Source organism: Lathamus discolor, chromosome 1 (genome assembly GCF_037157495.1).
Source record: "Lathamus discolor isolate bLatDis1 chromosome 1, bLatDis1.hap1, whole genome shotgun sequence".
In the NCBI taxonomy this organism is placed as follows: Eukaryota; Metazoa; Chordata; class Aves; order Psittaciformes; family Psittacidae; genus Lathamus; species Lathamus discolor.
The window spans coordinates 55,613,864-55,891,500 of NC_088884.1; the positions used below are offsets into that span (position 1 = coordinate 55,613,864).

The 277,637-nt window shown below is 41.8% G+C and overlaps 1 protein-coding gene and 1 long non-coding RNA gene across 10 annotated transcripts; one reads left to right on the top strand and one right to left on the bottom strand.

The window, feature by feature from the left end:
* The first annotated feature begins 1,230 nt into the window (after window positions 1-1,230).
* LOC136010695 (uncharacterized) lies at window positions 1,231-21,525 on the top strand. The gene is made up of 5 exons (XR_010610966.1): window positions 1,231-2,623; window positions 4,644-4,821; window positions 15,874-15,980; window positions 18,095-18,407; window positions 19,733-21,525. It is a non-coding gene; the product is annotated as an uncharacterized LOC136010695 (long non-coding RNA).
* FAR2 (fatty acyl-CoA reductase 2) lies at window positions 12,912-155,018 on the bottom strand. 9 transcript variants are annotated; one of them, XM_065672213.1, is made up of 13 exons: window positions 154,849-155,018; window positions 125,283-125,354; window positions 92,454-92,688; window positions 49,051-49,226; window positions 46,185-46,364; window positions 39,441-39,618; window positions 38,021-38,065; window positions 32,970-33,088; window positions 30,456-30,523; window positions 24,376-24,547; window positions 21,833-21,962; window positions 19,888-20,015; window positions 12,912-18,332 (listed from the first exon to the last, which is right to left on the bottom strand). In XM_065672213.1, the coding sequence occupies exons 2-13, from the start codon at window positions 125,288-125,290 to the stop codon at window positions 18,170-18,172; spliced, it is 1,602 nt and encodes a 533-aa protein (XP_065528285.1). In that variant the 5' UTR covers window positions 125,291-125,354; window positions 154,849-155,018; the 3' UTR covers window positions 12,912-18,169. The 9 variants fall into 9 exon arrangements, with proteins under 9 accessions (XP_065528285.1, XP_065528294.1, XP_065528275.1 ...); XM_065672222.1 differs by lacking the exon at window positions 154,849-155,018 and adding an exon at window positions 154,168-154,274; XM_065672203.1 differs by lacking the exon at window positions 154,849-155,018 and adding an exon at window positions 125,575-125,662.
* Window positions 155,019-277,637: the final 122,619 nt, after the last annotated feature.

Sequence of the window (277,637 nt, forward strand, 5' to 3'; positions counted from 1 at the left end):
TTCAAGTCAAAATTTGCTGAGTACTCTGCACAGAAAACCTAGACCCATTGCTGAACCACTGGCAACAGAAAATGGCAGCAGTAGCCACACTTTCATGTATGAGGACAGCCAGAAGAGATTGTTATAGAGGGTTTACCCTCCGCACAGGTTGCTGTGATCACAAGCAGGTACTAAGTAGTCTCTGTGGCATGCATAGTTGAGGAGGAGACCTGGAAATTCAGTTCCTCTGCTTCCAGTCAAGTCTGATGTCTTGACAGGTCACTGCAGAGCCTGAAGTGGGTGATTTTTAGCTGTGCTGAAATTTAGACATGCAGCTGCCAATCTGACATCCCTACTCAGCAAATGCCTCTTTTGGAAAATGCCTTAACTCTGTAGGAAACCCATTAAGCAGTTACTGAAAAGAATGAATAAGTAATAACACAGTCTCCTCACTGCTGTATCTGAAGCTCTGAACCATCATGCTGTGAGCAATGCCTCCATTATTCTTGCTTCCCTCCCTTGCTTTTCTTGTGAATCTCTTCTGGTGTCATAATGGCGCAGTCTTCTTTAGGAGTGAAATCCTATCCCATCCCACCTCTCATTGAGATCAGTTGACAGGAGGTCCTGTAAAGTGAAGTCATTCTTGAAATGTCATTACAGTGCCTTTCTTTGGGATTAATTCAGTCATTAAAATAAATCATGACATAGGGTGGTCCTCAGCATTGCTTAACTCCATCAGTGGCTTCTAAGGTGCTTTATCAGTCTGGTAGATGTGGAGTAGAAGCAGCAGATCAAGAGATGACAGCATGTTTTAAGAACAATTAAAACATTGCATATTTCCTGCCTGAGGGGAGGATGACGAATTATGTACATTCACCATATTTGCTGTAATCAATTCATAATCGTTCAGCTTTTTATTAGTGATTAGAGAATAAAAGATGGCCTTTGCCCTGGAGCTGTGTTCTGGCAGTGGGCTGCATTTTCTTACTGAGGTTTCCACCTGCAGGTAACAAAAGACAATGCTTTCCTTGCACCTTCACTTCACTTGCGTATGGGCAAGGTTTAATCCCAGCTGACTGGCTGTCTGCTGCTATTTCTTACCATCTTAGAAGAATGTATATGTTCAGGCAGATTTCCACACACCCCCCCCCCCGTTTCTTTATAACATTAAACAATATCTCTGTTTTTAAATGCAGTACTTTTATTACATTATTTTGACTTTTCTAGTTCATTATTAACGTATCTAAGTAATACGGTTTAAAACTTAGTTCTTTGGAATACTTTTGTGTATGTTTGTTTTGTTTTTCTCCTCTAAGTTGTTCCTCAAATATCTGTCTATGGTTCTGAATTTATGTCAGTGAATGAGTAGAATTAGTGGCCAGGTAAAGAATACTCGCTTATAGCTTTGCTACGGCTTTAAGGATTATTCCCTCTTATTTAGCTGTATGAGAAATTGTGGGCTTCATGCATAAATCATTCAACTGATTCTCTTTTCTAGGAGACACAGGTAAATATTCTTCATGTTGTAACAAAATTAAGTTTTGTTCTCAGTGAGGGAACCGATTTTCCTATATATAAAATGGATTAAATGTGAGTTTTAAAGGACTAGGCACATAAATGAAATTAATGAAAAATAATGCTGAAACTATGTATACATGGACATTTAAGGCAGGAAAAGTTACAAATGTAAGGATCTATTGCATAGAAAATTCTCTGTGTAAGAAAAGGGATGCAAGGCATATGACTTTGATATTTTTATAGTGGTGACTTACAATTTCTGTAAATTTTACCAGAGAAATGTGGGGTTAGAACAGATAATTGTTGCTAAGAAATTTTGGTCTTTTAATTTGGAATGCTGCAGGCTAAATGATATTATAGAAGGGAATTAATGCACAAAGATCTTGCAGTTGTGCCATATAAAAAAAATAGAAGAGGTTTATGTTGCCAAGATCAGTATGCTGAAGTGAGTTCCACTGTTGTCTAGGGGTAAATTTGCAATTAATGTTTCATTTTATGATGACACATATGCAGACATTCGTAAAGGTGCATAACTTAATTGTACAGATGGATGGTGCGATTCTGATGGCAAAATATCCATACAAGATGAGATTTAATGCCTGGTTCTCCAGAGTCGTGCCATTGAGCCAGGGCAAGTTTCATGCACCTGGTTAGGGCTATACTGGCAGGATAATGACATATGGTTGTAGCATCCTCCGTCAGTTTTGAATGTGTGGTTCCATGCTGTCTGGGGTTTGAAGACTGTCTAAGCCATAATAGTCTGTAAAGTCATGTTACTTTGCAGATTCCATCTCCTAAGAATATATTGTTCGCTCATTTTTTGCTAGTGGCATTGATGACTGAATCTTGCAATATTTGTATGTCTCAAAGCCTGCTTAGGAAAATCTTACCCGTCTTTCCATGGGAATGCTATTTCTGTCTCTCTGAATTTACCATCGGATCTAAAACTTTTCTCTGATATTTTCAGTGGAACTGGTGTAAAAAAGGTGTGGGTAGTGAGTATCCTAACCTCTAACTTATGTTCCTGCATTTTTTTTGGTGTAACTATCTTGGTTGTTACATGATCATGGAAGATTGCCAGTGCGCGCAGAGTCAGAGGGTTCATGCCCGTTTTTGTTGCTGAGAAGTAAGTAAAACTGATATATGTGTCTAGTTTAGTAAAACTTTTCAATGCTCCAGTTCCATATTTATCACAGAACATTGCACTTCCAAATAAAATGCCAATTGCTATAATAAAACAAATCCTGAAAAACAACTCAACAGCAGCAGGCCGTCTTGCTTTACATACCAAAATGTATTTGCTATTTTGTATTGCTCATTGGCTGATTTTATATTGCTTTCTAAGGGTAAAGAATGTCTTGATTAGAAGAAATACAAATAGAAGCTAGTTTTAGTTTAATGTATATTAGATCTAGTCAATTCTTTTGCTTTCTTTCATGTTCTTTATTTTGAGTCGGTAATTATGCAAATGAAGCTGGGGAAAAAATATATATATATAAAAAGTCTTTATAGATGTATTAGACTCATCTTAATGCCAAAGATCAAAAATAAATATGAAAGAAGTAGCTGTTGCTTTTATTACCCACTGCTGGGATTGTCTTTTATCAAGCATCTAAGCTCACATCTCCCCTCCAGCTTTTGCTGTTACTCACTGAAGCTTTTCAGAAGCTTGGTGACGAAGGGATTCCTTGGTCATGAATCAGGAAAATGCCCTCACTTTGTTCACTTCATCTTGTTCTCTCTCACTTTTCCTTTTTTTCTAAACCAATCTAAACTTACAGAACTGTAAGAATTCCCTTTATAATGGTTTGATTTTTAGGCATCAGCTCCTTATCAGTTATTTCTGATGGAATGGCTTGCTGTAGCTAATGGTATTACACTGTATCTGTTAAATGTTTGGGTGATGTTTCTACAGTTCTGCTCATTTGCATGTTGGACCTGAATTTTCAGTAGCTATTTATTGTTTCATACTGGTTATAGTATTAGGCTACCAAACTAGAGCTAAACTTGTTGCAGCTTGGGTGTTTTTTCTCCTTTTCCTTTTCTTTTATTAATTTGCTTGTATTCTTCTTGCCCCAGTGGTAAGCCAGAAGCAATGTAAATTGATTTAGATCAAACAGATTTAAGCAAAATTCATTGCCTTATTGATAAGCATTCTCTCAGAGCCTTTAGTCTTTGATAGTTTTTATCACAGGCTAGAAATCCTAGCTCGGGGTTCAGTTATACTTTGTCTCTACAACAGTATTTCAGAGCAGGTAAGACTGCAGTCAGTGTAACATCAGAGAAGTTCTCAGACCTTCTGATGAGCAGGACCCATCTGGTAAGGAACTAAACACAGTGTGATATATTGGTTTTCACGCTCTCTGATGAGAAGGCGTTTTGTTCCCTCAAACATTGTACTGCTGTATTACTTTATATCAATTATTACACGTGTAAGAGAGGTGCTGGTTCACAAAAAGAAAGGGAATAATATAGAATAAGGTGATAAAGTAGGAGGACTGTGTCAAAAATGTTTTTCTCTCTTTTACTTACCCAAATGATATAAACAAGACCAAAGATGCCTAGTACAAATGTAAATGGTTGGAAATGCAGTATTTTGATTTGAAGGGGAGGGTTAGCTACCCCTGGTTATGCATTATGAGTACATTTTAGAAAATGGGAAGCTTGTGTTAAAATCTGAAGGCTGGAGTTTTGATTAAAGGATTTTTCCTGCTAAAACCTGAAGTTAAAACCTTCTCAAAAAGAAATTGTGTCAGGAGGGCCTGGGGGGAGGCAAGGTGCAATGTGGTGTGGTGATGACTGGGGAGTGATGCAGCTGCAGCAGTGGTGGTGGGGCTGCTTGCACCCATGAGTGGCTTTGCAGGGTGATGTCAGCTCATGTGGAAGAGAGTAAGGGTTTGTGCCTGGCCTGTAGCATTGGCTGTCACAGAACTGTTACGATTGCAAAGGACCTCTGGAGATCATCTCTTCCAACTCCTAATCAGCAGCAGTTGAACACAAGCTTCCCCGTGAAGGACATGAGATGAAAGGGCAGGGGATAAGGGACAAAAGGAGCAGTATGGGGAAATTAGAGGGTTTGGCATTCCCTGGGAGTTGAGTTTATAATCTAAATGTTGGCGTACAATGTGTGCTTTTCAATTTTGTAGATGGCATCAGGCTGGCAGTGAGAGCTGAAATGTGAGAGGATATGATTAAAATTTGAAATTACCTTGATGAATTTGGAAGAATGCCCTGAAGACCTCAGAGATAATTCAATACAGAGATGCTCAGGCTGGCTTCTGAGGTGGAAATAATAAGTTGCACAGCTTCAGGAGGGGAGCCGAGGTAAGGAGGCCTTGCAGTGGCTCACAGGGGAGAGAGTATGTGACCAAGCTGGAAAGTGAGTGTGGTGGAAGGAGAGAAAGAAAACCCTGGAAAGGTGATTACAGTATTTGGTGTCTCAGGGTAACCTGAACTGAACTGCTGTGCTTAGCTTTCATCTTATTTTCAACATATTGTCACCCCACAAGCTTTATTGTGAAGATAAGTGGGATGGTAGATAAACCGAGCATAAATCCATTTGCAGATCAGGTGGTATCACAGAACTCAGTTTCATCAGGGTTTGTTAATTTCACTGTATAAGCATTTGACATGTTTACAAAACACAGATTTTCCCCTCACAGCAAAGGAGAAACTTTAAGCCTCTAATGTCTTTCTCCATGGTAATCTAATTAAAAATATGAATCAAAATCTCAGCAAATACAAAACTGATGCAAGATTACAACATTCTGTTCAAGACAGCATACTCGAATGTGTGGCTCACACTGCCCAGAAGCAGCTATTTGACTGAGTTGTCAGGCTAGATACAAATAGATATAATTTGCTTTAGAGCTGCTGCCTAGCTAGTTATACATGTGAATGTCTGCTGGGTCCCAAAATTGGCTTTGTGAGGTTTGTCTAAGAAGCTCCCCACTAGAGGATGCAGGAATATCTATGCAAAGTTACTCTCACAAAGCGCTCTTACTTTGAGTACTTTAGTACTGGGTCACCATCGTGTTTGGGAAGTGCAGTCCTGCCTGCTTCCCAGACTACAGTTTGGTAATGTGGAGCGAGGGTCACAAAAAGGGGTGTTTGTCCTGCACAGCTCCCCGGAGGTTCCTAATTTCTGCTGCTGAGGCAGGTATCTGGGTTTCTAAGGCCCTAAGAAATTGAAGATGGTAAGGGCTGGAGGGATAGGCTCCAGGAGTAGAGCAAGGGGTTTGGAGGAGGTCTCTTCTTGTCCCTCTCTGTGGCACTGCAGAATGTAAAGGTATCTGGGCCTAAAGGGTTTGTTCTGGTTTCCCTTCCTTTATTTGGCCAGCTTGGACAGAGAAATGCGTCCAGGTCCCCCGTAGTTCTGTGAGGAGCTGTTCAGATGTGTTTGAGACACAATGATGCACAACGCTTCAAATTGTCCTGTGCTCTGACTTGCTTATAAATGAGTTGGCTTTCATTTGAAAGAATTATATTTGGGTTAGTGCTCTGCCAAGACAAGCCTAGGATTTACTGCCAGTGGGGCTGAGGGCTCTTTTAGAACTAGGTGGTATAGCCAGAATCACACAGCCGGGTGGCCCTGTCTCCCATGGAGACTGTGCTTTCTTAATTAACCTGTGTGGGAGCAGAACTGCACTTACCCGGCTGCCACACTCAGGATGGTTCATGTGAAACATGGCAGTGTGACAATGAGGCAGATAAACTGTACCTATGGAGGTTCGCTAGGGGTGGCTTCCCAAATTAGCTGTTTCTTACTGTTGCAAAACCCAGAACTTTAAAAGTTTTATTTATGACACCTTGCTCATAAGTGTCACAGCTAATAAAAGGTCTGTTGTCCAGCTGGGGTTGTAAACTGGCACGTGGAGTCAATCTGTGTTACTTGAGTTTAATAATAAATGGAACTGTAAGTCATAAGTAGTATGGTTGTGTATATCTGCTTTCTTTCACTAGAGCAAGATAAAAAATTTGTTTATTTCTTTTACTTTCTAACTTATTGTATTTGGCCCTGCTTTGGTGTAATAGTTGTCCTGGCCTGCAGAGTGTCAGATCCCTGACTTCAGCCCCATTTGCTTTTTCAAGCTAGTTTACCTTATTAGTCTGAATTTCCCCTCTCTGACTTTATCTTAGTATTTTTCTTGGCATATCGTATCTGGCAGCCCCTTATTTATCAGCTGTTTCCTCATAGATGTTAAGTGTGGTAGCAGACTTTCTAGAGGCCTCCATAGGCAACTGATATTTCTCTTTTCCCAGACCAGCTGTCACATCAGCCTCTGTTGGGAGGGGAATAATGAAATGTGCTAAAATGATCAGTAATCATGGATTATGAAGACAGGACTAACAATACAATACTAACTCAAGGAAAGATTTCCCCTTAAAATCAGTGTTGCATAAACATAGTCAGTGTTGAGTCATTCACACTTTGAAGTAGCCAAACGTTTATTACTCTACAATTACAAACTCTAGTTTTTCTTTAGTTCCTCAAGTTCCAAAAGGTCTTCTTCATTTTTGAAGGCCTGAGGCAATGGGAAGGCATAACATACACTTAAATACACCTTCTTATCTCAGCAAGATTGTGCTATGGTGTAGCTTTCTATTACTTTCTCAACAAGATGTAACTGGCAGAGAGACTGGTGTAACTTGCCCATTCTCTGGGGCCTTTTCAGTGTTTTGTACAGCAAATACTGTCAGAAACAGTGACAAATGACAGTGGGAAGGGAGCAGCATTATAATTAGCAAAACATTTGCCTTGTGTTCTTCAAATCTTGCCTGTTCTGTATTTACATTTACTGATCTAAATACAGGTACAACCTCTTCCTACAAACCTTTTTGCTGGCGTTTTCACCAGCCCTGATTTCTCTAACTAGTTTATATACACTTAGTCCAATAATTATCTGGCACTTTGGCAGCAGCTTTCCCCAAATACCTAAGCCAGTGGTTCTCCAGGGATTATGGTCTCAGGAGTGGTTATGAACCCAAACAGCTCAGTTGGAGAGGAGCTTGCAGAGAAGTGAATCAGAAATACGGCATTTAAGTTGCTACTCACTGAGGTGGGAATTTCTTTTGAAAGCCTTCTGAAAAGCTCTCTGCATACCCTGTTCAGAGAACATTGGGGAAGTGTGCATTTTGTTGGGCCATGATTTTAAAAGTCACTTTCTTCCCTGGCCTTGGATCAAGTTATGTTCAGGCTGATCTCTGTGCAGGTACACTGTCACTCGTACCCCTGTGCCTGCAGTTCCTGTCAGTGGATCTTCATCTATGATTGTTCTACACTATGCAGATCTTTGACGTCTACTTTCAATGTGGCTTTTACATCTGGGGCTGGGTGAAGCTCATGTGATTAGCAGCATAGTGTGTCCTGTTTCCCTAGAAGGAGCAAGTCACCTGTGAGATAGCACTGCAAGGAGTTAAAGGAATTTGCATGATCAGGTCACTTATGGCGAGAGAAGTAGGTAAGGGTGTGCCTGCTTCATGGCTCTGAATGGGATATGGGTTAATTCAACTTTCTTTGCTTTGGAATGCCATTTGAGAGGTAGAGCATGAATGCTGGAGTCCAGAAATCTACTTCATCACTCTGCCACAACATTTTTCATGGTCAGATAATCCTGATTCAGGCAGTTATGAACTGGGACCTGTGGGGTCTGTTCTTAATGAACAACAATAAATTCTAGTTGTCCTTAGTTGAGGGAGATTGGCTGGGATCCCTTCCCCTTGAGACATGGTGCTTATGCTGTCATATAAGCGACAGTCTATCAGCTAAGGATTGGTTGTCCTACATTAAATCATTTTCCACCTCCCTCTTTTGCTTCTGTTAGCAAATGAATAGTAATACAATTTCCCTAGCTTATTTAATTGATTATTTGGCTTGATAATACTCTGTTATCAGAATTTCAGAAGAAAAGCTTTAAATATTGAAGTCTGCAGGTTGACCTTTAAGTCTTTGTTCTTTAGAATGAATTTGCACTTTCTTGCTGATGGCTTTAATTCATTGATGCATCTTAATGGAAAATAATTTTTTTTTCTCCCTAAAGATCACATTTACATTAACAAAGTGGAAAATCATATTTTAAGGTAAGATTTGCTAACAGAATGAAAACAGTGTCTTTGTATGCCCTGAGTTTCAGGATTTTAAACAGTTTTCATTAAGGAAAGGCTCCTGATATCGCTTTTTCTCTTGTTAACTTCTGCTCTATTGCAAGGAAGTAGAAGATGATTACTAAACATTACCTGTTTTTGTTTTACAGAACATCAACATAATGAGGTGTGGTCTCCATCCTTAGTTTTAAAAACTATTAGGGCTGAATGGCTTATCCTCTGTTTGTTCTCTAAACCCAAATAAGACCCAGAAACCAACAAACAAAAAGCCCTCAGCATCCTTCTCTTTTCTTATTGGATTAGGATGTGTAGTAGAAATCTTACAAAGCCTGGAGCAAGACTGCCAAAATGCTATTCTGATGGAAGAGCATAATTATAAAATCAATACCACTAAGGGTGCCATTAACTTGAAGAATGAAATCTATTTCTATCTAATCTGAACAGCAGGGGTCAGATTTTGTTCTTCATGGTAAATGCTGTTGGGTGAGACTGGAATAAAGTTGTGGTGGCCATAGCAGTAGCAGGAAGCTTGTGCAAAGTTTGAGACGAAGCCACTCCTTTTATCTGGAGTCCTTCAGTGCAAACTGGGGCAGCTTTGCGCTTCCTTCTCTCCTTACCTCCCTACCTGTGCTTTAGCCTATATCAAACAGCTGTGGACCATCAAGTGGACATTCTGGGGATGGAGAAACGTCAAGATCAGCCTTCTTTCTTCTTACAATAAAGCTGTGACGAGTCAGTTTCCTCCTAATATTGGACCACAGGCGTGCCAGGGCCTCTCTGGACCTTTCTCTCTCTCTTCCTCATCTCTAATCATGTTTTTATCATAAAGGATTTATAATCAAAGTGTTTTGGGAGGGGTGTGTGGGGTGTGAAAAGAGAACAGATTATGAGGATAGAGGAAATTTGGGGCTGCGTGACTTCTAGAAGGTGAAAAATGTGATGTTGGGGTATCAGAAATACTGTTGTGGTTGGGGACAACAGAACAGACAAAACAGATGTCTTGGCAAAGAGGTGCCTTTGAGAAACATAGGGTGCGGATTTGGCTCTAGTGGTGGTGTGAGTCAAGCTCCCCTGCCTGCAGCAATGGATTAGACCTGCGGAATCTGTGGCACCCACACTTATCTATATCTAAAGATATACATAGATATATGACAGGCATGCACACATACATAGATGTATACACACACATACACAAGTGCTTTTATGTCTATTTACCCTGTGTTGTTGAAGTTGCTATCTTGTATTTGACAGCACTCTGCGTGCTGTACGTTCCACAAGGCCAGTTCTACCATAGTGTTTAGGAGAAACTGGCCAACTGATGATGAGTAACAGGCTACTTGCATGGTTGTTTACATGGCAGGAAGAAACACTTCTCACCCAGAATTAGTCATAGTTGCTTAATACCACCTCAACCTTCATTCCCCTTTTTCAGAGTTGGTCTGGTTGTTTCTTGTTTTCCTTTTATCAAGGTATATGTCTTAAATTTTTCAATTAAAAACAAAACCAAATCCTTTTGGAGAAATTTAAAGGAAAATATACTTGTGATTTGGTGAAATGAGTCCAAGATGAAAAGCTTTCTACAACAGATATGATTTTTGGAAAGGAGTTAGTAAAATGATTTCTGATTCTTGACGAGAACATTTTTATCAATAAGGCCTGGTGCAAAATGTTTTGTAGTGTGTTTTTTGGTAAACAATTATTTTGAAAACTAAGAAATTTGTAAGTATTTTTTTAGTTTTATGGCAGTGAAATGCTTCTTCTTGAATAGCAGTGGACAGAAACTGCAAAATTCCAGTCCATCCTCATCTGCTATCTCCAAGTGTTGGTCCTTGTAGCCCCCTTGGAACTTAACAGCAGGCATTTTTTAAAGTAATTTAAACTTCTACCAGTCAAAATAACGTCTGGGGGACAAAAGTTTTGGTCACCGAGTATGCGTGACTTTAAAAATTACGTAAGGCATATCTTACCTTTGTACTGAAATTAAGGCAGCTCTGGCTATGCTTTCTGTAAAATTAGTTTCCCATTACACCCATTGGCACCTTATAGTGTGCCACTATTTACAGCATGCTTGCACGTTGTTCCCCTCCTGTTACACCTAATTGTAATGGCAATCAATACTAAAACTCCGTTTCTCTCCCAGAAACCAAGCTATGTGAGGATTTGGCCCTTCACAGGTTAGATCTGCCCTCTTTCCCTGCCTTCCAAAATTGTGTGTGTGTCTGTCTACGTGCACTCGTATGTTCATCCATAGATACATGAATGCTAAATATTTTGACAAGTCCTGTCTTGAGACATATGTTTAATATACGTATTCTACACATGTATCTAGGAATATATACATGTTTATAAGATTTTAAGTTTCTGAAAATGAGGTTATTGCAAGGTTTTGCAGTGATTAGAATTAAAATGGAAATAAGAAACACAGACCAATTCCAGTTTGTGCTCAGCATTCAGTGTGTCTGATCCTGCTGTGCTCCTGCTGAGCACTGGAAGAAGCCCAGATAATCTGTTTAGCATGAATCTTCGTGAAGTGTTAGGGAATGAGCCAAGATCCAGCAGACCAGCTAGTGGAGATGTGAGTGGACTCATGACAGGCTCTGCTGTGCATAGGCATTTGAAAACAGAATTGCTGCAGCAGCCAAGAGACTGGGGATGGTTTGATTTCAGGCTCTTCCAATGCAGATGGCTGGAAACATTTATTAGACTTAAGCTTTAATGTTAAAATAGAAACTTCCCCTTCTGAATATCTGACAGTGGAGACTTCTAAGGGATGTGACATTCTCTCTGTTTACAAATACACTGATGGAGTGCCTGAATTCAGACCTTGAGATAGTGGGTTTTTTTTGGCCTGCTGGAGATTATTGACTCTTGAAGTTCCAAACTGAAGATTTTATTTCAGCAATAAAGACTTTATTTATTTATTTATATTCCCCAGAACTGGAAAGGGCAAGAACTGTTCTGCTTGTAAAATAAACAACCAACTTTCTTGTTATTTGTCAAAGTGATTTCATTATCTTACTGTGCCACTGCTTCCAAATGGCCTTACAGGCATCATTTAAAGTGCAGTGAAGTATTTGTCATAGAGTCAGAATGTTCCTGGCAAGCCCGAGAACTGCTAGATTAAGAGCTTACCCAACAGCCTGAACTATTATTGTTTACACTTTTTAGAAAGGCATCTAAACCATTGTTACTCCCACCTCCCTCAGTTGCCAATGCAGTAACATCCTTAAACTTTTCTTGCTATATGGTGGGGTTTTGAAATAGAACCGTACCATATGTCTCTGGACTTTAAGAGCATTATGGTGTTAAGACCAAGTGTAAATTAAAATCCTTACCTTGCAAAACTAAGAATTTTGGGGTGGTATTATCATGTGGACATAATATGTTGCTCAGGAAGTTGTTAGGATTATAACCAATTTGGCCTTGCTGAAAACCTGTCCCTATCACTTTCTGGAGGACGCGTATAAGATGGACCCTTCCAGATCTTATGTATCTGGGTTAAAGTCTCACGAGTCATTGCTTTTAAACTTTGGGGTTTCTCTCTCCTCGTGTCCCCACCCCTTGCCTGGCTGGTCCCTGTGCTGGCAGCTGCCTGTAGATGGGGCTGCCGTTCCACGAAACGGGACACTGGCGGCTGTCCTACAGATGTGGTACAATTGTGGTGCACATACTGTCTGTGCTGAACTGCAGTGGCCGGCAAGTAAGCACCTTGTCCTGGGTGCAGCAGTAGCAGTCATTTTTCTCCTTCTTAGTGGCTGGTGCATTGCTGTGTTTTTGACTTTCAGCCTGGGAACAGCACTGATAACACCGATGCTTTTAGTTGCTGCTCAGTAATGTTTACTCTGACCAAGGACTTTCGCAGTCTCATGCTCTGCCAGAAAGGAGGAGAAGCTGGGAGGAAGCAGAGACAGGACACCTGACCCAAACTAGCCAAAGAGGTATTCCATACCACAGCACATCATGCCCAGTATATGAACTGGGGGCAGTTACCCAGAAGGGCTAGATCGCTGATTGGGTTGGGCTGGGTATCGGTTGGCGGGTGGTGAATGGTTTTATTCTCTTCCCTTGTTATTTCCCTTATCATTATTATCATTGGTGGTAGCAGCAGTGATTTGTGTTATACCTTAGTTACTGGACTGCTCTTATCTCAACCCGTGGGAGTTACATTATTTCGATTCTCCTCCCTATCCCTCTGGGAGTGGGGGGAGGAAGGGGGAGTAGTGAGCAAGCAGCTGCATGGTTCTGGGTTGCTGGCTGAGTTTAAACCACGACACATCTCCTTTAGCAACTTAAGCGATGCACATTGACCATAGTTTTAAAATACTTGTTTTATTAAATGTTTAAAATAACATAAACATCATATTAACAATTTTATGGCTGAGGTTCTCATAATTTGTGACTTTACCATTTTTATCTGATTTGAGAGCTCAAAAGATTACATCTTAACATTAGAAACTGTAATTAAGATTTATAACAGTAAGTTGTCTCATAGCTAACAAGAGAATAGAAATAGCAGATAGAACCATATAAACTTTGGACAGTGGGAGAATATGTATTTTACTATAAACTGGGGTCTGCCAAGATTTTGTAAGGACAAGAAACTTTTTAAAGTAGTTTCATGTTAATCTGAACAAACCACTCAATTCATAGTAGACTTTTAAGCAGTAAAGTGGGATAGTACATCTTTAATTATTCCCCAAGTATGCTTTTTTAGTTATCTTCTTATCTGTTAAGTCTGTACCACCTTCATACCAATATTTAGCACCATGTAATGGGATATTCACCATTTAGCTTCTGGGGAATGTACAGTATGTTATTTACTCTGCGCTAGAATAAAGGGTCAAATTGTTATGAAAGTTCATCCTTGCTTTCTGTGGTAGAACGTCAGTGCTGGAAGAGCAACAGCATGCTTTTGACTATGAAGCTGTAGCTTATTTACAAACAAAAGAATGCCCCCCTCCCTCTTTTCCCAGTTGCTTATTCATGATGATGATTTGATTAATAGTACTACAGGTTAGGTTTCCTTTACACTGGAAACTAGGGTAGGTTTTAGTCACTTTGTCTTAAACTGAACTGGACCAGTGCATACCAAACAAGCACAGCCTGGCATTTCAGTATGAGCCCCACTACTTTTAGCATCTCTGTATGCTGTATGAGAATATTGGTGCTGAAAGATGTAACTATACACACAGGCACATATAATCATGTTTTCTTAGAAAATGGAAAATAACACATTTCTTCAGGGGGTGGGTAATGGACCAAGAACGTGTAATATACCAGGATGTCTGTTACCCGCCTCCTAGCAAGAAAGAATTGTATTTTCTTAACAATGTTATTTGGACAGAGGGTGGATAGGTGGGAAATTTCAGGGTTTTTTTGGTAACAGACATGCTGGAGAGAAACAGCTTTGGTTGTCAGTCAAAAGGCAGTTTAAATTCAGATTAATTTAAGGGATTTGGTGGTGGTTTTTTTGTTACTGCAGTTTACTTTAAAAAAAGATACTTCTTAATTGCAAGCTGATGCCCACTGCTCATTGATATTCAGTGTTTCATTGCTTTCACACAGCAGTTCATAGCTATAGCCTACAGACTAGTACATATGCATAGTATTAACAAAACATTAGTATATTGGGTTCAACAGTGGCCCGTCTTATTTCTGAAGCAACACTGCAGGCTTCTGACACCATAAGGGGGTAGATACACTGCAAGTCCACAGGGAACAAACAATTAATCCCATTATACTGTCCTGTGGCAGATATTTTCTTTTGTGGCTGTGCAGAGTGACTGCCAATATTGTTCTCCACGCTGCCTGCTGGTAGCTGGGGGAAGGATGGAGGAGCCTTTTAGTTCATAGGTTCTATTACAAGAAACCAAACTGACAAGAAAATGCTGATGGAGCTCTTCCCCATACTCCTTGGGAGGCAGAGTCTTGTGAGTTTGGCAGCGTATACTTCTCTGAATCCTTGAGTCTCCCTTACCTCGTTGAGCTGGATGCTCTGTGCCTAGCAACGCTTCTGCTGTCTATGAGCAGAAGCTGCAGGAATGCTCCTGCTTCCCTCTCCTCCCCTTAACACTGACAATGCTACCTCTGTAGGGGAAAGAACCCCCACCTTGAGTCCTGCTTCAACCTTACAGGTATTAAAAGCTCTAGCTTTCAGCCATGAGTAATATCCACTCCTGTTTGTGTTAATTTGTGCACCACAGGACCTCCGATTTAATTTAATACAGTTGTAATTTTTTTGTCAAAGCTTGTGAGTATACATGAAAGAGTAAGAGAGAATAAGGAAGAAAAGAAGTGGCTGTCACTCGGTGTTTTCTTTATTTTCCTCAAGGCTTGGGTTTCTTCAGAGCCCATACAAATACACCAAGGAGCACACGTAAAACATCAAAGGTAAATTACTGCTTGAGGTGAGAACAAGTTCTTATGCCAGGTCCAGCTCTCCATGATGACACTCATGACTGGCACCCAAAGGCCATTTCCATGCATCAGTCTCTGCACTGAGGTTTTTCTGAAATGTTTTTGTGGTTTGATCACTGGGAAACATCTCAAGCCACAAGAAAATGGATTAAAGATTCAGCTTTCACTGCATGTTATGTCTTTGTTAAGAAAAGCTAACAGTTTGATCCCCCTCAGGCAAGGCCAGAGCTCTAGAGCCAGCTGCTGGCAATGCTGTGTGGGCTATGAAAGGTCTCCAGAAGAGCATATACCATCTGCAACAGCTATATGTCTGTAACATCCCAAGCAGTTCCTGCTGTTCTTTCAGGGCTGAGTAGCAGCTTTGCTGTGGCTGTTAACTTTAGAGCTTTAAAATGTGGTATTACCATTGTTCTGAATGAAACTGGAAGCATCTTTTTGCATGTGCAGAAAACAGGTCCAGATAAACTCAGGTGAGCAAAGATACATCTCTGACTTGTTCAGACAATACAACCTGTGCGAATAACTGTGAATGCCTACAGGCATATGTGAGGAATGTGTGGCATGACTAGCACTGGGAAAGGTAAGGCAGGACACTTTACTCATAGTAGAACAGACTGATGTAGACCAGATGTTGTAGGTGTAGCAGGTCTGCAGTATTTGACTTTTTTTCGTGAGACTCAAGCTTTTGTCTGTCATGTGCATAGCGTAAGACTTATAATTCCTTTAGTTGTTGCTTCTCTTTGTCCATAAGGCAGGCACTTAAAAAGACTTTCAGGATATGAGTTAAAATTATTTCCTAGTTTTTTTAATGGATGCTTGTTTCAGAATAATCTGCAGTTTTGTTTTGTTTTTTAGGCTTTCATATGAGAAGACTGGAAGCTGGCTGATGACCTGATTATGTACTTGAGGGAATGCAGTCTTTCTAGAGGAATCCCTACAGCAACCTGCCTTACCCCACCAAGGTAGGCACACTTCCTGCATAGCCAACTTAGCAAATTATAACACAAATAACCTTCACCATGTACACTGCTGCAGAAGCACGGTATGTGAACTCTCTGGTCCCCAGCACCCAAACCCATAGCTCCTAGTTTCCCAGGCAGTGACACCTTGCTAATGTGCAATGCACAGCACATACTGCCAGCTTTCTGAAGTTGCAAAAAACATAGCCAACAACCAGCATGGTTTCATTTTCAACATATATTTTCAAGGCAAAAGCTTAAAAAACGTGCATCTTTCAAAACTGGGTGCTTGACCTAATTAAGCATAGATCAGAAATAATGTGTGACATACAGAGGGGACTTTGCTAGGGAGTGCCAAAGCCTTGCCACTCTGGACAGCATGTTTCTGGTCAGATTCTGCTGCAGGCATCCTTTGGCAATTGCTTGAAACTAGACATCTGGGGCATACGGGGGAAGATGAATTCCTTGCACCTCAAGAAAGACTTTTGAACTAGCTTGGAGGCCTAGGATATAAATATACTGTCATCATAACTTGTTCTTGCCTTCACTGCCAAAAACAAGTATAATTTTTTGAAGAATGCCAGCCTTGTAAATACTCTGCTATTCTCAGCTCTCAAAAGAGCAACTGTGTCATTTTTTTGTGATGTAGCATTACTTTTTTCCAGCAGCTAGCATGACCCAAGACTAGAGAAACTGGATGCTGCATCATTTCAAAACCTAGCTGCTTAAAAGTCTGATAACCTTAAAGTGCTTATTCAGTGTTATCTGAATAAAAAATATTCCAGTATTAGATTTGACTTTGAAAAGCCGATAGCATGATAAATTTGTTGCTGTTGCACTAAGGCCATTGTTGCACCAGCTACTTCGAAGAAGGCTCTCTCTCTCATTCCTCCCCCCAGGAATTCATACTTCACTAGGTGAAACAAGTATCTCCAACAGCCATAAGCATTAGGAAGTCCTTGGCTTCCTTTCTAAACTGCAATGTAGGATAAAATGCATTACCTTCACAGCGCATGACTGTTTTTTACAGAGAAGTCATAGAATTGGTTAGATTGGAAAAGACCTTTAAGATCATTGAGTCCAACTGTTAACCTCAATGGAATCAGATTTCAGACTTCTTAATTCCTACTGACAGGAGCAGCAGCAGAACTGGCCTGATGGGATTTACATGTCTTTCTTTACCCTTTTTCGCCAGGGGAAGTGATCAACTGTAAAGTGATTTAGCTGTAATGAAAGCATGAAGAACAGTATCAGTCCGGTTTTCAGCCACAGTGAGAAAGGTTTTCTGCAGACAAATCCAAAGGGGAAACAGACCTATTCCTCAAAACCAATAAAGAGTTTCTGAATTATTCTTCAATATTTTAAGAAGCCTTCTCTTCATTCTCAAGAGTAAAGAATAGCAATTTTTCAAGCCCCAAAACTGTCCCAAGCAAATGTAAATGCAAGAGCAGAGATTTTTTACAGACGGCAACCTTAACCACAGAGAGAAAAAATACCTCTCCATAAGAAAGCAGGTTGTGAGTGAGTAGCATTAACACAGGTACATGGATTTTATGTGTGTATTCAGTTATGGCTTGAAATCAGTCCTCAGTAACAATGTAAGACAAGACCTGAAAACTGTTCAGTGTGGTCACTGACTTAGTGAACTGATCTGTTTCCCTCTAAGTTTAAAAAAACTGAAAAGGTAAAATCATGATTTTCAATAAGGTACCATTTCACTGAATGAGAATGAAGGAATAGCTTCTTTAGGAAGACCTCTTACAGGTTAAATTTCCTTGGCTGGGTCTTCCCTGATGGTATCCTTTTCTTTCTAAGTCTGTATGCTTTAAATTTACCTCTTCTGAGGAAGAAATGGAACTAAGATAGCCTAAGTAGTACATGTACATGGGAAGACACTGACTTTGGTTAATCCTTACTTCTGCTCATCGGACTCTAGATGAATGGTTCCAGCTTGACCTGTTCCTAAAGCTTCAATTATGGCTTTAAAAATTGGCCTGGTCCTATGGAAGAAAGACCACCATGTATTAAAGCATTAGTTGAAATTTAAAAGGTGAACAATAAATGCACAATAAACGCAGGCTGATGTTGGAGGGATTGGATTTTTCTGCTACTTTCAGACCCCGATGCCCATAGTTGCTGATAAGAGGAGATGGAGGGTCCTTCTGAAAGAGGCTGGTTGCTGATGGATGGCTTCAGTGCCTGAGGGTGCTGGATGCCCTGAAGTAGGAAAGGAACTTGTAGCAGAGGCTCACCACAAAGTACCAGATGTTTCGAGCCATCTGTGACCTTGCAATGAAGATGCGCCAGATGATCACAAGAAGGGTTGTGTTGAATGCATATCGGATGTTCCTCAGCCTGAGAAAGAGAAAGAGGCATCTTACGGAGGAAGACAAAAACAAAGAGCTTACCTGATTGCTTCATTTGCTACAGGTAATTCTGTAAGAAATCCTGTTTACAAGTGGCCCTTGGGCTTTTTGCCATTCCTGTTTTAGTGGAGACACCATGCCTAAGATGTCCCTGCCAAGGACGGTGTTGGAGTATAGTGAATAGTTATTGGTATGGGTTGAATATCTGTATTGCAAGTCTCTCGTGTTCTGTGTACTCTCAGTATGACTGTTGTTCTGGTTTGAAATGAGCATTTTTATTTTATGATAGTCTAGGTCCAATACTTTCTGTTTTGATTTGGTATATTGGCTATTTATTACTTTGCAAGATTGGTAGCAGGCTAGAGGGCCTTTTCAGGAGATGATGAATAAGGTTCTTCCACTTGGGCAGAACCTTGTTTTTAATGTTGGGAAATTACTCAATAGTCAGAAACAGTCTTCAATTTTGCAGTAACTGCAGAACTAGAGTTTTGAGGAGGGTGGTTTACACCATATATTTAAATGGTATTACTGGATCGTTAAGATGTTAATCATAGACTTAACTAGGTTGGAAAAGACCTATAAGATACCCCAGCACTACCAAGTCCACCATATTGTCCTCTTTCTGTCATGCAAAGTTTCTGCAGTTCTTCAGTTCTCACTTTCTCAGTGTCTGACCAAGGGAAGAAAGCTTCATACCTCATGTCCAAAGACTGGTTTAATTTTTGTAAGAGTCTTTCTGTTTTGGTAGATTTTCTCACTGCTTGTTTGGACAAGGTACTGGCCTATTACAGAAGTTCTTATAAATCCTTTAAAAATTACCCATGAATGAAGAATGTGTTTAGGATTCCTTGCTACACCAACAAACTGTTATATGCTTCTAGCATTTCCAGTGCAGTAGAATGGTTTTCTTGAAGAAAACAACCATGCTTTTAGATAAGAGAGCTGCTCCTTCTGCTGTTGCCTGGACTTCTCAGTAAAAGGGCCGGAGAAGACAGGAGGAGCATAATCTTCAAATAGAAGGACAATCTCAAATTGCTCATTCAGGCTCTCTTAAACTATCACCAGGCATTGAATGCACAAGCATAAACCACTGATTTTGAGAAGTTTTGCCCATTCCCCCCAAAGAATTAGAAATTTCAGTTTTATAATGAAATTTATAATCATACAAATGCTTGAAGCTTTTATGCAATGTCTTTAAATTGCTAAAATCTTCAAGGAGCTTAAGAAAACCTAAATCGCACCCTTAGGTTTTCATTATAATTCTAAATGACCAAGATCATCTGAATTCATGTATTCCTTTTATGCACTGTAACTTTGTTACTTGGTCATCCGCTGTGCAGGCATAGTATGTAGCCTCTGATCATTACTGTCATCCTCTTTTTCTTACAGGATGGAAAAATGAAACCCTGACAACCCTCTGATGTAAGAAATAAGCTATGCTGTGTTATTCAACAATAATTATTGCAATGTAACCACAATAATTTTCCTCAAAAGCCACTGAAGGTAGCCAGGAGCTCTTGTCCTTGTCACTGGGTATGACTTACTTTCGTAAGTGCTGCTTTGCTGCTGGAATGCCAGCCATGTCCTCATTTAGCAAGTACTTCTTAGCGCCTAGGCAGTAGCTTTCAATGTATTCTGACCAGTGCAGCTGACGAACATCAAAGTTGTATAACTGGGATTTAAAAACAAAGAGCAGAAGTTAAATGGCAAAGTTCAAAACAAGTTCACTTTAAGCACTTCACTGACCTCTGTTGCTGACAAGGCCCTCTCTCTGAATGAAGCTCTTAAAGCCACCAAGTTTCCAAGAAGACATGGGTACCAGCACACTATATTTTACAGCTGTCCATTAATGTCTTACCCAGATAGGAATCTGGGCAAAGTAAGCAGAAATTTAGTGCTAGCTGCCAGAAAATAAAGATAAGTTTGTCCTTCAGGTGGCAATTTTTGCATAAATACGTGTACCTGTACACACACACACAAAATCGTGGAAGAAAAATGGCATTCCACTCAGGTAAATGGATTTGTATGAAAACCTCCATGCAGTTTTTAATGTGTCACTAGAATTATGTGTAAATAACTAAATTGGACATTGCAACAAGAGGTGCCTCTGCCTCTGCTGTGCTGCATTCTCAGGAGCTAGATCTACAGAAGTCCAAGAAATGGTTTACTCTGGTGTTTGGCATGAAGATACCTCACTGCAGAGCTGATTACCCCAGTTAATTTCAGATGCTTATGCTGGAAAAAATGTCGGCAAGCTCTCAGGCGCTTGTCTGTCCATTAAAGCAAAAAAAGCCTTTGTAAAGAGGAAGAGTTTTTGTGCAGATTTTTTTACTATTATTATTATCATCATTATTATTTAATGAATGAGTGAAGTGAATGGCATTTCTTATCTACAGGGTCTTAAAAGGGAAGATACTCAGAAAAATATCTTCCTTTCACTCCCATTCCAATCCAGGCTTAGGTGCAAGAGCTTTGGTATCAGACCAGCAATAGCTTGAACAGAGGGGTACTAGCAACTATGTAGATCTTGGTGCCTTTGTCAAATATGTATAAGACATGTGATCTGCCCATAAACTCTCTAGCTTGAATACTGCTCACAGTGCAGCCGTGGCAACAGTGGATGCGGTGCCTCTCACAAAGTTCTCAGCTCAGTAAGCCTGAAACTCTTTTGAGCTTGCATGAAGTCCTTGATGCTGTATTGTTTTATTTACCTGCCTCAAAACTAGCTCCTATCATAGCACTGGGGTTCCCTCTACATCTGCTGTAGTGACAGCAGTGCCACTGCCTCTGGAAGTCAGAATTTGCTGTATGTGCTTCCTCTGCAGACTAGGGAAGAAAACTCTTCATTCTACTACTGGGAGTCTATGGAAGAATTTCATTATGTGAGTGAGACCAGTCTGATGTGAATGCCTACGTATCTCTTTGCAAGGACATACTGACCAAAGGTGCATTCAAGCTTATTACAACGTTACTCTATTCCTTCAGGCTTTCCATTAGAATCCCATTCTTAAGGAGTCAATAGTTTCAAACCTTTGACTACAACAGAGCTTGGCATCCTGCAAATTAATTGCTCTCTGGGGACTTGAATAAAACAGGAACTTTTTCATATTGTTCAGGGTAAGATACTATGTGTTAATTAGATTTGCCTGTGCAGTGCTCATTAAAACCAATGTGGATGAAAATGTCAAAATCTTTCAAGTCATTTCCATCTAGATCACCAATCACAGTGCCATCTTAACTGGAAAGACTTCAGTGATTGACCTGTCTTGGAAGGAAGAGCAATACACCTCAGGAGAAGACATTCTCCTTTAATAAATGGAAGGTTCCTGATAAGTTTTTTTAATGAAACAAGGAGGAAATAAATTATTTCAGGTTAAAGTCAGTTCCAGTTATCTGGATGTCATTTGAAAGCTCCACAATACACCCAAAAAAACCTGCTGCAGATTAAAAGAACTGGAGATTAGCGATCCATATTTGGGAGGTTCTTACCTTTTTGTCCTCTGTGTTAAGGTGACTCATTAACATATTCATGTTCTCTGAAGACCAGTCCCAGGACTGGGTGGAAAAGTACTGCAGGAGTGTCATAGACTTGTGCAGACGATTGATAATCTTCATCATTCTGAAACAAGAGGTGTGTCAGAGGTGAACAGAAGTCTGACATTATGCAAATGCTGTCAGTTTGCTCTGTAGGTGTTTTCACCAGTCCGGATTAATAGACATTTCAATTTCTGATGAGCACTGCACTGGTGCTGAGAACTTGTTCAGCAACACTACCTGCTCCAGCTGAGGTCTTGAGCCTACAGCTATCCAGCTTTTATTCTTGGCTCAAACATGGGTGCAAAAATGCATTTCCCAGGGCAAGCCTGATGCCTAACTTAGTGAACTAAACAAGGGTTGGAGGCCACATCTGCTGCATGTACTATCTGTGAGATGATGAGCCCATCTGAACTATTATGAAGTCTGCACAGCAGACAGCAAAATCACAAAGGTATACTGCTTGCCTCCTGAGGTGGCTACTTCTTTTTCTACCACTGGCCCATCCTTCCAGGCTGTCAAGGTTACTCCTTCTCAACAGTATCCCTTCCATCTAGAATATCAACCACACTACTCAAGTTTGGTGGCATGCTTTTCATGTCTTTGGGCTTCTTTGATCTCTCTCTCTCAAAAAATAACTCTTTATTAAAGGGCATTCCCCTCCCTGTATAATATTGTGGCAGTTTGGAGTATTTTTTGTGACCTCAAAAATCATGCAAGTCCATTAGATTTTATTTTGGGGGGAGTGGGTAGGGTGGGGTTTGAATGTCTTCCTGGAGTGTGAGTGTCCTGGTAAAGATGAAAGCTGCTTTGGGGGCAGAGCTTCTTAACAGGGACTTTGTAAATGTATCTTCAGGTCTCATGTGTCTTGGCCTTTTTTCTGTTACTCATTTTTCATATAAAAGGGGGTGAGAGTAATGCTGTCCCACCTTGCAGGATTATTTTACAGTTGTCCCAATGGTCATGAGTATAAAAGGCCTTTGGCAGTTGTGTGATGTACAGTGCTTAGTCAATTTTGAGAGACCACCACATTCTCTCAGACTGGATATGGGCAAGAGAAAGCATTAAAAGGCTGATTTCTGTGGCAAACAGAGCTGCTTTCATGAGAGGTTTTGAGCTGCCCGAAGGGTAACACAGTTGCTGTTGACAAATAAAAGGCAGCAGTCTGGGTAAGAATGGTGCCAGGCTGGGCTCTCGCCATGCAGATGTGACTGCCACAATGAGAAGCACTAAGCACAGCAGAAGACGACACAATGAGTACATCAGTTCAGAGGAGAACTGCTCAGTTTACCCAAAGTGAATTGAAAGAGCACTAAAACCTCCTAGGCACTCCTACTCAGCATTAAAGTGCTTTTCATTTTAGAAGCAAAGCACACCATCAGATTAAGGGAACCTTCATTCTGAATAATTATGTGCACAGTGATTGAATGCAGTTTATCTAAACTACTTTAAAATTACCACAGATTAATTTTCCTCATTATGCCTGTGTAGGCAAGTACGATGAGACAAAGCTTTGCGAATATTTTAATACATTTTAGGAACCTGGGAAACAGAGTATATGACTAGACTGCAAAGACCTGAAGCTGCCCCTCAAACTGGCTCCCCAAAAGCCATGAGTGTATTTAAAGAGCTTAGGGGTAATGGAATCTGTCAGAAAAAAATTATAAGAGAATCAACTGTGTGTCCCTACTTATGTTTTGAAAATAGGTTATCCACATGGCCTCCTCTCAGTGTGGGCAGTATAAACTGTGACTGTAGATCTACCCAAAGGAACATTTCTGGGTGGCTAAAAGTAAGGGTCAAAAAGAGAAGTGAAGCATCTGAAGAGGTGTGTATGAAAACCATGTTTCATGTTAACTGACTGAGCTCAAATGTGACCACATTCAAAATACTGACTTAATTTGGATGAAGAAGTGGTCTACCGAAAAACATCAACTGAGTAGAAACATGCTTTTCTGTAGCCTCAGAGAAGCTATGGGAAAGATTTCTTATACAAAAGCTCATTCTCCACCATGAAGGAAATGGGAGTATTAGTTATCACTTCACAGCCTTATTAGTTACACTTTGAAATGCATCCTGTCTTCTAGAAAGGTGTTGACAGCAATGATTTCTTTATTTGCTCCCATACTGAGCCTTGCATGAGCAGGTTCTCAGGTGCAATAGACTGCCCCAGGGGACTACTAATGACACAAACCACAGTATTTCCCATGTCGTGGATGGATTGTGCAGCAATAACAGTAAGCCATTCGGGGAAGTTTTGCTACACATCTAGCAATTTATGTGAAATGAGCTAACGCTTAAAGTAAACTTCTCAGGAGAGCCTTCTGAAGCTGAAGGAGATGACTCCTGTACCTACCCTTTGGTATCAGCATGTGATAACCACAGATGTGAAGAAGACCAGGGACTACAGGCTGAGGCAGTTTATTCTCAGAACTTGGAGATCTGCTCTCCATAACAGTGGCAGGCATGCAGGAGGCTGAAGGCGTGTGGTTTCTTACCTGGGCTTTCTCCCTGTGAGCCTCATGTACAGGTCATAGAGTATGGCTGGAGCCTTGTGACTGACAGTTATCCAGTACTGGTTTATCAAGTAGTTGGACGTCAGATGAGCATTGGGTGTTCGGAAGGCCTGCTCCAGCGGGTTCCTTTTGAATGTGGACATAACATACTGCTCTGTAAAAGAACAGGCATTTAACTTAAAATCAGGGACTTAGTTGAGCACAACCATACCAACACGCTGGAGTAAAGCCCAAGTTACAGAGCTTAACATCTTTACCCTACAGTTCCACAAACTTCATAACCAGGGATTGGACAAAGTCATCTCATGGCCCCTTATGGCATTAATATTGATGACTCCATCTCTATTGCCTATTTGAAACACAATCTGACTCTAGACTTAGCATCAGCAAACAAAAAATTCCTTATCAAAACACGAAAATATAATGGAAGAAAAGCAGGCGGTTGTAGCCTGAAACACTTCAAAACCAGGAACTGCAGTTCTGCTTTCACCTGCAGCAGAGCAAATGGGTAAGTGTTAACATATCTTCACATCACTGAAGGCAAAAGTTGATCTGCTAGCATAAACCAAAAATGACATTTCTAATTTTTAATCTAATTTTCTAAATGGCTGATGTCAAGATTAGTCTGAGTCAGAGACCACGGTTTAGTGGTGGACTTGCAAACATAAAGTGCTGCTTCTAAGACTTCACTATATCCTTTCAAGCCACATCTGACCCACAACACCAAATACCTCAGCCTGTTTTCAGATGGGCTCTGGATGCACTAAAGCAGCAAACTGTCTTGGATTTTTAACTTAAAAACTAATGATAGAGTAGTAATCTTTCATTCCCTTTTTATGCTAAGGCACAAATATGTTGGGTCTGATTCTGAGCTCTTGCAATGGCACAGAAGCGGCATCTAGATATGCCTATCTGGGGCATTTACATATTGCAGAGGCTTAATAGAACTGCAGTATTTCAATATAAGACTATCATCCTAGGGACTGATAAACAGATGGTGCTCCTATTCCTGAGCACCAGTGAGCTCAACAAAGAAGAATATGTGGGCTTTTTTTACTTAAAAAAAAAAAAAAAAGAATTTGAGAGTTATGACACCAATCTGTGCTCATATTCTAGTTTACTCTGTAAGCTTATGTTACAAATAGAAAATCAGATGAAAATTTGCAAGTCACAAGAAACATCCAGATCATCCTCAGATAAGCAGATTCCAATCATAATATTCAGACAGTAGTCTCATGTATCTGTGGTTGGCTCATTACTGCACTTCAAGTAGTGACTTTTGCTTGTTTCAAGTAACAGCAACTAGAGGAGACTTTTTAGCTGAGTTTAGACAAACTTTTAAAATAATACAATTTAGTTTTAGTGCAAATTCGTTATTTTTTGTGTCCCTTATGCTGCAAGTTTAACGGCTGAAGACGAATTCTCTTGAAACTCATCTTGCAACTGAATAGCAACACTGACTGCCATTCCTCCTGATTCATGTAGCCATACTGCAATGGTGTGGTTATATTGTGGTCATCTTGTGGGCTGAGGTATGGAAATCTTATCCTTTGCAGCATGTTCTCTCAAAATGGCAAGGATTAGCTAAAATCTCCTATTTAAACTTTTCCGGGTAGTGTGCCTGGCAGCGAGGGTTTGCTGGAGCAGTTCTGGATGTTTTGGAAAGGTGTTTATTCCTGGCAATAAGCAGTTTGGGATGGGCTGCTAGAAAGGAAGCTGCTGTCCTGGCCCAGCTCTTGGCAGAGTTTGTGTCTGTCAAAGCAGAACGTGAGAAGTTTCTTTCCTCTGGGTTAGCAGCATGGCCATTTACTACAATTATACTTTGTCAAAGTCATAGCTGGCTTAAATGTAGAGATCTGCTCCCCGTTTAGAGAGGGCCGTGTATGTGTGGCTGTTCAAGTAGCTCACGGATCAGAAAAGCAATCCCCTGCACTCTGCTACTCATTCCCTTAAGGAAGCTTCTCCAAGAGGCACTTTAAATCCCAGTGATTTTATAAACTCTCATCTGCTTATCAATGTTTAAGTTAATTTAGTTTCATTTGGTCACTTCATTCTGTAACGGAACACTACTAGTTTAACAGGAAAAGACTGATATTTTGGAATTGTGATTGTTTTGATGTTGCCTGCAGCATACAGTTATAGCTCTGTTTATTCAAATCCTGATGTTAATATACTGAAGATCTACTTTTCAGCTGTAAACTGGTTGAGAAGGTTTTCCTTTGCAACCATGTTAAAGACATTACAGACTCTGTTTTCTCTTTGCATCCTTTGCCAGGACTGCAAGAACTAACCAGTAAGTAGAAAATGCAGCTCTTGTCATTTTGAATCGTAAGCCCTTACACCAAATTCACTTAAATCAACAACATCCTTAGCATCTTGGCTACTTGAGGCTTGTAGCAGAAAATGCAGGTGTAGTGAAGGAGCTGCAGTATTATGCAGTGATACTACTCAGTGAGAGAAGCACCTATGTCAACAGCAGATGATGTATCTGCTGAAAACTCAAGAAAAATTCTGCAAGTTAGGAATGAAAGTGGTTTTGTTCTAAAATACACATAAGAAGGCAGTGAGACCAACTTGAAAGACTTCCTGGAGGAAGCTGGGAAAACACCAGCCTTGCCTAACTTGGAACAGTTAATGCTACAGGCGTTTTCTTTACGAACCTCCCTGACCCTGGCTTGCACTGACTTAGCACAATTGCTCTGTTTAATTTCTGGATAGTGTTCAACTTCACAAGCTGCAATAGTTTGTATCGGAAGGAGACAGAAAGAATCAAACAGACAGACAAATTGGTCAGGGAGGCAGAAAATCCAAAACTAGAATCACGCCACCCCTAGGAGCTAATTCTACAGCTCCAACAAAGGCAGATTTAGCAGGGAGAAAATCAGACACCACTCTCACCTAGGTAGACTGTTAAGGATAAATTAGAATTATGTTTTGCCATGCTGAACAGCATTTTAAAGGCTGCCTTATGATTTAGAGTAGAAATTGCAAAATCTACTTCACAAAGTCATACCAGCAAGACCTCCACTGCAGCAAAGCAGAACATGCTTCTTCAGATTAATACTCAGTTGTTTGACCACATTTTTGTAATAGCAGGGAAAGTAACAAGAAAGCCAAAAAAAACCCCAAGGCACAGCATTATTTGGAAAAGACATACATCAGTTAAAGGTTCCTTTTAACACTAGAGGTTTGTCTGTATCTGGAGATCTGTAGAATAAATTGTTTTACAATGGATGTTTAAGCATGAACTCTTAAGCAGACATTTATTTTTCAAATAATTATCTCCTAGATCTCTTTCTCCTCCCTCCCTTCCTCCAAGCTCATCATCTTTGTACTCAAAACGTTCTCATCTCAGCATTTCTCTTTGTTACCCAGGGCATCCTTAGCCCACTCCAGCCTCAGTTTCTCTGATCTTCCTCTTATTTCCTCCTCTCTCCCTCAAAAAAGAAATCTAACTCTGTTGTGTTTGCCTGTCATTCCTACAGCCGGTCCTAGTGTAGGTCTTCCTGACCTCATAGCCCAGGTTGTCCCCTCTGCAAAACCCATGTTTGAGTTGCACTACAACGCTCAGTCCCACACCAGATGACTCCATTCCCCACCTTTGTTTCTCAGCAGCTTCCAGTCTCACTCTCACAACCCTCCACCTCAATGATCGCTTACAGACCCGGTGCCAGTCTGGCCTTCCCAGACTCCCCTTCCCTCTGCTGGTCTTGTGTCTCCTGTATATTTGGATCAGCCAGTTTCCTTCATGCTGGGGAAAAGCAATTTCTGAAGAAGCTGAAAAACCACTGGAGTAGAGACCTGGCCTCAATTATTTCAACCTGAAAGGCTGGCAGAACTAAACACAGAAAGAGACAGGCTTTCAAAAACAATAGGTGGCAACTCAAGTAGCAGATGCTGTCCCATTGTGAAGGAGGGAACTAGTAAAATTTGGTCCTTCTGTGCAAGGTGGGGGACTCCTTAGTGGTAGCTCTTATTTAAGAGAGATCATGAATCGTAAAGTCCTCTTGGAGTGCAAGCCATGGGACTGGCTGCCTAGAAGCCAAATAATAGTTAAGTAGAAAGAGAAAGTAATATGAATGGGTTGTGAAAATCTGTCATAAAGATTTTAGGATTGTGAGCATTTACACGAAGAAATAGATAGGAGACAGTTGAGAATTTAAACAGGTGTAACATTCCCCAAACTCATTTCTTAAACCATGCAACATCTTTGAGGAACAAATTTTGCTCTTTGATACTCCATATAATTCTCTTCAGCCTGCTGCTCTCAGGAAAACTGCGGATACATGTGGTACAAGGAGTTCCACAGTGCCACTAAAGGAGAAAATTCTGTCTTCAGTCCCATCACACAGCTGAACTGATTATGCAAACTTCTGCTGCACCCAGATGATTTCATTACTAAATCCAGTTATAAGGAAAGTGAAAGAATAAGACCAATTATAATGCATTAATACATTGCTGTTTTCATCAGTAAAATGATGAAACCCACTGAAAATGGGTTAAGAGAGGCAAACCTCAGGTAGTAGCGCAACAGTGGTTGTTGCGTGAAGTCACAACCTGTGAAGAGCTTTGCATTTACTCCTGCGAAAAAGCCACAGAAGATCTGTGACTAATCACAGTGAAAAGACTGCCAGAAACTTAGTGGGGTGTACTCACCACTCAGCCAATTGCTGAAACCTCATCCCTGCTAGATCACTTGAGCAAGTATCACAGTTAGGACATTAGTGGGACTTTCACAGAAGCCTTGTTCTGAAAGGCAATTATACAGGCTGAGAAAATTTGGGCTGCTCAGCCTGGAGAAGAGAAGCTGCATGGAGACCTCATGGCAGCCTTCCAGTGTCTGAAGGGGGCTTACAAGGATGCTGGAGAAGGACTCTTCATCACCAGGACAAAAGGTAAGGGTAACTTAAAAAGGTAACTTAAAACAGGGGAAATTCAGGTTAGATATAAGGAAGAAGTTCTTTACTGTGAGGGATGGTGAGGCACTGGAACAGGTTGCCCAAAGAAGTGGTAAATGCTCCATCCCTGTCAGCGCTCAGTGCCAGGCTGGACAGAGCCTTGGGCGACATGGTCTAGTGTGAGGCATCCCTGCCCATGGCAAGGGGGTTGGAACTAAACGGTCTTAAGGTCCTTTCCAACCCAAACCAGTCTATTATTCTGTGTTCTGATTCTCTGCTGACTTACTGTTTGCCACTTAAAAAGTGCAAAGACAAACAAAAAGCAAAAGCTGAGAAGTGAAACACATAGCAGTGACCTGCCAGCTTCCTGTATTTAAAGCCCAAAGATATGAATGAATGTATAACGGAAAGCATCTCAGGCCCTATCTGTCCAATGCACTGACTAAATGTAGTATTTTACAGCTGAGCAAATTCTCCTGCTTGGCTTCAGCAAGAGTTTTCCACTGTAAGGGTGTCGGGATTTGTCTCCCTTTTCCTTTACCCCTGCCTTCAAAGCATATCCACCTGAAGAAAAGTCAGCCATGAAAAGAATATGAATCCTTCCACTGAAAGATTCATGATCAAAACTCAAACTGTTCTTGAAGCACACCAGTTATTTCAAGACTTGCCTTCTCAAGTCTATACCAATTATTTCTGTTTAGAATTTTCTGCATAGAAAGAGGAAGAATGGCTACTTTACTTCCATAATATACTAGTTTTCACTTACTATCAAGGTTCTCCAAGTGATTTCAAAGCACAGAAAGAACCCCAAAACTAGCAATCAGAAAAGGAAGATGCCCTGCTATGGCTACAGAGAGCATCTTCTCATAGAATTAAGGGACTGGTGCTCCATTCTTTTTTCCAACACTTTCATACCTCTGTGCAGCAAAGCACATACTTTGCTGGTTTGTTCTGCAATTACACCCACAATGAAAACTGAATAGATGCTTTCCTGAGCTGAATGCCCAGCACCAGCTGCTTTTGATCACCAGACCCTCACTATCTACAGCTGGGCCTCCCACATGCAGCTTAAATGGCACTTAAATAGAGGAAACCACCTTTTCAAAGCCTGGCAGAGAAATGCTATTGACATTTGACATGTTCTAGATTTAAATTAGATCTTACCCATTTCCCCCCAGAAGAAAGGGTTGATTCCACCTGTTGTGCAGTTGTACACCAACATGTTTTTTGGTCTGGAAAAGAGAAGTATTATTTTAAGTGGTATTAGAAAAGCACCCCAAAGCTTTAAGTAACAGAACATGAAATCTAACAGCCCAAGAAACAGTAACATCAGCTCATAAAAAAATATATACTTTTCATAAATATAAAAATGCAGTATAAAATACAAAGTTTTGATAAGATCCATTCAGATTCTGGAAAATAGATGAAGTTAGTAAAGACAGTTGGGGTTTAATAAAAATACTCCATATATAACTCATGAAAAGTTAGAAAACCAATAAGCAAAGTGAGCATAATGACAAATCTGATTACATTTTCCCCCCAACAGTTTCTCTAAGTATATTGTAAATAATTGGCCCAAGCCAACCTCAGGGACACACTGTATTTTACAATCATTTTCTTAAAGAATATGATTTTTGCTACTTTTTAAACTCCATTTGTTATGATGGTGATCACAAATCAATCCATTTCATCAAAATTCTCATTTTAATATCAAATAAAGGCTGGTTGTTATTTGGCCATGGAACTAAATATTGATTACACTGGTTTCATGTCTTCCTTTAATATAAGACATGAATGGCTTTTTCAAAGTAAACCTGCCTTGCCACAGGTGCAAATGATCAACACAGCATTTTTCTTACTCTGCATTAGCAGCTGAAGCCAAAATGCTAAAAGAAGCAAGATCTGGCCTTGAAGAGAGGATAGCAGCTTGGCTGGAAGATACAGCATCTCAGTGCGTCTAGGGTGCCTGTGGTGCTCAGAGCCTTTCTCCACTGGATGAGGCTGCCAATGATGAGTTCACTTTTAAAAACTCCTGTGACTGAAGAGACCAGGAGAGAGAACTCCTAAACCTGGGATAGGAAATCTCACACAGCAATATCTGAAAACTGCATATGGATAATGCAGTTTTAATGGTGCCTTTTTTAACAACGCTTTGATATCATGGCATTAACTATGTATTAGCATTATTATAATCCCCAGCAGGCTTCTAGGGATGGTTAGTACTGATAGACGTGTTAGGCTCTGAATCTATGATCTCCCATAACTTTGAATTACTGAGTAGAAGTCTGACAGAGTGTTAAAAATGCTCAGTAGTGCTTTATTTGGGAAAATGCATCATTGAAACAATACGGCAACTCACTAAGGATTAAATCAATAATACATGCCCATGTACAAAACTCACCTAGTACTACACACATAGCCTGATGGAAAGTGCACTGAAGTGAAAGCACAGACTTCCATTTACTCCAGTGGGTCAGGGCCATTAAACACCTTGAAGAGGCTTCCACTAGAGAATATCTCCTTGTTGATTTTATTCCCTTCTCCACTCTCCAGCTCGGTGACCTTGGTAGAGTGCAGAGCTTTGTAGACTTCTACACTATGTACTGAACATTGCAATTCTCTGCTAAGTTTTAGAATCTAATTTCTGTTGGTAATGTCACATGCCCTGAAGGATACTCACTTTCTGATTAGATGATTGCAAAAAAATTAAAAATTAAACCATACAAGCTATTTTTCAAGACAGCACTTAAACCCAAAACGGTCTGAGAAATCAAATTTACAGAAGGCTCAGGCTCTTTATTTTTGTATACAGATTGCTAACCTTAGGGCTGTGCCTAGCTAGACAAAGCCTTAAATCAAGTTCTGCAATTGCTCCTTTACCCTATAATTATTTGTGTGGGAACCAGATTAAAACCGTGTATCTTTTGCCAATGAAAAGTCAGAAAAGATGGCATTCCTTCTACCATGGCCAGAGCCAGGAATTCTACTTGTGTGCTGACACTGCTCATGAGCATGTGTTCACCTCCTTTTCCAGCTGTATGAACAAGCTGTAGCCCTCTTCATCTGAAGGCTGTCAGAGGTGTATGTGTGAGGAGAAGCTGTATTTATTTTTCCCAGTCCATATTGCTTTGGCTGTTGCTAATGGAAGGGCACAAAACAATGAGATAAATAAATCTGGAGACCTGGTGAACTGCCTTTTAAGATCCTTTTAGGATCCCTGTATTTAGGTTACTGTATGCGGCTCTTCCTCAGCTCAGAGGGCTTACTCTGTCTTTCAGAGTAAAATACTTATGCCTTTTATTTGTCTGGTATTGATTTCCCAGAATTGCATAAACAACCAGAGTTATTCATGTGGTTTACTCTGCAGCACTTCCTACCTAATGATTTAAGGTCAGAGTCACAGGTTCACAGGAAAAGAGCTTAAATCCTTAATGTCACTTACACATACCCTTCTAAACAGTGCCAAGAATGGAGGGGTTTTAGATCGTGTCCCCTATCATATGAACTCATATTGTGTTTTCCAAGGAAAATGCAGTGCATTTTCACCAAGGAAACTCTGGGGGAGAAAATGTGAACCAGAAAATGAATCAACCAGGCTCTCACACAGGTTTTCAATTAGCATCTGGCTCCCTTGGGTAATAAATGCCCAAATCTGGCACAACAGGAGTGCCTTCCCACCTGTGCACAGCAGTGTACCACCCTGCTGCAAGGGTGAGGTTGATGGCGACGTCTACTGGGATCATATCTGCCACTGCTTCGTTGTTGGCAATGACAGTCCGGAGAATCCCTTTGCCTGCCTGTGGAACAAAGGCAAACAGTCACTGATGTAAGAGCACGGTAAAATTTCATCAGCTTGGACTAAGGAAACACTGTCATGTTAGCACTTTTCAAGCCTGGCACCTGCTGCAGAAGAGTATTTGGTTTCTGTGGAAACAAAGATGGATCACACTATTCTGTGTTTCCAGAGGAAGTCTGAAACATGATAACGACTGTGCTGCATATAACAAGAGAAGCTGTGACTCTTTATTTAATTCGGTACGAAAGAAATACCTTAGGAAAGAGATATATTTGAATTTAATGAAGTAAAATTCCCAGTGATATCTGAAGATACATTTTCTTAAATGACACAGGCTGACAGAGGTCTGAGTGTCCCTCAAAGACAGCAGTCACTTTGGAAACGACACCAATAGACTCTCTGAAAAGTTTACTCCCTTTCCTTTGGATATATTCACATCTTCCTCTTCTCAAAAGCTGTGTCTGTTAAGCGCAAAGATAGCCAGGACATGGCCCCTGCCTTGAAGAGCTTGCCACCCAATGAAACTCAGGAAATGAGTGAGTGAAAATACAAAGTACTGACAACCAACATTTTGCTTTGGTTGGAAGTGCATTTGTGAGAGGATCAGTCTCCCCAGTACGTATATATTTAACCTGAATGTCTATGAAGGAGTTTCCCTCATGACCAATGAGTCTTAGGAGGTTCCATAGGAAAGACATGGCAACAGATGGCAACAACATGGCAGACTGAATCTAAGAAGACACTTCAGCAACATAAAAACATGGAGATGAAATGGGGTGAAGGAATTTCACCTTGTGTGGCACATATGAGGGCTGAACAGAGCACATAAAAAAAAAGAACCCCCCAACAGCAAAGTCAAGGTTGCAATCAAGTTATCTAGCATGTGGGAAATAAAATGCAGTGAAGCTGAGGACCAGTGAAAAACCCAGCTGACCCAGTGGAAAACCTGGGAGGATAAAAGCACTACTGAAGCAAGGAATTTTCATGAGCTAAGACTCCTGAGCAGTCTCATCTCATCCTTGATGCAGCTGGCAGAGGGATCGTAGACAGAAACAGGCAAACGTGTAAGTTTTCCTGTATGACTCCATCCTCCTCACACCCATGGCATGCAGTTAAATTCTGCTGCCCTAAGCTGAACCACACATATGCTTAGAGATTGAAACCTTAAACTGGAAAACCTGGAACATCCCCTTTTTTGTTTTTACCACTTATTACTGTTCTAACTACTATTTTTCAAGGGGGAAAAAAGCAAAAAGAACTGAAGGAAGCCATCAAGCTTAGCCATGAATTTTCCACTGCTGTGAACACATGGCCGCTAAAGAGCACTGTGTGATCAACTATCACGTTTTTATAGGTACACTGAAGACCTGTTTGAGGTCTTCAGAACTAGAAAGTCAGATGAATGTGCTGCAGATATGCCTGTATTCAAGCAGCATGTGATGGCCATATACATATGAATGAATTAGAGATTTCATATACTGTGTATTTACTAAAGACTTCAGGTTTGAGTGTTTTGTTACTTTATACATTGGAAATAGTTTGGTGCTTCTTTATCTGGTATGTCTTTTTTTCTCTTTATAGCTGCTCACTGTTTTCTCTTTAGTGAAGTAGAAGCTACTGCAGCTGAAGCCTCCAAGATAATTTCCCAGTCTGAGCCTGACGTTTCTGGACAGCCTCCCAGCTGAAGTGCTTTAGGGCAAGTCACTGTCCATAACTTAAATCACGGTTCTGCCTTACAGATCCACTGCCTTGCAGGGAAGAAGGTCTTTACATGTAATATGGAACAGTGAGACAAAACGCCTCAATTACAGCCCAGTGGAAATGTAATTAATTTCATTTTGTTCTTCAATCAACAAAGCTTCTCCTGACAGCAGCTGAAGTAACTGTAGGCAAAAGAAACATAATCAGATTACCCAGAACAACTTGAACTCCCATATTTCACGAATATTTAAAAGAAATATATCTATTTATGGAATTAAATGATCAAACTCAAATATTGTAGTGATGGCTGAGGAAAAAAGTCTTCACAAGGTCTGGAGTTTGGATTCTTCCTAGATGATCCCAAAGACCATCTGAACCAAATCTGAGTCTGGGGGTTGTCCTCCATACAGGATGAGCTTGGGCTAGAAGTTAAAATTATTTTGGTAAGGGGGAGACACCTTAAACAAACAAACTGACCACCAAAACACTTCCCTTTTGCTTTCCTCCATCCTTAATTAAGGCAAACAAAGCTACCTGAGTAATAAATACAGTTTGAAGCCAAGACAGCTGGCTGTAATCACAGAACTTGCAGGTAATCAAGCTCAGATGGTAATCATAACTCAGGTAATCATAACTCAGATGTTGAAGGGTAAATTTTCAAGCTACCAAACAGGAATTACCAATTCACCATATCCAAGCACATTTATTTAAACCATGCATTTATTCACACCACCCCCCCCACACACTCCTTTCTCCAGAAGAGCAGAAGTGTCTTGGGCTCCCTAATAATAAAAAGTTTTCACTTCCAGATAACTCGGACCAGTCCAGCTAAGTTCAGTAGCAACTGGAGATGGTACAAGACAAATACTGCCTTGTCAGCACTCCCCACATGCTTCTCCACACCACAGAGTCTCTGGTCCTGACTGATGCTAGCCAACACTGCTGCCCATAAGGCCAAAGAGCTGCTGGACGCAAACAACAACCTGGTGCGTGCACCCTGCACCTATTGTCATTGCTCTTTGTTTTTTAACTGGTTAAGTCTTGATATATTTACATATCAAGTCATCACATTTCATCACTGTAGAGCTGAGTGCAGATGACATGAATTTCATTGTGTCTTTATTCCCTATAGTGACGAACCTCAGAAGTTTCAATCCTGAACCAAAAAATGCCATTTCTGTTTCAAAACTGTTTCAGTGCAAGTCAAAGCTTTTATATAATAGGGAAGTCATTTACTACACTGACACTAGAATCTAAACCCCTTTACTTTCCACAGAGTTAATCTGGAGATAAAGGTACAAGCTGGCATCTCTGTGTGAAACGTGGCCTGAGTGAAGCAACCATTAATTCTACTGTTGCATTCAGTAGGGCTAGAAAGCTTTTGCTTTGAAGAACAGAAAATATTAGTTACTGGTATGTGTGGCAAAAGATAAGCATATAAAATATATGCAAGCTGTAGTGTAAGTACTTAATGCAGACACTATTAAAAACCTGACATATGGACAAAATTTCCAAATACTTAACCATTAGTTGGTTTTTTACTTGTTGGCAGATTAGAAGAAAATAAGAGGAGGGAAATGCTTTCTGAATGACAAAGTATTTGATTGGTATGTTTTTATATGGCTGAAAGCATACAAGTTTGGCGTGTGTTTTGTAATATACTGGCATGTGATAACATCTATGACAGCTAGCTGCTGTAGTTTGTTACTTAGGTCATTCACCTGTGGGGAACAAAGAGCAATGCAATCGAACTCTTTTGTATGACATCTATCTTGCAAACCAATTCTGGTTGAATTTTTGTTACAGACTGATGCTCAAAAGTAATCATAAAAACATCAAAACTCACAGATACCATTACAAAAGTTAGAATCTATCACATAAAAATGTAAGAAGTGGATCTGCAAAATGAAGTAACTGCAGAACTTTATCATGGTGAGAACATAATGAATGAAAACACTGAAAACAGTACAAGATGCTGTGAGTAGAGCAGTGCAACAGTACCAGCTTTATGAGCAGTCAGCAATGAGTAAAAGGCTGATGGATAATTATTTTAAAGAAACTGTGACATGAATGGAAGCTAATAACACTTTGTGAACACAAAGGATGTGTTTTTGGGGCTTTTCAATGCCTCTGAAATGTGGGGTTTCAGATAAAAGCATTAGCTGGGATATACCCACTAATTTCACCGGCCCTGTGGATGCCAGTAGTAACTGCAACAGTTTCTATTTATGCTCTAATTCAGGTAGAAATGAGCTTTTCTAACAAGATGATATTTGGATTTTATTCTGCCCTCCTATCATTCTAGACTATTAATCCTTTTATACACACTGCAGCAGGCTGATAACAATAATTTTTTTACAAAGTAATCAAGTTGGACAAATCATACACAAACAAAAATATCTGCCCATAGCTATACAGCATTATGTAGTGACAAATAGACCCAAGGCAACATTTTTAGTTCAGAAACAGATACAAGCCAGGAGGAGAGGTACACAACTTTTCTGTTTTCATATGCTAAACTTATTAATGATTGTTTTCATATTACAGGCAATATTTTACCAAGTTATTCATTATTTCTCTGATGGGTTTGTTCCTCGCCATTTTGCACAGTAGTTATTTACACCAGTGTTAAGCAAGGATATAGTGAATTATCCATGTGACTGGCAGTGCGTGAATTGATAGTTACACACATTATTTGGGTGTACTCTGCACATGGGCAAATGCTGTATAACACAATAGCAAGTGAGACCCAGAATCTTTGTTATTTGGAATATGACAATAAATGAAAAGATAAATAATGCTGCCTTGTATTGATGGTATGGTAATCTGGCCTGGAAAACTAAGTTCTGTTATAAGACTCAAGTTTCGACACTTGTGATTTACCCTACTTTCAAGGATGCATCTTTTGCCCTTTCTTTGGAAATTTGCCCAATTTGTCCAAAACTTTACTTTTTTCAGAGTTTTTAGAAGCTGTAGTTCATGTTAGTGAACCAGCAACATGAATACTCTTTCAATGTCCTTTTTTCAGCACAGCATAAACAGGCAGTATTTTGGGTCCTACATGCATATGAATGTATGGCAAGTGTGTGACATCTTTCTACAAGATTCAGAAAACTGCTATGATCCTTTTTCACACACCATTTCTAAGTGGGGCTATAGAGTAACTTTACAGTTGCTATTTTAGGCACTCAAACTCCACTTTGAAGGGAGCTTAAATAGTAACCAGACATACCGCAATAAATATTCCACTTGTGCCGTTGAAGTTGTCAATCCAACCCTGCAAAAAAGAACAACGATTATTACTTTTTTCAGTGACATGTTGCTTACAGTCGCTTTGAAATGGTCAAAAGCTGTAATGCTGTGGTGTAGACAAAGAAGCAAGAAGACACCAGTTACAATGGGTGTCAGCCTATCTGGGACAGCTGCCAGGAAGCTAACCAGTACAAAGTACCTAACTGATTTTAAATAGGGGACGCATTGTACAATACCTCATTTTATCTGCAATTTACCAACCAACAACAAAATCTAATTTTGTTTATAGAAACCACTTATTTCCTATTACAACTTGGCTACAGGAATAAACTCTGGCTTTAAACACTACAGTGTCTTGGTGCTGTCACTCTTGCTGAAAATGGTCAGTGTGTTATATACCCTCTGACATACAACATGCAGATGTCACCAAGACTGATTTAGTTACTCCAGCTAATATCTAAGGCAACTGCCACTTGTGGGAGCTAGAGTTAAAAGCAGTGATGAGCTGTCTAACCTGAAACAGGTTATGACACCTAACAGAGTTCACTTTGTCTTTCCAAGATGGGAGGCTTGGCTTAGAGCCTTGGCTGTATCTGAGCCATCTTTGGCAGGCTTCAAGCTGCATGAAAGCCAAAGGTGACTTTATGTTGCCTTTGCAATTTGGCTGCAATGTTAGGGCACATTATTCTTACCATTATATTTAGCTTTGTGAATTATTTCAGTCCAAAAGTACTGCTGTATTTAATCACTGTGTGGCTGACATTTGTAACTGCAATAGGCCCATGCAAGTGTGAATCCAGCAAATTTAGTGACTACAAACATAAGACAGAGATACTGCACATGACTATCAAATGCTTTCAAGGACCATGTGAAGTCGTGCACATCAGGATCTCATTAATAGGCTGACTAAACCGCAGAAAGACTCAAAGCAGAATGCATTAGGACTACGACCGACTCTCATATCTTGTGTTCCCCCAGCTAGTACAGAAACCCCCGTGTGCCTGTTTGGGCACAGTCCTGTGCCTGTAAGACTGTCAGTTGCAAGTCCAACATTCTGCACCATTATTATCCCAGCCTTGTTATTGTTATTATTGTTTAAATGTGTTCTTTTCACTTGGAGGCAAGAGTTTTTCCTGAAGATGCTGAAGAAGTCTTGCTGTTCTACTCCAGCATAGGTCTTCTGCCTCTTCCACATGTCTCCTATGAACTGGAGTACCTGTTTCTCAAGCAGACAAGTAGGTAGACAAGTAGATAAAAGCAGGGAGAGATTCCTGACAGTGCTGCAGCTGCAGCAGTATGACAGAATCATAGAATAGTTAGGGTTGAAAGGACCTTAAGATCATCTAGTTCCAGCCCCCTAAAGAGCTCTCAGCAGAGAATTGGTACATATTAATGCTTACTGGGAAAGGCTCATGCCAGCTAGCTCCCACAATGGATGGCCTGATGATAGCAATGTTCAGGTTTCCTTTCTCTTGCTGAATCAGGTATTCTGACAAGGCTTTGGTGTAGGTGTAAGTGTTAGGCCAGTCACCAAGCAGCTTGGGTGTGATGTCTTCAATGATAGACTCATCCAGCCACCTACAGGAAAAAAGGAGACCATCACTATCTGACATACAGAGAGAGAAAAGACAGGAATCCTCACCTTAAACAAAGGATAAGCCAGTCAAAGCCATTTAAGACAAAGCAAGGAGCAAGGAGCAACTGGTTTGGATTTAGAACAGCTCTGTGGGAGAAAGGTTACCTTTGTCCTCAAAGTGCAAAATAACCCTAGTGAGTTTCATGCTATGCTGTCCAGCTCAACTTCAGGCATCTATACAATCACATTGTAAAGCAATCTTGTGTGCTTTATGCTTCACTGTGATCTGTAACAAAAATACAGCAGTGGTCTGATTGAGGTTTCCAGTCAAGCACTCTAACCAAGTAGCGCTCAGCCGCAGCCAACAAAGTCCCTATATACTCCCAAGTACATTTCATGAGATTCCTGGTAACCTTGAGTTCCTGAGTTGAGTAGCATTATGAAGGTCTCAAAAGCTAGAACAACATGCTAGACGGACAGTATTCCAGTAGCACTAGTAACTGTGTTAAATGCTCCTTCCTACCCGTTTTCCACAGGGTTGTTGACATAGGGAGTTAGGAAACTGTCAGTGCTGGCTAAGTAAAAAAGCCCCAAACAAAAATATTTTGTTTTTTGAAACAAAAACACCCCAGTGAGTATTTTTTTAAGGTATTCAGGTATCCAATCCATCAGAAGTAGTTATGCATATACCTTTTAAAAAGTGGCCCTCACCACTGCAGTGCTGCAGTGATGGCCTAAGGCTCTTCCCTGGCACACCATCAAGACATCACTGGTCCTGCCAGCGTTTGGGTCTAAAGGACAGGAACTGGCCGTACTTCCAGAGCCCTTGCATTCCGCTGCCAATCCCCGACAGGCTTTCAGCAGTCTGGTGTTACACCACAGAAACAAAGACTAACTCCTATAATCCAATTTGTAATTAAGTCAATGGAGTTCAGACTGAACTGCTGTGCTCTTCCCAGGGGGCATTGCAAGGATACTGTTCCCTGCATATCCCCGCTTCACCCCTCCTTATCCTGAATTTCAGAAGCAGGTGGAGGTCAAGGGGAGAGGAATGAGGTTGAAACTGGCACACCTGAAGAATTACTTGATCATATCACCTTAAATGTGCAAACACCTGATGGCTCAGGTGGCACACTGTTTTTTGGATGGCTGTCATCAAACACAGACGGAAATACTACAGGAAAAGTGACAGACGAGAAAACACCGATTCACTGAAACTGCAGAACAGTTCACACGGGAGGGTTGAACTCAGTGATCTTTCATGTTTGGAGCACATTCAAAAAACTCTGACAGGTTTTAGAATATAGATTTTTATTTTTTTTTTTTTAGTTTAAAAAAAAAGGCCTTGTGGAGGCACAAATACCTTCCTTGCAACCCTAGTCCCACGCTTCAGAAACACGCATGGCAGAAAAAATGTTTAAGCATAAAATATGAAGTTGAACTACACTGAGGCTATAAGCAGCACACAATATTGACTTAATTTACAAAGCCTACTTAGGCAGCCATTGAACCCAGCCTCCTCAGGGGCTCAGCTAAATTGCAATTGTTTGAATCTGTTGAGTAATTAATTACCGGGCTACCAAAAGGAGATGTCTATTTCTGCAGAGCCTGAAGACTAGGTTCATTTGGGAACTCAGACTAAGCTGCATACAAGTCTTCTTCCCCTTCTCTTCCCTTCCATTTGTATATTTTTACTTAACTAATACATACAGCTCACATGTTAGCATTCTTATGAAGCAAAGGCAGGTGCAGAAGTACAAGGAAAAGCAACTTCCCCTAGCCCTCATCCTTCCATACAGGCCTCTGCATTACTTTCAGCGGCCATCAAGGGGACCACGCTCCTCCCCATCTCAGGGTACCATCCTCCCAGGTGCTTTCATCTACCAGCACTACCATCACAGGAGCGCTGAGCTGACAGTTCAGCGAGGTGAAATGGTCCTCTTTCCCTGTGACCTACTTTGAAGATTTTGAAATGCTAAATCACAAAGCTACGGTTTTTGCTCACTGCTGCAATTGCCCCGTAGAAACAAGAGATGCAAATGAAACCATTAGTAACCTTTTCTTTCACTGTGTATATGTGCCAAATTACTCTGCCATAGGAAAATATAACTGTCTGTGTTAACCGCTTTGCATTAGTCAGATGCTCTCTTTCTTGTAAGTAACGACGGAGCTACGTTTTCCGCAATAACAAACCCAGTTCTTCTTCACTGTGTGCTTTGTTCCTTACCTCAGCACACCCTTCAAAGCTGATTTCCCTCAGCTTTAGATTAAGGCAAATCTTGCTTGATGTGGCAGATTATATGTTTCCTCTATTGGCCTAGAAGCACTTAGAAGTGTGACTTTTGGTTTACACAGATTAAGCCTAAGGCTTTAGCTGCAGGTTAAATATCAAAATACAGGAAAGCAGGGATATAATAGGAGGATAAGAACAGAAAAAAGAAACAGCTGGGAGTCCTATTTGGGACTGTGTAAACTGAATAAAGAATCATAAACATATATCAAGTGCATGGCCAAAAGCATGATTAAATGAGTCTGTTATTGCACCCATTTGTGTGATCATACCCCCTAATGCACTTGCAGAAGAGCACTTTAAGACAAGAGTTGTTTGTGAAAATAATCTTTCACAGCTGGCTGATGCAAAGCATGACATGCATTTCTTCCCCCTTTTTGAAGGGAGTTTATATTTTCTTGTCTGCTTTATTTCCACACCCCCTCCCCCCCTTTTTGAAGGTAACATTCTGATACCTGTTCATTTTTCTCTTAAACCTTCTGTACTCAGCTACCCACATATTACTTCTTCTACTTACATGGAGAATCACTCCACTTCCACATCCACTTACAAAGGTGCATCACTCCAATCTCCTTCCAACCCTGCTTTTGTCTTCTCTCTCTCTCCATGTAATCCTCTGCCCTTCACAGTCTCTCAGTTTTCTCTATCCCATTCTGCCTATGTTCTGTCATCTCAACATATAATCAGACTGGTTTGGGTTGGAAGAGACATTAAAGACCATCCAGTTCCAATCCCCTGCCATGGGAGGACACCTTCTACAAGACCAAGCTGCTCCAAGCCCCATCAACAATGGGTGCTAAACACCCCAAAAACCTTCCCCATCCTGCTCCTTCACACACTCTGCAGCCCCATGCATCTCTTTATATGTTGCCTTTGATTTGCAGAACTTCTTCCAAACCAATGACCCTGGAGACAAGGGTCAATTTTCAACAAGGCCCACCTGATTTCAATGCCTTTGAAAGCAGTGGTTTCACTGCTGTGTTGTTGTTGCTGTGACAACACTGTAAAGAAACAGATGTCATCCTAGCTGAGGGCATGCTGTGATTTCTCTCTCACTGAAAGTACCAGAAGGTGGTGAATTCTGGAGTATGAAAAACAGGAAAAGCAGTAAAAAACAAATTAAAATATAGTAAAAGAGCAAGAACCCTAACTTCTAATTATGTGGCTAAGAAAAAGGCCCTCAGTACCAAGATAAACACATCAAAGCACACTCTGACAGCCCATTCTCTGTCACTCAGCCTTTCTTTCAAACACCATCCTCTCTGCTGCACATGCAAACTACAATAAAGAAATTCTTAGTGTCTTATATGAAGCAGCCGAAGTAGCTGGGGTAGCCAGGGGTAACCTCTGGGGCAGCCAGGGACTTCAGCACATTGGTGATTAGCATTCAGACTGCTGATGGAGTCTTATGTCCAAAGTTGAAAGTAATAGCAAGTTTTTGGGAGCAGTGAAATGTATTGTTGATAGTGATGAACTCCAAAGGATATTGTAAAACTGAATCAGTGGTCAAAAAGGTGGCAGATTAGCTTCACTATAAATAAAAATAAGGTAATGCATTTAGGGAAAAGTACTCTAAATTGGTCTTACTAAGCTGCAGCTGCCAGTTCTGAGTTCTGCAACCTCTAAGAGCCAGCTGACAGCTCTGTGAAATCTCAAAAGTCAATGAGTAGCAACAGACAAAAAAAGTCAGTGTCATGTTGGACATCATCATGTACCGAGAACAAGACCAATGGTGTCATTCTGAAACAGTTTAAATAAAACTTCGAGTTACCACACCTTGAGTACTTAATGCAGTTCTGTCTGGCCTCTGCACCTCAGAGAATGAGTGGAATTACAAAAGAGGCAGAGAGGAAGGGCAACTAAAATCACCAAGAAGATAGATCTGTTGGCATATGAGGAGGCAGTAAAAAGGCTGAAACTCTGCAGTCTGCAGAAAAGAAGGTCCAGATTGAATGAAATACAGATTTACAGAACTGCAGAGGCAGTAAACAGGGCAAATGCTGTAGATACTGCAATGCTATGACTATGGGACATGCAACGAAACTACCAGCATGACAGTTTGAAACAGGTAAAGAAAGCTTGTCTGTACACAGCAGTTGGTTGATAAACTGGAACCTGCTGCCACAGGGAGTTGCAGAGGCAGAGTACCAGAAAGTTCAAAAAGGGATTAAACAAATTAATAGATTCAAAAACAGCTCAGAAAAGAATAGGACGTAACACCCCTCATTCATACAACAGTTCTGGTTTCTGGGAGGCTACAATGGGCTGCAGAAGTACCCAGGTTGGTGTAGTCACCCTAACGAGCATCTCCCAGTGCCACTGTTCAGAGCAAGATACTGGGCCAGGCAGTCCATTGCTCTCATGCACTAGGGCATTTCTTATGTTTTTACTATGCTCCACTTGCAGAATAAATGATAGATGACTACTAGCTGGAAGTAAACATACCAAAGAATAGACGCTACTGGAGAAGCTGAAATAGAGAACACTGATTTCTACTAAATTTTCTGGAGTAGCACTTAGTGAAATTATTTCTTTAGACAAACATTTCCTTGAAATAAAATCCCAGTGCTTCTCCTATTGGACATGAATTAATCTCATCTCCTATTACTGTAAATGAAGGAGAAGAAAGACTTTATACCAGCTCTTTGGGTTATAGTTCATGGGTCAGCTGCTTATATCACATAAGCAGCATATCACTAGAAAATAAATGAAAACAAAACTACAGCTGTGGGAAAATTCTCTAAGGGGAAGGTTTCCTGGGGCCTTTATCAGTAGATTTTGTTGTCCTTTGTATTATTCTTCATTTCAGTAAATTCAGTTAAACAAGCTTTTTTGTTGTTCCCTCAAAGTCCTGGATTCTCACACTGAACTCTCTAAGAAACAGCCCTTTTCTGCCTTATTCCTATATAACTCCAGTTTAATACCACAGGATTGTTGAAATAGATGGAAACACATTGGGAAGCTGAGGAGATAAAGAAATAAATATATGGTATATGAGAAATATCAGTTCTTACTAAGGTAGCAACAGAGGAAAGGTAGCCTTACAGAAAGCAGCCACACAACTACATTCCTTGTTAGCAACTACACTTGTGTGTTAATACACTCAATGCTGGACTCCCATGAGATCACACGCTCTTTTTAGAACTGTGTGAAAACATTCAGAGGTAGCTGGAATTGCAGGGTTAATAAGTGCGGTTTATGCTATTTCCTAACATTTTGTATTGTGAGAAGTATTCTTAAGCTCAACCAGATGTTTATAAAGCATGATTTCAGCAGCTCTCCAGATACAAAAGCTCCAAACCAGAGTCTGTATTTCTTCTGTTCTCAAAAAACAGAACAACTCAGTAAAGCTGGTTTCAAGATAAAACACAGAAAGGCCAGAATTACTGGATGACATTCTGTGGACAGTACCACCCAAAAGCACATAGGACAACAGCTCTCTCTTTCTTTGGCCTCACCCTCATAGAACCGTAGAATCGACTATGTTGGAAAAGAACTTTAAGATCAACAAGTCCAACCATGACTGCCAAGGCCACCACTAAACCATGTCACTGAGGGCCTCGTGTACACAGTTTGTCAACACTTCTAGGGATGGTGATTCCACCACTGCCCTGGGCAGCCTGTTCCAATGCCCTTTTGGTGAAGAAATTGTTCCTAATGTTCAATCTAAACATCCCCTTCCACAGCCTGAGGCTGTTACCTCTTGTCCTGTCGCTTGTTACCTGGGAGAAGAGACTAACATAGAATCATAGAATCATAGAATACTTAGGGTTGGAAAGGACCTCAAGATCATCTAGTTCCAACCCCCCTGCCACGGGCAGGGACACCTCACACTAAACCATCCCACACAAGGCTTCATCCAACCTGGCCTTGAACACCGCCAGGGATGGAGCACTCACAACCTCCCTGGGCAACCCATTCCAGTGCCTCACCACCCTAACAGGAAAGAATTTCCTCCTTATATCCAATCTAAACTTCCACTGTTTAAGTTTTAACCTGTTACCACTTGTCCCGTCACTACAGTCCCTGACGAAGAGTCCCTCCCCAGCATCCCTATAGGCCCCCTTCACCCAACCTCACTCCATCCTCCTTTCAGGCTGCTTTGGAGAGAGATAAGGTCCCCCCTGCGCCTTCCCTTCTCCAGACTAAACAACCCCAGTTCCCTCAGCTCATGCTCCAGCCCAACGGTGTGGACAATGTGAACAATTCAGAGATCTTCTGCAGAATAGAGCAAAACCAATGTCAGAAGAGGTGATGCAGTAGGTGAATCCTACTTACTCTATTAAATCGAAGAGCTTCTTGGGTTCAGCTGGGGGCGGGTAGATGATTTCATCTATGCATTTCCGGACGCAGTTTGCATAGGCGGTGGAGATATGGATGAAGGCCTCGAGGTTCTGCATCTGCCGGGCCAGCTCTAGAAGCCGCTGCGTGCCCAATGCATTCAGTTGCAGAGCATGTCTAAAGAGAGTGAGGGAAGGAAACAAAATGTGTTACACTGGGAAGAATATATGGAAGCTGAGCATTATCCAAATCTCAAATAATGGAAGCAAGAGAAGAGAAGGGGTCACAGGAGAGCAGAAAGCTTCAATGCAATGCAAGGGATAAACCAGCTTCCAGTTAGATTTACTGTGCTGGCCACAGAAAGTCTCTCAAAATATTTTTACTCAATTTGAATGATCTGAGGTAACATTCCTGTGACACTGTTAAATCTGATGTATTTACCACTCCTTCTGGAACAAATATTTCCAAAACAGATGACCACAGAGGTGTTATGGTTCCTATGGTGCCCTGTCAACTTTCTCTTTAAGGGACGACTGCTAAACCAGATAAACATATGGTTTCAGCAAGCAGCAAAAGGTCCTTCGGTCCAGGAAAACAGGTTCATACTGGAGGATACTCAATTAGAGATAACAGCTTAAATTTCTAAGGAATGGAGGAGACAGCTAATAAACATAACAGAAAAAGAGTCCTGGTTAGCAAGGCTGACCTTGAAGCACAGAGCTTAACTAGCAGTTGTCCTGGACCTATCTGCAATGGATCTCAGTGAACAGATGTTCAACTCTGTTGCACACTTTGTACTGTAAGGAAGAGACTTTCCTGCACAGAAGGGAAAAGGCTAAGGAATATGCAATCTGTTCAGCACAGGAGCATAAGCGTTCAACAATGCATACAAGATTATAAATAATGCTATCAAGTACAGCATATACTAAAGAAATTAATTATACCAACATTGAAGGGAAATTGTAAATAGTCCTGATGAATGAAAACAGCTGCTAAGAGTATGATTAATGTTTGCATCACAATATCTAAATTCAGAGATACTTATTTTTTTTTAGTATGAAGCTACTAATAGAGTTTTCTATAGATTTATTTTTCCTCCTGCTCTTCTAGCAGGATGAATCCTTCTACTTTAGCTACACCTCATATGAAAGCTACTCTTCCGTGTACATTTCTATTCAACTATATCCCTTCTGAGAGGGGAAGAACAGGATTGAGCTCAGAATACAGGCCCAGCACAGATTTCTGCTGATATGTTCAGAGTTCCTTTAGCCTTCCAAGGGAATTTCATCTAACCCTGGTGATTTGTTACTCTCTTTTCCCCCCCCATTTATATTAAAACTGCATCTACTGATATTTCAATATAACAGTTTCTCAGATTTCTACCCTCAAGAGTTCCATCTGGAGAACTCCCTAAATGTACTGAATGTTGATGCCAGTAATTCATCAGCTTCTCTGCTGCTGCCTTTCTAGTATCTTGATAGCACTGCTTTTGCACCTCCCTTTTCTATCGGCTCCACATATTCTGTGGTAGGCTTTGGACTTCTGCCCTGTTTAAAAAATATTTTTATTTTTTTGTGTTGTTAGCAAGTTGCTGCTCAGAACTCTTATTTCAGCAGCAATATTGTGCTTTCACATCTAACTTGTTAGAGCTTTTACCCATGTGATAGATTTTATTACTCAGATAGGAATAATTTGATTTTAACAACTTCTCCTATTTTGCCATTTAACCAAATCGATTTTCCTTTCCTTTCTGTGTTAGAGGGATTTTGACAGATCACAAGCAATCAGCCTTTAAATAGTTTCTACACAGCCTGCAAGCAGATGACCATTTAAACTTTTTCTTTTAATTGCTTTCTAGCTATCCTCCTTATTAAAAACATAGTTTCCCTTTGATGCCACTGAGATATATTTTTCTTAGCATTTCCATTCATTTACTGATTTAAAATCATTTACAGGTATCAATGCAGCGCAGTGCTTTGCTACTTATATCTTCATCCAGGTTCTACACATGGCTCAAGATTATATCAAGAGCTGCTTCCTTTCTGGTGGGTTCTCGACTTGTTGCAAAAAGCAATTATTTATGGTGGACACAGTGGATATCTGTTTAGCCTACATATGAGCAAATGAACACTGGTATTAGTAACTGTGTTTTCTACCCTCACAGTGTTTTCCAAAATACTGTGAAGATCTGACAATCCAGAGCATCCCCCTTGGTTTGTTAACCTTTATGATTTGCATAGAGGCACTCACACATCTCATCTTGGTTTAGTGGCTTATTTCTGCTCTTCTTTCTTAATGGAAAGCCTGCCTGGAGAGGCATTCCCAAGGGAGCTCCTTCAGAAACTGAGCATTTATTGTAAACAGTTGATTACTCTGAGCGCTGGGTATTTTAAAACTTGGGATAGGCTATTTTCTTAAACAACATCTTATTTCCCTCTCAGTTTCTCAGTGACAAAGAAAGGCCATTAACACCAGCTTTAGAGACAGACACAACATAGTTTCACTTCAAGCTGTCTCCAGCTTGTTCTGCCAAAATATCTCCCTCTTGACCTAAACCACACTTTTCCCTATCTCAATTTTAGGTCAGACTTAACTCCCTTACTATGTTACAACCCAAGCTTGCAGTACTTCCTTCTGTTCCCATGGAAATCTGCCAAGACACTTCACTTTTGACGTGCATATGCACATGACATTTTCAGAGCATTTACACTGCACATTCAGTGCAGAACCACATGTAGCATGGAAACATAAGTGGAGAGCTATTACCACAGCTATACAAGAGATGCACTGAATGTTGTATTGTCAGCTATCACACACTCTGAATTGCGCTCAGTGAATACAGAAAGAAGAAAGGAGGACATACTTCAGGGGTTCATCAAAGCGAACTGTTGCTGCACAGTGGAAGACAATATTGATCCGGGTCAGAAGCTCCTCTTCATCTTCAGCACTGATGGCCAGCTTGGGCTGAGTGAGTTCAGCATTAATAGGCTTAATCTTCTCGTGGAAATTAGGGCAATCTTCTCGGACCCTGTCAAAGACCTTGAAGCACAAACAGAGAGAGACCAGGTACAGAATTAGGCTACTGAGATCACTCTGATTAGCAGACAGTCTGATCATGTCAGTCAAATGAAACTGTCACAAAAGAGAATTCCTGGTTCTTTCAGAGGGAGGACACAGGTGAGATGATAAACCAGTTAATCCATTTGCTCCCTTTCATGGGAAAACCTTGCAGGAGAAACAGAACAAAAATGCAGGAGGTAATGCATTGCCCTAAAGAGACGAATTACTCTTCTCTGCACCACTCATTTCCTGGGACAGCCACTGAAAATCCTGTATTCCCACATCTCCTGCAACCACTTGCTCTTTGACCTCAAAGGCTGCCTGTAGGACCGTAACAGGAGCTAAAGAGGAGGAGTGCAGAGTATGCAGTGGGAAAACCTGTGAATCACTAGACTCAAGCAGTTTTCTTGGTGGTTTTACAAAGGACTTGAGCAGAGAGGAACAGGGCACATTCTGGCTTCTCCTCTTCCTTTGCTACTCTTTGCCTACTGTCACTCTTTGCTCATGTCAGATGAGTCAAACTGCCCTTGGGATGGAAAGATGGGGAATCTCAATAACCCATACTGCTAAAGCTGTTGGCTGCCATCAGCAATTTTGCAGAACTGGGAAGTGCAGCTAGTTGGCCTCTCAGGCTGTCTTCCAGCCCTTTTTTCCTATGAGTATGATCCATAGCTCTTCCCAATGCACATTTTCTGCTCAGCCTTCTACAGAATGACAAGACTGCATCTGTCCACTAAAAAGACCCATACATTTCCATATATTGTTCTGTCTGGTGACTTGCCCAACCCAGCTTTTGGCACCTTGCTTTGCCTAAGATCTGAGATGGCAGGTACGCTGAACAGTGAGACAACTGTGCACAAACCTTCTGAAAGAAAAAGGAAATCAATACTGTCATCACCTGTCAGTACCTATATGAAAACAGCAGTTTCCTCAGTTCCTATTTTTACTCTGAGTAGCTCAGTCACTGATAACAGTATAGCAGGTCTGGGTGCAGTTCTGCTTGTACTGTGAAAGCAGATGCCTACTGCAGGTTCCATATGGAGACCTTTTAGTTGGTCAGTCTCACAAAGATGAAGCCTGAATTTCAAAACACTACATGAGCATGCTGGAGTAGTCTCTGAAAAAACCATCTTAAGTTTTAGAAGCATCTGTTCTAAGGGGTTTGTATTGGACAGCATTACTGCATTAAAGCTCCTCTATTTGGGGGCAGAGTGACAAGATGGGTAGAAAGGATGAATAGAATAGAGAGGCTGTGGAATCTGAAGAGGTATAATCTAGATTTCAAAGGATAACCACACTTAAAAGGTAACTAGCCTACTAACAGGAACAAGTAGGTACTGGGAGAGGTTGCTGGTGGATGCTGTGCGCCACTAGCTTTGCATGCATTTAAGAACTGTCTAGATAAGCATTGCCAGGAAAGCCTGCCTTGGGGTAGGAGGACGTGCCAGCTGGCTTCTTGGTAGCTCTGTTTTCTGGGTGATTCCTCTACTCTGTAACTTACTAACCAGTAACAATGAGTTTGTAAATCTCTTTACTATCATGGCCTCTTGTTTTTCTAGAGATTGTTCTGTCTTTGATTTGCCCAGTGTTTATGTAAGAGCGGAAAGGGTGTGACATGAATTAAACATACTAGAAGCAAAAGACATATGAATGATTAAACTGATACTAACAGCAATATTTTCTTGTATGACTAAGGGACTGCCTCTTCCTCTTATCTGACAACCAAATTTAGAGAAACCTCAACGTTCTTAGGGATAAAGAAGTGAAAAGGAAATCATTAGCCTTCTGCACTATGCAGCACACTCTGTACTTGACTTCATGTATTTTTCCTTAACACACAGCTGCACATCCTTCATAAACCTGAAACTTCAGCAAGTTAACAGAAGTCAGGACAGGGTAATATTCATTTCTCTCAGTTGCACCCAACTACATGTGTATTCCTGTAATGTCTAGGCCAGAGAATAGACTTCTAGACAGAGAAAGCTAATCATGGACAAAGATGTTGGTGAGAGCCAGCTGGACTGTAGGAACTCAGTTCCCAACAATTTCTGTTCAGAACAAGGTACTAGCAGCATTAACATCTGTAAAAAACTTGTCTTCTAACAAGAGGGTGCTATATTTGCTGTCCAAATACGCATCATCTCATGAGAGGTCACACATGAGCAAGCCCCAGTGAGACAAAATCAAAAGGTTTCTCAGACAACCCATGTAAGACCAAAGCTACTTTGTCAGAGTTTTAGGAACAATTCTGCATTCGTTAGATTGCAAAGAGAATGTAAAACTCCACCCAATGAGAGTTATTTTATACTGGGTTTACTTTGGCATAAATAATGCAAAGACAGAGGAAGAATGAATCAGCCCTTTCTCCATTGCAGACATGGCATATAAAAAGAAGTGTAGTATTTCTGCTGTGCCAGCCTTGATCAAATTTGGGCAGTTACATTCTGCCTACATGCCATCTTCTCCCGACATTCTCGTTGCAGATAATACCTCCTTCAGTTTCTGCGCCTACTGCTAGGTATTTCCTACTGCCACATGCCACTTAACAGCTGTAGTTTTTCACCCCCTCTGATGATTCACTGCACTTCTCTGAAGGATGAAGGCAATTTCTAAATGCTAGCTCATAAACCAGCATACTGCTTTGGAAACCTTCTGGATCACAAGAACATTCAGTTCATTGTCACCATTAAATCAGATAACAGGAGCAGCTGTTTAATCAAAGTTTGCACCCTCTTTTATGGAATTTGAAGATTTCAGATTTGTCGGCGCTTTGCAGCATGTGCAAGAAGATTTAAAGACAAAACAAATGCAGCTTATTCCATACTGTTCCCTATAGTTCAAGGAGAGTTTAACATGAAGATGATGCTTAGTCTGCAGGTACACAGTAATTTTGATTCTGCTTTGAATTCTGATTAGCTCACCCAGAGCATATATATAATAATCTCCAGTAACTGCAGGAAGCCTAAGGATTGTTCTCTCTCTTCTTTTTAGAAGCTGTCTGCCAATGCAAAATATATTCAATGGACAGAAGTGGGCTGGCGTGCTGTACTGTTGGAACTGCATAAAAACACTGGCCAAGTCAGCAATACTCCAGAAGTGATACATGAATTGCCACAGAATTATAGTTAAGAGAGATGTTTGATTTCAAGTCATCCAGTATTAAATTGGGGGAAATCAATAATAAAATATCCTGATTTCAGTGTCTTTGAGCATCTTAATGCATTCCAGAGGCGACACTGCTGCCTTGACCAAAACACAATAAATAAACCTAATAGCTGATATTCTCACGTTAAACCTCAAACGGGATGCATGTTTTGCATAGCCTGTGCTGCCCCTCAACAGGTGAGAATTTCACTCTTAAAATTTGCTGATTTTTTCTTATTTTACAAGCAGGCAATTCCCGTTTATAGTAATCTAATCTCTGTGATTTCAATGCACATTGTTAAGCACTTACTGTGAAAGAAGGACATCTACAATTACTCCAACATTATATCTAAGCATGTTTGATAGCATCTCTTTCCCTATTCTTGCCCACTTAAGCTTTGACCTCCCTTCCCGAGGACATCTCTAACACTGTGTTCTCTGCTCTTGCATTAAAGCATGTAGTAGTTCAGAGAGATTTCTGCCCATCAATCTTTCAATCAGAAATTTTTCACGTCCATAAAGATACAGAAACCTCAAAGAAAGGGCGAATTGCATATCTATGGAACAGCGCAGCTGAACAATAAAGGAATCACTGAACAACGTAAAATGCCAAAGGCTTCCCATCTTCCTCATGAGACGTTTTCAGTGAAGCAAATACAAACTAATGAAAAGCAGAGCACCTAAGCCATGGTTTACTTTAAAAAGAAACTTGCATGAGTTTGGTTTTATAACTGCCTTTCAAAGAAGCCTTGGTAGTCCTTCCTTTTTAGGACTTACCAGTCCACATCCCTAAAAACCACTATCCAAATTATACTGTTTTAACCAAATGTTGCCAGCTTTTTTGTTTTTATGTAAGACCAATAAAAAATGGTCTTCTCTGGTGCACAGCGGGACTAGGTGTGTTTAATAGGCACTGGGATATTAGGCTTCACTAGGAGGATTATCAGAAGATGGTAACTTACATTAAAGTATGCACATTTCAAGTAATTACTGTATAAGAATATTTAGAATGTAGAAAACTGAGAGAATTCCCACACAGTCAATCTCACATATGAGAAGCTACTGAGTAAGGTTGAAGAGTTCAATTAAAAAAAGGCAAAAAGTTTCTGCCCTTTCAGATAAAGAAACGGAAGGGATTGCTTAGCATAATTCAGGAGAATATAAGCATGAATTGCTTCTGTGAAGGACCTATGAGTTATTCTAAGCAACACACAGGCCAAGTGGTAAAGCATCTTAACAGATCCTTTAAAGAACAAGATGTCCATTGGGTGTCTGGAACAATTTTAAAAAGAAGGTGTTTGAAATCCCTCTTCTGAACAGAGCATTTGGTGTATAAATGCTAGGGAACTGGCTATAGGTAGATACACAGAGTAACACTCTGGCGCACCCATCCATCTCTCTGTGATTTCAATGGCAGTATCATAAATAGATATGAGTGACCACCACAGATTTAAACTACTGAAGTAGTTTTAAGTCATAAAAATAACTCTTAAAAACTACCTGATCTCTGCAGTTTTATTCTGCTGAAAGAGTGTAGCCGAGTTGTGTTTCTACTGATAAAATCCTTCCGTACAGTCCTGAAGGAAGGAAGGTACAGAACTACTTAAGAACTGCCATTGTAGCAAATCTGCAAAATAATTGGGCAGCTTCTTGACATAAAGTAATTAGCTTGCAATTAATTTTTCGCATGGTACATTTCCAGCAATAAGCATCAGGATTGCTCAGTCAAAAAGTGTGAAACTGCAGCTCAGAAAGCTTTAATGGGAATAAGAGACTTTTTTTTCCCTCTCTTTGCCTCATTTCCTCTTCAGAAAGTTGCTTTTAAGTATGGTTCTTCTCAAGGCAAATAAAGCATAATTCATCTAATCAGTCAGAAAGCATGCCACAGAGTGTTCCTCATTATAGGAAAACAAATGGCTTATGCTTCAATCTAGAGCTATTACTTTCCCCTGACTGGAGCTAATGTAGTAGAAATACAGTACCCATGACCAACATCTAGTAAACAAAACAGCTGATTATTTAAAGATAAAGACTACAGAAACAAAGAGATGACAGACAGTAAATTTCAGTATAGGGCAGCTAAGGCTAATATGCATAGCCACCTACTTAGGATGTGGTTTTAAACAGCCAATTTCCTTGAGAATTGGCTGCTGACAAAGCCTGCTGTTTTCTAGCAAGAATATGCGGGTTATGTGTTAATTATTCTGGAACAGTAAAAGGAGCTCTTTCAGAGGCAGGCATTGTAGACAGGAACATTAGGGACTTGACAGACATGGAAAAGCTTTTTGTGGTCCCAAGTACCATCTTACAGGTGGGTGGACAAGTCACAGGCAGAATATGGGGTTTTCTTACACTCATCACAGATGTTTCTTGTACCCCTGTGTGGTGCTTGGACAGACACCACTATCAGCATTTGATGGTATACTTGACAGTGAAAACGGGAAAAATTTAAGTGCAGGGAAAGAGAGTGGTAACACTTGGAGCTTTTCCTACAGGAACCATTTAACATGTCTCTCTTCCCATGCATATTTGAAAACTGTTTTCCTTCTCATCCCTCATCCATAGCTGTGCCCCAGTGTGGGCATGGATGCAAGGGGAGTCAGTTGCTAAAGGATGGGAGGAGCTCTTGGCTACAACCAGAGTCCTGTCCATCTCCCCTTCCTCAGTTCCTGCCATGTAGAATTCACTACCAATTACTTAGAGAATCACTGTATGTACTCAGAAACACAGTTATCCAGACATAGGATCTGAATCTGCTTTTCCGTACTCATTGTCTTATTTACAGATCTTTGATGTTTCACTGCCAGATTTGCTTGGGCACCAGGGAACATCAAGACTGTTTGCTGAGTCTCCAAGGCTAATCAGCCAGCAGTAAAGGATGTGTCAAACATAGATGCCTACTTCTTGGAGACATTTAAAGTGACCAAGAAAGACTTTGAAAGACATAGAAAAAAAAAAAACAACAACAAAACAAACCCCAAACCCACCAGAAATTACTTTCTCATTTGAAAGTACTTAAAAATACCAGTCTGATTTTTAAGCATGTACAGCAATTGGTGTTGCAGCCAGATAGTGTGATCTCTAATGCATTCTCATTATTTCATTAAAAAAATGTACCTATCACAGGCACAGATAACTCTGAGGTTCTTCCCCTCTGAAAATATAAGCTTCATGTGTATAGTCATGCAGATGGTGTGGAATGGAGTTTTGGGGAAGTGAAGGGACCACAGGCAGGCAGCAGTTGCAAAGTGTGCTTTCAGGTACGACTCCCTTTCACATGGATGCTTAGTAGGGACAAAACAGACAGAGCTACCCAAAACTATGTACCTGGCTGACCAGGGATACTGCACTCATTAGATCACACAGAATGAAAGATGCCCCTGCAAATGAGTGAGATGCAGTTCCGGCTGCAGAAGTGAGTCTCAGTTGTGATGCTTCACAGAATGGAGTGATGTGGGAAAGAGGTGGCCATCACAGGCGAAAACACACCATGATGGCATCCTCAGCCAGCTGCAAAATAGCTGACCCAGCACGATACAATCAGCATCAGCTCTGCGTAGCAGTCCTTGTTTATACAGATGGTCATATCCTCTGATGGCTGGAACCCGCTAAGCCCCACAGATGCTTTGGGGTCTGTGGGGTGGTGTCCCTGTGTTAGACCATGCAGTAACTCACAATGTCACTTTTTAGTGAAAAACCTCTTGTGAAAAGTCACCAAGGGATGCTCACAATTAGAGACATTCAGTCAACATTATCTGAGCCAGACCCTGAGGGCACTTCTCCTGCTAAAATGTTGGCTCTAAAGAGGACAACCAGGCACACTGGCAGTCACACAGATACAGCTGACACAACCAGCACATAACCTGTATCATGCGCAGGGTGGTAGACATTTCAGAGTTCTGTTTCACGGACACCTCCACGGATGTATTTGGGCCCTGCAGCTCCTGTAAGTACATCTGGGTAAGTCTTGAGATACTCCATTCAGAACTTGGGCCCCTCCAAAGAGCCGTTCTAAAGGAATGACTGCAGCAGTTGTGGATGGGTGGTTGTCCTGCATTTCTGTGGTCACTTACTTAAGTCCCTGTCTTCTTCCTGAAGCGTAAAGGGGAGAATGCCATCTTGACAAGGATCACAGGTAATGTGGGCACTGAAGTTCACCTTGATTAAAAGTGTGAAGGAGGTAAGAATCCTTTGATGTCATGCTTAAGTTGACCCATTCAAGACAAACACATCAAATATTTAAATCTACTTGAATAAAGAGAAAGATTTTTTTAAACGTTGTAGTTGTCCTGGGTTCAGCAGTAGCAGTCATTTTTCTCCTTCCTAGTATCTGGTGCATTGCTGTGGCTTCGACTTTCAGCCTGGGAACAGTGCCGATAACACTGGTGTTTTAAGTTGCTGCTCAGTAATGTTTACTCTGACCAAGGACTTTCTGGGTCTCATGCTCTGCCAGGGAGGAAAGGAAGCTGGGAGGAAGCACAGACAGGACACCTGACCCAAACTAGCCAGAGGTATTCCATACCACAGCACGTCATGACCAATATATAAACAGGGGGCAGTTACTCGGAAAGGAGATCACTGCTTGAGTCAGGATGGGTATTGGTCGGTGGGTGGTGAGCGGTTGTATTCTCTCCCCTTGTTATTTCCTTATCATTATTATTACTGGTGGTAGCAGCAGTGATTTGTGTTATACCTTAGTTACTGGACTGTTCTTATCTCAACCTGTGGGAGTTGCATTCTTTCAATTCTCCTCCCCATCCCTCCGGGAGCCGGGGCGGAGGAAGGAGGGGGAGTGAGAGAGTGGCTGCATGGTTCTGAGCTACAGATGGGCTTAAACCACGACAGTAGTGAGATGGCACTCAAGCGTAGAGAGCTGAACATCTGGGAAATAATAGAGTAAGCCACTCTTCTAGCATGAACCACCATATAAGATTCTGGGATGTGAGGATCAGGCAATCAGCAACCAGTTAAAAGCCTTGTGTTGAACTGCCACCACCCAAGAGAGCAAATTAATTCCATACAAATATCTAAACATGGAAATTAAACTGTGCCAGGTTATGCCCTGGCACTGGAATTCGGTCATCTGCATTGTTCCATTGTAAGAAGGAGAACCTTCTTACCACAATTTTGGCCTGAACCAACTACCGGAAAGATGAACAAGTCCCTGGTCACAAGTGAGGAGTTAGCCTGGGACAGGGGCTTTTCCCACATGTGGCCATGATAAATGTAAGAAAGTTTAATGTCATGAGTGCAAGCTATCAAATGAAGTGTGACCAGCAGGTCAAAGGAGGACAAAGGAGGTGCTTCTTGCCCTCTACCCCACTCTTGTGAGATCCCAACTTGGAAGTCCTGCATCCAGCTCTGGGGACCCCAACACAAGAGGGATGTGGACCTGTTGGGAGAGAGTCCAGAGGAGGCCACAAAGATGCTCAGAGGGCTGGAGCACCTCTGCTACGGAGACAGGCTGAGAGAGTTGGGCTTGTTCAGCCTGAGAAGAGACGGCTCTGGGGGGACCTTAGAGCAGCTTCCAGTGCCTAAAAAGAGTCCCTCAGGAAATCTGGAGTGAGATTTTTTGCAAACGTGTGTAGTTACAGGACAAAGGGGAATGGCTTTATGTGGAAGAGGGTAGATTTAGATTAGCCATAAGGAACCATTCTATGATCTACCTAGAACAATTTGTCATGTAACTGTTTTTCTTTTGTGCTCACATCCCATACAAATATTTTGGCCTTCTGATGCCATTCCACATACTTCTTTTTCTTTTTTTTTGCTCATGATGACAATGTAATTTTTTTGATTGGTGCGTAGAAGAAAAGCAGTAAGCGCAGGTACCTTAGCCTGTCAAATATCTGCTTATTTCCTTGCTGTCACTTAACTATAATCATATTCTCATAGTAAGGCTACATGCAGCACACAGAGCGAGTAGACAAACTGGAAAATTACTGGGAAATAATAGGAAGGCAGTGCTATTTATGAGACTAATAGGAAGAGCGAGGACAATACAAGAAGTGAATGCATTTCTGGAAAAGAGACCAATTCAAGTGAAAAAGAAAACAATTGAGATTCTAAGAAAATGTCTAAGGATGACTTAACCATTATAAACCAATTTTCTGTAGTGTCACCATTCCAAGTAATCCAGGAAGAAGAGAGTTACAAGTAATCCTTGATTTCCATTCAAGGAACCTTCAGCTTAGGTTCTTTAAAACTCCTTTAAGAAGATAGAACCATCTGTCCAAATAGTGTCCAGCTACTTACAACACAGTGTGGGCCTGCAAGTACTGCTCTTACCAGAGACCAGCTGTAATTAATGCCTCTGATTATGGCCAGTTCTTAGAAGAATCCATGGAAATCCTGCAGAAATGGTTCCAGAAGCCTACATGCAAGCCTGACAGCTGGATTCACAGATCAGACCTGCTCTCTGAATCCAACCTCTTTGCATGTTATACAAAATATGGACTGCTTTCTGTATTTGAGACCTCTTTTGCCAGTGCTTAGATCAGTTTGGTCTGCCCATAATAAACATTCTTAAAAACCACCTCTTCCTGGAATGGTATAAATTAATACAAGCAGTCCCACTGAACTGTGTGATGTAAGGGAAAGGCAAATTTGGCCCATGAAGTCCATACCAGCCTTTTGGTATGTTTATTTCCTTTTGTACTGGCTTGAGTCTCATCAAGCAGCAGTTGTAGTCTTCTTTCAGAATAAAGATACCTGTTGTTAGGAGGGCCATTTAACGTCAGCTTGTGATAGTAACACTCCTACGAGGAGCAGATGCCGCTCACTTCCTGGTACAATGATCAGAGCGTTGCCACAGATGGTTCAGTTACACCATGCAAAATTTTTCTCCCTACCCTGCTGTTGCAGATATACCTAACTAGAGTGCTCTGACAGGGCTCATGATGAGGGACAAGACAGATGATGTTTCATGCACCCTGCAAGACTTTTCTTCTTTAAGGCAGTAAAAGATAGAATGAGTTTTGTTTGCAGTCAGGTAGGAGTTTATGCTTTTTCTTTGCTTTATTTTTTTTTTATGGTAGTGAAATCCAGATATGTTAGCATGGAAGGAGACATACACACATTTTGAAGAGGATGAAGAAAGCAGTATCAAGTGTCCCTAAGTCAACATCAGGTTTTAGCTCGCTCTGGTATCTCTCAGAGACTGTTGAAGGGTAATCAACCATTCCAAGCCCAACTTACCATGTCTATTAATTGTTCCAGCTAAAGTCATAATGTTAAAACTTGCTGATCAGCGGATCTGTGACTGTAGACATCTTTTACAGTGACACATGGTTTTCATTTCACTCACAAAATACCCCAAATACTGTCCATCTAGTAATAGAGAAGTTACTTTTATTTGCAAGTGCATTCTCAGCTCATACTGAGGAGACCGAAGATGAGAATTCATGTACAATGAAAAGGAATTCATGCTTTATGCATGCTCTGCCCTTAGCTTTTATATCTAGATTGCACCAATCGATTTTATGCTACTCAGTCCATACAAGGCAGAAAAGTGAGCACCTGGGCTAATTATGCTTCAGGTGTAACAAATCACTTCCCCATGTGTCACCAGAATGAGCAATGTTTCCAGCTATGTTGAACAACAAGAAGTTGTACACAAAAGTCTCCCCATCTGTCTGAGCAGGGATTACTGTTAATAAGCCTGTGTCCTTGGCCCTAGTTCTACAAGGTTATAAATTACTTTAATGCTTTAATCTACTGATGAAAAACCCTGGCTGAAGGAGAGGAAACAAGGAGAACATCCCACAAGCAGCCACCCATACTGGAATGCGTCTGTCATCCCACTTAGTGGTTTCACAAATAAGAAATACACAATGTTCTGCAAATAGTAGTTGCATGAGGCTATACATTCTACCTACATATTTAACTGAGGGAAGTACAACTCATCTCTAACATTAAGTCTCCACCTGTTCTGCCATATTGGGTAGAGGCAGCTCATCTGTTTCCCAGATTTCCTGGGAAAAAAAAACCCCAACAAACAATACTTAAAGAGCTGTCCCAAACTACATGGACCATAAAGCTAGCATCTTTTGTACAGCATACAGCTTTCTGAAGACACTACTATAGTAAGCATGAGGTCTCATGGAGCATTACATAAGGGCTCTACTGGGAGTGAGGGGAATGATTAAAACAGTTCAAAGACAACAAGGCTGCATGAGCACAAAACCAGAGTGTGAAAAACTCATTACTCTGGTGCTGTGGTATACATGCTGTGCACAAAATAAGAAACTGCTTGTGCTTAACTGGAACTAGGCAGAAAAGACAAAGGTAAAACAAAATGATTTCTCTTAGTGAGTGCATATGGTAAGCAGTATGACACCGATATGAACTGGATACTGGAGGGGAGTTTTGGGGTGCAAGTCTTCCAAAGTCACCTGTACCTAGGGAACCATATAAGTAATACCATACAAAGTCAAGATTGCCCAAGTAACAGCACTGAAAAAAAAACACCAAACTTGGGTATGGATGCAGCAATGGCACCAACTAGGAAAGAAAGCAACTGGGGACAGACTATTTCTTTGGAAGAAGTCTGGATGCTAAAAAAGAGGTGCATGATGGTGAAAAGATGCATCCAGAAACAGCAAACTGGCAGATAAGATATAAAATCAAGTGCAGAATAAAGGAGGATGGGATTTTTTGTCAGTAGGAGTGTGGACACCTACAGATGGTGATGAAGCTGATTTTTGAATCCGAGTCTTCAATGATGCTGGAGGAACCCCTACTGGACAACCTGCCGGAAGACCTGGTGTATGAGAGTGCAAAAAGAAGGGATAGGTTTATAATGGAAAAGGAGATAGAACTGCAAATCAACAGTAGTTAGGTGTGAGTCATAAGACTTCAGAATGATAATTAGTAGGTTTATAGTTGTCTGTGCTTTTAGATTAATTATCATTTAATTGCTTTATTAGACTTCTAGTAGTGAATTGCTTAATTTAAAAACATCAGAGTCTCTTAATTCAGTTCTGCCTGAAGCCTGCAACCTAAAGAGGAAAGTCAGACTTATAAAGCAACATAGGACTACTACCATTGGCTCACCAGCCTGAAGAGACCAGCTCTATCCATTAATCAACTGGGGCAGCCTTCCCCCCACCTCCAGATGGATGCTCAAATTTGTACCCAACCAGTCTCTGTCTCCATCCTTCCACCAAATGAGACCTGTAATCCACAGGTTCCAAAGCACTTACAACAGAATGAGAAAACATTGATCTTTATGTTCTCGAAGTTCCTGTGCTCAGCTCACGACACTTGTTTCTCACATCTGCATAGGAAAATGGCAAGCCCAGTGCTATATCATGATCTTAGAGAGTTTCTGGAATTGCTCCATGCTGTCATCCCTGTCAGCCTGAGGGACCCTCGGCAGCATGAACAGATCTTGCCCACTGAACTCCTAACTGTGATGAAGTGGCTCTCTTACTCTCTCAGTCCCTGCCTTCCCCTGTGCTTTCCTTTTGCAGTACCTTTTCCTGGTACTCCAATATCACTTTCCACCTCTTTGGGTCCCCAAGTACCACATGCAATTTGTGATCCCTGGTGTGCTCAAGCAGGAAAGTGGAAGTACTGCTGTGCTATAGGCGTGGAAAATGATCTCTGAGGTGGCACACACCCTAATGGCGAACTTGTGTCTTGGGATTCTCCAGTAGAAAGCAGGCTGGTGGCCAAATATCTCATGTATGGATTCCTCTAACTTCAGACATATGCTGGTTTCAGACTCATTTTTTTTTCCAGCAGAAGTGTTTTTAACTTACCAGGTTAGTGGGACTCAGAGGAAAGAAAGAGGAAAATCCTAGTCCATGCAATTTCCTTACATTGAAGACCTTATAGCAGCTCGTCCTTCTCAAATGAAAACCATTCAGTTTTGGCATCTTCTCTCCAGGGATAATAGCACAGCTATTACGTCCTTGTCATTTACTCAATTCATCACGCAGAGCATTTCAATTTTATCTAATTCAGAAAGAGTAAAAACCCAAGAATATCTTCTTCCCTTTTACACTGGAAGAGATGACTCTCAGAAACACTGTTTCCTTTCCTCCCACATGCCTAAAAGCATCTCCCAAAAAGGCTCAATTTATGTAATATCTGTTCATCACTCTCTGAACCAAGAGAAATAATGACTCATGAACAATGACACTGCCAGTTCAAGTCATCTGTGTCCCATGAGGTATAGAGATCAACGATGTGCCACTACAGAGAAAGAAGCTCAGGAGATCATCTCCAAGATTAAAACCCACTTTTGAAGGGATGCTCATCTGCGTTTGGGGCTGCAGCCACGGAGACAGCCATTTCCTTCATGTTGCTCAAAAGACCTTGCCAGTTTACGCATGATTTTACAAGTCCAGATGACAATTCTGAAACATTACTGCAGGATGTTTTGTATGGATAGCCTTTAGCTCTGCAGCTAAATATCAGCTATCGTAGCTAAGAATGGTTCAGAGCGCATATAGTCATTTATTTTAAAAATGGGTATCTTTACTAATGCCAAAGGGAAGCAGAATCAAGTCACAGACTCCTTAGTACTCCTTTTATTAAACCCAAGTGAAACTCTGTCTTGTCAGCGTCATAACTAGTAGCAGCAGCACTGTATCTTGTGTGTCTGGTTAAGAATTTCCTGCTACGCTGCAGCCAACTCTAAATGAAAAAGTTCACTGTAGATATGGACTTCAACATAATCTCCCCTAGGTGTGCAGGCCTAATAGACCTGAAATTGCATTTCGGTCAATACAGCAATCAAAAGAGTCCTGAAGAAATACTGCCAAGTAAGAAGGGGCCACTTATTTAACTGCTTTCAGTTCTTGCACTGGTAAAATTGAGATGCTGTTTATCTAATTCCCAGCTGGTGGGATGTTTAAACACCCTGAAAATGAAACACCAACGTATGAAATGGCTGGCAAGGAACTCTTAAGAGATTATTCATGACTGAGCAAATAGCACACAGTACTGGGTACTTCTTTTGTAGGGGAAAATCTCTTTCTTGGGGAGAGACTTTAATCCACCCACTCAGCAGCCTGGTGTCAGAAATCATTCTGTATTGACCATGAAAGTCATCATCAGCACTGACAATTAAACCATGACCTTAAGGAATAAGTACATTTTTATCAACACTAGTGGACTGAATTGAGCTTAACTGAAGAATTTGCCATTTTAACCATACATATTGGAGTGTCTACCGGACGATGTCTTCTGAAGTGTTTCTATATGCAAACTACCACCGCCCCAGGGAGCTGCAGAGAGGAGCACTTCTAGCCTCACACGCATGCAATTACTATCACACCTTTGTGGTTCCCACCATTCTGCAGCAGGACACACCTGGGACAGACACTCTGCAAGTCTCCTGCTGCTTTAATTCCTCCTGTATCTGAGGATCCACATATAGGGCAGTTGCCTAGTGAATAGGCCTATTGAAGGCTGCCCAGCTAAGGCAACCACACACGAATAGGCTCAAAGAGTGATACCAGTCATCCCAGGTATGGTTTATCAGTCTTGTTTTTTCTCTCCAGACCTTTGGCGATACCATGTAAAACTAGACTTACGTTGACATCCAGCAGAAATTCTCAGTGGTTTCTTACATCACCTTCAAGTAGATAGAAGTCAATATGGAGAGGCAAAAGTCTTTATTTTCAGTCTAAGTTTTGAGTGCCTGGGTTTCTGCCTTCCTGTGCTCAATGATAAATACATCAGCATTTTAAAAAGAAACAGCTCAAGAGAATCTTTTCCATAGAAAAGCTATTAAAAAGCAATTTCTGTACCAGGGAGAAATACCACTGTCAAGTATACAACAGACAGCCTTGCTTCACAGTTCATTTTTCTGTTTGTACTATGGTTACCTTTCATATTCCTATTCTTCAGCAAATCAGCTTGATAGATTAATCCTTTTTTTTTGAGAGTCGGTCTTAGTCACTAGAGTCTGTTCACCAAGAACCATCTGTTCCCCAAGATTTCCCTCCCACACACCATGGTGGAATTACGCCTACAATGAGTTTCTTCTATTAGGAAAGCAATGACTATAACAAGCTTGGTGACATGAGTCCCTAGGGAGAAAACACAAGTACTCATGTCTTTGTTCATAAGTATTATAAAGTGTTAATGTGCAATACCTGTTACTCAAGGACTAACTCTAGAGGGTAAGTGAATGTGTCTACCCTTCCCTTCCAGAGTCAGAACTTAATACTAGAAATGACGCTTTAAGCCACGGTGGTATCATCACAAGCAGCAAATGAGGCAATCTCTCCAACTTCTGTTTGCCACCTGAGAAACATTTAGGAGAGGAAACACTGCTATGATTGTCTTCCCCATGATGCATAACACAGACAGTCTGATCACACAGCCCATGTCAATGTTAGGTCAGAGCAAATGGGAATAGCTTCACTGACACCACATATTTCAGCTGAAGACATAGGTCTTATTTTTTTTTCATGTGAAAGTTCATATTGAAGGTTTCCCTGCAGTAAAATATCCACATTTCAGTTAGTGAAGGCAGCTGGCCCAGAGAATGGCCACACTGACCTGGGATTTAAATACAGATTTACCAGCTTCAGCTCCCTGCTCTGTAGTGATTGCTGATTCCCACTCTCTTGCTACAATACCAATACCTGTACAAGAAGTGAGGGTTGGGAGTGAGTGAATGATGTTGTGTCAGCCCTTCTTCACCCTCCACAGCCTAGGCCCTAGTTTCCTCATTTAATTGACTGTGTTTATGTGTGAGTTAGGGGTGATGCCCCTCAGATTCCTTCCTCTGCTTCTGACCTCTTCCTGTTCACGCTTAAGTCACATAATCTTTGTGACTCAGACTCATCCCATCTACCTGACCTAAGTGTCTGGGAGAGCTTAATAAGATTAAACTGAAAGAGCTGATAGATCTGTTATGAAGGTATCTCTCATCAAATCCCTTACTTCTGACAAATAATAATAACAAAGAGTGGGCCTTATCCTGGGGACCTCATCCAAAGTGCAGGATGTAGACAACAGACAGAAAACTAGGCTGCGGCCTGTGCTACATATTCATGCTTCACCAAATACCAGGAGCAAGAGCACCCTGGGTAGCTGTCACCTTCACTTTTGTCACTCAAGCAAGAAGTCGGATTGCAGTGGAGAAGTGAGTGAGTAAATACATGCCATGCCTTCAACAGAAAACAAACTGTGAAGGAGTGAGAAAATCAGTTGCTGTTTTCACATTAAAGGGGATACTATCAAAGAATTAGCAATTCTCTTCTGCTTTACCTATACAGCATTTTCACTCAGTCCCTGAAACGTCCAGCTGAAACAACCCCCTGGAGGTGCTTTTTGTAGAGAAAATCTAATCTCTTTTAACAGGATGTTAAAGTTCTCAGAATAGAAATGGCATTTCTTAGCACTTTCTCTTTCCAGGGTTGCAGCTCAGGAGCCCTGGCTTCTTACCAGTGCATGGGCTTGGCTATGTGTTTGGAGCTGAAGTACATCTAGCCTTGCTGTCTGAATGAAAACTAATGAAAAGAAGGGAAAAGCAGTGCTGAGTAAATTGAATGCAGCTCCTGTCAGAGGAAAGAAGTACAAAACAGTATGTAGGCAGAGAAATTATCCAGGGACACAAGAACTACCATGCAGGAGCAGACGAGGTGTATTTGTTCTTAGCTGTTGCCTGAAAAGAGCCACAAGGGATGTTTCAAAGAAAGATTTCAGCAGTTTGCATTAGGCAGCTGGGAAATCACACCTTCCCAGTTAGGTCTCATGATGGTTTATAGGAGGAAGGGATCAGTTTAAGTGTTCAAGTTATGCTATCTTTATATATTTATTTTACTTGTAACATATTTCTTACCAATACAAATGTTTAGCTTGAAGACTCATTGCCTCAGTAACAACATACACAATTAATTTTAAAATCTAGATACTCTTTAGTATCATAGACTTTCCTTCTTCAGCACTCAGCTTGCTTTTGCTTTCACTGAACATCCCTTTTTCTGGACACTGAGCTTATCTCATTTTGGTTTTATTTATTTTTAGCATAGATGTCTTTGGCCACCCTGGTTTCATGTTCTGCTGATTCTCCTGATGCCAGGGATTTGAATATCTATTAGTACATGAGCAATCTGTAGCCAAGCATGCAAAGCGCACTGCTTTCCTAGAGAGCACCTGCATTCCAAGTAACTCACTGTTTCCACAGGCACAAGGCCACAGAAAATCTAAAAATCTAAAGAGGATGGTCTCAAAGTCATTTGAGTGGCCAGGGAATGACACTGATTAAATGGCCCTACACCTTCCAGATTAGAATTGAAGCAGAAGGGACAGAAGGGTAACTAAAAACCTCCGGACATATCTTTTGGATTGCAAATAGGGGTTTTTTATTAAATATACCATTAATACCTAACTATTACTCAGCCTTCTCCTTTATAAAGAAGAGCCATATATTTTTCAGGGGAGGAAATAAGAGACACAGATTTGATGTAATTTATCCAAGGTCACATAACAAAGCAATGGAAGAACTGGAAGGAGCGTCTAAAGACCTTTAAGAGGTGATACTCCTTCCTGAACTAAGTATTTCTTTCTGGAGAGCTGATGTTTGTGTGCCAAACCAACATTAAAATTATGGCACTGGCTCAAAGTCAAACTTATGGGTTTGGTTTTTTGTTTGTTTGTATTTTTTTTAATACAGCACACACATTTTAAGATTATGAATATTATCTCTTTGTATCTGAAGCATAAGAAATTGTGCTTAATGAAGGCAGGATATGTTGGGGTGAATAGTAACAAACTTGGGTGATAGGCCTGTGAAAGAATCTATTCTTTCTGTAGGTACCATGTGCTCTCCTCTGTCACTGTTCTTTGCTTTTCTTTCCAACTGCCATAAGACCATGGACCCCCAGGGAGAAAGAAGATGGAAGCACCTGGGTGAGGCAGAGTAATGCCAGTCACAGAGAGTATCAACCCTTGGGGAAACATCGGAAGGTGGTATTAACTGGAGAATGCCTCTGCTTGCCTCCAAGCAGGCTGGGAAGGTCGCTCTTTCCAGCTCCAAGCTTACAAAGAAAGAGGGTACCAATAACTGCTTTGCTTCCCATGCCCCCCACCACCCATAAACTGGTTTTGACCCATTCTAATCAGGTGATAACATTTATCTGGAGCAAAACTGCTTAGAAATAGCAGTTCTAACATGTCCTACAGTGTTAACACAGTTTGGAAACATGGAAAATGCCACTTGGTGATCCAGAGGTTTCATCTAAACGAAAGGACAGTGGTGAAAAATGTCCTCAGAGTACATATTAGAAAGGAACTAAAGAGTGACTGATGTGTGACTCAGTCAGATGCTGGCAAATGAAATAATGTATAGCAACTAAAGTAGGAAATCACAAGAATCTTCTGCGCAATTCACAGATCAACACAGAGGCAGCTGTGTCAACTCTCCTTTGATACAGTACAGATCCCAAATCAGCACTGAAGTAGGAGTGCAGTGGTACATGGAAAACATTTACAGAAACAATCTCGGATCTTGAAAGCCCCTCTTCAAGACCTTTTCATATTGCCCATTTTGTGTAAATGGATGGATAACTTTCAATTGGATTAGGCTAAATGTATGTCACTGCTATAAGCAGCAGCAGGAACCGATGCCTTAGGATTGCCAGAGGTTGTTTTCATGTCCCCTTCAGCAGGAGGTTAATCTTTGCACTTTATTACAGACATAAGCAAGGCTTCAGTTTAGCCACACCTTTGGGCCCCTAGCATCAAAAATATTTGCTCACTCTTTCGACAGTTGCTCAGCCTCTCCCCTCTTACGACAAATAACGCATCGAGCACATTCTCTAACATACCCTTCGGGAACCTCCGCAGGACACTAACCATACATTTTATTTTGACAGATTTCACAAGAATGCTTTTCTTCTGCAACTGATTCAGTCCAACACAAAGGGTGATTTTACAGTATGTATTTCTGTGTAAAAGCTATCACTTCTACTTAAATTACTTGCTTTCTCCTACTGTCACTGGGGAAATGTTCACCTTTGAATCACAGACAACGTAGAGATTCAGAGAAACACAGAACCATGCCCCCATTTATATGCACCGACTTAAGGTGTTCAGCAGTTACTCACTGCTATTCAAAATACACAATGGCACACATGGAGAGTTAATATCATGTACAATTGGCTTTTCAGTTAAACTGAAAATTTAATATGAGAGAATTTGGTTTTCAGCCTGGTTTCCAAGGAAACATTTCCAGCTACTATTGGTGGAGGTTACACGTTGACTTGTCAGGCCCGTGATTTCCTTTGTTCCTGGTCCATCAGTTTGACTTCTTTTATCATCTGGTCTTCCCTACTGAAATACATGCTAATATGGGGGGAAGGGTTTCTTAATACATGCAAAATAATCACTTTCCCAAACAGCCTCCCCAAAAGACAGACACTCAAAAAGCAGTAGCAGTGATTAAAGGAGAATAAATTAAATGAATACATTTGAATTAATTTCAAACGTGATATCCAGATTTGTATATGTACAAGTTTGTTCAATGTTGATAAATATCTACTGGAGATAATCTACAATTTTACTATTTATCTCTAACAAGCAGATGGGCTCCCACATTGCCATTTTCAGGAGTACAAACACAGTCCGGAACCATAAATGAAACAAGGAAGAGTTTGAGAATATGTGTGCAGGTTTTTAACCAAACATGTCTATCCATTACTGAAGTGAGATTTTATAACCCTTCAGGATACCCACATTTTCTACTATCACAACGCTAGGAGATGATGAGGACCACCGAAAATCAATCACCAGTGTCACCGCTTTTTGAAGACAAGGGGCAATACACACTGGAGTGCATATATAGGACAGAAAACAGGTCCCAGCCCCACAGGCAGGCACTGACCCAGGGCAGAGGCACGCTGCCTTGGTCTGGTTCCTCCCCAGCTTTGTTTCTTACCAAAAAAGTGGTTGCTACAAAGGAAGAGAGGGCAGCTAAATATTTTCATGCACACAGAAATGAAGCTTTGCTCGTAATGCTTAATGAAATTGTACAGACTCAAAGATACCACTGCTGCTGTTTCTACTTTTGTCCTTACTTGTGTTTCTGCTCGCTCCTTCTTTGTGCCTTTGCAAGGAAAGATATGGGGAACTGTGGTGCTTTCCTCCTTCTTCCCAGGCGGAAAGGGGTCTGACCTCCCTCTTCCCAGGACACTCACATGAGCACAGAATGCAGTATTTTTTCTCCTCCTTTACCTTTTCCAAAAGTTCTGTAGTAGCAGAAAGCTACTATGGCTTTTTTTAAGGACACTATTAATATCCTCCAGACATGAGAGAAGATTTCTTTCTGCCCAGGTAAAACCCAGTCTCCATCCTAAGCCAAAACAGTCACAAAATATGACACACAGGATAGTGTTGCTTGCTTCCTGGACTGCATTATGCTCTTTTCCATAAATATCTTGCACTGCAACTGCCCCAGCCCATGCTTTCTTTATGCCTTTCCTCTCCTGCCATCTAAATTGCATAGTAGTAAACACTTTCCTCTGCCTTGTACAGTACACTTTTGTCTAGATTTGGTTTAAAAGCTTAAAATTTCTCTTCTTGGCATGCACAACATTTCCAGTGTCCTTCCATCCTGCTTTCCAGGATACATTCATCTCATGCACCCTGTAACGATCCTGGCAACCAGGAGCAGACATTAAGAACTATGCTTTAGGCTAATAATTGGGTGATGAACCAATAGCCTCCAAACGGGAGCAAGACATGCTCTGCTTGTGTAAAAGCACAAACACCAATGCTGCTACGAGCTGAATCTGACCTTGTAAAATGGCTGCCTTTATTCCTCCAGTGCAACATGTACTACATGATTTTTCCCTTCAGACATTCATAATTTAATAACAAGTCTGCTACGACAGTTTCCCCCCAACTTGTGATCTCATTTTCCATCCCTTTGCTCCTATTCTATATAAACAGATTTAATTCCTTCCTTTGTACTCTACACTGAAATTAGGAAAGGAATGGAAGGGAGACAGGTTAACATTAACCTAATTTCTGCAAAAAGCTGATGAAGAAGTCTTCCTCTGAAGACGTGGTCCTGAGAAACAGAGTCTGTGAGACACTGAGGGAAATGCAAAACAGAAATGCTGGGTGCTCTCAGGAGTATGGCTAAGGAGGTGCAGGCTGCAGATGCCAAGGGGGTACCCACTGTTGGTACTTAGTTTCACGGGATGCTTACAGAATTAGGATATCACTGTAGCTTTGACAGCAGAGCACGCATTTGGAGGCAGCACTGAAGGAAGGCTGCTTGTGACCTGGATGGGGGCCACTTCATGGAACCACTCTTCCCACCTTTTACCCTCCTGACCTGCACGGGCCCAGGACACTGGGAGTTAACCAGTCCCACCCCTGGCACTTCCCCAGTGTCACCCTGCCAGCAACAGCTCCTGCGGCACAGCGTGCTGAGGCACTCAGTACCCTCACTTGTGGGTGGTTATTGCTTTATTTGTTGTTGTTCCAGGATACTCCTCCCTCACTGTCCTTGTTACTGCTCTGTTTCAGTGGTAATAAACACTATTTTATTGCCCATTTCCTTTACAGCAGGTGTGTGATGTTGCTGGAGAGGCACGAGACACAGATGAAGGTCAGCTGGACCACAGCAACCATGTGCGGTTAGACACTGCTCCCAGGACTTCAAGGCACATGGTCTTGAGGGAGACAAAAGCAAGCGAAAACATTCGATAGACAAGATGGTCTATGGTTTGTTGAAATGCTGTTTACAAACCTTTTCTCTTCTAACTGGAGTACTAAAGTTATCATTAGCAGCACTTAAAGCTTGATTTGCCCATTTGCACAATGAGTTTCAAGTAATCTATGTGGGTCTGAGGGTTACCTACCAAATTTTGACACAACATCATGGCAGCATAATTAAAAATGGAGGTCTTGATAAATTCTAACATTGCTCTATTTTTATTCTAGTGTGAATCCACCTAGACTGATCCAGTTTAGTTCATGTCAGGGATAAAGACAAAACTTTCCAAATCACGTCATCCAAATGGGAATATGAGAACATCATAAAGGCTCGCCTTCCTCTCCTGAACTAGGGGGAGATATTACAGCCTTATGGAAAAACACATTTGATAGCCTCAGAGCAGTTCTGATACTAATCAACACTGAAATGGCTTGAGAAATAAGAAGCTGTCATTTTGCTTAAGGCCTGCAGCAAAATTTCCTCGGTTGATAGTAAACATTACACACGTTCATTTGGTTTATGCATTTCAGTTCTCTGCATGACATACCTTCTACCCAGAGATGTGAGTGTATTGGCAGATGACCTCAGGAGACGGAAGCATGTCTACCAACAATTTGCCTACTTTAATTATGGTTAATATTTTACAGCTAATTCACATTAAATACATTCCTCTTTGGTAAGATACAATCTGAGGGCAACACCTTCTCTCTCAAGGCTCCCAATCAAAAGATAACCTTTGAAACATGCCAGCTGCCTAATGTAAAAACTGAGAACTGTCTCTATCAGTCAATTTAACAACTGATCTATATCTTTATGACTACAACTTCTCATTCTAGATATGTACATGCACCATGTAAACCATGTCCAGGAAGTCATAAGCAAAAGTGAAAAAGTTGTTCTGTGCCCCCAAATGGGCTTAGCTCAGCATATCAAGATATTGATGTAGTCCTGCCGACAAGTCTTCCCAACTGGACAAACCCCAAAACACATAGGATTACCCTGGTTAGTAACCATAGGGTGCATGAATACTATACCTGCAGTGCCCTTCAGCTATGTATTTGTCTTGCTGTTTTATTGCTTTAGTTTCTATGGGACAGTAAATTTTACAAGTTCTAGTTCTCTGTTTTCCTTCCAGAGCTGCTGAGGGCTCTCAGATTAATATAATGGCATTCAGGTAAGTGACACAGCATCTTGCATGGGTAGCTGTGGCCTCAGTGTGCATGTGTTCGAAAAAAAAAAATCCTTTTTTATCATTCACAGACAAAATTTAATAAAAACAAGAGTTGGAAGGGACCTCATAAGAGCATCCACTGTCCCAGTGAGATTCCAAGCTCTGACACTGTTGAATACAGGGTTCATGTTGCAGCTGTGGTTGGAAAAAACAAATGTAGTTAAGCTGGTTGATTCATGGAGATTACAGTGCTAGCTGAAATTTCCCTCTAGTGTTAAACATCACTTTGGGTGCTTGTATTCTGTAGTGACATATGTAAACACAGGAGATAACCAGTTCATAGAGGCTAGGCAGACCGAAAGCACAGCAATTAAAATAGAAATTAAAAGAGGATGAAAAAGGGTATATCTAAACAGAGCCCTACAAGAAAACTGGAGAAGAACTTTTTACAAGGGCATGTAGGGATAGGACAAGGGGGAATTGAATTAAATTGAAAGAGGGTAGATTTTGATTAGACATTAGGAAGAAACTTCCCTGTGAGGGTGGTGAGGCCCTGGCACAGGCTGCCCAGAGAAGCTGTGGCTGTCCGCTCCCTGGCAGTGTTCAAGGCCAGGTTGGACAGGGCTTGAAGCAACCTCATCTTATGGCAGATATCCCTGTCCATGGCAGGGGGTAGGAACTGGATACAAAGGGAGTAAAGGACTTTGCTTCCTAAAGGGAGACAACCTTTAAGGTCAGCTGGCTAGGTCCTCCTGGACATTCTGTTATTGGGTATATATTTGTTCAGTATCCGTGAGAGTTAGCATGAGTTAGCACTGTCTTACAGAAGATGCTTGATACTGCTGTAAAAGCACTATTTTAAGACTTTGCTTAACGAGGGACTGCTGTTGAACAATGGAGGTGATTATTCACCTCTACTAAATCTACTGCTTTACTCAAACCTTGAAAGATATTACTGAAGGTAATGGCTGCCTCTTGATTTGCAAACAAGGCTATTAGTGTTGAACATTATTCAACATTTGCCGGGGCTTGGGCACCTAGCCAAAGAGAACAGTACAGCAGTCTCTCAGCAAGGTGGACTCTGTAAGGTGTAAGGACCAGGGGACAGCACACTGCCTGGCAGTGCCATCACTCTGTCACCTCTTTTCAAGCGTGACATCTATCTGGCCGTATGTGCGGCGCACACCAGTTGAGACAACCGTCAAGTTAGGATATAACCAAACATTCTCCTTCTGAACATCCTTGGCCAGCAGCCATTCCAGCGTATCAAAGAGTCAGGAAAGCTCTTTGAGGAACCCTCTGGGGCAGGCATGCTCAGACTGGCTGCCCTCAACTAAGCGGCAGTGGCTGTGGAAGCTGTCTAGCCCTAAGTGCTTCAGGCAAGCTGCTTTATTTCAGTTCTCCAGACTCTGCATGCAAGTGAATAAGCAGGTAGGTGCAAACTATCAGCTGCGTATGATGAATAGCATTCTCCAGCCTGAACCCAAGATACAAGTTGTATACTTATTTCTTCCAACCTTCACAAAGACTGCCGTCTCAAGGTTGGGGATAGGAAAGAGTGCAGTTCTACCACCCTATTTAAAGGGTGACCTCTTAAAGTGGGAAAAGTGAGCTGTGGAAGCATAGGTTGCTGAGGAAAGGAAATCAGGAAACATTGCTGGCCACCACCCAAATGTGGCGATGGCTCACTCTCAGCAAGAACATGCAGTCAGCAGGCCTCAAATCTCAGCAAATTCACCTCTATTTCCCCCACCCTTTCTGCATCTGCAGTGACATGCTGAAATGACAAAGCTTTTACTTACTGTTGACTATGGTTGCCCAGGTTTATGGGAGGGACAGGTGACCTGACAATGCTAGGAGCTGAAGGAGATACGTGAAGAAGAAGCTGAGAAGACAGTGGCTGTAATGTTCCACAGATCATTACACAGAAAACAGAAGTAGAGCTGGACACAGGATTTGGGTCAGGGTTGACTTGGAAATGTAATGGTGCAGCTAGAATTGCTGATGTTAGACTGATGTTATGATCAAAACCTTCCCTGGAGATTTCTGGGGCTAGTGGAAGGTTGGGAAATGGGTTTGATAGGCCCTGAAGCAGAAAACTCTGCCTGTCAGAAAGAAATGGAAGCAGTAACAGGGGAAGGGCAGAAAGAATAATAATCTTCCAAGCTGCAAAAGGAAGGGCCAAAAATTTCAGAAGGATGACAAAATGATTTACTGCTTCCATGCCCTACTGAAGCTCAATGTCTCTGTGCTGCTAAGAATGGTTATTGTCCTCTCAATGTACTGTGCACATGGAAAAATTTGACAGGGTAGAATCTAATTACCATTATCTAAAGGCTAAGAAACTCTCCATTGATAAAACTCTGTCAGAATCACACAGGCTCTACATTAACAATTCTGAATTGCAGCAAACTTGATTTATTCTTTATTTCTTTGGTATTCAGTCTACAGTGCACAGAGTCCTGATGCCCTTTGGATGTCAGTATCAAAACTAGTCCACTGACTTTGATCACAGTTTGTATTTCTGCTCATGCCGAAACAGAGACAAGCAAAGTCAGCACTCAGGACTTGCAGCAGACATTAAGCTTTTAAAGGATCACATATACTGGGTTAAAAATATTAGAATGAGAGCAATATCTACAGAGAACATACCACAATGTACTTTTGGCACATAAAAGTCCCTACATACAAGAATTTTTCCCCATTTTGGATTTTCATGCCTTGATCTCTTGTGCATCCTTTCTTAATGTAAATCCTTCAAATGGACTATATTTAAGGAGCTACTTTTTTGATGCTTGGAAGAGATGCTAACGCAATATTTTGACACATATTTATAAAGTGATTAAAATCTCCTATTTATTCCATGGAAATAAAAAAAAAATGGTCACATAGTTCAATAACTTCTATGACATGGTAAGGACTAGTACTTTAAATCAGTGGAAAGATAGGAATCAAAACCTGTCCTTTCTTTAATGAACATAGCATGAGCCCTGTGCAGAGAAAATCCCTCTCTTGAAGAACCTGTATGATAACAACATGCAGCATATGGATGAAATAAAAGGAGGTAAGAGCCAACGCATGTGTACTTAAGCTACCCCATTCTTTATGAGAGCCTAAGTCCAACTCCACATTGCCACTGACAGTCAGTCCAAGACTCTGCCCTGCCCTCCCATCTGCTGCTACCAGTGTTTGACGGCCACATCAGAAGCTGAACCAGCACGGGCAGGAGTTAAGTTTTCAGCCAGAGGGTGGCTTTTGTAGTTATTGCTGCCAGGTTTGATGCCTGGTTTGGTGTGGGGGATGGAGAGGGTTGCCTGTGGGTTTTCAATCAGACCAGTTGCTTACCTGATTTGCTCTAAAGATGTGTAAGGGCTAACAGCAGCATGAAGGCAGTAGCCATGTCACATGGTGAAACCACCCTTTCTGGTGGAATCAATAGGGACTTTGACTGGCTCAGGTCAATCATGAAACTGCACCCTTTAAGTAAATGCCTCTTTTAGAAGCTAAAGGTAGGGAAGATTAACCCTGCTCTTAAAGGTCTTCGGGTTAAAGCCACAAATCGAAATTCATGAGACAGAAGCTCCGCTGCTTGCTTTTTCCTGACTGGCCATGGAGCTTGACACAGGTCAATTAAACCTTGCTTTGGGAAAACACCTAAGTAGGTAGTTCACTATAATGGGAACTTACTGTGAGTTTTAGTTTTTCACTAAACTCACTAAGTTTAGGTCACCTTTTGACATGCTGGGTTTTGGAATCTGTACATTTGTTATGCCCCTCATTAACATTGGGAAAATAATATTAATCTATTTGACAGAAGGGGTAGACTGAAATTATGATTTATCTACACATTTAAATAGTTGTCCTGAAGGAAGAATACGAAGTTCTGTTATGTATCTCACATCTCTAAATTAAAGCAGCTGCATACCCCTTCACTGAATCAGACCTTTAATTACACCAGAACTTTAACCTCACCAGGCCTCCAGTACGCCATTGACACCTTTGGTTGGAAGCTACATATAAGTATTGTTAAAGGCACTTTATCTGTCTGACTCCCTTTGCTGCCAGCCGCTTACTTACTATCACCAACTTCAGTAACTCCTGTGACTTAGAACACCCTGCCAGGATGTGCCTGATGCAGCTGGAAGCACTAATCTGACCAAGGATTGTTTAGTGAGTGACCTCTTGCACACAGAAACTTCCTTGTACTGAACACCGCTCATCAGTGGCAAGAGAATTAAAGCAAAGAGATGTATAAAAACATCAGGCAAAGCTACCAGCCCTCAGGAGCACAGAGATGCAGAACAGGGTTATTCCTGTTTTCCAACTCCCTAAATTAGATATTATTTACGAAAGCACTGCCAGTTATCAGTAGCCCGGCAGAAAGAATACAGTATAGCCTGGAGCGAGTTTTTTAAAGGTATTAAATAGGGCAGGTCTTAAAATAAACCCCTAGGGAATTCTGCTTATAACTGGCCTCTGGGCAGAGCAAGAACCATTAAACCCTTGCTGTCGTGACTGTCCAGTCAGGGCTCTCTTCCCCGTCTTGACTGTAACATCCTAATCTGGATGTTGGCATGCTGTTAAGAGACTGTATGCCAAAAACTTTGCTAATGTTGAGGTAAATTATATCCTGCCTTTCCTCTCATCCACAGATTCAGTTATTTTATCACAGAGCACAATCAAGTGAAGGATACGAAGGGTAAATCCACACTGACCATTTTCAGTCACCTTCTTCTCCTTCATGTACCCAGAAATATGCTCCAACAAAACGCACTCCTTGACTTTTCCAGGGACAGAAGTGAAACTGCCTGGTCTCCAGCTGCCTGAATTGCCCCTCTTGCCCTTTCTGACGATGGGAGCAACATTTGCCTTTCTCCAGCCGTAAGTCCCCTCTAGAATCTATAAACCCCGAGGGCTTCAGAAATAAATGAAATATATAGTTTTTCAAACTCTCTTTGCCCCTGTGGCAAAGATTTTTGCTGCAAAACATACATACTTTTAATAAAGTCAGCTTCATGGAGATCATAGAAAGGACAGTGGCTTGGGAACTGTCCACCTACAATAGGGATTCAAACATCAGGGAGACAATTTGCCTTCAAGGATGGATACAACACAATAAGTAACAGATTAGGTTTCTAATAGGCTATTTCCATTATGTAGGCAACCTCCCCAAACAGAAATCTACAAGTTAAATTGTTTTTCCCTGCTCCAGCTTCAATGCAAAAGTACATTTTACTTGTCCTTCTCCATGTTTTCTTTGCCAAAACACATGGAGGTGGGGGGAATTTCTTTTCCCTCTGTGGTAGGAAGATACCGACTGTTCACCATAAACATTTTATTATATATATGAAATACTCACAGTATTACACACAATTGTAATGCCCAGTAATTCCCAGCTTGGAGCCAGATTCAGGCTTCTGTTTTGCTGAGCTCAGCAACAATACGAAGGCTTGAAAGTAGAGTTTAAGGTCTCGCATGTACAAATCCACAATAAGAGACCTTATCCCTGAACTAAGCTCTGGAACCCCACTTACAAGACAAGATGGCAACAAAAGGACACAACCAGCTGAGAAGTCAAGAGAGATGAGAAGAAAACAAATACTAATGCAGATCAAATGTACACACACAGTTAGCTAGTATGAAAGGTTTGTTTGGTTTTTAAACAAGCAACATGTCATTGTTTGCTTTTGTTATTATTATTCACTATTTATACTGCAGCAGCGCCCAGAAGTCCCATCTGGACACACCATGCTCAGTCCCCGTCTTTAAATCTTGGTGCAATCAGACATCAACAAGTGAGTGGAATCAGTAATAGCTTATCTCAGATGTACACTTCCAACAGACTGAGAGAAAAATGATGACCACAGATTTCTGGTAAATTCTGCCACTCTAGCTGCCAACCTTGTTTCTTGTTATCACAGGTACCATGCATTGTGCACGGCAGGCAAAATACACCTGCCTTGGTCTCAGTCCAGAGCCTTCATCTTTTGTTAATTCTCTTTGGTACATCCTCTGCCCCACTGCTATTCTCCAATTCTATGTTTTTATAATTCTGTGCTTTTTTAAGCATTGCAGTGTGCTGCCAGCGCAGGTTAGTATTGGCATCAGCTGGTTTCCAAGCTCCAATTTTTCCTCACTGTATATAACACTGAACGAGCCACTCATTCCCTAACCTCAAGCTTTTGACCCTACCAATTTATTCTTTGGCACATCTGAACTCTTCCAGCACCACTGCCCTTCACTTCCTTGCTGGGATAATTTAGAAATTGACAGGCAAACTAGTTACTTAATCCAGGGATTATCACAAAGATTCATGTATGAGAAGATCATTCTAAATTTTCTCTCATCTAAATCACGCCTCTCAGTAATGCACCATACACTTGGCAAATCTCACCCAATGCAGTCTTTATCAATGCAAGGCCACATTCTGTTAACTCTTCAGTATCACCCACTTCAACACAACCTCGAGTTTAGGGTAAAACGAACCCAAATTACGGCACAAGACTGATGCACCAGTGAAAGAAGCACCAACCTTCTTGAAATAAAATGCAAAAGCTTGTAAAATATTTGTCATCACAACAGCCAGACCCTTCTTCAGGTACTTCAGCATCACAGCCTCCACTACCACAATCCACATCAGTAACCACAGCAGCTGTAGGCCATACTGTACTTGCTTAGAAGTCACTGTGACTTTGCTTGCTGCAGGTTCCCAGTAGATTTGCAGGCATTTTGACTTTCTGTGGTGACTTACAGATGCAGGTCCATAAAACATGGGAAATAACATAATTCCATCTCAGGAACGCACAAGCTGTGACAGCCAGGCAGGAACAGAGATGCATGAAACCCCATCAAACTGACATAAGTGTCACCTGGCATGGCATGACACTAGGTGCTGTGATGTAGGAAAACATTCAATCCTAAAAGTACACCTTGGAAGAGGTCCTCTTACAGTTAGGATTTCTAAGGTGGAAACTTATAGTAACTAAACAAATATAGGATCAAAAATCAGTCTAATGATCATTTTTGACAGTGCATAAGGCATACACAGAATCACAGAATCACAGAATCCCAAGGGTTGGAAGGGACCTAAAAAGATCATCTAGTCCAACCCCCCTGCAAGAGCAGGGTAACCTACAGTACATCACACAGGAACTTGTCCAGGCGGGCCTTGAATATCTCCAGTGTAGGAGACTCCACAACCCCCCTGGGCAACCTGTTCCAGTGCTCTGTCACTCTTACAGTAAAGAAGTTCTTCCTGATGTTAACGTGGAACTTCCTATGTTCCAGTTTACACCCATTGCCCCTTGTCCTATCACTGGATATCACTGAAAAAAGCCTAGCTCCATCATCCTGACACCTACCCTTTACATATTTGTAAACATTGATGAGGTCACCCCTCAGTCTCCTCTTCTGCAAGCTAAAGAGACCCAGCTCCCTCAGCCTCTCCTCATAAGGGAGATGTTCCACTCCCTTAATCATCTTTGTGGCTCTGCGCTGGACTCCTTCAAGCAATTCCCTGTCCTTCTTGAACAGAGGGGCCCAGAACTGGACGCAATATTCCAGATGCGGCCTCACCAAGGCTGAGTAGAGGCGGAGGAGAACCTCTCTTGACCTACTAACCACTCCCTTTCTAATGCACCCTAAGATGCCATTTGCCTTCTTGGCCACAAGAGCACATTGCTGGCTCATGGTCATCCTCCTATCCACCAGGACCCCCAGGTCCCTTTCCCCTTCGCTACTTTCCAGCAGGTCACCCCCCAACCTGTACTGGTACATGGGGTTGTTCTTCCCCAGATGCAAGACTCTACACTTGCCCTTGTTAAATTTCATCCAGTTTCTCCCCGCCCAACTCTCCAGCCTGTCCAGGTCTCGCTGAATGGCAGCACAGTCCTCTGGTGTGTCAGCCACTCCTCCCAGTTTTGTGTCATCAGCAAACTTGCTGAGGGTGCACTCAGTTCCCTCATCCAGGTCATTGATGAAAATATTAAACAGCACCGGTCCCAGCACCGACCCCTGAGGGACTCCACTAGTCACAGACCTCCAGCTAGATTCTGCGCCATTGACCACAACTCTCTGCCTTCTTCCTTTCAACCAGTTCTCGATCCACCTCACTACTTGATCGTCAAGCCCACACTTCTTTAGCTTATCTATGAGGATGCTGTGGGAGACAGTATCAAATGCCTTACTGAAATCAAGAAAAACTACATCTACCGCTCTACCATCATCCCTCCACCTAGTCACTTCCTCATAGAAGGCTATAAGGTTGGTCATACATGACTTCCCCCTCATAAAACCATGTTGGCTGTTCTTAATGACCCCCTCATCCTTGATATGCCTAGTGATGGAGTCAAGAATAAGTTGTTCCATCACCTTTCCAGGGATGGAGGTAAGGCTGACCGGTCTATAATTACCCGGGTCCTCCTTCTTGCCCTTCTTATAGATTGGTGTGACCTTTGCCATCCGCCAATCCTCAGGCACCTCGCCCGTTTCCCACGACTTACCAAAGATGATGGAAAGTGGCCTAGCAATGACCTCCGCCAGCATACCTTGATTTTAAATACATTAAGCTAGAACAGTAACTCCAGATCAAACATAAGTCTGGTCACAAACAACAGGCTGTGGACAGCCACCTTCATGGGCAGTGAATCATACATGTTTACAGAATTAACAGGGGTCCTCTCCGCAAAATCAGAGCAGCTCACTGAATGTTTGGATGCAGTCAGTCAGTTGCTGTTCACAATCACACCATCACTCACATTTAATTATAAATGGAAGAGCTGTTGCACCACAGCAGTTTTTCTTTCAAGAAGCAAAATTAATCTACAGCAGTGTAACACTAATAATACTCCTACTCTCACTCCCTTAAAAGAAAACAAAAGGCCTTATACAAGCCCCCAGAAAATTGCCAGAAGATTTTCACACTTGGATTCCTTGGCACAATTCAGACATTTTGATTTGGGCACGCAATGATGTGATTCAGAACTTCACATTTTTTTTTAAGTATTCTCCCTAATAATCTTGGTAGTCCTAATGGGTTTGGTAAATTAAATAAAAGCAATAGACTGGATTTGCTAGGGTAAACTGCAGTCAAAGGTGACCTTCAGCCAAATTTTAAGTTGGCTGGTCTTCTGGAGAATCATTTTTAGGGTCAATTGTTTGGTACATAATGCAGCAGACAGTACCTATATAAACAGCCTTATGAGCGCCTTCTGGCAACCATGGCGCTCTGGTATAGAGGGATATCTTGCATTTGTTTTCACTCTTCCAGTCATAGCTCAATGCCAGGGGCTGGGAGAAGGATGATAAGCTAGGTATTTTTCCTTGCAGGCAGGACACTTAGAAGATCAAGTGCTCTGGACCACAGAGCACTTACATATCCATATGTATCACTGTGTCACAAGCAGGAAGAGCTCTCACTCTTAGAGGTCCCTAAGGCTCAAGTATTCCCCCACCATCACCCTAGTATTTTAACAACTTTGTTTGTAGATAGTATTATCCAGTGATCATATCCGAGGGCTGTGATTGGAAGTCAAAACATAAGATTAAAGATGTTGCCCCACTATAGGATTTCTTCTTAAATTGCAGTGATTTGTTCACAACAAACTTTATTTCTTTGCAAGGTCTTCTGACTTAAAATTTGTTTTAGCATCTACCACTAAGTCATAGTTATCTGCCAGATAACAAAAAAGCACAGGTAGAAAGGACAGGTTAACAGAAAAGCTTTCTTTAAGAAAAAAATGGAAGCAGCAGCTGGGGAGAGAATATAATAAAATCAGACAGGAAGGATGAAATACAAATTAACTTCATATTTTGTTGAATGACCAAATAGCAAACTCTGCTTTTTGGGTGCTGACTGATAACTCCATTACTGACCCATTTAAGAAAAAGATAAGCCTCCATTCTTAACTATGAGTTGCAGGCCAAGATGTTCCCAACAGAGGTTGCCTAAGGTTAGGTGTCTTTATTCAGCCCCAATTCAGAGCAAAGAACCCAAGGCTGTGTGAGAGCTTTGGTACATGAGCAGCTCCACTGGTGTCCTGAGTGGTTCTGAAGTGCAACAGCCCCAGAAAGAATCATGCCAACTCGCACATGTCCGGAGCCAAGTCACAGGCTCCAGCAAAATGACAAACATTGTTTAAAAACATGTTTGCTGAAGGCCTTCTTGGTGAACGGGTCACTTGGCAAAATCGTGAACACAAAGCATGCTGTGCAGCTGCCTAAAAGCTCAGCTCTCCTGTGTGCCTGAGCAAAACCAGGATACAGGAGAAACCAGAGGGTTATACAAAGGATGCCCAACAGGACTTCTCTAATTATGCTGTTCCATGGCCTTGATGCCAGCAAAAGCTGCTGGGAAATAGCTCTAATTTCTGTTACTGATGTAAATTCTCAAGCCTTCAGAGTGAAGACCTCCAATGCTCTTTGTACTTTTCCTGTCCTCTTTGAAAATGCCATGCTGAACTTTTTACCTTCACTCTCCCCTGCACTCCATTTCTTCCATAATTTCTTCTTCTAATGCATGCTGTCTCACTTCCTTGACTTTTAGCACTTAGGATATGTAGACAGCAGTGGTGGTGATGCTGAAAGCTTTCTGCTGTCAAGGAGGCTGATATCCAAAAAGGGAAGGCCTGCATGGAGAGATCTCTGACTAGCATATAAGTGAATCTTGTGCATTAGAGAATTTTCCTTTTACTCACTTGCAAAAAATCTAATATTAGGATATTCTTTTCATTTCCAGCTTGACCCACAAGCTCAACTTCAGATGCAATCACGTGGGCAAAAGTGGAGGAGAGTCAGCAGCATCAAAACCACATTGCTTCTTGGTTTTGGTAGATTCCAAACCCAGAAAAAACTGTCTAGCTTGCTTATCCTCCAAGGCTTTTAGGTTGGAGTCAGAACATACTAGTTTCCCAGATACGGAAGAGTGATAATGGCACTCGCATTCCTGTATGAAGCACTTCTTACTATGTTTAAATTGCTGTCATCTGAAGTTGAAATATTGGCAGTGAAATCAAACCCATACATGCTTTTCTTTTCCTATAAGAAACAAAATTATCCAAAGCAAAAAAGAAAATCCAACACAGTGACATATAATTGAAAGCACAACTGTAAATAAGTTATTTGAGCCCGTCACCTCTTTGAAATACACAGTTCACAAGATCATAGAATCACAATATAGTTTCTGTTGGAAGGGACCTTCAAAGGTCATCTAATCCAATCCCCCTGCAATAAGCAGGGACATCTTCAACTCAATCAGGTTGCCCAGAACCACATCCAGACCGGCCTTGAACATCTCCAGGGATGGCACATCCACCAACTCTCTGGGCAACCTTCAGTGTTTACCTTCCTCATTGTAAAGAATTTCTTCCTCATATCCAGCCTGAATCTCCCCTCTTTTAGTTTAAAACTATCACCCCTCGTTCTTCCGCAACAGGCCCTACTAAAAAGTCCCCAGTACTCAACCAAAGCTAAATCAAGATACCAAGAGAAATTCAACTGATTTCAGGAATGGCGCCTTGGCTGCAAACCAGAAAGCACATAGGCATAAATGCAAATTCAAGCAATGTTATGAAGATCTCTTAAAGTTGTGACTCAACTGCAACCTTAGTTTGCTAACTCCCTGATGCGATTCCCTCATTCTTCTGTAAGACACCCTTGCACACTAAAGAAAAAATACTGTGAAACAGATACAGGCCAAAAGTGTCCCAAAATATCACTGCTTATGGAGAATGGAACATGCATTTCGTTTTAGATACAGTAGCAAAAGCAGCATGACTGCAGCTTCTAGGCTGTTAGTGACAAGGGAAAAATCTTACTTCTGAGGCCTTTTCAAATTATATAATTCTAACTGTACTGCCTGCTCATTTGCTTCGAGGGCTGAACCTCTATTTTGTCAGTTACCAGCTGGCAGAATTCTCCACTGCAGACATCATCATCAACAACAGACGAATCCCCCATTAAATAAAACAAAAAATGTTAGCTTGGAACAGAGTACCTTTATGCATATGTGTGCATTTGCGTGCATACAAACGTGCATGTATTAACTGGACTGAAGAGCAGAGTCTTGTGCTTACTACATGAGAAGCTTGCCCATAATGTTCCTTGGATAAACGGAGGTCCCTGACCATCAGAGTTCTCAAAGAATTGCATAAAATTATCCATTATATCTTTACAAATTTAACAGAATACTTGAATATTTAAACTTGTACATAAGTCTCTTGTTAGATATCAAATGTGAAACTGAGAGATTGTGCCTTCTTTTCAGCTTTTTTTTTAACTATAGCATTAGCAACAGTGCATTAGTGCACAGCTGGCTAGAGGGATGTTTTTGGAATGTTTATATGTAAGGCTCTGTATTTTCCCCTGGAAGTGTTGCTGTTTAAATCATGATCTACTTAACATGTTTAAATCATGATCTACTTAACATCATTAAGTGATTTTAAGTAAAAACCCCAGCCAATCAAAAAAACCTTTTGAAATCTGCTGATATATTGTGATTCCAGTCCAGGCCGAGGAAAAGTCATATGAAACCAAGAAGTAAAGATAAAAATGAAGGCCAGCTTTGGCATACCATTCTGTAGGAGTTGGGTATTTGTGCAGAGTGACATGAAAGACAGAAATCGGCAACTCCCTTGCTGTTGCAGCCAAGGGACTGGCACATAGAGGGCTGAGCTCCAGAAAGAGATCGTGCCAGACCCTTTGCACAAGACGTATTTTCTGTGCATGCACCTGGCAAAGATCACAGGCACCTTGTGGTAAGAGGCTGGTAAGAGAGATGGAGCTCCCACACAGCAGGGCTACAAAGCAGCACCGTGCTGAGATGGCAGCTGCTGCCAGGCAGGTGGCCTCTGGTCACACAGGGATGGTGGGCCACCATGCTTCATGCTGGGTTTGTCTTGCAAGTGCCTGAGTACCTGGACAGCTATCAGCATTATTGTCATTCTGCTGGTCTCAGTGGATGTGCCGCATCAACACCTCAACACCTCTAACAGCTGTTTTGAGTGAAAGATGAGGAAACGGATGAGTCATGTTTTGAAACCAGAATGTTTTAATTCACAAGTGAAAGACAAACACTCTTGAAACGAACCATGAAGCATTTTTGCTTTCAAGAAGTTACTCATTTGAGAGTAATTCACTTTTGCTTCTACAGTTTCATTGACAACTGTGTCCTTGTTTTTCATTTAGTATTTTTTGTCAACTAAACAATCCTAATTTCATGATGATTTACTGTGTACCCATTGCAAGTAACGTATAACTGGAGTAAACTGAAAACTGCAGTCCATTTAAAAATGAAAAAGAAATCAGAGTTGACTTTACTACGGCAAGTACCCCCAGGAGCTGAAGTACTGAACACAGTTTACAAAGCTGGAGCACTAAGCTGTGAACTCCCCTTAGCAGTGACTAAACTTGAGGTTCGCATTCTGTATCACCTAGAAGAGCTTGAGACCAGTAGACAAAACGGCAGACCCCAAGACTCATCTGTATTTCAGCAGTACCACTTGTTGTAATAAAAGACAACGCATCACATGATCAGGTCCATAATCCTTCCTAGAGCTTCCAGGTACATTCAGTTCTGCTTTTAAGGGATGACATCAACAGGAACCATTCTGATGACACTGGAGAACTGCATCTGTAAGTGAACAGAGCCTGATGCTTCAGGGAGACATTCAAGCAGGCGTACAAAGAGAAGCCATGTAATAAGGGACCCAACTTCTTTGAGTGGGAAGTGCTTTTCTGAAGAGTTTAGAGCACAAGTCTTACGAGGAACGGCTAGGGGAACTGAGGTCATTCAGTCTGGAGAAGGGAAGGCTCAGGGGGGACCTTATCGGTCTCTACAACTGCACATAAGGAAGTTATAGCTCTCATCTTTTTAATGAAGCTGGAGAGAAAACGTGGGCAACAGGAGGGTAATGCAATACTAAGATTTCCACTGGTGTCACCATTATGTCATAAACTTATCCCCTTACTCTGCTGTTCCTGACCCGCTTCTCCCTCTCTCTGCCATCCTTGAACTTAGCTGATATCTCTCCTTTTGGATATCCTGATTTTCATTATAACTTCTCATAGCCAAAACATAAATCCTTTCTTTGGCAATATTACCAATGCATTATTTAACTGCTTCTTCTCTCTGTCCCTGGTTCTCTAATTTGCATGACAATTCTATCATCCACATTTTCTCTCCAGATTCATTAAAAAAATGAGGCTTCATCTTTTGAGAATAGTGTATAGATACCTCCCCACATTTTTTTCATGCTTGCTTTTGTATGTACATAGAACCTTAGAGAACAAGTTTGTGGTCCTAAAAACAGGAGTATGGACAATATGCAAGCATTTTCAAACTAACTGTTGATCTGAGGTGCTCCACTTTTAACATTTCTAAATTAAAGTATCCCAAAGAGAATCAATCTGCAAAAGGGCACTAAGATGAATCAGACTCAACAGACACACCGGAAATATTGGGCAAAGAGTATGCTATATACAGGAAAGTATAGTTACTGTTATTTCTAATACTGTCATTAGTCACATATAAGTGTAACTAAACACATACAGCAAAGCAGATTGAGGGTTGTTCTAAATCCATAACACTGAATATATCCCTGATCTATTTACGCACTACATGGAGAAATTATGAATTACTATTCAGCACCCATGTATCCTAAGTAGCAATGCAAACTACATTATGGCTATGAAACAGTGCAATGAGCCTATTTTCTCTGGGAATTGCCCTGATCACACAAAGACATTGTTTCTTCCTCAGCAGATCATGGCCGGAATTTATCTGACTGACACAATGGAGGACATGATTTCAACCACCACGTTTCTTTCTCCTTTCCTCTTACATGTTTCTTCCTTTGACAGCTGAATATACATTAAAAAATAAACAAACAAAAGAACCCCAAACCCATGCCATTTCTACCTACCTGCACTTCCAGCACTTCTGCAGAATGCAGTCTGTGCTGACAGCTGTGCAAGTGCAAAGGAGAAAGGAGGCACAGGAAACCAAGTTCTGCTGATGCTAATTAACAGTACTTCTCAGCTTCTCCATTAGCCTCCTGGTAGTCATGGCTTTGCATGCGGAACAGATGAAAGAGCATGTAGGGCTGCCAGATCTCCAACTCAGCTGAAAGCTGATGGGTGAGAGTCTGCTCCCTGAGTCATGACACAGGTCAGATATCCATCAAATAAGGAGGAACTGTCACCATATGAGGCTGCAGCTTCGGTGCAGCACCCAGAAAAGGCAATGCCATTGCCTTTGCTTGCTCCAGATACCCATGCTCCAGCAGAGACTTAAGCCACGGAGCAGCAGCATGACTGCAGTCATCCAACAGCAGAAAGTGACACCAAGGACATTTGACTGAGTCTTGAGCTCAGGAGTAATGGTCGCTTCATTTTTTGTTCAGTGTGAAAGGTTATCTTGCTAGAAGCACAAGCTGTCTTGTTGGCCCTTCCTTGTGCTGTAGGAAGCAGGCTATTTGCTAACACGTAAAGTAAAACCTTACCAGCCTTCTTCAAACAGAAGCACAAATTGGAGAAGAGAAAAAAATGAAATGGAACAAGGCAACAGATGGTGTTAACTTAGGAAAGAGGAACAGAATGGTTAGAGACCCTTGCCTGCATTCATGTAAGTTATGTTACTGCCCTTAAGATTTAGTTCCTCTCTACCACACAGTTGATAAATCATGGGGTCAAGAAACAAGTGACTGTTCAAATGACAGATTTGTTCCTTTGGTACACAAATATTGGATTTATTTCTGATAACCTACACACAAAAGTGAGGCAAATCTAAACAAGTAATAAACCAGAAAACATCTTCAGCTGTTGCACTCCAATTAGCGGTTTCTTACTGAGCAAGTCAGATCCAATTCCATCAACCGAAAAAGCTTATTACTCTGATCCAGATACTGATCCATGCACCACTGCAGTGGTTGCAGCAGATTTAGGGGGTGCTGTTCCAGAGGGAATGATGCTGCACTGTACTGGTTCGGTGGGGAGAAACCTTACTGCTTATGGTGACGAGCAAGACACATGAGCAAGGGTGTGGAGAAAGGGATAGTCAAGGAAGATGTTTTGAGAAAGCAAAATTGGGCTTGCCTGTATATTTGCTGATAAGCATAGCACACTTGACGAGGTTATACTGAAGAGGCAAAGGTATCTGATTTAACACTGGGCTTACGCTGTTCTTAGTGGTCAGTCCCATCATAATATGTAGTTCCAGAAAAAGCTTTGCACGGAAGAGAAGACAGTCTATCTGTACACATCCACTGTAACTGTTAGAGTTAACCATAATGGTTAACTGTGGTTGGAAGATATGAAAAAGCAGTAGCATTTTACAGCATTTCTAGCCTCACCAAGCAGTATCTGCTCCCCATTTTCAGCACTCTCACAGCCTCCCCATTTTCTCTCTGAATTATCAGAGATTAACAAGTGTCTTTTCCACTCCCCACTTTGATTGATCTTTCTAACCAGGAACACTGAACAAACAGATCTGAGGAACAGCCTGGCAGCAGCAAGCAACCTTGGTTCACTGCATGCAGGGCATGGAAAATTCTCTGCTCTCCCAGGGACAACGTGAAAGCTACAGCCAGTGACTCAGCATTAGCCCAGTAACGCCCCTCCAGGGAATCTGAGACAACCCCTCCAAGCATTCCTGCCTATTTCCTGCTCACAAAGGGATCAGACAACAAAAAACACTCCTTGTAACAATTCCCTGTTTCTAACAAATATACTGCTCCCATCAACTAATGATTGAACAGTGCTGTCAAGCTTTGCCTTGTGATGCACATCTATGGACACACCTAGGGTGAAGCCAATACTGAAAATTGTGTTTTTTTGTCTATCAGCTGTGCTCTGTGCCACACAGACACAGCATTTCATTAAGCACAGGGTAATAGCTTGACTCCCTTAGGGACTTGCTGCTGGAAAATAGAACATCTCCTCTCATAAGTAGGCAAGGTCACGACGCACCACGCATTCCTCAATGCACATGTTCATTTTGGAGTCGATGGTGAGATAATTGAGTATCTGTTCATTATATATTTCATATTAACACAGTAAGGTATCTTCATGTAAGATTAATTTCACAAGATCTGAGGAAGCCAGCATTGTATTACATCTCAATGCCATCTGTTCAGCTACTCCAAAAGCAGTGGAAGAATTCTGATTTACGTCCAAATTATTTTTTATATTTTACTCCTAATGTTGGATGCAGAATTTGAAAAATTCCATGTACTAAACATCTGAAAAGTACAAACTAATGTATTTTCCCCTTTACACCACATCACCCTTTTGTAACTTACAGGTGCTTTTTTATTTAATGGGAGTCATCTTACAGCACATTCACATGTATACGCTGTGAACAAGACAGCTCATAAACGCGACACCTCAAAGTTTAAAGCCCTGTAGATATAAACCCCTATATAGAGATGTATGAAGAGAGATCAAAAATTATAGGCAATTTCTTTCAACATGTTAAGTACTACCAAAAATCAGGAGTCCTGAGAGCAGCTTACCTGAAGACCTAAGCATTATGCAGTGCAACTTAGTCTGGCCAGTCTACTGCTTTCATTTTTTTAATCCCAAATACTATTTTTATCTGTTTGTTTAGGAATTTGGAAGCTGGCAACCTGTTTTCCTCTACTGCTCTGGTTCTTGGAATACTCTTTTTCTGGGTGTGAAAATGAGAAATTGCAGAGTATAATACTGGGTCAAAGCATACGGAAAAGAAGAAAGAGTTACTTTCAAGGTGCATGTGTAATCAGTCAGTAGAGATCACATATGGTAGAACACGAAAGTAAAAATAAAGTATGTTCTCCTAAAGCCAGATACAAATACTGTATTGCATTAAATCCAAGAACTCATGGGGGAAAAGAATGATTATGCAGGAGGGGTGAGAAATTATGTATGTACACATGAGGAAAAGAAGGGATTTTATTCTGAGTATTCCTGTGCTTACTCAAATACATATATTCTTAATCAGAGATGAGGAATATCAGAAACAAATATTGCCTTAAGACTTGGAATAACCTTTTGCTGCATTTTATTTGTTATATAGCTCAGGGATTTCTCAAACTGAAGTATGCAAACCCAACTGTAAATCAAAGCGTAGCCTCTGGATTGTGAATGACTGATTGTGTGGTTTAAAGACATACAGCAAACTTAATTGGAAACAATCCGCAAAAATGGTAAGAGTAATGTTCCTTTCCCTCTTCACCTGCCACGAAATTACAGCTACTGGAATTAACAGTCTCACATCTAGCAAAAATACAAAGGCTGTCAACATTTTCACATGGAAATAACCATTGAAGAGTTGGGGTTTTGCCTTATGAAGTATTTTCTGCTTCATTTTAAAAAGATCAGAGTCAAAAAACCACCTTCTTCCTTGAGGTGACCGGAATGAGTTGTGAGCATTTTCTCTTTTCAAGGCTGCAGCAACCTAACTTAAAAGAGACTTGCCACCTTCTTTTGTTCATCTGAAACACGTTGAAGCAGGCTGTCAAAGGTTCAAGGAGAGGTTTAAAGTCATATTTGCTGTTGGTATGTCTAAACCTGCTGACACATGCTAGGGAAAAAAGGGTGCGCCTAATACAGCTGCAACAATAAAACAGCTACTAGGGAACCTCACCTAGAGCTAGCAATAGCACTAAGCTAGGCTGGCCAACTGAACAGATAAGCCAGTAATATGCAAATAAAGCTTATTGAAGTCCTAGAATTTAGTTAGGATTGTCATTTTCTTAGTGGTTAAAAAAATGGGGGCGGGGGGGCAAAAAACCATGCAAACACATCACATTTGGGATTTTGTTCCTTGATGATGAAAACCATTACCCAGAGTCTTCAGTTATGAAAGCCGTAAAAACAGCTGAAAAATGTTCACTGAAAGGAAAAGCAAAGAAAAACAGTGCATTTGACAGACTTGCAAAAAGCAACCAATGTGATGGTTTCCTTTTATATCACTCACAAATATTCCTGAACACAAAAATAACCTGCCCTTCTGTTGAAAACACCCAGAAAAAAAAAAACCCAAAATCAAAATCAAACTGTTGTTGGACATACTTCAGACTTTTTAGTTTGATGCCTCAGAACATGAGGAGGAAAAATGCATGCCTTCTCCCAAACCTACTTGTCTCTAAGGTATCTATAAACCTATTTTACCCCAGTAGAAGTAAGAGAAGTACTTTCCCAGTCAAGTCTTGTTCAAAGTTTTAGATCAATACTCAAAAAATATGTTGACATTTCTCAGATTAATTCCAAGTAATTCCTTGCCTACTAGGGCCAGATCTGTCCTGTCCCCTCACTTCACATCAGCTATATACAGTTTCACACTAGCAGTAAGCACTAGCTTGAACTCTGGAACTTGTCATAACTGGAGGTGTCTAAGCAAGTTCATGACCGCACCTAAGCTCCTGAAGGCCTTGAGATCCTCAGGCCAAGTCCACTCTAGATAACATGTCTGGCAGTTTCTCCTCACAAATCTTTACATTAAATACCACAAAGGGTTTTGACACCAGAGATACAGATTTCCTCACCAGGGTGGCAACCTAAAAGCTCAACAGAAACAAGGCACATGGGTGGAGGTCGTACAGGTCTGTTCTTTGACTCACAGGTCTGTGTTAGCCTTTGTGTTCTGCTGGGAGAAGCATTCGAAACACCCTTTTCAAATGCAGCAGTATTTTATCACTTCTTAAGTAAGGTTAAATTGGAGTTGACATCGACATCAGAAGATGGTAGATGAGGGCAGATGCCCTGCAGCAGTGCACAGCCTAATATACATTGCTACTAGGCTTTGTCTTATGAAATTAATTTAATGCCCCAGTAAGGGCAAGGAGTAGGGTATGATGGGCTCAACTTCATTTTTCGATACCAATGTTCCAATATTAACTTTTGAATGTGGGGGAAGGAAAAGAGTCAATGAAAGCAAAATGCTGCTCTTGTGGCAAAAAGGAATTTGCTAAGTGAATGTGCTTTTGAAAAAAATAATTCTCAACAAACAGCAATGCAAAAAGGAAGACAAACTTACATCACTGCAGCATAAAATGCTGCATCACCTACCAAAAGCAGATGGATCCAGGTTCATTCATGTACTTTCGTTTTATACACAACAAAAATACACAACGGCTACAGCAGAACTGATTATAAAAGAAGTCCTTTGCTTCAGCCAGCTCGATGGATTTCACCATAGACTCTAGAATACATAATAAAAACTTACCTTGCATTTCAACATGTTGGCCACTCTCTCTTGCATTGATTGTCCAGCTTTTGGTCTGACAAGTATATAAACTGCTTTCACATCAGGGCTGGAGCGCAGAAGCTTTTCCATCAGTACTTTGCCCATGAAGCCTGTAGCTCCTGTGATAAGAACGTTCTTTCCATTGTAATAAGCTGAGACTGAAGACATGGTGCTGATTTGTTCTGTTCTTCCTTTAACTTCCTGCACAAGGTACCTGAAAAGGTGCAGAAATAAAGCTTTAATGGCTTCTGAGTCAAGACGTAGATCAGTCATTAGGGAGCTATGTCTGAGCTAACCTTTGTGTATGGCAGCTCACATTAGTTCAGTCAGTTGCAATTTTAAAGATGATTTTTTAAGAAAAACCTACAAAAATTAAACAGGTTAATCTGAGCAGCTTAAAAAAAATCAAGCTCAGCCTTATCCTCTATATTATACTATAACTGCAGCCAGCAGTCACAATTTGGAACACAGCTTGTGCTGTCAAAGGCTCCTAGCAGTAGATGCTCACTGCAGTGCTGAACAGCATTTCTCCTACACCGTGAAGTGGCACTCACAAAGACACACAGTTCTCCATACAACAGAAAGAACATTTCTCACAAACACTGCAGGTGCAAATGCTCTGTTTTTCCCTTTAATTCCACTGTGCCAAGCTGTTGCATTTCTGGTTAGCCACCACTCAGCAACGTGCTCAGTCTTTTCTTGTTGTTTTAGCTTGGAATAAAAACCATGAAGAAAGCTCTTCTTCGCAGAGGATACAGTGCAATGACATTGCTCTGCAAGACTGACATACCATACTCCTGTGTGTAGGTCATTACCCATTATTGGCTGTTAAGGCCAAAATTCATTCCTCTTAACTCTAAGGAGTATAGATGCCATATGCATTCTCTGGAGATCCACTGACTATGTAAGCGGGCTGACTAGACAAGGTTCCCACATGAAGCGTCCCAGTTAAGTATTTTAATTAGATACAATGGTTTTGGGCTTACATGTCCCCAGCCATCCCAATCCAAACTCTAAGCTGATTAAATGACAAGCAAGGCTGGGTTGAATCCAGCCTCAGAATAGGCCCTCTCCCTATGAGACTAACTGAAAGAAGAGAACTCCTCCCATCTTTGTAGTGCTGCAGATCACAGCATGCACAAACCACCTACATTGCAAGGAAAAGGCTTGTGAAAAACATAAATAACTGTTTTGAAAAAAGCCTGTTCAATCTGAAACAAAACCAAAGAACAGTGCAATGCTGTTGATCGAGTATTCAAGAACCAGAACAATGATCTTCAGGTACCCCAGAAAAAAACTCTTCCTCATGCAGAAGCTTCAGATGCAGTCAGCTATTTCAAGTTTCTCAACATGACATCAGCCAACTGTATGCTAATAAAATGCAAATACATCAGAAACAGAAAAACAGCATTTGCTGCGTTTTTGCATTCTTCCAAGATTTCCTGTTCTCACCAACCCTTTTGCATTTCTGAAATCTACCATTCAGAAACAGTGAAGTGGCCTAACTTAGAGCAAAATCTGCAAGCCTTCACACACAATCATCTTATGCAATGAGTCCTTGACTTGGACCAACACGAATTAACAACACCGAGCAGTTTGAAGTACCATGGGAACCTTGGCTACGTGTGACGGTAGGTTAAATTCCCTTCACTGCAAGGGACCACAAGAGAAACATAGATTGTCCTATGCCTTCCTTAGGATGGACTGAGGTATCTTACCCACAAAAATGGACCACCATCTATGTGAATTAACAGTAGCACCACAAACCAACTCTTAAAATGTGTACTGTGTTCCTTGCACTACTCAGGAATACTTAGCTGGATTGGGAGCCCCAGTCACAACAGTGAAAAGTGATCCACAGTGTGTAAATGTGCTGTCATTATTTGGGTCTACAGCTGATGCATCTACCCAGACCTGACTTTGCATTCCTACCTATCTGCCAGTTTTCACAATCACTGTACTGCTGCATGGAAACATTAAATGTGTATTTCTAATGGGCACAGACACATAAACCGGGGACTCACACCCAGCAAAATATTCCCAGTGCTGCGTGGGACTGCCTTACATAGCATCAAACAAATGAAAATAACCACGTTTTCTGATCCATAATGAATCATCAGGTGTGCCATCCAATTGAGAAAGTGGGTCAAGCAGAGTAACTTCTGAGGGACGCTGTTTTACAAACTAATAGCTGTGAGTATTCTGGCTCAGTATTAGGGTATTAGCCTACTTTAGATATGGCCTAGATTACCATTTAAATGAACGTAACGGGCACATGTTGGCCTATTAAAAACCTGTTCTTATTAAAGAGATGGCCACTTGGGAAGTTAAACAAACGGGTTAAACTGTTAGATAATTAACTTATTTATAACAAAATGTCACATCTCATTCAGGTTTGGAAAAACTGAGTGATACTAGAAGACAGGAATTGGCAGAAAGCAGAGGTTTGTGAAAGGATGTACAAGTACCAAAGTAGATACTAATTTAGCCAGATGAAGACACATGTGACAAAGGACTTAATAAATATGGTACAGCACATTCCCTGCAAAGAAGAAAAATTAATGGAGAAGTCCTTAGTCATTAAAGGCTATACAAAGGCCATACAAAGTCTACTGAACAGAAGGAAACAAAAAGATGAAATACAAGACTACTTCCAGTCACTGTATACTTGCTTTGGGCTCATTCCCAGGTTATATCCACCTAACCTCTCCTAATATTCTGCTAGAAAAAATGGTATATTTTTAAAGTACTTTGCACCACAAACTTGTGAGATTACAACAGTGATTAACAAGAATTACTCTCCTTCCCACACTTCGGTAGTGGAGAACATTTCCAACCCGTATCACTAAACATTAGTGCTTTGCATTATAGCTGTGGACTACTGCAAAAATAACTGTTAAGATTTCCAAATGTGGACATCAATTTATTATGTTGTTTCATTTTTCCTCTGTTTCCCTCTTTTTTTACTTTATTTTTTTATTTTGTTTCTCTGTTTGAGTTATCTGAATGGGGCTTCATTTGGTTTGGCCAGATGTTCAATGCCTACTAGAATAGTAGCCAAAAATACCCCAATTGTATCTCCTAAACCATTCTGGTAGGACGAAAATGAAAACACCAAACACAGGCACAGAAAAACTGAACTTCTAAGGCAATCTGCTATTTTTCTTGATTACTGGCTTAACTCTATAGGTTAAGAAGAAAAGGTAAGAAAAATCACATCCTTTTGATTTTCTACAATGAAGCAATCCAAGTCAGGCAGCATTCAGTTCACAGAGCCAGCATCAGAGTGGGATCCAGCTCCTCAGGCCTCATCCACAATAAAAAAACATGAGGATGGAAATGGTGTTTGTGTCTCCTTGCAGTACATTTTCCCTTTCCTTACTTTAACTTTAGAAGAATATACAATAATCTTGTATCCATCTGATGCTATGCTAATTATCAACAAATAAAATCTGTGTATCCATTTAATGTGCACAAATTGTTGTTTTGAGACCATGACACAAAAGCTACAACGCTGCAATCTGCTATGTTCAGGCAGATGCCTGTATCTCTGCTGTTCAAGCAAATTTCAAGAGACTTTTATTAGGTTCCAAACTCAGAAGCGGATTCCAGTTTTTATTCAGGAATATGAAGATATTTTCCTTTCTACTTAGTCTTGACCTGACTTCTTTATTTTTCAGAATCATTTTGGGGTTTTTATATTTTTAAGAGTGTAATTTTACAACAGAATTTATTCTTCTGTGTTTTAATTGATTTTTGCTTGGCTGTTGTAAATAAAATACTGAAGAAGTTATGAACATTTTAAGGAACCAGAGGACTTTTAGGGTCAAAGGGTGTGATCCAAGTAATGTCTGCTGACTTGACCCCTTAGATGTCTACTTCAAAATACAGAGAACAAGATGCATACCTTTCTGACTTTTTACACTAAGTCAAATGAAAACAAATCATTTATGATTTTGCTTTTCCTTTTAAGGAATAAACAGTCAATACAGGGCATGAACTATTTCCCAGTAAATTAAGCTGCAATGGATTCAGTGCCTGGAAAGAGAAAAATCTTCAAAGCCTGAACCACGGTCAGCAGTTGCAGCCAGTTGACCCTCGCTGAGGCAAGGAAGGAAAAAGACTATTTCAATCCCTGAGGTTCCTGTCTCTTCCAAAACAGACTGGAGGCAAGAAAGCCCTGAATTGTGGAGAAAAACCCACAAAATGGCTTCTTGAAGCCTAATTCAAGTGAATAATTACAGGCAACTCCGATGGTTTAGGCACTAATCAGAACAGGAAGGTAATCACTGATGCCACCTGAATTACTGAGTGCAGCATCTTTGCAGCTCTATACTCTCTCTGATGCTGACTCATCTCTAACCAGAACATGAAAAAAACACCTTTTGGACAGCCAGCCAGGAATCACACTGAGCATCTCTGCAGACACAAGTACAAAAGCTGCTTTAAGGGTAAAGCTCTGCTACTGAAGCCTGTCAAAGTCTCCACTGGATCAGACATAAAGGACAATCTACAGTGCTGCATTATAAATGAAGCTATGATTTTGTGCAGGGGCATGTACCAAAGGACAAGCAAAGGGAAAGGTGGGAATCCTACCTATCTAATACTTCCCTCTTGAAAAAGTAAACTCTCATATGCTCAGGAGAAAAGGAGAGCTTTCCCCAACAAGAGCAGATACAACTGAGCTAATATTTAGCAAAACAATTAATACACTGTCCTCCCTTTCACATACTTCAATGATGACAAATCTGCATTCTGACTGCAATTGTGTAATGCTGAGAGTTAGACTGCTACCAAAGCCATAGCAATGGGAAGAGAAATATGTATCTGAACCTCTCTGACTACTGCTACTGCTGCTTCCCAGAGCGGGTCCATGGCGGCAGGATGCTAAGAAGAGAAAGCAAAACGGAGCACAGGCAATGAAGGATGGGTGAATTGGAACAGGTGAATATTTTACTATGGTTTCAACCACTACTAAGATTTCCATGCCCTACTCAACTAGGACAGTGGCCATTCCAGAAGCTTATCTGTTGAGATATTTGCCTTTTCAACAACATTTTTTATACATATATATGTGTATATACTTAGTCAGTTACGTGCAAGAACAAAGAACTGTTTGCCTAGATTCACGAATGGCCTCTCTGGCACCTCTTTTTATTTACCATGGTTTTAATGAGTTTTCTCATGTCTCATGAATTTTCACAACATTATGCTGGGATGTAATTTCTGTAAATAAGAGGGCCAGAGTGTTCAGATGAGTCTTTTAGATGGCATATTAAATGAAAGTAACCAGCTTCCACTAAAATTGCAATTAACGACAAATAACATTTTTTCAAACAAAGCTAAAGACAGCAAGAATCCTTTAAGACAAAATAATTTTTGTCCATTTTCTGAATATAAACTTTTAATCTTGGTTACAAAAGTCCAGTCACACATAAGACAGTTTCCTGTAATCAGTATTCCAAAGGAGTCATAATTAACCTGTGACATGCATAGAAAGAAAAATTCCTCTGTCGCTTTAGAGAACATGTACAGCTGAGGTCAGAAGCAGCAATGTAAAGTGGTCACAGGCTATTTCAATCTCATCAGTTTGCTTCCTCAGTCTATTAATTATTTTATGAGTTTAAAATGGGCTGAGCACTGGGGATGCTTACAATGTATCTTCACATAATTATCTTCCTTTTTATTTTTTTGTACCAGGATGCGTGACAGAGACTACACATACTTCCTAATACGTGTTCTTTGCCTGAAAGCATTCGCATATAACTTCTTGTTACTTAATCACCAGCAAGTAATTAATCCCACAACTATGACTGTAGAAGGAACAACCTGATCTTTTCACTTTGGTGGCTATTAGAGGTAGATACTTGAACAACAAGCAGCTTTCCTCCAATGCTAATGCACGTACAACCGCTGTATAGTTTGAAGCGCATCAGTATAATCCAAGGAGAGCATGCAGATGAATGAAGAGTCAGGAATAGTGTTAAAATTTCAACACCTGCATACCATCTCCTATCGATGATGGTAATTAAAAAAATTCATTCTGAAAAATTCATTCTGAAACAAAGCAACTTTCAAACCTTCTGATTCCTGTATTAACGGAATGCTCCATCCTATGCATAAAGAATCAAAATTAAAAAGACAAAGAAATATGCAATAAGCATCCACACGTTTCATTTACATGCTGGCACTAGAAACATAGGCATCCGTGAATCCACAGTGATCCTCTCAGGTGTACACAGGTGCATTAGCTCTGCATGCTCTGTCATTTGAGATGCTTCATACGAACGTCAAAGTTTTGTTAAGCACCTGGCTCTGCTTCAGAGATTTCACAGATTATTTTTAGCCCCATGACATCTGGAAGTAATAGAGCATGCTGTGGCCTTAGAGCCACAGAGCAGCACCCCACACCATACACGCTACCAATAGCTGAAGCAGTGACTTGCTTTTCATCATACTAACTTAACTCCTGGCTTCTCAGTAACACTGGAAGGAAGCGTATATCACTCGGCTCCATTGATTTGATTTACTGGGCCAAACTCACAATCAGGGTAGTTCCAGTACAATGACTAAAGTTTCAGATGGGTTTAACATGAATTAGCTTACATTTAAACCTTTATATTTAAAATATTTTATGAATTTTCAGTAATTAACAACAGCCACTCAGGACGGAAAAGGGCTGTAGTTCCACGCTGCACAACGTTTTTAACAAGTGCTGCTAACATGAGCAAATACATAGCACCAATTGAAGTTACATAGTTTATTTTTATAGATGCTCAGGCACATAAAGTTTTGTGCAGTATATGATGCTTGGGAAGAGGTAGAGAGATTTTACTGATGGCAGAAAATGAAGCAAAGATGATGTTAAAATGGCTGATCTAGGGGCAAATTAAAAGATCCTTATGGTTTGCTAAACTTCCATAGTTATTTAATAGCACTAACAACCCAACAACAACAAACTGGAAATGATGAACATTGTCTCACTCAGTGACAGAATTAAAAGGAAGATCATAATCCAGCCTTTGTACAAGCACTATAGATGCTAATACAGCACAAAGAAATAAAACCCTGTGATTCAAAGATGGGCTCATTCACAGCCAGACTGAGCTCCTGATGATAATCCTCTTCATAGAGAGAGATTTTGCTCCAAACAATTTACACCAAATATAAATATTTCTGCTAGAAGCCAGAAGGTTAAATCACTTTTCTGCAGCTAATCTATTTCAAATAACTTTGTTTGCCAACAGTACTGACTCAATTCTGTAACAGCATACCCAAGTAGCAAAAAGCAAGGAGAAGCTCTTGTTGCTCCCGGAAAACCTTCATGACTTGAAAAATGACACCAGTTTTGCAATCCATTTCAATTTGTAACAGTTAAATCTAAAGAGACAGTGCAGTTGACAGCATAATTAAGAGCTAGAGACAATGAGCAGCATGTACAGCCAGATCCTGCAAACTGCTGAATGTTACATGACATGCGAGCAGAAGCTTTCAATCCTTTGGAAACAACTCGGAGTCATGGCTTCTGGGATAGAGATCTGCCCACAGAACACAACCCAGATGTAGGGCAAAAGCTAGAATTTCAAGATTTGGTCATCGCTTAAGCATTACCCGTACAGCTCCACAGACTGATTGACTCTCCTAATTAGTCTAAACAGTTTGACCACTGTTAAGAATCAGTGAAGAACAAATGAAGCACAAGGGCACCAGTACAACACAACCCAGGAAAAGCCTCTTGATATTTTTATTGAAATTTGTCAGTCTGTCTCAGTCTCACTATGTTCTCTAAAAAATGATGAAAATAAGCTGTAAGTCTTTTACAGCTAAGATGGCACAACTGTGCTAAGGACATACCTTTGTGTGTGATACAGGATTTTAAAGAATAAATATTTCTCTTCATCTCAAATATGGATGTATTCTACCTTACCCCTATTTAATTAGTCACTGGTAAGAACAGCAGCACCCAGAGACATCAAAGGAGCAGCTTCTGCAAGCTCCTTTCTGTAGCACGTAGGTCAGCATCTGTACCCACTCTCTCTCTTTTTTAGCAGCACTCACTTAGAGTTGGCTGTTGCAAAGACATCGAGCAGGTTGCAGGATCAAAGCTTAGGTGCTTAGCTTTGCCTCAACATAATTAAATGCAGACGTCCTACATCAGAGCATTTCTGCAGGCAATCCTTCCCCTTCTCTTTCCAAGAGTTCACTTTTCAGGGCCATTATCACCTTGCTTTTTTCTCTTTAGCTGTGACTGGGATCTCTATCACCAGCAGCTCTCTCCCAGACTCCTAAATCAGAAAACTCGCCATTGCATACCAATCACACTGCATCTTAGCACCGCAAAAGGGAGGTCTCTCAGTGATTAAGTCAAAGGTCTATGAATCCCCCTGTGGTAATGGGTTGCTCTGGCACATTTCTTTCTTTTAGAGATCTTAGTTGATAACTTTGTTATTAGCATCCAGCATGTCTTAGCACAGAATTCGAAGATTATCTGTCCTTTTTCACACTGACACTATCATTTACAGCATTTGTGTGAAGAGTTGGATTTGGAGACATCAAGTTGGGTGGGAATGTTGACCTGCTGGAGGATAGGAAGGCTCTGCAGAGGGATCTGGACAGGCTGAACCGATGGGCTGCGGCCAGTGGTATTCAACAAGGCAAAGTGCCGGGTCCTGCACTTTGCCTTAGTGTCACAACTGTCCTATGCAATGCTGCAGGCTTGGGAAGAGTGGGTGGAATATATTGAATACAACCTACCAGGATGAGGTCAAAGTGATGACCACTTAATGACCATGTTTTTAAAAAACTAACACTTATACTAAACCACTACATTCCTACTGTTACAACTTTTTTTACAGATATGTCCAGGGAAAGCTGTAAATAGAGAATAGGAGAAGCTTTGTACTCCTGTGCAGATTATCAGAATACATACATATCTTTTGGTTATACTAAGCTTCAAATCAAATGCAAAATAGTTAATAATTGACTGAATAACAGTAGAAGAGAGAAAGAAGAAGGAGAGAACAAAGAAGGAAAGAAGAAGGAGAGAAAGAAGGAGAGAGCTGTAAGATTCAAACATATACTTTTACTCTCTCCAGTTTCTGACAACCTCAGAATCCCCCATTCAATCTGTCTGGATTTCCCAGGCATACAGGCTTTTACTGAAAAAGCAATGTGTATGCATGTACTTGTGTACTACATGCACACATGCACAGAAAACCATTTTTAGGTTGCAGACACAACAATCTGTTAACCGCTTTTTTCCTCAGTCAACCATTTTTGCGCCATCAAGACCACAGCTATCTTTTACACGGTAGTGGCTACAGAATACCTCTTACTGTAAATTTTTATGAGCTGCAACAGCAAATATCCCTGTTCCTCCATCCTTCCATAAGGTCTAAATTTGCTAATACCTTCCCTATACGACAGAGGAAATTACTTATCAGCTGAGAAGCTCTTGACATGTTGTCAGTGAAACCTTTTGATGAGCTCAGATAATACAGTAGCATAGTGTATGCTGCTTAACAGAAAAATGCGGTGGCTATACCAAGTCTAGCAGTCCTGTGACAGCAAGCTAAAATGAAATTTCACACCTCAGATCTCAGATCTAACAGAGTGGAAAAAACTACCTGCTGTGTTTGGACTCAGATTTAAGGTTATTTCATTAACTGTAATTATTTTTCTTTCCAATAGAAAGCCAAGCTCAGCAATCTGAGCGTTATCAGATTCACGTTTCAGTAAGAAGTGCAGCCTAGAACACTGCTCATGCCTTGGTTGGGGTTGAAAGACAAAAATGCTTAGAGTATTTCCCACCAAGAGAAGTCTTCTTAAAAGGATGACCAGATGGATATAAGAGTCTACACTGCCAATTTCACAGCAAAACATATATAAATACGCATACATGTTTTCAAAATCAAACATATAGTCATTATATTGATCTTGATACCATCAAGTCTTTTTATATTGAAATCTCAAAGAAAGCATTGTCAATGGAAATAACACTGTTTTGACTTCTAAACCTCCTCATCGCATCAAAGTTCGAACAGGCTAAATACAAACAAAAGGTTGTTTGGTTGGGTTTTTTTTTTTTTTTGTATTATTTCTCCTATATTTCTCTATTGTTCACATGTAGAGCATGAAGCACCTGGCAATCCATCACACACAGCAGCAGTCTCATTTGCTCTGTGCAACTACTGAACCCGGACAGAAGTTATCCAGGCTTTTGCTATGCAAAATTCTCCTGTCAAGTGAAGTTCTCAGCAGACAGAGCAGGATAAAGCTTTTCAGGAACAGGGAAAAAAATGCAGTCAAAGCGTATTTTGTTCCAGGAAGTCCACAGGGAATTTTATGCTGCTTAGTGCATGCTGCTAGCTGCAGCAAGCCAGGAAATCAGCACCAGTGACTAGCTCTCCAATAATTCCCTGTATCCCCTGTTTTGTTGAGGACACTTCTGGCACTACCCAAATCAGAACAGTGATACACTGACATATTTGCTGCTAGAGTCCCTCACTAAAATAACAATCTCACACAGGCAGCATCAGGGTGTATGTGCTAAGGTAGCTACAGCAGCAGAGCTGCAGCTGTGCCAGTTTGGCAGGTTGCAGCCCTGACCTGACTCTTGCTGTGCAGATGTGATCAGCTGACAGATATCTCATTCTTCATTTGGAAATGCACAGAAACCACAGTGAGGAGAACCTAGCGGGCCACCTCCTCTGAGAACCCATGCACAGAGTGTTAGGAGGGTGATATGGAGATACTAGTATGGAACTCGACTGCTTCTAAAGAGGATGAGGAAATGCAGTGGCAAAAAAATTTAGACTACATATAATGTAGAAAAAATATAAAGCATACTAGTTCTTGAGACAGAAGTCAGTGAAACAGAAGGCACTTTGGAGAGACTCGGTGGTTCTGCCTCCCATTTACACCTCACCATTCCTCACTTTTCCCGCTTTGTCTGACTGTCTCTGCGGGGTTGCACTCCAAACCTCTCTAATCCTTCATCTCTTGCTTCTAGCAAGACAAGAGAAGCATGGAGTTACAACGCACAGCTGACTCCTGCTGCTTCTCCCAAGACTGTAGCATAGCTTGGGGTCTGGAGACGAAAGCTTCAGAGGTTAGATGTGCTAGTAGTGAGACTACTAATTTTGCCTCTGCCCCTTCTGACAGCAAATGTCATCCTAAGAGTTTGGAAGGTTGTTTTTTTTTCTTGGTATCAACAAACACAGCATGTTGGCATGTTGCTCCAAGGTAGCCGCCAGAATTTTCAACAGAGTAAACCAGTGCTTGATCGGAATGGAAAACTGAAGGAAATCAACTGAACATGGGCAGGCTGAGGGTGAATGTATCCTGAATGCCAACTGCTACCAACAGAAAGGTGAGACTGCAAACTGTACTTTCTTTTTTAAAACAAAAAACAAAAAGCAAGACAGCAGCAAAAAGAAGAGTTTGTAGGACTCTGTGATTAGTATCTGAGTTAAGTCTGTTCATGGAAGACTTCCCATTCATCTTCTACCAGTAAGCCTACATCTCACAATGAACTGAATCTGCAAATTCCAAAGACCTCCTCACTGTGCTATGCCCAGAATTAGCCAAGCAGCTTAAAACTTACAATAGCTCTTGGTCTTCTGTAATTTTCCTGATCTAGTGATTTAGCCTTTACCAATAGTGTTATGTTTAAATGGCATGGGATAGAAAAATGAGTTAGTTATGCTTCTATGCTTTTTTTAATAGTAATTGCAATTCTTCATTTTGAGGGTAGTGAGGCACTGGCACAGGTTGTCCAGAGAAGCTGTGGTTGCCCCATCCCTGGCAGTGTTCAAGGCCAGGTTGGACGGGGCTTGGAACAACATGGTCTAGTGCGAGCTGTCCCTGCCCATGGCAGGAGGTTGGAACTGCATGATCTTTTAGAACCCTTCCAACCCAAACCATTCTGTGATTCTATGATCTCTGAAAGAACTGGGCCGAATTACTCCTGGGTGATATCCTAGCAATCTTCAACACTGATCATGTGGAAACTGAAATCTTCCAAAAAAATAGTTAAGACTGAGACCTGTAGCTGAAAGACATGAGAAACAACTTACAAGGGTTTCCTCGCGTGCCTTGGAAAATTTGTACTTCTCATAGACTTTGCCAACAGGCATGCTGTGGCTGGCTGGCAACAGTCTGCCAGCATGGGTGCTGATCAGAGCTGGCAGAGAAGCTAGATAGGCTTCTGTCAGGAGGAGCTAGCTCAGTAGGAAATGGACTGACAGCCTCTTGTTCCTGGACATCTAATAGCCAGTGACATAATATTTTGAGATATAGAGGTGCAGTTCATAAGAAAGGATCAACAAAACAGAAATCATGGTGTTATTTGCTCTTGTAGATGTAGTAAAACTTATTTTTCTAGCCCTCATCAGCTCTTCCCTTACTTGAAACACAGCTACGAGCAAGCTGAACTCATTCTACTAAGAGCAAGAACATTTTCACAACATCTTTCATAATTCAACTGATCACACTCATGATACTAAATATTATCTTTACTTAATTTCTGAGAGTTTAGTTGCTCTCAGAATGTAGTTTTGCTACCTCCTGATAGTCATCAGATGGCTTTAAGGATATCCAACTCTTCTAATTAATACATTTCTCCTTCTTCTACCAGATAAACAGATTGGGAATACAAGAAATGAAACTAAAAAGCAAATGTGAAGTGAGTCTGAGTATGTTGGTTTATAATACAGAGATAGATACAACATTCTGAAACATACATGCTCTCGCAGACTACAGATTTGCTGCATCCCAAGCCCTTTGGGATGGGGACTATGCAAGTGCAATAGTACCAGTAAGAATAGGTTTCTGATCACAGCTGCGCCACACAGAAATTACTGGAGTGGGAACATTTTGTCTGGATTTGTAGATGTAAATCAGTAATACAGCAAACATAGTCACAGCAAACACAACATATCAGTGTTTATTCCTCCCTTGTGCTGTTAAAAATTCTTTACCAGTGTACTTGCTCATACCCCGTTTTATATACATTAACTAATGATCTCTGAAATTCCCCAGAGAAACAAAGTAGATGTGTATTTTGTTATTCCCATGATTAAAAGCAAGGCGATTCACAGGGGAGGTTAATGAATTAGAGTTAATGATGCAGTGCCAAGCAGCCACTTTTTTGCTCTTTTTGTGTGGTTTGTTTAGTTCTTTGAAATTGTTTTAGTCATAGTAGATGTAACTTCCATTTCGCAAGCCAAAGACTGTAACAGCAAGAAAGACCATATATGCTGTAAGATACACTGATTTTACTAAAATAGTTGTTGCAGTATTGCAGTTTCACTGGTATCATGTGAATACGTATATTTAAAAAGTCTTCAAAATTATTTCATTGGTGGTTTTTTGGTTGGTTGGTTTTGGTGGGTTTTGGTTTGTTGTTTGAGTTATTTATTTTTGTCATGCAGTTATTCCTCTTACTCAAGAGCTCACAGACCAAACTGCATTCAGGAGAGAAATGATAATTGTATGTGGAAGAAGCCAAACTGGAGACAAAAATAATACCCTTCCAAATTAGATTTTCTCACAAACTGCAAGGAAAATACACTCCTTAAATCTCCTCCCTTGGTTTCTGTAGAAGATAGGGAGCACAGTGTGCAGATTACTTTCCCTAAAGTCCTCCAAGAAACACAAACATTTACTCTTCAGATAAAGGAAAAAGAGCAGGAAGAGGAAACAAAAGAGAATTCCCTGGAGTTACCAAAAGCTGCATTAAGGAACTTTGCTCAGCACATCAGCAGCTCTGAATAATGAGGCAGCAGAGAACTTTGCAGCACTGGGAGCTTTTGAAACACTTCTCCAGAAAGAAGAGACATTAAAATGTCAATAGAAAATGCCTCCTGGCTAGCACATACTGGCACAGAGAACATTTTTCCTCCTTTTCCACATACAGACTAATTTTTTCTTACGCCCTTCTCCCATATTTAGAAGAAAAGCTGATGGAAGATGACAAGGCATATTCATAGAAGTTCCAAAAAATACACTGAATAATTCCATTGAATAAAAAAGTGCAGCATCAGGAAAGGCTGACCAGGCTGTACTAATATCATCTATGACATTCTCTGTGCACTGAAATGCAAGGGGGTGGAAAGAAGTAATTTAATGATTTGATTCTAAACATCCAAGAAAAGTTTGAGTTAAGCACTTGAATAATCCTGTTGTAATGAGTGCCAGGTACAAATTAGTACCCGTGTTTTCCTGAATCAGAAATTACCTTCTTATCCTTAAGAATTGCAATCAAAATTTACATGCTCCTATAGCAAATGACGTTTTTCTTCTCTTTCTTCCCCCACCCCCCAATGGCTAACAATTAAAATATAAAGTTATCTTGTAAAGAAAAATATCTACAAATTTTGTAATGCTGGCTCTACACCTCCCCCCCCCCCTTTTTATCCTAGCATGATCTGTAAGATCAAGAAATCAAGATCAAAAAATATAAGATCAAGAAATGATCTCTAAGATCAAGAATTCCCATTTCCAGGGAATTCCACACAGTCCTCTTGAATTCAACCCGCAGTTTAAAATTTGGAATAATTTCAAATTACCTTATTTAAATTAAAAACCCAGGAATGTACCCTGAGAATGAAATACCTGCACTGACTTCACATGGCTCATGAAGTACAGCCCTGTAGAGCAGCCACCCAGCAAGCCCCCTGCCACTACCCTGATCTGATCTTCTTCTCTCAAGCAGGAAGATGTCAAGCCAGACAGCTTACTGGTACTGCCTCTGGGTTTATTGATATGGATCTGCCTTCCAAATACACAAGACCACACAAAGTTGGTGTGCCACCTTCATGTGGCATGAAGGCAGGTATGCTCCCAGATAACGCAGTCTCAGTTTTCTCTCTGATAGGAGGCTTCTTTTAGCATCGTGTATTGATGTTTCAGAAAGTTAATGACAAAACACAGACAAGATGCAGTATCTCAAAATAGATGCAAGTAAATTAATTAATTACATTATGCTTGCAGAAAACACTGCAGTAAATGCTGTGCTATTGTGTGCCAGTGACTGCAAGCTAAGGTACAAGTAAAGCGTATTGGTGAGTCCAGATTTTTTTGTTTGTTTGTTTTAAGCCTTTTCCTGTCTTGTAGAGAAAGGAAATTCTTATGTCCCAAGGTAAAGGTATTTAGCTGTGTTGTGACTACACAAACATTAATGTTTCATCAAACACAACAACAAACCATTGAGGACCCTTCTAAAAGGAAGGATTTATCCATATCATTTAAGAAAACAAATAATGACTCAATTCCTGTTTATAATTTTTTATTATATTTTCCAAGAAATTATGTTCTTTTTGACTTGAATGACCTTGTGATCTTGGAGACAAAGCTCACAGCTGAGGTTATAAATATCAAGCAAAAGTTGCTAGTTCTGAAACTGAAACACTGCCAAGGTGCTTTGGTGGTTTTAGCTCCCTTACACTGAGACAGCCAAAGCAGGCTCATCTATCTTATAGCCCTCTATTTTGTTATTCAGCATAAGCTCAACCGCTTAAGCTCAACGAGCCAAGCAGAGCACAAGGGTTCACATCTAAGTCAAGTCTCTCAGGCTCTGGATCTTTGCAATGCATTGGAAGTCCCATGTAGGTTCAGATTCTGCCCTCAGTCCAAACCCCAGACATGCTGTGAGAATAAAAATCTAGTGACTTGGTGTAACAACATACATGCATGGAAGGCTACCTCTCAATAAACAAACTGTTATCAGTTCCTGTTTCTCTAAACCGCAGCCAAAATGTGCGATGTCCTCTTGAAGGTATCACTAATTGCATTACTGTCATGATTCTTCAGACACAAATTATTCACCCCCAAGCCTTGAAACACTTGCTCTATATCCCCCATCTTGGATTTTTTGCTGCTAATCTTTGCTCCAGATAAAAGTCCTATTAAGAAGGGTTGAAGTGAGGTACATGAATATTACCAAGCTGGAAATACTTTGCCAAAATACACAGCTTAACTGGGAGGGGACATAGTAAGTAGCATGTATCTGCACTAGGCTTGCCACAAGAAAGAAAAATGTTGTGTTATTAACAGCCAAAACACACAATGACCTTGCCAAAAACTAGTCTTTGAGGCAGGACAGTTCCTGCAATACAGAGATATTTACTACAGTGAGCACGCAAGTAAGGCTCCCACTCAAGCCTGTTAGGGAAAAGAATAGCAGGGAACATGGCTACAGGGAATAGCAGCCATTTTTTTCTCCAGTTTAATAGCATAAGAGTGGTACACTCTGCTGCTTGTAAAAGCATAGCATAACGAAACAGGAGAGGTATTTCACTCTGCTCAAAATTTTATTTCTTGAAATCTCTGTAGCATAAAAACCTGGTTTAGGACAAACTTTTTTCCCCCTGCAGTGCAAAACAGCCTAAAACTCAGCATATTTGGCTTCCTGAGAATTTTTCCTGGCTGAGTAATCACACCTTACAGAGGCTCTCTGTTATATTTTTTGCCAGTTCCCTTTCTTGACCCCTTTCCAACAGAGAAAACAGGTGTCAGGGTAACATGTGTGACCCAATGATCCTTATTTTATCAGAAGAGTGTTTGAAGCCAGAGAAAACAATCCACAGAGGTGGCCTTAATGTGCACTGGAAGCCAGCATAGGTTTGGGGAGATTTAATGGTTTTGCCACCACATCCATCCTCTTTCATCTTATATTGAACACATGCCAAGAAATACGGATCTTAACAACTGAGTGACAGTGATGTCCTGCAAGAGATACAGTCCTAAATAACCAGAGGGGGAAGAAATCATGCCTGTGAATATGTAGTCTGAGTCTTGACAGAAGGAAGCTTAACCATAGATACAGTAAGAATATAGTAGGTTATCTGCGCTTGGAGAAAATAAATAATTTAGATGATACTTACTTGCAAATTATTTGATCTAGTTGAAATTTAGTAACACAGAGAATAAAAATGTTGCTGTCAAGGGGCTAAAGAATAAATGCAATATAGTGATCCTATATATAGGACAAAACTCAAACAGTATAAAAAGACCACTTCTGAAGAGACTGGGAGATCTGCTTTTTGTAACAAATGTCAGGCATTTTTAGATTTTCAGGAACTTTAGAAAACTTCAGTATTCAACTTCAGGTTAGAAAGCCAAAGCGTTTAGCAGAAGAGAGAGAACTTACACTGAGTATTTCCTAGAACACGTAGATCATCCTTAGAAACATGACAGAAAATGAAAACTGCTATGTATGACTTAAAGGACAAATAATTAACTGCAAGGGAAAATAGAAGAAAGGCACCTTCACAGTGTCAGGCTTTCCAATTGGCTGTGATATGTCAGGTTTGCCAGGTGTCAGATGCTCCATAGGAGCTCTTAGTGCCACTAATCACTGCATAGCACAGCGATGCCCATAAGTGATACTGAAGCTCTTAGTTCATCTTTACACTACAGGAACAATCTTATTGGTTGATCCTACCAAATTTACAATCCCAAGGCAGAGCCCAAACCAATTAATTTGCTAAATGTGTACAATCATAGGCACGAATTACAACATTCTTCAGTTCTGACAGCAAGATTGAGATAATCAGTGCAGAGTATTGTCCAGGGGAAAACCACTGTTGATCCTGTTACTCTCAGGAATCTCTGGAGCTGCACTGTGGCAAAATGCAGAGGTTTTGGCAACAGCTTTAGTTTTTTAGAAATCCTTACCTTTAGCAACTCAGGCTGTATTTTTCTTGCCCTTTCACTTGTGCAAGAAGAATTCTTGTGGGGTCAAGTTCTGAGTTAATCAAATTCACTGGATTGGTTTATGACGTGGCTTGAGAAAGAGGTATGTCAGCACTGCTGAGGGCGTTGTGAGGCTGTGGGATGAGAGGCAGGGGCAGGAAAGAGCAAGAGTTCATTTGTGCTGTATCATTGCCAAGGCCTTCACACTGTGAAACTCTGGCCTCTCAACAGGAACAGTTAATCTACCTCTTTTAGCAAGTACTCCAGTTTTAAAGCTTAACAATCTTAACAGCTACAAACAACTTTCCCCAGGATTTGCATGAAGTCTCACTTGAATAATTTCAGGCCATCTCTTTAACTCCTTGTGGGTGTTCTCCTTCAAAGCCCTTCTTTTCTTTCCCCTTGTTTATGCTTCAGTCCAACCTGCAGTGTTGTCTTCTGAACTAGGAAGCTTAGAATAGGAACAGATCCTCCATGGCCACCAAACGAGGAAGAGTATAAACCAAAACCCAAGCCTTTTAGGTTGGCTAAACCTAATAGGTTTAGCTTTAATCCACAATCCATCAGCCTTAATCCACTGCTTCTGTGAGAGAGTCCCAGCTGAGGATGGTAACGGAGAAGTGAGGACTGGCAGGGATCACTTAAAGGGAGAATCCCAACCCAGGATGGAAGAGAACTATTAGCACACCAGACCAAGGATTTAGGAACATGGCATACCTGAAAAAAAATCTGCTATTACAGCAGTTTATCTGCATGCAGTTAGTTTAGTCAGGAAAGTCAGCCAAACTCCCCAGCACCATGGGAAACTTCATAGCACAGCACTGGGACCAGTTAGTCCCTCCTTTCTATTTGCCATAAGGGAGGTCCTGAAAGATTTGCAGGAAGCAGAGGAGCCACTAGTTACTAGGAAATAAACCAACTCTAAAGTACATTGGACAAATAGACTGTCATAGCCACTATAAAACATGGGAGAAGAATTGCAACAGCCGCAGACAAGTTGTCACAATAGCTAAAATGAGGCAACATGACCATTTTTTTATATGACAGCTATTTCTAGAAGATATAGCATGTTCTTTGTGCAGCGGGTTTAGCATTTTTGTTAATTTGCAGTTGAATGGAAAGATGAGTCACTTTATCATAATACAGCTTCATCATAACTCAGGTTTCAGCCTGCGAGAGCAGAACTACTGTGCACACAACACAATCTATTAAGACAATTTAGTGCTCTTTTCCCAACGCCTAGGAAAAAAAGCCCCCTTATTCCAATTTATTATAACTTGATTTTCACTAAAATAGCCTCATATAATGCTTTCACATTTTTCTCCACATATCAGAGCAAACAGATTTCAGGCTGTAATTCTTCCTCATTGCTCTGTCCTACAGCAAGGCCATTAAGTCCAGCAAGAAAGCAGAAGAAACTCAGATTAAAAAGTAAAATTACTTTCTCTCTCTTCACAGAGGATACACCTATCTCACCTCTATCCAATATATTTTCTTGAAAAGCCTGGTAAAATACAGGTGAAAATATGTATGTTTTACTCATATAATCTGTCCTCCCACTTACAAAGGACAGTATTGACACAATCATGACACAGTAAAAGCAACAAGCTCCTTATATAAAAGGACCTTAAACCACAATCCTAAGCAAACAGACTGAGTAGCTTCTAACCTCCTACTGAAACAAGCCTTCCTTGACTCACAGGGGCTTGTAAGGGAGGAAGATGGGAGGAGAAGGGCATGAACCACCTTGAAAAGAAAGGAGCTCAGCGATCTCCACCCTGGCTCTCCTGTTTTTTCTGAGACCAAGGAAGGACCATCGTTGCCTACGGGGCTCCTGAAAGCTGGTTGAATGCTGGTCCACTCGAGCAAAGCTGTGTATCAATGGACCAGGTCTGACCTGTCTGCACTTCATTATTCCTCACCATAACTTCCATTTCTCATACAGGAGTCACTTTAGCCCACAGGCTTAAAAAAATAATAAAATACTAGTTTGATACCTTTGCAGCATGACACCTGAAATTACCCGTTTCCTTTTCTGTCATTGTGACTCCTAGAGCAGGTGTTTCATAGACAGCCAACCAAGAGGGACATTTGTGCGAGCTACTGTGGAGTCCTTTTCTCCCTCAAAATTACATAAGGACCATCCTGATTAAATATTATCCTGCATGAATAAATACTCCTTTCACAGAGGTATTCATTGCAGGGTAACAGCTGATGGCTGTTGTACAGCTGACAGATGAAGTACACATGCTGATCATGACATAGCTGAATTAAATCCGAACTTTGTGAAGTGTTGCATAATGTCCTGCTTCTCTCTCTATAAAACCTACTTTCCATCTCAATAAGCTTCAAGAAACTATTTTCTTTTCCAAGTAGACCACCACAAGTGCCACCATTTTCCTTTGAGAACACACAAAGCTTCCTCAAGTTGTTATACACGACAAGAAAATACTCCACCATGTCATCACATATAATAACTGTGCTGATGCTACATTTACATAGGAAAGATGGTTTGGGAAGTAATGGGCAATTTTATCCTCCCCTTCTCCCCTTTTAATTTACAAACATATTTTCAATCATTTTACTGAAATATTCATACTTCTTTCCACCAAAAATGCAAAATGTTTCTCCTGGAGCCAAGGTCACTCAGAATCAACTGGGAACTGTCATTTTGCAGTGAGGCAAAATCTTGCCTCATTTTGACATTGATCTGCATCCACCTGTATTGTCACTATGCCAAATGACAGTTCTAGCTTACATAAGTCTTGCTCTCATTGTCACTATCAATTGGGACTCTTGATGTCCCAAGAGAGACACAGTCATGCAAATCCTGGTGTATGCTTTGACCTCCATTCTGCTACAGCTCTTTGGATGCAAAGCAGGAGGCACATAAATGTGATTCACCGGGAAAAAAGCGCTTGGCCACTGACACCGGCTTGTGGTGATCAATGAAGGTATCTCTGAATTACTGTTCCCAGGACTGATCAAAAGCAGTGGAGGAAGATAAAATGTCAAACTGGTCTTTAAAAAAAAACAAACCCACACCATCCTTTTCAAAACTAAAATTTTTCATAAACCTCGTTTAAGCACCAAAACAAACAAACAAACAAATTAATTATTTTTTTTTTTTTTTTAATTCCTATGCAGCATAAAGATAAATGCTGAAGTTAGCAGAATTCCCTGAGGGAAGGAAACACCAAGTTTTAAATCAGCTCTAGTTATTCCTCCTCCTCCTCCTTTTATCTCAATCAGTGCTTGCTATGTATTCTGCTATTAAATTTTTCCTCATACATCTTTCCCAGCCAAATCTTTTACTTAAGCTGTTCTTTAAAAACTTTCTCTGGTTTGATGACTGTTATCAGATATAGATGAGACTGAACATCACGATTCTGCCTCACGGGAAAGCATCCCTATGTTTTTGCCTAAACAGATGAAACTATACTGGGTTCATCTCCATTTCACATTTTGCTCTCAGTAGCCTGGGCACTTCTCCTGCCCAGTTATCACTGAACTGCATTCGCCTTTTTCTCATCCCTCCTCCTCCCTCTTTCTCACCACCATGACACAAAGCCAAACCTCACTTTATTATCTGCTGTCAACCCTTAATGTCTTGGTAGTGCCTGCACAGGAAGTAAAACTGGTTTAGGTTGCTCACAAAATCCACTGCTCATTGTCTCAGAGCAGCACCTCCTCTCTCAAGGCACACAGCGTACAAGTTGCAGAGACTGGAGAAAGCTAGGGCAGGAGATGCTCTTAGCACTGAACTCTCCCAGCATAGCACAATCATAGAAGTAAAATTAGCCAGAACTGCAAAGTGAGATTAAGCTAAAAGTCTTCACCTTGGAAGTAAAAAAACTTAGCTTCACAAGCCTTTTCCAACCAATTCAGGTTTCCTGCAAATTAAAGTTCAAATAACATTCTCCATTTTGCAAGCTTCTTTAGACCAACTTCAAACAGAACTGTCTATATTTCACATTGCATATATTTTTATACAAGATGTGAAAGTACACCTAAGGTAAGAGGTCTTCTTTCTCTAACTACCTTTGGTTTTGTTTCCCTTTCTGCCTTCTCCTTCCCTTTTGCTTACACACTGCAGCAACCCACACATTATATTATATTCCAGTATAATGGGAACCTTTCAAAAAATCTGATGAGTAACAGCTAAGTCTTTTCCAGTTTGAGGAGAATAACTCAGGTTATTAGCAAAAAATGTCACGCTCTAGCACATGGGATCTGAGAAACTGGAGCTCCATCACTTTATTCTTTTGTTTCTTGCTTAATTACTGAAGTGCTGATGACCATGCACAGATATCTGGATAGCCAACTGGAACTTCGTGAGAGAAAAGATTCTAAATTTCTTCTAAGTCTCTGTAGAAAACATAAATGTATAGTCTTTACTTGCAAGTTCTGCCCTCAGACCTCCCATATGCCTGTGTCTCATATCAGAATGTGGGGGAGCAAAGTGTTACCCCGGGTAGAAAAAGACGGAGTGAGGGGCTCAGGCATAGCAGAGCTACACAGCTCTGTGGGACTGGATGGGATGCATCCAAGGGGGCTGAATAAACTTGCCAATGTCATCAGGAGAAAACAGGTTAGTATGTAGGCCATGGAGTCTGAGAACAGACCCATGGGCAGTAAAAGGCAAATGTCAAGACCATCTTCAGGATGCTCAAGAAGAAATAAACTTGTAGAGGAAGAAGATAAATACCATTCTATGTTTCTTTAATTATTAATTATTCTGATTATAACAACATTTCATACTATTTTTCCTTCAAAGAGACAAGGAAGAAGAAAATAAACATGTAAAAGGGAGAAGTAGAGCTTAAGAGTAGTTTCTTTGCTGTGCTGGCATTCAGTTTTACTTGCTGCAAATGGTATGTTGACCTCTGGCAAATGTCCCTGAGGTGCAGGCCTCAGAAACAGTCTTCATGAGCACTTGTGAAGATGATGGAAGAAAAAAATTAATAAAAAATGTCAAAACTCAGTATAAATTATCCTTTAGTTTCAGCAAAAACAGCTTAGATGTTATAGATGTACATAAATGCAGGTAATTTTTCCAAACTAAATAAAGAACTCTTTCCATAAAGAAATAAAAATACCTTCAAAAGCACTGAGTTTCATGGAGTTATGCAACTTCTCTATACCTTTTTTTCTTCCTGCACTAATCAAACACCTAGCTTCTAAAGTACAACAAATTCTGGTTTGGGACAATGGATTACCATGGAGCCTATCTAGGAATTATTTTGGCCAGAAAGGCTTTCCTGAGATGTCTCAGTCTCCTGCCTCAACCTGCTCCCCAGAAAGCAATTCTTTTTCATCAAGGTAACACTGCCTGCTTAATGACAGGCTTATGAAAACCTAAATGAGATATCTTTATCTTTCCAGCATCAGGAAAGCCTCCAAATAGCTACTGAATGACTAAAATCAGGGAGTGTCCGAGCAGGCAGATTGATTCAGAAAGAAAATGGCTTTGCCTTCCTTCACTCTCTGGACGCCACAGCCTGTGGCCTGGCTTGTTCATTCCTTTCACTCTGGAAGGAGATTGTTGTATCTGTTTTATCAGAACCATAACCCAAATGTACTCTTACTACTCCAGACATATTTATATGCAGGTTTCTGTGGGAAGCTGGGATGAGCAGTGGCTCCTCTGCATGCACAAGTGCTCTTTCTTTTCCTGGCTGCCCATGTCAATAGCTCTGCTCGCTCCTGCAAGCTCACTAGCTGGGGCAGCCCCTAAAATAATAGACAGCAAATGCTGATGGAAAGAGACTCTGACTCTCCTTGCTGGATACTCCTCTCTCACTGACTGTATGAGGAACAAGAACTAGTTGGTCTTTAACTTATACGTGCCTCATATGTGTGGGCAGAGGGACTGCATTATACTTCTACTGACACTGGCCCCAAAAGGGCCAAAAAGTGAAAAGAAGGAGTACATAAAGTAAGAAACCAGGACCTCTGGGAAACAAGCCATCACCAGTGAAAGGCAGTTTCAGCCAAAGGACATTTGAGGAGGTTTGTCTCCCCAGTTCTGCCCGAGCTTCTCACCGAGAGCTGCGAATGGATCATTGCTCCTCACTCAACATAGATGTTAAAAAGGAAAGAACAAATGATATTTGGCATAAAGGAAATCTTTTATATAAAGATAATACTATCAACAAAATTGCCAGGGAATACTGACCTCTAACTGCTAACAGAAGAAATAAATCAAGTTTTGTCTCACCTAAAGCAGAGGGGTGATTGGAGATAAGCGTTTCAGATAGATACTATATAAATAAAAGAGGTTTAATTCAAGATACTTTGATAACAAAAGCAAAAAGGTATTGGCCATCAAGGTTTTTTCTGAGTAGTCTTGAGAAGTGAAAATATTTTCCGGACCAATAACATATAAAGCAAAAGTATTTTGTCTTTGCTTTATGAAATATTTACCAGCTGTCTTAATCATTCTCTTTCTACAGGCCACCACACTTCTGATGCTTTGGGCTTCTCTCTCCTTTTCTGCAGATCTCTTTCCTTCTCCCCTGAGTGCTTTGTCCCTTAGTTTTGCAATATTCCACTTTTAAAATAAATAGAGAAACTGCTGCTTCCCTAGGGCATTCTCAGGGGCAGTTTCAATGAAGCGCTGCTTCCTGGGTCACCAGCCTGACCTGACTTCTTTTTTTTTTTTGTTGTTGTTCTTTCATATTTTCTTTTTTTCCTAAAGTCGAACCCAAAAAGTTGCAGCATTTAAAAGCCCTGGAAAATGGGAAACTTGTGTGGCTGAAACTCAGAACTGTTGGACTCTCAGCAAAAGACTGCAAAGAAACGGTACCATAAAGAATTATGAAAGCTGAGTTTCCAGGTAGCCTGAATAGTTTTAGTAGCCTTTAGTTAAATTACTCGAAAACGCACAAAATGCATCTTTGTTGTGAAGAAGTGCAACAGTATACACTGAAATGATATATGCATAAAAATGCTGCCATATCACTCCACAGCTTCAAATTCTCAACCTCTGACTTTCCCACATACTCCAAGGAATTTCATAGTTAAGAAATAAAGGAAGGCAGGTCCATCTATTTTCAGAGCTGCTAAAGGTGCAAAATAGCTGGCTGTATTTATTACAGTACACACTGTGATAATTAATTTAACCTCACAATATGGACTTTTATTTCAATAATGGCCACTGCTAAACTAGACCCTAAAACAACTGGGTTCTAATTCTGTTCATTGCAACACTTTCTGGACAACCTTACATAAAGCCAAATCCATAAAAGCTTCCAAATTTTACTAACTTCTCCCATATTTTGTTCTTTTCTAATCCAAGCAATGCAAAGCACTTTCCAGGTCACTGCACCACTGCAAGACAGAGAAACAGTGTTGTACTTAATTTAGATTTAGGCACTGGGAAATTAAAGGATCTGATCAAATATGCACAGAAGTTGTCCAGGAAACAGCTGAAAACCAAATGGGAAAAACTAGACCAGAAAAGATCTGCTATGGTGAATTTAATTCTTCTACAGGATCCATTCAGTGCCTGGTATTTCAGGATGGAATGAGAATGTATCTGATTTTGGGTGCATTCCCTTTGATATATTAGGAACACTATAAAGCAAGTAACTTCTGCAAAACATAAGCAAAACAATTTCTTACTTGCTGTCCAACTATGAGAAAGTCCTTGTTCCTAGCTGCTCAGAGAAAACAAACTGTAAACAGCTGCTGGAATTGCTGAAGCTGCTGAGGAATTGTTGGGTAAAATTCTGATGGCAATTAATAACATCAGCCTGCATTCTGCATATGCAACAAAAGGAAGCCAGGAGACAAAGTATAGGAAGAACTCAAACAAAATGTTAGTCAAAGTAAATGTGCTTCTCTGTATCTTTATTCCCAAACTACGGCTGTGAATGGGGTCCACAGAAGACATTGGAGATGAGGAAAGAAAAAATTCCAACACTGTCTGTAGAATCAGCTCCACAGTGACCCCTCTTAGTAACCCTCCACGCGTATGAACGTGGGCAGTTTTTTGTTGTTACTTGTGATATGGCTAAAGTAAGGAGGTTATTATTTCTTCCCATACGTGTCCCAGCTGTCCACAATATCCCTTTTTTTTTTAAACTCTGTATGATTGCAGGTGCCCACCTTTGGTCAAAAGGCCAAACGGGCTTTGATTTCCTTACAACTTCCGTAAAAGGATGGAACCTGCCCTACTAAGAAAAATCTCAACATACGTTTTCCAGTTACTGTAAATCCAGGCTTGTTGTTACCTTTTACAGCCCAGACAGAAGACAGTGAGAAGGTCTGTGAATGTACACCAGTAAAGAATGATGCTGCAGAAAACAAAAGTTTGTGGACAAAAACTGAGGTTAATATCCAGCTGGGGGGATGTGGAGTGGAACTGGGAGCCTTTGGGCAAAAAATTAGGCTGGTGTTCAAAAACTATTGTTTTAAGGAGGGATTCCAGAGTAAACTGGAGAAGAGAAAAATCCGGAGCGAGAAGCAGAGAACAAGGAAGCATTAACAGGGCAGACAGTTTAACACAGCAGCTGTGTACTTTGGGGAGCTGTGAACAGAGAGGGCAAAAGGCTACAGAGCAAGGGAAGAGGGAAAGAGAGGTGACTGTGAGTGCAGCCAGAGCTTGCTGGGGACTAAATTAAGTTCAGGGTTTAAGGGAGGGTAAGTAAAGTTACTGACTTCTGAGGAGTATGCAGTCAAAAGGCATTTTTCTGTGCACTTGAAATTCTGGTTTTCTAATTGTACAAAGACCAGCTAAAGAGCCTGTCCTGCAAAGTTAATAAGCTTAAGATGCGTCATTAAGGATGTGGCTTCTTATCGGTTTAGATCTCTTTGGAGGGAGGAAAATGGGAACAGGATGATAACATGACTCATGACTTTCCAATATTAGGTACGACAATTCTGTAGCTGTAGAGGCTGAAACTTGTGTACCCTATTTCTAACTCTGAAACAGCCAAAATTGCCAGTGCAGCTGGACAGGGCATGTACTGGATTGTCCATTCTTTCCCCACAGCCACACTTGGCTTAGAAAGGTAGCAACAGAGATCAGTGATCAGCTGCAACCCACACTGGATAATTACAATCTGAAACAGGATTTCCTCACCTGTCCTTCTGCCACAGTCAGACAGCATTACACACACTTAAACCCAGCCATCTAAAATAACATGGTACATGGATCTCTTCCTACTCAGGAAGACTGCTGGTACTCCCAGGTACTTGGTATACAAACAGATTTTATCAAACTTAACAGTGGCAAAATTAAAATCTACAGATACTAAAAACTAACAGGAAGGTAAAGTGACATCAGAGTGGTGTCTCCTTCGGATCACTTGTAGCGCCAAACCTGCTCTTAGGCTGCTCCTCTCTTCAGTAAGGAATGAGATGAATTTTGCCAAGCATTGGGAAGGGAAGCACTGATACTATATTAAGTCCATGGAGGAGGAAAGGGGCATAGAAGGATAAGGAGACCAGGCTGCAAGGTGGGGAGATACATGACAGAGAGAGAATAAGAGTGGTTAACCTCCATTCACCTGGAAACTCAAGAAGGTTGAAAAGCCTGATGTTTACTGCCAGTGCAGCTGCTGTGAGGGTGCTGATCCCAAACTCCCCTCACATGATGCACCCCCCACCCCCATCCAGAGCTGAGCTCCGACCAGGCCTAGGAACACTGTTGGAGTCAATGACTCCAACAAATCCAAGCTTAAGTTTACAGTCGTTGAATTCAGAATTCAGAAATGCATATATTTAGAAAAAAAGAATTTGCAGGATAACCACATCTGGCAGAATCTGAAAAGCCTCAGACTGCCTTCATGTGTGTACTGAAACCCTGTACCAGGGTTTTCTCTGTCACCAAGTATATATAAAAAATACTAGTTTTAATACTTTGGTAGTATTAAGGGAACCTTTTTTTAATGGCCACATTCATTTACAGTTTTACATATAAATAGTTAAGTAGGGAGCTCTTTGAGAACCCTAATACAATATAAATATTTAATCCTTAAGTGGACAATTTGGACTTTGCTCCGCTATGCTCCAACCTAGCATCTACCATATAAGCTCACAGAAATGCAACAAGAGGAGTTGTAAAGGTCCGTCCCCATTCCTAAAGGAGCTCCTCCACAGACCAAGTGTTTAGCAAGCACACTTGCAGACACACAGGAGGTTTGGAGTCCAGGACACTCTGTGCATATCAGCAAAGGTTAGCATCCATGCACAGATATCCATGGGGTGCACTGCAAAGGTATGGTTGGCAGCAGCATGTTTAAGCCAGTGAGGTATCACTTTCAGAGATAGACAGGATATGACTGCTTTTAAAGAAACATTTCCAGCATTGGAGAGCTTTACCTATTTCATAACAGTACAGTATTTATCATTTCATCTGAGCATGGATTCTCAATCTTTCCTTGAATTTATCTATTCAAAATATCACTACAAAATAAAACACTCATTACCTCATTAAAATAATCCTCTTGCTGTGCTTACAAACGGATAGAAGTAGGATAAAATCCTATGACAGGCCTGATACTTTTTTACTTATTTCCTAACCGGGTCCTTACTGTATTTCTTGCTGATTAAATGCGAACAACAGTAAGAAGTTTTTGATCCTCAAAATTGTTGATTTCTCTGACATGAAAGTTAAAGCCCTTAAGCATGGTGATCTGGCCACACCATCTCTTCAAAGGGGCTTTCCAAATTTGTTTGTGGAAAGAAACATCTGTTCAGGCAAGGCAGCTTTCCAAATCTGCTCATTTGGCTGCTCTAACAGCTACACTGTCATCCCTCACCTGCCACCAAAGCTGCAAATGACCAGGAAGTTCATGAGAGAAGAATCATCTTTTCTTACAGCTGCCCGTGGACAATACTCTACTGTAACCGAAAATATTAGCAATGCTTTCTCTCCCAATCCCTTCCTGAGATTAACAGATGATGAAATACACAAAGACACAAAAATCCTGGCTCAGATGCAGGCAGTGGTGAAGGACTGCTCCTTTCAACAGGACTGAGGATTCATGTCGTACCTCCAAGCCACCTAACATTTGCCACCTCCTCTTCAGTCTTTTGCAATGGCCTGGGAAAAAAAAGGCGTGGATTTGCCTGTTTTCAGTTGCAACAGTCATCTAACTGGGAGGTAACTTAAAATCTTTGTTGCCCAAGACAGCTCATGTGGCACTGAAGGTGTTAACTTCCTCCTCTTCAGTGAGGCCCTTCTTGATCCACTGTGGTCTTCTGTCAGTGCATGTCTTTGACTGTTCTGCAGCCCTCATTTTGCCGAGCACCAGCTGTGCTCTTCAGAAATCAGATGTCACCAGAAGCGGGTGAATTGCTGTGATTCTCTGCAGTGAATCAGCTGCGGTCCCTCACAGCATGAGAGGCACGGCAACTCCTGTGGAACTGCATGTGAGGAACTGTCATGTTGAACGTTGGTTGGGTCACTGGCCAGTCTTAAAATCTTTCGTGCAAATAGAAATGTGACCATTCAATCTGTCCTCTTGCTGCCGGCAAACCTGACTCCCCCGACAGCATACCTGTTACCTTCCTTCCTTCTTATTTCCCAGGCTTCTTTACCTGCCCCAGCTGAAAATACAGCAGGGTGTGAAGCAAAAGTAACAAGAAGCACGCAGGAGCTCTGGGTGACTGCAGAGCTAAGAAGGAACGCACAAGCTCCCTAGCAGTGAATAAAGAATGTTCTGAAATATTTCTAGGATATAGGAAGAAATGAACGGTAAAGAGGGGTGAAATCTGACCTTCCTACTTCAAATGAATCAGCAGATTGCAGCTGGAGAGGAGGGGCATGTTTGTTTTCAAAACAATAAAATACCACCAGCACACATCATTCCACGTCTACCACCCTTACCAGCACTCTTCACACAATGCTCTTCTGTTACGCACAAAGACCAGATCCATTGTTTTTTAACGAAATAACAAAACACCAGTGTAAGTAAACAACAAACCAACCCCCCAAAAAACCCAATCCCTTCTCCTCACAAAACAACAAAAATGCCTGAAAGCTATCCCAGTATTGTCAAGAACTCTAAAGACACTACACACTCACCACAGCAAAACAGCTGGCTTTCTGTAGAGCTGTGCTGACCAAACCCTTTCATTATTAGCACCTGAACCAGCAGCCAAGGCAAGAACAATGGCTACATCCCGCTGAAGTGACCATGGAGCAGATCTGTACCTTAGAGCAGAGGACTGAAGAGATGCCCTGGTCTGGCTATCACCAAGTTGCTTCCAGAACTGGAAGTGATAAAATCAGCTCCAGGCAGCACTGCTCCTCGCTTAATTAACCTTGCTCCTGCAACCCACATGCAGTGCTGTCCAACTGACACTTCTGAATGCACCTCTGGAGACGTAAGCTCGTAACGTCCCATGACACTGCTGTGACACAGACATAAGTACTAGTCCAACAACTGCTCTTCACATGGTGTAGCACAGACATACTCTTAACCAACATTACCTCTTCCCTTTTTTTTTCCCTATCTTGATCTGACAGCGATATCCTTGCACAAGGGGGACAGAGCACCTCAGCAAGCAAGTGGCACAAAGGTAACAAACTTGGAGCAAAATGATCCTTCCACTCGCCCAAAGTCAAGCGAAGCAATGGATTTGGATGCAAACAGTAATTTTGGATCTGTGTGAAAATGCCACACTGGCAAACAGACAAATGTGATTCAAGGGAGAGAACACAAATGTGAATACTGCAACTTTCAGGGCTGCAAATAACTTACAACTGTGGGCAGCTCCTTGATATTTTTACTATTTTACATTTAAGGAAATGGGTCTTTGCTACAGGGAGACAACTTCTCTTCCTGACCAGGAAGACCCCTAAATTTTCTTATTTTAGTCAAAGCAGACTGACTAGATGAAGCTGTATTACCCTACAATGATATCAAAATGAACTCCGTGCCTCTGCCATTTCCTGGGCTTAGCTGTTGAAAGTCAGCACACCCTATTCACCAGCAACACTGAAGAGCAAAGTTGGGAAAAGACAGTTAAAACCCCACACCACTTTGCATTATCAGGATAGATTTTGTCAGCAATTCAGAGAAAGTTTAAATAACAAAACTTCTTTTTGCTTAGTCATGACTTCATTTGAATCTGGTAAATGTGAAGAGGAAAAGTGTGTGACTACGTGGCTAAATTCTGCCTGCTAGGAAGTCTTTCCACATGGGTACCAGTGTTTGCAGTGGCACTGGGACTGGAACAAAATTCTCATAAGGAAAACAAATGTAGCCTGGTTCGGAGAAATCATCTGGGAAAAAAGAGCAAATAAATAACATTAATACCAGAAGGGATTTCCAAACAACCCAGTTTTATTCAGTGCTGGTATTTAGAGGATTTTGGAAAACCTGTCCATAACCTTTTTCAAAGTTTATGGTATTTTTAGATAAAACTATTAGAATTTGGTGATTTTTTCCATAACAAAATGAAAGGTAATAGTATATTTATTTTCTGAAATACATATTTAGGGGAAGTCTTCCCATTGGATGCATTCCAGCTAGCAGCAGCATAAAGTCGTGTTAGTACATTAAGCCTAAGATAATGTCTATTTACAGTCTATCAAGGGCATGGTGACAGGAGCATTAGAGCTTGTCACTACAGGTCAGCCCTCCTAGTTAAGGGCTGTCTCCTACTTGATTGACTTGGAAACAGGTATCTCAGCTGTTGAGTCAAACCTAGATAAAAGTGGTCTGATTTTGGCTTCAGAAATTAGTGCTTTAAACATTACAAACTAGTACTTCACCAAAATTGACCTAGGACCTTTTTCCTAGATTGGTCCATACAGAACTTTAACAGACTGCTCTCAGGAACCAGTGCCCTTCTGAAAACACAGCAGGAAAGATCCCAAGCAGAAGGGAAGGGGTGATGCAGTTTTGCAAGAGAAAGGGTGTAGGAGCAGAAACACAGCTATGATGCACTCTGTAATGAAACGTCATTTAGGTGCTGGGAGTAAGCCATACAGCCTGATTCTTGGTTGGCAAATGTGTTTCCAGCCCTGAGGGTTAGGACTGTTTTTCAAAAACAGCTGGCTGGCTATATATGATGTTTTCCTAAGGTCAGGAGAATGTTTCTGGGCTGACCGAAGAATAGAATTGGTGCTCCTTATCATCTGCTGGGATGAATCAGGTCTACGGGCTTGATTTAATGCAAAACCTGGATGATGAATTTATTAGGGAAGCTATGGCTGATATGGAAGGAAGACAGACCAACAGGTGATATTCATACAAGACGAGGTATCTGCTCCTCAATCAGAAATGGAGAAGCAAGCTAGAGTAGACTATAGTGTAGATTTTATAGAGTCATAATTTCGCTTGCGAAGCCAAGACAGTCAAGCATCTTAATCACCACTGCAATCTCTGTAAAAAATAAAGAGATAGTCTTGAAAAGATGTTAATTATGTGCTGTAGGTTAAGTACTCCAGAGTGATGAAAAGACTCCCAAAGGCGTGGGAGGTTAAAGATCTTACAAAACAGATGATCCTAAAATGTTGTGTTGGAAGAGGCCTCTGTTGGACAACTAGGGACAGGCGGATGTGGCACATGAAGGGCTGCAACATGGAGCTACATGCACAGTTTTCAGGCTTAACACTTCAGTTTAGCTGCCTGATGTGCTCACTAGAACATGCTTTTATTGTGTGAAACAGGCTTCTCATGCAGGGCTGCTTCCTTATGTTAACTGTCAGACGTATGTTCTGGAGAGCACTATACACCCACACGTTGAAACAGCATCAATGGTACTGAGCTCAGGCATCTTACATTTAAGAATAATCTAATGCACCCACTGACTTCTATCTGTATTTTGTTATGGAAGTTGACAGGGAAGTGCTATTAGCACCATGCAAGTACATTGACTGGTATTTTCTTGGTGAAAAAGATCTGGGTGGTATCAACGTTTTTTGAGTAACATCACTTTTGATGCTAGTTTCATATAATTATTGTGTGGGAGATAAGAAAGCTCCACAGACCCCGAATACCTCATTTCAAACTTTTAAAAATTGACCAGTTTAACATTTAGCACTACTGTTTATCACTTGAACAGTTAATTTTAACCAGAACAATTTTCCTCCTCAAATTCATAGGCCAGTGATTTTTCCCCTCTTGACACTTCAGAGCTAGCACTTACCTGAACATTGCGGAGCCTGAATTCCATGAGCAAATAGTTCTTATCCAACAACTGTACCTTCACCTGTGTAAACTGCAAGGAGATAAGCCATTTTCTTTCATGTTTCAAAATACTGTAGAAAACAACTCTCTACTGCTTACTTAAGTATGGAAAAGAACAAAAGAACTTGTAGAAATAGCTCCTTGTTCTGCCCAGCTCCCACCTGCACATCAGACATTACCAGGAGCAGCACTGGGCGTACTGGCCCAGAACAAGGCATGGAAAGTTTCCAGCCTGCACCACAGCCACCTACATCAGAGTTGCAATGAGTTCCCCTTTTCCTCCCCAGATGGGCGTGAAAACCAGAACATGGAAGAACTGCTTGGGCTCTGGCTTCTCCCATATCACCCACATAGGAATACAGCCTCTTCACACAGCTGCACGTGTTGTTGGTCTAATGTGAAAGCAGTGATGGCACAACTCACCTGAACCATCCCTGCCTGTTACACCTTCTGCCCAATCATCTGAAATCAAAAACATCTTTCCTTCTTTAGTTTTACAGGTATTGTTGCATAGACTAGATGGTCTCTGGGGGTAAAGTGTGCCTTGCTCATGCAGCATGAGGATGCTGCCATAATGGTGTGCAGCAGAGTTCCATCTAGACAGACCTTACGCAAACTGAACCAGTTAAGTACAGAATGTAACCAGCTTTCTCAGTTAACAATCATAGAAAAAGAGGACAAGACGTATTTCCACTTGAACACAATAAAGCATTACAGGTATCTATCCATAGACACTCATTTTGACTTGTACACTGTGGCCCATGGGTTAGCACACCAAAGGAGAAACTCCTTTTTGGTGTATCTCAGTTGTTGAAAGATTAAGTACTTCCTCCCATCCATTACAGCCAACACCTGGGAAGCATTTGCTGATCAACATGGTTGGCTGGCTATAGACCACCAGAATAATAAAGGTCTCTCAACAATGTTTTCCTCACTTGGCATAGAGGTCTGCACAACCTGAAAACGGTAGCAAGAGGAGCATTTCCACAGGAGGCTGCAGGAAGAAGAAAATGCTGGAAGCAAGTTCCTTAGTTGCGTTGCTTCACCATGTCATCATGCCTGAAACACAGCTTGTAAAAAAACCCACCAACTCAGGTTGAACCCTTCACGTTGCATGTGGAAACACGAAGCAAGGGAATGACTGTGGCACTGCCCTGAAAAGTACTAGTGCGGCACATATACTACTTTGGAGCTCGTATTAGTGTATGAAACGTGTTTGGTCTGCATGTATATTATAGTATTTGTTACATCCTCCAGTGTTTCACAAGTGCCCCAAATTATGTTAGGAACTTTGCCTTATCATGGGTGTGTGCTGCTGCACCCACAGTAAATGGATAGATGGAAAGGCAATTTTTTTCCAAGCAATCCCAAGATGGGTGGACTGAATCCATGCATCAGTGTCTCTGTAATGTAGAGTTTCTAGTGTGCAGCCTAATTACAATCACCTTGTCTTGCTGGTGCACAAGGATGAGCAGCTTCTTCCTGACAGTGATACCTAGATTGCTTTCTCCCTTCATGTAAATGGAGGGTAACAAACCCTCCCGGTTGCTGTTACAAGAGCTGCCTTGAGGCTCTTGCCTCAAGGAACAGCTATTATCTTCATCTGGACTGCTGCATGACCCCATGTCATGCACTTTGCAAAAGGAAAGCACTAGGCCATGGAAAGATGCAAGCAACCAGTACAACAACATCAAAGCTGCAGATTATTTTTTTTGAGGATGATACAATGGGTGTGATGATAGCAGCTGATAAAGGGATAGAGTGGTTAAGACCATGCCTAACAGTGATGGTTATGAAAGGATGAAGGATAACAAGATGAAATGTTTACCACTTTTTATTGCAGCTGCTTGACATCAGGCAGAAAAAAGTGTGGAAGACTATATTATAGATATCTGACACAAGATGCACAGTGTCTCCCACTTTACACCCCCTGCAACCTTAATTCTTAATTACAGTCTTACTAGTAGACTGATCAGGTGGGAAAGGAAGACGGAAAATAGTTGGCAGGCAGAATCTGCCAATATTGTAAGAAAACATACATATCTAGATACTTCATATCTACCAGTACTTTAAGAAAAAAGGACAGAGAAAACAGAACGAGATAGCAGCTAAGCATACACAGTGTTTGTTAAGCTAAATATGCCTTCTCCCAGGGAAGACCTGTAACTTGTAGCCTCTTCTTGGAGTAAAAAAAACAACTTACAGCTCCAACATTGATGTTATTTTTTTTTTTGCAGTGATTTAAGAAGCTTCCCTTCTAACAGTTTGGTACTCTGTGCACATTTGGGCTTCACTACCTAACAAATAGAGATACCTGTGAATCAGGTAATCTTATGTGGGTGACTTAGCACTGTGATTTTTTTATAGGTACATTTACAGAAGTGGAATTATGCTCTCCAGGGGTGAAAAGGTGCAGTTCTCAGCCCAGCTAAGAATCCACACAAATCCAAACCCCAAGGAGATGACATTATATCCGGCAGAAAATTAAAACCTGTTTTTCCTCAGAGAAAGTTTTTCATTCTGTTAACATGCTTCACAAAGTTCACCTGCTTGGTGCAGAAAGCTGATTTAAAACAACTATTTTCCAATTCACATTGGAAGCTTGCAGCCATGGGCCCATCATATCAGTCTGTACCAACACAAAAGACAGCTCTTGACCATAAGAACCCAACTGTTTAAAGTAGTGGCTGGAAGGAAGTTTTGACAGTGAAAGTATGCATATTTGGAAGAAAATATATTCCAATTTGCTCCACTTAGCTCCTTACAGCAGGAACAGTGATTTCTATATGGCAGGTTTTGAAATGAATTGTGTACATATTTGACACACCCAGCGTGACACAGTATCACATGAGCTTTTATAACAGCTGCCTGGGGGGAAAAATATCATACCTGTAAATAGCATGTATTTGTAATCTTCTTTTGCTAGTAGGGAAACACATATAGAAGTGAAAAATCTCTTTAATATCTGCTGTTCAATAAAATAAGAGCCACAAGCTAGTAATCTACAGCACATAGGCTTCCATTTATTTTAGGACATTGGAAGGGAGGGAAGGAAAATTTCTGTAAATCTCATTTATGAAAAATATGGCATTACTTAAAAAGCCAATCACAGCAGAATTCCTGCCATTTCTTGGGTACCACAAAATGCCTCTACTCCGTGTTCCTGGACAGGACAGAATTGGGAAGCTGCATTAAGAGTTATTTTGTAAGAAATATTTATGACTTGCTAAGGTGTTCTAATTAAGCCTCCCACTCCTCTACAGTGTTGCTATGAAACATCTTAAAATCAGCATTCATCGAATGCCTCCAAGCTGTCCCTGTCTGGCTGCTTTTTAGGTTTCATCTTTCACAGAGGTCCTCCAGCTACTATGGAAAGTAACTTAGTTTAGCCCTCAAATTTAAAAAAGCAATTGCTCATTTTCCCTTCCAGCTGGTGGACAGATATGACAGGAAACTGAAACAGTTAATTTCTTACCATCTCCAGTAGCTGGATTTATGTACCTCTCCTGCACATCAGACAATAAAACTCAAAGTAGTAGCAGCCTTTCATCTCAAAAAACAGTAGGTCTGAAGGACAAGCCAGGAAAGAATAGCTGCTGAGTCTTCTCTTCTGGAAATCACTCTTTGCATACTTTACAATAAAGATGTTCTTAGCCTGACACTATCAAATTAACAGAAAACAAGCCCTCTTCTTTCATGACATCTCTTTCCTGGTTTTCTGCCACTGATTCAGGTGCCCTAGACTGTGGCCAAAGACTATTCCTAGAGGCAGTCTATGAATGACTGCCAAAATCTAGAGGTAGAAAGAAAATATAGAGCTGTTTCTATCTTCATTTTCACAACTCGGAAAAGATTCTTCTCATACCAATTTCATCTATTTACTGAGTGGGAATGAGCTCATACTGTATACCACAATAGGTGCTGAGATTGGAAGGCAGGCAGAGTAACATCAGATACCAGTCTGAAGATTTTATAGATGCTTATACCTTCTGTTCTTTTCCACGTCATCCTATCTTGAGGCAACGTGAAACACATAAAATGGCCAGTAAACTGAGTAGACAACAAGTCTTGGCACTTATCTGAATTTCCCGTGTCTTTGACCTTAGGTTTTACAGTGTAGTTCAAGATTGCTCTCATGTTATCACTCCTACATACTCTACCTAAACATAACCCCCTCCTTGAAGTTTTTGTGCCAGCATTTGTAAATAAATACAATGAAAATAATTCTAATTTTCCTATTTTGGTGGATGCATAATAAAATTAGAGTCCAAGATGAAAAAAACCCAAACAGCTACCATTAAATATAAATACAGTTACATTTTCAAGCTCTCTGAGAGAGAGGTCACAACAACCTTGATGTATTACCACCACTGAGACACAAGAAAAAGCTCCCATGGTGTTCCTATTGTCACATGCAGTTTGCTTCTGTTAAGCCTGTCATGCTGGGATGTTGCATACAGATTAAGAACTGCTGCTTTTCACTAGAAAGGTTAAAATACCATGTTTGGCAGAAACTGAGGCAATTCTTACTGCATAATGCTTGGGGCCTTACTCCTTCTTTCTATGGTGAAAATTCTTCAGAAGCCAGTAAAAGAGGGCATTCTTGCTGATCATCTCTTCTGTTCACCAGTACAAAAAAAGAAAAAAATTCCTTTATAAATAAAAAGATCTCAGGAAACACAAGATATATAATATATAACATAACTAAATAAAAAAATTGTATACACCCTTCCTAGTTTATTGACCCTTGTGTTTTGTAGCAAGTACATTTTCACCCCTGAGACCTGCTAAAGAGCAAAACATGTGGCAGGATATGGGGACAATTGAAGTTTGATGGGGATTTTAAAGAAGAGAGACAAAGCAGTGTGCCCCAAATGGCAGCATCACTACTAAAGAACATCACTACTAAAGAACAGACAAAAGTAGTTAAGTCAGCCTGAATACACAGCCATGCTTGCACTGCAGTTAAGTGCTACATGTCTCCTAAACTGCAATAACCATTATTCTAACTGTCCAAGTGAACCAAAAATCTTTTTGTTCAACCTTTAACAAGGGTTAAGGTTAACCTCTAACCTTTAATGTCAAAACCAAAGATTAGTAGCCTGTTAGGGATGTAACTCACACAGACACACACACTCCTGTCCTTTCATAGATGTTAACTAATCAGGGAAGGGGTATATAGCTTACACGCAGGTGCAAATACACATTGTACGGTAATGCTCTATTCAGTGCTAGTTTGCAGCACTACTATGCTCCGGTAGGTGGATAGTCAGTAATTCCTAGGCGAAAACTTTTCTTTCCTAATTATTTGTAATTACTATTTTAATCGGTATTTGTATTCAAAACCACTACCGTATATTCACAACAAGATGCAGGGAACACCCAGCAGCTCTCGGCTGCAGCGCCCTGCCAGGAAGACTAACATAGTGACAGGAGCAAAACAGCCCTCACCAACCCTTGAAAATAAAATATTACAAAAAAAAAAGGACAAAAATAATAACAAAAAAATAGATTATGCCAAACAGCTGCAATTTCAGTTTTTGACTCACTCTGCCCCTCATAAGAAAAACCCACAAATATCTTAGTACAGGTCAAGGATCCTCAGCAAGGACCCTCAAAGCTCTCCACTCCTTAGCTCCATGTGGGGGGATGCTTGCAGATCAAGGGCTGAAATCACGGACCTTTCCCTCTCTAAGACAAAGAACCCAGTGTCTTGGGGCATGTGATGCCAGTGCTGCCCACAGAGCAACAACAACCAGGCCCTGCAGATCCTTCAGAGGCAGCAGAAATGTGCCAGAGCAGACAATTTGCACAACTTGTGTTACTGGAATCTTCCCAGCTAGATCTGATTATCAGATCTCCTTCCGCCATGTATGTAGATGTATTGGCTCAGGCTATAAAACACAGCACTTGGGTGCGTGGCCAAGTGTCAAAACAGTTTCAAAGGCACCATTTTGAGTAACAGTGACTTTGAAGTTAAGGTAGCTGTTTTGATTTCCCCTAGCACTTATGTGGAGTAGGTCTGTGTCAAATGAAATATCAGACGAGGAATCCTCTGATGTTTATGAATCTGGAAAGTTCAGACTTAAAAATAAGAAAGCATGACAAACCAGGTTACTGTATTCTCTTGAAGCCAAACTTAAAACTGACCTTTCTAAGGAATCCTTCCTTCTGCACAGTTCCACTTAGAATCAGTGAAATACAAATTCCTAACTTTGCTATATCTCTATTCAGAGCCTGACTTGTGAAATGAATTTTTAAAAGTAGCTGTAAAAATCTGTTCAGCTGCCTGAAAGGAAGCTTGCGAACGAGATGACTATGTCCCATAATGTTAGTAGGTTTTAGCTGTTCTCATTAATCTCAGAAATAATACAGTAGTGTTCAGCTTCAAACTCATTTGGAATTAGATAGAGGGTGCTGCCCTTTCAAATTTCCAAATGCACAATTAGCAGGTCTTCTGGGCCTTTAACAATCTACTGAAGTCTTAATTCCAAAAGATACAGACATACAGCTTAGCAGAAGTGGCATCTTCAATCCTTCTCTGTTCTCTTATCATCTCAAAAACAGCTTTGAGAGCTAAGCACATGAATTTTGCAAAGCATGGCACTCTCATCTTCAATTTACATCAGCTGTTCAGCTTTGAATAGCAGTTTGGTATTTGCCATGTCAGCAGAATTGCCCTCCAGGAGTTCTATCTCTAGCCAAACCTCAAAAGAAAGAATCACTTCTTGGCATGGGCTGCTCCTTACAAGCGTGCTCTGCTTCCTGCCAACCACTTTCGGTTGAGCCTCAGCCTCCAGCACTCAGCAACAGAAGATGCCGCCAGCAGGAGCACAACTGATGCTCTCAACCCTTCCAGCTCCTCTCTTGTCTCAGAGCCATAACCAGAAATAGCTGCACAGATCTGCAGTGACCTAGCAGAAGAGCAGCTCATGCTCCAGTGGGATCTTTAGGGCTCTGATCAACTGGAAGGCATTGTCTTGCAGTCCTTTGACTTTTGCCAGGGAAGGAAATGCTTGGTGGAAGCTGGTTGCTTTTAACACCCACTCCACCACATTGTCTGTGGCACCCAAAGTTTACTAACTCGACAAGGACAGCGCAAAATTCCTCACTGTTGTCAACCATCTGTTTGACTCAGATCACACTGCAGCATGATTTGCACACATGTGTAAAAGATTGGGATAAAAGTGGTTTTGCTTTAATGCACTGCTCGGCAAGGGGAAAAAAGCCAAAAAACAAACCCCAAAGCAAACCACATCCAAAACTAGGCTTAACTGACAATTAGCAAGGACATTTGAGTGGCAATTAGTGCAGCCACTATTCAAGGAAGCAGTCAGTGGTTCACCAGAGACTTATCCAAGATACATAATTGTGTAATTAATGAAACTGTTTTCTTAATTTTAGGGTACAGTGTGTACCTGTCTTCCTGGAGTGAAACACGGGTTTTGTTTTGTGGTTTTATTCAGGCACGTTGCTGACCACAATTAAAGGACAAGAAGTTAGACATACATATTTCCTCTAAACTATTTTTCTTTTTTTTTTTGTGAAGTCTTCCAAGCTTCCCAACTGTCAGGTTAACAAATCACGCACTATAAGTAATTCAAGCATGATATAGACTCTACACTAAATAGCATGCCACTTATTAGAGGAAAACCAAACCAAAACAGAAAAACCTTGTCATTAGGTTAAAGCAGTTTTCACTGTAAGAACACAGTAGAAGCAACAGAAAGTGGGTGAAGGCTTTGGGGAATAAGTGGAAGGAAGTTTTTAAGTCCATTTTAAGATTCTAAGCTTAGCCCCAATAAAAGTTCACACAAGCTTGGGGGTGGGAGAGGTGGGAGGCAAAAAGGCAATTCATTATGGGGATAAAGCCCTAGATCTGTTGGAATGTGTGCTAGTAGTCTATGATAAGAAAATACTGAATTCCCACAGGTTCAGCTGCTGCACCAAAACTATAGCATCCCTTAGCCAGGTTGGCAATACCTTCTTTCTCTTAGAAATGGATGTTGTTCAATTATTTCTAGGCAGACTGCCAATCATCTTTAAGACAGGTGGCACGATACACAGCTGCTGTAAATGCTACATTATAAACTGTTAGGATGGCTTTGCACTTCAAATATTAACTTCTGCACTTATTTATTTTGAAGGAATTAATGCACCTGAAATTCTTACATCTGGAATCCATGCTAGAGCATAATTTTTTAAGCTTTCTATAAGGACAAGGAGTTTAATAAAAATCATTACAGAAAGGACTCTGTAAGGAAACCTCTTCAAAACGATTACAGAGACATTTCAGAACACTAATTTTTGGCACATACCTTCTCTTTGCTCAGCTACACTTCACAACCTACATATTGGTTTAATTTCATTGTCCTCATATGTGAAAAATCACTGCTAGACTCTCAGAATTAACAAGCTAGCAACAGAATTACAAGGACATAACACGTGCCATAACACAGCAAGAAATAAATCAGGATGATAAATCAGGATGACCTCATTAAATCCATTATTTTGGAAAATATTCCTGGTCCAGACAGCATCCTTTCAAATTGAAATGAATTGTAAGGTTCTAAAAGGTTATCACTCCAAAGGGATTTAGGACACCATGTACCTTCTTAGACAATAGGACTTTACCTGAATATAAATCATAGGTGTAGACAGAAGCCACAGAATAGTCAGAAGTCCAGGCAGCTTAAAGATAAAATATTAATAAAATACAATACCCCCTTTAACTCCTATGATAATTCACACTTTGAATGAACATCATCTTTGCACTTCACAATCAGATATAGGCAAATACCTGCACAAGTCTGTATGAAAAGAACAACACTGACTCTGAATGGTGGTTGTCGTTGTGCATTCCCCCCGTTATTCCTTTCTTTTCCTGCGGATGAATGCATGCCTGCTTTCTCTTAGAGGAAATTTGTCAGACAGCAAGATCAAGATGTTAAAAAACATTTCACTTGGGCTGTGGCAAATAGTCAAAGATTACATCACTACATGCCAGTACAAATTTGCAACTAAAAAAACATTACACTCGATTATTTTTTTTTTTTTTTAATGAAAAGGAAAATGCAAATACCTTGTTTTGTAAATCAAAACACTACATGTTAGATGTGGAAGTTCTTGGAACAGACAATAAACATACCCTTCTCAAGAAACAAACCAAACCAAATTCCTCAGGAAATGCTTACATATAGGATTGCCAGATAGTAAGTGTAAAGTTCACCATGACTGTGTTGAAACACATAGTTCTAGGAGCTGTAAGAGTAATTAAGATTAAATCAGCAGCAGCTAAATGGTGTTTATTAGAAAATAACATTGCATAATGCCTACAATCTTACACAAGAAGCGACATAATCAGGTTTGAAATGTTAACTACCCAGAGCAAATTTGCTAAAGGATCCACAGTTCCTAAATCTGAAGTTGACAGATGATTGTCTCATGAGGCTGAGTAAAACTTGGTAAATTTCCCTTTTCATTTTTGGCAACATCCAAAAGACAAGCTCAAAATGAAAACTGAGGAAAACAAGAGGTTGCAAGAAGACTGACAACTTAAGATTCTTGCTTATGCATGAACCAGTTGGCAACAGCTAGCTCTTCTCATCTCTTTCTACTTCTAACAGAACCAAAATCTAGGATGCAAAAGAGCAGTTGACTGCATACTCTAAATAACGCTGATTTTTTGGTGGTATCCGGCTTGCGCCAACACCAACAAGGCAAGGTACAGTGTGCTCAAAGGAAACTAGGTGCTTAAGGTTCCCTAAACCAAACAAACCAGAAAGATCAAAACAAAAACAATACAGAATTCAGCTGTCCCTTGTCATGATCTTTTTGGGTCAGCTGCGTTTTGCACCAAGAATAACGTAGAAGATTTGTACCCATATCATAAATCATTTATGTAAAAATTGTTATGTGATATCAGTGGCTTCTTACCTCAACTAAATTAAAAAAACCAACCAACCAACCACAAATAAAACAACCCAAAAACCTCACACACACACAAAAAAACCAACACCAAAACACCCTCAAACTCCGCCCTGCTTATAAGCAAAATGAACCGTCAGCTTATGCTTAAAGTTGAGCAATATTTAAGAACCAGTAGATGTCATCCAACATAACCTTATTATTTAGAGCTTCTAGCTAAGTACCTGTTACAGACTATGCCCCATATTATAATACTCCAGTCCTTTGCAATACCAGAACAATCCTTGCAGTAGTGTTTTTGCTGAATAGCTTGTACTCCTTGATTACGAGTTCTGCTTTTATAGCTTCAATTACTGCAGTGAGAAGACTAAAGATCCTGAATTCAAACAGATTTGCTCATTTGTCCTATTGTTTTCTTATTCAGTACTTTCTCATGGTTTTTGAGGACATGATTTATGTTTTCTGAATAGACGAGCCTGTCAAAACCAGTGCACTTGAGGATAACAGAACCCAAGGAGAATCACCCCTGAAGCTTAATCAAAATATCTATGTGTCAGGCACAGAAGAAGAGTTCCAAGGTTATAGGCTCCCAACTCATCTACTCAGTTTATAGGCTTCATTAAACAAAGCAAAATTTACAGTGGACAAATTTAAAAAGAAAAGTGACAGTTTAATGCCCTGTTGTATTTATGCAGCATTTGATACAACTTCCTCAAGGAAGCAAATGAAGCATTTTCAACAACTTTTAAAACCCCTAAACTCTACAGTTGACAAGTTTAATACCTGAATGGAAACCATATACTTGAACCACTTACTAAAGTCACATCCAGCACTGTAATGCATTTCCCTTCCAGTCCGCAGCATTACCTACTGGCATCTGGAGGAAATGCAAGGTGGTTTTGAGGCATTAAATTTACCCACTTAACTACCAGCTAGGACTGCACACTCCCTTTACTGAGCTTTTGAATTATTCTGGCTCGTAAAAACATCATGCTGACTGCCTTCACAATTAGGAGACTTAATAAGGCAGTAAAACAAACAAAAAACAAAGAAATTTTTGTCTTCAAACTTTGCCAAATTCTACTTCTGCAGTTCATTGCACTTGCAGTGTGCAGACTGACTCCATTTTATCGTAGGAGGTGACAGAAATGCAGATTGCTGGTCTCATAATGCTTTGTGGTTTGGGGTTTTGCTGTTGCTTAGCAGTTATGAAAACAATCCACTCGACAAGGTCAGAATTCATGATCAGGAAATGTGGCGAGCAGAACAAAAGTTACATACACAGCCCTATCTTTTGAAGTATGAGCTAAGGGCTCTGGAGTGAATGTTGCGATAGCAATGATATTAAAGCTAAAAATGTTGTATTCTCTAGTAGGTGTCAAGACCCACTCCTGAAGAGGAGCGAAAATCAGAACAAATATTAACACTTGTTTATTTCCCTAAATCATCCTGCACTGCTGCACAAAAAAGATTTCTGTAGCCTGGTTACCAAGTTATTTCCAACTGTAGTTTTCTTAAACACCTTTGTTAGACACATGAAAAAAGTAAAGAAAAAACCTTCAGTTACCATAAACCAATGCAGATAATTCATTCTGCTGAACTTCCACTGCAGATCTAATCTTTTACTCCTAAAAATAACAGTAAGATTCTACATGATACCATCCAGGTTATTCAACATCAACGTGAAAGAAGGACTCTGCACTAGCACAGAGAAAAGACGTTATACATCAAAGTGCTGTAATATATGCATGAAGTTTTCAGATCATGACGAAAGCGAGCATTCAGTGCTCAACATCACACAGCTGGGAGGCAAAATCTGTAATGATGTCTCTCCAGTTCTACCAACTCTCACCATCAAATGTAGCCTGGAGTCAGAAAGAAGCCATCCTCAAACACAGAATTTTAGGGAAGAGAGACCAATGTCTAGTAGGTGGCTTTCTAACTTTAATACCCACTTTTAGGTATGTTTTTGCATGTAAAAAGTTTTGTGTGCAAGTGCTGCATTATCTTTGCAATCCCATGCTAGTATTTACATAAAATTTCCATTATGAGCAATGTTCCAAATATGAAGCAAACAGTACACTCTTACTATATGTATAAAGTCCATCCTGAGTCCTTTGATAATTAGCTTGTAACCAGCTTTAACTACAAGATTTAGAAACACTGGTGTGTTTCTGTTAACTCTCAGATGTCCACACGGTGTTTTCACTAATCACACAGCAACCAGCTTCGTTTTAAACATTTCAGGTTCCAAAAAACATCTGTGCAATGAGATGCTCCCTAATGATGAAGTGTAGCCATATGCTACACTCCTTCTCTCCAGAGACACAAGTGATTTCACTTTTACTCTACATGTTTTTATGGCATAACAACAGTCTATTTTTCCTTTATGGTGTAGGATACAAAGCACATCGAAAGGTATTGGCGGGGCTCTTCTGGCAGCGCAATTTCAGGATAGGAGCAACTAAGTTACAGCTCTAGCTTAAGATCAGTCTATTCTCAATAACTCACTGAAAAAAAGAGAGAAGTGGTGGAACCATATTAACAGTGCTACTTCTGTACAAGAGGCCCAGAACACTTCTTACCTATACTATGTGGGCAAAGGTCCTTCAGTAAACTGTATCCAAATCACAGCTTAAAAGCCTTGAATATTCCTAATAAAACCCAGTCCAAAGTCTAAGCACTTTCTAAAGTGGAATTTGAAAAAGCGCAAACAAAAAAGCCATATATCACAAGACAAACAGGAGCAAGAAATCTAGGTAAAATTACAATTTTTTTTCAAGGCTACATGCCTATCACTCATGACTGTAAAAACCCTGCTTGGGTTTGCATCATCTGGACCCCTCCGAAGTTGAAGAAACAGCAGATCATATCCAAGGAACTCCGACAGGTTGATGATTTTGGTTTTGTAACATTAGCTCCTCAGCTTCTAGGTGAAATTGTAATTACATGCTATTGCACTCTTACCTTAGCTGCTGTCACTCTGTATTTTTTAAGTTCATATCACAAATGCTCTTGCATGAGATATGGGGTTTAATGAGTTAGGTTTTTATATTCTAATTTCTAGGAGCTGGGGATTTATGCATGTAGTCTAAACAATGAGATTTGTATTTGCTGGCTTCAGTTATATCTAGTTCACTTTCAGGCAGCATATCCAAGGTGATAGGTAAAAGGCATGTTAAGGACAATAGTGCAGTTACCCAAACAGCAGGAGAGGCAGCACAGACAAACTAGCCAACCCAGCCCAATGCAGGCTGATGCTTGCTGAAGTGACTGAGCTGCTTCCAGCTCTGATTTACCAAAAAGAGACTTGCCTGGATGTAATGCCAAGCCCCAAGCCATGCTATTACAGCCCCCAGGACCCAGACCACAGTGCAGAAGAGGCCAAATTTTGCTGGCTGAATTTACTAGCCCCCATTAAATGCTGATGACATGTGGACCAACACAAACAGCTGGAGATCTTCCGCCTTTTGCCCCTCATCCCCTCTGTTCTCATGCCTTGTAGTATGGAAACATCCCAGCTGGCAGAAAGCTCTCGGCTCAGACTGCAGGGGAAAGCTGCAAAGCAGTTCTGGGCTACCACTGGCCCCAGGGGTTGGAGAGGTGCATCAGCATGACACTGCGATGAGTTAGCACACATGGGAGCCAGCACACCTCTGCAGCATGGTTTATCTGAAATAGACAGCCTAGTAATGCAGCCTTCAGAGAGGGTTGTCTCAGTACGCTATTTGTAGTGCCACCGTAGTACTGAAGCCCACAAGAAAACGGCCATTTCCCAGCAAAGTTATCACTGCCCAGGCCTACATAAGAACATCTGGAAGCCCCAGCAAAGATCACCAGAACAAATCTAATCTCTTGGTGCTGATTTGCTTCCCACACTATTTAGACAGCTCTTGTGCATACACTTGCTCCCTGGCTGCTGCTTCTACTTCTGGAGTTAAAAAACAAAGATCATACACCTCCCCCTATCACATTAATAACGAGATTTAAGTTTACACAAGAAATGTTTGTCAGTAACATATTCCCTTTGAAATATATTTTCAAGCTATTCCACATGTAAATCATTTCCTTTTTTTTCATATTTGTCTCCTCAGAGACCTAGACTTGGTCCTAATTATTCTCTTGTGAAAATCCATGCAGCAGAGGCAGAGATATTTCTGCTAAGGGCTTTTCCAGTAAAACTGCTACAGTGAATGCTGATGCTTAAACTAAGCTGCAACAAACAGTAAATCCTGAGAGTGAAAATTCATGTTCACATCTACCAACAACTTCCTGAAAAAATGATACATAAAATTACCTAAAAATAAAATGGCTTTATTGAAAGGAAAATCGAGGTTTGGTGGGGGATGAATAGGAAAAGCAAGTATTTATTTCATTTTCTTTATTTCTTTTATTCCTTTTAGGATTAGGGAGTTCGTTGCTAAATACAGATCAACTTACCACCCTAAAAGATCAATGGCATCTTTTGTAACTACAGTCATGGTTTGGAGGGAAGTGTTGCTATAGCAATATCAACCATAGGAAGGAAATCCACATCTACTCAGAGCATTATTTCTACATGTCATTATTTTTTATGGCATAGCACTCTAGCAGAAAAGGGCACAGTAGATCAATAGCAATACCTATTTTAATCACATAGGCGTAGTCTGGAGAAGTGTTTCACAGAAACACACTGAACAAGGAAATGAAAGACCATGACCACGTTAAGTAAGGTTTTGTTTGTTTTAGTTACTTGAGTGTTGTTCCTTGAGTCAGCTTACATCAGCTGAAGTCAACAGTTTAAATCAGGCTTTCCCAAACTGACTCTTCCTGGATTCAGAACATAAAATGTTTGGGTTTTTTTTTTTGTTTGTTTGTTTTTTCCTGTTCTCTACGTAATCGCAAGCAACCTGAATGAGATCTGATACACCTTAAACTGGTTTGACTCCCAGCAACCTCAGGTCTGCAGGGTTTCTTGGCTCAGGCATTAAGTGAAAGAAATAAAACTGGTTTGGGATTGGAATCAGCCCTGAAGTGATACAGCCACATTTGCATGGCCCTACCCCTGATGCAGCTGTCATTGATGTCAATCTGGGAGTCAGATAAACCACCAAGAATGACCAACATACGACTGCAATACCTTTTCCTGGCCAGCCCCAAGGAAGGGCTGGTGCCCAGGGCACATTTTGTGATATTCCCACCCACAAGCTTCTTTCTGGCCATGGGACTTTGGCTGCGGGTTTGGGGAATTGGGGCTTTGGGTGTTCTTTCTTGTGCAAAGGTTGACCCCAATCTGTCTGTCTCCACTCCTACTTTGGATTAGTGATAAAATCATACTCCCAATTATCCTGGCTTAGAGTTGACTATTTTTTCCCCTTTCCATGAGTTGGCTTCTTCAATTATGTCTTGCAGAGATCACAATCACAGTTAAGATTTAAAAGGAGGAATCAACTCAACTGAAAACAATCATCCACACTGATCTGTGAAAACAGACTTCTTATGATCCTGACAGCTGATTTGTCTCATGTCTTTTTTATTTTTGACAAATTACTTTGAACAACAGATTTCTACACCTTTTTATAGCTCCTACCACACCTAGAAAGAGAAGGAATGGCTAAAATAGATGTAATTCTTAATAAACAATCTTAATTCAACTGCAATACAAATTACTTGTACTCCTATGGATCCACCATTGTAGACACAGAAATGTTAACCCCTCACAGAATTCTCCATCCACATTGCATAATCCTGCTGTCCTGGGCATACTAACTTATTGGAAGTCAGAATCATAGAAAAGCTGGTTGGAAGGGACCTCTGCTTGAAGAGGGTCTGTCACCAATGCTAAACTAGGTCATCCGCAGCCTGGGACAGCTGAGTCTTGCAAAACCTCCAAGGACAAACTCCAGCACCTTTCTGGGTGATGTTGAAAGTCTTGCACTACTCTAGTGAAAAACGTTTTTCCTAATGACCAGTCTGAACTTCTCAAGCTGCAGCCTGTGACAGTTGCTCCTTGTTTTTACAATCTGCCACTAGTAAGAGTTCAGCTCTACAGCCATTCTAACTCCTCTTCAAGCAGTTACAGACTTCTATGAGATTCGCAGAATCACAAAATGCTTTGGGTTGGGAGAGACTTTAAAGATCATCCAGTTTCAACCCCCTGCCACAGACAGGGACACCTTCCACTAGAGCAGGTTGCTCCAAGCCCTGTCCAACCTGGCCTTGTGCACTGCCAGGGATGCAGCAGCCAAAACTTCTCTGGACAACCTGTTCCAGTATCTCACCACCCTCACTGTTATATACCCATATCACTATGATATCACCAAATAGCCATATCAATATGAAACCCAGAGAGATTGCCCCTTAGTCTCTTTTTTTTGGCCAGAATAAACAAGCCCAGTTCCCCCAATGTCTCCTCATTGCTTATGGGTCCATGGCTCAAATCACCTTAGTAGTCCTCTGTTGCAACCTCTCTCCATTTTTCAAACACTGTCCTTTTCATCTGAGGAGCCTCAAAACTGCGTGGAGAAGCTCATTACTGAACAGCGGTGAGGAGGATAACAACTTCCCCTGATCTGCTGGCCATACTTTTAATTTAGAGCACAATGCCGTTTGCCTTATTTGCAATGAAAATGTATCACTGGCTCATTTTCAATTTGGCAGCAACCATAATATCCCACTGCCTTCCCACAGATGTTCTGTTCAGCCAGTTGCTAATCCAGCTTGTACTGTTGCACAGTGTTAAACTACACAGGCACAAAACTTCACAATTGATCTTACTGAACTTCATGAGATTTCTGTTGGCCCAAAGCTCAGATTTCTCAAGGTCCAGGTGAACTGGATTTCTACCATTAGGTGTATTAAACTCTCTCTCCTGCCAATTTAATGGGATCTACAGCTTTTCTCAGGGTGCACTGTCTAACCATCTAGATAACCAATAGAGACATAACTTCGCCAGCCCAGCACCTCACAGTCCACTTGTTATGTGTCCCTAGTGAATCACTGAGCTATTGAAGACTTTCCTTTGAACCCAGATATCCACACAATTTACAATTCATCTAACAATCCGTATCTGCCAGCTCACACTTCCACAGTTTCTTCAATGAGAGATGATAAAACCCTCACTGAAGTCAAACTCAGCAAATACTATATCCACAAATGTCCCCACATGTACATAGTTAGCCATATAATTGCAAAGGGCACTCAGGCTGGTCAAGTATGACTTGCCCTTGGTACATGTGGACTACTGTTTTTGAATAACTTCTCATCCTTCTCACATTTGGAAACAAATTCCCTTAGGCATGATACACAATATTTCCAGGGATTGTGGTAAGGCTGACTGGCCTATATTCCCTAAACTCTCCTTCTTCTTCTTCTTCAAGACGGGTGTAATGATAGCTTTTCCTTAGTCTCCAGGGAACTCTTATGCCACCTTTTTTTTTTCATAGAAAACAGAACTGCAATTGCAGCATCCTAGCATAAATCCCATACAACCTGATGGATTTGGCTATAACCTGTTTTTCTAAGCAGCTCTGAAGAATAAAATACTCTTTGTTTCCTGAGCAGCACTGCTTAATTATGTTCTCCTAGGCAACCTTTGCTTTTGTACAAAATCATATTTGTACGCTCAATTCCACACTGCTTGGGCACCGAGAACACAGTATTGTCATCTCTCGCCCATATACTATAGGCAAGTGCTCTACACCCTGATCTGAATGAGCAGACATCTAGCAAAAGGTACTTCTTGCAAGTAGCCAGTGGTATTTCTGAAAGAAGAGAACCTAAGTCTTCAGAGCACTAGGCCTCTAAATACTGATTAAGGGAGAAGAACAGAGAGCTGAGAAATACCCACAGCGCAAACAGAAAACTTTTGACTCTGCCTTTAACAGTATCTCCAAAATAACTGGAGGAATACAGAAAAAGAATCTCACCTTTCTGACACATGACCTTAAACTTGCTTAACAGGACTAAAATTACTAGATTCCACTTGGATTCTGCAAAGATGTGGCTTCTTCAAGGGCAGGAGGGAGATCCAGTAAGAGTTCCCTTCATTCGTATTAGAGATCTCATTGCTCTCTTGACAAAACTGCCAGGTTACCTTCCTGAATGCTTCAGTGCAAGACTGCTACCTACCCTTTCTTCTGAATCTACCAGGGAACTATGATCTAATGCAAACTTCTCATTACTTTCTTAAGAGTCGAGAAAAAAAGAGGACCCAAAAGTTTTCTTAGTGCAGTGCTTCCAGGGGTCTTCAGACAAACCCTACTGCACTGCTGCCAGCTCTCAGTGCTAAGTTAGAACAAAAGAAGGCAAGCCACTTCCACCATATGGAGTTTTCAAACATCACTTCCTATCACATGTGGTAATATAACGCATTTTTACTGTGTTAATCTCAATTTCGTTGTTAACAGTGGAGTAGGAAACACAAGTGCAAAGCACTATGTTGCTCCTCTTCATTCAGCCTATGGTGCACTGGCAGGCCTCTAGATCTGATTTGAAATCTACCATGTTTACATAATTTCCACATACCTTGTACCATAGATTTCCACTCATGTCTTTTGCTATTTTCCTTTGGCTTTCACGTACTAATGCCACGCTATTAACAAGAAAAATGCACATCTCCAGTGAGCATACAACTAGACACAAAGCGCAGATACAAGAGACTCATTATACCAATAAAATAATTTTCTGGTGGAAAACATTCTCAAGGTGATAGAGATGACTTCATCAGTGCTCCAGCACATTTTGTACTCATACCATGAAATCCTGGTGGAGATATATAAGTATAATTTTTATGTTTATTGTAAGACATCAGAACACGTGTTCTCTTGCTAACATTACACCAGATATTTATTTGCAATACATTAAAGAGATGATTTAATCAATGGAGAAACACTCAAGATAAAAAAGTGGCTTCTACAGTTTTAGGCTTACAACTTACTAATAGGAGAAGACAGGAATCAGAAACCTGAGCTATTTTACCTTATTTTTTCAGTCAGATTCTTTAAGAATTTTCTTTTTAAAGAAAAAGTAAATTTCCATAAATTATGGAAAAGATGGCATTTAGAAAAGATAAGGCAATGAGGTATGACCTTTTCCTCACAGAATTACAGTTATCCTTAATATATTTTCCTGTTCTCAATCCTCCTGAACCTTCAAAACAAGTGCAAAATAGATGAAACACCTCTATTGGTCCAAGTGGGAAGTTCTGGTTTGGTAAGATTTTTGCACAATGCTGTACAGAACAAAAAAACCTACCTATGGGACACCCTCATGAAAATTCTATAAAACTCAAAGGAAGCTGCTGTAGGCAATTATGAGCACTTGAGATAAAAGTATCCCAAACAGGATATTTTGGGCTCTGTATTTTGTATGGACAAGACACAAGGTTGCACACAGCACAGAAGACTTTCACAGACAGACAAAAAGAGAAGGAGTGCAGGAGGTGCCCATTTTATTTTATAAATGAATCAGCAGTATGGGGTGATATTTATACAGAGCTACATGGAACAAATTATCAAATGCTGCCAATGCTACTCTAGAGTGAAAATACAGACAAAACATTGAAAAAATATGTTTAGAATAAAAATACATAAAAGGATTTGCATGCATCACATGAAAAGAATCTTATTTCCTTGATTACTTCCAACTATCAGTCATAATAAATTTAGCTCAGATTTGTTACCCACAAAACAAGATACAAGTGAATGCTATGAAGCCTAGTTCTATATTCCACTTTTTATTTGTATAGCACTTTAAGGGCTCACAGTCACAATCACATTAGTCACATTAGGTGTAGGCGTATGTGGAAAATAACAGAAATACTCTCTTTGAAAGCACCCTGTCATTTAATGAAAGACAGCTTTACTTTTACAGTATTGTGACTGTTGTGACTGTTTTCACATTTTGAACACATGAACCTTAGATCAGAGATGAGTTCCTATGAAGGGCTCCAGATCACCTTACTTCATTACCCAGAACAAGAGTTACCTAGGTTGCCATGGAAATTAAGTGTTAGTGATAAGTAGAGCACTGGGTTTCTGATAAAATGCAGATTATCCTGCTTCAAAAAACAAGAACTTCCCCATCTTCAAGGATGCAATGTATGGTCAGCAACAGAAATTCTGGCATCTCATATTTTTTTAGTTTTTCAGCAGGACTATCCAATTTTTGAGGATAGTCCTCAAAATACTGATGGTTAAATGTGCCAGCCTATAACCTTTAAGACTGGAAGGTTAATATCATACTTAACTTCAAGAGCAAAGCAGAAGCATTAAAAAGCAACCTGTCCTCATATGTATGTCACTATCCTTGTCTGAGGGAAATCTAGTCTTCCAGAAAAGACAACAGAAATGTATTCAGTATTAATACAACTTCAGCCTTTTTATGATCCTGCAGCAGAAAGGTGATACTGAATTACAACCTTCTGCTACTTGAAAACCAAAGCCGTAGTAAATATAACATTAACAGGCAAAAGGTTTCCAAGAGGAACCTGACAAGGAAGACCCTTCCACTTCTAAGTGGTGCACTACGAGCAACTGATGCATCTCTATGCTGTGACTGACCTGAAGTCAGGTCAGAGCTTAGTTTTGCATATGCCACTGGTTCAACTGTTGGTAAAGCCCAGAGACCTCATCTTTGAGTATGGAATACAATCACACCGTCTTGGAAACACATAGTTTCATCTGACCCCTGGCTTGCTTGCTGGAAATTCTCTTACAGTAAACAGTGCTTAATCAGTTCCTGAAAAACCCTGAGCAAGCCAAAGCAGTAAGCTTTCCATTGGTAAAGAATTCAGTGTTACCCTCTGCAAACAACTGCCTGGATTTCAACTCTATATGGCCTAATACAAATATTCAGCATAAAAGAATACTGGACCCATGTACAAAGCATTCCATGACCCAGATGAGAAATGCATCAAGATCTAATGTTTACCATCAAATCAATATATAGTTTATGATGCCCTGAGGCCTTGAATTCAAGTATAGTAGAAACCAACAGGCTGCTTTGAGGTTACACAGGAAAAGGCAGCAGTCACTGAACATAAACATAAGAATGAAGAAAAATCAGAACTACAGCTAGACAATGTTACAGTTATCTGCCTGACACCCAAGGTTTTCCTCTGAGTTGACAGTCTGACCACTGCGTTTAGGTGCAAGATTTGATGGTTGTTTTGATACATACAGCAGAGCATGGCATAAACACCCTGGTACCCCATAGCTCCTTGCTGTCTTCTCTCTGCAACAGTGTCATCAACTTTATTTCAGATGCAAAGAAAGGCACAAAGAAAAGTACAGAGGGAATGACTGACATTTTGTTCCATACGTATGAGCTTAGTCAGTTTGCTCTGGAGTATCTAATTCTAATAAAGATAGCAGCGAATAGGGCTTGAAGGAGGTCACTGGTAGAAGACAGCATCATTCAATGTCTATAATGTCTTGATCTGGGATTTCAGTTCTTCCTGCAGATGGCAAACTGAAGCGCTCCATAGGGAAGTACAAGCAGAACAACATCAAAGCAATAATGTACATTACTGGAGAAAGGATCATAGGGCATGTACAGAGCTAGGCTGAGAAGTTTCAGCTACAGTCACAGAAATAAAGTGAAATTTACTGCATGCAATGTTAGACTACATGGCTATCTGAGCTCCAGATCTGCATAAATGTATATTTTGTCTTAAAAGCAAGCAGACTGTTTCTTTGCAGTCTGCAGGATCAGAAGGAAAACAGTGAGGTTGCAGCTACATGAAGCAAGGGTTAACTAAGGGTATAATTCTGTCTGCCACATTTAATTTAGAAATGTGAATATGTGAGGAGTTTGGGTGTCTTATTAATGGCCTGGGGACCAGCAGTCTCAGTCTCTTCAAAAATGTTACATCCAACAAAGGAATTGTTGGGTGACATTCAATTAGATAGCCAAAGGAAATCCAGAAACAGTCCTGGTCTGTGACGTTCCTCCTGACTTAAAGCTAGAAGCAATGAATATGTTAGTGCATGCACAGAAGTTTTGCTAAGGGCTCCTTTTCTAACAAAATTCCACCCTCAATATTGTCCTTAAAATGGGGTCCATTTCAGACCAGCTGATAACAAAAATATGTCCCATAGACAGCACTGTGAACATGTACAACATCAGAAAGTGGTTTATATTGGGCACACAAGCCCTTTTTTCTGTCTCTTCCCCTCTCCCACACAACAGAGTACTTACATAGTCTCCTGCTTGAGCTATGGGCATATAATGGAAGAATTTCAAAGAAACTTATTTTTATACTTAAATAGAAAGATTTTTAATACTAATGCCCAACAGGACTGCGTGTTTGTGAATAAGCAGTGACAGGTGGTAAAAACAGATGGTTTTGAAAAGATCTGCGGCAGTCCCTGGCTCCGCTATCCTGGTGGCTCCACAGGATGCTGGCAGAAAAAGCAGTTCCCCTCCTCTTTATTCCTCACTTCACTCAAGGAAACCAGCAGCAGCTGACCTTACCAGTTGCCACAAAGACAGGATAGGACTGACAAGGCTCACTTGCTCCTGTTCTTCATTCCACCTCCAAACTGCTTCTGCCTCGCTGCTGAAGCCCAGACAAATGGAAGACATTGACACAGACTAAGCAGCCAGGAGGTCATCTGACAGGAGCCACAAAACCACCTCTGTGTTTGCTGGTCCCAACCAGAAATAGGTCGGGCAGAGCTCAAAACACACCAGAGAGCAGTATCTAAGAGTAAGCATCACTGAATGCTCCAGTGAATCCAGGCACAAACACCTGCCTTCCAGCACAGACCTCTGCTGACAGCACTAGCTCTTGTTCCAAAAGGCCTTAGTGATGCAAGAGGCACCTCAGATGCTTCAACCCTGTGTAACCAAACAAACTTTCACAAGTGGTGAATAACCTTATGTCATTAGTCATGGAGTGATTCTGCAGTGGGGAGCAAAGCTCAGAGAAGCACAATTATTCACATTATATCTCAAAACAGAGTGAGCAGGCAAAAAAATTATTTCATAGAACAAGAGCACTAACAGAAAAGTATATTTCCAAATTAGTGCTGCGTGTTTGGTCAAAACAGTGCTGATTGCTGCAGCTACAAAGCTCTCCAAATTATTGTTGTCTGTGCTTAGGGAGCAAAGAGCCACTACTAATGGGGAATCAGTGCTAGCTTCAGGCTGTTGTTTTCTGCACCATGTATCAGCTGCAACACACCACTACTTAAAGTCATCTGTAACTCTATTTTGAGTCACCTATAAAGATGACTCAGGCAATTTCATATACCGCCAATGAATCTTTAAATGGTACCACCTCTGGCTACTATCAAACCCATCTGTAGAGCCCATTGTTAACTCCAAGATGCACCTATCTCAAAGAACCTTTTAAAAGACTGCTGTACTCTGTTAATACCCACAATCTGTGAATAAATTAAGAATCTCTCTTTTAGGATTTACTAGGGTGTATTGCAGGAATTACGTTCCCAAAACAGGCCTGTACCTTTTCTATGTAGCATCTGTTTTTCAGATTTTCCTCAAAACCAGGTCTCCCTGATTGACTCAATGCCAACATAACACTTACTCTTGATTTCCAGGTCTTTAAATAGTGTGTGTACCTTTGTAAGAATCTTTTCCTTATTGTTAATCTATGGCATTGTTTGCAAAACTGCAATCAACTCACATTTTCATAATTTCACTCACAGTATGAAGGTAGTTTCTGAAGGAAACAAGAGGATTCTAGAAAAGAGAGGGCTGTGACACTACAGTGCATTCAGCATCCCCTGAATAAGAAAAGGGCCCTCTTGAACCATCTAAAGCACACTGTTTACATGAAATTCACATTCTTTACATGAAATCAGGGAACCTTTCTTTCCTTCAGTCAACAAGTGATTTATGGTTGCTTTCAGGAAGGTAAAATGACAAAAAGGAAGTTGTTAATCCAGCTGGCTCCAGTTTTATACAGCATTGCAGAAAAGCAGTGAAAACTGAGTTTGCTATAAAGGTGCACACGAGCCATTCAAAGCTGGAATCAGAAACTTACGGAAACTCATTTCCAGAGAACACCCCATGGTAAAAATGACTCTCACCTTTGGGTGCAATAAACTATGGATCTGGGATTGGATAAGGCAAGGCTGAAAGACAGCTTTAGAAACTAAATCGTAAGCATCCAGATTTGTAACCAGTCTTGCTATTCTTGCATGCAATGCAGGCATTAAGTTTTGTGCTTGTTCTGTTAACCCCACAGGAAAGCTTACCACTTCTCAAAGCAGACAGAGGTGATGGACACTGGCATAATGAGCTAAAATTTATTTGAAATGAGGAAAATCTATAGTATACATCTCTTGTAGGCAGAGCTGTTATTACTTCCAGGAATTACTGGAACTTATTCACAATTACTTCCAGGAAGGAGAAAACATTGGAGTTAAACACAACAGCATATTTTTGTGACACAAGGTATTTTCTTCTGTGAGCATGGGCAGAAGAACAGAGCCCTGTGCAGTATCCAGTCACTTGAAACTGTGTAAGCATAGGTACACACGAAGAGGAACACATGTACAAGCAACTCTTTCAAACAACAGCTAATATAAGCTTAGAACTGAACACAATTATAGTTGAAACACAGGCATTTTTGCCAAACCTTCAGTATGCCTCATGTTTTAACAAAAATGAATGTAACAAGAGATTTGAGGGAGAAGGATTTCCACTTTCCAGTAATTACCAGTAGAACATGAATTATATGCCTACACACAAGATCCCCCTATTGATTATTTCACTCTGTGAAGGCCTAATTAGCTGTAATTTTAACACTGTATATCACCCAAAGACAACTACATTTTCTAAAGAAAACCTGAAAGCACTATTTAGATGAGAATCTAAAAAAACCCAAAAGCCAAACCCACCAAAACCCCCACAAAATATCTACCCCTGATGGTGTTAAGAAAGTAAGCCTAAGTTACAGGCTTGCCACTCAAAAGCGAATGGAAAAACATAATAAAAGACAAAGCATCACACTCGTCCCTGTGTTAACAAATGAAAATGAACTTTTGCAGACGTGGCTGCATCCAAAGAGGTATGAGATACTAGACGTGCATGGTGACTCCACAGTGGCACTACACAGCAGGGACCAATTCACACAGGCCCATGAGACCTCACAAGAGACAACAAGCCAGGGAAATGCTCCCCCATGACTGCCCCCTATGGCTATGACCATCCTATGCTGAGAAATTTATGTTAGTATCATAATGGCAATGAAGAACGCATGCCACAAACCTGCGCTTTATCAGCTCAGGCCATATGCAAACACAGAGCAAAAAAAAGAGACTGCAGCTGACGTAGGCAGCAATTTAAATACAGGATAGGCAGGCTTAGAAGCAACAGGAGTGGTGATGAGGGTATAAATCAGGTCAGTGGCAAAACTTACCCCAAACCTAAATTCAGAGCTCTACATCCTGAGCAGAGAGGTAAGTTTTTAGCATGCCAGGGTAAGGTCTCACCTTCTTCAAGAACACAGGTATTTAAAACAACTGTCCTTCAAGTTGCCTCTTTTTCTCAGTTCATCAGGCCCTTAAAGAGTATGTCTGCACAGGTGACTGGAGGCAGACGTACCTCTCCTCGCTGTCCAAACTGGCCAGCTACAAGCCAAACTAAACCTGGAAGCCATGCAGAAGTGTTAGCACTGAGTGAGCTCATTAGGCTGCAGATCCATCATCATTTTAATTTGGTCCAAATGGGACTCAGAGAGTGTGACGAGGATCGGTTTGCTCTTCCCCCAAGTGCACGTCTCTGCTGACTCCTCAGTGCATTTTAGTCATACATTGAGTCAGACCCAGGAACTCATCCAACTGAAAACCAGGCCAACAGCAACAACAGGAGCGGATTTGCTGGTACCACACGTGGTAGTACCAGTGCAAGTGAGAGATCAGGAATGTGTAGCCAGAGGTGAGGCGGGCAGGCTGACCCTTTGGCAGGAACACGCATTTATGGCAAATTAAGATGACTGCTCAACCACACCCTCTGCCTTGCAAGAGCTGCAAGTTTCAGTTAGCTCCAGGACAGCTTCACATTTATACGGGTGAACAGCTCCAGGACAAGGACTGCCTTTGTGTGACAGTTTGTTGAGCCACGGAAGTGACTGTGCTCGAGATACTTATTTCTAGGTACATCTGGAGATGCCTCACTCTTTCCATGACTTACTGCTAAAAACTTAGATAATGTTAATCTCACTGGACAGCATTTAAATATTCAAACTTCCATTTCTTAAGCCTCCTTTGTGGACGCATGACCCTTACGGAATAAGAATGCTATATTTCTGGTAGTAATAATGGGATAATCATGCAGTTACAGAGCAATGCCTACATTATCCTGTGCAGCAATTCTCCACAACATTTTCCTATGAACACAGCAAAACCAAACAATATCTGATCAGTTTTCCCAACCCCACTGAGTTACTATCCACTGCCCTTCAGCTTCTATGAGCCACTCAGATCTGTGGTTATCACACACAAAAGGGGGTCTCTCCCCCTTTCCCATTTCAAAACATGTATTCTTTTTCTCCTTCCCTATGCCCTCATTTACATAATCTGCTCCTTGTATAGATCAAAACTACTCGTCATTGGTGGGGGGAGAAATGGCAAATTGATCAGAATTAGGAGCTTCCAAGCTGGAATGTAAGGAAAAAAAATCAAAAAGTGTTTCTTACAGTGACAGTATAATGCTGCTGACTTCCCCTTTGGAAAAAGAATCTGCGATCTGCCTCAGGACTTGAAGTCATCTGTATATGAGAGATTTCTGGCCACTCATTCGTGTTGCTCTGCTGTACCATGCACACCAAATGGCAGTCTCTGTGCCTTTGCTCATATTACCCATATTTTCTGCCACAATCCTTCTACCCTGTCACCACCATGTCTCCCTGTCAGCACCCCCACCCTTCCATCCAACCCCTGAGATCCAGGTCTGTCAGATCTAAACTGACTTTGGGGAAAGCATAAGAAGTTTATCAAAGCTGGCTCCATAACAGAGCACTGAACTTTGTGCCTCTGTTAACAGGCTATGTCCTACTACTTTTCTTGCAGTCTGTCTCCAGATACTTTTCTTGCTCAGCGGACATGCTATGGGTTTTACATAATCAGGCTTTTTCTTACATGGTCTTCAAGATGTTATAAAACTACATTTTCCCACCACTAATTTCAACAGGACTTAATAGGGATTAGAACTGAAACACAAATTGGCAGAATTGAGGAACCTGCAGCTTTGTTACAGTGTCAGATGCATCCTCAAACATCCTCTAAATATAGTAAAAGGTTGGCCTAAATCTGCTATTGTTTCATGTTTAATTCAGATACCTTTGAGTGAGTGTATCTCTTCCACCCAACCCCCAATTTTCTATTCTCAACACTCATGTATTGAAGTTTATGGTGACCTCACTTAGACAAACACTCAAATGTTTCAAAAATTTGTTTCTACAAAACTATAGTTTATCAGAGGGAGAGAACACAGCAAATCTGGAGCTTAAACCACTACGTTGTCAACAGGGACTTCACAGTTTCTCTAGAGCAACCACCAGTGTGATCTTCTAAACTATGTGCTTACTTCAAAGACAAGATGAGTACATTACACAGTAATGAACAGAACTTGCACTTTCCTATTCAAGAACATTACAGGTAAGCAGGAAATGATGATGCTTTTGATACAGTAGGTGCAAAAGAAAACAAACTCCAGTAGTAGATCTCTGAACTGCCACCAGCTTCTTATCAAGTGGGGATAAACATTCCCAGAATGCCAGCACATGAAGAAAGCTACACTCCAAAGTAATGTGGCAAAACAGTGTATTGGCCATGGTACTGAAAGCCTCTGAAAGGCCATGCATTGTATTACACATTTTAGGATCACTTATCAGTTCAGAATTACACTTATTTTAACACAAATTGAACTGAGCCAGGATTAGAGCAGGTATGGATATTGGAGCACATTTTTTCTAGCCTAATAATGACCTTCACTGATAGCAAAATCTCAGTCTAAATGAAGATGCAAAACTAGTCTTTCAACTGAATTTATCGTGCAATATCTGCTGGTAAAGGGCCTCCCATTTAGTTTAGCTGCCCCCCTGCAAGATAATGGTCCGTCATTAGTTGTTCATCTCTCTAGTTATGCCCTTAAAAGGCTCCGAGGCAAACATGTAAAAGCAAATTGGCCCGAGTAACAGCATTACTGTAAAGGACTGTGAAAGACAAGATAGGGTCACATGATTCTAGTTTCTAGAAAACCAAGGCTATCCTCACAGGATCCTGTAACAAATTTTGGGTTAAATCTTTGTGGTCCCACGTGGGCAGCAGGGATATCCAGTAAATTCCCAATCAAGTGACGGAAAACAGCACCAAGGCTCGGAATAAGGAGCCCTCCTCTTATCATTATAACTCTACTGCTGTCTATACACTTTTTAAACGAAAATAAAGATGCATGGGCCTAACAGCTGGGGAAACAAAAAGGCAAGCTCCCCTAAAAATGTATCAGATTTTTAGTTCTGTTTTACAGCATCGCGCTGAAGACTGCCCTTACCCGGAGCAAGCCCTGCGGTGAAAGGGCGCAGGAGCCGCTCCCCACATTCTCTCCTCATTCACAGGGTTGCACCGTGGCTACAACTCTCCCGAGCAGACACAGAAGAGCCAGCTGGGCTGGGGCCGCTGCTCCCGAGACACCGCCCAGCGCCGGGGGGTCCGGCCCGGTCCCGCTCCACGGACGGATCCCCGCTGCCCCGGCTTGCCCCTGGGCAGCGGTATCTGCCCGGCACGACCCGGCTCGGGGCGGCCCAGGCGGAGCCTCCCGCCGCCGCCGCAGCCGGCCCGGCCCCGCCGCCTGCTCCCCTATTCCTCCCCTGCTGGGCATCATCCCCCACAGCGGCGCCTCCTCCTCTTCTTCCTCTCTCCCCCCCCTTATTTCGCTTCCCCCTATGTACCCCGGCGGGTTGTTACCTTCAGTTACCGTTTTTCCGAGCAATTCCTGTCTCCAAACCGCTGCCCCCACCTTCCCTAGCACACAAGCAACTCCCACCAAAGAAGGAGAGGAGGAAAAAACAAATGAAAAAGAAAAGAAGAAAAAATATTACAAGCCTCTTTCCTCCTCCTCCTGTGGGTCTGGTACTATATATCCGGCCGGGGGAGGGAGGAGCAGCGCCTCTGCTCTGCCTTCCCCTCTGCTGCCTCTCGCACCGAGCGGCTGCGGCCGCGCGAACCGGGGGAGGAAGGCGGCTGCCTTCCCGGGGATGCGGACCTGCTCTTCTCCTCCGCCCTGCCTGGCCCCGCTCCGCTGCCGTGCGGCCGGGACCTGGCTACACGGCAAGCGGCGTGTCTGCAACGGGTGCCGCTAGCACGCCAGGCACACCGCGGGGGCCCCTCTTCCCCTGCCCCCGGCAGCAGTCGGACCCGTGTGTCGTCCCCCCACCCCGCCTCAGACCGCCCCTTCTCCCCCGGTCCCCGCCGCTGCCGGCATCGCCCAGCGAGGCAAAGCCACGTTTCGCTGCCCGCTCCCTGCGCAGTCTGCCTCCGTTACCCTTGCCGCAGGGTACCGCGCACGCCGCCGCAGCAGCTCTCGGAGGAAGGCAGAGGAGCGAGAGAGAAAAGGCTCTCTCCCTCCCGTCGGGCTCCCTTCCTTACCGGGGTGCCGGGGCTCCTCCACCGGCGCGGCCGCCTCCGTGCTCCTGGGGGCGTGCGGGGGATCCTCAGCGCTTCTCCCCGAGCCCCTGCCCTCGGCCTCCTCCAGCTGCCTGCCGCGGAGAGCCGGGGGCTGCGGAGCAGGGCTGGGCTGCAGCCCCTGCCCGCGTCCAGGAGGCGAAAAGGGGGTGGGGGGGAGGGGGAACGGACCGAGAGCTTTCTAAACCCAAGACGAATGGGCAGGGCAAGTGGTCCCCCGGGTGTCCTCCAAGGTTATTACACCTCCTTCTCTCCAGCTTAAAGCAGAATTTTACCTCTGTGTTTAAAATGGTCAGGGAGAATGCTGTACACAGAAACGGAGCTATAAAACCCGCATGTTAAACTAATTACATAATTTGCCTTACAAGCACTGGGAAAAAAGCGAGGCATGCAGCATACCTACTCAGCCACAAATATCTACCTTTGCCACAAATAATTTTCTCACTTTGGCTATAGAAGATACACCCTTAGATCTTTTCAACCCAACAGGAGAATCAGCAAGATGTGACGCTTTCATAACCTGTTATTACACTAACAGTATGCACAAGCGTTAATTAATTTTACAAGGTTGTGTTTATCTAATGATTAGCCCTGAAAAAATGTCAGCCCCAGAGAGGTTGGGTAAGATGCCCACTGATGACTGAATCAGTATCAGAGCTGTCAGCAGAACTCCATACACAAAGGGATTAGGTGCTACACCCATAGTTGCGGTTCTCCAGCCTCCAGTTCCTTCCCCGATAAGCTTAAAGGCTACAGGTGCCTGCTATTTCCACATAAGAGTTTCCTGTGTGCATGTCTGTTCGACATCTGGGCACTAGTAGTTACAGCTTAAGATTAGGTGGTCCCAAGAGCCTTCACATTTTCACCTCATTCTGGCTAGTGTCCTCACAGTACACATTCCACTACCCTTAATGTGACACCATGGTGTAGGGCTGTAAGACCAGTGTGGACCATAGAAGTCAAAACTGCCCAGAAAACAAGACCATAAAATCATGTAATTGTAGAATGGTTTGGGTTGGAAGGGACCTTAAAGATCATCCAGTTCCCACCCCCTGCCACAGGCAGGGACACCCTTCACTAGACCAGGTTGCTCCAAGCCCCGTCCAACCTGGCCTTGAACACTCCCAGGGAAGGGGCAGCCACAGCTTCTCTGGGCAACCTGTGCCAGGGCCTCACCACCCTCACAGTGAAGAATTTCTTCCTAATGTCTAATCTAAATCTCCCCTCTTCCAGTTTAAAGGCATTCCCCTTGTCCTATGATCTGTCAACCACACTACACCTGCAGAGTTGGAGTAGGGTCAGATAGAGCTGTTCAGGGAATTCCCACAAAGAGGTGGGTTGTGGAGTACACTGACTTCATCACTTACATAAGTGGAGGAAAGACTGGTGCCTTCACAAATAATTCGGTGCTATCTCAATGGACTGAAGCACTCAACAGGAGAGTGGAAGCTCTGGCTTCAACTTAATCTTTTCCTTTACAAGGGAAAACAACCTAAAACTTCTTTTACAGTTGGACTTGATGATGTTAAAAGTCTTTTCCAACCTAAACGATTCTATGATTCTAACAAAGCAGTTTCAGATTCATTAATCAGAAATACACCAGGAGGGAGCGTACACGGAAATAAACTACAGGAAGTGGTTCTTACCCAAGGAAGTCTCAGCTATTTGCAGACAGTGACTGATGCTTGGTGGGATAATCCTGAGTAAACAGGGGTTTGGTTGACTATGTCTCAGATGTATTCTTTAACATAAACATCTGCCTTGACAGACTGGCCAGGCCTCTGTCTAAACTGAAAAAGTCATGCCTGAACTGCCCGCTGAAGGCGAGTACTTGGTACCAAAATCGGGAACAAGCAGACAAAGACATGAATTAATAGAAAAGGCAGACGGGGTGGCTTTCTTCAAAGACCATGATCTTGCAGTTTGAAAAATAACCAGAAGGGAAGTTTCTGGGAAGCACAGAATGAGAGAGAACTATTGCTAGCATTATCTTTCTAGAAAGCTTGGTAAGCATCAGTTCTTGCAGGAACTCTTTCAGGAGACATTGCATAGGAGACAAAGTACATTCCCATCTACAAACCTATTGAAATTCCTTTGTGAAGTTTTGAAAAAGCAGGGAAGCTTGAAGAAGAGTTCCAACTAAGAGCAAGTTAGGACGTTAAACAGGTAGCATGTCAGAGACAGTACATAACAGCTTCCTAGAAATCTCTAGAAAATAGTCAAGGGAATAATTTGGTTAAGGAGATCAAGAAACAAGAAAGAATAATTGTAACAGTGCCAACCTGAGAAGGTTACCCTTTGAACTTATGAACTGGAGGTAGTAGTCCAGCTCTAGAATACGTCAAGAGCTGGGGGAAATCTAGAGGCTTGGCTGAAAAGAATGCCTTTTAGCTAGTAATAGTAGTATATCACAAATTCTTAAAAGGAATAAAATATGTAAACTCTCATGGGTACTCTGCCCTCAGGGAAAATTAAAGAGAGAGATTAGCCTTTACTGTTCTTTCTTGAGTAACCCTATTAATTCCATCATTCATTGCAGTCACTGAGCTGGAGAAAGAGCTGTTGAAATCCTGGGACTTTAGTGCATATCACAGGGATGAGGCATGAGTTTGAAACCAACCTTGCCAGAGACTGCATGCACCTATGCTTTTGTCTAAAGCACTATGAGGAAGATGTAAAAGTAAGGAAGTTAAATTTTACATCAAACTACTATTAAATGATTTGATGCAAAACTGCTTAAGGGAGGATGCCTGGTAAATGTCCATGAAGCCGGTACTGAACGAATTGGAACAGCACTTCCCTCACTTCCTTTGACAATGTGCCCTAACTCTATGTCTAATGGATTACTGAAGGGCAGAAGATCAGGAGGAGAATTCAATGTTTCAAACGCATAACTGAGTATCTTCAGAACAGACCAGCCTCAGTGCAAAACCCCTTATCATTTATGCATGATGAACTAAGAAACTTCACAATTGCTTCACAGAAATTAGGGAAGGTTGAGCAGCTTAATTCCTTCAAGCGCAGTCAATAATCTTTCTGTTGCAACTGCAGATCTGTACCAGACGCAATGATGTCTTACTGTAACCTGTTGACATAGTCTTTAGTGTCTCATTTCAACACAGGCCAAATCACAAACATCAGCTGGTGAGGACTTGTGGTTCTTTCCCCTTTCCAATGCCAAATTCAAGAGTAAGGTTTAGGCGTGAAAAGTTTTGTTTTGAATAGCCTATGGATTCAAATGAAGTGCACCTCTTCGGCAGGTTTAACAGCACATACTATCTCCTTGAAAAACAAAACACCAAAACCCAAGAAACTCTTTTTTCCTTGAACTTAATTTATACACCTTTACATCATTAAAAAGTTAGACAGCTCAAGAGAACTTCAACAAAGCCTTAGGAGTACAAAACCAAGGAAGCACTTAATTGCACTTAACCTTCTTCAACCTGCTTGTAAGCTTGCCTTATTTTAATAGAGAAAAATACTTTTATTGAAAGCTTGAGGAAATCTAGTTGGATTATTCTGAAAAGTGTGTATATTCTCAGACACGAGTACTTCACAGACTGAATTAGGTGTTATGGACATGGACCTCAAGATCAGTTGAAATTGGGGTCTTCATCCTTAGTTTATCAGGAAGATCTGATGCCCTTTACATCAAACAAGGAAGTATTAACATTTGCATTCCTACTCAATAATGTCTATGTGAATCCTATTTGTTACATCTGAGTTTGTCCCACTTCCCCAATCTGAGGCCATCGCTGAACACAGGAGGTCTCAACTTTAACAAGAGCATCATCAAGGTGAGAAATGTAAACTACTTTTCTTCCCAAGTTCAGTTTCATTGAGGGTATGAGGGAAGGTCTCTGGTTCAAAGACTTCTCCAACTCCTGGCTTTAGCTGTGGTGCTGACCAGCATGCCTAGTTTACTGCAGACTTGAGAATAACCTCTATGGCTTTTGACCCATAGACAGAAAAATGGTTTGCTTTATGTGGGCAAAGATATGTTCCAGTTTCCCCACTTTAAGTCACACTTACAGGTAAAATGATGCTGTCTTGCACTAGATTCAGTTGCTATCTAAGCATACAGTAATTAGGTCAGGGAAGAGTTTAAAATGTTGCACTCTTTCTGGGTTTCACGATTGTCTTGCAGAGAGATTCACTGTCTGCTAGTAAGCAGACTGGGAAATCTGGTGTTCATATCATATCCAGTGGCCCAAAACAAAGCAACTCTTCATTCTCCTGTGCACACTGCTAGCAAAGGCTCTCTTAACCAGGATGAAGCTCTAGTCAAAGAATATCTCAAGAGACGTGAGAAAATTCAGGTGGGCAAAGATTAGATCAAAACTTTCTGCTCATTAAATAGGCACAAGCTTATACAGTTCTAGCTCCTCATTGTGTTCATGGCACAAACCTCTAGGCAAGAAAGAAGCCCACACAACTCTCCAGTTTCATTGCCAGTGTGAAACACCCTTCACTCTTTCTCCAAGCAAACAGAAAAAATACATTGTGATAACATTTCTGGTTTTATATTTGCTTGAGAAATTAAGCTTTATCAGTGATGAATATGTTCGAATTCACAAGGTTTGATGCATAATATTTTAAAGAAATTCTTCTCCTAAGGGTATTTGATGCTTGATTTATTGGCCTCTCTTTTAGTTAAAAGGGCTTGTTTAACAGTATCAAACTTACACCATGAGCACTATTTCAAAGATACCCTTTAAGAATATTCTGTGTTGGTCTTTACATTATGCTTCCATCAAGACAAGTTTTAATGCCACCTTCCTCTCTCATGTCAAAATTATATTCTTCAAGGTCTCTTGAGTAAACTAGAACATGGAGAATAACTCAGAGCAGGGGCAGGTCCAGCCACTGCTCCTGAAGTATCTCCATGTGTGGCAGGGTGTCCATTCCCTTTTTAGGCCAACACCTTACCTGATGCTAATTTATACAGCTTTGCCAATTGCCTTTTCCTGGTGTAATAGAGTGGGAAGGAAGAAAGGCATCTGGCAAGATGTCTGCAGTATAAAAACATGAATTACAGAGGCTGCTGCTGCTGCTGTCATAATCATACAGTTACTGAAGCAAGACCTTCTCCTGCAGGAGCACCCAGGAGATGCTAAGCGTAATGCACACATGTACACAGGGTTCAGCACGGGCTCCCTAGGTTCATGATTGAGCTTTCCCAGCTGGCTTTGGAGAATCTCTTTAACCAGATGTTTAAAAGGATATGCCTGAAATACTTCAAACTCAATTTTCTAGTCATAGAATCATAGATTGGTTTGAGTTGTAAGGGACCTTAAAGATCATGTAGTTCCAAACCCATATTTTTGTTATACGCTTTATATTTTCCCATATATTTTATGTTGTATCTAATATAAAAACAAATTCAGTCTTAGTAGGACATACATCCTATTCATAGCAATCACATTCCCACATTTAAGACCTAAATCATTAAGTCTATTCCGAAGATAGTCTTATTTCTTTGTAATTTTAGTAGCTGTTCTGATAACTGACATGGTGAAACTTAGACCAAACAAGGATTATGACTGATATAAATCACAAAGTTTATCACTTACTTAGAAAACTACAGCATCTTGAGTACACTGCCTTACTCTAAGATTGTATTTCTGTCTAGAGTAAAGAACACCAAGAGAGTAAGTTAATGTCTCAGATAGGGTTGATCCATACATACTATCCAGATGCTTATCAGCTTGAGAAGCAATAATAAGCTGTCTAAATACTTGTGGGAATGTACAGGAAACAAGCATTATGTGTTTTTTTCAGGTTAAGATGGACAAGGATGAATAGCATGAGAACAGTAAGCAGTCAAAACATCTGAAGAAGACTACAAGAACTTTGATACACTAGGAATCTCAAAACTCTTGAGCATCATTTTTGTTGTTGTTCTGTTTTAATTTTATTAACAGATAAGCTTTCTTTGGCTCCTTCCCAGACCTCAGTGTTTCTCTGAATTCTTGCCAGTGAAAGCAGTTCAATCTTTGTGAGGTACTCCAAGCAAAGGATCACTTTCCATTAAGCATCCAGAGGGGAAAACAAATATAACAGAAAGCGTACAGAATGAATTAACCTTGGGTTTTCCCCCAGAAATTTCTACCTGCAGCTTTAAAAAGTTGCAGCTTGACCTATGATATTTATGTTGTTTTGAGGTATGAGTTGCCATGTTATCACTGCAATGAAGGAAGGAAACTTCTGAGAGGAGCTGATTTTAGGCACTGTATAATTCCACCCTTATCTTTCACTTGCATTTTGACAATGTACTGCTTATTCAGGTGAAGATTCTGATCCACAGCTAGCAGCATCACCTGTTCTGCGAACACATGTATAAAACAGACAGCAGAGTAGCACAGAGATAGTTTAGCTGTCATGGAAAACCTAACTGTGGGTGGAGGCATATGGGAATAAAAAGAAATAAAAAATTAAAATCCAGTAACTATTAAGTTTATTCTAAACCCTGTGTGATGATGCCAGAAAATCATGTCTTTATTAAAATAATTTTAACCAGACACTCACTTCTACTTATGGCTGTACAGCTTCATTGATCTGAGGGACTGGGTTGAAATTTCTTTTGCATAATGCTTATTTAACAGCCAAATGTTAAATGAACACCTGTCATCTCTATGGCTTGTAGTCCGCTGTTCTGAAATACCTGACTTAGCAAGTCAGCTTGCCCTCTAATCTCTTCTCCACTATGGCTGGTATACCATCTGCAACTTTTAGAAGACCCACAGTTACAACATGGCCAGTGTACACACACATTGCACACAATTATCATCCCATACAGATTCAGAGTGCTGTTAATACCATTTTTATTAGCTCAGAGTCGTGATCCATGTTGTTGAGTGATGGCACAAGTGAAGCAAAATAAAGGGCATAAAACTTGACTCAGGACTTGTTCACCTGAATTTCTCTTTGCTGCTGCTCATGTGGGACACTGGAAGCAAACAGTGCTGCCAGTGTGGCCTTCTTTCAAGGCTGGGGGGACTCCAGGCAACTTGTCCCCACACAAACACTGGCTGGGTTGTGGGTGTGCTCCAGTTCTGCTGATGTGACAGCAGTCACACACATGCACAGTGCGTCTTTCCTACCCACATACCCATCACTATACCTCATCCCACCTTTACAGCTGGACTTGATGATCTTAAAGGTCTTTTCCAAAGTAAATGGTTCTATGATTCTGTGATATACACCAAGTGCATGAAGCAAAATGAAATGTAATGGAAGATGTGTTTTTTTGAATCATCTTTTAGACAAATCCTAAAATTCTGATTCATGGAGTACAGACATCTGAAAAGTCATGAGTCAAACTCCAAACAAAATATTAATTGGCACATATTAGAAACAACTTTTATACAATTACTGATACATTTAGCTTTTTGTTTGTTTGTTTTGCTTGGGGGAGGGAGGGAATTAATTAATTTAACTAATGCTGCCTTTATTTTCTTTACACAAGGAATCCACATTTTGCAGTTTCACCTTTTTTTAGCCTTCACCCAAGACACAGGTGAAGATTAGAAACTCTGAGAAGAAACTTAAAAATTAAGCCTATAATTCATGTTTAAAAGTATGAAGATTACATTAACAAGTCTTGCCAGCTGTCAGCCTGATTGAATGTAATTCAAACTTAGTGTTTATGATGAAGGAAAATCATAGCTATGTAATGGAAATCTGCTAAGAGACTTTGGACAGGTTGATTTCTTAAATAACAGTAATCTAGCCCACTTAAACTTCCTCATGTGGTCACAACACCTGAGGAGATGGCAAGTGAAAAAAAAAAAGGTGAATGTTGATTTTTTAGAAGAATCCTACCAGTGCAAGAACTACAGTGCACAAAATTTTAAAGGTTAAAAGGTTTCAAAGAAATCCAAAATTTGAGAACGTCAGACTAATATACCATGATGCATTCTTGCTGGCCACACTATTTCTGCTGCAAGCCGGGATGCCATTGGCCTTCTTGGCCATCTGGCCACACTGTTGGCTCATACTCAGGAGGCTGTTGACCAATGCCTCCAGGTCCTTTTCCGATGAACAGCTTTCCAGCCACTCTTCCCAACACCTCTAGTGTTGCCTGGGGTTGTAGTGACACAAGTGCAGGACCCGGGACTTTGCCTCATTGAACCTCATACCACTGGCCACAGCCCATCAATCCAGCCTGTCCAAAACCTCTGCAGAGCCTTCCTATCCTCCAGCAGATCAACACACCACCAAACTTGGTGGTGTCCACAGATTTACTGACAGTGCGCTCTATCTCCTCATCCAGATCATCAGTGAAGGTGTTAAACAACACTGGCCCTAACACCGAGCCCTGAGGGTCACCACTAGTGACTGGTCAGCTACATGTGACAACATTCACCACAACTCTTTGAACTCAGCCATCCAGCCAGTGTTCACCCCATGAATAATACATCTATCCAGGTCACCCCATGAATAATACATCTATCCAGGCCATGAGCAGCTAGTTTCCCCAGGAGAATGCTGTGGGAGACAGTGTCAAATGCTTTGACAAACTCCAAACAGTGTCCACAGCCTCTGTCCGCAGAGTAGTGAAATACCACTACTCTGATCGTGTTTTCACTTACCTGGTGAGGTGGGACAGCGAACCCTTAGGGGGGCTCTCACTTCTGGCTCCAACCCCAATCCCCTATGGGGACAGCAGCAGGTGGAGAATTTGAATGGGGCAGTACACTTGTCAAAGAGTAACACAGATGTTCTAAGGTGAGCTCAGGGAAGACGGAAACCTCCCACACAGCAGAAGGGCAAAAGCTTGCTTGATCTCGATTTTCAGTACAAATAGAGACTGTGAAAGCAGGAAGTGACAGAAAAGTTACCACAGGGTAACTGGCTTGTGGCAGCCAAGCATTCGTAGCGACATCGCTTTTTGATCCTTCAATGTCAGATCTTCATTTCATTGTGATGCAGAATTCACCAAGTGTTGGATTGTTCACCCACTAATAGCGAACGTAAGCTGAGATTAGACTGTCACAAGACAGGTTTGTTTTACCCTACTGATGATATGTTGTTGCAATAGTAATGCTCCTCAGTAGGACGGGAACCACAGTTTCAGACCCCTGGTGTGTGCACTTGGCTGAGAAGCCACTGGTGTGAGGCTACCATCTGCGGGCTTATGACTGAAAGCCTCTAAATCAGAATCCCGCCTAGACGTAGTGATACCACAGCACTGCTGGCGCCTCGGTGGGCTCACGATAGCTGGCCACCAGTCACGTACCGCAAGATCGTGGGGCACCCGATGCAAAACCATTTGTAGACGACCAGACTGTGGGTCAGGATTTTGTATGTAGCAGAGCAGCTCCCTGTCATCTATGGAGAATCAGCCCTCAACGCAAGCTTTTTTTGTCCTACACCTGGGTGGGAGCAATCCCAGGCTACAGGTTGGGCAGAGAAGAAATTCAGAGTGGCCCTGCAGAGAAGGACGTGGGGGTGTTGGTAGATGAGAAAATGAACATGAGCCGGCTTCAGTGTGAGCTTGCAGCCCAGAAAGCCAACCGTATCCTGCATCAAACGGAGCGTGACCAGCAGGTTGAAGGAGGTGATCTGCCCCTCTTATGCATCACCTCTATGAAATGGATATCCATTCCTCTGCAAATGGGGCCTGAGTGGCATGGAGTTAGTAAAGCCATGAGATACAAGGTCACGCTTCACAAGAAAACTGGAGAGAGGGGAGCTTTTTGAAAGTAACTGACTCAGAGACTGGCAGGACATCCGCCAGCCCGTGATGAGTGACTGCTTTTCATCGCTTGTGGGTTTGGGGTTTTTCCCCTTTTCGCTTTTTAAACTGTCTGTACCTCAACCCACAGTGTTCTTTTCCCTCCGCTTTTGCCCTTCACTTCTCTCCCCATTCTGTGCAAGCAGCTGGGGCGGGGGGGGGGGGGGGGCTTACCTGGCAGCCAGGGTCAACCACCACACCGTGACAGACAAGTGCCACTGAAATTGATGCAGAACAGTCTGGAGAACACCTGAGCCAAAGCACTAGTAAGGGGATGAATGATAGAAAAGTCTTAAAAGTAAATAATTTATTCACGAACATTTATTTGAAACATAAGCACTACAGTCCTAAAAAAAATGAGAAACTTGCAGAGTTTTCAAAATGAAGTAAGAAATGTTCTGTTGTAGAGTGTCCAGCCTTGTTGTTGAATTAGATCTTTCTTCTTCGGGAAGGATGCAAAACGTGTCTCCTGCTGGTCACACCTACGTGTGCAGATCTCCATGTGAAGAATAATACATCCACAGTGTCTTGTTCTTCTCGTACGTGAAACAACTGTAACTGCTGGCATATCTGGAAACAGACTGGTTGGCAACTCTTGTCCAGGTGCCAGCGTAGTTGCCTTTCTCTGGGATGTCGCTGCCGTACTTGCAAAGACAGTGGCTTTTCCTGATCACAGAGTTAGTTAGAAAGCTGTGAGGGTGGAAACATTTTTCTCTCTTCCTTTAGCCTGCACTTGGCTCATCCTGGGCAATCCGATGATTTTGGACCAGCTCTCAGGAAGAAAGGCTTTCTGAATGTCATTGTGGATCAGAGGCAAGAAGACGTCTTTCGCCCGCACGTAGGTATCTTCTTGCTTATCAGCACCCGAGAATTGCAGAGAGAATTGGTGATGGGTGAGCCGGTCGTAGCTGAAACTGCTGGCTTTCGCGGCAGAATAGGCAAAATTTAATAGCAGTGTTAAAAAGACAAGGTGGCTGATGAAGCTGTTGGGGAAAATAAATGCCTTGACTTGATTTTTTCCCCTTTTCAGCATGTTCGCAATCTCACCAGCTTCCAAAGCCTTGTACTGCTTGTACAAGGCTTTGACTGACTTCAGCGATTTCACACGCGCCTCTCTTGTCTCATCTGTACCCATTGTTTCTCCAGCCAACATCAACTCACAACACTTGTCCTGAGTTAACCATGGGATGTCTTCACAGTGTTTTGGGTGAATTGTACTCACTGATGAGACAAAAATGATTTTTAGAATTGAAAGGAGAAGCTCGTACTCAATAAAGGAGGCTGCAGATGCTCTAAGGCACTCTAGTGAAGTCTGACGGCCGTAAGACAAACCATATAGCACAATGAAAAATGATGACAGCCCAGTTACAGACGTAACGAGTGCCCATGAGATGTAGACACACCACCAAGGGAAAGCAATGGGCGTTGCCTTGCAGAGGAGCGTAGAGTCAGTTCCTGGTGGTTTCCTTTCGTCCTGAGAGTTGCTCCCTGCTTCTGCATAGTTCTCACTAAAATGGTAACGTAATGGTGGCCTTCTCTGGCAGGCTTCAGCCGCTGGAGGGGAACTTGCACTGATCGCCTGCTCTTCTGTTCCAATTACATTTGCATCTCTTTCAGGAGCAGTGCAATTCTTCCAGTTTTGTGGAGCTCCCTTGATTCCTGTCCTCCTGGAACGTGGTGGGCTCTGTGCGTTGCTGGCACCAGGAAGGGTCTCCACGGGACTAACGTTCCTCGATTGTGCTGAGTGGAACAATTTTTGCAAGCACTCCTTCCAGTTCTGAAGATTTCCAGACAGGAAGAGCGAGTTTGTCTTTGGGTCCTGCTGAACCACACCTTGAAGAGGAGGTTCCTTCTTGGAATACTTAAAAAAGGCAATTATCATCATTGCCACAGGTACGGTAAGCAAAGCAAATTCAATTTGTAGTGTTACTGATCTCAAATACCTCCAGTGGACTTGAGGTTCTTCAGTATTCGTAGTGTTAGAGAACATGATGTCAACAAGCAGGTTTAAGAACAGTGTCGCAAAACACGAAGACAGCCTTTGGAACCTGCTGAACGTGCCAGTGAGAACGGGAGCAAGCACGGAGAGCCACAGATGTTCCTCTGTCAGGCTGCTGGCAAGTTTAATCAAAAAATAGTCGATTCTGGGCAGCGGTGTCTTGGGGTTTGTCACAGAAAATGTCCTTTCTGTTAAGCAACCACCCCTGTCGAGTGCAAGCCATTTCCTGCACATAAAGAACCAGGTCTTCCTAGTGGACATATTCTCAACTTTGGCTCTGCTTAAGAACCAGCTTGGAGATGGGCCCTTGTTATTGTGCCAGACCCTGAGGGAGCAAACGTCTCCCAAGTCTTCCTTAGCAGTTAACAGAAAGCAGTCCGTACTTCCTTTTTGGAATGCTGGAAAATGTGGGTGCCGTAAACAATGGACGTCGCTCATACCATTCTGGCCGATGAGCTGAAGAAAGACATCGGCCGTGGTTCCAGCTCCCCAGCGACTGCCTGTGTATAAAGTGACCAGAAAGCTCGCTTTGTCAAAGGGGCTGTTGTCCGGCAGAACTAAAATCTTGTTTCTTCTGTGCCCTTCAGCCTTGTCCTTTCTTATGGCCCAGAGGGACAAAAGAAAGTAGACGGCAAAAATAAAGAGCACTGCTAAGAGCATCACGGGGTTTTCAGGGATGTCTGCCGTCAGGGCTTTTCCCCAGTCTACCGTGTTGGGGGTAACAATTGCTTTGGCTGCCAGGATCCTGATGTCAAATGTGGATGAGTTTGATTCAGCGTGGACTGACGGGCTTCTGAGACTCCGCTTCACGCTGCAGACACCGTGTATCTTCTGCCAGCTGGCCGTGGAGCCAAGCCTGCACGTGTCTTCTCTCCACAGACTTCGAATCCCTTCCAGAAATGAGCACTGGTCACTAGAAACGTATATGGTCACCAGTGGCTGGCTTCGATACCTTGTGACACCGGGTGTTGGCAAGACAACAGAGGTGTTCTGAGTGCTGGTTCCTGTTCCTTGAGCTGCGGCTGTCAGCAGTGACTCTGGGAGACAGATAATATAGAACACCTTGATGTTAAAGTCAGCACTGGCTGTCTCAGTTTTGCTTGCAACCATCGACGTATTGTGAGAAGCAGCAAACGACGCTATGGGACGAGCACCAATCAGGAGCTGCATGTATATGCTCTCGATGTTTCCGTTGACTTCGAAACGAAATCCTCCACTTGTGCAAGCTTGTGTCACACTGCTTTCACAAAATGCACTGGCCGGATGACATGTCTTTCCCAAGCTGACCTTGGTGTTCCTGTAGTCTGGCACCTCTTCAGTGCAGAGCCATGGAAACATGAGTCCCTTTGGTCCTTCCCATGAATCCAAATTGCAGGATGCAGAGCCATTGAGAATGCAATTATTAAGGTGGAGGCAGAGAGAGGAAGCCCCTGAGCCTCGAGCCCTGCAGCAGAGCAGCAGCAGGATAATGTGGAGAGCTGCCATTCTAGCGTGCATGCAGGACAACTGAGCTGAGGGATCACAGGGGCTGTGATTGCAAGGGCTCCTGCATAGCACACACACACCCCCCACCGCCACCGCCCCCCCCCCCCCCCCAAGTGCATTGTGATGTTGGCAGTTGGGTAGTTCCCGTTTGGAACCAGAACCTGCTCTTCACCCTCCTCCCTGGCACAGCTGGTAAGAAAGGTGTTTCATGGTAGAAACAGCAGATCGCCTGGGGGTATACACAATGCCACAAGAAACAAGTATTTGAGGGCCATTAATCTCCATGAAGCACATCTGTTGGCAGCACCAAGGCCCACCTCGGTGACGTGGGGGCTCAGGACCTGTGCGGTTAGAGACCCTTGCCCACAGAGACCCTTACTCACGGAACATGCGTGGTGAAATAATCTACGCTGTGTCTTTAACAGATGAGAGAATGTAGGAGTCAATGAATGGAGATTGCTGACCAGTCACTGCAAAAATGGGGGTTTACTGCCTTGCAACTTTTGTGTTTGAATGTGAGGAAGAAGCCCGCATCGCATCGGGTGTACCTGCTTTGTGGAAATGCACCACTGAGCACCCTGCGCAGAATAAAGCGTCTCCTCTCCAAACAGGCTTGGAGCGTGCCTCCAGAGTTCCCTTCCAAACAGCCAACATTCCCCGTTGACTTGCACAGCCTGCCCTCACTTGTAAGTTTCAGGGGTTTCAGGGTGACCCGTGTGCAGGTGCTTTTTTACAAGACAGAAGTCTTGTAAAGACCCCCAGACTCTGGAACAGGATTTTACTGTCCACAGTTGATGCCTTCCCAAGGGACATCCTAACAAAGTCATCTGCATATAAGTGCAATGCGGTATTGTGAAGCTCTGTTTTTAATTGCTGGCTGGCACCCTGCTAACTCGTCCGGTCTTTTCCCATTCCTTATGCTCTGAGTGGGAGGGGTTTATCACCATTCTCAGATGCCAGGCCACTTCTCTCATGTTTGTTAGCCTGTGCTCAGCCAGAGGGGGGGTCTATTTCGGCGGCTGTAACCTCCACGAAACGCATCCGCCAGTCCCCGTCGTCGTCCCCGGTCCGCCCCCCCCCCGAGGCACGGGTGCTCGGGATAAGCGGCTGCCAACGGGCCGAGCGGCGTCCTGCCCTCCCCGCTGCCGCGCCGGGGCCAGCATTCTTGCTTCGGGGAGCCAGGCGCGGAGCCGCCGAGCCTCGGCTTCGGGGCTGATGGCGCCACTGAGTGACTGCAGGGTCTGACGGGAGCGGGACGGGAGCCGCTCGCAAGGCCGGGCCCTGACGCAGAGTCCCCTCTGCCCGTGGCCCCTGCTCCTGCCACCGTGCGCCCTTGGAGCGAGCCATGTCCTCCCGTGGGGGCCCTTGGGGAGGCCACGGGCCCGCCCCAGAAGCGGGCGGGGAGGGGAAGGTTGGGGAGAAGCGCTGGGTCTGGGGCGGGAGAGCAGCGGAGCCTTCTGGGGCTGACGGGAGGGCGCGGAGAGCCAGCTCCGGCGTGGGGAGGCCTCTGCTGGAGACAGCCCGTCAGCCTGCACCCGCGGGGCCTGGCACTCGGGGTGCGTTCATGGCATCAACTGGGTTTGAAAAGACCTCTGACATCATCAGGTCCAACCATTACCGCAGCACTGCCGAGGGCACCAGTAAACCATGCCAGTGGGGGCCTCATCTGCGTGGTTTGTGAACACTTCAGGGACGGTGATTCCACCACTGCCCTGGGCAGCCTGTTCCAATGCCTGAGCACCCTTTTGGTGAAGAAATGTTTCCTAATAGCGAGTCTAAGCCTGCCCTTGTGCTGCTTGAGGCCTCTTGTTCTGTCACTGAGGAGAAGAGAGCGATCCCCTCCTCACTACAGCCTCCTTTCAGGCAGTTGCAGAGAGCGACAAGGTTCCCTCTGAACCTTCTCCAGACTAAACATCCCCAGTTCCCTCAGCCGTGCCTCATCAGGCTCATGCTCCATACCCTTCACCACCTTTGTGGTCCTTCTCTGGTCCTGCTCCAGCACCTGAATGTGTCTCTTGTAGTGCGGGGCCCAGTACTCAATGTGCAACCTCACTGGTGCCCAGTACAGGGGGATGATCACTGCCCCGGCCATGCTGGTCACACCAGTGCTGATACAGGCCAGGATGCCATTGGCCTTCTTGGCTGCCTGGGCACCAGCTGGCTCATGTTCAGCTCCATCAATCATCACCCCCATGTCCTCTTCCACTGAGCAGCTTTCCAGCCACTCTTCCCAAGCCTGGAGCGTCGTATAGGGTTGTTGTGGCCTAAGTGCAGGAACCGGCTTTTAGATCATCCCCCTGTGCTTGGAACTGGTGAGGCGCTGGTGATACAAAGAGAGGAAATGGCCTCAAGCTGCACCAGGGGAGGTTTAGACTGGATATTAGGAAAAATTTCTTCACCAAAAGGGTTGTCAAACATTGTAACAGGCTACTCAGGGAAGTGATTGAGTCCCTCGAGGTATTTAAAAGACATGTAGATGTGGCATTCAGTGACATGGTTTATTGGTGGATTTGAGTTAAAGGTTGGACTTGATGCCCTGGCTAATGGCTGGACTTGATGCTCTGTCGTGGTTTAAACCCAACCACAAACCTCGTTCACTCACTCCCCCCCTTCTTGCCCTCTCCCTGCTCCTGGAGGGACGGAGAGGAGAATCGAAAAGAATGCAACTCCCACGGGTTGAGATAAGAACAGTTTAGTAACTAAGGTATAACACAAATCACTACTGCTACCACCAATAATAATAGTGATAAAGGAAATAACAAGAGGAAAGAACACAACACCTCAGCACCAGCTGACTGATAACTCGCCCCACTCCCCCCAACCGAGCACCGACCGATACCTCGTCCAACCCTGCAGTCCCCAGCCCTTCCGGGTAACTCCCCGTTACATCCTGGGCATGATGTGCTGTGGTATGGAATACCTCTTTGGCTAGTTTGGGTCAGGTGTCCTGTCTCTGCTTCCTCCCGGCCTCCCCTCCTCCCTGGCAGAGCATGAGGTTCAGAAAGTCCTTTGCCAGACCAAACATTTGAGCAGCAACTAAAAACATCAGCGTTATCAGCTCTCTTCCCAGGCCAAAAAAGCAAAACATAGCACTGCACTAGCTACTAAGAAGGAGAAAAATGACTGCTACTGCTGAACCCAGGACATGCTCTTACAGACTTTTTCCAACTTAAACGATTCTATGATTCTGTGGTTTTAAATCATCTGCTGTTTTTCACCAATTCAGTGTCGTCACTGAATACTGAATAACCAGCAGTGACATGGCATAGCACTTCAAAGAACTAATGAAATGCCTCATGTTTTCAGGTCAAGTTATGCCTAAACAAATAATGCTCTGCTTGTCTGAAGTACCTTACATCACAAAATGTCAAGCCTCTTTGCATGGAGTGATTGATGCCAACCAGAAATAGGTTCCTTGTCACATGGGCCTTAACGCAGCATTTTTAACCATAGACCTTACAATGTTTGTACTGTAATCTTTCAGCTTTTTAATAGGAGTCCAGAGGTGGAATTGGTTATTTTCTGATCATCTGATCTGTAGGCCTGCAGGTGACAGACACGTAAATAGTTTTGTACTGTAACATATTTTTTATTACTTCCCCAAATTGTTTTCATCTTTAGACCAAACAGTATGATCTGGAAATCAGATTAATACTGCACAGAAATACGAGTTGACGACACCCCAGTATTTCATGTGTTTCAGAAACGAAACTGAGCTTCAGAAATCTTACGGAAGCCATGATAAAAGCAGTTCTGGGGTATGCACTTACAAGGCTTTTTCATTTTATTAGATTTTCCCATTCCTGAATACAATCAGATACGTATTACAGGAATAAAGTTACTGTGAGAGGACACCTAGTGGTATTTTGCAGAAAGGCAGAGACATACATTAGATTTTCTGAAGGCGCTCAATTCTTTATATCGTGTTATCCATTATTTGCTTCTTACGTCTAGGTTATGATATGGAGTACCAGATATTCCTTGAGCATACCAAAGAAAGTATCAGATACCTCATCAATTAAGCAAAATAAAGCACAATCCCAGTTTATTTATATAATTCCTACAGAATATTGTATAATTCTATCCACGGCTTTAGGGATGAAGCATTATTCCATAACAAAGGGGCTTAGTGTGTGAGGCCATGGGGCACTGGCAAGCAAGACCAAGCCCAGCCATGAGAAAGCCACACAGAGCAAAGGCAAGGCAGTCTAACCCTCTGCGAGCTACTGTGTACACTTTGTAGTTCCCGATTTGGAAGAGCAACAGCAATGAAGCTGAAGGCAAGCATGCAGCAGTGCCATATTTAGACAAGGAGGTCTTCGTCCATGATGGAGCCATCATCTACTTCTTGTGTCTAGGTAAGCTAGATGAACATCCCAGAGAATCAAATAAAGAAAGCCAACAGCAAGGTGCAATAGCACAAGTAAGTAGATGATAGTCCAGTAAGCATACTGGCATCAAATCCATGAGGCCTTAGCAGGCCATGCAAGGTGATTTGAAAACCTCTTCCCAGCTATTTGTAATATTTTAAATGCCATTACAAAAACATATACAAACAAAAGCAGATACTAGCACAAAGAACAGTTAAAATGAATTACAGAATGATAAGATACAGCAGATAATCTTGCTTGAAGCTTGCCAAGAAAGAAAAATCTGGTGGAACTACCAGCGGGCAAGTCACTAGGAGCATTATTCAGGGGCTAACTGCTCTTGCACATTTGAAGTGCACCTTTCACCTGGCTCTTGCACCCTGGAAGGCAGACGCAGAGACTGAGAATGAAGACCCTAGGCCCACTGTAGGAGAAGATCTGGTTAGAGACCATCTTAAGAACCTGAACATGCAGAAGTCAATGGGACCTGAGGGAATCCATCCACGGGTCCTGAAGGAGCTGGCAAATGAAGTTGCTAAGCCACTGGCCATCATATTTGAAAAATCTTGGCAGTCAGGTGAAGTTCCCAAATACTGGAAAAAGGGAAATATAACCCCCATTTTCAAGAAGAGGAAAACGGATGACCCAGGGAATTACAGACCAGTCAGTCTCACCTCTGTGCCTGGCAAAATTTTGGAGCATATTCTCCTGGAAGGCATGTTAAGGTACATGAAAAACAGCAAGGTGGTTGGTGACAGCCAGCATGGCTTCACTAAGGGGAAATCCTGCCTGACAGATTTGGTGGCCTTCTATGATGGGGCTACAGAACTGTTGGATAGGGCAGAACAGTTGATATCATCTACCTGGACTTGTGCAAAGCATTTGACACTGTCCCGCATGACATCCTTCTCTCTAAATTGGAGAGACATCTATTTGATGGGTGAACTACTCAGTGGATAGAGAACTGGCTGGATGGTCGCATGCAAAGAGTTGTGGTCAATGGCTCAGTGTCCGGCTGGAGACCAGTAATGAGTGGTGCCCCTCAGGGATCGGTGCTGGGACCGGAATGGTCTTGTTCAACATCTTTGTTGGTGACATGGACAGTGGGATTGAGTGCGCCCTCAGCAAGTTTGCTGATGACGCCAAGCTGTGTGGTTCAGTTGATAGGCTGGAGGTGAAGGAATGCCATCCAGATGGACCTTGACACGCTTGTGAGGTGGGCAAATGCCAACCTCATGAAGTTTAACCATGACAAGTGTAAGGTCCTACACCTGGGTCGGAGCAATCCCGGGCACAGCTACAGGTTGGGCAGAGAAGAGATTCAGAGCAGCCCTGCAGAGAAGGACTTGGGGTGTTGGTCGATGAGAAAATGAACATGAGCCGGCAGTGTGCGCTCACAGCCCAGAAAGCCAACCGTATCCTGGGCTGCATCAAAAGGAGCATGACCAGCAGGTCGAAGGAGGTGATCCTGCCCCTCTACTCTGCTCTTGTGAGACCTCACCTGGAGTATTGTGTGCAGTTCTGGTGTGTCCTCAACATAAAAAGGACATGGAACTGCTGGAACAAGTCCAGAGGAGGGCCATGAGGATGATCAGGGGACTGGAGCACCTCCTGTATGAAGACAGGCTGAGGAAGTTGGGGCTGTTAAGCCTGGAGATGAGAAGGCTGCATGGGGACTTAATAGCAGCCTTCCAGTATCTGAAGGTGGCCTATAGGGATGCTGGGGAGGGACTCTTCGTCAGGGACTGTAGTGACAGGACAAGGGGTAACAGGTTAAAACTTAAACGGGAAGTTTAAATTGGATATAAGGAGGAAATTCTTTGCTGTTAGGGTGGTGAGGCACTGGAATGGGTTGCCCAGGGAGGTTGTGAGTGCTCCATCCCTGGCGGTGTTCAAGGCCAGGTTGGATGAAGCCTTGTGTGGGATGGTTTAGTGTGAGGTGTCCCTGCCTGTGGCAGGGGGGTTGGAACTAGATGATCTTGAGGTCCTTTCCAACCCTAACTATTCTATGATTCTATAATTCTAAGATGAAATATCATAAAGCCAGAAGGCCACTCAAGAAGAATAAGGACAATCCTGTTTAAATAGCTCAGGCCAACTGGTTCCCACTGGATTGTCAGCTGCCTGGCCAGCAGGCTCAAGAGATGCATGCATGGGAGTGCTAGGCATACAAGTGCGTAGCCTATTATCGCATTAATTCTAGCAATCTGCCATGAGTATTAGCCAGAAATGATTGTTGTGTACCTAAAAGTATAACCCTGCTTGCAGGGACTCTGCACATACTAAAAGATGATCAAATAAAAGCAAGCAGAGAAGGTTACAGCAGGGTTGTGCTACAGGGAAAACAGTATTTTTTGTTCTTTTCTGTGGTTAAAAATGGTAATAAACTGGATGAATAAAGGACTGAGAAAATGAAAGCTTTTATCCTGGTTTAATAGCTTCCAGTTTGGTGGCTTTGATTATGAAGTAGCTCTCTCAAGAAGATTTATGTGATTCCTTTGGCCCCGAAGGTGTTTATTCCCAGCACTTGCTCAATTCTTCAGTAAGAAGAAACAGGGAAAGGAACATGTTCAAGTAGATCACCATCCTTTTGTTATTGGGGGGAAAAAAAAGTCTAAATTGGTGAAAAGGTGTGTGTGATTTAAAGGACACTTTAAAGCAGCACTGCTTATCATTTACTTTTCTTTAATGGAACAATGGCATTGCTAGCTTAAATCACATTCTACACATCCCAGTAGTCAAATCCTCAGGCTGCTTGAAGAACTTAACTAAATAAACCCCTTCAGTAGTAAATGATTGTATCTAAGCAGTCAAATTTTCAAGCAGCTTAAGTTGCTCTGATGAGCTTCTTCCATTCATTGTTTTCACTGTGGTAAAATATCCAGTCCTCTTGCAGATCACAGTAAAGACAGCTGAACCAAGATCGCCACAGTTTAACAAAAATAAACCTTAAGTTAAAATTATGCAGGACTGCGGAAATAGTTTGTAAGGAACAAACATTGAGATGAAAGGTTTTTCAGTCTTGCATTTTTCAGAATTCGCTATGCCTCCCAGCTGTTTTGGCTGTTCTTTTTCAAAATGCTCTGGTTTTGAGTTGGCAAAAGTAAAAATAAGGTGACCGGAACAAGAGGAAGAAACTTTATCCAACCAACTCTGCAACTAAGGAAAGATCAGAAGGTGCAAGTACGAGTGGTAACTTGGACAGCTGGACTAAGATGTTGAAGAGATGACTGGTTGGTTTTGTTTTGCCTTTTTAATTACCACTCAACAGCAACACGAAGAATATATATGTGAACACATTACAATCCTACACATTGCATCGCAGACACAACCGTCTGAGTTCAATGGGGTAATAGCTACCATTACCAATATTTCTTTCCAGCATGCTACCCAGTTTCGTTTTTCTTACTCTGGTAGCAGTGCTTTGTATCACATCAACAAATCATTATTTTTCCTTCAGAAAACATCATTGATAGCGTACAATGATAGATCTTTCCAAAACAGCTACTGCACTCCGTTTTTTCTATACTGCTCTGTTTAGTTACTACAGCATGGTTAAGTATTGTGAATTACTGAAAGATGTAGCTTTTGGTATTAAAAATTCATTTGTATTTGCACTAGTTCAATGATGAAATGTACCTGCAGAAAGGGGTGTTGTTCCTCAACAAGTATCTCCATATCTTTTATTTATTTACACTTGATGGCAATTTTTCTAGTGCTGCAAGAAGTCTTGTTAAGCTCATGCCTTGCAAAGCCAAACACATTTTTTAGGGGGGAGGGTGGGATGAGGAAGGAAAAGGGGATAGATTCTGGGGACAGTCAGTACTCCATTAGGAATAAAGAGTAACTATTATTAAGTGTGAAGGTCAGTGGCTTTAAAACTAATTTTGAGACACAGAGCAAGCAAACAAGGTGATGTTACTCATTTTCCCCCTCAGGCCACCATGTGCACACATGAAACGGACTCAGAGCACTGAGCCCAAAACAGCTCAGAAAGTCACGTGTGTGTAGACTTTCAGCAATTCCATTGTCTGTTAAATCTACCATCTTTTCAGCTTCCAGGGATGCTGATCAGATTTGTGCTGAGCTTTGGTATTCAAGACCTCATTTTGACTGCACTGTGTTAAAATGTTCTGCTATGACAGAATTGGGTAGGGTGGCGTATCGAGTCAAGATGCAGCAAACCTTGACTAACATAACACAAGTCAGCTGTTAGAGGGCAGCATAGCAAGGCACTAAGTAGCCATTCTCATACGGCAAGGAGAGAGAAATGTACCAGCCTCTTCTATGCATAAAACAGGTGCTTTTCAGGCTATCAGGATGCATGGCTCTTGCAGAACATATACAGGATTGGAAACACATTTACTATTAACTGTGGTGCTTGTCAGGTTCTACCATTTAAACAGTACAGGCATGGCCACAGGAGGTTTCTGAGTATGCAAATCTGCGTTGAGTTTTAGCACTCAGAAATGTAAAAAAATCAAAGCAAAATTAAACGAAACCAACTCCAAACTGCATGTGTGATTCTGTCATTGGTTACTGAGAGTGCCCCACCCCATTCTTCTTACATGGGAAGAAGCTGTTTATGCATGTGAAAAAGAAAGCTTGAGAGGATGGTGAACTTGTTTGTCTGTCACCACGCAGAAAGACAGAGAACATTGACTTTTAGAAATTGCAGATAAGTATAGAACACAAAGAAACAAAGCAATAAGCTTGCACTTATTTCGCTATTAATCAGGTTAAAATTAAAGACAAGGAAAAAGTATATTTGAAAAGAAGATGTCATTGTTTGCAGCTCTTATGAGTTTAGAAGTCCTTATGTAATGAATTCTGGACATCAGAGGCAATTTCAGCAATACAAGCTTTTTGCAAGATTACTTTTCTACTCCTGAATCAAGTCTGGGAAAAAGACCAGATTTCATAGAAGAGATGAATGTATATACAAATTTTGGGAGGAGAGGCAGTATTTGAGCTGACTTATTCCATCATATCCAAGAGAATGCTGGGGGGGGGGTGGGGGTGGGGGAGGGAGGGAGGACACCAAAATACCCAGGTACCTGTTTGTGTGGGAAGTAGGAAAGGTAAAAGCTTAAGATCAAGGTGTGTTACTGATTTTTGCTGCAATAATAGCCAAAGACCTCAACAATGGGTCAAGGCTTTACTCTGTGAGGCACTGGACAAAGCAAAGAGTCTTTGTCCACAAAGCTCGTAGTCCCCTAGAGGACAGACTTTCTGCAGCAGTAAAATGTTGAAGTGGATTGCAAGCATGGGGTACGGAAATATTCACAGAGTTTATAGCATTAGAGCTAGCTGACATTTTACTGGGCGTAGGTGGCAAGGTTTTTTGGGGGGTGCTGCAGGACTGGTTTCTGTTAGATAGCTTTTTGTAGCATTATAACATGTTAAAAGTTGCCAGGAGAATTCAGGCAACATTCTCCACTACCTTCAAAAATGTTAAAGTTTTTTTAGTCTAAACTTACGCTTCTAACATTTTTAGCTTTCTTCCCAGCTTAGCACTGAACATCCAACAGCTGCCAGTGGCAGCAAGTGTGTTTCAGCTGTGAGAGTAAAACAGTTGCTCTTTTGAAAGGCTGCATCCAAAGTTCTGCATAATGGCCAAGGGGAAGATTTTCAAAGATCAGTGTGTAAGATGGAATTTAGCAGAAATCAAGATATCAGTCCAGGCTTCGTTTGGGAGGAAAGGCTGAGGAGAGCCATAAAAGCTGTTAGACCCCACCGGGGATGGCAGGTGGACTTTTGCATTATCTGACATGGGCAGAGCACCCCATCCGTATCCACTCCTTGTTCGGATCAGAGCTAGGAGTAGCTTTGCAAAATCTGGTTTAGAAATTACCTTGCTTAAAATCGGTGATGCGCATCCATTCCTATGCAAATGGGGCCTGAGTGGGATGGAGTTAGTAAAGCCATGAGATACAAGGTCACGCTTCACAAGAAAACTGGAGGGAGGGGAGCTTTTTGAAAGTAACTTTGACTCAGAGACTGGCAGGGCATCCGCCAGCCCGTGATGAGTGACTGCTTTTCATCGCTTGTGGGTTTGGGGTTTTTCCCCTTTTCGCTTTTTAAACTGTCTGTACCTCAACCCACAGTGTTCTTTTCCCTCCACGTCTCTCCCCATTCTGCTGCCAGGAGAGTGTGCGAGCAGCTGGGGGGGGGGGGTGGGGGATGTTACCTGGCAGCCAGGGTCAACCACCACACCGTGACAGACAAGTGCCACTGAAATTGATGCAGAACAGTCTGGAGAACACCTGAGCCAAAGCACTAGTAAGGGGATGAATGATAAAAAAGTCTTAAAAGTAAATAATTTGTTCACGAACATTTATTTGAAACATAAGCACTACAGTCCTAAAAAAATGAGAAACTTGCAGAGTTTTCAAAATGAAGTAAGAAGTGTTCTGTTGTAGAGTGTCCAGCCTTGTTGTTGAATTAGATCTTTCTTCTTCGGGAAAGATGCAAAACGTGTCTCCTGCTGGTCACACCTACGTGTGCAGATCTCCATGTGAAGAATAATACATCCACAGTGTCTTGTTCTTCTCGTACGTGAAAACACTGTAACTGCTGGCATATCTGGAAACAGACTGGTTGGCAACTCTTGTCCAGGTGCCAGCGTAGTTGCCTTTCTCTGGGATGTCGCTGCCGTACTTGCGAAGACAGTGGCTTTTCCTGATCACAGAGTTATTCAGAAAGCTGTGAGGGTGGAAACATTTTTCTCTCTTCCTTTAGCCTGCACTTGGCTCATCCTGGGCAATCCGATGATTTTGGACCAGCTCTCAGGAAGAAAGGCTTTCTGAATGTCATTGTGGATCAGAGGCAAGAAGACGTCTTTCGCCCGCACGTAGGTATCTTCTTGCTTATCAGCACCCGAGAATTGCAGAGAGAATTGGTGATGGGTGAGCCGGTCGTAGCTGAAACTGCTGGCTTTCTCGGCAGAATAGGCAAAATTTAATAGCAGTGTTAAAAAGACAAGGTGGCTGATGAAGCTGTTGGTGAAAATAAATGCCTTGACTTGATTTTTTCCCCTTTTCAGCATGTTCGCAATCTCACCAGCTTCCAAAGCCTTGTACTGCTTGTACAAGGCTTTGACTGACTTCAGCGATTTCACATGCGCCTCTCTTGTCTCATCTGTACCCATTGTTTCTCCAGCCAACATCAACTCACAACACTTGTCCTGAGTTAACCATGGGATGTCTTCACAGTGTTTTGGGTGAATTGTACTCACTGATGAGACAAAAATGATTTTTAGAATTGAAAGGAGAAGCTCGTACTCAATAAAGGAGGCTGCAGATGCTCTAAGGCACTCTAGTGAAGTCTGACGGCCGTAAGACAAACCGTATAGCACAATGAAAAATGATGACAGCCCAGTTACAGACGTAACGAGTGCCCATGAGATGTAGACACACCACCAAGGGAAAGCAATGGGCGTTGCCTTGCAGAGGAGCGTAGAGTCAGTTCCTGGTGGTTTCCTTTCGTCCTGAGAGTTGCTCCCTGCTTCTGCATAGTTCTCACTAAAATGGTAACGTAATGGTGGCCTTCTCTGGCAGGCTTCAGCCGCTGGAGGGGAACTTGCACTGATCGCCTGCTCTTCTGTTCCAATTACATTTGCATCTCTTTCAGGAGCAGTGCAATTCTTCCAGTTTTGTGGAGCTCCCTTGATTCCTGTCCTCCTGGAACGTGGTGGGCTCTGTGCGTTGCTGGCACCAGGAAGGGTCTCCACCGGACTAACGTTCCTCGATTGTGCTGAGTGGAACAATTTTTGCAAGCACTCCTTCCAGTTCTGAAGATTTCCAGACAGGAAGAGCGAGTTTCTCTTTGGGTCCTGCTGAACCACACCTTGAAGAGGAGGTTCCTTCTTGGAATACTTAAAAAAGGCAATTATCATCATTGCCACAGGTACGGTAAGCAAAGCAAATTCAATTTGTAGTGTTACTGATCTCAAATACCTCCAGTGGACTTGAGGTTCTTCAGTATTCGTAGTGTTAGAGAACATGATGTCAACAAGCAGGTTTAAGAACAGTGTCGCAAAACACGAAGACAGCCTTTGGAACCTGCTGAACGTGCCAGTGAGAACGGGAGCAAGCACGGAGAGCCACAGATGTTCCTCTGTCAGGCTGCTGGCAAGTTTAATCAAAAAATAGTCGATTCTGGGCAGCGGTATCTTGGGGTTTGTCACAGAAAATGTCCTTTCTGTTAAGCAACCACCCCTGTCGAGTGCAAGCCATTTCCTGCACATAAAGAACCAGGTCTTCCTAGTGGACATATTCTCAACTTTGGCTCTGCTTAAGAACCAGCTTGGAGATGGGCCCTTGTTATTGTGCCAGACCCTGAGGGAGCAAACGTCTCCCAAGTCTTCCTTAGCAGTTAACAGAAAGCAGTCCGTACTTCCTTTTTGGAATGCTGGAAAATGTGGGTGCCGTAAACAATGGACGTCGCTCATGCCATTCTGGCCGATGAGCTGAAGAAAGACATCGGCCGTGGTTCCAGCTCCCCAGCGACTGCCTGTGTATAAAGTGACCAGAAAGCTCGCTTTGTCAAAGGGGCTGTTGTCCGGCAGAACTAAAATCTTGTTTCTTCTGTGCCCTTCAGCCTTGTCCTTTCTTATGGCCCAGAGGGACAAAAGAAAGTAGACGGCAAAAATAAAGAGCACTGCTAAGAGCATCACGGGGTTTTCAGGGATGTCTGCCGTCAGGGCTTTTCCCCAGTCTACCGTGTTGGGGGTAACAATTGCTTTGGCTGCCAGGATCCTGATGTCAAATGTGGATGAGTTTGATTCAGCGTGGACTGACGGGCTTCTGAGACTCCGCTTCACGCTGCAGACACCGTGTATCTTCTGCCAGCTGGCCGTGGAGCCAAGCCTGCACGTGTCTTCTCTCCACAGACTTCGAATCCCTTCCAGAAATGAGCACTGGTCACTAGAAACGTATATGGTCACCAGTGGCTGGCTTCGATACCTTGTGACACCGGGTGTTGGCAAGACGACAGAGGCGTTCTGAGTGCTGGTTCCTGTTCCTTGAGCTGCGGCTGTCAGCAGTGACTCTGGGAGACAGATAATATAGAACACCTTGATGTTAAAGTCAGCACTGGCTGTCTCAGTTTTGCTTGCAACCATCGACGTATTGTGAGAAGCAGCAAACGACGCTATGGGACGAGCACCAGTCAGGAGCTGCATGTGTATGCTCTCGATGTTTCCGTTGACTTCGAAACGAAATCCTCCACTTGTGCAAGCTTGTGTCACACTGCTTTCACAAAATGCACTGGCCGGATGACATGTCTTTCCCAAGCTGACCTTGGTGTTCCTGTAGTCTGGCACCTCTTCAGTGCAGAGCCAAGGAAACATGAGTCCCTTTGGTCCTTCCCATGAATCCAAATTGCAGGATGCAGAGCCATTGAGAATGCAATTATTAAGGTGGAGGCAGAGAGAGGAAGCCCCTGAGCCTCGAGCCCTGCAGCAGAGCAGCAGCAGGATAATGTGGAGAGCTGCCATTCTAGCGTGCATGCAGGACAACTGAGCTGAGGGATCACAGGGGCTGTGATTGCAAGGGCTCCTGCATAGCACACACACACCCCCCACCGCCACCGCCACCGCCCCCCCCAAGTGCATTGTGATGTTGGCAGTTGGGTAGTTCCCGTTTGGAACCAGAACCTGCTCTTCACCCTCCTCCCTGGCACAGCTGGTAAGAAAGGTGTTTCATGGTAGAAACAGCAGATCGCCTGGGGGTATACACAATGCCACAAGAAACAAGTATTTGGGGGCCAGTAATCTCCATGAAGCACATCTGTTGGCAGCACCAAGGCCCACCTCGGTGACGTGGGGGCTCAGGACCTGTGCGGTTAGAGACCCTTGCCCACAGAGACCCTTACTCACGGAACACGCGTGGTGAAATAATCTACGCTGTGTCTTTAACAGATGAGAGAATGTAGGAGTCAATGAATGGAGATTGCTGACCAGTCACTGCAAAAATGGGGGTTTACTGCCTTGCAACTTTTGTGTTTGAATGTGAGGAAGAAGCCCGCATCGCATCGGGTGTACTTGCTTTGTGGAAATGCACCACTGAGAACCCTGCGCAGCAAAAAGCGTCTCCTCTCCAGACAGGCTTGGAGCGTGCCTCCAGAGTTCCCTTCCAAACAGCCAACATTCCCCGTCGGTATTGTGAAGCTCTGTTTTTAATTGCTGGCTGGCACCCTGCTAACTCGTCCGGTCTTTTCCCATTCCGTATGCTCTGAGTGGGAGGGGTTTATCACCATTTTCAGATGTCAGAGAGCCATAAAAACTGTTAGACGCCACCTGGGATGGCAGGTGGACTTTTTCATTATCTGACATGGGCAGAGCACCCCATTCATATCCACTTCTTGTTCGGATCAGGGCTAGGACTAGGTTTGCAAAATCTGGCTGAGAGATTACTCTGCTTAAAATCTGTGAGGCGAGAGGCCAATCGCTTTCCTTCCTGAAGGTGTGGGGCCCGATGCAAAAAGGAGGGTTATTTCTCATCCAGGTTTGAAAGAAGGTTGAGAAAACAATTGTCTGCCCTCAGAAGAAAAATACAGTGCATGACTCAGCTTTCCTGTTTGGTTGCTCAGAGCAGTTCAGATCTGAAGGCAATGATGCTGAAGTATTGAGAAAAGAAAAGATGGTTTCAAGCGGCCTTGCACACTGATAACAGGGTATCATCTAAACCTTTCTTGTAATGCTGATGTGATGTGAGTCTTCAGGACATATGCAAATGTCCTACATTTATCACACCTCCGAAGTATTAAAAACTCATCGGTTGAATGCTCATGAGCATCAGGCAGAAAGGAAGGGAAGTCCTAATGGAAGCAGGATGACAGCTTTCCACTTGAAATGGGAAATCTGCTTGGCAACTGTAGTCTCTCTTTTCCTGGATTCACAGCCCTCATCACTAGCAGTCATCTGGTATGGGCTTTGAAACATCACGTCATTATTATTCACTGTATTCCTAGCATGACATTTACTTCAGCAGAATTTCTTGTGGTTTCTGTGTCATTTTGTTATTGTCTCTTTTATGTATGTTAATAAAATTTTCTGAAAGGGAACTTGAGGGGGGGGATGTAAAACGAAATTGCATTTCTGAGGTAAAAAAAAGGATAAACCAACAACAACAAAGAGGAAAAAATAAATCAAGAAAAATATCTCTAGATTTTGCGTAAAAAATAAATTATAGCTTCAGCTACTTAGAACTAGTATGCTAAAAGATTATCCTAGCATCATAAAATTGAAATGTTAGTATGAAACATATGAGAGAATCAGTCTCGCGTTGACATTGTAAGAACTGTTAGTAACAGATAGTTAAAATGTCCAAAATTAAGTTCATCTTTCTTTATTCATACGACTTTCAATATTGTATTCATATGCATAATGTGATACCGCTGCTAAATGCTTATCATCACCATTGCTTCAGTAAAAATGGGCGGGTTTAGAGTACATCCGTGAAATGCTGCATTCTAAGGAGGGAGGAAAGGAAAATCTAGTGTAATGCCCTTGAGACTTCCAAGGGAAGAAAGAAAGAGCACTCCTGTGTGACTTTAAACTGCAGTGAAAATGTATGCCTTCTCTCTTCACCGCTACAAAGTTCAAAGCCATATGAAAAAGAAATCTAAAACCGTCTGCATGTAAACCAGCATTTTGCATCATACTACAGAAAAGAAAAAATGCATATACACAACGGTGTTTTGTAAGCATACATCAGGTCACCATATGATGCAGCGTTAAATATGCTTAGTAAGCATTCTGCTGATGTCAGTTTTCTGGAGGAGATGTACTTCTCAAGCATTCTGCTGTTTCCAAACCAGCATTTCTTAACGTTTCTCTGGTGATGTGTTGTTACTGTTTGGGGCTGCAAAGCAGTATCATCTTCATGCTGTGATGAAGATACGCGTTCGGGGTTAGCATGCTTGCATAATGAATTGCTTCTAATATACCTTGCCTGACTATTAGCCAAAGCTTTGATCATTCTTGAGCAGAGACTAACTTTTTATATGGTGAATAGGGACACAAAGTGTCTAGTTGTAATTTTTGACGTGTGTACATTTACTACGATCTCTTTGCTTTGTTTTATTTAAACCTCAGTTTCTTCCTCTGGAAAATGAATATATTAAGACCTATCAACCTCATAAATGTGACAGGAGGATTAATCAATCTGCTTTTACAAATATCCTCAAATGGAACATGAGAGAATAGGATTTTTTTGAATTTTTAGAATTGTTTAACTACAGAAACTTTTTTCTTCTTCAGTTGCTTACTATTTTCAAACATGTTGCTCAAGCTTTTAAGCAATGTTTTTTTTAAGCTGGAGATAATTTAAAGCAGAGGAAAATGCTAAAAATACTCTCAATGTGTGAATTTTAGCCTCTCAAAATTTATTTTCTTAGCTGTATTTATGAAAGCCATAGCACTTTGGGAATGATGTAAAAATATACACGAAGACTTGCAGACATTTTTTGGACATATACTCTTCCTGATAAACAAAAACTGTGAACCTTTACAAGTGTATTAGCTAAAACAGTACAGCTAGGTACAGGTGCATGTTGATTGAAAGGTCTGTTGATCAAGGTCTAAATTCTTTTTGAAAACTTTGGTTGTTATAAATAAGCAAGACTACCTCTGTTTTGTAAGAATAAAATCTGTTGATATGTCCAAGCAAGCAGACTTCCAGCATTTTGCAGAAAGTGTGAAATACCTTGTCTATATCATTCTTTCTGAAGTTGAAAGGAATTTCCACAGGAGAGATAATATACGTACATGGACATGCATGGGCTGTAAGGAAAGCTAGGTAAAAATTACCTTATGATTTTAGTGAAAGTATAAGCAAAAGGTAAACCTTGGATATGATTTTTAGAACTGAGACTTTACAATCCTGCCTAGTGGTAGCTAGGTAGAAAAAGGAGACAGCTCAACACACAGCTCAAAAAACCCTGTCCCAAGCACATGCTTAAATGGATTAAGAACCCCCTAAAAACCAGAAAAATCTGTACATCAAGAAAAAAACCCCAAGGATTTGAAAAGGCTCATTAGGCACAAGATGCCCATACGTCTTGATAACAGGCCCCAAAAGGACATAACCAGATGAAGATGCTGTTTCGGTTCTTACTGTGATCTCAGAGGAGCAGCTAACAGAGAAAAGTAAATATACCACTGTCAGTGCTGACGTTTAGGTATACGTATTTACAATCTCCAACTACTACCAACTGCATCACATTCTCAGAGTAAAATTTAATATTTTGGGCATATTCTACCCTTGGAACCCCATTCTTCCAGATTCTGTAAGGAAGGCACTTTTCTTCTCTATAGCAATATTTTAACAGATTATTTTTTGTTTTAATTGTTCTGCTTGTTGCAGAGACTAAGACTGCCTAGAAGCAGAGCTTTTGTGACTCAATCATTTGATGTTCTAAGCAGAGATGGTGAGAAGGGAAGGAAGTAGCAGAAATAAAATATAAAAATAAAATGCATTGCTTTGTCTGACCTTCTTGAAATGCCAGATTAATCTCTGCTTGATTTACCCTCTCCCCATCCTTGTTCATCTAGCAAATGGTTTCATAGCATTGTGTTGAACACAGTTCAATTTTATCACTAAAGCCATGGATCGCAGTAGGAGTTATTAGTACTATGACATGAGTTTTAAAAACTCAATACCACGAACACAGATCTTTTTAAAGAGGAGAGATTTCATGTGCATAGCTCCTGAACATATTTAAGTCCCATCCAGAGGGACCTTGACATGCTTGTGAGGTGGGCTGATGCCAACCTTCTGAAGTTCACCCATGACAAGTGCAAGGTCCTACACCTGGGTCAGAGCAATCCCAGGCACAGCTACAGACTGGGCAAAGAAGAGATTCAGAGCGGCCCTGCAGAGAAGGACTTGGGGGTGCTGGTCGATGAGAAAATGAACATGAGCCGGCAGTGTGTGCCTGCAGCCCAGAAAGCCAACCGTATCCTGGGCTGCATCAAAAGGAGCGTGACCAGCAGGTCGAAGGAGGTGATCCTGCCCCTCTACTCTGCTCTTGTGAGACCTCACCTGGAGTATTGTGTGCAGTTCTGGTGTCTGCGGAAATAGTTTGTAAGGAACAAACATTGAGATGAAAGGTTTTTCAGTCTTGCATTTTTCAGAATTCGCTATGCCTCCCAGCTGTTTTGTCTGTTCTTTTTCAAAATGCTCTGGTTTTGAGTTGGCAAAAGTAAAAATAAGGTGACCGGAACAAGAGGAAGAAACTTTATCCAACCAACTCTGCAACTAAGGAAAGATCAGAAGGTGCAAGTACGAGTGGTAACTTGGACAGCTGGACTAAGATGTTGAAGAGATGACTGGTTGGTTTTGTTTTGCCTTTTTAATTACCACTCAACAGCAACACGAAGAATATATATGTGAACACATTACAATCCTACACATTGCATCGCAGACACAACCGTCTGAGTTCAATGGGGTAATAGCTACCATTACCAATATTTCTTTCCAGCATGCTACCCAGTTTCGTTTTTCTTACTCTGGTAGCAGTGCTTTGTATCACATCAACAAATCATTATTTTTCCTTCAGAAAACATCATTGATAGCGTACAATGATAGATCTTTCCAAAACAGCTACTGCACTCCGTTTTTTCTATACTGCTCTGTTTAGTTACTACAGCATGGTTAAGTATTGTGAATTACTGAAAGATGTAGCTTTTGGTATTAAAAATTCATTTGTATTTGCACTAGTTCAATGATGAAATGTACCTGCAGAAAGGGGTGTTGTTCCTCAACAAGTATCTCCATATCTTTTATTTATTTACACTTGATGGCAATTTTTCTAGTGCTGCAAGAAGTCTTGTTAAGCTCATGCCTTGCAAAGCCAAACACATTTTTTAGGGGGGAGGGTGGGATGAGGAAGGAAAAGGGGATAGATTCTGGGGACAGTCAGTACTCCATTAGGAATAAAGAGTAACTATTATTAAGTGTGAAGGTCAGTGGCTTTAAAACTAATTTTGAGACACAGAGCGAGCAAACAAGGTGATGTTACTCATTTTCCCCCTCAGGCCACCATGTGCACACATGAAACGGACTCAGAGCACTGAGCCCAAAACAGCTCAGAAAGTCACGTGTGTGTAGACTTTCAGCAATTCCATTGTCTGTTAAATCTACCATCTTTTCAGCTTCCAGGGATGCTGATCAGATTTGTGCTGAGCTTTGGTATTCAAGACCTCATTTTGACTGCACTGTGTTAAAATGTTCTGCTATGACAGAATTGGGTAGGGTGGCGTATCGAGTCAAGATGCAGCAAACCTTGACTAACATAACACAAGTCAGCTGTTAGAGGGCAGCATAGCAAGGCACTAAGTAGCCATTCTCATACGGCAAGGAGAGAGAAATGTACCAGCCTCTTCTATGCATAAAACAGGTGCTTTTCAGGCTATCAGGATGCATGGCTCTTGCAGAACATATACAGGATTGGAAACACATTTACTATTAACTGTGGTGCTTGTCAGGTTCTACCATTTAAACAGTACAGGCATGGCCACAGGAGGTTTCTGAGTATGTAAATCTGCGTTGAGTTTTAGCACTCAGAAATGTAAAAAAATCAAAGCAAAATTAAACGAAACCAACTCCAAACTGCATGTGTGATTCTGTCATTGGTTACTGAGAGTGCCCCACCCCATTCTTCTTACATGGGAAGAAGCTGTTTATGCATGTGAAAAAGAAAGCTTGAGAGGATGGTGAACTTGTTTGTCTGTCACCACGCAGAAAGACAGAGAACATTGACTTTTAGAAATTGCAGATAAGTATAGAACACAAAGAAACAAAGCAATAAGCTTGCACTTATTTCGCTATTAATCAGGTTAAAATTAAAGACAAGGAAAAAGTATATTTGAAAAGAAGATGTCATTGTTTGCAGCTCTTATGAGTTTAGAAGTCCTTATGTAATGAATTCTGGACATCAGAGGCAATTTCAGCAATACAAGCTTTTTGCAAGATTACTTTTCTACTCCTGAATCAAGTCTGGGAAAAAGACCATATTTCATAGAAGAGATGAATGTATATACAAATTTTGGGAGGAGAGGCAGTATTTGAGCTGACTTATTCCATCATATCCAAGAGAATGCTGGGGGGGGGGGTGGGGGTGGGGGAGGGAGGGAGGACACCAAAATACCCAGGTACCTGTTTGTGTGGGAAGTAGGAAAGGTAAAAGCTTAAGATCAAGGTGTGTTACTGATTTTTGCTGCAATAATAGCCAAAGACCTCAACAATGGGTCAAGGCTTTACTCTGTGAGGCACTGGACAAAGCAAAGAGTCTTTGTCCACAAAGCTCGTAGTCCCCTAGAGGACAGACTTTCTGCAGCAGTAAAATGTTGAAGTGGATTGCAAGCATGGGGTACGGAAATATTCACAGAGTTTATAGCATTAGAGCTAGCTGACATTTTACTGGGCGTAGGTGGCAAGGTTTTTTGGGGGGTGCTGCAGGACTGGTTTCTGTTAGATAGCTTTTTGTAGCATTATAACATGTTAAAAGTTGCCAGGAGAATTCAGGCAACATTCTCCACTACCTTCAAAAATGTTAAAGTTTTTTTAGTCTAAACTTACGCTTCTAACATTTTTAGCTTTCTTCCCAGCTTAGCACTGAACATCCAACAGCTGCCAGTGGCAGCAAGTGTGTTTCAGCTGTGAGAGTAAAACAGTTGCTCTTTTGAAAGGCTGCATCCAAAGTTCTGCATAATGGCCAAGGGGAAGATTTTCAAAGATCAGTGTGTAAGATGGAATTTAGCAGAAATCAAGATAGCAGTCCAGGCTTCGTTTGGGAGGAAAGGCTGAGGAGAGCCATAAAAGCTGTTAGACCCCACCGGGGATGGCAGGTGGACTTTTGCATTATCTGACATGGGCAGAGCACCCCATCCGTATCCACTCCTTGTTCGGATCAGAGCTAGGAGTAGCTTTGCAAAATCTGGTTTAGAAATTACCTTGCTTAAAATCGGTGATGCACATCCATTCCTATGCAAATGGGGCCTGAGTGGGATGGAGTTAGTAAAGCCATGAGATACAAGGTCACGCTTCACAAGAAAACTGGAGGGAGGGGAGCTTTTTGAAAGTAACTTTGACTCAGAGACTGGCAGGGCATCCGCCAGCCCGTGATGAGTGACTGCTTTTCATCGCTTGTGAGTTTGGGGTTTTTCCCCTTTTCGCTTTTTAAACTGTCTGTACCTCAACCCACAGTGTTCTTTTCCCTCCACGTCTCTCCCCATTCTGCTGCCAGGAGAGTGTGCGAGCAGCTGGGGGGGGGGGGTGGGGGATGTTACCTGGCAGCCAGGGTCAACCACCACACCGTGACAGACAAGTGCCACTGAAATTGATGAAGAAAAGTGTGGAGAACACCTGAGCCAAAGCACTAGTAAGGGGATGAATGATAAAAAAGTCTTAAAAGTAAATAATTTGTTCACGAACATTTATTTGAAACATAAGCACTACAGTCCTAAAAAAATGAGAAACTTGCAGAGTTTTCAAAATGAAGTAAGAAGTGTTCTGTTGTAGAGTGTCCAGCCTTGTTGTTGAATTAGATCTTTCTTCTTCGGGAAAGATGCAAAACGTGTCTCCTGCTGGTCACACCTACGTGTGCAGATCTCCATGTGAAGAATAATACATCCACAGTGTCTTGTTCTTCTCGTACGTGAAAACACTGTAACTGCTGGCATATCTGGAAACAGACTGGTTGGCAACTCTTGTCCAGGTGCCAGCGTAGTTGCCTTTCTCTGGGATGTCGCTGCCGTACTTGCGAAGACAGTGGCTTTTCCTGATCACAGAGTTATTCAGAAAGCTGTGAGGGTGGAAACATTTTTCTCTCTTCCTTTAGCCTGCACTTGGCTCATCCTGGGCAATCCGATGATTTTGGACCAGCTCTCAGGAAGAAAGGCTTTCTGAATGTCATTGTGGATCAGAGGCAAGAAGACGTCTTTCGCCCGCACGTAGGTATCTTCTTGCTTATCAGCACCCGAGAATTGCAGAGAGAATTGGTGATGGGTGAGCCGGTCGTAGCTGAAACTGCTGGCTTTCTCGGCAGAATAGGCAAAATTTAATAGCAGTGTTAAAAAGACAAGTGGCTGATGAAGCTGTTGGTGAAAATAAATGCCTTGACTTGATTTTTTCCCCTTTTCAGCATGTTCGCAATCTCACCAGCTTCCAAAGCCTTGTACTGCTTGTACAAGGCTTTGACTGACTTCAGCGATTTCACATGCGCCTCTCTTGTCTCATCTGTACCCATTGTTTCTCCAGCCAACATCAACTCACAACACTTGTCCTGAGTTAACCATGGGATGTCTTCACAGTGTTTTGGGTGAATTGTACTCACTGATGAGACAAAAATGATTTTTAGAATTGAAAGGAGAAGCTCGTACTCAATAAAGGAGGCTGCAGATGCTCTAAGGCACTCTAGTGAAGTCTGACGGCCGTAAGACAAACCGTATAGCACAATGAAAAATGATGACAGCCCAGTTACAGACGTAACGAGTGCCCATGAGATGTAGACACACCACCAAGGGAAAGCAATGGGCGTTGCCTTGCAGAGGAGCGTAGAGTCAGTTCCTGGTGGTTTCCTTTCGTCCTGAGAGTTGCTCCCTGCTTCTGCATAGTTCTCACTAAAATGGTAACGTAATGGTGGCCTTCTCTGGCAGGCTTCAGCCGCTGGAGGGGAACTTGCACTGATCGCCTGCTCTTCTGTTCCAATTACATTTGCATCTCTTTCAGGAGCAGTGCAATTCTTCCAGTTTTGTGGAGCTCCCTTGATTCCTGTCCTCCTGGAACGTGGTGGGCTCTGTGCGTTGCTGGCACCAGGAAGGGTCTCCACCGGACTAACGTTCCTCGATTGTGCTGAGTGGAACAATTTTTGCAAGCACTCCTTCCAGTTCTGAAGATTTCCAGACAGGAAGAGCGAGTTTCTCTTTGGGTCCTGCTGAACCACACCTTGAAGAGGAGGTTCCTTCTTGGAATACTTAAAAAAGGCAATTATCATCATTGCCACAGGTACGGTAAGCAAAGCAAATTCAATTTGTAGTGTTACTGATCTCAAATACCTCCAGTGGACTTGAGGTTCTTCAGTATTCGTAGTGTTAGAGAACATGATGTCAACAAGCAGGTTTAAGAACAGTGTCGCAAAACACGAAGACAGCCTTTGGAACCTGCTGAACGTGCCAGTGAGAACGGGAGCAAGCACGGAGAGCCACAGATGTTCCTCTGTCAGGCTGCTGGCAAGTTTAATCAAAAAATAGTCGATTCTGGGCAGCGGTATCTTGGGGTTTGTCACAGAAAATGTCCTTTCTGTTAAGCAACCACCCCTGTCGAGTGCAAGCCATTTCCTGCACATAAAGAACCAGGTCTTCCTAGTGGACATATTCTCAACTTTGGCTCTGCTTAAGAACCAGCTTGGAGATGGGCCCTTGTTATTGTGCCAGACCCTGAGGGAGCAAACGTCTCCCAAGTCTTCCTTAGCAGTTAACAGAAAGCAGTCCGTACTTCCTTTTTGGAATGCTGGAAAATGTGGGTGCCGTAAACAATGGACGTCGCTCATGCCATTCTGGCCGATGAGCTGAAGAAAGACATCGGCCGTGGTTCCAGCTCCCCAGCGACTGCCTGTGTATAAAGTGACCAGAAAGCTCGCTTTGTCAAAGGGGCTGTTGTCCGGCAGAACTAAAATCTTGTTTCTTCTGTGCCCTTCAGCCTTGTCCTTTCTTATGGCCCAGAGGGACAAAAGAAAGTAGACGGCAAAAATAAAGAGCACTGCTAAGAGCATCACGGGGTTTTCAGGGATGTCTGCCGTCAGGGCTTTTCCCCAGTCTACCGTGTTGGGGGTAACAATTGCTTTGGCTGCCAGGATCCTGATGTCAAATGTGGATGAGTTTGATTCAGCGTGGACTGACGGGCTTCTGAGACTCCGCTTCACGCTGCAGACACCGTGTATCTTCTGCCAGCTGGCCGTGGAGCCAAGCCTGCACGTGTCTTCTCTCCACAGACTTCGAATCCCTTCCAGAAATGAGCACTGGTCACTAGAAACGTATATGGTCACCAGTGGCTGGCTTCGATACCTTGTGACACCGGGTGTTGGCAAGACGACAGAGGCGTTCTGAGTGCTGGTTCCTGTTCCTTGAGCTGCGGCTGTCAGCAGTGACTCTGGGAGACAGATAATATAGAACACCTTGATGTTAAAGTCAGCACTGGCTGTCTCAGTTTTGCTTGCAACCATCGACGTATTGTGAGAAGCAGCAAACGACGCTATGGGACGAGCACCAGTCAGGAGCTGCATGTGTATGCTCTCGATGTTTCCGTTGACTTCGAAACGAAATCCTCCACTTGTGCAAGCTTGTGTCACACTGCTTTCACAAAATGCACTGGCCGGATGACATGTCTTTCCCAAGCTGACCTTGGTGTTCCTGTAGTCTGGCACCTCTTCAGTGCAGAGCCAAGGAAACATGAGTCCCTTTGGTCCTTCCCATGAATCCAAATTGCAGGATGCAGAGCCATTGAGAATGCAATTATTAAGGTGGAGGCAGAGAGAGGAAGCCCCTGAGCCTCGAGCCCTGCAGCAGAGCAGCAGCAGGATAATGTGGAGAGCTGCCATTCTAGCGTGCATGCAGGACAACTGAGCTGAGGGATCACAGGGTCTGTGATTGCAAGGGCTCCTGCATAGCACACACACACCCCCCACCGCCACCGCCCCCGCCCCCCCCAAGTGCATTGTGATGTTGGCAGTTGGGTAGTTCCCGTTTGGAACCAGAACCTGCTCTTCACCCTCCTCCCTGGCACAGCTGATACGAAAGGTGTTTCATGGTAGAAACAGCAGATCGCCGGGGGGTATACACAATGCCACAAGAAACAAGTATTTGGGGGCCAGTAATCTCCATGAAGCACATCTGTTGGCGGCACCAAGGCCCACCTCGGTGACGTGGGGGCTCAGGACCTGTGCGGTTAGAGACCCTTGCCCACAGAGACCCTTACTCACGGAACATGCGTGGTGAAATAATCTACGCTGTGTCTTTAACAGATGAGAGAATGTAGGAGTCAATGAATGGAGATTGCTGACCAGTCACTGCAAAAATGGGGGTTTACTGCCTTGCAACTTTTGTGTTTGAATGTGAGGAAGAAGCCCGCATCGCATCGGGTGTACTTGCTTTGTGGAAATGCACCACTGAGCACCCTGCGCAGCAAAAAGCGTCTCCTCTCCAGACAGGCTTGGAGCGTGCCTCCAGAGTTCCCTTCCAAACAGCCAACATTCCCCGTTGACTTGCACAGCCTGCCCTCACTTGTAAGTTTCAGGGCTTCCAGGGTGACCCGTGTGCAGGTGCTTTTTTACAAGACAGAAGTCTTGTAAAGACCCCCAGACTCTGGAACAGGATTTTACTGTCCACAGTTGATGCCTTCCCAAGGGACATCCTAACAAAGTCATCTGCATATAAGTGCAATGCGGTATTGTGAAGCTCTGTTTTTAATTGCTGGCTGGCACCCTGCTAACTCGTCCGGTCTTTTCCCATTCCGTATGCTCTGAGTGGGAGGGGTTTATCACCATTTTCAGATGTCAGAGAGCTATAAAAACTGTTAGACGCCACCTGGGATGGCAGGTGGACTTTTTCATTATCTGACATGGGCAGAGCACCCCATTCATATCCACTTCTTGTTCGGATCAGGGCTAGGACTAGATTTGCAAAATCTGGCTGAGAGATTACTCTGCTTAAAATCTGTGAGGCGAGAGGCCAATCGCTTTCCTTCCTGAAGGTGTGGGGCCCGATGCAAAAAGGAGGGTTATTTCTCATCCAGGTTTGAAAGAACGTTGAGAAAACAATTGTCTACCCTCAGAAGAAAAATACAGTGCATGACTCAGCTTTCCTGTTTGGTTGCTCAGAGCAGTTCAGATCTGAAGGCAATGATGCTGAAGTATTGAGAAAAGAAAAGATGGTTTCAAGCGGCCTTGCGCACTGATAACAGGGTATCATCTAAACCTTTCTTGTAATGCTGATGTGATGTGAGTCTTCAGGACATATGCAAATGTCCTACATTTATCACACCTCCGAAGTATTAAAAACTCATCGGTTGAATGCTCATGAGCATCAGGCAGAAAGGAAGGGAAGTCCTAATGGAAGCAGGATGACAGCTTTCCACTTGAAATGGGAAATCTGCTTGGCAACTGTAGTCTCTCTTTTCCTGGATTCACAACCCTCATCACTAGCAGTCATCTGGTATGGGCTTTGAAACACCACGTCATTATTACTCACTGTATTCCCAGCATGACATTTACTTCAGCAGAATTTCTTGTGGTTTCTGTGTCATTTTGTTATTGTCTCTTTTATGTATGTTAATAAAATTTTCTGAAAGGGAACTTGAGGGGGGGAACGTAAAACGAAATTGCATTTCTGAGGTAAAAAAAAGGATAAACCAACAACAACAAAGAGGAAAAAATAAATCAAGAAAAATATCTCTAGATTTTGCGTAAAAAATAAATTATAGCTTCAGCTACTTAGAACTAGTATGCTAAAAGATTATCCTAGCATCATAAAATTGAAATGTTAGTATGGAACATATGAGAGAATCAGTCTCGCGTTGACATTGTAAGAACTGTTAGTAACAGATAGTTAAAATGTCCAAAATTAAGTTCATCTTTCTTTATTCATACGACTTTCAATATTGTATTCATATGCATAATGTGATACCGCTGCTAAATGCTTATCATCACCATTGCTTCAGTAAAAATGGGCGGGTTTAGAGTACATCCGTGAAATGCTGCATTCTAAGGAGGGAGGAAAGGAAAATCTAGTGTAATGCCCTTGAGACTTCCAAGGGAAGAAAGAAAGAGCACTCCTGTGCGACTTTAAACTGCAGTGAAAATGTATGCCTTCTCTCTTCACCGCTACAAAGTTCAAAGCCATATGAAAAAGAAATCTAAAACCGTCTGCATGTAAACCAGCATTTTGCATCATACTACAGAAAAGAAAAAATGCATATACACAACGGTGTTTTGTAAGCATACATCAGGTCACCATATGATGCAGCGTTAAATATGCTTAGTAAGCATTCTGCTGATGTCAGTTTTCTGGAGGAGATGTACTTCTCAAGCATTCTGCTGTTTCCAAACCAGCATTTCTTAACGTTTCTCTGGTGATGTGTTGTTACTGTTTGGGGCTGCAAAGCAGTATCATCTTCATGCTGTGATGAAGATACGCGTTCGGGGTTAGCATGCTTGCATAATGAATTGCTTCTAATATACCTTGCCTGACTATTAGCCAAAGCTTTGATCATTCTTGAGCAGAGACTAACTTTTTATATGGTGAATAGGGACACAAAGTGTCTAGTTGTAATTTTTGACGTGTGTACATTTACTACGATCTCTTTGCTTTGTTTTATTTAAACCTCAGTTTCTTCCTCTGGAAAATGAATATATTAAGACCTATCAACCTCATAAATGTGACAGGAGGATTAATCAATCTGCTTTTACAAATATCCTCAAATGGAATATGAGAGAATAGGATTTTTTTGAATTTTTAGAATTGTTTAACTACAGAAACTTTTTTCTTCTTCAGTTGCTTACTATTTTCAAACATGTTGCTCAAGCTTTTAAGCAATGTTTTTTTTAAGCTGGAGATAATTTAAAGCAGAGGAAAATGCTAAAAATACTCTCAATGTGTGAATTTTAGCCTCTCAAAATTTATTTTCTTAGCTGTATTTATGAAAGCCATAGCACTTTGGGAATGATGTAAAAATATACACGAAGACTTGCAGACATTTTTTGGACATATACTCTTCCTGATAAACAAAAACTGTGAACCTTTACAAGTGTATTAGCTAAAACAGTACAGCTAGGTACAGGTGCATGTTGATTGAAAGGTCTGTTGATCAAGGTCTAAATTCTTTTTGAAAACTTTGGTTGTTATAAATAAGCAAGACTACCTCTGTTTTGTAAGAATAAAATCTGTTTATATGTCCAAGCAAGCAGACTTCCAGCATTTTGCAGAAAGTGTGAAATACCTTGTCTATATCATTCTTTCTGAAGTTGAAAGGAATTTCCACAGGAGAGATAATATACGTACATGGACATGCATGGGCTGTAAGGAAAGCTAGGTAAAAATTACCTTATGATTTTAGTGAAAGTATAAGCAAAAGGTAAACCTTGGATATGATTTTTAGAACTGAGACTTTACAATCCTGCCTAGTGGTAGCTAGGTGGAAAAAGGAGACAGCTCAACACACAGCTCAAAAAACCCTGTCCCAAGCACATGCTTAAATGGATTAAGAACCCCCTAAAAACCAGAAAAATCTGTACATCAAGAAAAAAACCCCAAGGATTTGAAAAGGCTCATTAGGCACAAGATGCCCATACGTCTTGATAACAGGCCCCAAAAGGACATAACCAGATGAAGATGCTGTTTCGGTTCTTACTGTGATCTCAGAGGAGCAGCTAAAAGAGAAAAGTAAATATACCACTGTCAGTGCTGATGTTTAGGTATACGTATTTACAATCTCCAACTACTACCAACTGCATCACATTCTCAGAGTAAAATTTAATATTTTGGGCATATTCTACCCTTGGAACCCCATTCTTCCAGATTCTGTAAGGAAGGCACTTTTCTTCTCTATAGCAATATTTTAACAGATTATTTTTTGTTTTAATTGTTCTGCTTGTTGCAGAGACTAAGATTGCCTAGAAGCAGAGCTTTTGTGACTCAATCATTTGATGTTCTAAGCAGAGATGGTGAGAAGGGAAGGAAGTAGCAGAAATAAAATATAAAAATAAAATGCATTGCTTTGTCTGACCTTCTTGAAATGCCAGATTAATCTCTGCTTGATTTACCCTCTCCCCATCCTTGTTCATCTAGCAAATGGTTTCATAGCATTGTGTTGAACACAGTTCAATTTTATCACTAAAGCCATGGATCGCAGTAGGAGTTATTAGTACTATGACATGAGTTTTAAAAACTCAATACCACGAACACAGATCTTTTTAAAGAGGAGAGATTTCATGTGCATAGCTCCTGAACATATTTAAGTCCCATCCAGAGGGACCTTGACATGCTTGTGAGGTGGGCTGATGCCAACCTTCTGAAGTTCACCCATGACAAGTGCAAGGTCCTACACCTGGGTCGGAGCAATCCCAGGCACAGCTAAGACTGGGCAAAGAAGAGATTCAGAGCGGCCCTGCAGAGAAGGACTTGGGGGTGCTGGTCGATGAGAAAATGAACATGAGCCGGCAGTGTGTGCCTGCAGCCCAGAAAGCCAACCGTATCCTGGGCTGCATCAAAAGGAGCGTGACCAGCAGGTCGAAGGAGGTGATCCTGCCCCTCTACTCTGCTCTCATGGGACCTCACCTGGAGTATTGTGTGCAGTTCTGGTGTCCTCAACATAAAAAGGTCATGGAACTGCTGGAACAAGTCCAGAGGAGGGCCACGAGGATGATCAGGGGACTGGAGCACCTCCCGTATGAAGACAGGCTGAGGAAGTTGGGGCTGTTCAGCCTGGAGAAGAGAAGGCTGCGTGGAGACCTCATAGCAGCCTTCCAGTACCTGAAGGGGGCCTATAGGGATGCTGGGGAGGGACTCTTCGTCAGGGACTGTAGTGACAGGACAAGGGGTAATGGGTTAAAACTTAAACAGGGGAAGTTTAGGTTGGATATAAGGAGGAAATTCTTTCCTGTTAGGGTGGTGAGGCACTGGAATGGGTTGCCCAGGGAGGTTGTGAGTGCTCCATCCCTGGCGGTGTTCAAGGCCAGGTTGGATGAAGCCTTGTGTGGGATGGTTTAGTGTGAGGTGTCCCTGCCCCTGGCAGGAGGGTTGGAACTAGATGATCTTGAGGTCCTTTCCAGCCCTAACTATTCTATGATTCTATTCTATAATTCTATGATTCTAAAGCAGCTTCTCTAAATTGTAATATGTTTCCTACTCATCTCTTGAGCTATTGTGTTTGAGTAAAAGCTTCCTCATGGATGATTTAGTTTTACTACCTGTACTCTAACCACTAGACCGAGAAACACAAGGGCCTGGAAGTCATAATGCCTGCTGTCTGTACCCAGCTCTGCCATCTTCCTGCTGTTTCAATTTCCTTGGCAGAAAGGGAAGGGGTGATAAAACTTTCAGATGTTTGAAGCAATTTATACCGAGTTTGTGGTTGTTATTGAATTTCAAAAGATTGGTGTGTCTTATCATATGTAGATAATTTTGCAAGGGGTAAGTTTGTTGCAGCTCTTCTGTAAGAAAAGGACTAGAAGGGATCATATAATCTAGCTGTACAGTAGAGAACGGCAGATCTTCATTAATAAAGCTGATCGAAATCTGGATTTCTGTTTTCTGGTAAGGTTTTGAAATTTGTTCAAATTGGGAATAAAGCCAGTTTGTGGAACCAGTTTTCCTTTGGCTTAATTTTGCAAAGCTCAGTAAATGTCATTGAAGAAAATTGCCTTAGGCAGTTTGCCATTTTTAGAAGTGCAGTTTGAAATATGAAGTGTCAACCAGAACATTGCATTTTTAAAAAAGTATTATTATTTAATGCTTTTTCAGTAGTAACAATAACAACGTTAGACCAATAGTACTGCTGATGAGTTTGGTGTGAAACAAAAGAGTGTATTAAGGACTATGGGTGGTTGTCTCTTACTGATGACTGAGATTTCTTCTCCTCTAAGTCTAACAAGATATTAGATGAGTTGTTACTAGTATTGCTACAGCATAAATATGCAAGTATTTAGAGGGGAAAAAAAGTATTTAATTTGGTACTAATTAGATACTGTATTTAACTATCTTGTGAAAAAAAAGGAATATAACAATATTATAAAAAGACATTGAAATGATGCAATACACCATTGAGATACAAATCATGAAAAAATAAAACCCCATGCATAGACAGAAAAGCTGTCTCTGGTCTTCAGTATTATCTATGTCAGACAGTTCTTTTGAAATACACATTTTTCCTCTTTATCTAGTTTGCTTAATCTTCTTGAACCATTACACTTGTTCTTACCTTCCACTCCTTGTTCTGAAAGTTTCCTCATCTGGGGTGCCTGGCATTCTTGCCCAGATTCCCACATGCAATTGTCAAACTTATCTTTCTAATTAGGAAAGCAATAACCCAAGATGTCATCCAAGCCTTAATCTGCAGCCACCTAAACTCATCTCTGAATCACCATTCAGCCTCTCTTCATGCCTTCTACTGTACTGATTTTGTATGGAGACAGATCTGTCACACTATAGGGCACTAAGAAAATAGCAAGGTCATCTTTAACTATACATAGTTCAGAAAGAGTTCATAAATGCTTAATATGTGTTGTAAAATCACTAGTAAAGGAACATCTTATTTGAGTGATTACAGTGTTCTGTGTTTGATCTGAGTAAGGCCAAATGGAAGAAAACAAACAAATGAGAAAAACAAGATAGGATAACCCCCCCAGCTTCAGACAGGTGAATAATGACAGAAATATCTGTCTTCACATAGCCCTTACTGTTAGTGAAAAGTGGGATGCTCCTCCAGAGGCTGGCGCAGAGCATCAATTCAGTCCTAAATGGCTTGCTTAGAGCAACTTCTTTTTCCTCAGCTGTAAAGCAATAATCTCATCCTGTGATCCACATATACTTCTAAGTGTGCTGCAAGGCGTACCTAGGAGCAGCAAACCTTTTCACAGTATATTTGAATTCAGTTAACAGGATTTTTCACCTGCAAAGAAAAACTGTTAACAACTGCAACTAAAAGAAATTGAAAATCACTGCTTTAGACACAGCCTAATAAGATTGTCCTTATGGATCTAAAGTTGGCTGCTGTGAGAAAGCCTATATACTGGTTTCCATTTTCAAAGCTGTGCAAACATGTAAGATTTAATCAACTGAATTAACTGTGTTAGGTGAAAACTTAGATTGTCCTGCAGCATTGCACTGCGTGCAAGTCTGATGCCCTTACGTAGCAGATCTAGGATGCTCTCAGTTACCAGTGCCTGCCTGCAGTTTACCCCGCAATGCTTTGGTAGACTATCTCTCCCTTTCTTTCTTCTCTTAAAAGGACTCTTTGCTGCCACCTACTCGGCAAAGTCAATTACAGCAGCACGGAATGTTACGAAAACAGAATAGTTGCATCTAACCTCTCCACTTGAATAAGATGCAAGGCAGCAACAGAGATTTGTTTGGGGTTCTTTTAACCCCTTAACATAAAATCCACTCAGCAGAACAATGAGATGATCTTGTGGTTTAACTCCAACTGGCAACTAAGCCCTCCCACAGCTCAATGGGATGTGGGAGACAATCAGAAGGGTAAAAGTGCGAAAACTTATGGGTTGAGGTAAAGACAGTTTAATAAGTAAATCAAAAGCTGCGTGTGAAAGCAAAGCAAACCAATGAATTCATTCACTACTTCCTATCACAGGCAGATGTTCAGCCATCTCCAGGAAAGCAGGGCTCCATCATGTGTAATGGTTACTTGGGATGACAAATGCCATCACTCCAAAAGTTGCCCCTTCTTCTTCCCCTAGCTTTATATGCTGAGTAAGACGTGTTAGGGTGTCCCTTTGGTCAGTTGGGGTCAGCTGTCCCATCTGTATCCCCTCACAGCTTCTTGTGCACCCACAGCTACTCACTGGTGGGGTGGGGTGAGAGGGAAAAAAGGCCTTGGCTCAGCACTGCTCAGCACTGACTAAAACATCCCTGTGTTATCAACACTGTTTACAGCACAAATCCAAAACACAGCCCCGTACAAGCCTCTGCGAAGAAAATTAACTCTACTCAGCCAAACCCAGCACGGGTGACTATAATGCTGCTGTATAGTTCATTAAAACGTTTTTTTACAGTGCTGGAGCAGGGCACACCTCCTTTGAAACCTATGATAATTTACAGTTGCTTTGTGCATTTTGGTTTTGGGAGATTAATTTTCCATTTTTCTTTGTCATGTTTTCAAAGCAAAGTACTATAAGCTGCACCATGACCTATTGGCTTACATTTTATCACAGTTGGAAGGCTCAGTGCTTAAATCTCCCCAACTGCTTTCTGAGTTTATATTTCTGTCCCTTTGCATATGGCAAGGATGCAACCCAGCAGTATCGTGAATGCAGGAGAGTGCATGTGTGAAAAGCTGTTTCTTCCAAAAGCTGAGCAGAAATTATCAGGGTTAATCCACTTTATTCCCTGGTATAAAGGAATGTAGCCACAGTTTACACAAGGGATTCACCAAAGAACTACTTTCTCCATTATATTGTCCTAAAGGTGCTCCCAGAAAATGCTAATAAGGGGTGAGAAGGGTGATAATAGCTCATTTAGTCTGTCCGCTGAGCTCAGTCCCAGCCCAGACAGATCACTGACCTTCTGGCTCCTTCATCCATCATCAGCACAGTTGGCTCTGTGAGTTTTTGCAGTGAGGTCCAATTAAGCTATTTGTAATAAAATACATTATTTGATGAAACAAAGGCACCTTTTGCTTTGTTGGGTCTATGTTTGCAGCATACAGATATGTCAGAGCAGCCCTGCCTGATGGCTGTGGCTTGTTCTGTGGACACAAGAGGATGAATTAAATTTGTTTCAGAGTATGACTGCTTTATACAAACCAAACAAAAAAAAAAAAAAAACCAAACCCAAACAACCCCAAACAAACAAAAAAAAAAAAAGATGTTCATGTTTGATAACTTCTTAGCCAACTCATGTTAAATGATATTGATACGGAAACTCTCGTTTTATCTGGGGTTAGAAGCTAGAGCTATCACAATTAACTTGGTGTGCTTGATGGGCAGGGATTGTGAGAGAAGAGCTTCTGCAGCATCTTCACTATAATGTGACACAGTGTGCATCCCACCTAATTATCCTAATGGAATAGAGGGAGCTAACATACCTCCATGACAGGAGTCAAACCACATCATATATGTAAGGGAATTATTTAGGGGTCTTTTGGAATTCATACAAGTGCAAAATTTCATCAGTCTCTAAAATGATGTTCAGAAGATTAATTTTTTCAACAATAATTCTTATAATAAAGAACAAGAGTAACAGAAAAGCTGAATCAGATGTGCTGTCAGTATTGCATTAGCTATTACATGCATTACCAGGAGTGGATTTGATGAATGCTGCCAGTAAACAGCACCAATGACAAATATCTCTTTGGGGGACTTGAGGAGTTAAGAATATTTTTTATCAAGGGATGTAAAATGTGCTGCACCTTCCAACTTTTTTTTTTTTTTAATTTATTTAAAGAAGTTCAGGGACTTTTCTGAGGTCAGTAGTTTCAGTTAATCTGGTCTGTCCCTTTATTAGCACGGGTATTCTGTGAGAAGAGGATGCTTGTCATAATCAAAGCCTGTTTTATCACACTGGCCAGTAATATCCCACAATAGCCTCTGCAGAGTGTTCCAGAAACAAAGCTTTCAGAAACCAAGCTTCCATACGTCTCAGTAGGCTGCTGAACACTGCCTGGTAGCTCCACTTTTTAACTTCCCTGATTTGAGCCTGGTAGCTGTAGTAGATGAGAAGCCAGAGCTAACCAGCTTCTTTGCAGGATTTATGTGTGAGGGGAATGAGAAGAGGAAAGAGGAAATGACAAAACTCCCACAAATAATAAAAAAACGGAAAAGCCCCACAAAGCATTCAGGAAAGTCCTCAGGAAACAGCAAAAATTAAAACAGTTAACACTCGTTGTTCAGTTACAGGAGAGGACTGTTGGACAGCATACAGACTCCTTCCTTCTGTATAGGAAAAGCTGACATACAAAAAATTGTGTTCTGTAAGTGATGTGCTGTTTCTTCATGTGTTCTGCATCAGGTCACACATCACCCAGGTCACTGGCTAAAGCATGAGAGCTGCCATCAGATCTATTAAACCTCCAACCCTCGCTGCAGGACCTTGCCTTTGCCCCTGGGTTTCACCAGAGGCACAAGGACTCCCTAGCTCTTCTGCAGAGCTGCCTTTAGAGCCCAGGGCTTAGGATGGATGTGGCATGTGCCAGGTTTAGGACTTTGTGGCAGCTCAACACGTGTTTAAAAGATGGACCACAAGAGCAATTCACTTTGGGGAGCCAGGTCCGGGCCAGATCCCAGAGGTGTCTCACAGATGCCCCATGGTGCCCTTGCCCTTGGGAGAACACAGCATCCTGATGTCCCTGTATAGCTATAAATTGTTGACTTAGTGGCCTAAGACCACTGGAAAGCCAAGACAGTTTTTGCATATGGTCACTATCTTAGAGCTGTGGAGTGGCTGGAAAAATGCAAGAGGTCCTAATCCACAGCAGTTTTGGGGCAGAGAAATACATGTCTCAGCATTGGATTCACTGCAGCTATTCTATACTGAGCTTCTGCTGTGCATTCATATATGTGGTGTGGACCTTTATGAGATCACTTCCACGACTCAAGTACCTTGTTACCTGTGCCAACATGTGAAGTTCCATGTGCTCTCCCTCATGTGACCAGCAGTCATGGTATAGAAAAGTATATATGGAATTATGTTACATGCATTACAAATACCTACAGCCTTCCAGGCCATATGAGGTTGAAGAAGCTGCAGCAGTGTGCTGCTGTCCAAAGAAATTGTCTTCCAGTGGTGCAGTGATAGAAGGAAGAGCACCATGGCATTTCTAGTTCAGGACACCACCCATCAGGAACAGCCTGGAGTCAGAAAGAAGCCCTGGAAGAGGGCTTTCGCACAAGGTCAGGGCAGGAGAAAGTCAGGGCTTCCTGCTGAGTTAATCTTGATGCCCAAGCCCTGCCTAACCTTCAAGCTAGGTGGTGAATAAATCCTGAAGAAAGATGGCTTCCTCTGCACAACCTCAATGCAATGTCTGAAATAAAACCGTACTTGCAGCAGTCAGCTAATGTTTGCATGTGCAAGGCTGGAGGATGCCAGGGTTGCTCTCTTGACATGAGCACTAGGGTTTCTGATACATAATGACTTCCATATCTGTGTAGGTACATACGAAATCTTGCTCTTAGAGGGAGAATTCTAAGATTGCCTTTGGACCCACAATTAAACAGACATGCTTTTTAGTGGAAATCAGTAGCATCATTTACTATATTAGCTTCTCCTGTTAAGTTTATAGACACACAGAGGACAAAATAAAATCTTATGCTACTGAATAGTATGGAAAGAAACATATTTGAGCACAAAAGTGAGTTTTGAACTCATTAGTCTCATAATTAGAAGGATCTATTCTTTATCTGCATACTTTTGGGAACAGTAGGTAAATGGTGTAAGCTAGTATAGCAAAGATAAATGTTTGACTTGGGTTTGTGTGCAGCAAAAGATGCACATTAAACAAAGACAAACATAATTTTTACCGTTTGCTATAAAAAGGCCAAGCCTCAGTAGTAATTGAAATTCTAACTGAACTATTAATGAAACTTCAGTGATGGGTATGTCTGCTTTTAAATAGCACCCCATATTACAAGTGATGAACAACATGAATAGCAGGCACCACACCTTTCAATAACCACTTGTAAAACACTTTGGAAGAGAAAACCAACAAAATTACGTCAGTGAAAATTTGTACATCCCTTGTGGATGCTAATAGACAAGCCCTGACACAGTGCCCAAAGGCAGAAGGTGCCATCTGCTCCTAACATAGCTTCAGCAAGAGTTTCATTGGAAAGGTACTCAAAAGCAATGTTCCCCATGCAAGGGATGAGGAGTTCTGAAAGTAAGCACAAAGGAGTTGTGCTGAAGGTTGGACAAACTCTCTGTAAGACAATCAGGAAAAAAACCCCAAATCAACAAGGGAGGTGGGAGTAAACAAAATGCTGCTAAATAAACATGATGTGATGTAAAGTTGCTTTTCTACATCAGCTATCCTTGTCTCCACAAAAATGCATCAGTTTTTCCCAGCCGCTGGCTATCAGAGTCAATTTATTCAAATACTAATCCTATAAATGGAAATGGAAAATTAAATCCCTCAAGAATGTAAATAACGAGGGTGCTGCATCCTGAAATGTAAGAAATATTAAGCAACAACTCCCATTTCCTGGAAAAAAATAATAATGGAAATTCTTCCATGGAAAAAAAATAATCATGGAAATAAACATGAAATTCTTGCTTTTAGAATTCCTTAAAGTGTAACCAGTGGGTGAGATACTATTTCTTGGACATATTTTTAAGTGGAAAAATAGTCCTGGCCATGATGCCTTGAAGAGCTACGAAAGTAATTAATGCTAAAGAATAGTCAGAATCTTTAGAAACAAACACATCTATCATTAATTAATAGCTCTTGGCATTTGTGAAAAAAAAAAATGAGAAGAAGGCTAAGACAAGAAACAAAACAAGAAGAGAGAGAACAAGATGCCAACAAAAAACTATGAAAACCATATGTTCAGCTGGAGATTTTTACAATCTTCACATGACAAACAGGCATTTTATTGGGTGATCCAACACAACAAGAGCACCGTCAACTACAAAGTAAAAGGAGAATAGGCCCTTGTATTAGTTTTGAATGAATGGTTAAATGACTCTTCCTCAGAGGCCTTTTTCTTCTGGAAATTTCTAGAGGCATCAGGGTCAGGGCATGCATCTGGCTCAGTGAAGACACACTTTCAAGACAGCATGAGAAGAGACTCAACTCTGACTCCTAGCACGCACCAGGGACACCCAGTTTGCCAGAGAAACCTGATGCTCTTATGCTAGCTTGCATTGGTTTTGTGTGGCAAGGTTTTGGTAATGAGGGGACTATGATGGGGGAGCTTCTGCGAGAGGCTGCTGGAAGCTTCTCCTATGTCCGACAGCCAATGTCCGCCAGCTCCAAGACAAACCAGCCGCTGGACAAGGCTGAGCCCAACAGTGATGGTGGTAGTGCCTCTGCGATAACATAGTTAAGAAGAGGGGGAAAACCTGTGCATTTTGCAGCCAGAGAGTGGAGTTAGAACATGTGAGAGGACAGCTCTGCAGGCACCGGTGCAGAAGGAGCGAGAAGGTGCTCCAGGCACCAGAGCAGAGATTCCCCTGCAGCCCGTGGTGCAGACAGTCTTGAGACAGGCTGTGCCCCTGCAGCCCTCGGAGGTCCATGGTGGAGCAGATCCCCATCTGCAGCCCAAGGAGGACCCAAAGGAGGCTGTGACACTGTGGGAAGTCCACACTGTAGCAGGCTTCTGGCAGGACCTGTGGCCCCATGGAGAGATGAGCCCACACAGCAGGTTTGCTGCGTGACTGGTGACCCTGCAGGAGTTCCATGCTGGAGCAGCCTATTCCTGAAAGACTGCACCCCATGGAAACGACCCACACTGGAGCAGTCTGTTACTGACCCCTGTGAAAAGGACATCTCATTGAGAATTGTCTGTGATACTAGCAGGATAGGTAGCTAAGTGAATATTCTTGGAGACAGCCAGGTCTGCCACTTTGATATCCCTGAAATATATATATATGAATATATATATATCTCTCCAGGCTCTTTCATGAACAACAGAACTAATGAAATGTGGCTTCTTATACCTTTAGTTTTAAGGTCTCTGGTGTTAATAAAGTGCAAAGTTTTAAGGGTTTTTTTTAGAGGTTTATGTCCCTCCATGTTGATTCTCTAAAGACTCGTAAGAACACACAGCTGTTCTTCCAGTGGGCTCCTGAGACACTGCCCTCACTTTTCCCAGCCATTTATTTTCACAGTTTTCAGACTCACTTCCCTGTTGGATTTGGTTGACATGGACAGTGTGATCACCTCATTTTCCTGGTTGTTTCTGTTTGTTTTTAAATCTCCACCTTTGTTGGTGTACTTTTTCATATTTTTATGGGCATAATAATAGCTACAGAGTGCTTTTGTGCAGAGAGGTTTTAAATTCAGTGTATAGTAACATTCTCTCTGGAATGGAGAGGCAAGAAGGCAAGTCAAGGATGTAAAAACATTGATTACAAGGAATGTGTTTTTCCTGTTTGAAGTTGGAAAAATAAAGAAGGAATTGCTCATACAATTTTTATTGCAAAAGGGTATTTTACTTCTAGATTTTATTGCTTTAGAAAGCCTAGCAGAACAAACATGAGATTCTCTGGAATGAAAGTCTTTGTACTAAGCACTCTATATGGACATATTTATTCTATTTTATATTTCTGTTGTATAGCTGCTCCATATAAACAGAAGATTTCTGTATGACTCCTTCCATCCTCCTCCCCAAAAGACAGCTAAGTAAAATCCAGGGCAGTAACTTAATGACTAAGCTGTTTATGCTGAAATACGTATTTAATTCTAATGTTGCTTCAGGAGTGGCTGTTTGTTAATCGTGTCTTTTATTTTTTGGTTGTGGAATTTGATTTGCTACTCACTGTAATACCTGTATGGTATTGCAAATAAATACCTCATTGTGAATATTAAGGAGTAATTAGAAGATCAGAATGCTCAACTCGATCGGGGTGAGTGCAATGACTACTCGCATGTGGTGACTTGCCTCGTTGTTATTATGGGAGGGACAATATTTTCATTGTAGCTTTTGAAACCTCTGTTCCAGTTTTAAAATTTCATAGCAAATTATTTGTGCTGCATTTTGTTGGAAAAAAAATGTGTAGAATTTATATATTTTTATTTTTTTTATGGAAGACATTTACACATCTTAATGTAGAAACAGAGCACATGAAACTGGCATATCAGCAGTACCCTCTAATTATCCGGATTTTTATAAAAGGAGTACTGCTCCTGGAAAAGGATAGCATACATCTACTAGGGCCTGCTCTCTGAACTGCCTGCAGCTATAGTTCTGTGAAAGCTGCATCCACAGAAAGACTGCATCCCAAACACCCACATTGCACAGGCCATTAAACATATTAACACATCTAACTAAGCTGGAAAATTTACTACAAAAGTTTCAAATTCACAAAAACGACATTTCACAGAAAAAGAGCAAGAGGCATTTTGCGTGTTGCAATGACCCTCAGTCCGTTTAACACCATGGAATTTTTCTAGATGAAGACATTCATCCAGATGATATCAACAGTATCTCCCATAATATCCTCATGAACAGTGTTGTGGAATTTGGTGTAATACTTATATAAAATTTGCTTAGCACAACTTGCTTACCATTAGTAGCTGGATTTGCTGAGGCTTTAGGCAGCAAGCTGTGAACTTTCTGTCATGGTTTAAACCTAGCCACACAGCTCGTTCACTCACTCCCCCCCCCACCCCCCTTTCTCCCTCTTTCTTTCCTTCCCCCCCACCCCTGCTCCCAGAGGGATGGGGAGGAGAATCGAGAGAATGTAACTCCCACGGGTTGAGATAAGAACAGCCCAGTAACTAAGGTATAACACAAATCACTGCTGCTACCACCAACGATAATAATGATAAGAGAAATAACAAGGGAAGGGAATACAATACCAGCCGCTGAAATGAGTCCAACCCCCAGAAGAGAGCCCGTGCCCTTCCTGGTAACTCCCGGTTACCTCCCTGGACATGACGTGCTGTGGTATGGAATACCTCTTTGGCTAGCTTGGGTCAGGTGTCCTGTCTCTGCTTCTTCCTGGCCTCCCCTTGTCCCTGGCAGAGCATGAGACTCACAAAGTCCTTCGACGGAGTAAACATTACTGAGCAACAACTAAAAACATCGGTGTTATCAGCGCTGTTCCCAGGCTGAAAGTCAAAAACACAGTGCTGCACCAGCTACTAAGAAGGAGAAAATCTGACTGCTACTGCTGAACCCAGGACGGTATCCACCCCTTATTCCATGCCATTCATGTCACACTCAGATCCCACATTTTCAATATACTATCTCTCTTACATATATATACATCCACATACACACGCAGACAGAAAGAAATAATTTCTTAGTGCATGGACCAATCCCTATAATGCTGTCGAGTTCATTCAGTCCGTGATGTCAGGTTCCATCCCTTGTAACAGTCTTTCAGGGCAGGAGAGGCTGTGTGCAGTGTTGGATCGTTGCCTGCTGATGCTGATCATTCCTTCACTGCAGAACTCATCTGGTTCTATCAAAGTTCATTCTCTGTTGGGATGATGGTTGGAGGGAAGTCAGGGCCAGTCGCTGGTGACCTGAAGACATCTAGCTGATGGGCTATAAAAGTATTACACAGCAGGCAACAGCATACAATTAAGTTCATTGGCTGTTTTCCCCTCAAATCAAATCCCCTTGAGATATACATCGGACTTCCCCATCTTCCCACATTATCCACCAAGTATATCCGGGTCCCTGAGCAAAAGCAATCCCACGAGTGGGTTTGCCTTTACCTGAAGCAGGAATAACCCAGACTGTCTTCCCCAGCAAATTCTTCATGTGCACCACAGGAACTTTGTCCCCCTCTACAATATGTAAAAGTTCTGACTGGGCTGGGCCAGCCCTGTTGGCCGATCCTCTAGTGTTAAGCAACCAGGTGGCCTTTGGTAAGTGTGTGTCCCAATGCTTGGAAGTTCCCCCACCCATTGCTCTCAGTGTGGTTTTTAACAGCCCATTGTACCGTTCGATTTTCCCAGAGCCTGGTGCATGGTAGGGGATGTGATATACCCACTCAATGTGTCCTGTCTCTGCTTCCTCCTGGCCTCCCCTCGTCCCTGGCAGAGCATGAGACTCACAAAGTCCTTCGACGGAGTAAACATTACTGAGCAACAACTAAAAACATCGGTGTTATCAGCGCTGTTCCCAGGCTGAAAGTCAAAACCACAGCACTGCACCAGCTACTAAGAAGAAATAAAACTGACTGCTACTGCTGAACCCAGGACACTTTCACACAGATATGCTGAACTTTTAGTCAGTGAAGTAAAAGAAGGCTCAAGAGTCAGTTTGAGTTGGAAGATGAGGAAGCAAGAAAGGCTGCTACAGCCATCATCTGATGAAGCAGCCTTGGAGATAAGAAACAGCCCATCTGGAGATAATGAAGGGACCTAGTGATGCATGGGAGGACCCCAGACCTTAACATTACTACTGGTCAGAACTGTCACATGAGGGATGGGAATGTAGATTGTAGGGGTGTAATTGCCAATGGATTTCTTTGTTTGGACCCAGCTCTAGCTGCTCCCCATGCTGGAGAATTAAACCACTTATTTACTCAGCAGATTGGTGACTTACCTGCATCAAGCAGGAACCCAAGGCCAAGCCCTGTTGACCGTGACATAACTCCTGTGAGGTGGTGTAATTTCCTCAGCAGGAAGACTAGGACAGTGGACAATGAAGTAAATTAAAAGCTGATGAACCACTAAGCTCAATGTGTTTTGGTCAGTGACACAAAGTGGAGGCCAGTCACTAGTGGTATACCACAGGGGGTCAGTTTCTGAGGCTCTGTTAATTACCCTTTCAGAGAAGATCTTTGCAAGCTGCAATTCGTCCTGAATGGCAAACCTCCTCCAAACTGCAGTTTTCTCCTGAAAGAGGAGTTTGTTGCTCTTCTTCCTTATAAAATATACTTAGTGACTTTCTGCTCCTCAGCAAGACAGCCACCAAATACTGGATCACCCAGCTTAAACTATTTTCCTCTTTTTTTCTGTCACTGCTCTTGCTGATGCAGTTATGATAGATGAGGGTGACTACTCACCAAAATTACATTTACGCCTGGCATGTTTTCTCAAACTTTCATATCTATGTGACTACCTCAGCCTTGTGACCCTATTAATTTTGGAAATACTTCCACTGTATCATAAAATAAAGTCAGACAAACATTTCATGGTCCATCGCAATGTCATGACCAGTGTCGGCGCAAGGAATTTATTGATTCTGCATGAAAGAAAGAGCTGAATTTGTGTGAGTACAGGGCACCTTATGGGAAAAGTCAGAACAGTTGCAATGACTGGAGTGAGCTCTACAATTGAAAATTCTCATCACTGGGTTGTTGTTTAGTGAGATGTCACTAGAACTTACTTTGTCACTTCAGTTGAATTCCCTGATGCGTTGCACGGTAGTGCAGATACTCAGCTGGTTTCTATGGCTGTACCTCCATTGATTCAATCTAAATGCCCAGACTCACTGTAGCTGAGGATCTAGCCTATAGCTTTTGAACCATCATTATAACTTCTTAAAATTAATGTATGCTGTGTTTGGAAGAAGGGGCAGGAAGGAAATACTGAAAATATTTACAGCGAATTTTATTATTTTTAGGCACTCACAATGAGGGAATGACTTGAAAATGCAGTAATTAGTATCTTCATTTGTCTCTCAAATGTTCTTTCCCTTGTTTCAGTCTCATTTCATTCTTTCCCAGATTGAATTCATTGTTGTTTGCATGTAAAATCCTTGGAGTTTTTTGACTGTAAAGAAGGAAGAACTAAGTGTTGAAATCTGATAATTACTTCTTTTCTTTTGAATGGCATTTCAACCAATGAAGTACTCATTTGTCCACTGGATGGGGGATCAGATGAGGGCATGTTAAACTTAAAGAATGGCATATAACAGAGTATGAATAGAGCACTCTCTCCCACAGAAACTAAAACAGTAGGAGAAATAGATAGCAAACTCTGGGAGTTACAACTGTGTGAGATGTGAAGAAATTTGGCTGACTGAGAACAATGTGTGGATGACTCCTGATCTTTAACTTACTGCCTCAGACTGGAACCAACAGGAATTCCACCAGTTCTTCTGTGAGTCTCTACAGGACACTCATTCCTCTGGTCCCTTCCCCTTTATTACATTCTAAAGGCATTTAAAGGCATTCAAGCATTTCTGCCTTGAAAATTCTGAAGTGCTTCAGGGCAGGTTTTCTTGAGGGTGGTCCCTACTCTATTCCTGTGGTCCCTACTCTGTATTCGTATGGTCTGCCTGATGGAAGGGTTGTGCCAGATGTCTGTTAGCTTATCTAGAATAATTCTGACCAGCCTCCAAGGTGTGTGGAAATGTTGGATAAATGTCACAACTTCTCACATTCCTGTCAGACATGATAAAACTTCAAGGGAACTGAAACATTTCCAGGACACTTGCTTGTCCCCATCTTTGGTCTGCACAACCAAACCCAAACAGATGAGTGAAAATAGTGAGCAGAGTCAGCACTATAGCTTATTTTCACCTGTACTTACTAGTGTCCTCCATTGTGTCATCCCTGCTGCATTATATGAATAAGAAAGTTGTGGGTAAGTGAAAAAAAATCTGGCTACAGAGAAGTATAGAATAGCATCTGCCCATGTGTGGATCCTTCCTCAAAAAAAATAGAGAAAATATCTGGTTGGTTATAAATGGAAAATGGAGGGGGGAGGGAAAAAGAGAAGAATTATTTTTATTTCTCTTTTCCTTACTATATAATTGTATCAAAAAGTTAAAGATGGTTAAGGAAATGCAAATAAGAAACATCAGAGTCCAGGTATCGTAGAATCATAGAATTCTAGAATGGTCAGGGTTGAAAAGGACCTGAAGGTCATCTAGTTCCAACCCCCATGCCACAGGCAGAGATGCCTCACACTAGACTGTGTTGCCCAAGGCTCTGTTCAACCTGGCCTTGAACACTGGCAGGGATGGAGCATTTGTCACTTCTTTGGGCAAAAGAAGTGTTAAATGTGTGTATAGTACTTAGTCACTTGATTATTTCATTTTGAAGTCATTGTGAATTAGCTATTTTATGTTTGGGAACCTGAACTCCCGGCTCTGGTTTTCCTGCCACACCACTGCCTACCTTTCGCTCTAGAAGACTTCTCAGCACCAGACCAGTGGTGAGGATGGAAATGCTTCACAAATGCTGTCCTGACCTGAAAGCACAGACCCTAGGTTCTCTGTGATTCACCACATGGCTTCTCCTGTACAGATACCTCTAGCCCTGCTCTCCAGCCTCAACCTACTGTGCCTTGAAACTGAACTGTGACGCAGAAACCAAAAGTCCAGCTAATGCACTGTCCTGTTTCTGACAGTGCCACACAGTAAATGCTTTAGAAATAAGTATTAGACCTGAGTAAGGTCAGAGATAACACTTACCCTGCCAAAATTTTGCAGCCCAGAGCAGGAGGTATTTTAAGGTCTTCCTCAGTAGAAAGTTAAAACTGGAGTATGCCAGTTAAATTACTTCTTAGAGGTCTATTCTCTATGGATGTGTGTAGTATCCCTTTTAATAAAACTGGCCTTCCCAATGTCCTCTGGCAATGCATTCCACAATTTATGCTTTTTGTAAAGAAGCATTTCCTTCTGTTTGCTTTCACCCTTGGGCCTGCTAGTTTCCTTGGGTGCTCCTTACTTCTATGTGAAATAGCAAATAATGAATTCTGAACTACCTTCTTTTTTTGCCACTATTAGACAGGTATTTGCCCTGTAGCACCTCCTCCTCCTTTCCCATTATCTCTTTTCCAGGATGAAAAACCTATTCCATATAGTTTCTAGACATATGTCCTGTGTTTTAGGTCTTTCTGTCATGACAACTGGAAGGTCATCATATGATGGCCAGATATCACAGGCATTCCTTCTCATGGTACAAGTGTAGGTTTTCCCTGTAAAACACAATCTGAGACTGTCTGGAGGATGGTGTGCAGAATGGCTAAAGGAGGAAAGATACACAATAGTCCAAATGGGCCCAGTGACCATGGAGGTCAGGTGATGCAAAGGGTTAACCAATGTACAAGGGGGTTAGGGTTAAGCCGCTTGCTTAACAATGTTACTGCTCATACATGCTTATGGTACTCCCAATGTACAAGCGGGTAGGTTAAGCTGCTTGCCTGACAATGTTACTGCTCATTCATGCTTATCGTACTCGCAGTGTATGCTAGAACAAGATGTAAGGACATGGCTATTGTTAAGAGGTAGAGACTGTGACTTGATTCCTGTCCTTTGAACTCCCAGGCCGGCTGAAATTGGCTCTGCGGTTTGGACAATGACCAAGCCTCCAAGGAGCATGTGTAATGACTAAGGGTGAAAAGTTCAGGCTCGAGGAAGACTCGTTTAGTTCATCTTGAGACCCTCGTCCACAACCACCAGGAGGCACTGCGCAAGCACAAAGGAACTTTTAGCTCATTATAATATGAAGTGGGGATGGCACATGAATGTGTGTTGTGCAACCTCATGCATATGTATAACTTTAGAGAATAAATGTAGAGGGAAACAACGCTGAGGTGTGCATGCTTTTGGAGGAGCTAACCCCCATGCACCTCAGTGCTGAATAAAGCATACCTACTTTACAACTTTAATGAGTTGTGGAGTCTATCCGTGTGTCACAGGTCCAGCTTTTGGGACACCCTTCTTGCCACAGGCCAAACCCTCCAAGCATCTTGCTCTGACCTCTCTTCATGTAGCCAGGAACTTATGCCCACCTTTTCACCATAGTGCCACATTCCCCTTCTCTGCTGCAGCCCCCACATCCTTCCCTTCTGGATAGTGATATCATGAGTGTGGAGGGAGAGATGTGGACATAAGTGCAAGCATTACTGCAAGACAGTAGTGATGCAAATTGTACATATTGTGAGTATGCTGCTGTTGAGGGCGTCCAAAAGCTACTTGAAGGAAGAACTTCTTTTTGTTCTCTGAGAGCTGATGTCCATATATTTTATTCTCTCCCTCCACCCCACTCCCCCAGTTCCTCTAGCTTAGCACTTTGTCTACAGAAATTTCCCACTCATGCCTTTTTCAGTGGTGACTTGGGAGCATTAATCCAGTCACATTTCTGTTCTGGAGTCAAAACTACTGTGTTAGATTGTAGCTCTCTCTGATGGGTAATCCTATCAGAAATTGCTGTTAAATTTTTCTCAGAAAAAAGACAGTGTCACCTCTGGCTCTGCATACCTCCCCCCACTAACAGGGGACCTTACCTGTGCACCACAAGCTGCTCTTTAAAAAGGTTAGAATAGCGTCAGCAGTGCTAGCTTTCCCGTGGGAATTCTGGATATATCACATTTGTAAGGCCTCCATAGCGTCTGGGCAAAATATACTTTTGGTCTGGACCATGACAGGTGCCGCTGGAGCAGTGCTGCCTTATAGCCTAGCAGGATTTTTAAGACAAGCCATCTTTCAGTGCTATATAAATAAAGAACAGTGGATTCTAGTATTTAAGTGGCCTACACAATTCTTTGAGTGATGTCCACCCAGTATTATTATATGTACCTTCTCTTTATAGACACAGATGCTAATGTTTATGTTAGCTGGTTTGAATTTTCTACTACCATTAATCAGGAAGTGAGCGCTAAGCTGAATTTGGGAGCAGTTCCAAATTCAGCCAAGGAAGTTTATTTTCCAAAGAAAACACTGTTGACAATAGAGTTGGAGTCTGGAGACTGGATCTTCTAAATGCACAGATTCAAAAGTTGCTCCCTAAAATACAGAGCAAGTAGACTAACTGGCCCCCACATACGATCCTAACACAGTCACTGTGTATTTGGGTACATTAGACTGTACTTTTTCTAGTGCTTTTGAAAAAGGCTTGAGGTGAGGGATTTCAGCAGTTCACAAGGCTTAATGTTGCATGGCACAGTCTGATTTTTTGCAGGTTTATATTGGCCAATATTTATTGAAGTTTATTGAAGAACTGTATTTTGTTTACATTCTGGCTGGGATTTTGAGATCCCTTTGCCAGACACCCACAAATACCTTACTACTTCTAAAAGAACAGGTTGTACAAAAAGAAGCAATATGTAGCCTGTCAAAACCACCTTAAAGGGAACAGGCCCTCACTGACATTCAAAAAGGTCCGAGGAGCAACACCATCCTGGGATTCTGGCAGCATTGAGGGGCTTTGCAGTATTTGCTCAGCCTTAGTATTTCAGCACAGACTGGGGGAGAAAAACACCAGGAGCACACAACAGCAAAGAAAGAGAAAGAAGTACCGGGCTATAGCTGGGGTGAGATGCCTCCTTGCCACAACAGCAGGGCTTGCTCAATACCCAACTCCCAAAGAACATCAAAAAGCCCATCCTTCCTTGGCATCTCTCAAGAAGCAAAATCACAGCAAAACAGCAATAGGGAAAAACCCCTGGAAAATTTTTCCTCTTTCTTAAAATAACTCTCCCCATGTGCCCACTCCTCTGTCCTCCACCATTTTTGGCAGGGAGCTAACTGTAGCAAGTGATTAAAGAGGGACTTTCATCCTGGGACAAACATGCAGAAAGTAAAACGTGTTACATTTTTCTTTGCCAGTATGTACATTTCTGAATAAATATTATTAAAGATACTTGCATGAGCAGCAAAACGTCTTCTCTTGGAAGCCAAATGACTTTTTTTCTGATTTTATTCTGCAGTTAACAGGGTCGTGTCTGATCACATTTATACCAATGAAGTAATTATTCCCTGATAAAATTACAAAGCAAGGCTTCATTTTACAATTATCCGTGAAAGGTGGGAAGGAGGTGAAATTGTATAAATCAGAAAGGGCATTTGTCAAATGTCACTATAACATACTGCGTGGAAGGGAAAACTGGCTTACAATTTTTACTATTTTTTTTTAAGACTTAGCCTTGACATTTTCATTATTAAATTTAATTTAATTTTCATTTTGAAATCATAAAAACTTGACACCAAAAAATACAGTTATATAAGACTTTTTGAAGCAACATATATGGCAAAAATCCTTTCCAGGAAGAATTTTGCCTGTAAAAGGCAATTAGGGCCAGTCCTGGTCAGACTTATGCCAAATCCCTTCAGAATCATTAGTCTCCTTGAAGGATTTCCTTTATTTTCATAATGTTGCAGCACATCTTAATCTTCCACTTCAGAATACTGCTTTTCTTGTGATGGGAAATTGTCCTCACACAACGGCATCATCAGCCCTAATTTAATATCCATCTGCGTAATCAAGATTTATGTATATAAAAATATTTGTACTTTCTCCTCTCTGTTAGGAGAGGAAAATTATATTTTATAATTAGGCAGCGGCAACAAACAAGATGGGTAATTGCGTTATTAGCATGTGTGAATTCAGAATGGGAAGCCCTGTGAAACTTTTCTTGGGGAATAAAAATGTCCTGGGCTTGCACAGTAGGTGACTGTTAACTTGCCAGCTCTTGCCAGTCTCAAAATACCAAGACTTACCATGTAAGTTCGCTATGGGTCAGATTATTCCTCAGCAGTGGGCACTTAAGCACTAGTTAAGTTTCACTAAAGCCCCTGACAGTGAAACATCAGTGATCCCTCAGCCCTTTCCATGTAAACTCATGCATAAACTTCTCATAAAGACATATTTACACAAAAGCAAAGGAACACATAAAGGAAGAAAACTTAAAATCTAATAAAAAGAAAACATTTTTATTTAAACAGAGTTTTTTATTTATGCATCTGGACATACATATTTGTGCATGTCTTTATCAACAACAGGCAGAATCTTATCCTTAACTGATTTCCACAATTAATTTTACCAAAGATGCAAATTAATTAACCCAGAGATATCAAAATATCTTCCAAAATGTTTCTTTATGGCTGAATTAAATTTTGTATCCTTTAATACAGCAGCTAAGATTAGACAAATGATTCTACTTAACTGCTTAAACTACTTAAACTACATTTACTGCTGCACACTAAAAGCAGGTCCTCTACGTTAAAATTCCTGGACACAGCCTCTTATGCAATAATTACACTGAGGTTCAGTCCTTTGGATGCTGCTACCTTGAATAAGCAAACTCAAGTTTGTTTAAGCTCTAGCTTAACCAAGTGAGTTTCAGAACGTGGTCTGGAACCTGCATAAAAGTGGGTGCTGGTTAACCAATGCGTACGTTTACAGTATGTGGCAATATGTGTTACTTTGGTTCAAAAGGCTTTTTGTTTGTTCATTAAAACTTAACAGTTTCATAATTTTGGACATAAATATTCATTAATTCCTGTCTTTTCTGACTTTAGGAGAGATGCTTTTGAAGTCCTCCTCTTAGTGAAGTATCAATAATTAATAAACAACTATTTCATGTGTGCAAGTCCATGGGACCTGATGAAATCCATCCACAGGTCCTGAAGGAGCTGGCGAATGAAGTTGCTAAGCCACTGGCCATCATATTTGAAAAATCATGGCAGTCAGGTGAAGTTCCCAAATACTGGAAAAAGGGAAATATAACCCCCATTTTCAAGAGGGGGAAAATGGAAGACCTGGGGAATTACAGACCAGTCAGTCTCACCTCTATGCCCAGCAAAATTTTGGAGCACATTCTCCTGGAAGGCATGCTAAGGCACATGAAAAACAGCGAGGTGCTAGGTGACAGCCAGCATGGCTTCACTAAGGGGAAATCCTGCCTGACCAATCTGGTGGCCTCCTATGATGGGGACTATGGAACTGATGGAAAGGGGCAGAAAAGTTGATGTCATCTTCCTGGACATGTGCAAAGCGTTTGACACTGTCCCACACAACATCCTTGTCTCTAAATTGGAGAGACATCAATTTGATAGGTGCAACACTCGGTGGATAAAGAACTGGCTGGATGGCCGCATGCAAAGAGTCAATGGCTCAATGTCCAGCTGGAGATGAGTAACGAGTGGTGTCCCTCAGGGATTGGTGCTGGGACTGAACCAGTCTTTATTGGTGACAAGGACAGTGGGATTGAGTGCGCCCTCAGCAAGTTTGCTGATGACACCAAGCTGTGTGGTTTGGTTGATATGCTGGAGGGAAGGAATGCCATCCAGAGGGACCTTGACACACTTATGAGGTGGGCTGATGCCAACCTTATGAAGTTCAACCATGACAAGTGCAAGGTCTACACCTGGGTCAGAGCAATCCCAGGCACAGCTACAGGTTGGGCAGAGAAGAGATTCAGAGCAGCCCTGCAGAGAAGGACTTGGGGGTGCTGGTCGATGAGAAAATGAACATGAGCCAGCTTCAGTGTGCGCTCGCAGCCCAGGAAGCCAACCGTATCCTGGGCTGCATCAAAAGGAGCGTGACCAGCAGGTCGAAGGAGGTGATCCTGCCCCTCTACTCTGCTTTCATGAGACATCACCTGGAGTATTGTGTGCAGTTCTGGTGTCCTCAACATAAAAAGGACATGGAACTGCTGGAACAAGTCCAGAGGAGGGCCACGAGGATGATCAGGGGACTGGAGCACCTCCTGTATGAAGACAGGCTGAGGAACTTGGGGCTGTTCAGCCTGGAGAAGAGAAGGCTGCGTGGAGACCTCATAGCAGCCTTCCAGTATCTGCAGGGGGCCTGTAAGGGTGCTGGGGATGGACTGTTCATTAGGGACTGTAGTGATAGGGCCAGGGGTAATGAGTTAAAACTTAAACAGGGGAAGTTTAGATTGGATATAAGGAAGAAGTTTTTACTGTGAGGGTGGTGAGGCACTGGAATCGGCTGCCCAAGGAAGCTGTGAATGGTCCATCCCTGGCGATGTTCAAGGCCAATTTGGACAGAGCCTTGGTTGACATGGTTTAGTGTGAGGTGTCCTTGCCCATGGCAGGGGGGTTGGAACTAGATGATCTAAGGTCCTTTCCAACCCTAATTATTCTAAGATTCTGTGATTCTATGATCCTATGATTCAGTTAAAACACACTGTTGTTAACAGGATGCAGCCATGAAGCCACCACCCTTAGAAAGTGGATTCACGACTGGCCTTTTATCGAGTGTGTGGTGCTCCCAAAAAGGTCAGTTCTGCCCTCCATCCTTTCACAAATAGGAAGAAACCAGTGTTTATTGTGGGATTACTTTTCTGCCCCTTCAGTTGACAAATTATTTCCACCCAGTGTGGATCCCAGAGGCAGATGTGCCTCTGGAGCTGTGATGAAAACAACTGCTGTGAATGCAGCAGAGAGTGAAACAGCCAAGAGTCCCCATGTCTGATCACTGTGTAGCTTGACAGGTAATTATCCCAGCTGTAAATCCAATGAGCACTGGTGAACTCTGTGGGTGGGTGGCAATCTCTGAACCCCAAAGACAGTGTTGCTTTGGCTGTTTCTGCAGTCTCTTGCCATGCGTCACTATATGATCATCCCTTGGCAGTATGAGAAAATGAACATGAGCCGGCAGTGTGCGCTCGCAGCCCAGAAAGCCAACCGTATCCTGGGCTGCATCAAAAGGAGCGTGACCAGCAGGTTGAAGGAGGTGATCCTGCCCCTCTACTCTGCTCTTGTGAGACCTCATCTGGAGTATTGTGCGCAGTTCTGGTGTCCTCAACATAAAAAGGACATGGAACTGTTGGAACAAGTCCAGAGGAGGCCACGAGGATGATCAGGGGACTGGAGCACCTCCCGAATGAAGATAGGCTGAAAAAGTTGGGGCTGTTCAGCCTGGAGATGAGAAGGCTGCGTGGAGACCTCACAGCAGCCTTCCAGTACCTGAAGGGGGCCTATAGGGATGCTGGGGAGGGACTCTTCGTCAGGGACTGTAGTGACAGGACAAGGGGTAACGGGTTAAAACTTAAACAGGGGAAGTTTAGATTGGATATAAGGAGGAAATTCTTTCCTGTTAGGGTGGTGAGACACTGGAATCGGTTGCCCAGGGGGGTTGTGAGTGCTCCATCCCTGGCGGTGTTCAAGGCCAGGTTGGATGAAGCCTTGTGTGAGATGGTTTAGTGTGAGGTGTCCCTGTCCATGGCAGGGGGGTTGGAACTAGATGATCTTGAGGTCCTTTCCAACCCTAAGTATTCTATGATTCTATGATTCTATGATTCTACTGCAGTTACACACAATGGGAGGGAGCTGTCAGGCATGTCTGCTGCTGGTGGGTCTTGCTGTTTGCGTTTTCAGGTAACTTCTCAGCCTGATCTGCAAATTCACCTCCAGCAGTGTGGGATGGCTTCAGGCCCACTCAGGCTATCTGTCTCTCTTAGAGACTTCCAATAAGTTCTGTAAGTCTTTGGGCCAGGCTCTGTCGGGGGGTAACCACGTATAGCATTCAGACTTCCACTGCTAGCTCGTTCACCTTGGCACTCCCAGTGCACAGAGAATATGCCTTACCCTGAAACCTTTCCAATAAACAGGAGCAGTGGCTCTGTGCTTGCATGTCAGACTCACACAGGTGCAAATGGCTTCGATGTTCAAGGTTAAGCTTAATTTGCTGAGCTGTCACGGGGCTGGTCAGGTTAAATTTTGTGATCTTCTCAGCACAAGCAACACGTAGTTGGCTTGCCACTAGCATTTACTAGCTGTGTATACATGCATGCTCATACCCACTGCACACAGATACAGGTTTCTTTTATGACTGTTTAGCTCTCGGCTTGGACTTCAACACATTTCTGGTGACTGCTTATCTTGGCGGAAAGCATACTTCTGAAGAACTACCACAGGAGGGCTCCCACGTTTAAGCTTTCCAGATAACCAACGCCTGTGCGTGCTGACAATGTGTGCAAGTGGGTTTATTTCCCCTCCTCTCCCCTGTAGCATTAGTGATGTCTTGCTCACACAAGTCGGGACAATCAGTAGTATTTTGAAACAGTCATAGTGGCTGAACTGAAGTTTGCCCTCTATGTGCTTACCTTCATAGGAGTGATTTTTGTGACCTACACCACTTCCTGACATTTCCAGGCTTGAATTCCTTGTGAGGTAATTTTGATGATGTTCTCAAAGAAGTGCGTGGTGGAGGTCTGTAAAATGAGTTTGCCTAATTCATTTTAGTTGACCCAAGAAATTTCTCTGCCCCAGGCAAATCAAATGCTATTGCTTTGGCCCCCTGGTCTCCCCATCACATAGGACTAACCATGCTGATCACTCTGAAGCAGCCAAATTAAACAGGAAGGAGTTCCACAGATGCTTCAGTCCACTTGTCTGTTCAGCTCATCCATAGGATTGGAGAGCTCAGCAACACCAAAGTCTCTGGCCCAGGACCCCCATAATAAGGGTTAGGTCCACAGAGTGATTTTGTGAAGCAGTTTCTCATCCTAAGATGTAAACAGTAAATGCCTTCTTTGGAAAAGACCCATTTGCTTAAAGACTGGAAGACGAAAAGAAGAAAAAAGAGATGTGGAAATATGAACTTTTGCCTTTTCTATTTCTTTTTTTTTTTTTTTTTTTTAGTTTTATTTTTGTGCAAACTTCTAGCACATCTTAAAACTTCTAACACAAGAGCTTTTTCATTTCTTTCTAAGTCAGTTTTTTTTCTGGACTCAGCAAAACAAACTGTGTTTATTAATATGAGCTTGTCCCAAGACCTGGTTTTGCCAAGCCTTAAGCATTAGAAATCCCCTAAAAATCCTTTCCTTCTCATCCATCCTCCTAGACTTCCTCTCCCACAACATACACAAGGCACTTCCTTCAGGTTTGCTCTGAGATCAGAATTTCCTCAGGATGTTCAGCCTCAAAGCTTGAGAAATGCTGCAACACATTAGTCACCTCCCTCACCACAGTTCCCAAATACGCCAGCAAGCCAGACTTCCAGCTGATGCAATTCATCAGCATTACCCTGTCAAGTTTCACTGGAGACCTGATCCATGGTGTCCACCGCAGCAAATGACTGCACCACGGCTGCTCACCGACCTTATTTTGCAGGTAAATTGAGAGGCACCATGACCAAAACAAAAGTGCGTGAAACTCATCCCTTAAATTTAGGGTCCTCTGAATATTACAGTTCTGCTCAGTCAGATACAGATAAAAGGAAAGGGACATATACGTTTGTCATTGAGATTAGTAGAAATGTGACCAAAATAGTATTATCCTATACAAATATCCATTTGCCTTTTGTGTCCCTCATTACCTAGTGACAACAGAAGCATGTGCATACAAAGTCACATCAAATGACTACACACCAATTAATATTTACTTTATTACGTTTACATGTGTGAGACCTCTGTGTTAGATATACTACACACAAGAGGAATGAATTAATTTTTTTTGTTGTGTCTTCCCCATATTTCCAGGTTTTGAATAACACTTGTAACAGGATAGTTTGTTCAGCAGATCTGTGGTGTCATGAATCAAGGCAGCTCTAAGCCTCATGGCAGAGACCAGAGGGTAGGAACTGTATGTGTTGCTTAGCAGTGACGATACTCACATTCCTCTAAGTAACAACGCATTCACATTAACAGCACATGCCACAGGGTAACTCTAATGCCGTGGGAAAATAGTATTTAAATCCATTGTGACCTAAATCAGTATAAGTGAAGAGTGAAATCAGGGGAGATACATCGGGGTGAACGTAGTGAATGGGGAATCATGTCCCTAAAAAATTGTCATAGTGTTCCTAATTGAGGCACAGCTGTGTTTTCTGCTTCTGTTTTCCTCACTAGGTGTGCAAGTTAATATATTTCTTAATAATTTTCCAGAGAAGTTTTGTTTTGTTTTCCAGTTTCACATAATGGTCGAATGGATTTTCCTCAGACTTTCTCCCAGAAGCCATTGGCTGAGTTCAGTGATGGAAAATTTCAGCCTAGAAAGTAGAACCTTTCAGAAAGTCAGGAGCAAGGGAAAACACTGGACTTGGAGCAAAAGCTGTTTTGCAGCTGTAGCTATAATACTACGTCAACATCCATGTGTATACTATGGTACAGACATAGCATTGATTTACACGCGTAATTTTTGAAGCTGAGGCAATCACTGTTAATTGTTTTATTGACCAGTTACACAAGAAAAACAGAAGATACACACAGTTGGGATGTGCTACTGGCCTGATTTGACTCACCAGACTTTCTCAGGAAATGCTTGAGCATGTTTCATTCAGTAGGTGCAGCCGGCATGCCTGGACATAGCACACCTCTTCTGTTTGATGTGGTTTCACAGGGCTTGAACGTCCTTTGTACCACATAGGCCTGCGGGCTCCCAGGGGAAAATGAAATTGGCTGATGATTAAATGGCAAGCATATGCAATGGCACCCTTCAAGAGCCCTCTGATACTATAAGAACATACAAATCAGGGCCCTGGTGGGAAACTCATTTCTCACAGTTCTTAGCCCCCCGTAACCACATGATGGAACAGAAGATGAGAAAAAGCAAGTCCACCAGCATTCATTTTCTGTATGAGAGTCAGGAGAGATCTTGCTCGTAGAAGCAGGCAGCAAAATAATTGGGAGACCTCCTAGCTGTGTGACATAACCTTTCTGTTTTGCTTTTCATCATTTGGGGTGTTGATCTTCTGTCAATATGTAAGACAGGGCTTGCTATCATAGCCTTGGCAATTTAATTACAGCTCACACTGAGCTCCTACACTGCTTCATATGAAAGAACTCTTTAGACTAATTGTGTGAGAATAGCAATTACTGTGTTCTCCTATTCTGTGTGCCCCTTATTTCTCCCTTAGAGCACCAACAGCAGCTCAGGAGAAGCTTATTTGATGCTGATGTAGTTTGCAGCAGGAAAAATAGCTAACCTAAACAGAAGAAACCTAGAGATGGGCTTTGGCTTCCTCAGTGACCAGAGCTCCTGTGCTAGCTTACAGCTGGGACCAGAAGATGCCAAGATGCTATTAAGTCTTTCAGGTTGGTGAAGTGTTTTTGGATTCATAGAAGAAGGTAGCTATTTTTTTTTTTTTTTGTAAGCTTTGACCTGCAGTGAGAAAAAAAAATCCGTTTTACATTAAAAGGGGCAGAATATCTAACCATTCCTTTGGGAAAAGGAAAGGAATTGATTCTTGCATAATAGCACAAACACTGAGGGAAGAGAAAATGTATATTCCCTACTGTAGCTGTCTGTGGTTGCTCTTTTCTTCTCATTTCCATTAGAGGGTGCTCTTGTTTCAAATATTTTGGAAGCCAGGCTTTCTGCTGTCAAAGAGTTGCCTTTAAAGCGGGTCTTCAAGATAGGTGGTCCAGTCCAGCTACTAAATGCTAAGCAAGGTAGAAGACAGCATGATTAAACAAGATAGCATTACTTATTTTCCCTGCTGTACAAGTCAGGAACACTGCAGACATTAAAGATCAAGAGGCAGCAGCTGTGTAGAAACTGTTCTCCTTGGAGTCTCTCATTACACAGACCCTGCACAGAGCCTCACCAACAGGCTAATACCACTTCTCACAGTTTCGTTCTTTCTCTCTTTTATAAAGGAATAGGCAAAAAGGCTGCTTACATTTGTCTTTTGAAATACATTTATGCAAAAGCCTCACACTTTGTACAGAACATTGGAAATAAATTGAGTCTGATATTTATAAGACTTTACAAGTAGGTGCATTTTAAACAACCCAAATAAAGTGCAAACAAGCACAGGATAGGTTTTTCTACCATCATATTGGCAATGGTGACTCAATGCAAGCTATTCTCTGCTGGAAGAGGATATGCTTGATCTGTGCAGCTGTCCCTTCCGATAACCTACATATGATAGCCTCCTTCTTCCCACAGGACCTTCCATCTAGAAGGCAGCAGGACATTACCTGGGGGAGATGCTGACACTTGCTCAAAAGGCACAGCACAGCCACTTTCCATTTCTGTCTTTGCCTCCATTTTCACCTTCATTTTTTTCTGTAATCATGAAAATTGCCCTCAACCATCCTCAACAGGTGGCCTTTGTCTTCACCCTAGCAGCTCATGTCATGAAGCCTGTAGCCCAGCTACATCTTATCAGTCTTTATGGATGCATTTTTTTAAGTGCTCAGACTTGAATGAATTTAAAAGAAGACAGCAACAATAATAACAGGTTCCTGGAAGTACAGTGTTAGCTAAGCCCTGCCAGTATTTGAGAATCTTAACAGCTAAACATGTCTGCATCTGCCTCAGAGAAGAGACAGTTAACCCTGTGGTTAAGTCCTGTGGAAGAATTCCCCCCCTCTCAAGATCCAGCTGCAGACTAAGGATAAACAAACTCTCCCACTGCTTCAGTTGCAGGCTGCTGCCTTTACAACTGACACTCCTGGCTATGATTTCTACTAGCATTTAGTAGCAGCTGTGCCCCCAGCTGGGAGCTTTCACTTTCTATTTTTAAAATCAGTGAAATCAGGAGCATATGTGGCCTATAATTTACCATGTATTTTTAATAATAAAATCCACTCACCAGCATATCAGACTGTAATTCTACCCTGGAGATGCTTTATTCCTTAGGAGATCCTTTATCAGGGTTTAAAATACCTGATTATATTGGGGTGTGACATTCTCCACAAGTTGCTATCATCAAAGTGTGCAGTATATTACACAAAAGGCTATGCCATACAATGCTTGTTCCCCAGGACCAGACTCAGAAGGAAATAAGTGACAATAGCTTCTCACTTCTGTGTAAAATTGAAAATCATGCATGACAGCCAGTTACTTCAAGATACCTTCTTATTCCTGTGTTGTGGCAATGGTCAGTGAATATGATGTATTTGTGCATCTAAGTGGTTTGTGCGTTTAAGTGTATATATATTTTAAGCAAAGCTGTATGTTCAGGAGTCAACTATTTCCAGCTAGAAGACAAAACTAAATAGGAGGAAGAGAAAGAGTTAAGTAGTATCTGTCTAGGAGTGAGAAGAAAACTGAGATGAGTGGTAAAGAAATGATGTAGGTGATACAATTTTCATATTTTTTTTTTTGTTTCCCCTCTTTCCCCTTAAACACAAAACCACGAATCTTCATTTCAGGAGAGGTCTAAAACTAAATGCTCTACAGACTAATCTTGATGTCCATTAGAACTAGGCCTACTCCAGATTTAGGCTGACCTAATTTTGCATCGAAAGGTTTTGGGATATTTTTTTGTTGAAGTCAGGAGCCTTATACTGATGCATAGCCTGTAAGAAATGCAAGAATGGCAATCACGCAGGTCTTGAAAGTAAGGTCTTGACAGAAACATGGCTGTTTCACAAATACGCTTTTCAAGCACTTTGACATAAGCAGGAAAACAACCATACAGCAATCCTCCTGGTGTTGTACCGATGTGTGTAAGGATTTCTTTTTTTCCCAAAGAACCTTTTTATGTCAACTGCCTTCTATGTGTGAGCTTAAAAGGCCACCCAGAGCTTTCAACATTCTGTCCCATGGATGCTTGGAAGGCCTAAGCAGGCTTACAACATTCTGTTTGTGAATGATCTCTGACTTTCAAAGAGTACCAATTTCTCATCCGTTTTACCTTATTATGATCTGGTGGAAGGAGGTTTCCTTTAAGGTTTCCTTCGGGGACTATCCATCTGTCTTTGAAGAATGTATACAGAGGAAACACACGCCCCTGAGATGCCTCTGAACTGGAAAGGCACTAGCTTTTGCATAGGTTTCTCTGACATTCTATCTATATTTGCCATTGGACTAAGCTGGTGCCTAGCTCCTAAGTAAGCTGGTGCCTTGCTCCTAAGTATAAAGAGAAGCCAGCATCTAAGACAGAAAAGCCAACACCTTTCAACAGCTCTAAATTTGTGTGAAATAAAATGATGTCAAATAGAAAAGCCTGGATCCTGTTGGCAAACTCCAGGAACAGAACAAAATCAATGAGAACAATGTGGACAAAGCTAATGAACTGAACACCCCTTGACCTTGGAGCCAGAGTTGTTTTCCGTGTGCAATTTTCCTTGCTGTGAAGCCTCTATGAATACAGTTGCTGACTGGTTTAATCCAAAGGTTAACTGCTGTGAAATAAACAGGTCCTCTTAGCATCATATTTGACTTCTGCTCAGTCATTAAGTTCTGTTTGTGTCTTATTCTCTTTTCCTCTCAAACCATTTCCAGCTTAATTGTCTCAGTGTTTTGAGGTGGTTTTAGTAGTTTTACTTTTCATGCTCAGCCAGTTAGTTATCTGTAAAAATCACCACTAATAGCTATCACTGAGACAACACAAATTTACAAGGGCATCATCCACAGCCATCTTGTCAGCTGAACATAGTAAACAAGGCTCTGGAGAAGCAAGCAAATACTAATGTACTATCTGATGTAGATACAGTGGACTTACTTAAAAGACCAAACTGGAAACTTGAAAAGTAACTTGGCTAATACTGTCCCATACTTGAACCTGCTTTGGCAGTGGAATATATATGATTACTTAATAGGACTTTTTCATCTCTAGTTTCTAAATTCCCCATTGATTTCAGGAAATGGTGAGTCAGTAGGTTAGCAGATACTTCTGTCTATTTTGCTGGCTCCTTTATTTACTCTGTGTCTCTTGGTTGCTCTGAGACTAAAAGAAAACCCCGAAACATATGATACAAATAGGGAGATACAGAGGCCACAGCCAAATGAGGTTAAATAAAAATTTCCTCTAACATGATTCAGAAGGTAATGATTTCTGAGCTGATCTTCAGGTTGTCTGGGGGATCTGGCTCAAAAATTATTTCTTCTTCCTGAACCAGATGGTTCAGAAACAGAGTTTTCATCCATGTCAAACGCCTTCCATATCAAGACAGCAAATTGACTGGCTTTCAGACCACAAAGGAAGCATCCTGCCCGTAGCTGGACATGCATGAGGATTGCCTGGTTTTTATTAGTTAGGACAGGAAAGTGAAGAATTAGCAGTTGGACTAGGAGTTAGTCAAGGTCCTGGGAGAGTTTGTGTACAGAGATAGATACAACTTTGCAAATGCATGAGAAACTTTCTTGTGGTGGTTGAAGCTCAAAGCTTTCCTTTGGGTTAAGTAGCTTAATTTCTCTGACAAACACAAACATACTAGAATCTAAAAAGAAAGTAACTTAGCTATTTTCACTTTTTGACCTGAGGTAGAAGTTCAGCTCATGTTCCTGGCACTGAATCAGTCTCAAAGCAGTCATCTTCGTGTCACATTTGTAGTGATGTTCCAAGAACACAAAAAGACAAAAGAGCACACCTATCTCGTAAAGCACACTTACAGATAAGCACACTTATCTGGTAAACCAGAGAAAGACAAATCAAGGTTCAGTATTGGGACAGAGATTTCCAAATGTCAGAACTGCTGGTACAAAAGAAAGAAACTGGACCAATGCACATCTTTTATATCTCCTCCTATGCCTGGAGAGGCTACCACTGATGAAGCAGTGGAAGGGCAGAGGTATTGAAGAGACTGAGCAAAGCTGGAGCAAAGCTGTGGATGTGAACATTGGCACCAGGCAATGAAGCACTTGGCAGAAGGCGCCAAGCTGCTTCTCTCAAACTGGCACATCCACATGGCACAAAGCCTTTCTGTGATACCACATCAGGTCCAGAAGCACAGCTCAACAGCTCTACCTCTCCTGCTTGTTCCATGGCGTCGTGAAAATAAACCCATTGTACCACTGAGGCTGAAATGCTGAGCCATCATTTTTCTTTCTTAATGTCCATTTCCAAGCTGGTTATGTTTCTGTGCCAGGTAACATTCACAGTGAAACACTGGCAGCGGGTAGTTTTCTAGGAGGCTTCTCTGCTCATTGGCAAAGCAAAAATACCTCCTTCATACCACCATGTATGCCCTGCCAGAGGAACAAAGAACAGAGCGGTGCATTCTCTGAACATGCACTCTCCAGGTCAGTACATTAAAGGGCCTGCAGGTCCCAAGGGGCACTGGAAGCACTGCCTTGAACACCACATACATCCTAGCTTACATCCATGCATAGAGCTGCAGTCTTGGCATCAAGACTGTGTGCCTGCAGCCTCTTCTGAGCTCCCTCCCAGGAGGAAACTGTGCTGTTTCTGTGCTGCATGTCCAATAACAGCCCTGAATAACACACCAGGACCTCACTAGGGAGCACTGACAGTGTCACTAACTGGTTGTAAACTGTGAAACTGGAAAGCAATGTCCCCTTTCCCCACCTTACCATTTCCACTCCTCATTCTGGCCATGGTATAATCTGCTCAGAATCTCGTCAGGGGAGCTCTGCAGAACAGCTCTGCCTGTCTTAATAGAGTGAGGAGGGAGATGCTCTGCATTAAGCCTGTTTAGAAAGATTAGAGAATTAGGAATATTAGGATCTTTTGTTACATACCTCCCTTTGTGCAAGTAAATGAGGTCTAAATGGCTCCTGAGAGGAGGCAGAAGACCTCAAGTTAAGCACTTTCTAGAAAGAAAGGAAGCAAACCCCCCCTACCCACTCCCTTCCCCAAGTCTGCCTGTTAATGTAAATTTTCAGGAATTATCCTTTTAAGAGATAAAGGGGAGAGAAGGAACAGAGAATATGATTGTGCCTTGCAGCCAATTTGAGCAGGGAGCCGAGCTGGGTTTGGCATAATGCCCATTAGCTAGCTCAAATTTCACCTGTAAAAGCCCTGTAGACATTAAAAAAGCATTCATTATCCACCCAGACACAAAACACTCATTATGCTCTATTTTCCCAATCCTGCTAACTATGCATGAACTGTTCCTGCTGAAGGACAGTATTACCTGCTTCCTTCAGATTAGTCTCCAATCCCAGCTGCTCATAGGGTTTTGTTTTTAATGAGACGGAAGGTTGTTTGACAGGGCTTCTCCCAGATGACCATGGACCTACATGTGTGGATTCCTGGTTCCTCTTTGAAGGGCTCAGCTACAGGAATGAGCACAAGGCCTGCTCATCTCTCCACTTCTTGGGACATTAACATGCATCAAATTGTTGCTCAGAGCCATATGAGTCCAGCTAGAATCTCGTAGCCCCTGAGTGAGTCATTTTCCACCATTTCTATGTATAATAAACTGTGTGTTGACTATCAAAGGATACTAGATTTCTTCCATAATGTATCTAGGCATTTTTGCACAAATTTGCTTTCTGCAATTTGTACTACAGAAAAACCTATCTTGAATTTAATGATGAATGTAGACATCCCTATTAAAAGGCTTAGCTGAACCTTATAATTAGATTTCTTTCAGTTCTACATATACTTTTACTAGCACTTTGGCTTCAAGAGGAAATGTGTTGTAGCTACACTTAGCCATGACATCACAGCTGTTAGCACGGCAATAACCTCTAAGCACTGCAGTTAGCGCTTTTTCCTAAGCAAAAGCAACTGTTGTGTGTGGTGGTCAGATGCTAAGATAAACTTCCCCAGTGAATTAGCAATCTGGATCACACAGGTGTTATCTGAATGTGCTCTCTGCCAGTTACAGGCTGAAACCAGAATCCTTCTGATAGGAAGATAGCAAGTCCATCAGATTACCCAAAGGAGTGGATATGCAGGACCTTATCTCAGCTAACAGCTGGCTTTGTTTGGGTCCAGGTGACTAGTAAGAAATTCCCACCCAAGTTACATTAATTCAAGATGCCACCAGTTGTTCTGTGGCTGCTGTGCAAAACCCTTACACCACAGCCATACTAATAGGAGAGGAATAACTGTGCAGCATATGGCAATTAATTTGCTCTGGGGCTGGGGTTCTCAGAAAGGTGTCATGTTCTTGCTGTGTGAGCCACCAAGTGTCTCCTCCTGCTCATGCATATATGTGACACCCACCGGCTGTTCTGATTTCAGAGCTAAATGCTTTTGGGAGCCCTCACTTTCAGGCATGTTACAGCTTTTCCCTCAAAACCCAAAGATAATTGGGTACCCCATGTTTTATTTTTATTTTTTTCTAAGGAAGTTTACTTCAATTTGCAGGCACTTTTCTGTGCAGCCCTGATTTCACAATAGCGAGCATTGGCAGTGAACACCTAAACACTACCCAGGCTCCTGTAAAGTGAAAGCACAACAGAGGGGTAGGGCAGGCTCTTCTTGCCATAGCTAAAGGCATCCTGCACCAAAGGTTTTTTTCTCTATCCAGATTCCTTGGAAGAGACTAGGATGGTACAATCAGAAGGACGCAGTCTCAGTAGGTGAACCACCTCTTGTTTGAAAACCCAGGTCCCAGACTAGATGGTTGGCAGGCCAGTTGGCTCCATCCCGTATAAGAGGGTCCCAGAGCCAGAGAGGAATTGCGATGTGATGCCAAGTGAAGTGCCAGTCCTTCAGGGAGGGGCTCTGAGACAGGAGCCAGCTCCAACCAGAGACTGTGAGACTAGACAGGTCCGGGACTGGCCTTTCAAAACTGTTGCAAAACTAGCCTGAGGTGACAGGGGGTTGTATAAAGAATCTTGTACTCCTCGCAATTGCAAAGACTACAGAGAAATCAGCAGCCCCAGGCTTTCTTCAGCCCTGTTGTCACTTGAAAACTACAGCAAAGCTGTATTTTGAGGCAAAGACAAAAAAACTAATGAACTGAATGGAGAAGATATGATTGCTTTTCTGCAGCTTTTGGTCCGTGCCTCTCCAAATAGATGTCTGAATTCATGTTAAAGAAATAACATGGCAAATCTTTGCATGTACATGCATCATTGGTGAGGATAAAAACAAATGCTCTTCAATCTCATGTTTATCTCTCTGAAGGGCATAGAGGGAAATGACAAGAAAAGTCTTGAACAATGAGAGTCATTTGGAGCTGGATCCCCTGCAGACATTTCCGAAGGTTCCTTCCCTCATAGCTGCCACCTTCTCCCACACTTGGCCTTTACTGTTTTTCCTCTTGATCCCTAGAAGATTTTTTCAGAAGTTCCCATGCTTTATGCTTGCGTTGCTACAATTTAAGAGTAGGGGAAGAAAATTCCTATTTTTAGTTCCAGCATATAAAATGCTATCTAGGGACATGTCATTTTGTCCTAAGTGATCAAGCAGAAAAAGGATATGGCAACAAATAAAACCTTAGAAAGGGTATTCATGTGGTTAAGGCATTAGCCTGTTAATTCTGGAGATTTGTGTTCCTTTTCTGTCTCTCCTACAGTCTCCTTAGGCTCCTCACAGGTTAATTTGTGTTCCTCACTTCTCTTCTTGTAATATGGAGATAATGCTAACCTATCTAACAGCTTGGTGCAATAAGTATAAATTAATTACTGTGTGACAGATTTTCAAACACATTGGTGCTTACTGCCATAACAAAGCCCTTTATGTAAACAAATACCCCTGAGAAAACAAGAGGCTGGATTTAAAGGTTGTTTTTGAGGTAAATTCCTATAACATCACTCCCACCATAGGAACACACCTACACCAAAGGAAAAAAAATAGGACAAATGTAGGGTGTCAGGCTTTAAAGATCTTGAAAATCAGCCAAATCTGTAAAATGCTGAGGAGACTTAATGCAATACTTATACATCCTGGGGCAAATTCTCAGGAATGTTGAGTACCCTCTGCTCCCCACTGACTCCAGTTGTGGGCACTCAGCAAATTCAGATGTAAAATAATCATTTAGTGAACAAAAGGTATTTAAATGAATTCTTGTTCCTCAGCCTGCATGTTTTCACTTTTACCATAAGAAGTTCCACCAAGCTCAACTGCTGTAGCATCTGCATGCTTAAAATAAAAATAATAAAAAAGAAAAGTGTCGATTATCTTTTTTCTTTCTATCTGATTGTTCCCCCAACCCATGAAAATGCCCTTGTGTGGCTCTCAAGAACATCACCAGGAAGGAAAAAAGGGTGAGGATTTTGCCATTGCTTTCTACAGTCTCTAGGGTGGCCCTTTCCTCTCGTCTGCATCCCTGAGATTCAGCAGCATGTGAGTGCACTCCAAAAACCACTGGCAGGTGGGAATCCTTCTCCCTTGCTCCAATTTTTGTTCATAAGGTGCTGGGTGAAGAGCATTATTTTCCACTCAGTCAAAAACATTATGACAGCTTTGAGTAGGGGAGAGATTTGGTCCTTTCTCAGAAAAGCAGCTGGCTTCTTTCTACTTGAAAATGAAGCTTAATTCTCTGGGCTGAGACAGCTTTTAAAATTCAACTAACAATAACACCTGGCTTTTAGGGATGTGATTGAACCAGCACTTCCCTGTCTGGAAGCAGCCTTTGAGGAAGTTAATATCCAGACCTGTGCTTGGTGTATAACCATAGTTAAATGCTTCGTTTGAGGATGTGTGGAAGCCAGTTTTTATAGGTGCAGAAGAGGCACCAAGGTGCGATGGTGTGAACTGCTAAGCAGGGAAGTGTTGTGTGACCAGACTTGGCCACACAGAGACTGGAGGGGCCAGAAGGCACCTTTGCGACACCGCATGGTATCACTGCTTCCCTCTCTGGCAAAGTGACCCTGCAAGCCTGGGTGGATCAAACCCCTGCAAAACAAATCAAATTCCAGCCTGAAGCTCGTGCCCAGAACGCAAGCCCCCATCCTTCATCCATGCATCATGGAACATTTGCTTGTAGCAGCGCGTGCCGAGAGCACGGCGCCCTGGAAGGGAAATGCCGGAGGGGCAGTCAACACTGCAGTCCCTGTTTGCCAACCAGGGCATGCTCCTTTGGGCTTGGCCGTGTCAATGCTCCTCGCTGGTCACCAGCTTCGCCTCAGACCCACCTCAGAGAGCTCTGTTTTCTTTGGCGGGGCCTGCGACCCCGGGCAACCCAACCCGGTGTTTGAGCCTTGCCCGGTGCGTTTCAGAACGGAGAACACATGTTTTTTTGTTTCAAATATATTGCTTAAAATAACTCCATCTCTAGAAAGTTGAAGTTGGACACCACCAGCTCCCCTACACCCCCCTTTCCCTCTTTGCACAGCTGTGGCTCCCATGAGGATCCAACGACAGATGTGCCATGAGGATCTGGTTATCATTCCTCCTTCCCAGCCCCCACCAAAGAAGAAATGTATATATATGTATTTCTTTCTCTGGGCTGCTGGACAACAGCAAGCATCTGTGAGAAGAAGGGGGGAAGGAAAGCATTGGCTGAAAACCATCCCCTGCTCCCTCTCCCCCCTCCCTGTCATCCTGTGCTCTCTTCAAACACGTTTTTAAACATACCGGTTTTGGTCTGGTTTCCTGGATGGCACATCTTCATGTCTAGCTGGGCTCCATTCGTTACCTTATGAGACAGGGTAGGACCAAGGTGACAAGATTGATGAAGCATTTAGAGCAAGGGGAATGGGTGAGGACACACTCACGCAACAGCAGTGGAAATGGAGTGAGGGGGCACTTTTATATGTTAAATGGAGCAAATCTGTTTCAGGAGGGAAAAGGTAATTTAAATTCTAGAGAGATAATTTGGCATTCCCTCTTGTTTGTCCTACCAAAATGATGAACTGCCTCGTTTCATTTTATTTTATTTTTTATTTTAAATTCAGTACCTGAATTTTTCTATGTTTCATTTTTTTTTTTTTTTTGCGGTTTGGAGGAAGGTGAGTTAAAATGCCTGCCCTACCTAGAGTTCAGAAGTAACCGAGTTACTTCCACTTCTGGAGGGTCCTATATTTTATTCCAAATTGGCACAAGATCTGTTCAGTTATTCTTAGCCTTCCTGACACCTTTTTGCTTTTGTTACATTAATGCATGGATGTGAAGAAGGAAGGGACTCTGAGTTCTGGATCCTGTTCCACTGAGCTGCTAATTCACATTAAGAAAGGTCAAGTCTAATAGAGCACTGCCTTATGTTGAGGCCAAGAGGAAAAGGAATTCATCTGAAAACTCACTTTCCAGGTGTATTAACCCCTCCAAGTGCTATTAGGCTGCATATGTGTCCCAGCAGCAGCTCTTTCATGGAGAAGCCCAGATAAACTAGCTTATTACTCAGCTTTCAACTCCAATTCTCTATAGCTCAGATCACAGTTTTGCTGCAGTTTCTACTGCTGCTTAATCTCACCTTTTATCAGGCTGTTGCCTGCCAGGAATAAAGAGGCTCCCCTCTATTAGGGTGTACAGTTTGTATACGTCTGCTTATATACCAGGGCACTCTATGCAGAGTGAAGAAAGGCAACAGTACCAACCGTACAGAATCATCTAATCAAAACTTTGTTTTTTTTTTTTTGTAGGCAAATGCAAAAGTACTGTCAGAGATGAAGTGGAAGACTTTTTTGGGTGGGAAAGGTAGAAGGGTGAGGAGACATTATGCAGAGGAAGTTGATCTTTGCTACTTGTATTCCAGCATGATGTGTAGTAAGGGACCTAAGTAGCCTAGAGGTACTGGCTTCTGCTTGAATCCCTACGTATGTATTTGTCAGATACGCATAGGAAAGAGAAGAAGGTTAGATGGCTGCTCAGAAGGTGCTCAGGGAGATGGAAACAAAGTTTACCATTTACTAGCTGATGGACAGAAACACATCTGTTTATTTTGAGCAGGGGTAAGAGGTGTAGGGAGTGGAAGAAAATTTGCTTTTGTTGAAACAGAAATACAGATCATGGTATTTGGCCACACTGCAAAACCTGAAGCTCATTTGAACACTTTAAGAAAACAAAACTCTGGGCTCAGCCTCAAGGGAAAGAGCAAACAATTTACTTTTCCCTCTGTCTCATTTCAGAACAAGTAAAGAAACACTTTCCTATGAGAGGGGCACAGCCTGATGAACAAACCAAAACAAAATTGCTACTGATAGAGTACGGGTGACTCTACACAGAACTTGGTACTGATCTGACCTCTGCAAGAGGAGAGCCCCAGGCTGTCTGGTGAATGTAGTTGTACAGCTGACATTGGCTTGCAGTGCCCAAATTAACTTGTTAGAATGCAAAAAGGCTGCAAAAGGAAATGAAAACAAAACAGGAGAGATAGCCCATCTGTGTATATTCTACTCTTTCAGGATGTCTACTTCTACATGGAAACTTTTTCATTAACCTCAAAACAGTTCATTTTCAAATATTTTTTTTTGAGGGAGAACTACTTTAGTGGTGTTTTTTTCTTCTAAATATGCAAAGTTTAAATTATGTCCCAAGTGAGACTACATGTATGACACAGGCCAAATTTTTAATATGTATTTCTATGCACATGGAAACATAACAGTTCCTGAAACATTTAATGAAGCTGTGTATGATCTTTTCTAAAGCTTCTCTGGATGGTGGCGATCTCAAAAAAAGCATAGACCTGGCACTAGCATTGACACGGTATGTCAGAAAAGCTTTTCTTCACAAGCAAGGGCAGGAAAGACCTGTTGACATGATGGGAGACAGGGGTGACATTGCAGAGGTGTCATTGAACAGCAAAGGGATGACTCCCCAGCTGGTGGCACACGGTACTCCCAGTTGGCACTGCACTTTTTCAGGCACTCTGATGCCCTGTGAAGCTGGCAAGTACCCTCCCTCCAGGAGAGGAACTCCCTCAGTGTTGGCTGGGAGAAGAAATTAAAGTCTTTGCCCTGTGTCCTTTGAGAAAACAAGAATCTCTCAGTTTGCGTTTATGAGAAGATTTCACATTTCATTCCAGCTGGAGGGAAGAGGAGAGAGGAAAAACACACCCTCTTCTTAGCCAGGCTGGAGGTTGTCTGCAGACACAGGCTGGGACTGTAGGTTATTCCACAATGGTTTGAGTGTACCCCACTTCCCACCCCTGCCGAGAAAGTCTCAGTTCCAGGGGAAAGTGGCACATCCTACAGTGTAAAGGCCTTGGAGGTAGGTAAAGCGTGATGACTGGCTGAGGCAGGCTCAGTGCTGCTCCATTTGGCACAGCTAATGGTAAGGTTCCCCTTTGGCTTGCCAAGAGGGGCTGGTGCCTGCAGAGCACCTTCAGTGTGTAGCTCAGCTGAGACAATATGCGTGTTAGGAAAGCCTGTTCGGGCCTTTCGTCACTTGTTATTAGCTACATGAAGGCTAAGGCATTTTTGCGCAGAATCAGAAATCCTAGAAAGAGTCCCAGAGCACAGAGTTGTTCAAGATCGGAACTATTTCTGGGGAAGAGGCTGAGTTCAGACCATTACAGACTGAGGATGCCAAGTCTGGATCCAGGCATAGCTTTTTGGGAAGAATGCTCAGGTCTGGGACTGCAATCTATTCCCCAAACGAAATATAGGAGAGAGAGTTCAAATTTTGCCACAATTTATGTATTCACAGATGTGAAGCTTTAGATGAGACCCCTCTGCCCGAATCAAACAGGGGCTCCCCATGCGGAGGGGCAGGACGAGAGTCAGTGGTCCAGCTCCTTTCTCAGCCCTCTAGCTTAGAAGGGCAGGATCTGCTTTGGAGATAAATGACAACCAAGAAGGGAGCAAGATAGGAACCAAAGTGAGGACTAACTGTGGGAGTGATAGTAGGAGGGTCCAACGAATGTCATCCTGAAGTTCCAGTTCTCCCTAATTGTCCTGAAAGTGCTGCTGTGAGTAGAATATCTGGAAAATAACACTTCATGCCATCCCTCTCCCTTGTCCCCCTGCCCTCCCACCATCCCTATATCCCTCCTGGGTAAGAAGAGAGCATCTGTTACAGCAGTCTGGTCTGCACTAGTGGGTGGGTAAATGGTTTCATGCAACACCAGCCATGGGCTCCAGCAGAATTATGTTTAAAATCCTATATGCTATTTTCTCTACCTTCTGTTGTTATCCCACATTCTGCGGCTAGGGTGGGGAGGAGAGCAGGACAATCAGATTCAGAGCAATAATGATCATGATAAGAACTGATGTTGAATGCAATTCCCATTTCTCATTACTATGCTACTGTAGCTATGGTTTGGCTCTCCTCCTGGCCTTGGCAAACACAATCCACTTCATCTCCTGCTTCTCCTATTGGCAGGTCTCCCATCCTCCTCTTGGCTTCTGCAGCCAAACTCCTGGCTGGTTGCAGTAATCCCACATAATATTTCACGCAAATTTATATGAAGCCCGTTACAAAGCTCAGCAAGGAGACACTGTTTCTTTTTCTTGATACAATTAATCACTTGTAGCTCTGCTGCAAGAACCAGCCTGTCTCCCATGTAACTGCTCCTTTCTGTCAAGAAGGCTGAGAAAGTGCAGTGCCCATGGAGGGCACTTTGCTCTTTCCTTCTTGTCCAACTTCCCTTCCCTCTCCCATACAACCCCAGGTGAAAACCATGCTGACTCTTGCAAGACCCCTCTGCCTCCTTCCTGTCTCCCCCAGTGCCTTGCCCTGGGTAACACAAAGCAAGCGCTTGCGGGCAGTCTCCGCCCCACAGCCCATCTCACCCTCCCTCAGCCAGGGCTTGGCTGCCGTGGTTGCCCTCCTGCCTGCACCATGGCTTGGTCAACATGCTCCAGCTGCTCCCATGCCCCAGCCCACCACAGGGAATATTGTAAGGGATTGCTCTCGCCTCCTTCGGCTCCTGTTGCTTTGTGCTGTCTAGTTAATCTTTGGGTACAACTCCCTCTGCTCCCCTCCTCTCTCTCCCCCCTCTCTTTTGAAGTATTTCTAGTGTTGTGGCTGTTTTTGTGGAAAAACAGAAAGCTAACCCACAGTATAATGTTTCTGCGGCTAAACAGGAGACCCAAGTCTCTGGGCTTGTCAATCCAGGACCTCACACTAGTACTGAAATTCAGAGGAACAGAAAAAGGGGATCTCTTTTCTGCTTGCAACTGTGGGTGTCCACCTCTTCACTCAGTATTTCCTTGTTTGTGTCCATCTGGCACATCACCCAATTTCTCCTCTTGTGTCTTCTCAAGTATTATGTCAAGAAGATAATTAAGAAACATATGCTTAATGAAGCCTTTATCCCCCTTTTTAGCATTAGGCACAGAAAGGGGTTGAAAGCTGCCATCTGTTTCAATGTCTTTTTTCTGATATTCTGACAAAATTCGTGGTAGCCTGGTTCAATAGTAAAGGAAAAAAGTAGTTTAATTATGTGGTTAATAATTCGTAAGACAAATGCTAGAAGAAATGCTGCTTTTTCTTGGTTTCAGCTAACTACCCAGTACATCCCATTTTCCCTCCCAGATCAAATTCAGGTCATGTGTGGTAAAAAAAGGAAACTAAATAAGAAATTGGCTTTTTCCTCTTCTTTCCCACCCCACACTTTTATGATGGGAGTATGCTGTATTTTCTGAAGCAGAATCACTGGGTGATGTTAAGTGAAATGCTCTTGTCCATTAGCTGCAGTTGCTCTGTTCAAAACATATTTCCCAGTTCCCAAGGGATCTGAGGAACAAATTTTATGTCTACTATGCTCTAGAAAACTTTTCCAGTTGTCACAGGCTTACCTGCCAGATAAGTATTTCTTCTCCACAGACAGTTATCTTTCACTGGCTCTCTAAGTTGATGCTTTTCAGGATTCTGTTTGCAGTCTGAGATTAGAACTATAACCAAAACATTAGGAAGTGAGGTTACAGCCATACTTCTAAAGGTAAACAGCATTTCTGAAGGCCAAACTTGCATGACAGCTTCCTCTCATCATTTTTGCGATACAGTCATTTCCTTCTAAATTGGTTCAATATCTGAGCGGCTGAACAGGCAGCAATGGTTGGTAGCATTTTCTTGCAAATTGGCGCATCATGGTGACTATAAGGTAGAAAGGACAGGACTGTGGAAGAAAGCCCTGCTATAAATGTGGTATTTAGTATAAATTCACCCTCTGATCTGAAATCCCCAGACTGTTGGCTTTCAGAGGGCGGGACAGCACACAAGGAGAAAGATTACACTAGGAAGAGAGTGATAACTGATTTTCAGCTTCTATGATGTTTTTGTAGAGCAGTTTTACCACCTTTAGGAATGCATACCCTGGAGACTTTTATTTGAACAATTACAGTAGAGAAGTGAATTTTCAGGTCAGTTTTGACAAAAGGAGAAGGAATTAAAACCAAGAAATTTTCAAGTTAGAGAACATAGAGCACTGTATAGAGTTATATACAGTACTATGTTTTCCCCAACATGTTTTTGGAGGATAGTGATTTCTTACTGCTCTCTTAGTAAAAAATGCCATAGTCTTTAACTTTAGACTTAGACCTGACCAAAGGTAGGATTAAACTGTTTATGACATCCATAAATTTGAGGAGACTTGCTTGTATATTTTTCTTAAATAAAGAATCCCTTTGGAACACCAGAAGGAATTTCAAAACTTTGGAGCTGTGATTTATAAGAACTTAAAGTGTGGGTCTTTTTACAACACACAGAAATAAGATCTTCAGGTTAAAATGAACAAAAATAGTAGAATTTGCAAGAATTCTTCCTTCCCATTGTGCAAAGTGACCATTTCCCTGAGGTTTGCTCATAGCGCATCCTTCTTTTGATATGCAGTCTACTTCCTGGGATACAGCAGCTCTGCACAGACTTATCTGGGACCCTAGGAACAGTCCCTTTCTTTCCAGCGCCTGGGAGGCCTGGCTCTGTCTGCTCTGTGCTCTTCTCATCAGATTTGCTCCCCTGTTCAGACACTCTTTGGGAAGGACCATGCTTCCACTTTCTCTCTTGTCCATCAGTCAGGACAAGGAAAAGAGGCAGTTTTCCTTTCTATTGCCCAACCACTTCATCTTGAAGATACCAAGGCAGACTATCTTGTACTTGGAATGAATAAGTTGCTAACAAATAAAACAGAAACCTCCTGTCACAGGATAGAAAAAAAAAAATCAAATTTTTTGTTCTATTATAATAGTACAGAAGCTCTGCACAGAACCATGTTTAGTGTCCAGTTCCCCTTCCTTCAGCTTCTGACCAATGCATCCTGCTCTACATATTCAGATCTTTGCAAGATAACTGCCTGGTAGCTGTTTTATATGGGAATATCTTCAAGTGAGAAAACTACGTGAGTGTCTGTCCTCCTGACCAGTGTCAGGTGAAGAACTGTAATGACGTGCTCTGGCATGCTGCTTTCCTTCACCTAGGCTCTGAAGCTTGCCTCATACCTTCTTAAGGCTGAATCACAAAAGGCCTGATCTTCACAAAAGATTTTAAAAGGTATTGTTACCATATTGGCCTTTTTCTTTCTCGTGTGGTAAAGAGGAAGATAGCATTGCACAAAAAGCTGTTGAACTCTCAGCTGGGAAGGAGCAGTAATTGTCTTTGATTGCTATGGTTGGGGATCCTTATTCCTGGAGCATGAATATTGCCAGATGTGCTTGACCTGGGCAATGTATAGAGAAACTGAGGAGGGGCTCCTGAATGTAAACCAGCCAGTACAGCATGAGAGGAAGTAGTTAGCCCAGCCTCTATTTTTGAGCCAACTGCATGTGATTTCAGGGCTACCTAGAGATTTAGCTTAAGTGCTGTCTTCCGTACATCAAAGATGCAAATCCTGACTGGGAGATACAGAGAGCCATTGCCTGCAATATGATATACACATTCACTTTAGACATGCCAGGAAGGCCATCTGTTTAGTTAATGTTTTATGAAAGCAGTTGGGAGAAAGAGCTTCTATTTGACTGGGGACCTATTTTATTTATTTATTTGCTCTCATTTATACAAATAAGTACAAATAATATGGAAAAAAAATCAATCTTCTGGTAACATAAGTTATCTAAATAGTCTTTCAAAGAACAGTGTGTAGCAACAGGAGTGACAAGTGACACCACTAAGAACTCACAGCAAACATAACCTGCCACTATTTGTTTCTAGGGAGTTACTTTTACAAACTTCACTTTCTCCTTCTTTTGCCCTCTTCTTTCCCAAAGGCTGTCTTTTTCCCAAGACACAAGCTAAGATTTTTCAGGCTTCCAGGGTGCTCATAAACAGGATACTGGGGAAGACTGGAAGCAGGAACACACATCATCTCCCCAAGTAGAGGAAAGCTGTATGTCATGGGCTGCCTGATCTCAAGTCGTTTGATGATGAGGGACCATGGTAGTTCAGAAGATGGAGAGGGCGATTCAGGGGACAGTAGCTGCAGAGCAAGCTTCTGGCAGGAGTTCTCAATACAAATCGCTTTCTAGGGCAGCACATCACCAGCTTCAGTGATGTGCTACCCCTTATTTCAATATTCTGGGTGCCACAGTCTCTGTGACTTTGGGCAGTTCACAATGCTGCACTGTTTTAATATCCTGTCTGTCTTTGGGCACTGCCATAAAAGCTCACTTGGTGTAAACTCTGGCAATTCAAAGACACTACTTCTCACATGCATGACCTATCCCAGCATGCGGCCCTGCTGCTCTGTGGCAGAGGTAGAAGAATGATCTACAAGTTTTTGCCTCATATCATCTTCATTAGTAATCTATTATACTGCAGGAGAAGAGAAGCTTGCACTAATATTTTGGACCCTGAAATTAATAGTCTGAGCCATGGACATATATCTTATCCCCCTACTCCCTCTTCTTGGCAGCAAACCCTGCCAGATGGCCATGGCATGCTAAAGCCATCAGTGCCTATGAGCATGTGCCTTGACTAACCAAGCAGTGGCAGCTGGCTACTGCACTGAATACACCATGACAGTAGTAAAACTTCTGATGAAACAACACCCTTTTCTTTATATCAGAACTTTTCAAATAGCTTTGGGGGAAAAATAAATAAAGGTTATTGCCATCTTTCCAGTAAGAAAAAAAGGGAGTTCATTTGTTGAGACGTAACAGAATTTTGGCCAGCAAAGAGCCTGTAGTTATTTGCACAATTTTACTTGTACAGGCACCCAGGTACAGATGCTTTCATGGAAACTCTGGCTATATAACAGTATTCATTTTGGCTGAGTCCTGAGACTATTTTCAGAAACTTTCAGAAATTTACAGGAAGTACCTTTCCTTCTCATTTAGGTACAGTGTTGTTGTTGTTTTTATGTATTAAACAAATAAGCAGAGATACCTTTACTTTTCTTCTTCTCTATTTCATACTAGGAAAGGAGGTGTGGTAGAGAGGAGAAAAATCTTGGCTGAACTAGTTCAAAAACAAGGCTTATGGCAACCCAGGAGTTGAATGCTCTTTCTAGAAAACCTGGTCTTAAGAGCAGTGGTCTCCTCTGAGACTGCCTGGGCTACTGCTTGTGTTGTGGCAAAATAAACAAACAAACAGAGTAAAGTAAAGATGGGAAGGTCCCCTGGGATTCAGGTCTTTTGCTGTCTCTTTCATGAGTAATGAATGGGGTGACCACACAGACTTGGAAAACCCTGCAATGCTTGAATCTGCTGCTGACTTTCAAGCAGGCAGACTGCAGATTTATATGGGACTCCCTGGCAGTATTAGGGAGTCAATTAGAGGGGCTTCAAGGTAAACCAGGAGTTTTTATTACTCACACACAGGGGAAAAATAATTAAAAGCTGCTCTTTACTCTCACCGGTGGTATGTAAGCAGAAGCTTGAATTATACAAGAGAGTCCTAAGAAACTCCTGGAAAGGATGTCTCCCCAGCTTGGGTGTCCAGATCTGCTGTCTTGAGACCCTTTTATGAGCATGAATTCAACACTCAGTAAAATTAGAGAAACTCCTGTTCAGTGGGCCTGCTTGAGGTGATCATATATCCCAAGGTACCTTCACATTCACCTGGGTGGTCTCAGCCCCCTGAAAGGAAGACTTTTTCTGCTGAGACACACAGGGTACATGGAGCACATGTTGGCCAGTATAATACGGTTGGAGGAGGTGATCCTGCCCCTCTACTCTGCTCTTGTGAGACCTCATCTGGAGTATTGTGTGCAGTTCTGGTGTCCTCAACATAAAAAGGACATGGAACTGTTGGAACAAGTCCAGAGGAGGGCCACAAGGATGATCAGGGGACTGGAGCACCTCCCGAATGAAGACAGGCTGAAAAAGTTGGGGCTGTTCAGCCTGGAGATGAGAAGGCTGCGTGGAGACCTCACAGCAGCCTTCCAGTACCTGAAGGGGGCCTATAGGGATGCTGGGGATGGGCTATTCATTAGGGACTGTAGTGACAGGACAAGGGGTAATGGGTTAAAACTTAAACAGGGGAAGTTTAGATTGGATATAAGGAGGAAATTCTTTCCTGTTAGGTTGGTGATGCACTGGAATGGGTTGCCCAAGGAAGTTGTGAATGCTCCATCCCTGGTGGTGCTCAAGGCTCAGTTGAACACAGCCTTGGGTGAGATGGTTTAGTGTGAGGTGTCCCTGGCCATGGCAGGGGGGTTGGAACTAGATGATCTTAAGGTCCTTTCCAACCCCAACTATTCTATGATTGTATGATTCTATAATAATACAAAGTCTCCAAACATAAGCATGCTGTGTTACACTGATCATGGCTTTTTGTTCTTTTTTTTCACCTTGAGATATCCCAGCCCATTCTCAGAGCTCTGTAATGAAGTCTTTAAGGACCTACTAGAACAAGGAAAATAGGGACTTTCTTCCAAGCTACACATGGAGTAATGGGAAGAGCTATTTACTAGGCAAAGGACATTTCGTCCTGTCCTCTAAGCCTACCAGAGAAGACAAGACACATCGTTTTCAATGCATTTTGTGGCTCTGGCACTGGTTCCCCTTTGCTGCCAGCAAATTACTTGGACATGGCCTCTGGTTCCCTATTTCTGTTCCTTTTTTCTGCTTCATTGCCTCTTCTGAGAGGGTATAAGCAAAACTTTAAAGATTGTGCACAGACTTTGGCTGTTTCTTTGCAATTAAGCAATACCTTTACACACTGTGTTTGTGGAGGTAAAAGATACTATACTTTTCTTAGCACATGGAGGATTATACAGATTTAAGGTAGTGAAGACAGAAAACTTTATTAAAGTTCCTTATGCTTTAGAATTAAATTGGGTAGTCTAAGGGCAGCAGAAAGAGAAGATTTCTGACTCCAGTGCTTTCATGTTTTGGTACCTTTCATGAGCAGCAAATACATTTTTCAAACCCCTATGAAGAATGAAAAGTCAAAGCTGATAAACATTTTAAAATACACAATGAAAGAAAGCCAGTCTTAGAAGCATACCACTAAAGAAATCCAATTCCCTTTGAAGCAGGCAACAGTATCATAAAGAGGGAAAAGTAGAAGAGAAATACAGAAAACTAAATGACTAAAAGAAAACCCAACCCTAGAGTTGAAACAAAAGGAGGCTGCATGCTGAAAAACATACACATTAAAAGAGGAATTAAAACAAAATCAAACAATAACTTTGCAGTCTTCTCTACTAGCAGAGATTGTTCTGACCACAGTGCTCTGTGCCTGGTGGGAATGGAGAACAACAGAGGGCTTTGAAGATTAATGGTTGTTAAAGTTAGAAGGGTCTTGTTGGACTTCCCACAGAAAATAAATTATGGATCCTCAGCCAGTAAGAGGCCACAAAATGTCACTCAGTATCAAGACCAAAATGTAAAGACTGAGGCCTTAGAACATATCTAAGATTTGTTCTGTTTTCAACTAACTATAGGTTTCCTGAAGGAAACTAGATAGCTAGATACAGGAAATTTACAATAACCAGGACTGCTATTTATGAAGTGAATCATAATGACTAATCCTGAATCCATTAGGCTGGCCTTAGGGTTTTTTTTTTTCTCAATTGCAAATGGAAAGGATGTTTTTTGTTTCATTTTGATTTTTGTGGTCAGAAATACTTGGCTTTTGGAAGTAAATCAAAATTGCAGACAGTCATGAAATTTTGAGACCAGATTAATTTTGTTGAAGACCACATTGTATCAGAAGACTGTTTTTTCAAGAGCTTCTTTTCCCCCAGATTCACCTCAGATGAATATGAGCTAAATCTTTTGATAGCTAAGAGATAGCTAATTATTCATGCCTGCTATGAGAGTAATAAGGAATAGTGGATCTTTGCATTACTGTTTCATGTTACCATCAGGAACATCCTTTAACGGTAGAACAAGGTGACGGAATAACATACATGCTTTCAGCTCCCAAGGGCCTGGGAGAGAAATGGAGATAGAGTTTGCTCATCATGAATCTGAGCAAAGACAGAAAACTAACCAGCTTTCTCAGCTTAATCAAAACCTATTCCCCTGAAGAAGACCAACAGAGGTCCTATATGAAATGCTAGGAAAAGTCTCAGCAATACAGACAACATGATGGGACTCTGAGCCACACGTTCTCCCATTCTTGTTTATTCTTTGACTTGATAGAGCTATGCGTTTTAGGTTGCTGGCAATACCAAGCTGTAGATGAAAACGGCCATGGTTAAGCTGTGCAGTGATTTGCAGACCATACATGCTGGGTGATAATGACCAACAGTAATTGTTGGGTGTTTTGGAGGATGAGAAGCAGGTGTGACTGCAGGAAGATTCCTTCCTTTAATGAGGGGCTGACATTCATCTTTAGTAAGAGGCTCAAATGCTCTTATATCTGACATTAACCAAAGGTACGGCACGCAGCAGAGTCACTTTTTCTGCAGTGTTTCTATGACTTTCTGCTCTCTGAACCAGCTGGATTCAGAAAAAAGAGTTTTTCATGTTATCTGGCATACGTCCATTGTCCGCTTCCAAGAGACCATGTCAGGTGTGGATGATTTTCTCTGAAAAGTGGGATGTAAGTTTTATCCTGAATCAGATGATCAAGGCTGGTGTCCATAATACACAACATTACTGCAAATTGGAAAGGAAACCAAATTTTATTTCTCAGAGCTTGCCGACTGCCATAACATCTTGACTTATTCCACACATTCCCTACACTGTGCAGAGCCCTGAGTAACCTGACACAGTGTTACAAACTAAAAATAAGAAATACTGCTTTAATTAAAACACTAGAGTGAATTTGTTCAATAATTAGCAGTTGCATTTGTCAGGAAGGTGGTAGGGTCTACTGTGTATGTTCAGAGAGAGACCACAGGCTAACATACACACTATCTCCCTCAAGGGCATGAAGCAAATTGATTAAACAGTACCACAGGTCACACTAAGATTTATAGCCAAGGTCTCTAATGTGTTTTTTGAATGAAAGAGTAATACCCCTATGGTTTTCACTTTAAAAGTTTTGGCAAGCTCCCTATTAACTCCACTTCACATGCCATCATGGTGGGCAGTACCGCGAGGGTACTTTATTCTAAAGTACTAAAATCTGTGATTAGGCAATGATTTATGGCTTTCCTTAAACTCTGAAGTGACTTTTTTTTAATAGGAGTATTTTTGGCTGGGCTAATTGAAGTAAAAGTTGACTGATTTATGATTTAATTTACAAAACCTTTTGCCACACCTTTAATGATGAAAATTTCTTTTTTTTTTTTTTCCTCCCCAAATGAGGCATATTTTCCATTACTGCTATGCCAGTATGGCATTCGAAAAGCAGTTGCCATCTGGAACATCACTGAAAGGCTCCATTTCTTCTTGGAAGCTGTTTAAATTACACATTTAAACTCCTCTTTCTTCACCTCCCTCTCCCCCAAAACTGAAAAATAAACCCTATTGCTAGAGCATTTTAAGAGCTTGCATGAAGCCTTACTTTCTATCTGGCATACAGAAAGTCAGTGAGATTAATGCTTGTTTTATTCTTTATAGAGCATGTGAAATTCTCGTGCTCTGGTACATAATCCCCAAAGAGTTAAATCTTATGATCAACCTTTTTAATAAACCACTTCAAGATGCTGTAAATGCAAAACTCTACTCCAAGGCCAGTTTGGCATGGTAGCAACTATGGTATTGTCATTGTGTGATTGATTCTATGGTGGTGTTTCTGGAGTGAGAGGGATGACACCAGGCTGAAATCTAACAGTTCCTTTGGCCTACAGACGAAACTGTTGAAAGTCAGTCTTTGTGTGACAAGTGTTCTGCTGGAGAGTGACAGTGGCTCATCCCTAACCATCCCTTTTAATGGAAGCTGAATTGGAGGAGGGTGAGATGGAGTAGAGGGTGCAAACTTTAAAATCTCCTATATCAGTTGTGTCAAGACCATGTCTGTTGAAAATCTACCCAAATCTTTTGGAAACCTACTCAGTTTTAACTATGGTACAGGCATTTCAGACAGCATGGAATGCAATTCTACTGTTTTACAAACTTTCCACAGTTCAGTTCTTACAGCTCACCAGCATTCCTGCTATAATCTTTAGCATTCACTATTCAACCAAGCAACCACAGGGATCTGCACTTTTCAGAGACTCTGGCCTGAATTTGTTAGCTATGTTTTGCAAAATGATGTTTTGCGCTGCCAGTACGCTAGCATCTGAAGTAGACTTCAGTGTTGGGTGATAATAGCATCAGCAGTAAAATTAACTGAGGAACTGAAGAACGGAGCAACTCTGGTCAGATTGGGCTCTCTTAAGTTATGTGCAGGGCAATATTTTGAACGACACCTTAGTATGTATCTGTAAACAAAAGATACCAGTCATAGAGAGACCCTCAGATGATAGTGATTATTGACAGCAATTATGTTTGCTGTACTCATTGTTTTCAGTAGTTTCTGGCTATTTCATTACAGAACAGTATTAAAGACATAAAAAAGGGAAGGACAAGCATAACTATAAAACATGCTGTTTGACTCCTCTAGGGCAAACTCCAAAGCTATAAAAAAATCAGCCTAGGGAGCGTTGAAAACAGAGCTTTATGGCAGAATGCCGTGCACAGCTTTTCAGGAGTCACAAACATCAGTAAACAGAGCTGTGACACATCAAAGTCCAAGACAACAATCACTATTTGGGCAAAGACAAGAGGGTTCTGGGAGATCAGACTCTTAAATATTCACATTTGTCAGACAAATGGTTCACAGCCAGAATATGGGCCATGAGCCTGCAAATGAAATTAATTTCTTTGTAATGGCTGAGACAGAAAACTATTCTGTCTTTGCAATAACGCTACAAGGTAATAGAATTTAAATAGGTGAAATTATAGGCTAAGCTACACTGAAGAACACTGTCAACTAAAAGCGAGTAAACCCTTGGAAAAAACATCATTTCTAATATTGCTTGGGGGAAAAAAGTTCAGTTAAAAAAAAAGAATATGCAAGGTCTTTCCTTTCCTTTCCTTTCCTTTCCTTTCCTTTCCTTTCCTTTCCTTTCCTTTCCTTTCCTTTCCTTTCCTTTCCTTTCCTTTCCTTTCCTTTCCTTTCCTTTCCTTTCCTTTCCTTTCCTTTCCTTTCCTTTCCTTTCCTTTCCTTTCCTTTCCTTTCCTTTCCTTTCCTTTCCTTTCCTTTCCTTTCCTTTCCTTTCCTTTCCTTTCCTTTCCTTTCCTCTCCTCTCCTCTCCTCTCCTCTCCTCTCCTCTCCTCTCCTCTCCTCTCCTCTCCTCTCCTCTCCTCTCCTCTCCTCTCCTCTCCTTTCCCTCTCCCTTCCCCTTTCCTTTCCCTCCCCCTCTCCCTCTCCCTTTCCCCTTCCCTCTCCCTTTACGTCTCCCTTCCCCTTTCCTTTTCCCTTCCCTTTCCTCTCCCTTTCCTCTCCCTCTCCTCTCCCTCTCCTTTCCCGTTCTTTTCCTTTCCTTCCTTCCCTTCCCTTTCTTTCTTTTTTTTTTTTTTTTTTTTTTTCTCTTTTCAAGAATGCAGGAAAAAAGGAAGAAAAAAGGAAAATTCTGGTCATAAGATTTTTTACTGGTGACGGTGAGTTGATGATCAGTCAATATTTTAACAGGACTTTACCTCCAGAGAGTTGAACAAATCACATACTTTTCACCCAAGCAATTCAGGATAGGCTTTTAGGGAAACCTATATGTCAAGTAAATGAAAGTGTTTGTTGAAAAGTCATTCTAATATTTTTGATACATTAAAAAAAATATAACTCCAAGAAATGAAGCTTCTGGAATATTTGCTGCAAATATCTTAACATCTTCAGAGAAAGCAAAAAAAAATTATCTTTTAGATTCTCTTCTCACAAGAGAAGTGTCTTCTCTAGTAAGACGCTTTTTGGGCATTCATGCAGCTATAGAAGTGTACATCCCCAACACATACATTTGGGCAGACACAGGCAGATATACCCTTGGGCAGGACACACACTCATATCAGAGGACTGCAAGAATGCACAGAGCATCAGGTAGTGATGCAGAGCAGGAACTGCAGTTCCTACAGTCTCTGTAGGTATATTCATAAAAAAGGTTGTTTTTCATGGTGTGGTGTTTGATGACACTTTTGCTGATGAACCTCATCAGTAAAATGTTTACCTTAGAAACTTCCTCCAGGATCCCTACAAACCTGGTGCTTAGAGCAGATAGCTAGAAATGTCTTTCTCATCTAGACTTTAACTGGTGCTTGGAGTGAATTGACTGATTTATTTTTTTTTTCTCTTTCTGGTGCGAGTCCTACTTGCATTATTGAAAAGAGTGTGCCCAGCTGCTATGAAATAGATACGCGGGAAAGGGAAAATCGAACAAGCGGTCACACAGCAACAAAAGCGTCTCTACGTATTTGCAGGCAAGTGAAATCTATCTGAAGGCTTCTTTGTAGGCATCTCTTCTATAAAGGTTTTTATAGCTTTACAGGGGACGAATTCAAAAATAGTTTTTATTCCAGTTGCTTCCATGCTTTATCTGTGTTTGATATGAGAATTTGCTTAAAATCTAGCACCTGCATCAAACGTTGTAGCTGAATACTACTTATTAAAAGCTCTTCTTGCTGAGAAAGCCCAAAGATACATTCCCTGTTGATTTGTTAATTCTATTAGGAGTTCTGAGGACTGAAGCCAGAAAGGCAGGTCCAAACAAGGCTATTTAGCAATCTAGCAATTTTAACATGCTGTAATTCATTCAAAGCCCATTTGTCACAGGGGATGAATGGTCTAAGGTGAACCTGGTTTTGTATTTAAACAGGGACAGCTGTCTTCCCAGCTCAAAGCAGATGAGACTCAGAAAAGAGAAAGGGGAATGGTCTCAGAAATAGACAAGAGATCAGACAGGGAATGGTTCAATACAGAGGTTTCCAGTTCAAACAGGAAGGATAGTCATGGTGAGAAATGTTTTCTCATTCCACAAGTACATCCCTAGAACCAACTCCCCGTGCAGTTCTTACTCTTACTTAGCAAAGCATCAGATCATGTACATTACTGTTAACTTTCACTGGTGGCTTTCTCAGTTGTTATGAATTATTCTTGCAGCTGAAGAAGTGAGAGGCTCTGTAGTTAAAAAAAATGATCACACTGGCATAACTGTATAGAGATTAACTAAAAATAAAAACATAATAAAAGCACTCTGTGATGGTCCTGATATGACAAGAATCTCTCAAGAATGCCACATGATCTATCCATCCCAACCCATTATAAGAAGCTGTTCTTTTTGATCCAAGCCTCAGTGAGCTTTCTTATATAACTTCTACATCATCCTTCCTGCACTCTGAAGAAAGAATTCACGATTCCTATTTTCTAGCTGAGAGGCGAATGCCCTAAAAGAGATCCAGATGAAATTTTGAATAGGATCTTTCAGAAGTGCTCAGCTTTGAAAGCTAGATAGATGAGCACTTTTGAAAATGTTTCTGGGCAGTCTGTGCATACTTATTGGACTGGATATGATACAAAAAAATAACTTGGTTTGAAATGAATTGGCTACTATTGTACAGAAAATCTTTAGAATGACAAGGCAAACAAAACAGGGAATCTCCCAAGTCCACAAGTTGTCTTCTTTCCTGTCATCGTATCTGACAAAAAAACCCAGAACATTTAAAAACTCATGTGTATGTGTATCTACCTGCTTATATCTGTCTGTGTTAGTAACCTAGGTTTATAAAATCTTGTTCAGAAAGTGCTGAATCCAATGCATCTCTGCTATACTTTATGGATCTGACTGATGGAGGTTGCATAAGGAATTAATCAGACCAAATAAATTTCCAAAGGTATATTATTATAGTCTCAGAGTTTTTTTCTCCAGGTTTTAATACTGTCTGGAGATGTGTCAACTTCTTGCGTCTGTGCAATTTAAAGACTAAAAAATTTCTAGGATTAGTGGGACACTCCCAGCTAGGTCAGAGCATGTTATTATGTGTCAAAGTCTGAAGCAGTGAGAAGCAGTAATTGCTGAGCTTTGACTGCATCCTGTCTACGCTTTGGGCGGTTGAGGGTGTGTATACATGTATTTGTTTTATGCGTGTCTGTCATAACTTGCTTCAGGGATTCAACCAACCATTTGTCTGCATCCTGGCTTAGTAATAACTAAGACAGAGGAAGGAGGGGGACCAGGGGGTAAAGGGAAGACTCTACAGAAGCTTGAAAAATATAAACACTAGAAGGGAAAGAAATTACTTAGAGGGTTTACATTGTGGAGTAACAGGATTAAATTCAGCTGGGAAAAATTGATGTGAAATAAGGAAAGCATTCTTGTCACTAAAATGACATTTGCAAACTGCTCTGGACAAAAGTAATACTAAATGTACAGCATGAAGCAAGTTTAAATAGATTGCCTGATTTTATTATACAGCATTTATTATGATTATGGAGACAGATGTTGAAATGGAGAGATTCAAGGCCTCTTTCTTTCTCACAGCCAAACTACTGTCCTACAGTTGTGCAATTGCTTCATCATCCAGTCTTTACACATGGCATATTTGCCTGTTAATCCATCTATTGAATAATACTGGCTAGCATCCATCTTTTACCTCTCACAATAAAGGCTCTGTGGTCTAGATGTTTTCAAACATTCATGAGACATGGAGTAAGTGCCCTGCATTACTGCTCATCTGCTTGTCCCAGGCTTGCCCAAGGGTTTTGTAATCCGTCTCTCTGTGTCACAGCCCCTTTTCAGGTAGGCAGCTGGACTCTTACGACTGCTCCTGTCCCTTTTATAGCCCTTCTGGAAGAGCACAAGAAGGATCTCAGGGGACCACCAAAAAGTATGTGTGTCCTACTTCTTGAATATATATTGATGAATATCTTGGTGGCCAGGGTGTCCTGCCCTTTTGTTCATTCTTCTGTGCAGTATCAAAATAAACCCAGAGTTTCTAGTGGAGTTTTAAAATCTGGCTGAACAAAACAGCTTAGCCAACTGATGTGGTATCTTGTGTCAATCGGCAGTCAAACTGGATGTCTGAGGAAGGATATAACAGCACAAATACAGTGACACTTCCATAGGATACTGTCCCATGTCTCCAGCAATCTGCAGCACAGAGGTTTCCTGAGCCAGAAGCAATGGCAAATGCTCACAGCTTCTCCTGTAGACTACCAGAAGAAATGACAGTGATGCACGACAACTCCTCAGGCACTCTAATGGAAGTGAGCAGTGAGTGAAGTAAGAAAGACAAACAGATGTCTTTCCCTAAAGCAAATAAAATAAAAACAATTTGGGAGGAAGATGAGGAGAAAAGATGTGAAAATGTTTGAGCCTATTTGCATTCCTTATTTCTACCACAAGATGTTTAAAATTTGAACATATTCACACACACAGTAACTGATTTTCTATAACTATTCTGGATTTTATGCTTTATTTCCCATCCCTCCAGATGTAAGAGGAAGTGTACTCACATATTTTAAGTGTACAAGAATTAAGCTTTGTTCTCTCTGCCTAAACAGTTCTTTATCTGCTTAATGTCATTTGCTCTATTTCGCAGTTTCACAGAACGGTACGAAATATCTATTTTCTTTTCAAACAATACAGTGTGCCTGTGTGGCAAATGGAGTGTCACCCAGTGTAATTACAAAGTAGAACCTTGCACTTCTTCAGCTATAAACTCTTGGCTCCAGATGTAACAAAAGCAGTCACGGAAAATTTCAAACCCAGGCTGCCTGAACAATCCATGACAAAACTCTAGCCCTAAATCACCAGTTGTGTGGCAAAGTTGTTGCATGTCTCAAGCTGCACATGTTACCGTGTCTATATTGAAACAGAAAAAGTCATTATCTGGAGTAAACCTCTTGTAAATTAACAGAAATAGTCACAAGTACCTGAGAAATGCTGTTAGTATCCTTCTAACAGAGCTCTATGGGACTCATCTATTTCTTATGTTAGTAGACTGTGCCTTGAGCTCAGAAGTTCAGCCAGCCATGGCTAGAAAAAGCAGAAGAGAAACTAGCAACTGTTTCAGACCTCCTTAATAATTTTAATAAAGTGCTAAGTGCCCTAGGCCAGAGAGGTTATTCCTAATTTCCAGATATTTCCAAACAAAATAATCACATTAAAATCTAACTATATGTAGACTCTGTTTTTCTGCAGTTGAGTGAGCATTTGACAATGTGGTAAGTGTCAGGTGAGTATCACTGAGGAGAACTAGATATTCTCCTACAAATCTACTTGGTGTGGAAAAAAATCCTCCTAAAAGCAGACTGCAGCAGCTTGAAACTGAGTATACTTGAGATGAAGCCAAGACCGAGATAGACGGTGCTCTGTCCTGATCTGGGGTGAGTAGTCTTCAGGGTCTGACTGGGGTGCCTGTCAAGTGTGGGGCAAAAGTTTTAGCAAGGTGAACAGCAGAAAGCTAATACTTCAGTCTAGGATGCAAAGTCAGATTTAATATAGAATTTAATTTACCCATAACTTTGCTCTGAACATTTTAAGATATCAATTGCTGAAATTAAAAAAAAAAAAAAAAAACCCAAAAAAAGGCAGTCAAACTTATCACTTGTTTCTATCTACATTGGGAGGGTGAATTCAACCTCCAGTCATACTGAGTCATTTCCTAGGAACTTTACAGCAACCATAAATAGATCCAGATGGTAGGTTTAAGGAGGGCAAGGGGAATGTCTTCTTATTCTTACTGTGCAAGAGCACTTTGGCTTCTGCTGCTCAATAATCAAATACTACCTAACAGGATCTTAGGCTTCCCAACAAGCAGTTGTAGGAACTTGGAGGTACACAAACGTTTGCTGCTGTCCTATGTTGCATCACTCACCTTGATACAACACGTTAAGGTGACATTGCCTGAATGGCCAAACTCTCTGTCAGCTGCTGGTTGGCTAGTTGGACCTCAGCTCTTACTCAAGCCAAGCTCAGTACCACTCAATCATCACTGCAAGTGTCTTTTCACTGTTTTTACACTGATGGACATACACATCGTGACACAATGGCTATATCAGTCCCACTAAGCATTACTCCCTAAAACTTATTGCTTTCTTGAAACTTTTCTCAGAAAGAAAAGTTTAGACGGTAGGAAACATCACAATGAACCAATGTAATTTTCTTACCTGTTGTACAGGCCAGAAGTTAAAGACCTAAAGCTGCATCTACGAGCTATTCAGACCTTTTGTTTTAGAAGATGGACATACCACTTCTATGTAGTATGTCTTCTTTCCACAAAATTATTTAGCCAGATACAGACAATAAAGAGGCAACGTTATTGAAGTTTTCCATATAATAGGCAAAGAATTATCAGCCATTGTTTCTAATGTTCAATATATAATTATGAACCTGTCAGAGTGCAGATTATTGGTGCCTCCCCCATACCCAGATGAGTAAGTAATTTTGGTGTTCCAGTGTAAAGAAAATTCCCTAAACCTCATGCACCATATACATCCCAGATTATTCAGAGCTCTTTAAATCAAAACTCATATATTCAATATCAGGTACCTCATCTTAAACATTGAATGATTCTGTGTGCACTGTACAGTTTCTTACATTGCCCTGATTAAACTCTTAAAGACCTGCCCAAGCAAGCTTTGACCTTAATTACTAGAAAACTTGAGAGGACTTCTTTTGAGGGGAAATCAGTTTTTGGATTTATTAAAATCATATTCAGGAATTAGAAAGGGATATATTGTGAGCATTGTTCCTAGAACAAGAAAGAAGTATGTAACACTGACTGGCAATGTATTTCTGAGGCTCAGCCATGTTGCGGAAATGGGGAGACAGAAGATAAGCAAGCAAATACTCTCTTATGGATTACCTTCTACCATCACAGTTACAGCACCATGTAACATTGATGATTCTCAGGCTTCTGTACAGTGAACGAATTTGCAGAGCTTTCTCTAAATGAAGCTGTTGATTTTTTTTTTTTTTTTAATAAGAAGGAAGGAGAAGAACGGGGAAGGAAATAGCCAAAAATACAGTTAATGCAAAATGGAATACCTCTTTTGGAAAATGCTTCATTTACTACAAATTCTATCTTTATGCTGATGCCACTGTTTTACCTTTCAAGTGACATGAAGCATTGACAACACAACGAAGTCTTTTAAGACTGGTTCCACAGTTAGGCAAGTAATCAAGGCCAAGTACCATGCATCGAACTGCTAAATTCTTTGCTTCTGTGCATGTTAAAATACCTGATATGTCACTGGCACAAGTGAAGCAGGTTTGATAGCATCCGCAGGAAGGAGGCCACTTATTTTTTCATGCGTAATTTATCACCACAGGTATTTTTGCCTACCTATGTGTCCTCTGCTTAAACTTCTAGTAGCACGTACATTTGCAGCTGGACGTGCTGTTGCTGTAGCAATCATGCTCCACCCTTCAGCTCACTGGCAGATACTGAAACAGGATGTCAGCATGAGGTGCCTCTCTGCAGAGCTACTGTCTATCAGAAAGAGACAGTCTTGAAACACCCTGTGGGGCACCCTTTTAGAGGAACATGGGTAATTACTTAGGATATTTAAGTATAACATTAAATATTTACTTCTCCTGAGAAAACATTTAAAGTGGCAGTACTTTATACGATTCCTGCAAACACAAACTCACAAGCTTGGCTGGGACATTTTTCTCTCATTCTCCATAAAAATGACAAGTTCCACCTCTTATTTCACACATATCTACCTTTTTGAAGTTCATTGCTTTTCACTAGTCACCTTACCAAATTACATATTTTGTATAGCAAAGAGAGCGGTTCTGAAGCCCTCTTTTCATCCCAACTTTGAACCTGTTTGTCAAACCTCTGCAGCCTTTGAGGAATTTTGCTTCTGACCAGCATGACAAACTTTTTGTTCTCTCTGAAATGCATGTAGGTGCATGCACCCCGTGATTATCACCGTGCAACTGATTTTGCCTTGCTTCACTGCTTTTGCCTTGCCTTCCCATGAATGGGCACGGGACGAAGTCATAAAGATCACTCTAAAGAAGATGTGATGCATCTGAAACACAACTTGTAGCTCCAAGTACGTGTGTATATGCACACACCCCTTTGCTCCAGACATAACCCGCTGTTCTTTACAAGTCTAACCAATACTCTCTTCCTACACACTCCAAGTAGTTCCAGTTTGACACGTTATCTTACAGTTTCTATTGTGAATAACTCCCCCTTCCTGCCACCTCACTCCTTGTATTATACGCTTTAGTAACTGGTGTCTGTTGTGACAGGAGAGCCGATGAGGAAGAATGTCATAACACATTTATTACGTACCTTCCTCCACCTAGGCAGATTTTCCTCCATCTATTTTTTTGGTGACTTGGCTTGTGTGGGAAGATTTAGGGAGTGTTGAGACATGGAAAGCTAAATCTCCAATTATCCAGAGGTCATGACAGTCAGCCAAATTGTGTGCTTCCCTTTCCACCTCTACACCCACTAAACTGTCCTGCTGCTGACCCTGAAATGGAAAGACCACCCTCCTTCAAAATGAAATCAAATCCGCAGAACTTGCTCATCCTTGGGCCTCTCCCAAATACTCATGCTGCCAAACATGCCTAATTGTGCAGTAGTTTCACAACCTGGTGGGCTTCTCCTCTCTTGCGACCTGAGCTGAGGTCATTGCATTCATTTCCATTTACGAAGTTGTCTTGTGCTTAAGTCCATGTTGTCCCAGAGGCAAATGTGTGTCTGGGTTTTTCCCACTGTGTATGCGCTGCCCTCCTCACACAGATGAGGTTTTTCTGGCAGCCTTCTGTCATGTTGTTATGCTTTGAATAATTATTTTCTTAAAACTTCTCCAGTCCAAAGTTCACTTTTTTCCCTTCTCTCATGCTCTCTCCCCTCCCTCGTTTTTGACTCAATCACCATCCTCAACCCCTCCAATTTATCTCTGTGTTATTCTTGGCCTGCCTAGGTGCCGGCTGGGAGCTAAGTTAATTTAGGTGCTTGTCTGCTTGCCTGTCAAGTTCTATCAAGAGTGAAAAGAATGGCATGTTAATAAATTCAAAATTATGTCAGGCATGAAGCAGACTCTTATCCCATGCTGTTTATCTGGCAGCAGGTGAAAAAAAGACCAATAAAAGAGAAGAAATACAGCCTTTCACATGCACACACTTTAAAAGGAAGATGAATGCCTGCACATTACTGTCAGGTGGCCAGCACAGAATTAGCTGGTGGTCTCAGGCCAGACCTTATGGGGTAGGTGTCCACATTACAAAAACCACAAGCACCATTCACAGGCTTCTTGGCAGCTGCATTACAAGGACTGATGTTCACTCTCACTGGTTTAGGAGAGTCACTTGGTGAGAATTTGGGGACGGAAGTGAGGAGGAGAAGAGGACAAGTTTGTTGTGCTGCTGGTCAGATACCTTTGTGTCATTCGTAAAAGATGTGGCCTCCATAGACAACAGCTTGGCATTTGCTAGGAATATGGGACCTACAGAGTTCACCTAGTCCATAGAAGAGTCTGTTGTGGATTTGTGAAATTCAGCATGAGTACTGCTGTAGTAAAAAGAAGAAAGGCTTCAAATAAGGCTATAGAAATTGGGCCTATGGCATCCTGGGGATTTTGTTCAGCTTCCTAAAGGAACTAGGTTAAGTTTTGTCAATATATTTTAGATAGCTTAAAGCCTCATATATTGGTACTAATTGTAGAAAAGATGTTTTAGGATGGCAGTGTTCAACAATAAGATGGGTTTTGAAATGTCTAGAAATCTACCCAGATTCTGAAGCAAGCAAGACAGAATCACCTGAATGGGAAGAGGGAAAATCCTCCCTCCCTTTCCTTTTAGATTACTTTATTGAGCTTCACACACATAATTTCCCTTTCTTTTCACTGTGAGAAGCCTAATGCCATGCCTCTCAGGCTTCAGGGCATGGTACTTCTCAGGCTTAAGGAAGAACCTTCCTTCTGCAGATGTGTAAATAGTTCCTCTTCACTTTTGCTCCTGGAAGAGAATAGAAAGCTGGATAGAGTGTGCAATATGATCTTGGATGAGATTGTCATCCAAATCAAAGAAAAAGCTATGACTTCAGAGAATCGAAAAAGTAATTTCTTTCTTTTTTCTTTTTTTTTCTTTTTTTTTTTTTTTTTTTTTGTTTTGTTGCTCCTGTGCTCTTTTTCACTTCCAATGTCTTCCTATTTATCTGCAGTTCTGCTAGGCAATTGACTTATAAAATCATAGACTTGCAAAGAAATGAGAACATCTTAGTGACATCACTGCCAATGCATCCAGATTTTAAGGACTAAACTGCTGAACTGCATCAGTAGTCCAGATTCCCAGTGGACTTAATTGAATGCAAGATCTGCATTTAACATCTGGGTAGTTACTGAAATATTAAAGCCTTACTATGTAAGAAGAAGGCTTCAAAGATTTGGCATTAGTAGTGGGTAGCAAAACATATGTAATTAATTCATAGACCGCAGCATGCCTTTCATCAGCATTGAATAATGTGTTTGATTATGTATTTTCTCCATGTTTATGTGTATTTATAGCTATATAAATTAGATATGTATAATTATGTATAATTACACACATTTTTTTACAGATGTGACTAGGAGTTTCCTGTAACTGCTGCTGCACTCTTGAAGTCACACACCAGTTGGTAAAGATACAAAAGGCACTTCCAATGCCATCTGGAAATTTATAGACAACTTTGATTTAGACCCCTGAGGGACACACTGAAAACATCGCCATTGTATTTAGTGTGCAGTGGACACTTGCAAGCAAACCATGAAGAAAATGTACACTTGGGGTTTATATATATTAAGCTCTTGATTATTATTAATATTCTCAATAATATTTAAAACCTGTCCAGGTGACAGTGTCCAGTAATGGCCTCAAGGCATAAACCACAATCTAAGGAATTTTTTTTCCCCAAAGTTATCTTTTTGTTTGTTTTTTTTAACTTTATTTTTTACTTCCTTATCCTTATTGAGCCTTCTTTCCAGTTCTCTAGTAAGGTCTTACCTGTTCATGCTGATTCTTGTTTTTACCTACACCATGACTTAAAACTGAAGAAATTAAGTTCCTAAAATCCCAAGTATTGCTGTTCAGCATGACTACTTATTTCAAGCACTTGCATTAATAATACCTGCCCTACAAAATAGACATTTGATAAGATGACAAAATTTGTTCTGAAGGAAAAAATGATGGAACAAGAAAGAAACAACAAGTAGAGTGAAGTCTGTTTTAAGTGAAGAATACAAACTATCCTGGTTTGATACCTCATGATACCTGTTTGACCATCTGCACCTTTCTAATAACTTTTGAAGCCACAGGCTGAATCCATCAAGTAAATCTGACAAAGGAATAGTGGTCTTAAAGACAGTAAGCTACTATTGCCTGTGAAAATAGGTATCCTGGGGGGCAGGAGGAAGAAAGACACCCTGGCAAAGCCCTGAAGGAAGGGCTCAACCTTTACTTGCTGCCTTAGCTGTATGTAACAAGTGAGAAGTAGCAGTCAGTCAAGCAAACAAGAAAGCCATTGTCTGACTCTTCACAGTACTGGCCATCTCCTGCTGAGCTAGCAAGGCTAGCAAGGCTCCCAGCAGTATATAGGAGATGAAGAGGGCTGAAGATGTCATGGGAGTGGGTGGTTTCGGCAAGGTGGAACATATTAGTGTCACATTTGGAAAAGTTCTTCAGTGTGGCAGAGAAGACTGGAGTTACTGTACTGTGAGGATATAGGGGATGCAGAATATGCATTCATAAGAAACTAGGCTTTGGCCATCCCTGTGCTCATAAACCAACTTCTGTTTTCAAGCTGCTGGGTCTAAGTTCATCACAGCTCTGTGGTGGGTGACTGGCTTTATGCAACATAATGACAATAGTGGAAGCAATAAGGCTGCTTCACTGCTTAAAGGCTTTCTGCAGAGAGCAATTTTATTATGTCCATAAATGACCACAACAGAGAGCTGTAGTGTGTCCTACAGAAAACAGACATCAGTTCAACATGTGTAAACAAGCATAGTGTCTTTTGCACTGAATTCCACTCTTATTCAACATATCGTTTGCAGCAACAGACCTCATCCCTGTAGAGCAATTTCTTTCCCATGTGGTCTGTTTCTGATTAGTGTAAGAGAATGATGTATAGAAATGACACTAATAAAGATGATGGATAGCCAATGAAGCAGCTCAGATTAGGAGGAAAGGAAGCTGACTACTGAAGTTTGGCTTAGCAAAAGAAACCCAAAACACAAACAACAATATAAGGTTCTAACTGTGTGCGTAAAAGCCACTTGAAATTCTTATACTGGTATTCCTGTTAATATGCCACTCACAGCATGTATAATAGTAGTTTCCCAGTAGAAACAAAGTATTCAAATGCATGTTAGGGGACTTTTAGATCTGGCCTTTTGGTCAAGCACTTGCACTGAAATGTCTTCATCTCCTCTAAAATCCATATTTCACAGGGAATAGGGAAAAAAAAAGAAGCTGTTTTAACCAAACAACATTCTCTACAGATAAAGCTTTTAGACTAGGGTGTTAGCAACTCTGTGGCTTCCTTAAGCTCATACACGGATTTTACAGACCAGGCTGAGTCAGCCCAGCGTGGGATGACTGGATGACTTTATATCCTTAATCAGATTTTGAGTGAGCAGTTATTTTCCTTCTGTTTACACCTGAGGAAAAGCTTACAAGTGTTTGCACCACCACCTTCTAAGCAAACAAAATGAATCGGGCAGCAGCAGCCTGGAATATTTTGAAGTACTCCTGAATCTGCAGGGATCTTGCCCACTTCTGCTGTGTTTCAGTCAGAGGTAGCCTTTCATTTTAGAAGGTGGTTCAGCATGCAATTTTGAAAATGAGGAAGTTGAGTAGAGGAGAGGAGGAGACTGCGGGAGAAGGGGGGTGGGGCAGAAATATTTATCTAATGAGTCTAAGAGCTCAGCTGTCCAAAAGTTTCCCTGAAGACATTCACTTCTCACGTCTGTGTGAGCTCCTACAGAAAGGAATGGAATGTGGCATAGTTTTCCATAAAATGCTCCAGACAGAGGAGTGATCCACTGCTCTATGCTGCTCTTCTCCTCTGCCTACAGGAGACTATGCTACTATAAGTCCATGGCCTATTTCTTGACTTCCTTGAATTTGGAGGGGGCTTTGAGCAACCTGGTCTAGTGGAAGGTGTCCTTGTCTGTGGCAGGGGGTTGGAACTAGATGATCTTTCAGGTCCCTTCCAACTGAAACCATTCTATGATTCTATGATATATGCCCATAAATTGATTTGATATTATATTGTTCTGCTGCAGAACTGGAGATGAGCTGAATCCAGTTCTGTTGCACTTTTTAATCGTGTTACTGTACTGAAGTAACACAAGGTCTATCTCATTCATCTCTGCATGTATTGAAGAAGCAAGTAATCCTGGAAAGCAAAGAGCTACATACCACATTCAAAGTGAGGGCTCATGAAAGGGATACAAAGTCTCAAAATATTTTTGAAAAATCTACTTCAAGAAAGTGGTTTAGTGCTTGATAAAGAAGTTGTATTGATGGCCAAATGATGGGCATCTGACTGACAGAGCAAGTTATCAGACATTAATCTTTCACCTGTGTCAGGAATGCTACTGGCAAATTTACCTCCTCTGTTAGCAGCGAGTCTTCCTCCAGTGATAAGATTGTAGCCGAGATCTTCCACTTTCTCTTCAGATTTCCTATGACAGTGCAATCTGTCCTACTAATGATACTAATGCTAAGGAAGAAGCCTGTCTCTAAGGTGATGGTGCCAACATTTATTTCAGAGAGTTTACTGAGCAGCCATCATAGCTGCCTGCTTTTGAGTCATTAGTTTGTCTGAACTTCACTAAAATGTTGTACTTTATATCCTTTCATTTCAATTAGTTGACTGTCAGTCACACAGCTGTAATAGTTTTTGACATTTTAGTTGGGTTTTGTGTAGTTTACAAATTTTCTGCAATTTCTTATTATGCATTCTAAATAGTTGAGGCATTGCTTAAAGGTTGTTAGTGGTTTCTCTGTTATGATTTTTAAATCAAAACCAATGCCAGCCAATGTGTCATGTATCTCAGCACATGTAACCATTCCCTAAATCAAACTGATCTTCCCACTCTAGCAAACACAAACAGTGTACAACAGCCCTTGAAAAGCACATAAGCTAGGAACAACTGTTTCTGGAACAACGTTTCAATGACGGATTAACATGTATGCCCTACTGAAAAAAAAGAAGTGTTTATAAAGACACAGATTTTTCGGCTTTAGGATTCCCAAGAGCTGTTATAGATCAGCTTAAAGTGAAAAAAATATCAACTATGTCAACAAGAATAAATAAAACAAAACTTTGAATGATTCCATGCATGATTGATGAGTAAAAGTTTTGTAGCCAAAACACCAATAATATTCATGGAAATTCATCTCCTGGCACTGGCTGATGAAATTTTGCGTGCATCATTACTGGTTTTGTTCAGACTCTGAAGTGTCAAAAGTGAAAAGACCAGCCTACACTAACTTCTAATTTAAAAACAGTTTATGCATTACCCAGACACTAAACACTCTTGTTTCCTTTTAAATCCCTATTGGATGGTTATAAAAGGTTTTTTGGGTGGGAAATACAGTTTCTTTTGTATTTTGTTCTGGGAATGTCTGAAGCAAAGTGTATCACATTGGCTGACAAAAGTGTGAAACTTCATTGAAGTTAAAGTTCAAGAACCTATTGACTTCGCTGGACTCCAGATTTTGTCACATGACCTAAATCATACTCCTCAGAAGGCCTTCAAAGACCTTATAGAATCATAGAATAGTTAGGGTTGGAAAGGACCTTAAGATCATATAGTTCCAACCCCCCTGCCATGGGCAGGGACACCATCTCACCCAAGGCTTTGTCCAACATGGCTTTGAACACCGCCAGGGATGGAGCACTCACAACTTCCCTGGGCAACCGATTCCAGTGCCTCACCACCCTAACAGGAAAGAATTTCCTCCTTATATCCAATCTAAACTTACCCTGTTTAAGTTTGAACCCATTACCTCTTGTCCTGTCACTACAGTCCCTAATGAAGAGTACCTCCCCAGTATTCCTATAGCCCCCCTTCAGACACTGGAAGGCTGCTATGAGGTCTCCACTTAGCCTTCTCTTCTCCAGGCTGAACAGCCCCAACCTGTAGCTGTGCCTGGGATTGCTCCAACCCAGGTGTAGGACCTTGCACTTGGCATGGTTGAACTTCATAAGGTTGCCATCAGCCCACCTCACAAATGTTGTCAAGGTCCCTCTGGATGGCATCCCTTCCCTCCAGCATATCAACCAAACCACACAGCTTGGTGTCATCGGCAAACTTGCTGAGGGCACACTCAATCCCATTGTTCATGTCACCGACAAAGATGTTGAACAAGACCAGTCCCAACACCGATCCCTGAGGGACACCACTCATTACCGGTCTCCAGCCGGACATTGAGCCATTGACCACAACTCTTTGTGTGCGGCCATCCAGACAGTTCTTTATCCACAGAATGGTCCATCCATCAAATTGATGTCTCTCCAATTTAGAGACAAGGATGTGGTGTGGGACAGTGTCAAACGCTTTGCACAAGTCCAGGTAGATGACATCAACTGCTCTACCCCTGTCCATCAGTTCCATAGCCCCCATCATAGAAGACCACCAAGTTGGTCAGTCAGGATTTCCCCTTAGTGAAGTCATGCTGCCTGTCACCAACCACCTTGTTTTTCATGTACCTTAGCATGCCTTCCAGGAGAATGTGCTTCAAGATTTTGCCAGGCACAGAAGTGAGACTGACTGGTCTGTAGTTCCCTGGGTCATCCATTTTCCCCTTCTTGAAAATGGGGGTTATATTTCCCTTTTTCTAGTATTCGGGAACTTCACCTGACTGCCATGATTTTTCAAATATGATGGACAGTGGCTGAGCAGCTTCATTTGCCAGCTCCTTCAGGACCTGTGGATGGATTTCACCAGGTCTCATGGACTTGTGCATGTTCAGGTTCTTAAGATGGTCTTGAACCAGATCCTCTCCTACAGTGGGCCCAAGATCTTCATTCTCACCATCCCTGCATCTGCCTTCCAATACTTGTGGTGGTGTGGTGTGGTGTGGTGTGGTGGTGTGGTCAGAGCATTTGCCAGTAAAGATCGAAGCAAAGAAGTCATTCAGAACCTCAGCCTTCTCCAAATCCAGGGTAGCCAGTTCTCCTGATAGCTTTCAGAGGGGGCCTACGTTGTCCCTAGTCTGTCTTTTATTCACTACGTACCTATAGAATACCTTCCTCTTACCTTTAACATCCCTAGCTAATCCTATAGGTCCCTATCCCTAGATAGACCTTCAATCTGTCTCAACGGTCACACGTCAAGTGTTCAATACAACTTCTTAGATCTACTTTTTGAGAAAATAAAATTACATTTCTGGTTGTAGACAGGTGCTCTCATCACTAGCTGGAGTAGAACAAGTGAGAGGATGAAGAACACTGAACCAAATCTCTTACGCTTTCTATTTTTTGTGTTACACGCTTCCACCATTGCCTTGCTCCTTAGCCCAGCCTATTTCTGAAAGTGGAGGGAAGAAAGTTTGAAGATTTTTCTGGAGTAGCTAAACCAGAATTTGATCCTAACCTCACAAAGTTTTATTCCCACCAACCTTCCCACTCAATTCTGCAGAACCAGAAAGGCTGGAATCCTTGAATAAACCGTAAAGTTGTTGAAACAAATGCTTCAGTGATTCTTTAAGCTCCACCCCTACATCTTTGTCAGGTCATTCATTGTCTCTGCTTGCCCACTTATGAGAATAAAATGAAACAGGTCCCAGTGCGTCATCAAAATTACACGAACCTTAGTGACACGTTCTGTCTCATTTTCCTTCAGGGAATATTGACTGTATCACTGGATAAGCCACAAATACCCCATGATTTTGCAAAGTAAACAGGAGTGCTTCGAATTTTCTCCATTAAAATTTGGCTTTGCACAGATTTACTGTACAGATTTACTCTCTAAGGATTTACTGTTGTAGAAAACAGGGGTTACTTATTAAAAAAAGCCACTACCTCCCTGTGAGGAAAATCGTAAGTAGGGTTAAGGCCACCAAGCTGAAGTTTTCAAAAAGAAGGAACCTGACACTGAGGTACACAACCTGTACCAGTACTTTACTGCCTTATCTTTAAGGTGCCAAGTACTTGGAGCTTTGAGGTCAGCAGCATTGAGGTCACCAACTTCTGCTTAAGAACCAAAGTTTTTGATAGTATCAAAAGTGCTTTAATATTTTAGGCATAGTTCTATGCTTCATATTTTTTATAGTCTTGGCTGGTGGCTTTTGGCAAAAATGCTATGCTTTCAGGAAGGGATGTGGAAAGGGTCATAATTTGGTCATCAACATTTGATGCATCCCAGAAGAGGACATAAAAAGGTATCATGCTAGGAGTGATGTGTTGTTGTTGGCTGTCCATGTCCCCAGCTGTGATTGAAATGGATTCAGCATTTTAGCAGTGAGAATAAAAAAGTAAATTGTTAAGTCCCATAGCTGTCTTGTGTTTGGTTCTAAAAATTATGAACTACTGTGATTTTCAGTCAGAGATGAGACTATTTTGCCTGTTTGATCACTTTGAATATTTGCCAGTGATATTTCTTTCAGTGGGAAAAAGACCATGGTAAATGTCTTACTTTACATATTAAAATTTAAATGAAAAATAAAAATACCTCCCTGCCATTCCAGACTACATGGTACTCTCCAATTAGAAATAACTGGTGGGCAGCAGAGCAGCCAAGAATCTAAAGCAGCAAAACGTTATCCATCCTTCCCACATCTTTTAAAGCCTGACCTTCCCCAAAGTTCTTCACCTTGCCTGACTCTACAGTGCTATTTAAGTACTATGTATAATAGAAAGCCTTTTTTTTTTTTTAAATCATTAGTGTCCAGTTTCCTTCTTTGATGTCTTTTTAAATTTAATGTGCTATTAATACATTATGCCAAGCCAGCAAAGATGAACAGTCGGAGCAGTTGCCTAGCAGGACTAAGTCTAGTTTTTGCATTTCAAGATGATGTTCTGAAATTATAGTCTGAGTATACCTCCCTTCTCTCATTCTTCACCACATAAATCCTTTTACCTTTTTTGTCCCCTCAGCAAATACCCTGAAAAGGGGCAGACAATGCTGCCACAGCTGAGGCTAACCCCTAGATTACAACCTTGCTGCATGCTTCCCAAAAGGTGGCTTTTCTACTTGTAAACATCTCTTCTTTGAAGAAGAGGTTTGATCATTCCTCTGATTTCTTCAACCAAAGCCATCTATGACTGTGGCCTGAAGGTACCTGCATTTGTTCATATGGAACTAGTTTGAAGTTACCAATTAAATTCACATAGAACAGACAGATAAGGCTTCAGACAGACCAGCCATCAGACTGTCAGTAACATTTGAACAATATAAACAGGACCTCAAGTAAAGATTAAAGGTGAAAAGCTCGACACCAAAGTGAAAGTCCTGCTCCCCTGACTAGCCCAGTAAGCTACAGTACAGATGAGATTGTGTGGACTGGTAAAGTCACAGTGATGAGAAACAAGGTGCATAAATAAATTCTCAGGAACTAGAAGAACATATAAGAAGAGGCAAGAGTCTGATTTTGGGTGGATACAGGTCTGAAAGTTGGTAGTTATATTTTTTCAGACGAGTATCAGCTCTTTGAAATACGTGACTGACTGTTGCCTCAGTCAATTATCTTTGCCTGGAAAACTGGAAGAAGTATGCAAAGTGGTTAAAAAACCCGCTATCCTGGATTACAATGTCTTTCACATTTTGCCTTTTTTTCTATGGGGTGCTGGACCACTCTAGGATATAGACTTTCAGGTGAGATCACTTGGTCCAGTTTCTGTTGATGGACTGGAGTAGCAAGCTGCTTCTGTATAGGCCAATTTTCACTATCAGACATGATGGCATAAATTCAGACATAACTATGCAAATCTTGAAAGTATCCTATTCAAACTTTTGTGGTAGAGAAGTTAATTCAGTAGGAGTACATGCATTACAGAAAATTATCTCATAAAATTCAGAACAAACTAAGTTCAGTTAAAACTTTGAGTGAGATCTAGATGGACAAATAACAGTCACAATCTTTGATGAAGAGATATTTTAAATTGTGGTCAGTATTTGAAATATTACATTTTAATCAAAAGAATGAACCCCCAGGAACCTTTATTCTCTTAATAACATCCCATGGCATTACTGTTAGTGGTAAGTACTACCCACGCAAAACCCTCTCCGCAGTATGCTGTGATTTGCCTAGAAGACCAAATGGTTACACAGACTTGGTTTGTTAGATCTGAAAAGATCCCACAGTCAAGTGGGATGCATAATAAGATACTTTGAAATCTTTCACTTGAATCACAGAAGAAAATCAACTCCAGTTTCAGTATTATATATGGAGTGAAGACATAGAAATACCTTTCACTGCCCACCTCATCTGCCCACCCACAATTCCCTCCTTCTAGTCAGGGAAGGAGAACAGATTTGTTTTTTTCTATGCCTGTAGCTCATCTTGTCTTGCTTGCAGGACAGCAGATGCGCTGGAAAGACAGTAACTTCGAGGGACAGAAACTCAGACTGATGGTGAGAATGTATGTTACCAATATGCAGTGGCATTCTCACAGCTTTAAAGCTTGGAGTCTCTTTTTAATCCAGTGATGTGCATTGGGTTATTTGGAGGTGTGAAAGGGTGAGGGGAAGGAGTAGGGAGACTTCATGTGGGGACAAACAACACTGCTGGGTTGCATTTGGAAATTGTTAGTTATGCTGCTTTCAATGTAGGCATGCCTAGCTAACAACACCCTTTGGGGCCCCTTTCACTCTTTGCAACCTTGTGTGCAAGATGAAGGGAAGTTACAGATGAGGCAACCAGCTATATCACAGAGTGAGGGGTGCTACAGAGGTAACTGGGCAATTACAGGCCTATTCATGTGAGACTGTAAAAGCTTGTTTGAGTCTCACTTTCCATCTCTGAAACCTGTATAGTCTGAATTCTGCTAATAAAAGAACTCTGCTGCACTCCCCACGTCTGCTGTGCTAATTCCCCCTGCTAACCTCCACTGTCACACACTATGCTTTCTGCTTTGGCACTGGAATCAAGATATGCTTAGAATAAAACAGCAGGAATTAATGGCAACACTAGATATCTGTCTGCCGTTGCAACCATTCCCTTAACCTCCTGGACAAAACCAGGCAAAGATGGTTCAACAGACCGAAGAAAGTCTTGGGAAAGAAGAGTCACATCAAAAGACAGTGGGAACACACACTGAAAACGTATTTGTGCAGTGTTGCAGTGAAGCTTTTGAGCAGAAGGCAGTGGTGCAGCCCAGACATGTCCACAGAGCAAGAGAGCACTCTCTAGTGAAGGCACAGCACGGTAAGAATAAATGTATGAAACTCCAGTTCTTATCAAGATGGCTACTAATTTCTGCAAGATTTGGATAACCCTTCTTTAAATCTTAAATGAAAAGGCTACAGTTGATGTCATCTAAAGTTACTGTAATTTTTAGTCTTTTCTGACTTTTCCATCTCTTTTCAGTAGTTTTCCTGTTTGAAGACCTTGAAAAATCAGCTGCAAGTAATTTATCCATATTAAAAACAAACAGAAATTCTGAAATTAATCCCAAGGCAGCAGCAGGCTATGAACTAAGATCTAGTTCAAAGCCGGATCTCTATCTGCTAATACAGCCAGTTCAGCCAAAATAAATCTTTATTTTCACCAGATGCCACATGTGGCTTAAGTATTCCCACACATCTTCATTGGAATATTTTTCAGAAAGAAGATAAGTCTTTCCCTGGACAATGTAAGTGTAACTTTGTGAGCTGGTCTTAAGATGATCCTTGATTTTCCACTCTTTTACACAATCCCCTGGCCTTTCAGGGATTAGCACATTCAACAAAGGTGGGGTCACCTAATAGACTTTACTGTTGTGCTGAAGTGAGTGTTACTCAAAATCCAGACAAGTTACATTGTGCCAGCTGACAACCACAACTACAGTTGAGTGAAGCACTGTGGCAGAAGTAAGACTAATAATTTGGTGTGTTAGTCACATTTTTTGAAGTGCTTCATATGTTGACAATTCTAACTTATTCTTGTTTTTATTATAAAAAGACTTCAAAAGCAGTTTTTAAGAATGTGCACTGGGGATATGATTGAAAGAGATGGTGGGGAAGATAGTTCCCCAAGAAGTGTGGTGCCCAGGTGACTAAACAGGTTAATCAAAGTGAAGGAGAACTCATAGTCAAAACTTGTAGCTCTCCTGAGACTCTGTTCATAGAAGTTTTACTTCAAGTCCCAGTTCTCACCAACCTGTTTTCTTAAGATAATCTTGAATTGACCTGAAAAGAGTTCTCTTCAGAGCACAACAACCTAATAAAGAAAAAATAGAGAAAGCCTGGAGGCATCCTTAATTGGATTACAACCCTAAAAAATAAGTTCTCAAATATATTTTCTTTAAATCACCAGTTTTATAAGAAAGAAATATTGCTTGCAGGGTAGCAGGAATGAGGTGAAAACCTGGGAAAAAGTGTCCATTAGTTTTACATTATGAGAGGGAGACATGGAATAGCATTCAGATGTATTCAGTAAGAGTATCCAAAACTTCCTGTTCGTTTTGATCTGTCCTGCTACTTCAGGTTCTTCCTTTTCAAGGTGGTAACAGGCTGTTGGTGTTTTCTGTTTCAACCCAGATTTAAGTATGTTAGCACTTGTCTTCCTTAGGAGTGTGAAAAATAAGACAATGAGCTCTAATTAGATGAGGAAGGCAAAAAATGATGAAGAAAGATGAAGGTGACATAAAGAAGATCTTACAGTTGTGAGGGGGGATGTTAGTATCACAAAGACTGCATGGAAGAAAGACACAGTGTTTGGATGGTATGAGCTTTGTCACCAACTTTAATTCTGTGTACGGAGATGAGAAAGTAAACTTTAGAGACAATCTAAAGAAAGAAATGAAAACTGGAAATACTGACTGACAGCTTTAACAGTGAATGAAAATCCCCAACTCTTCTGTGAGATGTGGTGACTGGAAAAAATAAACATTAATGGAAAAGTTAGAAAGGAGGACTTTAGGGAAAAGAGGCAGTTGTCATCTATCCAAAATATCTGTCGAATACTCTGAAAATGCAAGTTTCAGAGTCCCCAGGCAAGACTTCCAAGCCTCTGGAACGACCCAAGCCACATGAATGTTAGGGAAGTGTACAAAACCACTACTTTCCTTTGGCCCATTCACCTAGAGTTGTTAGAGTTTCCTGCCTAGAGAAAAAGAATCTGCTACAGGGAATTCAGGAAAACTAGCTGCCTGGAACCACTATTGCTTTTTTCCTAAAACTACAATGATGCCCAATTCACCAAAAAAGAATCAAGGAGTTTTAATCAACAGCATTGGATTTCACTGATGACAATGCCAGCCAACACAGAGAACCTGAATTTATTAAGAATGCTTCATAAATAAAAATAAGGTACTTCCCCACAACAACAATGAAATAGAAATGAGTGTTTAATTCCTCCTTTCTCAGTCATAAAATGTTGTTGTTCTATCAATCACTCTTCTTGCCTCTGTTTTGTACTTTGCCATGCCTAGATATGAGCCTACATCTTCACAAATGTGGCTCAAGAAAAAAAAATGGAAGTGAAAAGGGGTGAGGAAGGGGAGAGAGAAGATAGACTGCAAGGAAATAAAGTACCAACCACTATATTTTTTGCTGAACATACTTATTTGCAAAAAGTTTTTCTCATCAGCATAATACTCAAGGAGACAGGGAAGGAGTCTTAGACATGAAACCTGTTAGTAAATCACCACAATCAAAGCAGTGAATTGCTACCAGGGTTTGCTAAATGTGTTCTGTCCTTTAAAGCTCATACAGCATTCATCTTTTTTCCCTAATCCAGATGGAGTTCAATGAAAACAGGGGATGAAGCTGACCACCTATATTTTGAGATTGCATTTTTGTTTAAGCTTGATTCTTAGGTGCTCCTCCTCATTGGATGGACAGTCAGCCTGGATCCTCTACCCTCTGTTCCTTGCCCTATCCCATCTTCTCTCCTTGCAGCTTTCATTTTAATTAATTTCTATAACAACTTCCTCTGCCATTTACTCCCTCCTGCCTTCCTGAGGGTATGTCTCCTCTAGCTTGTGCTTCAGCAAGGCCAGAAACTACTTCAGAAATAGCCTCCCAGCCCCTCCCACAAGGGGTTAAACTTAATGTTAAAGGGAACACTTCAATTTTAAATTCCAAATTCTGTGGCATTCTGTCTGCTTCAGCCAGGGCACCTGAAAGAAGAAGTTTGTTCAAGGGATGAGAGGTAACGTGTGATAGATTTGATTTCTTGCTGGGGAATGCATAAACCAGGGTTGAAATGGGAAGCTGCAAAAACGTGGCAGCAAAAATGCACCTCTGTGAAAATCTTGTGTTCACTGAAGAGGAAGTGAAGAGATTGCCAGGAGGTCCCAACTGCCTATTGATACGCTGTCAAACTTTTCACCCTCGTCGTTCCACCACACCCCATTTTAAATCCCGGCTCAGATTGGTTTTATTTATTTAAAAATAGCCCCTGATTTTGTTGGGCCTACAGCTCACGGAGATTGTGTTGCCACTCAAAACACACAGCTAAACACCAGCGAGTAGAATTCAAAGGAATGAAGCAGATATATTTATTTACAATTTATTAAAAAGCTCCAAATACAGATTAATGTTCCTTACTTGATACTTTTTTTATTGTTTCACCTGCTATACAGTGGGAATTGAAACGGCTGACTGGTCATCTAATCTGGCTGTAGCTGCTTGAAGTGCCTGAGGATTCTCTGAGGAAATATAAACTAAGAAACCACCCACAGTAATACCTCCCAGCTGCCCTCCAAAGGTCAAGGCTCCCTATGAGAGAGCTCCTGGCTCTCCCAAGTCACAAATAAGCAGCTTCCCATGCACCTGATAGCATGCAACCCTTCCGCTAGCTTTTGCCTGTTTTGACCACAGGAGGCATACATGGTGTGCAACGGGTGCAATAAGCCAATAGTCTTACCCCACACTACCCATAACTGCCATTGGAAGCACTACGTTTTTATACACAGGTTCATTTTTGGATGCTCTGACAAATCTTCTTGCTCTTCTCTGTGCCCAGAAACAACCATCCGGAGACCAGAAGAAACAAGTTCTGATATGGCATTTTCACTCATCCTAGCAGGCACATGAGGCACACAGTGCTACATTTACTGAGTCCTAAGAGATGGGCTTTGTTTAGAATTCTTTTTTAATTATCCTGTGTCATGTTCTTGCATCTTTCCTCCCTGCTCCGTTTCCTTTTATTTCCCAGGTAGTTAGATGATGATGGCTCCTCCCTGGCTTCTTTCTAAGACCTTATTTTTTTATTTTTCTGGGCCTTCTCTTGGTTATCGAAGCCTGCGTTGCAGTGCTCTTAAAGCCAAAGTACCATATAGGAGACATACTGTGTTTGACAAGTGAATCCTGTATTTAGTATACTATTAAAAGGCCCTGCATGCAGCAATTTTTTGCTCCTGTGAACTCAGGGTGTATAGAAAAAAAAATCAGATTAATATTTCACTCCATGGTGACTCCTGTATTTCCCTCACCAAACTCAGCTGCAGCCACATTGCCCATTGCGCACATGTGAAGACTGTATAATTCTGTTTTTATCTCCTGGTTTCAGGTGCCATCTGTCACTTAGTAGCTGACCTTGAGGTTGGCAGAACATTCTTGGCTTTGTCTAGAGAAGAATCATTCATGTCATGATCAGGTTTCCGATGGTGAAGAGTATTTCTCAGTTAGAGTGAGGAAATGTCAGCAATTAAAATGATTAGACCTCATTCCATGAAGGAAAAAGAATGGTTTGCAGAATTACATGTTACTTCATCCTAGCAAAGCTAGGTTTCTTGTTGGACACAAGGAGTCCCCTTTTCCTTTTGCACTGGGGTTAGACTCTTATATTAGGCAAATTACACAGAAAAAGATTTAAAACTATAGCACATAACCTAATGAAATGTTACCATTCGGTTCTACATGTTCTGTAACAACAAATAAATGTATGGGAAGTCCTTCCCAACTGCATTGGTTTTATTTTAATACAACAGAAAAAAAGTCTCTTGTGAACTGTTGAACCTTTTTTTTTTTTTTTTTTTCAAAAAAAGTATCTAAGTTAACAGGGGAAAAATAAAGTTTCTAAATAAAGTCTTCCCCTAGGACGGCATTTTTGTCTTGCCAAATCAAACTAACCAAAACTTTTGTTTCTCTAGCAATTTAGCTTCCCAAGAAAAATACACCTGCAGCTATCAGGAGCTTGGCTTGAGCAGGCAGGCCTTCTGTTTCATGAACAACATTAGAGGGCACTTCTGCATTGTGGTAGGCTTAAGTCAAAGAAAGGGACAAGCCTGATCTTACTGCTTGAATTCAGAGGCAGCCAGAGCTCTGTTCCAGTCTTACCAGTACTAATAACTTTTTCTGCAGGCAGCCTTTTTGTTCGCATCAAAGCTGACGCTGCAGTAAGGCACGACCTGTGTGAGAGAAGGTGGGGTGGGACCTGGTGCTTTGTAAGTAAGTCGGTGATCAGGGAGGTGAGGCTGAGACATAGGGTTACATCCTGCCCCATATTCCTATGCCTCTGCACTGAAGCGGCCCTGCGCTTGTGGGATCCCTCCCAGGATCACAGGTGGGTGTGAGATCTGCAAAGCTAGGTGCAGCGGGTGGATGTTACAGCTTTGACAGTATCACTGATTTAGTTTTGAGTCTTTCCATGTTTGATGCTTTCACAGCTTCAGTTGGCAAAGGCACGTGGTTAATTTATAACCTCTGCTTTCACTGGAAAAATACCTTTCCAACCTGTGTGTCAGAGGAAAGCTTTAAAAGCAGATCTGAAAACTTAAAAATCAGAAGGTCAGTGGGAGGGAAAGTAAAAAATCAGTGTTCATTTATTTATTTATTTTAGAAATGCCACTGTTTTAAAACTGATTTCCTTGTTTTGAGGGTTCTGACTTACATTTTGTGGAAGTTTCAGTTCAATAGTGCTGACATAAGGAAACAAAAATCATCAATGTAATTAAATAGCTCTTAGTTTACCCGAAAACCTCTAAGCAGGCTTCTCAATATGTGCTTTTCTTCAGTGACATGATCTCTTTGAGAGGGTCGCACAACATTACGGCACATGCACAGAGGGCTCACTGGGCTTATTTTCCTATTTACCATTCTTCAAGGCCTGACCTATAGAACCAAGGTCCTGAACCCGAACTACCAGTGAAATGAAGTTGCAATTTATCCTAAGCCTCTATCCCCATTTCACGATAAGCCTCAAGAACAATCTTCAGTGTTTATTATTGTACAGAGTAACTAGGAAAAACTTGCCTGGTTTAGGCATCACATTCACCTGATTGCTTTGAACCTCCCATTTGTCACTCATAACTCCAGGGGAAGGCTGTAGGAACTTCTCAAGTGTTTTCCCCCAGGCTCACTTCAGGGGCACGGAAGCAAGAAAAGACAGAGCATCAGCAGGGCATCAGGAAAATGTCAGTTGTTCCTTTCTGGAGTGAGTGACCAGAACCTCTCCATGGTCAACTCAAAATTTATTCCTAAAATTCAGTTTGCACAGTCCATTCCAAGAAAAAGCAGCTACTTACTGGAAATTATTTGTTCATCACTCAAGCCAAACTTAAAGCTAAGCCTTCTCTCTAACACTGCAAAGACTTGCAGGTAGGCTGTGTTTTCTTGTGTGCTGCCTCGTTTGCTGTTGGGGGCTGCATTCCACCTTGTCTCACTGTTGCCGCATCCATTGCATGAACAGAGAGCGCAAGTTGGTGTGACAGCTATGCAAATCTGTGACTTTTCCTGGGCAGAGGTACAAGCTTCACTGTGGCAAGAGTGATTCAGATTTAAGATTTTCCCTGCTCTGGTCTTGAAAGCATAGTCCATATTTAGCATAATTTGGAAAGCACAGTGAAGGGGACATATGAAATTTCTCATTGAAACAGGTCAGCTCTGAAGACCTTGCTGTCAAGCTGATGCCTGCATTTACCCACAGAGAAGGAGAGAAGAATGAGGGAGAGCCTGCCTTGGCCAATGTCATAAGTGAGCAACAGGCTTGTAGTTGTGTCATTAAGGTTGCTTGGTATAATGCACATGCCTTTGAGGGAGCATGAACACTTGTGCATCTGTTCATCTCCCCCCCACACACCTTTAGGAATATGTCTGCCCCTCATCTTGGCAGCCACTCTCTTCAAATTTCAACCATCTGATTCATGCAGCAAAAAGTCTCCCCACAGAAAACATACTGGCTGAACCGCTTTGTTTTTCCTAGAGCAGTGCAAACAGTTATTGCAAGGGGAATTTTAGGAAGATTGTGCCTGGCAAGGAAAGCTCACTAAATAAATACATGATGTTAATTATCCTTTGCCTTTTTCAAGCGAGCATTTCAAAGTGCTCTGCAAGCCATTAATTAGGCTGCAATTTAGTACCATGAGGTAGTTAAATATTATTATCACCGTTTTCTGCAGTTGGGACACTACAACACAGAGGCTGAAATGACCTTGATGAAGTCTGTCATCAGCTCCCTGCTTCATTCGACCTTTGTATTGTGAAAAGGCATGTGAAAATTTGAACAGTCGATCCAGATACTGTGCAGCATATCACCCATATGACAGAAGCATGGCCAGCAGGAAGAACAATTCCCAGGACTGTGCCACTAACACAGGCTTATATCATGTGCCCCTCAGACCCTGGAGCAGCTCTTGACTAATTGCAGCCTCTGTAGTTAATTACAGCACTGATTCTGGTATGCTCAGATACTCTGTTGCTAACACCTCTGGTGCCCGACTTGTGCTTCTGACAAATTCTTGGGTCTAGTGTTTCACTGAAATGGCTCTACTTGTTTCAGCCTTTGCCCTGCTGCTTCCAGTTAACCCCTGCTTCTGAATAAGTGGCCTGGTGAAGTGTCTTACCTGAAATAGTCTCTGAGTGCCAGAAGCTGAGGCACAGAGGGCCGATGCTGAGAGGTGCTCCCAGGACTACCTGTGCTGGCCAGTGAGTGCCATCTGAAGGAGGTGAAGTCCAAAGCTGAAGACTGACTCTTCAGAAAGAGGTGCCACACACCGCTTCCCAAAAGCAGAACCTGGGGAGCAGGGATGTTTCACTGGCTTTTCATAAGATCCAGCTCTCATTATTTGTTTTTGAGCCTTGGCTTAGACACCTCATCTTCTATCAGATGCTCCATTAGTTCCTATATTGTCCCACCATCTTAACCAGCCCTCTTCCTTTCTTTAATCACCTTAAACCTGTTGTAAATGGAAACTCTAAATTAATGAAATAATGAATGAACAAGAAAATTTAAGAATGAAGCATCAGCTTTGTGTGTTCGTTTGTGGGATTTACATCAAAGTGCAAAAGTCAAAGAGCAAAAGCTGGGGAGCTACTTCCATATTCAGCCTTCTCTCTTTTCCCCTG

Bases quoted from the DNA above. Each gene is read 5' to 3' on its own strand.
- FAR2 (XM_065672213.1), bottom strand. The intron at 38,066-39,440 runs GTAAGCATTAAT...TCTTTTTTGCAG, and splicing joins GCTGGCATGAGCCTTTCCCA to GGTTGGATTGACAACTTCAA. The intron at 30,524-32,969 runs GTGGGAAGGCAC...TCTCTTTTCCAG, and splicing joins TGGTACACTGCTGTGCACAG to ACCAAAAAACATGTTGGTGT.